Source organism: Oncorhynchus nerka, linkage group LG19 (genome assembly GCF_034236695.1).
Source record: "Oncorhynchus nerka isolate Pitt River linkage group LG19, Oner_Uvic_2.0, whole genome shotgun sequence".
Taxonomy (NCBI): domain Eukaryota; kingdom Metazoa; phylum Chordata; class Actinopteri; order Salmoniformes; family Salmonidae; genus Oncorhynchus; species Oncorhynchus nerka.
Genome location: NC_088414.1, coordinates 36,677,582 through 36,965,939, shown reverse-complemented (window position 1 = coordinate 36,965,939; position 288,358 = coordinate 36,677,582). Strand labels below are relative to the sequence as shown.

Below are 288,358 nucleotides of genomic sequence, written 5' to 3'. Positions count from 1 at the left end.
GCAACAATTTTTGCTTGGTAAATGTCTGAATTTTAAAGTGGAAATGACAAACTATCTACAAACTATCTATCTCTATAGGTTAGACATATCACATATCACTATACAGGAGGCTGTCCAGTCAGTGTGGTGTTCCTAATCCACTGTTATCAATCTCTCAGGGAACTCAAGCGATAACACAACATACTCACAGGGCTGTCTAACCTCATCAACTTGGACCCTAGTAGCCTAGTGGTTAGAGTGTTGGACTAGTAGCTGGAAGGTTACAACTTCAAACCCCTGAGCTGACAAGGTACAAATCTGTCGTTCTGCCCCTGAACAGGCAGTTAACCCACTGTTCCTAGGCCCTCATTGAAAATAAGAATTTGTTCTTAACTGACTTGCCTGGTTAAATAAAGGTCAAATAAAAAATATAAAAATGTTTTTGATCAATGGTTGTTTAACTGCGTGATGTGGGGGAAAAACAGAGCAAAACTGTCAGGGATAACACACACACTTCCTTCACACAGTTGTGACGTGCTGCCATAGAATGACATGCTGGTTAGGGTGTTTGGATAGGGTCACAACTAACACCCTGGGGTTACCTATAGGTCCCTGTCAGACCACGAGCCCTGCCATGTCAATATTGTGATTGTCTGAGTCACCAGTACAACATAAACCTACAAACCACAACTAGAATGACCATTCATGTAGATACTAGACACAGTATTTGGTGATACTTTGGTTGTTGAAGGTAATGCAAAGTGGGACTAAGTGTTTCGTAATGTCACACCTTTCTTTCACACCTGAGCAATTTCTTCTTCTTTTTTCCAGAGTCAAGAATATGATTCAATTGCACCACCATTTCACATTTGGCTCAGATCCCAGTTGGTATAAGTTTTGCATATCTGCATTGTGATCGTAATGTAATACAATCTGTGATAAAAACTCTAATTCACCCACAACATTGCCCCATGAGATTTCACATAAAAGGGTTTTACCATTCCACTTCCTTGAACTAGTGAGTGGGCGTGAGAGGGAAAGTACTTTGAAAATCTAAGAAATGGCAAACAGACACATGTATTTTCACTCAACCAAAGACCATGATGTTATTAATCTCCATGTGACAACAGAGTTTGTACGCACTCTATCAGGTGTTAGTATCCCCGACAAGGATAAACTAACCCGATTCTGTCAGCACTTCATTATGCCATCGGACATCAAACCATGTGTTTTTCTCTGGGGAGAGAGTGGTACAAATAAACAGCAGTGAAAACATCCTAGTGAAGCGCTCAGTGTCAACAATGTCTGAAGTGCCTCTTCAATGGAGATGGGAGAGTGGAAAGGGGATTAGTCCAACTATCTCCCCAACCAATCACAGATCTCCACTGCGTACATATTATTAGGAGATTGTCATCAGAAAACAACCTCAGCACGCAAACTATCCAAAATAGTCCCCAACAACCGTTAGGCCTTTTTATAAAGACTTTGCCAGTTTCGGCAACAACAACAAAAAATACAGTGCATTCGGAAGGTATTCAGACCCCTTGACTTTTCCAATTTTTTGTTACGTTACAGCCTTATTCTAAAATGTATCAAATCGTTTTTTTCCTCATCAATCTACACACAATACCACATAAGGACAATGCAAAAACAGGTATTTAGAATTGTTTGTAAATGTATTAAAAAAAATATATATATATATCACATTTACATAATTATTCAGACCCTTTACTCAGTACTTTGTTGAAGCACCATTGGCAACAATTACAGCCTCGAGTTTTCTTGGGTGTGACGCTACAAGCTTGGCACACCTGTATTTGGGGAGTTTCTCACATTCTTCTCTGCATATCCTCTCAAGCTGTCAGGTTGGATGGGGAGTGTTCCTGCACAGCTATTTTCAGGTCTCTCCAGAGATGTTCGATCGGGTTCAAGTCCGGGATATGGCTGGGTCACTCAAGGATATTCAGTGACTTGTCCCGAAGCCACTCCTGCGTTGTCTTGGCTGTGTGCTTAGGGTCATTGTCCTTTTGGAAGGTGAAGGTCCTGAGCGCTCTGGAGCAGGTTTTCATCATGGATCTCTCTGTACTTTGCTCCATTCATCTTGCCTTTGATCCAAACTAGTCTCCCAGTCCCTGCTGCTGAAAAACATCCCCACAGCATGATGCTGCCATCACCGTGCTTCACCATAGGGATGGCATTGGCCAGGTGATGAGCGGTACCTGGTTTCCTCCAGACGAGACACTTGGAATTCAGGCCAAAGAGTTCAATCTTGGTTTCATCAGGCCAGAGAATCTTGATTCTCATGGTCTAACAGTCGTTTAGGTGGCTTTTGGAAAACTCCAAGTGGGCTGTCATGTGTCTTTTACTGAGGAGTGGCTTCCCTCTGTCCACTCTACCATAAAGGGCTGATTTGTGAAGTGCTGCAGAGATGGTTGTTCTTCTGGAAAGTTCTCCCATCTCCACAGAGGAACTCTGGAGCTCTGTGAGAGTGACCATTGGGTTCTTGGTCACCTCCCTGACCAAGGCCCTTCTCCACCGGCCATCTCTAGGAAGATTCTTGGTGGTTCCAAACTTCTTCTATTCAAGTCCTTCAATGCTGCAGACATTTTTTGGTACCCTTCCCCAGATCTGTGCCTCGACATAATCCTGTCTCGGAGCTGTACGGAAAATTCCTTCGACATTATGGCTTGGTTTTTGCTCTGACATGCACTGTCAACTGTGGGACCTTATATCGTCAGGTGTGTGCCTTTCCAAATCATGTCCAATCATTTGAATTTACCACAGGTCAAGTTGTAGAAACATCTCAAGGATGATCAATGGAAACAGGATGCACCTGAGCTCAGCAAACAGTCTGAATACCATTGTAAATTAGGTAATTCTTTTTTCGCTTTGTCATTATGGGGAATTGTGTGTAGATTGATGAGGGAAAAAATATTTGATCTATTTTAGAATAAGGCTGTAACGTAACAAAATCTGGAAAAAGTCTGGAAAAAATGCACTGTACATCCACCAACAGGAGCCATTATTTTGCACAAAGACTTCCATTGCCAGGCATTGTAGATCACAGCATTTCCTCACAAACATAGGACTGACTGATAATAATAATCTGGAACAATAAATATGGTGTTAATATGTTAATATAGTAAAATAAATGCCCAATGCCCGTCTAAGGGATACTTGTCATGCAAAAGAGAATTGAGATTTTTTTTATTAAATCCAAATACGGTTGCTATGGTTATTGTACAGTGGCTTGCGAAAGTATTCACCCCCTTGGCATTTTTACTATTTTGTTGCCTTGCAACCTGGAATTAAAATGGATTTTTGGGGTGTTCGTATCATTTGATTTACACAACATGCCTACCACTTTGAAGATGCAAAATATTTTTTATTGTGAAACAAACAAGAAATAAGACAAAAAAACTGAAAACTTGAGCGTGCACAACTATTCAGCTATTTGTAACGGCTGTCGTGGGAAGAAGGTGAGGACCAAAGCGCAGCGTGGTAAGTGTTCATCTTATTTAATGAAAAAACTGAACACTGAATAACAAACAACAAAGAAACAACCGAAACAGTTCTGTCTGGTGCAGACACACTAAGACTGAAAATAACCACCCACAAAACACAATGGAAAACAGGCTACCTAAATATGGTTCTCAATCAGGGACAACGATTGACAGCTGCCTCTGATTGAGAACCATACCAGGCCAAACACAGAAATAGAAAATCATAGACAAACTAACAGACAACCCACCCCAACTCACGCCCTGACCATACTAAAACAAAAGACAAAACAAAGGAACTAAGGTCAGAACGTGACACTATTACAGCTGCAAGTCTCTTGGGGTATGTCTCTATAAGCTTGGCACATGTATCCACTGGGATTTTTGCCCATTCTTCAAGGCAAAACTGCTCCAGCTCCTTCAAGTTGGATGAGTTCCGCTGATGTACAGCAATCTTTAAGTCATACCACAGATTCTCAATTAGATTGAGGTCTGGGCTTTGACTAGGCCATTCCAAGACAATTAAATGGTTCCCCTTAAACCACTAGAGTGTTGCTTTAGCAGTATGCTTGGGGTCACTGTCCTGCTGGAAGGTGAACCTCCGTCCCAGTCTCAAATCTCTGGAAGACTGAAACAAGTTTCCCTCAAGAATTTCCCTGTATTTAGCGCCATCCATCATTCCTTCAATTCTAACCAGTTCCCCAGTCCCTGCCGATGAAAAACACCCCCAGAGCATGATGCTGCCACCACCATGCTTCAATGTGTGGATGGTGTTCTCAGGGTGATGAGAGGTGTTGGGTTTCCTTGATGGCCAAAAAGCTCTGTTTTAGTTAGTCTCATCTGACCAGAGTACCTTCTTCCATATGTTTGGGGAGTCTCCCACATGCCTTTTGGTGAATACCAAACATGTTTGCTTATTTTTTCTGGCCACTCTTCCGTAAAGCCCGCCTCTTTGGAGTGTACAGCTTAAAGTGGTCCTATGGACAGATACTCCAATCTCCGCTGTGGAGCTTTGTAGCTCCTTCAGGGTTATCTTTGGTCACTTTGTTGCCTCTCTAATGAATGCCCTCCTTGCCTGGTCCATTAGTTTTGGTGGGCGGCCCTCTCTTCGCAGGTTTGTTGTGGTGCCATAATCTTTCGTTTTATAATAATGGATTTAATGGTGCTCAGTGGGATGTTCAAAGTTTCTGATATTTTTTATAACCCAACACTGATCTGTGCTTCTCCACAACTTTGTCCCTGACCTGTTTGGAGAGCTCCTTGGTCTTCATAGTGCTGCTTGCTTGGTGGTGCCCCTTGCTTAGTGATGTTGCAGACTCTGGGGCCTTTCAGAACAGGTGTATGTATACTGAGATCACGTGACAGATCATGTGACACTTAGATTGCACACAGGTGAACTTTATTTAACTAATGATGTGACTTCTGAAAGTAATTGGATGCACCAGATCTTATTTAGGGGCTTCATAGCAAAGGGGGTGAATACATATGCACACAACACTTTTCTGTTTTTAATTTTTTATATTTTTTTTGTGTATGTCCATTACATGAAATCTAAATAAAAATCCATTTAAATACAGGTTGTAATGCAACAAAATAGGAAAAAGGCCAAGGGGCATGAATACTTTTGCAAGGCACTGTACACACTCTGAATAACATTTTAGTTTTTATATTAACCTTATAAATTGTGTTTAATTTTGCGATAAACTAAATTATATCAACATGGTGAGATTTGGCAATGGAACACTATGAAACAGGTGAAAAAAGTAAACAGAGAGAGGAGCTAAATCAACTGTCTGTGTGTGTATGAGAAGTCCAGGCTAAGAGACAGGGCTCTGGGCAGCCAAGCACAAACCTTTATACTTCCACTTTATACAACAACAACAACACAATAATAAACGCAGTCAAGTCCCCAGGCAGGAAACAGCAGTCCACAGTCTACAGGTCTCCAGCCCGGCTACAAAAACATCTCAGTGGTAACATCAGGGGTCACGCAGAGCTTGATGTTAAACTGTGAAGAAACATGGCATGCTGCCACACAGATGGAGGAAAACAAAAAAAAACGGAATACTCTGGCTGACTGGAGGTATTTGAGAGATTTGCATTTAAGATTAAAGCTGGCGGCGCTGAAACTGATCAGGCTCTTACACACAGCAGCAGGCTCACACAAGCTGACAGCATGCCGGGTGACATCTGCAATCACACCCTCTTTCAGATTTCCTCTGGGGGAGCCACTTGGAGATCCAGGGATCCTTCTTTGAAACTTAGACTCCCTGGTTAAGGAGGAGCCACTTGGAGATCCAGGGATCCTTCTTTGAAACTTAGACTCCCTGGTCAAGGAGGAGCCACTTGGAGATCCAGGGATCCTTCTTTGAAACTTAGACTCCCTGGTCAAGGAGGAGCCACTTGGAGATCCAGGGATCCTTCTTTGAAACATAGACTCCCTGGTCAAGGAGGAGCCACTTGGAGATCCAGGGATCCTTCTTTGAAACTTAGACTCCCTGGTCAAGGAGGAGCCACTTGGAGATCCAGGGATCCTTCTTTGAAACTTAGACTCCCTGGTCAAGGAGGAGCCCTTTGGAGATCCAGGGATCCTTCTTTGAAACTTAGACTCCCTGGTCAAGGAGGAGCCACTTGGAGATCCAGGGATCCTTCTTTGAAACATAGACTCCTGGTCAAGGAGGAGCCACTTTCCAGGGGAGATCTGGTCAGCCTCTTGGGATCCAGGGATCCTTTTGAAACATAGACTCCTGGTCAAGGAGGAGCCACTTGGAGATCCAGGGATCCTTCTTTGAAACTTAGACTCCCTGGTCAAGGAGGAGCCTCTTGGAGATCCAGGATCCTTCTTTGAAATAGACTCCTGGTCAAGGAGGAGCCCTTTGGAGATCCAGGGATCCTTCTTTGAAACTTAGACTCCCTGGTCAAGGAGGAGCCACTTGGAGATCCAGGGATCCTTCTTTGAAACTTAGACTCCCTGGTCAAGGAGGAGCCACTTGGAGATCCAGGGATCCTTCTTTGAAACTTAGACTCCCTGGTCAAGGAGGAGCCTCTTGGAGATCCAGGGATCCTTCTTTGAAACTTAGACTCCCTGGCCAAGGAGGAGGGTGTGGGAATACCTGAGACTGTGCCAGGGGTAAATAGAGTATCTTAAGAGTGGTAGGTGATGCAACACAACGAAAAAGGAGAGCTCTGATAGTGAACTGTTTCTTTTGGACACCGTGACATCCCAACTCATTTAAAGCCACGCATCAGAGAGTAGAGGGCTGTCACCCTACATTACCTTTAAATCTGTTTGAACAACTTGTTGCTGGGAGGGAGGTCTACAGTATCTGTGTTGATGGATGAGAACAAGTCAAGAGGATTTTTTAAAGTGAAAAGACTTAAAGATATCAATCTGGCCTGCATAGACAGGGACAAACAGATATAGACAGGGACAAAGAGATATAGACAGGGACAAACTGATATAGACAGGGACAAACAGATATAGACAGGGACAAACAGATATAGACAGAGACAAACAGATATAGACAGGGACAAACAGATATAGACAGGGACAAACTGATATAGACAGAGACAAACAGATATAGACAGGGACAAACTGATATAGACAGAGACAAACAGATATAGACAGGGACAAACTGATATAGACAGGGACAAACAGATATAGACAGGGACAAACAGATATAGACAGGGACAAACTGATATAGACAGGGGCAAACAGATATAGACAGGGACAAACAGATATAGACAGGGACAAACAGATATAGACAGGGACAAACAGATATAGACAGGGACAAACAGACAAATATAGACAGGGACAAACTGATATAGACAGGGACAAACAGATATAGACAGGGACAAACAGATATAGGGACAGACAGGGACAAACTGATATAGACAGGGACAAACAGATATAGACAGGGACAAACAGATATAGACAGGGACAAACAGATATAGACAGGGACAAAGAGATATAGACAGGGACAAACAGATATAGACAGGGACAAACAGATATAGACAGGGACAAACAGATATAGACAGGGACAAACTGATATAGACAGGGAAAAAAGAGATATAGACAGGGACAAAGGGACAAACAGATATAGACAGGGACAAACAGATATAGACAGGGACAAACAGATATAGACAGGGACAAACAGATATAGACAGGGACAAACTGATATAGACAGGGACAAACTGATATAGACAGGGACAAACTGATATAGACAGACACAAACAGATATAGACAGGGACAAACAGATATAGACAGGGACAAAGAGATATAGACAGGGACAAACTGATATAGACAGGGACAAACAGATATAGACAGGGACAAACAGATATAGACAGGGACAAACAGATATAGACAGGGACAAACAGATATAGACAGGGACAAACTGATATAGACAGGGACAAACAGATATAGACAGGGACAAACAGATATAGACAGAGACAAACAGATATAGACAGGGACAAACTGATATAGACAGGGACAAACAGATATAGACAGGGACAAAGAGATATAGACAGGGACAAACTGATATAGACAGGGACAAAGAGATATAGACAGGGACAAAGGGACAAACAGATATAGACAGGGACAAACAGATATAGACAGGGACAAACAGATATAGACAGGGACAAACTGATATAGACAGGGACAAACTGATATAGACAGGGACAAACAGATATAGACAGGGACAAACAAACTGATATAGACAGGGACAAACTGATATAGACAGGGACAAACAGATATAGACAGGGACAAACAAGGGACAAAGATATAGACAGGGACAAACTGATATAGACAGGGACAAAGAGATATAGACAGGGACAGATATAGAAACAGATATAGACAGGGACAAACTGATATAGGGACAAACAGATATAGACAGGGACAAACTGATATAGACAGGGACAAAGAGATATAGACAGGGACAGGGACGAGATATAGACAGGGACAAACAGATATAGACAGGGACAAACAGATATAGACAGGGACAAAGAGATATAGACAGGGACAAAGATATAGAGGGACAAAGGGACAAACAGATATAGACAGGGACAAAGGGACAAACAGATATAGACAGGGACAAACAGATATAGACAGGGACAAACAGATATAGACAGGGACAAACTGATATAGACAGGGACAAACTGATATAGACAGGGACAAAGAGATATAGACAGGGACAAACAGATATAGACATGGACAAAGAGATATAGACAGGGACAAAGGGACAAACAGATATAGACAGGGACAAACAGATATAGACAGGGACAAACTGATATAGACAGGGACAAAGAGATATAGACAGGGACAAACTGATATAGACAGGGACAAAGAGATATAGACAGGGACAAACAGATATAGACAGGGACAAACTGATATAGACAGGGACAAAGAGATATAGACAGGGACAAAGAGATATAGACAGGGACAAACTGATATAGACAGGGACAAACAGATATAGACAGGGACAAACTGATATAGACAGGGACAAACTGATATAGACAGGGACAAACAGATATAGACAGGGACAAACAGATATAGACAGGGACAAACTGATATAGACAGGGACAAACAGATATAGACAGGGACAAAGGGACAAACAGATATAGACAGGGACAAACTGATATAGACAGAGACAAACAGATATAGACAGGGACAAAGGGACAAACTGATATAGACAGAGACAAACAGATATAGACAGGGACAAAGGGACAAACAGATATAGACAGGGACAAACAGATATAGACAGGGACAAAGGGACAAACAGATATAGACAGGGACAAAGAGACAAACATATATAGACAGGGACAAAGAGATATAGACAGGGACAAAGAGATATAGACAGGGACAAAGAGATATAGACAGGGACAAAGAGATATAGACAGGGACAAACTGATATAGACAGAGACAAACAGATATAGGCAGGGACAAACTGATATAGACAGGGACAAACAGATATAGACAGGGACAAACAGATATAGACAGGGACAAAGAGATATAGACAGGGACAAAGAGATATAGACAGGGACAAAGGGACAAACAGATATAGACAGGGACAAACTGATATAGACAGGGACAAAGAGATATAGACAGGGACAAAGAGATATAGACAGGGACAAAGAGATATAGACAGGGACAAACAGATATAGACAGGGACAAAGAGATATAGACAGGGACAAAGGGACGAACAGATATAGACAGGGACAAACAGATATAGACAGGGACAAACAGATATAGACAGGGACAAACTGATATAGACAGGGACAAAGAGATATAGACAGGGACAAACTGATATAGACAGGGACAAACAGATATAGACAGGGACAAAGGATATAGACAGGGAAAAGAGATAGACAGGGACAAACTGATATAGACAGGGACAAAGAGATATAGACAGGGACAAAGAGATATAGACAGGGACAAACTGATATAGACAGGGACAAACAGATATAGACAGGGACAAACTGATATAGACAGGGACAAACTGATATAGACAGGGACAAACAGATATAGACAGGGACAAACAGATATAGACAGGGACAAACAGATATAGACAGGGACAAACTGATATAGACAGGGACAAACAGATATAGACAGGGACAAAGGGACAAACAGATATAGACAGGGACAAACTGATATAGACAGAGACAAACAGATATAGACAGGGACAAAGGGACAAACTGATATAGACAGAGACAAACAGATATAGACAGGGACAAAGGGACAAACAGATATAGACAGGGACAAACAGATATAAACAGGGACAAAGGGACAAACAGATATAGACAGGGACAAAGAGATATAGACAGGGACAAAGGGACAAACAGATATAGACAGGGACAAACTGATATAGACAGAGACAAACAGATATAGACAGGGACAAAGGGACAAACTGATATAGACAGAGACAAACAGATATAGACAGGGACAAAGGGACAAACAGATATAGACAGGGACAAACAGATATAGACAGGGACAAAGGGACAAACAGATATAGACAGGGACAAAGAGACAAACATATATAGACAGGGACAAAGAGATATAGACAGGGACAAAGAGATATAGACAGGGACAAAGAGATATAGACAGGGACAAACAGATATAGGCAGGGACAAACTGATATAGACAGGGACAAACAGATATAGACAGGGACAAACAGATATAGACAGGGACAAACAGATATAGACAGGGACAAACAGATATATACAGGGACAAAGAGATATAGACAGGGACAAAGGGACAAACAGATATAGACAGGGACAAACTGATATAGACAGGGACAAAGAGATATAGACAGGGACAAAGAGATATAGACAGGGACAAAGAGATATAGACAGGGACAAACAGATATTGACAGGGACAAACTGATATAGACAGGGACAAACTGATATAGACAGGGACAAACTGATATAGGCAGGGACAAACAGATATAGACAGGGACAAACTGATATAGACAGGGACAAAGAGATATAGACAGGGACAAAGAGATATAGACAGGGACAAACCGATATAGACAGGGACAAAGAGATATAGACAGGGACAAAGAGATATAGACAGGGACAAACAGATATAGGCAGGGACAAACTGATATAGACAGGGACAAAGAGATATAGACAGGGACAAACATATATAGACAGGGACAAACTGATATAGACAGGGACAAACAGACTCAGTTGCACGCATGAACACACACGCACTCTCTCTCTGACACACACGCACACACACACACACACACACACACACACACACACACACACACACACACACACACACACACACACACACACACACACACACACACACACACACACAATCTCTCTTGCTCTCTCTGACACACTAACACTCTCTCTCTGAAAAACACATACAAACACACACAAACCACAAACATAAAATGACACACCTAACTTTATCAGACTACAAAGCAGACTACAAAGTACAACTTTGCTGATGATGACTGGTGTGTAGAACTGGTGTGTATGGCAGGAATACCTGTAGTGTAGGACCAGCCTGTGAACCGTGAAGACATGTTTCCCCAGACCTTTGTGAGGCCACAGGACATGTTTCCCCAGACCTTTGTGAGGCCACAGGACATGTTCCCCCCAGACCTTTGTGAGGCCACAGGACATGTTTCCCCCAGACCTTTGTGAGGCCACAGGACATGTTTCCCCCAGACCTTTGTGAGGCCACAGGACATGTTTCCCCAGACCTTTGTGAGGCCACAGGACATGTTTCCCCAGACCTTTGTGAGGCCACAGGACATGTTTCCCCAGACCTTTGTGAGGCCACAGCACATGCTTAACAAGCACTTTAACGGTTGTTTAACAAATTATGACAGCAACAGTCTTGCCAAGTCCAATCCGAAGCCAATACTTTTTGGGAGACAAAATACATGTAGGACAGAATGAAATGTTTAGAAAGACATGGATTTAAGTGACAAGGACTGTGTCTATTTCAGTACCACCATAAAAGCTATGTTGTAGTGAATGATAAGGCTTCCCTTGCAAAACTCTGAAGGGACAGAGCAGCTTAGTGGAGGGGTAAAAAACATCCACCTAAAACGAATGAGCAGGCATATCCTGATTTGAGGATTTACTACCCCTAGAGACACCCAGTGAGAGGGGGGTATTTCTCTCAATCTGCCACACGATTAACAATTCAAACAATCACCTAGGATTCTGGATAATTAAACTTAACATGCCATAATTGTTCCCATACCCATTTCCATCTCAGAGAATAAAAGCCCCCACGTTTTATTCAATGAAATTGTGAAATGTTGAGGAGAAAAGAGGGAGAGAGATTTTACAGTGGGGCTGAATGCCAAATGCCGTAACAGCCCATTGGACAGATGCTTTCAATAAGGGAAGTTACAGGACCACGCTTTTATTGCTTCTTTTACCCATATTTTGAGACAAATATGTACAGACTGGTTATTTCAATAAACCCCCTGACTCAAGACTCCATTTCTTTTCTAAAACATGGACGTTTTGAAGGCATGCAGGCATATTTATCCACACTGATAGCCAACATGTAGATTGCATTTTTGAGCCCCCTAAGAAATCATGTGGCCCATTATCTTTTTTTTGTAAGGATTACCTTGTCAAGAAAACTAAGCTGTTTCAAAAAATGCACTCCCCTCTCTAGTTATCTATGTTTTCATTCCAATTTAGGGAGTTTTCTTTGAGGTTGTATTTATCACGTTTTGGTTAAAAGCACGAGGGGTCGAGGAGATGTAACAAACCCCTGTAGTGTGGAGGAGGGATATTACAACACATACAAACCGTGCATGTGTGCGCACAAACATATACAAAGAGTCCGACACATATACACATTCACAGCAGCTTCTGGAGGAAGTTTTACAGCTACAGGCCTCTCCCAGGGAAGTCCTATAAAATGGGTTTTACATTGTTAAGAGGCACAGTTATCCGGGCTGATTCGCCTGTTCTGAGCGCTGCTCTCTGACCCGCTCAGCGGACGTGTGCCGGTAACTGGTTTTACATCCCTTGAAGCCTTGAGGCACAGGTCACAGAACAGTTACGCTAAACACTTCTCCCTCCTGCCACCTCTCTCTCTCTTCCCCTCTCTCAGCATCGCTCCCCTTCTCTCTTCTGATATCTTCAGAATGTAATATCAAGCTCTAGTTATGAAAAACAATAGGTTTATAAAAGATTACATGGACCTACAATACTAAAAGTGTTTTTCAGTACACACTCAAATTCTTAATGTCTATTATGGCCACAGGCTTAGCAGTGAAACAGTCCCATGCTACAGCATCGGACTTCTCTGAGTTGGCTTCCATTCTGTTAATAAATATTATGATAGAGTGTTCTGTAAATAAAGATGACCATAGAGTATTCTGTAAATAAAGATTACCATAGAGTATTCTGTAAATAAAGATGACCATAGAGTATTCTGTAAATAAAGATTACCATAGAGTATTCTGTAAATAAAGATGACCATAGAGTATTCTGTAAATAAAGATGACCATAGAGTATTCTGTATATAAAGATGACCATAGAGTATTCTGTAAATAAAGATTACCATAGAGTATTCTGTAAATAAAGATGACCATAGAGTATTCTGTATATAAAGATTACCATAGAGTATTCTGTATATAAAGATTACCATAGAGTATTCTGTATATAAAGATTACCATAGAGTATTCTGTATATAAAGATTACCATAGAGTATTCTGTAAATAAAGATGACCATAGAGTATTCTGTATATAAAGATTACCATAGAGTATTCTGTAAATAAAGATTACCATAGAGTATTCTGTAAATAAAGATTACCATAGAGTATTCTGTAAATAAAGATTACCATAGAGTATTCTGTAAATAAAGATTACCATAGAGTATTCTGTATATAAAGATGACCATAGAGTATTCTGTAAATAAAGTATTCTGTAAATAAATAAATTCTGTAAATAAAGATTACCATAGAGTATTCTGTAAATAAAGATTACCATAGAGTATTCTGTATATAAAGATTACCATAGAGTATTCTGTAAATAAAGATTACCATAGAGTATTCTGTATATAAAATTAAAGTATTACCATAGAGTATTCTGTAAATAAAGATTATTCTGTAAATAAAGATTACCATAGAGTATTCTGTATATAAAGATTACCATAGAGTATTCTGTAAATAAAGATTACCATAGAGTATTCTGTAAATAAATATTATGATAGAGTAATAAACACATTGTATACTGTACATGTACTGCCTAGGTGATATGTGAAGGCAATAAACCATCCACCGAAAAAGGCTTTGTTTTTTGTTTAGTTCTAATAGTACACAAGTGGCATTTGACATAGTGGTCTGAGGTTTGAGTACATCAAACCAAATTCCTTTAGGCGCTAGCTAGATAATACACACACTTATTATGCATAAATTACATGATCTACCCAAAGGTATATCAGTAAGAGTAAGACAGTCTTGTTCCAGAGCCATTTGCCTGTTTACTCCGTCACAAACCAGCACCAAAGAAAACAGCAGTTAATGTGAGGCCTCCACTTCAAGCCTCTCAAGAAGTTGTCTATTGAAATATTCCAATGTCTCTTTGAGAGATGCACAATGTCAACGTTTGTACAGAGACTAGCTTTTCCCACAGTCCCATAGGTGAAAAAATTCAGTGATGAAGAGTAAATGCCCACCTGCATCGTGGACCGGAGTTAAATATGCTCTGTGATACTGAAAGAAAGGAGAAGGTTCAGCTGATAGATGAAAAAGACTTCAGCAAAGGACCCACACAAGGGCTTGTCCCATAGTGAGATGTCGCCCTCATCTCCTTCAGAGAACCGGGTTTACATACTGTAAAGCATAAAAAACAGCAAGAATCTCACTGCCAATAGACTGCCTGTAGGTACTTATCACAGTGAGAGGCCGTTCCTTTTCTTGCTAGAACAAAAGCGGTACCTGCTGTGTGTCGACCTGGTAGCAACGAACATACCAATTCTACTTGTAGAATTGCAATGTTCGTCAGTGGCCAACAACTTAACTTTGAGTCATTTTTTTAAATAAATAGGGCATTTTCTTCATACATCCACAGATGAGCCAGTGACACTTGGGATGGTAGCTAGCTAAGTGCACAGACACAATGCACACAACACTAAATACTTCCCCCAAGCTAGCTAACCACTGTAGCTAGTATTGACATTATAATTAAATCACAATGGATTAGCTAGTTTCCATGAAACAGCTGCCTGTGTTAGCTGCCGAGTGCAGTGTCCTTAGCTAGCTAGCTATGTTGTGCTAGCTAGTAAATATGTTAACGTTAGCTAGCTAGCTAAATATTTGGCTATGGGCTGGCACTGGCAGTATGGGATTATAGAGAGGGAATTAAATAGTTTCGTTGTCATCTTGCTAGGTAATTATCTTGCTGTGGCCACCTGGATAGTATCAACAAGGGCTTTCTACAAAATAGAAACATTAGCACAGATAGCGTGGGATCTAGACCATAAGCAATATGCAAGGTCTTTGCTGTGTGAACACAAAAGAGATTGACTGCCGACACCCTGTTCAGAGGTGCTAAGTACTGTCGGCAGGCAAGCGTTTGACAATCCCACCGGTGTGTTGAGCTTTAACTAAAGTTTATCATAAACCAGAACAAACTTTAATCTGAACGGACGCAAGGTAACCAGTGTCCCTCTCTCAGGATGGAGGGTTACAAAGCCTGTCTGTTATACCAACAATGGAGCCTTCCTTCCTTCACAACAAAGTGCTAATTCCATAAGATGCAAAGAACCAACGCACAAGCACCGCCTGTCAATGAAAATCGAACCAATTGACATTTGAGTGTGCAGCTAGCATAGACAGGAGGCCATTAACAGGCTTTGTTGGCGTCATTAGTTCATGTTCTCTCGCCATCTCCATCCTTTGTCTGCCCTTTTAATGTTTTCCTGAGGCCAACCTAGCTATGGCCAAATAGATCCAGACGGCATCCCCAGCCGCGCCCTCAGAGCATGCGCAGACCAGCTGGCCGGTGTGTTTACGGACATATTCAATCAATCCCTATACCAGTCTGCTGTTCCCACATGCTTCAAGAGGGCCACCATTGTTCCTGTTCCCAAGAAAGCTAAGGTAACTGAGCTAAACGACTACCGCCCCGTAGCACTCACTTCCGTCATCATGAAGTGCTTTGAGAGACTAGTCAAGGACCATATCACCTCCACCCTACCTGACACCCTAGACCCACTCCAATTTGCTTACCGCCCAAATAGGTCCACAGACGATGCAATCTCAACCACACTGCACACTGCCCTAACCCACCTGGACAAGAGGAATACCTATGTGAGAATGCTGTTCATCGACTACAGCTCGGCATTCAACACCATAGTACCCTCCAAGCTCGTCATCAAGCTCGAGACCCTGGGTCTCGACCCCGCCTGTGCAACTGGGTACTGGACTTCCTGACGGGCCGCCCCCAGGTGGTGAGGGTAGGCAACAACATCTCCTCCCCGCTGATCCTCAACACGGGGCCCCACAAGGGTGCGTTCTGAGCCCTCTCCTGTACTCCCTGTTCACCCACGACTGCGTGGCCACGCACGCTCCAACTCAATCATCAAGTTTGCGGACGACACAACAGTGGTAGGCTTGATTACCAACAACGACGAGACGGCCTACAGGGAGGAGGTGAGGGCCCTCGGAGTGTGGTGTCAGGAAAATAACCTCACACTCAACGTCAACAAAACTAAGGAGATGATTGTGGACTTCAGGAAACAGCAGAGGGAACACCCCTATCCACATCGATGGAACAGTAGTGGAGAGGGTAGCAAGTTTTAAGTTCCTCGGCATACACATCACAGACAAACTGAATTGGTCCACTCACACTGACAGCGTCGTGAAGAAGGCGCAGCAGCGCCTCTTCAACCTCAGGAGGCTGAAGAAATTCGGCTTGTCACCAAAAGCACTCACAAACTTCTACAGATGCACAATCGAGAGCATCCTGGCGGGCTGTATCACCGCCTGGTACGGCAACTGCTCCGCCCTCAACCGTAAGGCTCTCCAGAGGGTAGTGAGGTCTGCACAACGCATCACCGGGGCAAACTACCTGCCCTCCAGGACACCTACACCACCCGATGTTACAGGAAGGCCATAAAGATCATCAAGGACATCAACCACCGAACCACTGCCTGTTCACCCCGCTATCATCCAGAAGGCGAGGTCAGTACAGGTGCATCAAAGCTGGGACTGAGAGACTGAAAACAGCTTCTATCTCAAGGCTATCAGACTGTTAAACAGCCACCATTGAGTGGCTGCTGCCAACACACTGTCATTGACACTGACCCAACTCCAGCCACTTTAATAATGGGAATTGATGGGAAATGATGTAAATATATCACTAGCCACTTTAAACAATGCTACCTTATATAATGTTACTTACCCTACATTATTCATCTCATATGCATACGTATATACTGTACTCTACATCATCGACTGCATCCTTATGTAATACATGTATCACTAGCCACTTTAACTATGCCACTTTGTTTACTTTGTCTACATACTCATCTCATATGTATATACTGTACTCGATACCATCTACTGTTTGCTGCTCTGTACCATCACTCACTCATATATCCTTATGTACATATTCTTTATCTTCTTACACTGTGTATAAGACAGTAGTTTTAGAATTGTTAGTTAGATTACTTGTTGGTTATCACTGCATTGTCGGAACTAGAAGCACAAGCATTTCGCTACACTCGCATTAACATCTGCTAACCATGTGTATGTGACAAATAAAATTTGATTTGATTTGATTTGATCCTTTTGTGAGTCCTAAGACCTCCGGCCTCTCAGTCCAGAATTCTGTCTTCCATTTGGGTCTAACCTCTTAATTGGGAGGCCAATGCTCTTCAAACCAATGGTCATGAAGTTGCACAAGCATTATCCTTTCAGTTCCCAATGAGGGGTTGAATTTAGGTCATCTACCTTCAGGCAGGTCCCACTGAAATGATACCATTCCACCTCTGAATGTTGGCAATGCCAATTAACTAAACTTGCCCCATGTTGCAGAGGCTGTACAATGGAGGAATTATTCATATTATTTTTTAACCTTTATTTAACTAGCCAAATTAGTTAATTAAGAAAAAAATGCTGATTACAATGATGGTCTAGGAACAGTGGGTTAACTGCCGTATTCAGAGGCAGAACGACAGATTTGTATCTTGTCAGCTCAGAGATTTGATCCAACAACCTTCTTGTTACTTGCCCAACACTCTAAACACTAGGCTACCTGCAGCACCACAATTTAAAGGTGAGCTCTGATGCTGTGAAATCACATAGAGACAGACATGATGCTTCAAAGCAATGGTGAGACACGTACAGTACTTCGGATTATTCTGTAGGATACCTGTCATTCTCGTTTCAAGCGAAACACTACGTTTCGGGAAAATAAATAAAAGATGAGAGAAAAGTGTGTACTTTTTCAAACAAGGTTAAGAATACCCTGTCTTCTCCGCTGTCATTCAACAGACGGTTATAAATCGTAATGTTCTATGAATGATCTTGCTCAGTAAATCCAGGCTGTCAAACAGTCTCTGTGGATCTGAAAACCACATTTTCCTTTTTATAACTTCCACATGTGAGGGCTTCTTGCTGTATAAAATCTATGAAATGATTCAACTTGTGGCCTTGACCACAGTGTCAGTTGGCCTATAATGTCACTGTTCTACTATTCTCAACACATGATGAGCAGTGAGCACTGATCGCAAGACTGCACTGCTTCTCCAAATATAGGATTCACCAAATATACAGTAGGTAATGGGGCAGGACTGTTAGAGAGAATGATGGCATACAGTACGTTACCAGGGAGACCAAAACATTGTGATGAGACTGAACAAATAGGGCTGCAGTGAGAACCAGAGACAGACAGTTGGACCAACTTTTTGAATTTTGAATATTGTTCTCATTCTCAAAATTCAGTTACATATCATTATATAATGGGGGCAGGGTAGCCTAGTGGTTAGAGGGTTGGGCTAATAACTGTAAAGGATGCAAGTTCAAGCTGGCAAGGTACAAATTTGTCGTTCTGCACCTGAACAAGGCAGTTAACCCACTATTCCTAGGCTGTAATTGAACATTTGTTCTTAACTGACTTGCTTAGTTAAATAAAGGTAAAAAATAGAAATAAATGTTCACACCTGCAATACATGCAACAGCGTACACATTTGTTACTGTCTGTCCTTGAGATTTTCTATAAATCTTCTTATAGGCTGTTATTTCTAGACTGTATATAGGCAGTTTTTTAAGAATTTCATTTTAAGGAGGGAAACTACATAGGTACAACAGGGAACATGGGGCTGAGGGAACATGGGACTGAGGGAACATGGGTCTAAGGGAACATAGGGCTGAGGGAACATGGGTCTAAGGGAACATAGGACTGAGGGAACATAGGACTGAGGGAACATGGGGCTGAGGGAACATGGGGCTGAGGGAACATGGGACTGAGGGAACATGGGGCTGAGGGAACATGGGGCTGAGGGAACATAGGACTGAGGGAACATGGGGCTGAGGGAACATGGGGCTGAGGGAACATGGGACTGAGGGAACATGGGGCTGAGGGAACATGGGGCTGAGGGAACATGGGGCTGAGGGAACATGGGACTGAGGGAACATGGGGCTGAGGGAACATGGGGCTGAGGGAACATAGGACTGAGGGAACATGGGACTGAGGGAACATAGGACTGAGGGAACATGGGGCTGAGGGAACATGGGGCTGAGGGAACATGGGACTGAGGGAACATGGGGCTGAAGGAACATGGGGCTGAGGGAACATAGGACTGAGGGAACATAGGGCTGAGGGAACATAGGGCTAAGGGAACATGGGGCTGAGAGAACATAGGGCTGAGGGAACATGGGGCTAAGGGAACATGGGGCTGAGGGAACATGGGGCTGAGGGAACATGGGGCTGAGGGAGCATGGGGCTGAGGGAACATGGGGCTGAGGGAACATGGGGCTGAGGGAACATGGGGCTGAGGGAGCATGGGACTGAGGGAACATAGGGCTGAGGGAACATGGGACTGAGGGAACATAGGGCTGAGGGAACATGGGACTGAGGTAAAAGGCCCTGGATATTAAATATTCTCAATTCCTTCCATAAACCTGGGCATAGAAGCCTTTCATAGGGCAGGGGACATACCTGGAGGACAGGAGCACTCTTGAATGACATCCCTGGCAGCGCGAAGTTTGGGCAGTGCTTTGGTCAGTCTCTGAAAGGGAACAACAAGAGCCACAGTGAATAATGTGAGATGTTAGATGTACAGTGGGGCCTAAAATTATTGACACCCTTGATAAAGATGAGCAAAAATGACTGTTTAAAATAAATAATTCAAATACTAAGCTATATTGTACGCAAAAATAAAAATGAAAATAGATTATTTTATACTAATAGAATTGCTCAGAGAAAGAGATTTTGTTCAACAAGTAGTATTGTTTTTATTTTATTTAAAGGTAGGTGTCAAAATGATTGACACCGCTGTTTTCAATACCTTTCAACACATCACCTTGTGAGGATCAAGGCACTGGGCTTTTTCCTAAAAATGTTTTATGAGTTGGAGAACCCATTGGAAGGAATCGTAGACCATTCCTCCATACAGAATCCTTCCAGATCCTTGATATCCTTCGTCTGTACTTATGTTCTACACTCTTCACTTCAAACCACAGGTTTTCAATAGGTTTCAAGTCCAGAGACTGAGATGGCCATTACAAAATGAGGATTTTGTGTCCAGTTAACCATTTCTTTGTGGATTTTGATGTGTGCTTGGGGTTATTGTTTTGCTGGAAGATCCACCTGAGGCCAAGTTTCAATCTCCATGCAGAGACAACCAGTTTTTGGACTAAAATGTCCAGGTAATGGGTCAAGTTCATGATGCCGTTGACCTTAACAAGGGCCCCAGGATCAGTGGAAACAAAATAGCCCCATAACATCATAGATCCACCAACATATTTTACAGTAAGTATGGGGCTCTGTTCTGCTCATGCATTCTCATTTTGACGTCAAACCCCTCAATGGTGTACGTGGCCAAAGAGCTCTAGTTACAAAAATGTAAACACCCTACGGGACTCCCAATCACAGCCAGTTGTGATACAACCTGGAATTGAACCAGGGTCTGTAGTGCCACTTCTAGCACTGAGATGCAGTGCCTTAGACTGCTTCGCCACTAGGGAGCCCCTTGAGATGAATTTAAATACCTGGAGTTCGCTAAACAGCATTGGCACTTGGATTGGAACCAGTGCTTCGATCAGATGACATGAAAATGGAGTTCTACACACCAACAGAGGAAGGGTATGAAAAGAATCTGGAGGAATTCTGTACGGAGGAATGATCTAAGATCCCTCCCAATGTGTTCTCCAACTCATAACACATTTTAGAAAAAGGCTCCCCACTTGTCAAAAATGGTCTGAATCAACATTGTTTCCACTTCAATTCAACCCCCCCCAAACCAATATGATGACGTTGAATCAAAGTGGAAAACTAATTGGATTTGAAAAGTCATCAATGTAAGGACATTTAGTATTTTTTTCACCCAACTGTTTACCTAGATCCAATAACATGGTGAAATGTTTGGTTGATTTCACGTTGAATTCACGTTAGTTGAAAACTCAACCAAATGGAAATAAAAACTACATGTTGAACTGTGCCCTGAGGGGTCAGTGCCATTATCCTCCTAAGATGAGGTATTGAAAGGCATTGAAAACAGAGGTGTCAATAATTTTGACCCCTACCTTTCTGAGAAAAATATATATTACTTGTTAAACTAAATCTATTTCAGTGAGCAATTGTATTAGTAGAAATCCTATATGAAAAACGGAAAGGAAAACGCAGCACATTGCTGCACATGCTCCCAGGGGATTTTATTTTGAACAACCTTTCCACCCTTAGGTGTTCGTTCATCAGGCATCCATGACCTAAGGGTCGAAACGTTGTTATTAATAACGTTGACACCTGGGAGCATGAGCAGCAGTGTACGGTTATCTATGAGTTTGCCTACAACTCCCGCACCTGCGGAAAGTACCTATGTTCTTCAGATTTTGTATAAAACATAATTTCCCAATTTTTTTGGAGCATACAATAACAGCTCATGATATTTTTTTTATTTTTTTATACAGTCTGTTTTGCTAATCTTTATCAAGGGTGTTAATCCCACTGTAAGTGTAACCCATCGTGCATGCTAATTGTTCTTTAGTGGTAGTACATGACAATCGTTTTTTAACGGATGTCAAATTGGACTCCAGATTACCGAATCAGTCTGAATCGAGGTGTCAAATGAGTAGTTAAACTAGATTAATCAGGCCATGTTCCTACATGATTATGGTGATCGGCTACAATGTTGTGATGAAATAGGCAACCTTAACGTAGGCTCATTCTAACGTGAGAGATAATCCTTTCAAAATATGGCAACTGATCTTGCGTCACTGTCTGAAAGAGGTTCATTAAATCGTATTACACTTTAACGTCAACCTCACCTCGTGCACTAGTTTTTCAATGATATCCTGAAGACCAGGTACCGTTCCATTCTCATCGGAAGGGATCGGGGACATTCTCTCCATCTCCAAAGTCTGCACTCTGTACTCCAGGTGAGCTGTCCTGAAGTTTACCAAAAAACAAAATGCCATAGAACACACCGACAAAATGACGCAAAATGCGGTTGGCAGCCCGCCTAAACAATGCGAAAAATTGGATTTGTGGCTGTTGTAGTTGATTGAGTCCATGGTCTTTTCGTCAGATTTTGCGGGGGATCCCATCCTGGCATCTGCAGTAAAATTATTCGTGCAAACTGCAAAAAATTCCGTTAATGAATTATAGGCTATTTTCCTGTATGTCAAATAGAAATATTTCGATTGTTGTAATCCCAGTTTGTTACTGTAGCGGAGCCATCACAAGAATGAATGTTTAATCTCTGCGCAACTGTGGATACATGAAGGGACGCAACAGCGTGCAACAACAGCTGCACGAGGACTTGTGTAGGCTACGGATGTGCTCACGCGAGCAGGACCAGTCACAGACATAATGCCAAATACCCTTTAAATCGTTCTTTATCACTTCCTGAAGTCCATTCAATAAAATGAGTCTTCCTAAGAATACATCTCTCTGGTGAATACATGGATTGAGAACCAGAGTATTTAAACTCTTATTCTTACCCCAATGAATGTGCCATAAAAAAAAACAATAGCCTAAGTGAAAACATGAATTGATTTTAGACATAAACATTTGACATAATACACAATACATTTCAGTGTTGTGTACTTTGAGAAAATAATTGAAATATGAAATTCTTATCACTTCATTAACCATGAAAGGGGACTAGCACTCAATGTTATTTATTCAAACAATTATTCCCTCCTTATGTTGTGATCATGATTTATTTTTCACAACATAAGGTGTTTTTGTCGAGATCATGAGGTAAACTCTATAAATAAGAGTGGAGGTATTGGTGATACATTGACAGCAGTGTCAAAGTGGACCAAAGGCAGCAAGACTCCACACAGATCTAAGACTTTTGATTAGTGCACATCTGTAGCCAGGTGCTAATGTACAGGCCGGGGTCTTCTTATCAAAACCCCAGAAATAAAAGACAAATAATGACAAAATAAGGAAATAGAAATTCCAAATAAACTGCACATGATACAGTGTGTCTAGTCAGTGAGATGAATGGCGGAGCTGTCCTTCTACAACATTTTGCCCACCATTTTAACATCTTGGCCATGTTCTGTTATAATCTCCACCCGGCACAGCCAGAAGAGGACTGGTCACCCCACATAGCCTGGTTCCTCTCTAGGTTTCTTCCTAGGTTTTGGCCTTTCTAGGGAGTTTTTCCTAGCCACCGTGCTTCTACACCTGCATTGCTTGCTGTTTGGGGTTTTAGGCTGGGTTTCTGTACAGCACTTTGAGATATCAGCTGATGTACGAAGGGCTATATAAATAAATTTGATTTGATTTGATTTGTGGGTATAATGACGAAATAGTCTGTAGCCTTTATGAAATGTTGGAGTATTTTAGAATCCACAACACTTCACCTGTTTTACTAGTTTCCCTTTTCTTTACTACTTTTTGCTGCTATTCACAAGCCATCATCCCTGTTTAAAACTATTAAAGAGATTCAAATAATTTTTATTGGTAGTTTGGTCAACTTTGGTAAACTTTAATTGGTAGTCTGCAACCACAGACCTCAGTGTTAACATTCCACATTCAATCAATTTAAAATAGTAGTTCAACCACACTTTTACCTGTCTTTGAAAATGGATTGTATTGGAGCCAAAACTGGAAGCCATCTATAGCTGACAGACATAATTCCATTTCTGTCTGGGTTAATCCCTTGTCAAAATAAAAACGGATGTGTTGATCCACCGTGGGCTCCTCAGCCATACCGCCTCAACCATACTGTCAATCTATCACCAATACATACAATATCATCAATACATTTTTGGGGGGTTACAGCCTGAATTCAAAATGTATTAAATAGATTTTATTTTTATGCATCTACATCCAATATCATCAATACATTTTTGGGGGGTTACAGCCTGAATTCACAATGTATTAAATAGATACCCCGTAATGACAAAGTGAAAACATGTTTTTGGAAAAAATTTCAAATGTAATGACAATGAAATACACGTGTCAAACTCATTCCATGGAGGGCCGGGTGTCTGCTGGTTTTCGCTCCTCCTTTGTAACTCAATGATGAATGAAGGTCACTAATTAGTAAAGAACTCCCCTCACCTGTCTAGGTCTTAATTGAAAGGAAAAAACAAAAACCCGCAGACACTAGGCCCTCCATGGAATGAGTTTGACACCCTGCTCTAAGAGCTTTCCAGCACAGGAGGTTGGTGGGACCTTAATTGGGGAGTATGGGCTTGTGGTAATAACTGGAGTGGAATCGGTGGAATGGAATCAAATACATCAAACACATTTTCCATGTGGTTGATGCCATTCCATCAGCTACGTTTTGGCAGCCTCCTGTGCTGGATTGTGCAACATTTGTCCGTTATTCTTTTCAAAAATCTTCAAGCTCTGTCAATTTGTTTGTTGATCATTGCTTGACAACCATTTTCAAGTAGATTTAAGTCAAAACTGTAACTCGGCCACTCAGGAACATTCACCGTCTTCTTAGTAAGCAACTCCAGTGTAAATCTGGCCTTGTATTTTAGGTTGTCATGCTGCAAGGTGAATTCATCTCCTGGTGTCTGATGGAAAGCTGGCTGAACCAGGATTTCCTCTAGGACTTTGCCTGTGTTTAACTCCATTCTGTTTATTTTTATCCTGAAAACCGGTCCTTAACAATTACAAGTATACAGATACCACTGTGCTTGAAAATATGGAGAGTGTTACTCAGTAATGTGTTTTATTGGATTTGCCTCAAATGTAACACTTTGTATTCTGGATAAATCTAAATGTAATACATGTTAAATTCAGGCTGTAACACAACAACATGAGGAAAAAGTCAAGGGGTCTGAATACTTTCTGAAGGCCCTGTATTCAACTGGAATCTATTCATGGGGCATTATATTGCCCTCAACTGGAATCTATTCATGGGGCGTTGTATTGCCCTCAACTGGAATCTATTCATGGGGCGTTGTATTGCCCCAACTGGAATCTATTCACGGGGCGTTACATTGCCCTCAACTGGAATCTATTCATGGGGCGTTGGGTCAACTGGAATCTATTCATGGGGCATTATATTGCCCTCAACTGGAATCTATTCATGGGGCGTTGGGTCAACTGGAATCTATTCATGGGGCGTTGGGTCAACTGGAATCTATTCATGGGGCGTTGTATTGCCCTCAACTGGAATCTATTCATGTGGCGTTTTATTGCCCTCAACTGGATGACTAGGACTACTACAAGCAGACCAACAGAACACATTCCCATCACTGTTTATCCTACTGACTTTAAACTACCAACAAATGTCTATCAATCAATAACAACAACTTTTATGAGCAATAGTTTTTCCCCCATTATCGTCAATGTGGCTGACAATATTTTTAGCTAATCCATTAACCTGAAGTAAAGAGTGTTAATTTGTTGTGAAGAAACACATTGAAAATGGACAAAACATGCAAAATAATTGTATTCACAAATCAACAGGGATCAACCGGAGTCAAGTTGTCTTCAACTTAGCTCAGTTGGTAGAGCATGGCACATACAATGCCAGGGTTGTTGGCTTCATTCCCACGGGGGACCAGTATGAAAATGTATGGTCTCACTACTGTAAGTTCCTCTGGATAAGAGTGTCTGCTAAATGACTAAAATGCCAAATAAATGCTTAGGATACGGGCAGGTGAACTCAATGTGTATGTAAATTGGGCAGATGTAATAATATGAGACAGCAGACTGATGCAGCCTATAGAAATCCCCCTTGGAGTAGAGAAATGTAGAGTGGTGGGCAGGGTTGGGAAGTACACTGCTATTTCAATGAAGAACATTTGAAATTGTGGATACTTTCTGAATTGAAATGGAATTGACCCCAGCCCTGCTAGTGTGTGCTGTGATCTTCAGGGTCACTTTTTCCCCTCCTTCCTTATGGAATGGAAGAATGGGTGCCAGATGGTCTCCTCCGGGGTGAGCCTCCTGGACACGTCATACTCCATCATACTGAGGATCAGGTCCAACAGATAATCATGGTCTGAGTTCTTGGAGGACATGTTGCTACGGGGACAACATAAACATAGTGGTACACATTAGAACTAGAATGTATTGCTACGGGGACAACATAAACATAGTGGTACACATTAGAACTAGAATGTATTGCTACTGGGACAACATAAACATAGTGGTACACATTAGAACTAGAATGTATTGCTACGGGGACAACATAAACATAGTGGTACACATTAGAACTAGAATGTATTGCTACGGGGACAACATAAACATAGTGGTACACATTAGAACTAGAATGTATTGCTACGGGGACAACATAAACATAGTGGTACACATTAGAACTAGAATGTATTGCTACGGGGACAACATAAACATAGTGGTACACATTAGAACTAGAATGTATTGCTACGGGGACAACATAAACATAGTGGTACACATTAGAACTAGAATGTATTGCTACGGGGACAACATAAACATAGTGGTACACATTAGAACTAGAATGTATTGCTACGGGGACAACTTAAACATAGTGGTACACATTAGAACTAGAATGTATTGCTACAGGGACAACATAAACATAGTGGTACACATTGGAACTAGAATGTATTGCTACGGGGACAACATAAACATAGTGGTACACATTAGAACTAGAATGTATTGCTACGGGGACAACATAAACATAGTGGTACACATTAGAACTAGAATGTATTGCTACGGGGACAACATAAACATAGTGGTACACATTGGAACTAGAATGTATTGCTACGGGGACAACATAAACATAGTGGTACACATTAGAACTAGAATGTATTGCTAAGTGGACAACATAAATGTATTGGCACACATTGTAAACAGAATGTATTGCTACGGGGACAACATAAACATAGTGGTACACATTAGAACTAGAATGTATTGCTACTGGGACAACAGAAACATAGTGGTACACATTAGAACTAGAATGTATTGCTAAGTGGACAACATAAACGTATTGGCACACATTGTAAACAGAATGTACTCTATGGTGACAACAGAAACATATAGGTACATATGAGGTACATATCAAATGTATTTAAGAGGGAAAGAATTTCCATAAATTAACTTTTAACAAGGCACATTGTTAATTGAAATGCATTCCAGGTGACTACCTCATGAAGCTGGTTGAGAGAATGCCAAGAGTGTGCAAAGCTGTCATCAAGGCAAAGGATGGCTATTTTGAAGAATCTAAAAATGGTATAGTTTTGATGTCTTCACTATTATTCTACAATGTAGAAAATAGTACAAATAAAGAAAAACCCTTGAATGAGTAGGTGTGTCAAAATGTTTGACTGGTACTGTACATATTTAACAAACAATTAAACAAGCTTGTATTTTGAACTAAGCTCTTGAGGAATTTATAAAAGTTATATTCTTCAAGAATCAATGGGTATATATCATTAATAATTTGGCAAAAAGTTGGTGTAACAACTAATGATTCTAGCTGTAAAAGTAGACAGCGAGATGACATAGATTCACAAAGTAAACAGTAGTAGTGGGTCAATGTCCGCAGCAACTGAGTGTGTTGAAGCTTAAAGCTAAACTTCTCCGCTGTTGCTGTTGTGGTCCTGGGAGCTACCAGGTTGAAGCGTAAAGCTAAACTTCTCCGCTGTTGTGGTCCTGGGAGCTACCAGGTTGAAGCTTAAAGCTAAACTTCTCTGCTGTTGTGGTCCTGGGAGCTACCAGGTTGAAGCGTAAAGCTAAACTTCTCCGCTGTTGTGGTCCTGGGAGCTACCAGGTTGAAGCATAAAGCTAAACTTCTCTGCTGTTGTGGTCCTGGGAGCTACCAGGTTGAAGCGTAAAGCTAAACTTCTCTGCTGTTGTGGTCCTGGGAGCTACCAGGTTGAAGCATGAAGCTAAACTTCTCTGCTGTTGTGGTCCTGGGAGCTACCAGGTTGAAGCGCGAAGCTAAACTTCTCCGCTGTTGTGGTCCTGGGAGCTACCAGGTTGAAGCGTAAAGCTAAACTTCTCTTCTGTTGTGGTCCTGGGAGCTACCAGGTTGAAGCGTAAAGCTAAACTTCTCCACTGTTGTGGTCCTGGGAGCTACCAGGTTGAAGCTTAAAGCTAAACTTCTCTGCTGTTGTGGTCCTGGGAGCTACCAGGTTGAAGCTTAAAGCTAAACTTCTCCACTGTTGTGGTCCTGGGAGCTACCAGATTGAAGCGTGAAGCTAAACTTCTCCGCTGTTGTGGTCCTGGGAGCTACCAGGTTGAAGCTTAAAGCTAAACTTCTCTGCTGTTGTGGTCCTGGGAGCTACCAGGTTGAAGCGTAAAGCTAAACTTCTCTGCTGTTGTGGTCCTGGGAGCTACCAGGTTGAAGCGTAAAGCTAAACTTCTCCGCTGTTGTGGTCCTGGGAGCTACCAGGTTGAAGCGTAAAGCTAAACTTCTCCGCTGTTGTGGTCCTGGGAGCTACCAGGTTGAAGCTTAAAGCTAAACTTCTCTGCTGTTGTGGTCCTGGGAGCTACCAGGTTGAAGCGTAAAGCTAAACTTCTCCGCTGTTGTGGTCCTGGGAGCTACCAGGTTGAAGCGTAAAGCTAAACTTCTCCGCTGTTGTGGTCCTGGGAGCTACCAGGTTGAAGCTTAAAGCTAAACTTCTCCACTGTTGTGGTCCTGGGAGCTACCAGGTTGAAGCGTAAAGCTAAACTTCTCCGCTGTTGTGGTCCTGGGAGCTACCAGGTTGAAGCGTGAAGCTAAACTTCTCTGCTGTTGTGGTCCTGGGAGCTACCAGGTTGAAGCGTAAAGCTAAACTTCTCTGCTGTTGTGGTCCTGGGAGCTACCAGGTTGAAGCGTAAAGCTAAACTTCTCTTCTGTTGTGGTCCTGGGAGCTACCAAGTTGAAGCGTAAAGCTAAACTTCTCTTCTGTTGTGGTCCTGGGAGCTACCAGGTTGAAGCGTAAAGCTAAACTTCTCTTCTGTTGTGGTCCTGGGAGCTACCAGGTTGAAGCGTAAAGCTAAACTTCTCTTCTGTTGTGGTCCTGGGAGCTACCAAGTTGAAGCGTAAAGCTAAACTTCTCTTCTGTTGTGGTCCTGGGAGCTACCAGGTTGAAGCGTAAAGCTAAACTTCTTTGCTGTTGTGGTCCTGGGAGCTACCAGGTTGAAGCTTAAAGCTAAACTTCTCCGCTGTTGTGGTCCTGGGAGCTACCAGGTTGAAGCGTAAAGCTAAACTTCTCCGCTGTTGTGGTCCTGGGAGCTACCAGGTTGAAGCGTGAAGCTAAACTTCTCTGCTGTTGTGGTCCTGGGAGCTACCAGGTTGAAGCGTAAAGCTAAACTTCTCTGCTGTTGTGGTCCTGGGAGCTACCAGGTTGAAGCGTAAAGCTAAACTTCTCTTCTGTTGTGGTCCTGGGAGCTACCAAGTTGAAGCGTAAAGCTAAACTTCTCTTCTGTTGTGGTCCTGGGAGCTACCAGGTTGAAGCGTAAAGCTAAACTTCTCTTCTGTTGTGGTCCTGGGAGCTACCAAGTTGAAGCGTAAAGCTAAACTTCTCTTCTGTTGTGGTCCTGGGAGCTACCAGGTTGAAGCGTAAAGCTAAACTTCTTTGCTGTTGTGGTCCTGGGAGCTACCAGGTTGAAGCAGCATGAATGGGGTGCTAAGCTAACATATGGAATTGTTAAGATAATCATACCATGGATCCTTTAGCTATTTGATTTAGGATTTTAGGACCCCTTGAGGTATCCCCCAAAAAGATAACAAAATGATTTGATCAAATATTTCATTTGGCCTTTATTACTATTGCCCATAGAAACACAATGAATAACACATTCATTAATGGTAGGAAGAAAAACAAGACAGCGAAGAAAATCCCTCATAAGGAATAAGGTTTGGAAGTGTCTGTCCTATTTGTAGGACACTTAAGAAAGCTCAGGAAATAAATATTTTTGATTTCCACATTTAAACCCATATTTTGTTGGGCACAAAATGACCTCCATACTTCCATTCGTTTGTGTGGGTTACCTTCAGACGAGAGAAAAATTACGAACATCATCATGTTGATGAGCGTCTCTCCTTTCCATAGAGTGGCCATCGGTGAGAAGACCGATGGGCAACTTTGATTGGGTTGGGGGCCACAAAAAAAAACAGAACTCATCATGAGAGGCCGCCGTGGCTTATGGGTCTGCAAAACCTTTTAGAGGCCCACCTGATGACGGCAAATAGAAAACATTTACGTTTTAATGTTCATTTACTGCAGTTCTACACGTTTTGCAAATGGGGGAGGCAAATGTTTGCAGCTTTTAATATATCTGATGATCAATGGGCCCCACCCGGGTCGGTAATTCGACCACGCTTACTACAAGTTTACATAGCTGACCGCTAGACTAACTTACCAGTCTAAAAAAAAATGCTGACACGGTCTAATTAAGTGACTGCTGATGCACAAACACATTTCGAAATTGCGCCTTCTCTATTCTATTAAGTTAAGACCCTCACTCAGTGACCCCCCCTCGGGCCTGCAAAAGGTTGGGCCGTGGGCCAGGCCGCCAGTTGCCCATCCGTGATCTAGCCATATCGACTGGGTAGGGGTGCTCTGATCTGTCTACAGTCGTATTCATTATCATATTTGAATATTGACAGTACATAGTCAGATTGGATGATACTCGTGATCGGATAAACAGAACTGTTTTAAAAGACCTAAATAGAGGATGCTAATATACCTAATCGTCTCCCTGTTCGTTTGTAGACCAGGAAAGCTACCGATCAGTAGCAGCAGACGTACAGTATGTGGGGCTTCTCAAAACTTGCAGCGGCCAGAAGATGAACCATTTTGGCATTGTGCTCTATGTCATAGCGGGACCTGACAAAGAGGAATGTTCTCCGGCTTCAGGTCAGTGTTGGTCAGTTTATTTCCACTGAGAACAATAAAACAAAAATGAGTGTAGGTGTTAACATACTTACTTTTGTTCCTACATTTCAATTTACATAAAAGAAAACAACTAGCTATCATCCAATGGTACAGTGCACATATTGAAAATTACAATGATGTTACAATTAAGATAATTACTATTAGGCTATTCAAATTCCAAGACACTTGATGTTCAATGTTCAACTAAATAAACAAGAATACAACTTCACATTTCCATGTTGCTTTTTCTAACACATCAAGCTGTATATTTGATTTATTTAACCTTTATTTAACCAGGAAAGTTCCATTGAGACAGGGAGTCTCCTTTACAAGGGAGACCTGACCAGAAAGGCATCAGTAGGCAACAGTAGTCACTACAACATACAGTACAATCAACACAACACGTCATCATGAGCCACTCCGGCCTATATGAAACATTTACACTCTTTCTGAACAGACTTTTGCACCAAAATTTTACTCTCAGAATACAGCTCTGAAGATCTGATCTGGCCCAGATGAAGGTCATGAAGCCGTTTTCCTTCGGGAAGTCAAAAGTGCTAAGACCCAGAAGCCCAAACACAATACAGATGTGGCCATGGTTTTCGAACCAGTCCAGCATGCACACACTGTATGAGACTAATTAGAAGACACATCACCAGTAGTTTGTGTATCACCTCCGAGCAGCTCGACTGAAGTTAAGACAATATGTAAATAACAACGTTGTAGGCTAAAATGTGTCCCTTTAGTCCCTGACAATTACATTTTCTCATCTTCCAGGAAGTTCCTCTGTTCTCCAGCGCCACTCTCTGGTCATCTCTACAATAGCAGACGTTAGAAAGAGAGAGAGAGAGATAGAAAAGCATTGACATGGCCCAGTTAACCCATCAGGTTGAACAAGAAATAAAGACTCCTATTACTTGGAAACTACTATAATACTAGTTCTCTCTAGTCTTACTGCCAACAGATGGATGGAGGAAAAAAAATCTGCCAAATATCAAAAGGTGAAAAATATTTCTTAAAATATTCCAATGCCCCCAAGCTATATCCTACCTACACTGCCCCCAAGCTATACCCTACCTACATTGCCCCCAAGCTATACCCTACCTACATTGACACCAGTGAACATCAGACAAAAGGGTTACAGAAAGAACGTTTTGTTCTATACATCTTTTAGTACGAGTCTATTGTGATAGATCAGGTGACCCTCCTCATCATCTTCATCACTTCGGGATCTTTTCCTGCAGTGATTCCTCTGGAAGGGGTGGGGGGCACCAGCATCACTAACATCATAAACCCGACAGAACCACCCCAGAATGCACCAATCGTTCATTCGGCGGGGGGGAAGTTGATGAGGGGGAGAATATTCGGCCCATTCAGAAACCCAGGCCAGGCCACAGCGGCAACCATTTCAAATGCATCCCCGAGAAACGTACAGGTGCCACCATTTTTATTTATTTATTTTATTTGACCTTTATTTAACTAGGCAAGTCAGTTAAGAACAAATTATTATTTTCAATGACGGCCTAGGAACAGTGGGTTAACTGTTCAGGGGCAGAACAACAGATTTGTATTTATCTTGGTGATTCAATCTAGCAACCTTTCAGTTACTAGTCCAGCGCTCTAACCACCTGCCGTAACCATAATGTGTGTTACAGAAGAAAAACATGGCAACACAGAAGTTCTTTCAAGAAATTAGAAGTGCAGTAGGACAGCATCCACAATTTAAATGGCTGAGTTTTATGAAGCACAGCATCTAAAATTTGTGTTGAAATTAATACCTCAATCTTATCTTTCACTGATTGTTAAAAAAAAGTATATAATAATAATAAAATAATAATAATAAATAACAATGATAATAATAAATATATATATATACTCATAATAAAATAAATACAAATAATCCTAATAATAACAATAATAATAAGCATAGCACTGTTTTGGCTAACTAGACCAGTTCCAAATAACTATGCAAGTTCAAATAACCCCAATAACAAAATGATCAATCGTACATGATTACTGCTCTACTATACTATCAAACAAATCCACAGACAGAGTTAGAGAGGGAGTGAGGAGAGTATCATATCAAGCCAGAGCACCTCCTGGCTGTGGGAGTGGTGTGGTAGGCAACTGCTCAGGTGGCTCCGGCCGCTGTGTGTGGAGGATTTGCTGTAGTGGTACAGGTTTCTGTTCCTCCGCTCCTTGCACAGCACCCCCTGGCTGTGGGAGAGGTGTGGTAGGCAACTGCTCGGGTGGCTCCGGCCGCTGTGTGTGGAGGATTTGCTGTAGTGGTACAGGTTTCTGTTCCTCTGCTCCTTGCACAGCACCCCTTTGGTACCATCTCTGACTCTCTTGCTCCACACTGGGCTCGCCAGCACTCCGCTCCTTGCACAGCACCCCCTTGGTACCATCTCTGACTCTCTTGCTCCACACTGGGCTCGCCAGCACTCTGCTCCTTGCACAGCACCCCCTTGGTACCATCTCTGACTCTCTTGCTCCACACTGGGCTCGCCAGCACTCTGCTCCTTGCACAGCACCCCCTTGGTACCATCTCTGACTCTCTTGCTCCACACTGGGCTCGCCAGCACTCTGCTCCCTGCACTCCAGCCTCTTAGAGTCAACGTGACAGCTGTGGCCCGAGGAGGCAGACTACAATTGAACACACACAACCTGGAAAACTACAAGGTCCTGTTCATTGTCAAGTAAGAGACCTTGCTTTAAAAAAAGTTTCCATGCTGCGTAATTTAATGGACATTAACGTTTTGTAATCGAATTCTAATCTTGAAAAATGAGAAAACTCACTATTTCCAGATAGTAATTTAGTCTTGACACACAAACATAGTGACCTGACCTGTCTCGGCTGATGCCAAAGACAGTTTATGGACATGGGGAAGTAAATGTGCTGGCAGGGTTTCATGTTTTTGACCATCAACTCAGCCCTCTATTTTATAAAAATGGTTACAGCTCTGCTCAGAGGTCTGCTTTTCAACAGAGCCAGTTCAAGTGTAAACAGAGATGTTGATTTGAATGCTTGAAATATACTCTACATGGCCAAAATTATGTGTACATTCCTTTAAATTAGTGGATCGGCTATTTCAGCTACACCTGTTGCTGACAGGAATATAAAATTGAGCAAAACGCCATGCAATCTCCATAGACAAACATTGGCAGTAGAATGACCTTACTGAAGAGCTCAGTAGTTTTCAACTTGGCACTGTCCTAGGATCCCATCCCAAGTTCGTCAAATGTCTGCCCTGTTAGAGCTGTCCTGGTCAACTGTAAGTGCTGTTATTGTGAAGTGGAAACATCTAGGAGCAACAACAGCTCAGCAGCCTAGTGGTAGGTGAAACAAGCTCACAGAATGAGACCGCCGAGTGCTGAAGCACATAGCACATAAAAATCATCTGTCCTCGGTTGCAACACTCACTGTTCCAAACTGCCTCTGGAAGCAATGCAGCACAAGAACTATTCGTCGGGAGCTTCATGAAGTGTGTTTCCATGGCCGAGCAGCCACACAGAAGCCTAAGATCGCCATGCGCAATGCCAAGCATCGGCTGGAGTGGTGTAAAGCTTGCACTATTTCACTCTGGAGCAGTGGAAGGAAATGCATTCTCTGAAGTGATGAATCACGCTTCATCATCTGGCAGTCCGACAGACAAATCTGGGTTTGGCGGATGCCAGGAGAACGTTAACTGCCCGAATACATAGTCTTAACTGTAAAGTTTGGTGGAGGAGGAATAATAGTATGGGGCTGTTTTTCATGGTTCAGGCTAGGCCCCTTATTTCCAGTGAAGTGAAATCTTACTGCTACGGTATACAATTACATTCTAGACGATTCTGTGCTTCCAAATTTGTGGCAATAGTTTGGGGAAGGCCCTTTCCTGTTTCAGCATGACAATGCCCCTGTGCACAAAGCGAGGTCCATACAGAAATGGGTTGTTGAGATTGGTGTTGAAGAACTTGACTGGCCTGCACAGAGTCCTGACCTCAACCTCCTCGAACACCTTTGGTATGAATTGGAACACCGACTGTGAGTAGTGCCCGACCTCAGTAATGCTCTTGCATCTGAATGGAAGCAAGCCCCCGCAGCAATGTTCCAACATCTAGTTTAAAGCATTCCCAGAAGAGTGCAGGCTGTTATAGCAACAAAGGGGGGACAAACTCCATATTAATGCTCATGATTTTGGAATGCGATGCTTGACAAGTAGGTGTCCACATACTTTTGTCCATGTAGTGTACCTTTAGACTGTTTTACATATCTGCTCATTGCTCTGGTAATTGCTCAGCTTCTGATCTATACTGAACAAAAATATAAATGCCACATGCAACAATTTTAACGAATTTACTAAGTTACAGTTCATATAAAGAAATCAGTCAATTGAAATAAATTCAAAAGGCCCACCCACTTGGGAGCCAGGCCCAGCCAATCAGAATGAGTTTTTCCCCACAAAAGTTTTTTTTTTCAGACAGAAATACTCCTCAGTTTCATCAGCTGTCCGGTTGGTTGGTCTCAGACGATCCCGTCGGTGAAGAAGCTGGAGTGGGGTGGTGTGGTTACACTGTGGTTGTGAGGCCGGTTGGACGTACTGCTAAATTCTCTAAAACAACATTGGAGGTGGCTTATGGTAAACAAATTAACATTAAACATTCTGGCGAACAACTCTGGTGAACATTCCAGCAGTCAACATTTCAATTGCACGCTCCCTCAAAACTTGAGACATCTGTGGTGTTTTGTTGTGTGACAAAACTGCACATTTAAGAGTGGCCTTTTATTGTCCCCAGCACAAGGTGCAGCTGTGTAATGATCAGGCTGCTTAATCAGCTTCTTGATATGCCACACCTGTCAGGTGGATGGATTATCTTGGAAAAGGAGCAATTCTCACTAACAGGGACGTAAGCAAATTTGTGCACAAAGACAATTCTGTTCGTCAATGTCGTGCAGTTTTGTTTTGGTTCATTTGGAATACCCTAAGTATGATTCAAAATCTAACATCAGGAAATATAGCTGAACTATTGGAGCAAATTGCTTAATGCATTTCAATGCGAGGTCAATTTCAGTTTGACCACAGCCTACACTTCATCACTTGGTGAGACTGACCTCTTGACCCCAAAGAAACCACGAGCAGCACCTCTTAAACCAACAGTTACATGTCAGTAAAGTAGAATATGGGGTGAAAACGAGAAGTGGTGGAGTGGGGTCGGGTGGGGTGGGATGGGAGGAGTGACTGCTTTAATCTTCTGAAGAGTATCCGCTGACCCCTTTCGCATATAGAGTGTGAGTCCCATGTATTGACACAAAGGTAATTGAATTCTCTCAGTCGTAATTGCAACTATCCCTCTTGTGGTCACACTAGGGGACTTGATCATTTTTTTGTCACACAGTAGCCAACATGGCCAATACCAGAAGTCTATATGCCAGCAGTACAGTTAAGACTGGGGTGGCAGGTAGCCTAGTGGTTAGAGCGTTGGACTAGTGACTGTGAAGGTTGCAAGATCAAATCCCCAAGGTAAAAATCTGTTGTTCTGAACAAGGCAGTTAACCCACTGTTCCTAGGCCGTCATTGAACATAAGAATTTGTTCTTAACTGACTTGCCTAGTTAAATTAAGGTTCAAACAAAAGACCTGCATTAAACTGGTTTCACTTTCTGAATTCAAATCCTAACAAGAGAAGCAAACATCAAAAAGATAATTGTATTGCGATCTCCTCGTCTTCTATCTATCTAATGATATATGCCATTTAGCAGACACTTTTACCCGAAGCGACATACGTGCATACATTCTACATATGGGTGTTCGTGGAAATCGAACCCACTACCCTGGCGTTAGAAGCCCCATGAGCTACCAACTGACTACAGAGGACCACTACTAGCTCCCATAATAGGAGTAAGGAGATGGACAACAACTTTAAAGAAGTAGCTAGACAGATGTGTGTGTAATGGTCTCACGGTACCCCTATCATTGTGTCATTCATAGACTGGCACCTGGCCACATAATTCCACTCTAGCCAAGCCACACAGATTCAGGCATCAAGTCTGCTGGCATCAGTAACGTCTGGTGAGGAGGAGGACTCTTCCCGCCAAATTAAGTGGTTCTCTGTCATGATCAATATATTCCTGAGCATCTGTCAGGCTAGGATCATAAATCCAAGATGCTATGGGAGAGAGCCAAAAGGATAGAGGGGAGAGGAGGAGAGAGAGGTGGAGAGAGAGAGGTGGAGAGAGAGGAAGAGAGAGAGAGAGGGGGAGAGAGAGAGGAGGAGAGAGAGGTGGAGAGAGAGAGGCAGAGAGAGAGGAAGAGAGACAGAATGGGAGAGAGAGAGGAGGAGAGAGAGGCTCCTCTTAGCGTAATGGACAACAGTTCAAAAGTTGAACGTGCCGGGCACCCGCTTGCGTCTTGATAAACCCTTGAGTCATTGTGTGTGGGTGAGGGCGGCGCACGTTGAGAGCTGGGGGTGGGGTGTAGTGGGGTGGGCTGTGCATTAGGGAAATTGCCTCCGCCTGTGACACGGCACTGAAATAATTACAGTTGGTTGAGGAATGCTGAGGACATGCTTTGCCTCTGCGTGTGCGGCCAGTGTAGGTTGGTCTGCTGCAGAGGGCCCCGCCCAACCCCACCCTCCGCTGTAGGTCCCCGCCAACCCAACACGGCACAGCAAGGCCGGCTCTAGCCTTTTAGGGGCCCTAAGCAAGATTTGGTTGGCCCCCCCCCCTACCTCGCGGGCAAAACATTTTAGTGTCCCTCCCTCTTGACAGTGGAGAGAAATGTTTGACTTTTAAAGTTCATTTCTTGCATTTCGAAAAAAAAATCATTGGGGCAGAGAGAGAATGTTACAGTTTTAAAGCATGTAGCAAATCTACACATTTTGACAATGGACGGAGAGAAACATTTTAGATTTTACATTTCGTGCAATTCTACTCATTTTGCCATGGGGCAGAGATACTTTTTTGAAAGTTTTATAGCTAATTTCGTGCAATTCTACAAATGTTGTCATGGGGTGGAGAGATTTGTGCAGTTGTATCATTTTCCTGCAGTCAAATGACCTACTGGCCTCATGGGTGGACTGCTAGTCATATTTTTCATAATTTCATAATCAATAAACATTAAATAATTAATCAAATAAAAACACTGAAAATCTATTGTTTTTATGTCAAGCACTTTTGTTATATCTGTGATGCACTTAAGCGTAGTGGGTACGGAGTCAGGCGCAGGAGGCAGAAAGTACTGAGTAGTGCTTTATTTAGGCACGGGGAAAATCGTGAGTGCCAAAACTCACGGGCGCAACAAACATGATACCCAAAACCAGGACCTAACAAGTCCAGAGGGAAAACCCCAAAAGGAAACACGCTATCAATACACTACCACACACAAACACAGTGGGAAAAATAAGCCCGCACAAAGAGCAGGCGGGCCGACCAGCTTAAATAGCCCAACTAAACGTAAACACGAAACAGGTGTAACTAATAAGACAAAACCAACAGAAAAGGGAAAAGGGATCGGTGACAGCTAGTAGACCGGTGACGAAGACCGCCGAGCACCGCCCGAACAGGAAGACCGGTGACGACGACCGCCGAGCACCGCCCGAGCGTGAAGGGGAGCCACCTTCAGTGGCAGCTAGTAGACCGGTGACGACGACCGCCGAGCGCCACCCGAACAGGAAGAGGAGCCACCTTCGGTAGGAGTCGTGACGACGACCGCCGAGCGCCACCCGAACAGGAAGAGAAGCCACCTTCGGTAGGAGTCGTGACAATATCTCAGTCTTCTGTGATGTATATAAACTGTAATATTGGGATGCAAACTCAAGATGTAATACATTTCAACTCTATATCTGACATGGTAAAGGTGTCTTCTTTTTTCTAAGCCCATAACCATGTGTGTGATGTTTGTTTAGGACTACCCAGAAACACTCTCTGTGACCCTGATTTGGCCCACTGCAGTAGAAGTTTCAGGCACGTCTTCTGCTATTTTACACATTTTGCTCTAGGGCAGAGAGATCATGTGGCAATTTTACACATTTTGCTCTAGGGCAGAGAGATCATGTGGCAATTTTACACATTTTGCTCTAGGGCAGAGAGATCATGTGGCAATTTTACACATTTTGCTCTAGGGCAGAGAGATCATGTGGCAATTTTACACATTTTGCTCTAGGGCAGAGAGATCACGTGGCAATTTTATAACAAATTTCATGCAATTCTACAAATTTTGCCATGGAGCAGAGATAAACTAATTCTACCCATTTTGCCATGGAGCAGAGATAAACTAATTCTAGCCATTTTGCCATGGAGCAGAGATAAACTAATTCTACCCATTTTGCCATGGAGCAGAGAGAAACTAATTCTACCCATTTTGCCATGGAGCAGAGAGAAACTAATTCTACCCATTTTGCCATGGAGCAGAGAGAAACTAATTCTACCCATTTTGCCATGACTTAATGCCATGTTAATGACATCTGAGTGAGAGTGCATAACAAAATCAACAGAGGCCCCCTGGAGCTCAGGGCCCCTGGGCACATGCCCTGCGTGCCTTGTTAGTGTTCAGCAATGATTACTACAAGTTTAGATAGCTGGCTAGTGGCTAGACTAACTTACCAATCTAAAAATGGGTAGCTGAGATGGCTAATTGAGTGACTATCAGTGACTGACATAACAAGAGAAGAACTGCTGATGCACAACCACATTTCGAAATGGCACCTTACGTATTCTGGGGGGGCCTAAGTGACCGCTTATGTCGCTTATGCCTGAAACCGGCCCTGCAGCGCAGCTTAAAGGATGGGGCTGTTTGGTTAATCGATGAGGTGGATGAGGAGGGACACAGAAGGAAAGCGTTAGAAAGAGACAGTCAGACAGAGAGAGAGAGAGGGAGGGAGAGAGAGAAAGAAAGAAAGAGGTATGTGCGGGGATCCAGGCCATGGCAGTACTAGGAGCCTTCCCTGATGGATGTTGGGTCGGTAGGGAGTGCTGTCAGTGTGTGTTACATGCAAAATCAATTGGATTATTACATGTGCTTAGAGGACTGGGTTATTGGCTAGGAGAGGTGATTACTAGAGCTGGACAGACCTTCAGTATGGGACTCACCTGCTTCAAGTCTTGGAAGTACGACAGTGCCGCTCAGAAAGGTGAGTGAGGTGTCAACCCTCGCCTCACATACTCATCCTGTCAGACTACTCATCATCATGAGACAGATCTGGTTCACTTTAACCTGGCTTGGACGGCTCTACTATGTGACTGTTTCCTCATATTCAGCAGAAAGTAAGCATGCTTCCCTGTGACCATGGTGAAAAAGCCAAATGTAGGGTTACTCTCCAACCATTTGAAATCCATCAGTGTACCATTCATATAGCTTTTTCCATTCTGTGCATCAATAAAGCTAAACTCAAGGCAAACGTGTAAGTGATGAAGAATCTTTCACCTACTGCTTCTACTTGTTGAAAATGAAGTGCTTGCACTTGATGTCCTTAGTGTGACCAAATCATCACAGTTCTGTTCATGTGTATGACAGATGTTTCAGCGTGTACATGCCGTGCTTAAACAGTTCTAATTTGACTATATCCCTATGGATTGCTGACGGTAAGAGGAGGGCAACACAGAGGGGGTTAATTAATTAATTCCCAGTCGGAGTCTTAATGTACCGAGCCCGATCTCACACTCACAGGCAGATAACATGGGGGTCCCAGGAGAACCAGAGAGTGATGTACTGATGTAGTGTCTTGCAGCCATTGAGTGACATCAGTGCATGTTCATTGGGGTTCAGCGGGGAGAGGGGAACGAGGGGCAGGAGGCAGGAGAGAAAGACATCGAAGCTGTATTAACCAGACCACTGATATACAGCAGCAACCTGACAGATAGGGGAGAGGGAGGAAGGGGAGAGAGGTGGTACTCAACATAATGAGCTGGGAGTGGGTAGGGGATGACGAGATGAGACACAGAGAATGAGATAGACAGTTGTCTGACAAAGGACTGGAGGATTGAGCATCATTCTAGTGGAATGTGGAGCAACCAGGCTGCAGCAGAGTTACTCAACTGCAATCTGGTGGCAAAGGTCCTGAGGGATATTGTCGTATATCGGCATTATAAAAAAAACTACAATTCGCACCCCAAGATGTCCAACCCTAAGATGTTCAAACTGTTCACACGCCTCTTGTTGGAGAAGAGAAAGATTTGTAGTTTTAAACCTAATTTCCTGCAATTCTACACATGTCTTATGTGTGTTCATATGATACCTGAGTGAATCAACAAAATCAATTGGGGCCCCTTGGGGTTCGAGGACCCTTTTTTTTGGGCACGTAATCTCACCATGATAACTACAGTATTTAGATAGACAGGTAAATTAGGCTAACTAGCTATCTGACCTGGGCTAGTAGTAGATAAACTGGACATTTCTGGTTATAAATAGGGTCACTCATTGAATGACATCGCAAAGGGAAAACTGTTATTTTTGGGGGAAAATGAACCTTGTGCATTCTACTATTACAACTCTCAACAGAAGTAAGTTGAAAACCTGACTGAGTTCCTCAATTATTCGTTTTTTTTTAAAAGCCGGGACCCATGGTCTGTATTAACTCTGGGTCCGGATCCGGACTGTGGGTCAGTCAGTTGAGTATGGCTGGGCTAGAGAGTAACTTTTGTTAGAAAAGGCTTGTTCTAGCCCATACTGTGTTGCATTACAATAAATAGTATTGGAAGAATATCACTGAAGTTTCCTGAATAGATTTAAATGATTTTGTGCCCGATAGAGATCACATACTGTGCACCCAGATCACATGTAGATCTGCTCAGATCTGTTTTCACAGAGTATGCTGAGGAATGCATTTACATCATTTAGCAGACACTCTTATCCAGAGCAATTAGATTAAGTGCGTTGCTCAAGATGACATCGACAGATTTTTCACTTAGTCGGCTTAGGGATTCAAACCAACAACCTTTCGGTTACTGGCCCAAGGTCTCTTAACCGCTAGGCTACCTGCAGCACAGTCAGAGTTACTTAGCCCCACAGTGCCTGCCTGGGCCCTTACAGTAGAACTGTAGGTATTGATAAGATCCTTAGATGGGCTTATTTTATATCGCTGGCCTTGTGAAGAATGTCATGGTTCCTCCTGACACCAGAGGGCGGCAGAGACCGCCCTAGAGACTTTTATTGTACTCAGGTGTGTCTTATTATTTCCTGATTGTTTCCACTTTAAGAGAGGTGTGTTTTCTGTTTCACTTTGTTAGTTCTTAATTTCAGTTTCCTGTGTGTTTCCCCCGTGTGAGTTTTGAGTGCTAGTGTTTGTTGTTTTTGGTTTGAAGTATTCTGTATCGTTAACGTTCTCAATTATTCAGTGAAGTATTTACATTTTACCGAAGTCGCTGATTCCTGGTCTGATTCATTCTCTGCCACATCACAGCAAGAACTAACCTCCAATATGGACCCAGCAGAGATCACCCAGATCCGGAATGTGGAAGCCTACCAAGGAGCACAGTTAGGGTGGCAGCAAGAACAGCTCTCCCAAATCTCCGGGACCCCACGGGCACTTGCTGAGTCGATGTGGGAACAGCAGCCACCATCTTGCAGATCCATAGTAGCCTTCACTGCCGAGCTGCGACGAGTCTTCGACTACCCAGTCGGCGAACAACAAGCGGCCAGCCGACTGTTCAACCTCCGCCAAGGGGCCAGACCAATGGCTGACTTTGCCATTGAGTTCCGCACCCTCGCCACCAAGAGTGGGTGGAATACGGAGGCACTGGTTACCGCTTTCCACCAGGGTCTGTCTAACTCCATCAAAGATGAACTGGCTGCTCGGGAACTGGGAGAGGACCTCGAGCCCCTGATAACGCTGGCAATCAGAATTGACAACCGTATCCGAGAACAGGGGAGACAGCTCTCTTTTGACACCACTCCAGCATTCTGATTTCCTTAGCACCCCAAGCCCACCTAGCCCAGCATGGAGAATCCCATTAAGCTGGGTCGCACACATCTGAGCCCACAGGAGTGTGATAGGCGCATGTGCGAAGGCAGCTGCCTCTACTGCGGAGGTCTCTGCCATCTTCGTGCTACCTGCCCAGAGCTGATGGGAAACACCAGGGCTAGCCAGGACAGGGGGAGACCCTGACGAGCTGTGCAGTTACCTCCTGGCTACCCAGTCACCGTCTCTCACTACCCACAACCCTCCACTGGACAACCGCCAGTACCAGATTCAAGCCTTTATGGACTCCGGGTCCGCAGATAATTTCATTGATGCTACAAATTCCCTGTGTGAAATGTCCCATCCCTCTGCAGATTCAAGCCACACCTCGCTGGGGTCGTCTATACTCCCTCTCGACCCCTGGAGCAGCAGTAATGGACAATTGCACCCAGCAGTCGCTGGAGGCAGATTTCATTCGCCCCTCTACATTCCCTGCTGATGCAGGCTTCTTCTTCGTGGATAAAAAGGATGGAAGCCTGCGTCCCTGCCTCGATTACAGAGGGCTGAACCAGATTACAATCAAGATTCGCTACCCCCCTACCCATGATGTCCTCCGCATTGAAGTTGGTCCAAGGGGCCCAATTCTTCACCAAACTGGACCTCTCGACCTCTGTAACGCTTACAATCTAGTGAGAATCACGGAGGGAGATGAGGGGAGACTTCATTTAACATCCCAAGTGGCCACTATGAGTATTTAGTCATGCCCTTCGGATTATCAAACTCACCGGCAGTCTTTCAAGCATTGGTCAATCACACCCTGTGAGATATGTTGAATTGTTTCGTCTTTGTTTACCTCGACGACATCTTGATCTCCTCCAAGACCCCTAAAAACACATACTGCACATCCAACAAGTCCGGAGACACCTCCTGCATTGTCAACTATATGTCAAGCTAGAGAAGTGTGAGTTCCACGTATCACAAGTTTCCTCCCTGTGTCACATTATCTCTACCCCAGGCCTCAAAATGGACCCCGTAAAGATTGAGGAGGTCGCCGACTGGCCCCTTCCCACCTCACTCAGGCAGGTCCAGAGGTTCTGGGTTTGCCCATTTTTACAGAGGTTTTATACGCAACTTTGGTGCGATGGCAGCGTCTCTCACAGTCCTAACCCACAAGTCCCAGACCCGTTTTTGCTGGACCCTGAGGCTGACAGGGCATTCCTAGAGCTCAAGGAATGTTTCACCTCTGGACCCATCCTCATTCATCCTGATCCGACTCGTCCCTTTGTCGTGGAGGTGGATACCTCGGACACAGGAGCAGGGGCGGTCCTTTCACGGCAGAATGAGGAGGACAAGAAACTGCACTCATGCTCCATTCTCTCCAAGCGCAACTACGATGTAGGCAACCGGGAGCTCTTGGCAGTCAAGTGGGCCCTTGAGGGGTGGAGACACTAGTTGGAGGGGGCACCACATCCTTTCGTGATCTGGACGGACCTTAAGAACTTGGTCTCCATTCAAGACATGAGGATGTGAGATCCTTTGTTGCAGCCTGTTCCATCTCTGCCCAAAGCAAGTCTTCACGTCAGCGACCGGCCAGGTTGCTCCAACCTCTTCCCATCCCCAGCCAGCCCTGGTCTCATCTGTCTGTAGACTTTATCACAGGGTTACCTCTATCCCAAGAGCTTACCACTATCCTGGAGGTCGTTGAATGGTTCTCCAAGGCAGCCAAATAATCGCCTCACCCAAGTTGCCTTCAGCAAACGAGACTGCTGATCTCATGATTACCCATGTCTTTCAACTACACAGACTTCCCCAGGACATTGTCTCAGATCGTGGGCCCCAGCTCATCACACGGTATTGGAAGGCCTTCTGTTCCCTGTTGGGGGCATCGGTGAGCCTCTCCTCTGTGTACCACCCACAGTCGAATGGTCAAACTGAGCGGGCTAACCAGGAGCTGGAGAAGTTTCTCCCCTGCTCCGTCTCCACTCAGGCCAGCAACTGGAACAATTTCCTTGTCTTGGCTGAGGCGTTTATTCGACCATGTTGCCGCACCTGGATCAAAAGTGCGATCCTCCTTTCTCCGATCCTCTGCCTGACACCAACATCAGGCAAACCGACACCGAAAACCTCTTCAGCTCCTCTGACCGGGTCAACGGGTGTGGCTGTCTACCCACGATCTTCCCTTAAAGATGGACTCGTGGAAGCTCGCTCCTCGCTACATAAGGCGGCAGGTAGCCTTATGGTTAGAGCGTTGGACTAGTAACCGAAAGGTTGCAAGATCAAATCCTCGAGCTGACAAGGTAAAAATCTGTCGTTCTGCCCCTGAACAAGGCAGCTAACCCACTGTTCCTAGGCCATCTTTGAAAATAAGAATTTGTTCTTAACTGACTTGCCTAGTTAAATAAAGGTAAATAGGGCCATTCAAGGTCCTGAGTTGCATCAACCCGGTCACCTATTGTCTCCAACTTCCCAGGTCCATGAGGGTCTGTCTGTCCTTTCATGTCTCCCATCTCAAGCTGGTAAGGACCAGTCCCTTCTCTCCCTCCAAACCTGCTCCTCCGCCCCCTTGACTTGTGGATGGCCGCCCGGCCTACGCGGTCCGGTATCTGGAGGTTCTTTGGGTCAGAGGGACCCTGCAGTATCTGGTGGACTGGGAGGGCTACGGTCCGAGGAGCTGGCTTGTGTGCCTGCCTGGGACTTCCTGAATCTGGGTCTTGTTAGAGACTTCAAACAACTAGGTGGTGGTCGTCATGGCTCCGCAGCTGGAACTGATCCTAGATCCTACTGTCATAATTCCTCCTGGCAGCAGAGACCGCCGTAGAGACTTTTATTGTACTCAGGTGTGTCTTATTATTTCATTATTGTTTCCTCTTTAAGAGAGGTGTGTTTTCTGTTTCCCTTTGTTAGTTCTTTATTTCAGTTTCCTGTGTGTTTACCCCGTGTGAGTTTCAAGGGCAAGTGTTTGTGGTTTAAAGTTTTCTGTATCGTTACGTTCTCAATTATTCAGTAAAGTATTTACGTTTTTCCCAACTAGCTGATTCCTGGTCTGATTCATTCACTGTAGTGCATGAGCGGGTTCAATGAGCGGGTTCAACTATACCACGTCAAAAAGAAAAGTGGCTTCCCTGAAATGAATCACCAAACTCTTTTCCAGAAAGAATGTGAGCAAAATTGAGAGCACAGTTGAATTGTTTCCAGAACCCCATAACGTGACTAATATCTCTGGAGAAAAATGTATTTAAAAAAGGCAGCAAGCATATTAATTAAATAATGAAAATCATTCAGCTCTTCTTCCCTTGTTGACCCCGAGAAGTGCTGAAAGATAAAGAATAGCCATCTGATTCTGCCAGGCCATTGTCCACCTGAAAGGACACAGTGACCGTGAGGAGCCAGGATCACATGTCCTGCACCATTATAGAAAAATTGCCCCTTTAATTGACTGGAATAAATCCCAACAGCTCACAGTCGGCAAGCATAAATCACACATGTAAAGATCATTAAACATTACTACAACACCCCCACTTGCTATTTCCAAGAAAGCCCCCTTCCTTTGTGTACATCGGGATCCTACACAGCTTTTCCCAGCACCTACACTCTTCAAAGAAGAACAAAAAGATTTCAGAAAGAGGCGGAGAGAGGTGGAGACGTGAGATATTGTGAAACGCATGGAATGTAAAACAGTGTTATCTGTATTGGCCTTTGGGGATTAGTCATGTTTGACTGGTGCTGTGGTATGACTATAGAGAGGATGTCAGTCTCTAGGCCTGTGGAGACGGGCAGAGAGGACAGACACTGACACTGCGTATACCACTTTATGCACACACTGTCTGTCCCTCTCTCTGTATGAGTGAAGGAGAGATGAAATGCCCCTGATCTACACTATCAGCAGTCAATTCATTAGCACAAGCGTTAATGCGATGAAGCTTAAGATTTTATTGTCTGCATGTATTCATTGACCTCTACATCTACGTACAGTGTGTAAAAGTAGCCTCGTTACACTACTTGTCCTATCTCGTATTCACAGTGTAAAGGGGCCAATCGGTGTCTGTGTTGATTACTAGAGAAAATAAACTGATCAAACTGGTCAGGCAGTTTTGATGCCTTAGTTTACTTCAGGGGTTTCTAATCCAGAGTCCTGCAGTACATGGAAATGGTGTTGGTTGGGGCATATCTAAACCATGCTTAAAATACATGGCAATCAGAGAAGACTAAACGTCCAATCAATCCCAGTCAGAAAAGAGTGGACATCATTTTTGCTGTACCCAATTCCCTATATAGTGCACTACTGTTGACCAGAGCCCTGTATAGTGCACTATGGTTGACCAGAGCCCTATATAGTGCCCTACAGTTGACCAGAGCCCTATATAGTGCACTACTGTTGACCAGAGCCCTATATAGTGCACTATGGTTGACCAGAGCCCTTTATAGTGCACTACTGTTGACCAGAGTCCTGTATAGTGCACTATGGTTGACCACAGCCCTATATAGTGCACTATGGTTGACCAGAGCCCTATATAGTGCACTACTGTTGACCAGAGCCCTATATAGTGCACTATGGTTGACCAGAGCCCTATATAGTGCACTACTGTTGACCAGAGCCCTTTATAGTGCACTATGGTTGACCACAGCCCTATATAGTGCACTATGGTTGACCAGAGCCCTTTATAGTGCACTACGGTTGACCAGAGCCCTTTATAGTGCACTACTGTTGACCAGAGCCCTATATAGTGCACTACAGTTGACCAGAGCCCTATATAGTGCACTACTGTTGACCAGAGCCCTATATAGTGCACTACGGTTGACCAGAGCCCTTTATAGTGCACTATGGTTGACCAGAGCCCTATATAGTGCACTATGGTTGACCAGAGCCCTTTATAGTGCACTACAGTTGACCAGAGCCCTTTATAGTGCACTATGGTTGACCAGAGCCCTTTATAGTGCACTACAGTTGACCAAAGCCCTATATAGTGCACTATGGTTGACCAGAGCCCTATATAGTGCACTACGGTTGACCAGAGCCCTTTATAGTGCACTACTGTTGACCAGAGCCCTTTATAGTGCACTACTGTTGACCAGAGCCCTATATAGTGCACTATGGTTGACCAGAGCCCTTTATAATGCACTATGGTTGACCAGAGCCCTTTATAGTGCACTACTGTTGACCAGAGTCCTGTATAGTGCACTATGGTTGACCAGAGTCCTTTATAGTGCACTATGGTTGACCAGAGTCCTTTATAGTGCACTATGGTTGACCAGAGCCCTAAATAGTGCACTACTGTTGACCATAGCCCTATATAGTGCACTATGGTTGACCAGAGCCCTTTATAGTGCACTACTGTTGACCAGAGTCCTGTATAGTGCACTATGGTTGACCAGAGTCCTTTATAGTGCACTATGGTTGACCAGAGTCCTTTATAGTGCACTATGGTTGACCAGAGCCCTAAATAGTGCACTACTGTTGACCAGAGCCCTATATAGTGCACTATGGTTGACCAGAGCCCTTTATAGTGCACTACTGTTGACCATAGTCCTTTATAGTGCACTATGGTTGACCAGAGTCCTTTATAGTGCACTATGGTTGACCAGAGCCCTAAATAGTGCACTACTGTTGACCAGAGCCCTATATAGTGCACTATGGTTGACCAGAGCCCTTTATAGTGCACTATGGTTGACCAGAGCCCTTTATAGTGCACTACTGTTGACCAGAGTCCTGTATAGTGCACTATGGTTGACCAGAGTCCTTTATAGTGCACTATGGTTGACCAGAGCCCTAAATAGTGCACTACTGTTGACCAGAGCCCTATATAGTGCACTATGGTTAATGCGATGAAGCTTAAGATTTTGTCTGCATGTATTCATTGACCTCTACATCTACGTACAGTGTGTAAAAGTAGCCTCGTTACACTACTTGTCCTATCTCGTATTCACAGTGTAAAGGGGCCAATCGGTGTCTGTGTTGATTACTAGAGAAAATACACTGATCAAACTGGTCAGGTAGTTTTGATGACTTAGTTTACTTCAGGGGTTTCTAATCCAGAGTCCTGTAGTACATGGAGATGGGGTTGGTTGGGGCATATCTAAACCAAATCAGAGAAGACTAAACGTCCAATCAATCCCAGTCAGAAAAGAGTGGACATAATTTTTGCTGTACCCAATTCCCTATATAGTGCACTACTGTTGACCAGAGCCCTGTATAGTGCACTACTGTTGACCAGAGCCCTATATAGTGCACTATGGTTGACCAGAGCCCTATATAGTGCACTATGGTTGACCAGAGCCCTATATAGTGCACTATGGTTGACCAGAGCCCTATATAGTGCACTATGGTTGACCAGAGCCCTAAATAGTGCACTACAGTTGACCAGAGCCCTATATAGTGCACTACTGTTGACCAGAGCCCTATATAGTGCACTACTGTTGACCAGAGCCCTATATAGTGCACTATGGTTGACCAGAGCCCTAAATAGTGCACTACGGTTGACCAGAGCCCTTTATAGTGCACTATGGTTGACCAGAGCCCTAAATAGTGCACTATGGTTGACCAGAGCCCTAAATAGTGCACTACGGTTGACCAGAGCCCTTTATAGTGCACTATGGTTGACCAGAGACCTAAATAGTGCACTATGGTTGACCAGAGCCCTTTATAGTGCACTATGGTTGACCAGAGCCCTAAATAGTGCACTACGGTTGACCAGAGCCCTAAATAGTGCACTACGGTTGACCAGAGCCCTATATAGTGCACTACAGTTGACCAGAGCCCTATATCCCTGGTCGGAAGTAGTGCACTACAGAGCCCTATATCCCTGGTCAAAAGTAGTGCACTACAGAACCCTATATCCCTGGTCAAAAGTAGTGCACTACAGAGCCCTATCCCTGGTCAAAAGTAGTGCACTAGATAGGGAATAGGGTACCATTTGGGAGGCGACCCAACGTGTCATCTGTAATGACAGGCATATTGATCTATCTGTAGGGTAATTGTGGCCCTGGACTGTAACAATAAATGCAACTTGTCTGCTGTTCCTCGTCTCAGAGAAATATGAAGTATTATCTCTACACCTGCAATAGCATCTGCTAAATATGTGTATGTGACCAATAACATTTGATTTGAAGTAGAGGTCATCAGTGGCCTGCAGTCACAGTCTACTCAAACTTAACACACTCATAACCCTGGTGCATCACGTCTTTGCTATCTGTCTGTCTGTGACTCTCTCCCTCCTTCCCTCCATCCCTCGCTCCCTCCATCCCTCGCTCCCTCCCTCCATCCCTCGCTCCCTCCCTCCCTCCCTCCCTCCCTCCCTCCCTCCCTCCCGCCCTCCCCTCGCTCCCTCCATCCCTCCCTCGCTCCCTCCATCCCTCGCTCCCTCCATCCCTCCCTCCCTCACTCCCTCCCTCGCTCCCTCCCACCCTCGCTCCCTCCCTCCATCCCTCGCTCCTCCCTCCATCCCTCCCTCCCTCCCTCCCTCCCTCGCTCCCTCGCTCCCTCCATCCCTCGCTCCCTCCATCCCTCGCTCCCTCCATCCCTCCCTCCCTCGCTCCCTCCCTCCACCACAGGTGGGAACAGAGATGTACTGGTCAGCCCTGGCTCATACTTCTTCCTCTCCAACAGCTGTGGTCAGGGAGAGGAGTGGCTCAAGACCCTCAACAAGGGTGTCTGGATACCCTTTACAGGTAACTTCACTATAACACTACTGCTACACTGTTACACACTCATTAGCCCACATCACTCAAATTCAGACACTCTCACTGTCTCTTACTGGAAACGGTCGACCAAGGCGACTGTTTACAAATCCAGCTGGATTTGAAAACTCAGGTTTGGTTTGCCAGAAATACAACATGTGCTCTCCAGCAAGACTCAAACAATCAATTCTCTCTCTACCGTAGAATTTGGTCACGTTACATTGTTTAATACATCTTAGTTCAACAGACTTCCTGAACTGACCAGTGTCTGACTTTTCCAGTCAGCCCTGTGTGTGTGTGCATTCGTCAGCCTTAGCTCCTCTTCCCCCTTGGTGGGCACAGCTGTGTGTCTGCCTTAGCTGGGTGCCTGCCTGGGCTTCACACCATAGTTACCCAGAGAAGGGCCAGCTCCCCTTCAAGCTCCATCAGTCTCAAGGCCCAGGGACAAAACATAGGGGGCTCCAACTAGAGGTCTGCAAATGGAGTACACATATACACACACACACACACGCACACGCATACACGCACACGCATACACACACACACACACACACACACACACACACACACACACACACACACACACACACACACACACACACACACACACACACACACACACACATACACACACACGCACACGCACACGCACACACACACACACACACACTTCACAGGTTAAGCTGAACTAGCCCATGCGACTTGCAGGCCTAGTGCTGAATTTCCTTGTGTGGAGAAATATTGATTGTTATCCAGACCTGAGGAATAATGACGTAGTAATCCTGTAATATTTGAGCATCATGCCACCATGGAGGGAATTCACTGGGTCAACATACACTTTACTGCCTGTAAAGACCTTAAGCTCTTAAATGTCCTTTAAGGCTACTTGTGTTGTGTGCCTACAGTACCATATAAATCTGACCCTGGGTCTGATCATTGTCTTTAGACTACTTGTGTTGTTTGCCTACAGTACCATATAAATCTGACCCTGGGTCTGATCAATGTCTTTAGACTACTTGTGTTGTGTGCCTACAGTACCATATAACTCTGACCCTGGGTCTGATCAATGTCTTTAGACTACTTGTGTTGTGTGCCTACAGTACCATATAAATCTGACCCTGGGTCTGATCAATGCCCAGCAACAAATTTCACAAGAGAGATGAACATTCACAATGGATTCCTCGCACCGCCCAGGAGCAGTTAGTCGCTCCATCCCTGAGCCTACTGCCTCTCTCTGACACACACGTCGTCCAGGAAACGTCATCCAGGAGACGTCGTCCAGGAGAGAGATCTTCAGAGATTAGAGGCTCACTGAGGCCACACAACCACCCAATTAACAGCTTTCTAATGTCCAACAAGAGAGCAAAGAGCCAGACTCAGCTGGGGCTGCATGAGGCTCATCAGGGGCCAGCGTCACCCGACAGAGGCTTGGGCTACAAGGGGAGAGGGGCAGTTCATAACGGGATCAGTGGAAAGTTATTTTGAGGGGGCTGGCACCCTGCAGGCAAAGTAGTATGTTACGACAGAGGGGAGTGGGGGACAGAGGGGAGTGGGGGGACACAGGGGAGTGGGGGGGACACAGGAGAGTGGGGGACAGAGGGGAGTGGGGGACACAGGGGAGTGGGGGGACAGAGGGGAGTGGGGGGACACAGGGGAGTGGGGGGACACAGGGGAGTGGGGGGACACAGGGGAGTGGGGGTACACAGGGGAGTGGGGGACAGAGGGGAGTGGGGGACACAGGGGAATGGGGGGACACAGGGGAGTGGGGGGACACAGGGGAGTGGGGGTACACAGGGGAGTGGGAGGACACAGGGGAATGGGGGGACACAGGGGAGTGGGGGGACAGAAATCATTCTAACTCATCAATTTTTTTGTCAATCTCTGACACTGTTCTCCCCTGTTAATGATTCTCAGGTGTAGAGAGATAGGAGCAACAGAGGGATGATTCCCGGCGATGCTCCTGTGTGTATGGTGGGGAATAGTTTGTTACGGAGGCTGGGGAGTGGGCTGAAGAGGGGGCTGGGGAGTGGGCTGGGGAGGGGACTGGGGAGTGGGCTGAAGAGGGGGCTGGGGAGTGGGCTGAAGAGGGGCTGGGGAGTGGGCTGAAGAGGGGGCTGGGAAGGGGGCTGAGGAGGGGACTGGGGAGTGGGCTGAAGAGGGGACTGGAGAGTGGGCTGAGGAGGGGGCTGAGGAGGGGACTGGGGAGTGGGCTGAGGAGGGGGCTGGGGAGTGGGCTGAGGAGGGGGCTGAGGAGGGGACTGGGGAGTGGGCTGAGGAGGGGGCTGAGGAGGGGGCTGAGGAGTGGGCTGAGGAGGGGACTGGGGAGTGGGCTGAAGAGGGGGCTGGGGAGTGGGCTGGGGAGTGGGCTAAAGAGGGGCTGGGGAGTGGGCTGAAGAGGGGGCTGGGGAGTGGGCTGAAGAGGGAGCTGGGGAGTGGGCTGAGGAGGGGTCTGAGGAGTGGGCTGAGGGAGGGGCTGGGGAGTGGGCTGAAGAGGGGGCTGGGGAGTGGGCTGAAGAGGGGGCTGGGGAGTGGGCTGAAGAGGGGGCTGGGGAGTGGGCTGAAGAGGGGCTGGGGTGTGGGCTGAAGAGGGGGCTGGGGAGTGGGCTGAAGAGGGGACTGGAGAGTGGGCTGAGGAGGGGACTGGGGAGTGGGCTGAAGAGGGGGCTGGGAAGGGGGCTGAGGAGGGGACTGGGGAGTGGGCTGAAGAGGGGACTGGAGAGTGGGCTGAGGAGGGGACTGGGGAGTGGGCTGAAGAGGGGACTGGAGAGTGGGCTGAGGAGGGGACTGGGGAGTGGGCTGAAGAGGGGACTGGAGAGTGGGCTGAGGAGGGGACTGGGGAGTGGGCTGAAGAGGGGACTGGGGAGTGGGCTGAAGAGGGGACTGGAGAGTGGGCTGAAGAGGGGGCTGAAGAGGGGGCTGGGGAGGGGGCTGAAGAGGGGACTGGGGAGTGGGCTGAGGAGGGGACTGGGGAGTGGGCTGAAGAGGGGACTGGGGAGTGGGCTGAAGGGGGCTGAAGAGGGGGCTGGGGAGGGGGCTGAAGAGGGGACTGGGGAGTGGGCTGAGGAGGGGACTGGGGAGTGGGCGGAGGACTGGGGACTGGGGAGTGGGCTGAGGAGGGGACTGGGGAGTGGGCTGAGGAGGGGGCTGAAGAGGGGACTGGGGAGTGGGCTGGGGAGTGGGCTGAAGAGGGGGCTGGAGAGTGGGCTGAGGAGGGGGCTGGGGGTGGGCTGGGGAGGGGTCTGGGGAGGGGGCTAGAGAGGGGGTTGGGGAGTGGGAGGGGACTGGGGAGTGGGCTGAGGAAGGGGCTGGGGAGTGGGCAGGGAGTGGGCTGAGAAGTGGGCTGAGGGGGGCTGGGGAGTGGGCTGAGGAGGGGGCTTAGGAGTGGGCTGAAGAGGGGACTGGGGAATGGGCTGAAGAAGGGACTGGGGAGTGGGCTGAGGAGGGGGCTGGTGAGTGGGCTGAGGAGTGGGCTGAGGAGGGGGCTTAGGAGGGGGCTAGAGAGGGGCTGAGGAGTGGGCTAAGGAGTGGGCTGAGGAGGGGCTAGAGAGGGGCTGGGGAATGGGCTGAAGAGGGGACTGGGGAGTGGGCTGAGGAGTGGGCTGAGGAGTGGGCTGAGGAGGGGGCTAGAGAGGGGGCTGAGGAGTGGGCTAAGGAGTGGGCTGAGGAGGGGGCTAGAGAGGGGGCTGTCAGGCTAAATAAAGAGAAAGGGTCAAATCAAATCAAAGTTTATTTGTCACATACACATGGTTAGCAGATGTTAGTGTATTTGTCACATACACATGGTTAGCAGATGTTAGTGTATTTGTCACATACACATGGTTGGCAGATGTTAGTGTATTTGTCACATACACATGGTTAGCAGATGTTAATGTATTTGTCACATACACATGGTTAGCAGATGCTAGTGCGAGTGTAGCGAAATGCTTGTGCTTCTAGTTCTGACAATGCAGTAATAACCAACGAGTAATCTGACCTAACAATTCCAAAACTACTACCTTATACACACAAGTGTAAAGGGATAAAGAATATGTACATAAAGATATACGAATGAGTGATGGTACAGAATGGCATAGGCAAGATGCAGTAGATGGTATCGAGTACAGTATATACATATGAGATGAGTAATGTAGGGTATATAAACATAAAAGTGGCATAGTTTAAAGTGGCTTGTGATACATGTATTACATAAAGATGGCACGATGCAGTGGATGGTATAGAGTACAGTATATACATATACATATGAGATGAGTAATGTAGGGTATGTAAACATTATATAAAGTGGCATTGTTTAAAGTGGCTAGTGATACATTACATCCATTTTCCAATATTAAAGTGGCTGGAGTTGAGTCAGTATGTTGGCAGCAGCCACTCAATGTTAGTGGTGGCTGTTTAACAGTCTGATGGCCTTGAGATAGAAGCTGTTTTTCAGTCTCTCGGTCCCTGCTTTGATGCACCTGTACTGACATCGCCTTCTGGATGATAGCGGGGTGAACAGGCAGTGGCTTGGGTGGTTGTTGTCCTTGATGATCTTTATGGCCTTCCTGTAACATCAGGTGGTGTAGGTGTCCTGGAGGGCAGGTAGTTTGCCCCCGGTGATGCGTTGTGCAGACCTCACTACCCTCTGGAGAGCCTTACGGTTGTGGGCGGAGCAGTTGCCATACCATGCGGTGATACAGCCCGACAGGATGCTCTCGATTGTGCATATGTAAAAGTTTGTGAGTGCTTTAGGTGATAAGCCAAATTTCTTCACCATGCTGTCTGTGTGGGTGAACTAATTCAGTTTGTCTGTGATGTGTACGCCGAGGAACTTAAAACCGATTACCCTCCCCACTACTGTCCCGTCGATGTGGATAGGGGGGGTGCTCCCTCTGCTGTTTCCGGAAGTCCACAATCATCTCCTTTGTTTTGTTGACATTGAGTGTGAGGTTATTTTCCTGACACCACACACCGGGGGCCCTCACCTCCTCCCTGTAGGCCGTCTCGTCGTTGTTGGTAATCAAGCCTACCACTGTAGTGTCGTCTGCAAACTTAATGATTGAGTTGAAGGCGTGCATGGCTACGCAGTCATGTTTGAACAGGGAGTACAGGAGAGGGCTCAGAACGCACCCTTGTGGGGCCCCAGGGTTGAGGATCAGCGGGGTGGAGATGTTGTTACCTACCCTCACCACCTGGGGGTGGCCCGTCAGGAATTCCAGTGCCCAGTTGCACAGGGCGGAGTCGAGACCCAGGGTCTCGAGCTTGATGACGAGTTTGGAGGGTACTATGGTGTTAAATGCTGAGCTGTAGTCGATGAACAGCATTCTCACATAGGTATTCCTCTTGTCCAGATGGGTTATGGCAGTGTGCAGTGTGGTTGCGATTGCGTCATCTGTGGACCTATTGGGGCGGTAAGCAAATTGGAGTGGGTCTATGGTGTCAGGTAGGGTGGAGGTGATATGGTCCTTGACTAGTCTCTTAATGCACTTCATGATGACGGAAGTGAGTGCTACGGGGTGGTAGTCGTTTAGCTCAGTTACTTTAGATTTCTTGGGAACATGAACAATGGTGGCCCTCTTGAAGCATGTGGAAACAGCAGACTGGGATAAGGGTTGATTGAATATGTCCGTAAACACACCAGCCAGCTGGTCTGCGCATGCTCTGAGGACGCGGCTGGGGATGCATCTGGGCCTTCAGCCTTGCGAGGGTTAACATGTTTAAATGTTTTACTCATGTCGGCTGCAGTGAAGGAGAGTCCACAGGTTTTGGTAGCGGACCGTGTCAGTGGCACTGTATTGTCCTCAAAGCGAGCAAAGAAGTTGTTTAGTCTGTCTGGGAGCAAGACATCCTGGTCCGTGACGGGGCTGGTTTTCTTTTTGTAATCCGTGATTGACTGTAGACCCTGCCACATACCTCTTGTGTCTGAGCCGTTGAATTGCGACTCTACTTTGTCTCTATACTGACGCTTAGCTTGTTTGATTACCTTGTGGTGGGAATAGCTACACTGTTTGTATTCGGTCATGTTTCCGGTCACCTTGCCCTGGTTAAAAGCAGGGGTTCGCGCTTTCAATTTCGAGCGAATGCGAAAGACAAAACACTGTGAATATTGTACTTGGTGGGACAGTGGGGGTCATTGAAGGAACACTGAAGAGTACGACCTGAGGGAACCAACATAATCTAATTGGTGAAAAAGAGAGTGGCTCAAGGGGAGACTGGGAGTGTATTGGAAAGGGAGGGAGGTATGGCACTGGCTGAGTGAAAACACATTCCTGAAGCATGTGGATGAATGGATAGGACAAGGAGGGAGAGGCACGTGCAGCAAGGCCACAGCTTACTCTAAATAGTGCTAAACACCATTACTGCTGGATAACGCAGGAACACTGACTTCCATCTCCTCTGAGAGTGAATGGAGGGAATAATACACTACTATAATAACACCTTCTAGGAGAGATGGCAGCTAAGTGGATTCTTCTGTCAACACAATCCAGCCTGAAAGTAGATCCTCTGGATTTTTCAATGCCAGGTTGAGTTAAGTTTAGCAGCCTAAAAAAGGACTTGAGCCCTGGGAACCAAGACTGAGGTGAGCATGAGAGGAGCCGAGCCACAAGTGCACTCTTTATCTGGATTCAGCAACAACGTGCGGAGGAACTTTTCTGACATTCCAATGTTCAGTGGTGAAAGAAGGGACCTGTGTTATCAGTAGAACACATAGTATTACTGGACTCTCAAATCTCCTGTCAAATCATTTTACTTAAGACTCTGAAGAGGAGACATTAACCACCAAAAATGAAGAGGAGATTTTACTTTCCAAAGTTCAACATTCCATATAACTTTTTTTGACATTGCTCATATTCCTGTGGCTGTTCAATTGATTGGGATGTTTGCTTCATTCTATGCCTCAGTGATTGTGAGTTTTTGATGTGTCCGGCACTTTACAATGCCTCTTCTTGTAGAATGAAATTCTTTCCTTTGGAATGCTCATTTATCTGATTAGGTCACATAGTTGAGCTCAGGGACCACTGTTGAGCATTGACAAGGAAAGTCTGCCCCCTCATTTCTTGAGTCATCAGATCAAGGAGCCTTATCTGTTTACCTAAAGAGAGGGAGAGGAGGAGGGAGGGAGAGAATAGACATAACACGGAGTACCAGCCAGGAGAGAGTTTACAAAACAAAAAGAGGTAGATAAAAGTGGGCGAGGACACGCACTGGTCTCCACAGCGTTGAGCTGTCACAAGCCATCTGGGTCCTCTCATAATCCCCCATCAAACAGCCCGACTGGCCAGAAAGAAAAGAGTGGAGGAAAAGAGTGGAAAAGGAGGGAGAGATCTGGACGGTGAGAGAGACGGAGATCTGGAAGGAAAAAGAGAGAGAGAGATTTGGATGGTGAGAGAGAGAGAAATATCTGGGTGGGGAAAAAGAGAGAGAGAGATCTGGACAGTGAGAGAGAGAGAGAGAGATCTGGACAGTGAGAGAGAGAGAGAGAGATCTGGACAGTGAGAGAGAGAGAGAGATCTGGACGGTGAGAGAGAGAGAGAGAGAGAGAGAGAGAGAGATCTGGACGGTGAGAGAGGGAGAGAGAGAGAGAGAGAGAGAGAGAGATCTGGACGGTGAGAGAGAGAGAGATCTGGATGGTGAGAGAGGGAGAGAGACAGAGAGAGAGAGAGATCTGGACGGTGAGAGAGAGAGAGAGAGATCTGGACGGAGAAAGAACAAATGTGAAGAGAAAAGCGAAGATGCCGGAGAACAAGGCGACAGTGTACAGGACCAGCAGCTACCTGTCCCACTCTGCCTACAGGAAGATCAAGCGGGTTCTGAGCTTCAGGAGGCGTGAGTTTCTCAGACCACACAGAGACCCACACAGAGACCCACACACAGGCACCAACACACAGACCCACACAGAGCTGCAGTGTGAGGCAGGCTGTGTAGATAGGTGGTTTGGGGGTATAGAGGGTTTGAGTTCTCTTGTCTGAGGAAAGGAAAGAAAATCCCTGAACCATAAAATTCGTACTCTATAATCATCTGTTTATTAAATTAGCCTGGGTGATCTTAAATCCTCTCTCTCTCTCTCTCCTCTCTGTCTGTCTCTCTCTCCTCTCTGTCTCTCTCTCTCTCTCCTCTCTGTCTCTCTCTCTCTCCTCTCTGTCTGTCTCTCTCTCCTCTCTGTCTCTCTCTCTCTCCTCTCTGTCTCTCTCTCCTCTCTCTCTGTCTCTCTCTCCTCTCTGTCTGTCTCTCTCTCCTCTCTGTCTCTCTCTCCTCTCTGTCTCTCTCAGGCGTGTTTGGCCAGCGGCTGGAGGAGACGGTTCTGTATGAGCGGCGTTACGGGGTACACATGGCACCGCTGGTGGTGGAGCAGTGTGTGGACTTCATCCGGGAGCGGGGTCTTCTGGAGGTGGGATTGTTCCGCCAGCCAGGCCAGGCCACGCTGGTTAAAGAGTTGCAGGATGCCTTCGACGCTGGGGAGAAGCCCTCCTTTGACAGGTAAGAGCTCTCCGGTCAACACAAACAGGTTCTGCTTGATTGCAAACACTGCAGTTCCCAAGCAAACAGATCAAGTTCATGAAGTTATACCTATGCACCAGGTATGTCTGGATGTCTCACTATATGTAGTTGCTCACCCACATACACTGGTAGTGATGTTCTGTATTTTAAGTGTGTGTGTGTATGTGCGTGTGTGTGTGTTTGTCATCCTAGCAGTACAGACGTGCACACCGTGGCGTCGCTCCTGAAGCTGTATCTGCGGGAGCTGCCAGAGCCACTGGTGCCCTTCTCCAGATACCAGGACTTCCTGGTGTGTGGCAAGAAGATCTCCTCTGAGAGGAAGCAGGTAAGTGTCCATCCAGCCGCATCATGCAGGCCATGCTGAGATGCATCACAACCGCTGATCTAAAAGTCCAAGGGAGAAATCGAATTGATAAACTCCACCAATGGTTAATATTGTGATAGGAGCAGCGTAGCGCACTACCTACAACAATATCTTTGCCTGTGTCTCCAAGAGTTTGACAGAACTACGGCATCTTCTTCATCAACTTCCAGTGGCTAACTTCAACCTGCTCAACTACATCTGCCAGTAAGTCTACCGTTTACCTGAAATTTACAACAATTATCACAAATCAAGATAACGTAAACTCTGCATACAACATACCTCACGATTAACGCATTTCCAAAGCAATGAATGGAAATGGATTGAGTCACTACAGCAGGGTTCCCCAACTGGCAGGCCGCGGGGGATTTTATTTGGCACCTCAACTTTTCTGAGCAATATAAAACAATATTGTACTTTATTTCTTTTTATTTCTTTGTTTATTGTTGGACATCCAAGTGATTTTAATGTTGGGAATATGTTCCAAAGGATTCCCATTTCCAAAGTATAATATAGAGATATACAGAGCCTTCACAAAGTATTCAGACCTCTTTGATTTTTCCCACATTTTATTAAGTTACAACCTTATTCTAAAATGTATTAAATAAATGCACACAATACCCCACAATGACAAAGCGAAAACAGTATTTTTTTGTGCAAATTTATGAAAAATAAAAACACATACCTTATCTATATAAGTATTTAGACCCTTTGCTATGACACTTGAAATTGAGATAAGGTGCATCCTATTTCCATTGATCACCCTTGAGATGTTTCTACAACTTGATTGGAGTCCACCTGTAGAAAATTCAATTGATTGGACATGATTTGAAAAGTCCTGTCTATATAAGGTCCCACAGTTGAGATTGGATGTCATTGCAAAAACCAAGCCATGAGGTTGAAGGAATTGTTCGTAGAGCTCCGAGACAGGATTGTGTCGAGGCACAGATCTGGGGAAGGGTACCAAAATATTTCCGCAGCATTGAAGGTCTCAAGAACACAGTGGCCTCCATCATTCTTAAATGGATGAAGTTTGGAACCACCAAGATTCTTCCTAGAGCTGGCTGCCTGGCCAAAGTGAGCAATCGGGGGAGAAGGGTCTTGGTCAGGGAGTTGACCAAGAACCCAATGGTCACTCTGACAGAGCTCCAGAGTTCCTCCGTGGAGATGGGAGAACCTTCCAGAAGGACAACCATCTCTGCAGCACTCTACCAATTAGGCCTTTATGATAGAGTGGCCAGACAGAAGCCACTCCTCAGTAAAAGGCACATGATAGCCTGCTTGGAGCTTGCCAAAAGGCACCTTAAGGACTCTCAGACCATGAGAAACAAGATTCTCTGGTCTGATGAAACCAAGATTCAACTCTTTGGCCTGAATACCAAGTGACACGTCTGGAGAAAACTTAGCACCATACCTACGGTGAAGCGTGGTGTGGGTTTTCAGCGGCAGGGACTGGGAGACTAGTCAGGATTGAGACAAAGATGAACGGAGCCAAGTACAGAGAGATCCTTGATGAAAACCTGCTCCAGAGATCTCAGGACCTCAAACTGGGGCGAAGGTTCACCTTTCAACAAGACAACGACCCTAAGCACAAAGCCAAGACAACGCAGGAGTGGCTTCGGGACAAGTCTCTGAATGTCCTTGAGAGGCCCAGCCAGAGCACGGACTTTAATCCGATTGAACATCTTTGGAGAGACCTGAAAATAGCTGTGCAGCAACACTCCCCATACAACCTGACAGAGCTGGAGAGGATCTTCAGAGAAGAATGGGAGAAACTCCCCAAATACAGGTGTGCCAAGCTTGTAGCATTTTATCCAAGAAGACTGGAGGCTGTAATTTTTGCCTAAGGTGCTTCAACAAGTACTGAGTAAAGGGTCTGATTACTTATGTAAATGTAATAATTTATTTTTTATTTTTAATAAATTAGAAAACATTTTTAAAAACAACAACAGTTTTTGCTTTATCATTATGGGGTCTTGTGTGTAGATTGTTGAGAAACAAACACAATTTATTCCATTAGAAAATAAGGCTGTAATGCAAAAAAATGTGGAAAAGGTCAAGGAGCCTGAATACTTTCCGAAGGCACTGTATGTGATTGTATACAAACGTAAGCAAGGTTTGAAATGATTCTATTTGAGTCAAATATTATATCTGTTTTTGTTTCTCGCGGTCAATTTGCAGTCTACAAATTATTTGTAATTATGTTCCGTCCTCCTGGCCATCTAGCTCAGGAAGAATCGGCCTGCAGTTGAATCTAGTTGATGATTCCTGCACTATAGGTTCGTTTTATGTCATTTCATCAAGCCATGACAGGCACCACCATCTCAGATGGTTCTGAAATCATTTCTGTAGTTAGAAACAGGTAAGATTAGAATTCCTGCAATATCATTTTGATGAAATATAATAATCTGAGAAATTAAGCTAATTGATTGCATTTTAAGTTATAGAAGTCATATAATATTCAATAAATATAGTACCCAACATCCGATTGGGACCAAACTTTTTTTCTAACAACGAGTAAGACATGGAATCCAAATAGATTGTCAAAAGCCACCCAGAATCCTATCCACCCAGAATCCTATCCACCCAGAATCCTATCCACCCAGAATCCTATCCGTACATAATGTATACGGTATCAGTTCTCTATGTCTGACTAGTAGTATGGAGCTGCGGCTTGGAGTTTCTTCATCCTAAGAATGTAAGAAATTCTCAGTGAATTTAGTGATGTTTTCCCCCCCTGTTCAGAGTTATTGAAGATGTTAGGTTTATGTCCCATCCTACATCCCAATATTACCCGGTTATGTCCACTAGATGGTGCTGTTCCTGCTATTATTATTATTATTATGTTTGTTTTTTTAAGAATTCCCCCCCTCAATGTTAAAGGGAAAAACAGCTCACCCATATTGCCAAATGGTTTCCTTACCCTGTAAGCAGTTTATGGACCAGGTACGACAGCAATCTATGCTTTGGTTTTATTTACCTGGCCACTGTTTCAAATGCTAACTTTTTACAATTTGTGGCAGAAATCCAATGCAAGTCAATGGTACCAATACTAGCATTTTCACGTTTCATATCCAAGTAACATTGAGTTACACAATACATTTTGAGCTATTTCAGGATGATTTGCACATGAAGCATGACTTTTGACCATCCTCATGTCTAACTCCTTGTTAAAAAAAGGTTGATCTAAATCAGATGTCAGTTACTATATTTTTTAAATATTATATGAATCCTATAAATTAAAATGACAAATTTGGGTGAAATCAATTAGCTTAATTTCTCAGAGATCAAATGATTTGTATCCCAGAAAAATAATGGTGCAAAAATGCTAATCAAATATTTTTCTAACAATAGAAACAATTTCAGAACAATTTGAGATAGTGGATGTCAAAATCCTCTTTCTTGGACTTTTTGAGGTGGAACGACCCAATAGAATTGGCCTGTGGCCCAGTCACAACATACGCCATACAGCCTCATCTGTTCAACCATGACACATTTCTGTATGTTATGTAGCAGATGTGACAAAATCGACTCTGCCCAAGTCTCATACAGATAAATCACTGCCAATACAGGTTTTTGAACGAAGTCCAGTCCTATTCTAGCAGCAACAAGATGAGCACCCAGAACCTGGCTACTGTTTTTGGCCCAAACATCCTACGACCCAAAGCTGAAGATCCAGAGAGCATCATTGGAGGTGTGTGAGAGTCAGTGGAGGCTGGTGGGAGGAGCTATAGGAGGATGGGCTCATTGTAATGGCTGGAATTGAAATCAAGGAATGGAGTCAAACGTGATTTCCATATTTTTGATAGCATTCCATTTATTCCATTCCAGCCAGTACAATGAGCCTGTCCTCCTGTAGCTCCTCACACCAGCCTCCACTGGTGAGAGTGTTATTCAGAGAAAGAGACATGGGTCAGAGCTAGACAGAACTAGCCAACAGATACAGAGCCAGTGAAGACAGACTGAAACAGATATAGGCAGATAAAGATAGTGTCTGTCTGTCTGTCTGCCCATGTGTCCTTGAGACAGTGTTTATATCAACACATTGTTGTGTAACATGCTATGTGCCATGTGATGCTGTTTGTACTGTATGTGTCCAGCTGTTACTCAGTGTGTGTGTGTGTGTGTGTGTGCGTGTGTGTGTGTGTGTGTGTGTGTCTGTCTGTCTGTCTGTCTGTCTGTCTGTCTGCCCCCCACCCAGGGGCAGCCGTGGTGCAGCAGCTTATGTCCGAGCTGATCAGGGAGCACCTGTGCCTTTTCTCCAGGGAGGGGGGAGACATAGAGGCCCCTGGCTCTTCACCCTGACTCTTACCCATGTCAGAGATGGAAAGGAGACCCATTCGAGGGGGCGCACATCCAGCCAACTGCCCAGACCCAGTCGCATGATTACAGTCTGGGCATAACAGCTGAGCACCTCCCCCAACAACAGCTAGCACACCATCCTTCCCCTTGCTCCCGCCAGCTCTCCCTGCCTCTGATCCCTAAGAGGAGAGGTTCGGCCCAAAACCCACATGAAACCAGCTTAGCCACACGGCTGTCCATCACAGACCACCAGCAGCAGCCAGCTGAGGTGTTCTCTCTAGTGAGTCTTGCTTCTGGGCCTCTGTACCACAGACACACTCTGTCCCAGTCAGAGTCCCAGCCCACTGAGACCGCAGACAGCCCCCACCCTGCCTCCCAACTCACAGAATCTGCATCCACAGTGACGCTACAGGCAGCCGCAGAACCCAGCAGCATGCTGCTCATTGGCTGGAGGGGCCCAGAGGATCCCAGCTGGGCTGCAGAACAGGGGACTACTGGCACCAGTGGTAGCAGTGAGGCTCAGGACAGTACTCTGTCTGTCTATGACAACCTGGACACACTACAACGCATGGAGGAGGTGGCTGCGGATGGTGGTGGGGGCAGCCCTGCTGGCCCAGTGGAGGTGGAGGTGGGCACGACCAGCATGGTAGACACCAGAAGCTCCTGGTCTTCCTGTGAGATTCTGTCCCTGGAAGACAATGGGTGTGGTGTGGTCAGAACCAGCCCAGGACAGGGGTCCACTAGGTTCCCCTCCTTCAGGACTGACCCAGGAGACGAGGACCTCCCTCCTAACTCCCCAGCCTCCTCCTCTGCCCTCACTGATGCCCCCCTGAGCACGGGCAGCTCGGAGGTCTTCCTGCCCTCTGCTCCTCCGGACCTCCGCGTCCCCCCGGCCTCCCAGGCCATGCACTGGCTCTTGACTGGCCTCAGACAACAGATGGCCAGGCAGAGGGCTGAGTTCGAGGCCAAGATCCAGAGGTAATAGAAATGTGAATAAACCATACCAATGCAACAGCAGTCCTCGTCAACAGTCTATATACATGCTACACGGAGTGTACCAAACATTATGAACACCTGCTCTTTCCATGACATAGACTGACCAGGTGAAAGCTATGATCCCTTATTGATGTCACTTGTTAAATCCACTTCAAATCAGTGTAGATGAAGGGGAGGAGACAGGTTAAAGAAGGATTTCTAAGCCTCAAGATAATAAAGACATTGATTGTGTATGTGTGCAATTCAGAGGGTGAATGGGCAAGATAAAAGATTAAGATGCCTTTGAACAGGGTATGGTAGTGTGCTCCGGGTTTGTGTGTGTCAAGAACGGCAACGCTGCTGGGTTTTCAAGCAACAGTTTCCTGTGTTTATCAAGAATGGTCCATCACCATCCAAAGGACATTCAGCCAACTTGACACAACTGTGGGAAGCATTGGAGACACCATGGGCCAGCATCCCTGTGAAAAGCTTTTGACACCTTATAGAGTCCATGCTCTGATGAATTCTACTCAAGAATAGGAAGGTGATCCTAATGTTTAGTACACTCAGTGTACAGTCTATATAGAATCTTCAACATGTGCCAGGTTACAATAACATATTAGTCCTACATGTTACATGTTACACCACAGTCCTGTAGTACCAGCAGAGTGAAACCTCTGTGTGTGACTCCCTGTACTTCTCTGTCCTGTCTCTCCCAGGTTGGAGATGCGTAACGAGGCCCTCCAGGGGGAGGTGGTGGGACTGCGGACCAGCCTGGAGCAGCAGCGCCGCTGGCACAGTGTGGCCGAGATCAAGATCCGCAACGTGGAGCGTGCCAGGGCCGATGCCGACCGCCGCAACACCACTCTGCAGAGGGAGATGGAGCAGTTCTTTGATAACTTCGGAGAGCTGAACGCTGAGGCCCGGAAGAGCGAAGGTTAGGGTTAGCACCCCTGGAGAGCTGAACGCTGAGGCCAGGAAGAGCGAAGGTTAGGGTTAGCACCCCTGGAGAGCTGAACGCTGAGGCCAGGAAGAGCGAAGGTTAGGGTTAGCACCCCTGGAGAGCTGAGCGCTGAGGCCAGGAAGAGCAAGCATATCTTACAGAGCTTCTGATGGCCAGTCAGATTAGAGAAAGATGCCATTATCAGAGCACTACAAGAGCAGTATCAGGAGAAAACACCATCCATCTGAATAGAATATAGAGAGAACTGTCTGTTGCCATGATTAATCCATATTGGATTTGTCTCATAATGAGTTATACATGTTTGAGGATGGTTTTGAGATGGAACCTGCTGAGATGGGCAGCTCTGCTTTGATGGCTTGGACATTGTTCAACCAGACATATTGACCACCAGACCAGACCAGACCAGACCAAACCAGACCAGACCAGACCAGAATGAGGTGGACTGGAGACGATAGAGACAGACAAGAAACATAAGCTACTGAGCTCACTAAATGTGTCTATGACTGAAATGAGCCCTATAATATACAGAATCAAAACTTGGAGACTTAATGGATGGCTGACAGCTGGCCTGGCCGTTGATATAATAGACAGGCCCAGACCCAGCCAGTCTGGGAAGTAAATCTGGGAAGTAACATAACAGTCTCATAGAATCTGACCCTACGAGATCCGGAGTACTGCTGGTTTTCAGTTCTACCTGATCATTCATTACACCCACCTGGTGCCCCAGGTCTAGATATGTCCCTGCATAGAAGGGAAGAATTGGGGGGGCATTGTAACTGGCTTCAAGGTTCAGATTTGAATGTGAGGCCCAAACAAGGTGTTGAAACGCAGAGAATATGTACTATTCCCAGTCTCTGACAAGATCCCACAGCCATTTAGACATCGTGTGAAAGCTGATCTTAAATAGGATTTGATTTAGTGCTTCCAAGTATTGAGGTCATGCTCTGAGTTTGTCTATGAGGGTGTCTGAGAACAGACTCATATTACTGATGCAGGTATTTCACACTGCTATAAATATGAAGGATTATAATTTGGGACCCATCTGAACACTATTTCACTTTGTTGTGACAGGGCAGGGTGAGTCACAGCTTTTAACAGTACACCACCTGAAAATACTCTGTAGCTTTTCCACGAAACCAATATGTATAGTGCAATATTAACGTCCTGAATAATAAAACATACTTTTACTAAATCATTTTGCAGAGGAACGTGCGCGCACACACACACTGATACACGCATGCAAGCACGCAAACACACACACTTGTATGACATAAAATAACCAAAGACTTAAGCAATAGATCCTGTCTATAGCAACAGCATTTTATTGAGCAGAATTCATTTTTGTCCTCCTTTGATGTCAAGTGATAATCATCTCTTGAGTTTTTGCATATTTTTCAGACAGGACGAATATAATGGAACATATTAAAGGTGCAACACAGGATTTATTTTTGCATTGTAATTTCAGAAAAAAAGTCCATAATATATCCGGTACTAATAGTGGAATGATGGTGTTTCACCGTATTAATGACCCGCTAGTGTTGTGATTGGCTGTGATATTCACCTATTGATTTCTCCTGCCGGTGCAGCATCTGTTTTCAAACTGGGAAAGCTATTCTGACTTTGTAGCTATGTTATCAAGTGGAAATTGCTCTGTCATTTTCTGGTTGGTAAAATTCTACACTGTTTGCTCAATTTCAGTTTATGTGAGAAAACAAGCACTGCATAGTGCAGGGAATCAATGTACCATCTAAATTGCTGTGAAATATCTTTTCCATAACAAACAATATATATTTTTTACAGCTATTTGAAACTGGTGGACCAAATCAAAAGCTACTTTTGGTTTTGGTCCACCAGCATCAAACAGTGGTTTTGTTCACTATTCAGTGATTGTTTTTTTCACATAATCTGAAATTGAGCGAACCGTGTAGAATTTTCTAAACCAAGAAATGAGTGATTTCCACTAGATATCCCAGCCACAAAGTCAGAACAGCTTTCCTAGTTTGACCACAGATGCTGCTGTGGCGGAAAAGGAATCAATAGGGGAATACACCAGCCAATCACAACACTGGCGGGTCAGTAATATTGCGACACACTATCATTTCACTATTACCGGCAGATATATTTTGGACATTTTTTAAAATTAAGATGCAAAAATTTTAGGAAAAAATCTCATGTGTAGCACTTTTAAGGAGTCATCAGTGATGCATCTCTGAATAAGACCACCAGTGGGCGCCCAAACATGGCATTGCACAGCAGAGAACACACAAGCAGTAGGGAGGGACAGGCCAATCTAACAGATCCTACCTCCAGTTTATAGACTTGACTATGTATCGATGTCTTGAAGAAATGTGTATTCAAAAAGTTTGATTGCATTAAACAGCAAACCAGACAAAGTGTCTGTATTGATTGTTTGATAACAAAATGAGTGATAGAGATAAAGACATAAGGTAACATAGACCAGTAGGGTTTGGTCAGTATGATTGGGACCAGTGGACTGTAAACACAGGGTTTGGTCAGTATGATTGGGACCAGTGGACTGTAAACACAGGGTTTGGTCAGTATGATTGGGACCAGTGGACTGTAAACACAGGGTTTGGTCAGTATGATTGGGACCAGTGGACTGTAAACACAGGGTTTGGTCAGTATGATTGGGATCAGTGGACTGTAAACACAGGGTTTGGTCAGTATGATTGGGATCAGTGGACTGTAAACACAGGGTTTGGTCAGTATGATTGGGACCAGTGGACTGTAAACACAGGGTTTGGTCAGTATGATTGGGACCAGTGGACTGTAAACACAGGGTTTGGTCAGTATGATTGGGACCAGTGGACTGTAAACACAGGGTTTGGTCAGTATGATTGGGATCAGTGGACTGTAAACACAGGGTTTGGTCAGTATGATTGGGACCAGTGGACTGTAAACACAGGGTTTGGTCAGTATGATTGGGACCAGTGGACTGTAAACACAGGGTTTGGTCAGTATGATTGGGACCAGTGGACTGTAAACACAGGGTTTGGTCAGTATGATTGGGACCAGTGGACTGTAAACACAGGGTTTGGTCAGTATGATTGGGACCAGTGGACTGTAAACACAGGGTTTGGTCAGTATGATTGGGCAGTGGACTGTAAACACAGGGTTTTGTCAGTATGATTGGGACCAGTGAACTGTAAACACAGGGTTTGGTCAGTATGATTGGGACCAGTGGACTGTAAACACAGGGTTTGGTCAGTATGATTGGGACCAGTGGTCTGTAAACACAGGGTTTGGTCAGTATGATTGGGACCAGTGGACTGTAAACACAGGGTTTGGTCAGTATGATTGGGACCAGTGGACTGTAAACACAGGGTTTGGTCAGTATGATTGGGACCAGTGGACTGTAAACACAGGGTTTGGTCAGTATGATTGGGACCAGTGGACTGTAAACACAGGGTTTGGTCAGTATGATTGGGACCAGTGGACTGTAAACACAGGGTTTGGTCAGTATGATTGGGACCAGTGGACTGTAAACACAGGGTTTGGTCAGTATGATTGGGATCAGTGGACTGTAAACACAGGGTTTGGTAAGTATGATTGGGACCAGTGGACTGTAAACACAGGGTTTGGTCAGTATGATTGGGACCAGTGGACTGTAAACACAGGGTTTTGTCAGTATGATTGGGACCAGTGAACTGTAAACACAGGGTTTGGTCAGTATGATTGGGACCAGTGGACTGTAAACACAGGGTTTGGTCAGTATGATTGGGACCAGTGGACTGTAAACACAGGGTTTGGTCAGTATGATTGGGACCAGTGGACTGTAAACACAGGGTTTGGTCAGTATGATTGGGACCAGTGGACTGTAAACACAGGGTTTGGTCAGTATGATTGGGACCAGTGGACTGTAAACACAGGGTTTGGTCAGTATGATTGGGACCAGTGGACTGTAAACACAGGGTTTGGTCAGTATGATTGGGACCAGTGGACTGTAAACACAGGGTTTGGTCAGTATGATTGGGACCAGTGGACTGTAAACACAGGGTTTGGTCAGTATGATTGGGACCAGTGGACTGTAAACACAGGGTTTGGTCAGTATGATTGGGACCAGTGGACTGTAAACACAGGGTTTGGTCAGTATGATTGGGACCAGTGGACTGTAAACACAGGGTTTGGTCAGTATGATTGGGACCAGTGGACTGTAAACACAGGGTTTGGTCAATATGATTGGGATCAGTGGACTGTAAACACAGGGTTTGGTCAGTATGATTGGGATCAGTGGACTGTAAACATAGGGTTTGGTCAGTATGATTGGGATCAGTGGACTGTAAACACAGGGTTTGGTAAGTATGATTGGGACCAGTGGACTGTAAAACAACGGGTTTGGTCAGTATGATTGGGACCAGTGGACTGTAAACACAGGGTTTGGTCAGTATGATTGGGACCAGTGGACTGTAAACACAGGGTTTGGTCAGTATGATTGGGACCAGTGGACTGTAAACACAGGGTTTGGTCAGTATGATTGGGACCAGTGGACTGTAAACACAGGGTTTGGTCAGTATGATTGGGACCAGTGGACTGTAAACACAGGGTTTGGTCAGTATGATTGGGACCAGTGGACTGTAAACACAGGGTTTGGTCAGTATGATTGGGACCAGTGGACTGTAAACACAGGGTTTGGTCAGTATGATTGGGACCAGTGGACTGTAAACACAGGGTTTTGGTCAGTGGTATGATTGGGACCAGTGGACTGTAAACACAGGGTTTGGTCAGTATGATTGGGACCAGTGGACTGTAAACACAGGGTTTGGTCAGTATGATTGGGACCAGTGGACTGTAAACACAGGGTTTGGTCAGTATGATTGGGACCAGTGGACTGTAAACACAGGGTTTGGTCAGTATGATTGGGACCAGTGGACTGTAAACACAGGGTTTGGTCAGTATGATTGGGACCAGTGGACTGTAAACACAGGGTTTGGTCAGTATGATTGGGACCAGTGGACTGTAAACACAGGGTTTGGATTGGGACCAGTGGACTGTAAACACAGGGTTTGGTCAGTATGATTGGGACCAGTGGACTGTAAACACAGGGTTTGGTCAGTATGATTGGGACCAGTGGACTGTAAACACAGGGTTTGGTCAGTATGATTGGGACCAGTGGACTGTAAACACAGGGTTTGGTCAGTATGATTGGGACCAGTGGACTGTAAACACAGGGTTTGGTCAGTATGATTGGGACCAGTGGACTGTAAACACAGGGTTTGGTCAGTATGATTGGGATAAACACAGTGGACTGTAAACACAGGGTTTGGTCAGTATGATTGGGACCAGTGGACTGTAAACACAGGGTTTGGTCAGTATGATTGGGACCAGTGGACTGTAAACACAGGGTTTGGTCAGTATGATTGGGACCAGTGGACTGTAAACACAGGGTTTGGTCAGTATGATTGGGACCAGTGGACTGTAAACACAGGGTTTGGTCAGTATGATTGGGACCAGTGGACTGTAAACACAGGGTTTGGTCAGTATGATTGGGACCAGTGGACTGTAAACACAGGGTTTGGTCAGTATGATTGGGACCAGTGGACTGTAAACACAGGGTTTGGTCAGTATGATTGGGACCAGTGGACTGTAAACACAGGGTTTGGTCAGTATGATTGGGACCAGTGGACTGTAAACACAGGGTTTGGTCAGTATGATTGGGACCAGTGGACTGTAAACACAGGGTTTGGTCAGTATGATTGGGACCAGTGGACTGTAAACACAGGGTTTGGTCAGTATGATTGGGACCAGTGGACTGTAAACACAGGGTTTGGTCAGTATGATTGGGATCAGTGGACTGTAAACACAGGGTTTGGTCAGTATGATTGGGACCAGTGGACTGTAAACACAGGGTTTGGTCAGTATGATTGGGACCAGTGGACTGTAAACACAGGGTTTGGTCAGTATGATTGGGACCAGTGGACTGTAAACACAGGGTTTGGTCAGTATGATTGGGACCAGTGGACTGTAAACACAGGGTTTGGTCAGTATGATTGGGACCAGTGGACTGTAAACACAGGGTTTGGTCAGTATGATTGGGACCAGTGGACTGTAAACACAGGGTTTGGTCAATATGATTGGGACCAGTGGACTGTAAACACAGGGTTTGGTCAGTATGATTGGGACCAGTGGACTGTAAACACAGGGTTTGGTCAGTATGATTGGGACCAGTGGACTGTAAACACAGGGTTTGGTCAGTATGATTGGGACCAGTGGACTGTAAACACAGGGTTTGGTCAGTATGATTGGGACCAGTGGACTGTAAACACAGGGTTTGGTCAGTATGATTGGGACCAGTGGACTGTAAACACAGGGTTTGGTCAGTATGATTGGGACCAGTGGACTGTAAACACAGGGTTTGGTCAGTATGATTGTGGATAAACACAGTGTGGACTGTAAACACAGGGTTTGGTCAGTATGATTGGGACCAGTGGACTGTAAACACAGGGTTTGGTCAGTATGATTGGGACCAGTGGACTGTAAACACAGGGTTTGGTCAGTATGATTGGGACCAGTGGACTGTAAACACAGGGTTTGGTCAGTATGATTGGGACCAGTGGACTGTAAACACAGGGTTTGGTCAGTATGATTGGGACCAGTGGACTGTAAACACAGGGTTTGGTCAGTATGATTGGGACCAGTGGACTGTAAACACAGGGTTTGGTCAGTATGATTGGGACCAGTGGACTGTAAACACAGGGTTTGGTCAGTATGATTGGGACCAGTGGACTGTAAACACAGGGTTTGGTCAGTATGATTGGGACCAGTGGACTGTAAACACAGGGTTTGGTCAGTATGATTGGGACCAGTGGACTGTAAACACAGGGTTTGGTCAGTATGATTGGGACCAGTGGACTGTAAACACAGGGTTTGGTCAGTATGATTGGGACCAGTGGACTGTAAACACAGGGTTTGGTCAGTATGATTGGGACCAGTGGACTGTAAACACAGGGTTTGGTCAGTATGATTGGGACCAGTGGACTGTAAACACAGGGTTTGGTCAGTATGATTGGGACCAGTGGACTGTAAACACAGGGTTTGGTCAGTATGATTGGGACCAGTGGACTGTAAACACAGGGTTTGGTCAATATGATTGGGACCAGTGGACTGTAAACACAGGGTTTGGTCGGTATGATTGGGACCAGTGGACTGTAAACACAGGGTTTGGATTGGGACCAGTGGACTGTAAACACAGGGTTTGGTCAGTATGATTGGTACCAGTGGACTGTAAACACAGGGTTTGGTCAGTATGATTGGACCAGTGGACTGTAAACACAGGGTTTGGATTTAGGGTTTGATTGGGACCAGTGGACTGTAAACACAGGGTTTGGTCAGTATGATTGGGACCAGTGGACTGTAAACACAGGGTTTGGTCAGTATGATTGGGACCAGTGGACTGTAAACACAGGGTTTGGTCAGTATGATTGGGATCAGTGGACTGTAAACACAGGGTTTGGTCAGTATGATTGGGACCAGTGGACTGTAAACACAGGGTTTGGTCAGTATGATTGGGACCAGTGGACTGTAAACACAGGGTTTGGTCAGTATGATTGGGACCAGTGGACTGTAAACACAGGGTTTGGTCAGTATGATTGGGACCAGTGGACTGTAAACACAGGGTTTGGTCAGTATGATTGGGACCAGTGGACTGTAAACACAGGGTTTGGTCAGTATGATTGGGACCAGTGGACTGTAAACACAGGGTTTGGTCAGTATGATTGGGACCAGTGGACTGTAAACACAGGGTTTGGTCAGTATGATTGGGACCAGTGGACTGTAAACACAGGGTTTGGTCAGTATGATTGGGACCAGTGGACTGTAAACACAGGGTTTGGTCAGTATGATTGGGACCAGTGGACTGTAAACACAGGGTTTGGTCAGTATGATTGGGACCAGTGGACTGTAAACACAGGGTTTGGTCAGTATGATTGGGACCAGTGGACTGTAAACACAGGGTTTGGTCAATATGATTGGGACCAGTGGACTGTAAACACAGGGTTTGGTCAGTATGATTGGGACCAGTGGACTGTAAACACAGGGTTTGGTCAGTATGATTGGGACCAGTGGACTGTAAACACAGGGTTTGGTCAGTATGATTGGGACCAGTGGACTGTAAACACAGGGTTTGGTCAGTATGATTGGGACCAGTGGACTGTAAACACAGGGTTTGGTCAGTATGATTGGGACCAGTGGACTGTAAACACAGGGTTTGGTCAGTATGATTGGGACCAGTGGACTGTAAACACAGGGTTTGGTCAGTATGATTGGGACCAGTGGACTGTAAACACAGGGTTTGGTCAGTATGATTGGGACCAGTGGACTGTAAACACAGGGTTTGGTCAGTATGATTGGGACCAGTGGACTGTAAACACAGGGTTTGGTCAGTATGATTGGGACCAGTGGACTGTAAACACAGGGTTTGGTCAGTATGATTGGGACCAGTGGACTGTAAACACAGGGTTTGGTCAGTATGATTGGGACCAGTGGACTGTAAACACAGGGTTTGGTCAGTATGATTGGGACCAGTGGACTGTAAACACAGGGTTTGGTCAGTATGATTGGGACCAGTGGACTGTAAACACAGGGTTTGGTCAGTGGACTGTAGGGTTTGATTGGGACCAGTGGACTGTAAACACAGGGTTTGGTCAGTATGATTGGGACCAGTGGACTGTAAACACAGGGTTTGGTCAGTATGATTGGGACCAGTGGACTGTAAACACAGGGTTTGGTCAGTATGATTGGGACCAGTGGACTGTAAACACAGGGTTTGGTCAGTATGATTGGGACCAGTGGACTGTAAACACAGGGTTTGGTCAGTATGATTGGGACCAGTGGACTGTAAACACAGGGTTTGGTCATGATTATGATTAAACACAGGGGACCAGTGGACTGTAAACACAGGGTTTGGTCAGTATGATTGGGACCAGTGGACTGTAAACACAGGGTTTGGTCAGTATGATTGGGACCAGTGGACTGTAAACACAGGGGATTGGGACCAGTGACTGTAAACACAGGGTTTGGTCAGTATGATTGGGACCAGTGGACTGTAAACACAGGGTTTGGTCAGTATGATTGGGACCAGTGGACTGTAAACACAGGGTTTGGTCAGTATGATTGGGACCAGTGGACTGTAAACACAGGGTTTGGTCAGTATGATTGGGACCAGTGGACTGTAAACACAGGGTTTGGTCAGTATGATTGGGACCAGTGGACTGTAAACACAGGGTTTGGTCAGTATGATTGGGACCAGTGGACTGTAAACACAGGGTTTGGTCAGTATGATTGGGACCAGTGGACTGTAAACACAGGGTTTGGTCAGTATGATTGGGACCAGTGGACTGTAAACACAGGGTTTGGTCAGTATGATTGGGACCAGTGGACTGTAAACACAGGGTTTGGTCAGTATGATTGGGACCAGTGGACTGTAAACACAGGGTTTGGTCAGTATGATTGGGATCAGTGGACTGTAAACACAGGGTTTGGTCAGTATGATTGGGACCAGTGGACTGTAAACACAGGGTTTGGTCAGTATGATTGGGACCAGTGGACTGTAAACACAGGGTTTGGTCAGTATGATTGGGACCAGTGGACTGTAAACACAGGGTTTGGTCAGTATGATTGGGACCAGTGGACTGTAAACACAGGGTTTGGTCAGTATGATTGGGACCAGTGGACTGTAAACACAGGGTTTGGTCAGTATGATTGGGACCAGTGGACTGTAAACACAGGGTTTGGTCAGTATGATTGGGACCAGTGGACTGTAAACACAGGGTTTGGTCAGTATGATTGGGACCAGTGGACTGTAAACACAGGGTTTGGTCAGTATGATTGGGACCAGTGGACTGTAAACACAGGGTTTGGTCAGTATGATTGGGACCAGTGGACTGTAAACACAGGGTTTGGTCAGTATGATTGGGACCAGTGGACTGTAAACACAGGGTTTGGTCAGTATGATTGGGACCAGTGGACTGTAAACACAGGGTTTGGTCAGTATGATTGGGACCAGTGGACTGTAAACACAGGGTTTGGTCAGTATGATTGGGACCAGTGGACTGTAAACACAGGGTTTGGTCAGTATGATTGGGACCAGTGGACTGTAAACACAGGGTTTGGTCAGTATGATTGGGACCAGTGGACTGTAAACACAGGGTTTGGTCAGTATGATTGGGACCAGTGGACTGTAAACACAGGGTTTGGTCAGTATGATTGGGACCAGTGGACTGTAAACACTCAGTATGATTGGGACCAGTGGACTGTAAACACAGGGTTTGGAGTATGATTGGGACCAGTGGACTGTAAACACAGGGTTTGGTCAGTATGATTGGGACCAGTGGACTGTAAACACAGGGTTTGGTCAGTATGATTGGGACCAGTGGACTGTAAACACAGGGTTTGGTCAGTATGATTGGGACCAGTGGACTGTAAACACAGGGTTTGGTCAGTATGATTGGGACCAGTGGACTGTAAACACAGGGTTTGGTCAGTATGATTGGGACCAGTGGACTGTAAACACAGGGTTTGGTCAGTATGATTGGGATCAGTGGACTGTAAACACAGGGTTTGGTCAGTATGATTGGGACCAGTGGACTGTAAACACAGGGTTTGGTCAGTATGATTGGGACCAGTGGACTGTAAACACAGGGTTTGGTCAGTATGATTGGGACCAGTGGACTGTAAACACAGGGTTTGGTCAGTATGATTGGGACCAGTGGACTGTAAACACAGGGTTTGGTCAGTATGATTGGGACCAGTGGACTGTAAACACAGGGTTTGGTCAGTATGATTGGGACCAGTGGACTGTAAACACAGGGTTTGGTCAGTATGATTGGGACCAGTGGACTGTAAACACAGGGTTTGGTCAGTATGATTGGGACCAGTGGACTGTAAACACAGGGTTTGGTCAGTATGATTGGGACCAGTGGACTGTAAACACAGGGTTTGGTCAGTATGATTGGGACCAGTGGACTGTAAACACAGGGTTTGGTCAGTATGATTGGGACCAGTGGACTGTAAACACAGGGTTTGGTCAGTATGATTGGGACCAGTGGACTGTAAACACAGGGTTTGGTCAGTATGATTGGGACCAGTGGACTGTAAACACAGGGTTTGGTCAGTATGATTGGGACCAGTGGACTGTAAACACAGGGTTTGGTCAGTATGATTGGGACCAGTGGACTGTAAACACAGGGTTTGGTCAGTATGATTGGGACCAGTGGACTGTAAACACAGGGTTTGGTCAGTATGATTGGGACCAGTGGACTGTAAACACAGGGTTTGGTCAGTATGATTGGGACCAGTGGACTGTAAACACAGGGTTTGGTCAGTATGATTGGGACCAGTGGACTGTAAACACAGGGTTTGGTCAGTATGATTGGGACCAGTGGACTGTAAACACAGGGTTTGGTCAGTATGATTGGGACCAGTGGACTGTAAACACAGGGTTTGGTCAGTATGATTGGGACCAGTGGACTGTAAACACAGGGTTTGGTCAGTATGATTGGGACCAGTGGACTGTAAACACAGGGTTTGGTCAGTATGATTGGGACCAGTGGACTGTAAACACAGGGTTTGGTCAGTATGATTGGGACCAGTGGACTGTAAACACAGGGTTTGGTCAGTATGATTGGGACCAGTGGACTGTAAACACAGGGTTTGGTCAGTATGATTGGGACCAGTGGACTGTAAACACAGGGTTTGGTCAGTATGATTGGGACCAGTGGACTGTAAACACAGGGTTTGGTCAGTATGATTGGGACCAGTGGACTGTAAACACAGGGTTTGGTCAGTATGATTGGGACCAGTGGACTGTAAACACAGGGTTTGGTCAGTATGATTGGGACCAGTGGACTGTAAACACAGGGTTTGGATTGGGACCAGTGGACTGTAAACACAGGGTTTGGTCAGTATGATTGGGACCAGTGGACTGTAAACACAGGGTTTGGTCAGTATGATTGGGACCAGTGGACTGTAAACACAGGGTTTGGTCAGTATGATTGGACCAGTGGACTGTAAACACAGGGTTTGGTCAGTATGATTGGGACCAGTGGACTGTAAACACAGGGTTTGGTCAGTATGATTGGGACCAGTGGACTGTAAACACAGGGTTTGGATTGGGACCAGTGACTGTAAACACAGGGTTTGGTCAGTATGATTGGGATCAGTGGACTGTAAACACAGGGTTTGGTCAGTATGATTGGGACCAGTGGACTGTAAACACAGGGTTTGGTCAGTATGATTGGGATCAGTGGACTGTAAACACAGGGTTTGGTCAGTATGATTGGGACCAGTGGACTGTAAACACAGGGTTTGGTCAATATGATTGGGACCAGTGGACTGTAAACACAGGGTTTGGTCAGTATGATTGGGACCAGTGGACTGTAAACACAGGGTTTGGTCAGTATGATTGGGACCAGTGGACTGTAAACACAGGGTTTGGTCAGTATGATTGGGACCAGTGGACTGTAAACACAGGGTTTGGTCAGTATGATTGGGACCAGTGGACTGTAAACACAGGGTTTGGTCAGTATGATTGGGACCAGTGGACTGTAAACACAGGGTTTGGTCAGTATGATTGGGATCAGTGGACTGTAAACACAGGGTTTGGTCAGTATGATTGGGATCAGTGGACTGTAAACACAGGGTTTGGTCAGTATGATTGGGACCAGTGGACTGTAAACACAGGGTTTGGTCAGTATGATTGGGACCAGTGGACTGTAAACACAGGGTTTGGTCAGTATGATTGGGACCAGTGGACTGTAAACACAGGGTTTGGTCAGTATGATTGGGACCAGTGGACTGTAAACACAGGGTTTGGTCAGTATGATTGGGACCAGTGGACTGTAAACACAGGGTTTGGTCAGTATGATTGGGACCAGTGGACTGTAAACACAGGGTTTGGTCAGTATGATTGGGACCAGTGGACTGTAAACACAGGGTTTGGTCAGTATGATTGGGACCAGTGGACTGTAAACACAGGGTTTGGTCAGTATGATTGGGACCAGTGGACTGTAAACACAGGGTTTGGTCAGTATGATTGGGACCAGTGGACTGTAAACACAGGGTTTGGTCAGTATGATTGGGACCAGTGGACTGTAAACACAGGGTTTGGTCAGTATGATTGGGATCAGTGGACTGTAAACACAGGGTTTGGTCAGTATGATTGGGACCAGTGGACTGTAAACACAGGGTTTGGTCAGTATGATTGGGACCAGTGGACTGTAAACACAGGGTTTGGTCAGTATGATTGGGACCAGTGGACTGTAAACACAGGGTTTGGTCAGTATGATTGGGACCAGTGGACTGTAAACACAGGGTTTGGTCAGTATGATTGGGACCAGTGGACTGTAAACACAGGGTTTGGATTGGGACCAGTGGACTGTAAACACAGGGTTTGGTCAGTATGATTGGGACCAGTGGACTGTAAACACAGGGTTTGGTCAGTATGATTGGGACCAGTGGACTGTAAACACAGGGTTTGGATTCAGTGGACTGTAAACACAGGGTTTGGATTGGGACCAGTGGACTGTAAACACAGGGTTTGGTCAGTATGATTGGTACCAGTGGACTGTAAACACAGGGTTTGGTCAATATGATTGGGACCAGTAGACTGTAAACACAGGGTTTGGTCAATATGATTGGGACCAGTAGACTGTAAACACAGGGTTTGGTCAGTATGATTGGACCAGTGGACTGTAAACACAGGGTTTGGTCAGTATGATTGGGACCAGTGGACTGTAAACACAGGGTTTGGTCAGTATGATTGGGACCAGTGGACTGTAAACACAGGGTTTGGATTGGGACCAGTGACTGTAAACACAGGGTTTGGTCAGTATGATTGGGACCAGTGGACTGTAAACACAGGGTTTGGTCAGTATGATTGGGACCAGTGGACTGTAAACACAGGGTTTGGTCAGTATGATTGGGACCAGTGGACTGTAAACACAGGGTTTTGTCAGTATGATTGGGACCAGTGGACTGTAAACACAGGGTTTGGTCAATATGATTGGGACCAGTGACTGTAAACACAGGGTTTGGTCAGTATGATTGGGACCAGTGGACTGTAAACACAGGGTTTGGTCAGTATGATTGGGACCAGTGACTGTAAACACAGGGTTTGGTCAGTATGCTTGGGACCAGTGGACTGTAAACACAGGGTTTGGATTGGGACCAGTGGACTGTAAACAAAGGGTTTTGTCAGTATGATTGGGACCAGTGGACTGTAAACACAGGGTTTGGTCAGTATGATTGGGACCAGTGGACTGTAAACACAGGGTTTGGTCAGTATGATTGGGACCAGTGGACTGTAAACACAGGGTTTGGTCAGTATGATTGGGACCAGTGGACTGTAAACACAGGGTTTGGTCAGTATGATTGGGACCAGTGGACTGTAAACACAGGGTTTGGTCAGTATGATTGGGACCAGTGGACTGTAAACACAGGGTTTGGTCAGTATGATTGGGACCAGTGGACTGTAAACACAGGGTTTGGTCAGTATGATTGGGACCAGTGGACTGTAAACACAGGGTTTGGTCAGTATGATTGGGACCAGTGGACTGTAAACACAGGGTTTGGTCAGTATGATTGGGACCAGTGGACTGTAAACACAGGGTTTGGTCAGTATGATTGGGACCAGTGGACTGTAAACACAGGGTTTGGTCAGTATGATTGGGACCAGTGGACTGTAAACACAGGGTTTGGTCAGTATGATTGGGACCAGTGGACTGTAAACACAGGGTTTGGTCAGTATGATTGGGACCAGTGGACTGTAAACACAGGGTTTGGTCAGTATGATTGGGACCAGTGGACTGTAAACACAGGGTTTGGTCAGTATGATTGGGACCAGTGGACTGTAAACACAGGGTTTGGTCAGTATGATTGGGACCAGTGGACTGTAAACACAGGGTTTGGTCAGTATGATTGGGACCAGTGGACTGTAAACACAGGGTTTGGTCAGTATGATTGGGACCAGTGGACTGTAAACACAGGGTTTGGTCAGTATGATTGGGACCAGTGGACTGTAAACACAGGGTTTGGTCAGTATGATTGGGACCAGTGGACTGTAAACACAGGGTTTGGTCAGTATGATTGGGACCAGTGGACTGTAAACACAGGGTTTGGTCAGTATGATTGGGACCAGTGGACTGTAAACACAGGGTTTGGTCAATATGATTGGGACCAGTGGACTGTAAACACAGGGTTTGGTCGGTATGATTGGGACCAGTGGACTGTAAACACAGGGTTTGGATTGGGACCAGTGGACTGTAAACACAGGGTTTGGTCAGTATGATTGGGACCAGTGGACTGTAAACACAGGGTTTGGTCAGTATGATTGGGACCAGTGGACTGTAAACACAGGGTTTGGTCAGTATGATTGGGACCAGTGGACTGTAAACACAGGGTTTGGTCAGTATGATTGGGACCAGTGGACTGTAAACACAGGGTTTGGTCAGTATGATTGGGACCAGTGGACTGTAAACACAGGGTTTGGTCAGTATGATTGGGACCAGTGGACTGTAAACACAGGGTTTGGTCAGTATGATTGGGACCAGTGGACTGTAAACACAGGGTTTGGTCAGTATGATTGGGACCAGTGGACTGTAAACACAGGGTTTGGTCAGTATGATTGGGACCAGTGGACTGTAAACACAGGGTTTGGTCAGTATGATTGGGACCAGTGGACTGTAAACACAGGGTTTGGTCAGTATGATTGGGACCAGTGGACTGTAAACACAGGGTTTGGTCAGTATGATTGGGACCAGTGGACTGTAAACACAGGGTTTGGTCAGTATGATTGGGACCAGTGGACTGTAAACACAGGGTTTGGTCAGTATGATTGGGACCAGTGGACTGTAAACACAGGGTTTGGTCAATATGATTGGGACCAGTGGACAGTGGTATGATTGGGAAACACAGGGTTTGGTCAGTATGATTGGGACCAGTGGACTGTAAACACAGGGTTTGGTCAGTATGATTGGGACCAGTGGACTGTAAACACAGGGTTTGGTCAGTATGATTGGGACCAGTGGACTGTAAACACAGGGTTTGGTCAGTATGATTGGGACCAGTGGACTGTAAACACAGGGTTTGGTCAGTATGATTGGGACCAGTGGACTGTAAACACAGGGTTTGGTCAGTATGATTGGGACCAGTGGACTGTAAACACAGGGTTTGGTCAGTATGATTGGGACCAGTGGACTGTAAACACAGGGTTTGGTCAGTATGATTGGGACCAGTGGACTGTAAACACAGGGTTTGGTCATATGATTGGGACCAGTGGACTGTAAACACAGGGTTTGGTCAGTATGATTGGGACCAGTGGACTGTAAACACAGGGTTTGGTCAGTATGATTGGGACCAGTGGACTGTAAACACAGGGTTTGGTCAGTATGATTGGGACCAGTGGACTGTAAACACAGGGTTTTGTATGATTGGGACCAGTGGACTGTAAACACAGGGTTTGGTCAGTATGATTGGGACCAGTGGACTGTAAACACAGGGTTTGGTCAGTATGATTGGGACCAGTGGACTGTAAACACAGGGTTTGGTCAGTATGATTGGGACCAGTGGACTGTAAACACAGGGTCAGTATGATTGGGACCAGTGGACTGTAAACACAGGGTTTGGAGTATGATTGGGACCAGTGGACTGTAAACACAGGGTTTGGTCAGTATGATTGGGACCAGTGGACTGTAAACACAGGGTTTGGTCAGTATGATTGGGACCAGTGGACTGTAAACACAGGGTTTGGTCAGTATGATTGGGACCAGTGGACTGTAAACACAGGGTTTGGTCAGTATGATTGGGACCAGTGGACTGTAAACACAGGGTTTGGTCAGTATGATTGGGACCAGTGGACTGTAAACACAGGGTTTGGTCAGTATGATTGGGACCAGTGGACTGTAAACACAGGGTTTGGTCAGTATGATTGGGACCAGAGGACTGTAAACACAGGGTTTGGTCAGTATGATTGGGACCAGTGGACTGTAAACACAGGGTTTGGTCAGTATGATTGGGACCAGTGGACTGTAAACACAGGGTTTGGGGTGTATGATTGGGACCAGTGGACTGTAAACACAGGGTTTGGTCAGTATGATTGGGACCAGTGGACTGTAAACACAGGGTTTGGTCAGTATGATTGGGACCAGTGGACTGTAAACACAGGGTTTGGTCAGTATGATTGGGACCAGTGGACTGTAAACACAGGGTTTGGTCAGTATGATTGGGACCAGTGGACTGTAAACACAGGGTTTGGTCAGTATGATTGGGACCAGTGGACTGTAAACACAGGGTTTGGTCAGTATGATTGGGACCAGTGGACTGTAAACACAGGGTTTGGTCAGTATGATTGGGACCAGTGGACTGTAAACACAGGGTTTGGTCAGTATGATTGGGACCAGTGGACTGTAAACACAGGGTTTGGGTATGATTGGGTCAGTATGATTGGGACCAGTGGACTGTAAACACAGGGTTTGGTCAGTATGATTGGGACCAGTGGACTGTAAACACAGGGTTTGGTCAGTATGATTGGGACCAGTGGACTGTAAACACAGGGTTTGGTCAGTATGATTGGGATCAGTGGACTGTAAACACAGGGTTTGGTCAGTATGATTGGGACCAGTGGACTGTAAACACAGGGTTTGGTCAGTATGATTGGGACCAGTGGACTGTAAACACAGGGTTTGGTCAGTATGATTGGGACCAGTGGACTGTAAACACAGGGTTTGGTCAGTATGATTGGGACCAGTGGACTGTAAACACAGGGTTTGGTCAGTATGATTGGGACCAGTGGACTGTAAACACAGGGTTTGGTCAGTATGATTGGGACCAGTGGACTGTAAACACAGGGTTTGGTCAGTATGATTGGGACCAGTGGACTGTAAACACAGGGTTTGGTCAGTATGATTGGGACCAGTGGACTGTAAACACAGGGTTTGGTCAGTATGATTGGGACCAGTGGACTGTAAACACAGGGTTTGGTCAGTATGATTGGGACCAGTGGACTGTAAACACAGGGTTTGGTCAGTATGATTGGGACCAGTGGACTGTAAACACAGGGTTTGGTCAGTATGATTGGGACCAGTGGACTGTAAACACAGGGTTTGGTCAGTATGATTGGGACCAGTGGACTGTAAACACAGGGTTTGGTCAGTATGATTGGGACCAGTGGACTGTAAACACAGGGTTTGGTCAGTATGATTGGGACCAGTGGACTGTAAACACAGGGTTTGGTCAGTATGATTGGGACCAGTGGACTGTAAACACAGGGTTTGGTCAGTATGATTGGGACCAGTGGACTGTAAACACAGGGTTTGGTCAGTATGATTGGGACCAGTGGACTGTAAACACAGGGTTTGGTCAGTATGATTGGGACCAGTGGACTGTAAACACAGGGTTTGGTCAGTATGATTGGGACCAGTGGACTGTAAACACAGGGTTTGGATTGGGACCAGTGGACTGTAAACACAGGGTTTGGATTGGGACCAGTGGACTGTAAACACAGGGTTTGGTCAGTATGATTGGTACCAGTGGACTGTAAACACAGGGTTTGGTCAGTATGATTGGACCAGTGGACTGTAAACACAGGGTTTGGTCAGTATGATTGGGACCAGTGGACTGTAAACACAGGGTTTGGTCAGTATGATTGGGACCAGTGGACTGTAAACACAGGGTTTGGATTGGGACCAGTACTGATTGGGACCAGTGGACTGTAAACACAGGGTTTGGTCAGTATGATTGGGACCAGTGGACTGTAAACACAGGGTTTGGTCAGTATGATTGGGACCAGTGGACTGTAAACACAGGGTTTGGTCAGTATGATTGGGACCAGTGGACTGTAAACACAGGGTTTGGTCAGTATGATTGGGACCAGTGGACTGTAAACACAGGGTTTGGTCAGTATGATTGGGACCAGTGGACTGTAAACACAGGGTTTGGTCAGTATGATTGGGACCAGTGGACTGTAAACACAGGGTTTGGTCAGTATGATTGGGACAGTGGACTGTAAACCAGTGGACTGTAAACACAGGGTTTGGTCAGTATGATTGGGACCAGTGGACTGTAAACACAGGGTTTGGTCAGTATGATTGGGACCAGTGGACTGTAAACACAGGGTTTGGTCAGTATGATTGGGACCAGTGGACTGTAAACACAGGGTTTGGTCAGTATGATTGGGACCAGTGGACTGTAAACACAGGGTTTGGTCAGTATGATTGGGACCAGTGGACTGTAAACACAGGGTTTGGTCAGTATGATTGGGACCAGTGGACTGTAAACACAGGGTTTGGTCAGTATGATTGGGACCAGTGGACTGTAAACACAGGGTTTGGTCAGTATGATTGGGACCAGTGGACTGTAAACACAGGGTTTGGTCAGTATGATTGGGACCAGTGGACTGTAAACACAGGGTTTGGTCAGTATGATTGGGACCAGTGGACTGTAAACACAGGGTTTGGTCAGTATGATTGGGACCAGTGGACTGTAAACACAGGGTTTGGTCAGTATGATTGGGACCAGTGGACTGTAAACACAGGGTTTGGTCAGTATGATTGGGACCAGTGGACTGTAAACACAGGGTTTGGTCAGTATGATTGGGACCAGTGGACTGTAAACACAGGGTTTGGTCAGTATGATTGGGACCAGTGGACTGTAAACACAGGGTTTGGTCAGTATGATTGGGACCAGTGGACTGTAAACACAGGGTTTGGTCAGTATGATTGGGACCAGTGGACTGTAAACACAGGGTTTGGTCAGTATGATTGGGACCAGTGGACTGTAAACACAGGGTTTGGTCAGTATGATTGGGACCAGTGGACTGTAAACACAGGGTTTGGTCAGTATGATTGGGACCAGTGGACTGTAAACACAGGTTTGGTCATTGGACCAGTGGACTGTAAACATAGGGTTTGGTCAGTATGATTGGGATCAGTGGACTGTAAACACAGGGTTTGGTAAGTATGATTTGGACCAGTGGACTGTAAACACAGGGTTTGGTCAGTATGATTGGGACCAGTGACTGTAAACACAGGGTTTGGTCAGTATGATTGGGACCAGTGGACTGTAAACACAGGGTTTGGTCAGTATGATTGGGACCAGTGGACTGTAAACACAGGGTTTTTGGTTGGGATGATTGGACTGTAAACACAGTTTGGTCTGTAAACACAGGGTGGACTGTAAACACAGGGTTTGGTCAGTATGATTGGGACCAGTGGACTGTAAACACAGGGTTTGGTCAGTATGATTGGGACCAGTGGACTGTAAACACAGGGTTTGGTCAGTATGATTGGGACCAGTGGACTGTAAACACAGGGTTTGGTCAGTATGATTGGGACCAGTGGACTGTAAACACAGGGTTTGGTCAGTATGATTGGGACCAGTGGACTGTAAACACAGGGTTTGGTCAGTATGATTGGGACCAGTGGACTGTAAACACAGGGTTTGGTCAGTATGATTGGGACCAGTGGACTGTAAACAACGGGTTTGGTCAGTATGATTGGGACCAGTGGACTGTAAACACAGGGTTTGGTCAGTATGATTGGGACCAGTGGACTGTAAAACAACGGGTTTGGTCAGTATGATTGGGACCAGTGGACTGTAAACACAGGGTTTGGTCAGTATGATTGGGACCAGTGGACTGTAAACACAGGGTTTGGTCAGTATGATTGGGACCAGTGGACTGTAAACACAGGGTTTGGTCAGTATGATTGGGACCAGTGGACTGTAAACACAGGGTTTGGATTGGGACCAGTGGACTGTAAACACAGGGTTTGGTCAGTATGATTGGGACCAGTGGACTGTAAACACAGGGTTTGGTCAGTATGATTGGGACCAGTGGACTGTAAACACAGGGTTTGGTCAGTATGATTGGGACCAGTGGACTGTAAACACAGGGTTTGGTCAATATGATTGGGACCAGTGGACTGTAAACACAGGGTTTGGTCAGTATGATTGGGACCAGTGGACTGTAAACACAGGGTTTGGTCAGTATGATTGGGACCAGTGGACTGTAAACACAGGGTTTGGTCAGTATGATTGGGACCAGTGGACTGTAAACACAGGGTTTGGTCAGTATGATTGGGACCAGTGGACTGTAAACACAGGGTTTGGTCAGTATGATTGGGACCAGTGGACTGTAAACACAGGGTTTGGTCAGTATGATTGGGACCAGTGGACTGTAAACACAGGGTTTGGTCAGTATGATTGGGACCAGTGGACTGTAAACACAGGGTTTGGTCAGTATGATTGGGACCAGTGGACTGTAAACACAGGGTTTGGTCAGTATGATTGGGACCAGTGGACTGTAAACACAGGGTTTGGTCAGTATGATTGGGACCAGTGGACTGTAAACACAGGGTTTGGTCAGTATGATTGGGACCAGTGGACTGTAAACACAGGGTTTGGTCAGTATGATTGGGACCAGTGGACTGTAAACACAGGGTTTGGTCAGTATGATTGGGACCAGTGGACTGTAAACACAGGGTTTGGTCAGTATGATTGGGACCAGTGGACTGTAAACACAGGGTTTGGTCAGTATGATTGGGACCAGTGGACTGTAAACACAGGGTTTGGTCAGTATGATTGGGACCAGTGGACTGTAAACACAGGGTTTGGTCAGTATGATTGGGACCAGTGGACTGTAAACACAGGGTTTGGTCAGTATGATTGGGACCAGTGGACTGTAAACACAGGGTTTGGTCAGTATGATTGGGACCAGTGGACTGTAAACACAGGGTTTGGTCAGTATGATTGGGACCAGTGGACTGTAAACACAGGGTTTGGTCAGTATGATTGGGACCAGTGGACTGTAAACACAGGGTTTGGTCAGTATGATTGGGACCAGTGGACTGTAAACACAGGGTTTGGTCAGTATGATTGGGACCAGTGGACTGTAAACACAGGGTTTGGTCAGTATGATTGGGACCAGTGGACTGTAAACACAGGGTTTGGTCAGTATGATTGGGACCAGTGGACTGTAAACACAGGGTTTGGTCAGTATGATTGGGATCAGTGGACTGTAAACACAGGGTTTGGTCAGTATGATTGGGACCAGTGGACTGTAAACACAGGGTTTGGTCAGTATGATTGGGACCAGTGGACTGTAAACACAGGGTTTGGTCAGTATGATTGGGACCAGTGGACTGTAAACACAGGGTTTGGTCAGTATGATTGGGACCAGTGGACTGTAAACACAGGGTTTGGTCAGTATGATTGGGACCAGTGGACTGTAAACACAGGGTTTGGTCAGTATGATTGGGATTGGGACTGTAAACACAGGGTTTGGTCAGTATGATTGGGACCAGTGGACTGTAAACACAGGGTTTGGTCAGTATGATTGGGACCAGTGGACTGTAAACACAGGGTTTGGTCAGTATGATTGGGACCAGTGGACTGTAAACACAGGGTTTGGTCAGTATGATTGGGACCAGTGGACTGTAAACACAGGGTTTGGTCAGTATGATTGGGACCAGTGGACTGTAAACACAGGGTTTGGTCAGTATGATTGGGACCAGTGGACTGTAAACACAGGGTTTGGTCAGTATGATTGGGACCAGTGGACTGTAAACACAGGGTTTGGTCAGTATGATTGGGACCAGTGGACTGTAAACACAGGGTTTGGTCAGTATGATTGGGACCAGTGGACTGTAAACACAGGGTTTGGTCAGTATGATTGGGACCAGTGGACTGTAAACACAGGGTTTGGTCAGTATGATTGGGACCAGTGGACTGTAAACACAGGGTTTGGTCAGTATGATTGGGACCAGTGGACTGTAAACACAGGGTTTGGTCAGTATGATTGGGACCAGTGGACTGTAAACACAGGGTTTGGTCAGTATGATTGGGACCAGTGGACTGTAAACACAGGGTTTGGTCAGTATGATTGGGACCAGTGGACTGTAAACACAGGGTTTGGTCAGTATGATTGGGACCAGTGGACTGTAAACACAGGGTTTGGTCAGTATGATTGGGACCAGTGGACTGTAAACACAGGGTTTGGTCAGTATGATTGGGACCAGTGGACTGTAAACACAGGGTTTGGTCAGTATGATTGGGACCAGTGGACTGTAAACACAGGGTTTGGTCAGTATGATTGGGACCAGTGGACTGTAAACACAGGGTTTGGTCAGTATGATTGGGACCAGTGGACTGTAAACACAGGGTTTTGGTCAGTGGACTGTAAACACAGGGTTTTGATTGGGACCAGTGGACTGTAAACACAGGGTTTGGATGATTGGGACCAGTGGACTGTAAACACAGGGTTTGGTCAGTATGATTGGGACCAGTGGACTGTAAACACAGGGTTTGGTCAGTATGATTGGGACCAGTGGACTGTAAACACAGGGTTTGGTCAGTATGATTGGACCAGTGGACTGTAAACACAGGGTTTGGTCAGTATGATTGGGACCAGTGGACTGTAAACACAGGGTTTGGTCAGTATGATTGGGACCAGTGGACTGTAAACACAGGGTTTGGTCAGTTGATTGGGACCAGTGACTGTAAACACAGGGTTTGGTCAGTATGATTGGGATCAGTGGACTGTAAACACAGGGTTTGGTCAGTATGATTGGGACCAGTGGACTGTAAACACAGGGTTTGGTCAGTATGATTGGGACCAGTGGACTGTAAACACAGGGTTTGGTCAGTATGATTGGGACCAGTGGACTGTAAACACAGGGTTTGGTCAGTATGATTGGGACCAGTGGACTGTAAACACAGGGTTTGGTCAGTATGATTGGGACCAGTGGACTGTAAACACAGGGTTTGGTCAGTATGATTGGGACCAGTGGACTGTAAACACAGGGTTTGGTCAGTATGATTGGGACCAGTGGACTGTAAACACAGGGTTTGGTCAGTATGATTGGGACCAGTGGACTGTAAACACAGGGTTTGGTCAGTATGATTGGGACCAGTGGACTGTAAACACAGGGTTTGGTCAGTATGATTGGGACCAGTGGACTGTAAACACAGGGTTTGGTCAGTATGATTGGGACCAGTGGACTGTAAACACAGGGTTTGGTCAGTATGATTGGGACCAGTGGACTGTAAACACAGGGTTTGGTCAGTATGATTGGGACCAGTGGACTGTAAACACAGGGTTTGGTCAGTATGATTGGGACCAGTGGACTGTAAACACATTGGGACCAGTGGACTGTAAACACAGGGTTTGGTCAGTATGATTGGGACCAGTGGACTGTAAACACAGGGTTTGGTCAATATGATTGGGACCAGTGGACTGTAAACACAGGGTTTGGTCAGTATGATTGGGACCAGTGGACTGTAAACACAGGGTTTGGTCAGTATGATTGGGACCAGTGGACTGTAAACACAGGGTTTGGTCAGTATGATTGGGACCAGTGGACTGTAAACACAGGGTTTGGTCAGTATGATTGGGACCAGTGGACTGTAAACACAGGGTTTGGTCAGTATGATTGGGACCAGTGACTGTAAACACAGGGTTTGGTCAGTATGATTGGGACCTGGACTGTAAACAGTGGACTGTAAACACAGGGTTTGGTCAGTATGATTGGGACCAGTGGACTGTAAACACAGGGTTTGGTCAGTATGATTGGGACCAGTGGACTGTAAACACAGGGTTTGGTCAGTATGATTGGGACCAGTGGACTGTAAACACAGGGTTTGGTCAGTATGATTGGGACCAGTGGACTGTAAACACAGGGTTTGGTCAGTATGATTGGGATCAGTGGACTGTAAACACAGGGTTTGGTCAGTATGATTGGGACCAGTGGACTGTAAACACAGGGTTTGGTCAGTTGATTGGGACCAGTGGACTGTAAACACAGGGTTTGGTCAGTATGATTGGGACCAGTGGACTGTAAACACAGGGTTTGGTCAATATGATTGGGACCAGTGGACTGTAAACACAGGGTTTGGTCAGTATGATTGGGACCAGTGGACTGTAAACACAGGGTTTGGTCAGTATGATTGGGACCAGTGGACTGTAAACACAGGGTTTGGTCAGTATGATTGGGACCAGTGGACTGTAAACACAGGGTTTGGTCAGTATGATTGGGACCAGTGGACTGTAAACACAGGGTTTGGATTGGGACCAGTGGACTGTAAACACAGGGTTTGGTCAGTATGATTGGGACCAGTGGACTGTAAACACAGGGTTTGGTCAGTATGATTGGGACCAGTGGACTGTAAACACAGGGTTTGGTCAGTATGATTGGGACCAGTGGACTGTAAACACAGGGTTTGGTCAGTATGATTGGGACCAGTGGACTGTAAACACAGGGTTTGGTCAATATGATTGGGACCAGTGGACTGTAAACACAGGGTTTGGTCAGTATGATTGGGACCAGTGGACTGTAAACACAGGGTTTGGTCAGTATGATTGGGACCAGTGGACTGTAAACACAGGGTTTGGTCAGTATGATTGGGACCAGTGGACTGTAAACACAGGGTTTGGTCAGTATGATTGGGACCAGTGGACTGTAAACACAGGGTTTGGTCAGTATGATTGGGATCAGTGGACTGTAAACACAGGGTTTGGTCAGTATGATTGGGACCAGTGGACTGTAAACACAGGGTTTGGTCAGTATGATTGGGACCAGTGGACTGTAAACAACGGGTTTGGTCAGTATGATTGGGACCAGTGGACTGTAAACACAGGGTTTGGTCAGTATGATTGGGACCAGTGGACTGTAAACACAGGGTTTGGTCAGTATGATTGGGACCAGTGGACTGTAAACACAGGGTTTGGTCAGTATGATTGGGACCAGTGGACTGTAAACACAGGGTTTGGTCAGTATGATTGGGACCAGTGGACTGTAAACACAGGGTTTGGTCAGTATGATTGGGACCAGTGGACTGTAAACACAGGGTTTGGTCAGTATGATTGGGACCAGTGGACTGTAAACACAGGGTTTGGTCAGTATGATTGGGACCAGTGGACTGTAAACACAGGGTTTGGTCAGTATGATTGGGACCAGTGGACTGTAAACACAGGGTTTGGTCAGTATGATTGGGACCAGTGGACTGTAAACACAGGGTTTGTCAATATGATTGGGACCAGTGGACTGTAAACACAGGGTTTGGTCAGTATGATTGGGACCAGTGGACTGTAAACACAGGGTTTGGTCAGTATGATTGGGACCAGTGGACTGTAAACACAGGGTTTGGTCAGTATGATTGGGACCAGTGGACTGTAAACACAGGGTTTGGTCAGTATGATTGGGACCAGTGGACTGTAAACACAGGGTTTGGTCAGTATGATTGGGACCAGTGGACTGTAAACACAGGGTTTGGTCAGTATGATTGGGACCAGTGGACTGTAAACACAGGGTTTGGTCAGTATGATTGGGACCAGTGGACTGTAAACACAGGGTTTGGTCAGTATGATTGGGACCAGTGGACTGTAAACACAGGGTTTGGTCAGTATGATTGGGAGGGTTTGGTCAGTGGACTGTAAACACAGGGTTTGGTCAGTATGATTGGGACCAGTGGACTGTAAACACAGGGTTTGGTCAATATGATTGGGACCAGTGGACTGTAAACACAGGGTTTGGTCAGTATGATTGGGACCAGTGGACTGTAAACACAGGGTTTGGTCAGTATGATTGGGACCAGTGGACTGTAAACACAGGGTTTGGTCAGTATGATTGGGACCAGTGGACTGTAAACACAGGGTTTGGTCAGTATGATTGGGACCAGTGGACTGTAAACACAGGGTTTGGTCAATATGATTGGGACCAGTAGACTGTAAACACAGGGTTTGGTCAGTATGATTGGACCAGTGGACTGTAAACACAGGGTTTGGTCAGTATGATTGGGACCAGTGGACTGTAAACACAGGGTTTGGTCAGTATGATTGGGACCAGTGGACTGTAAACACAGGGTTTGGTCAGTATGATTGGGACCAGTGGACTGTAAACACAGGGTTTGGATTGGGACCAGTGACTGTAAACACAGGGTTTGGTCAGTATGATTGGGATCAGTGGACTGTAAACACAGGGTTTGGTCAGTATGATTGGGACCAGTGGACTGTAAACACAGGGTTTGGTCAGTATGATTGGGACCAGTGGACTGTAAACACAGGGTTTGGTCAGTATGATTGGGACCAGTGGACTGTAAACACAGGGTTTGGTCAGTATGATTGGGACCAGTGGACTGTAAACACAGGGTTTGGTCAGTATGATTGGGACCAGTGGACTGTAAACACAGGGTTTGGTCAGTATGATTGGGACCAGTGGACTGTAAACACAGGGTTTGGTCAGTATGATTGGGACCAGTGGACTGTAAACACAGGGTTTGGTCAGTATGATTGGGACCAGTGGACTGTAAACACAGGGTTTGGTCAGTATGATTGGGACCAGTGGACTGTAAACACAGGGTTTGGTCAGTATGATTGGGACCAGTGGACTGTAAACACAGGGTTTGGTCAGTATGATTGGGATCAGTGGACTGTAAACACAGGGTTTGGTCAGTATGATTGGGATCAGTGGACTGTAAACATAGGGTTTGGTCAGTATGATTGGGATCAGTGGACTGTAAACACAGGGTTTGGTAAGTATGATTGGGACCAGTGGACTGTAAACACAGGGTTTGGTCAGTATGATTGGGACCAGTGGACTGTAAACACAGGGTTTGGTCAGTATGATTGGGACCAGTGGACTGTAAACACAGGGTTTGGTCAGTATGATTGGGACCAGTGGACTGTAAACACAGGGTTTGGTCAGTATGATTGGGACCAGTGGACTGTAAACACAGGGTTTGGTCAGTATGATTGGGACCAGTGGACTGTAAACACAGGGTTTGGTCAGTATGATTGGGACCAGTGGACTGTAAACACAGGGTTTGGTCAGTATGATTGGGACCAGTGGACTGTAAACACAGGGTTTGGTCAATATGATTGGGACCAGTGGACTGTAAACACAGGGTTTGGTCGGTATGATTGGGACCAGTGGACTGTAAACACAGGGTTTGGATTGGGACCAGTGGACTGTAAACACAGGGTTTGGTCAGTATGATTGGTACCAGTGGACTGTAAACACAGGGTTTGGTCAATATGATTGGGACCAGTAGACTGTAAACACAGGGTTTGGTCAATATGATTGGGACCAGTAGACTGTAAACACAGGGTTTGGTCAGTATGATTGGACCAGTGGACTGTAAACACAGGGTTTGGTCAGTATGATTGGGACCAGTGGACTGTAAACACAGGGTTTGGTCAGTATGATTGGGACCAGTGGACTGTAAACACAGGGTTTGGTCAGTATGATTGGGACCAGTGGACTGTAAACACAGGGTTTGGTCAGTATGATTGGGACCAGTGGACTGTAAACACAGGGTTTGGTCAGTATGATTGGGACCAGTGGACTGTAAACACAGGGTTTGGTCAGTATGATTGGGACCAGTGGACTGTAAACACAGGGTTTGGTCAGTATGATTGGGACCAGTGGACTGTAAACACAGGGTTTGGTCAATATGATTGGGACCAGTGGACTGTAAACACAGGGTTTGGTCAGTATGATTGGGACCAGTGGACTGTAAACACAGGGTTTGGTCAGTATGATTGGGACCAGTGGACTGTAAACACAGGGTTTGGTCAGTATGATTGGGACCAGTGGACTGTAAACACAGGGTTTGGTCAGTATGATTGGGACCAGTGGACTGTAAACACAGGGTTTGGTCAATATGATTGGGACCAGTAGACTGTAAACACAGGGTTTGGTCAATATGATTGGGACCAGTAGACTGTAAACACAGGGTTTGGTCAGTATGATTGGACCAGTGGACTGTAAACACAGGGTTTGGTCAGTATGATTGGGACCAGTGGACTGTAAACACAGGGTTTGGTCAGTATGATTGGGACCAGTGGACTGTAAACACAGGGTTTGGATTGGGACCAGTGACTGTAAACACAGGGTTTGGTCAGTATGATTGGGATCAGTGGACTGTAAACACAGGGTTTGGTCAGTATGATTGGGACCAGTGGACTGTAAACACAGGGTTTGGTCAGTATGATTGGGATCAGTGGACTGTAAACACAGGGTTTGGTCAGTATGATTGGGACCAGTGGACTGTAAACACAGGGTTTGGTCAATATGATTGGGACCAGTGAACTGTAAACACAGGGTTTGGTCAGTATGATTGGGACCAGTGGACTGTAAACACAGGGTTTGGTCAGTATGATTGGGACCAGTGGTCTGTAAACACAGGGTTTGGTCAGTATGATTGGGACCAGTGGACTGTAAACACAGGGTTTGGTCAGTATGATTGGGACCAGTGGACTGTAAACACAGGGTTTGGTCAATATGATTGGGACCAGTGGACTGTAAACACAGGGTTTGGTCAGTATGATTGGGACCAGTGGACTGTAAACACAGGGTTTGGTCAGTATGATTGGGACCAGTGGACTGTAAACACAGGGTTTGGTCAGTATGATTGGGACCAGTGGACTGTAAACACAGGGTTTGGTCAGTATGATTGGGACCAGTGGACTGTAAACACAGGGGTTGGTCAGTATGATTGGGACCAGTGGACTGTAAACACAGGGTTTGGTCAGTATGATTGGGACCAGTGGACTGTAAACACAGGGTTTGGTCAGTATGATTGGGACCAGTGGACTGTAAACACAGGGTTTGGTCAGTATGATTGGGACCAGTGGACTGTAAACACAGGGTTTGGTCAGTATGATTGGGACCAGTGGACTGTAAACACAGGGTTTGGTCAGTATGATTGGGACCAGTGGACTGTAAACACAGGGTTTGGTCAGTATGATTGGGACCAGTGGACTGTAAACACAGGGTTTGGTCAGTATGATTGGGACCAGTGGACTGTAAACACAGGGTTTGGTCAGTATGATTGGGATCAGTGGACTGTAAACACAGGGTTTGGTAAGTATGATTGGGACCAGTGGACTGTAAACACAGGGTTTGGTCAGTATGATTGGGACCAGTGGACTGTAAACACAGGGTTTGGTCAGTATGATTGGGACCAGTGGACTGTAAACACAGGGTTTGGTCAGTATGATTGGGACCAGTGGACTGTAAACACAGGGTTTGGTCAGTATGATTGGGACCAGTGGACTGTAAACACAGGGTTTGGTCAGTATGATTGGGACCAGTGGACTGTAAACACAGGGTTTGGTCAGTATGATTGGGATCAGTGGACTGTAAACACAGGGTTTGGTCACAGGGTTTGATTGGGACCAGTGGACTGTAAACACAGGGTTTGGTCAGTATGATTGGGACCAGTGGACTGTAAACACAGGGTTTGGTCAGTATGATTGGGACCAGTGGACTGTAAACACAGGGTTTGGTCAGTATGATTGGGACCAGTGGACTGTAAACACAGGGTTTGGTCAGTATGATTGGGACCAGTGGACTGTAAACACAGGGTTTGGTCAGTATGATTGGGACCAGTGGACTGTAAACACAGGGTTTGGTCAGTATGATTGGGACCAGTGGACTGTAAACACAGGTTTGGTCAGTATGATTGGGACCAGTGGACTGTAAACACAGGGTTTGGTCAGTATGATTGGGACCAGTGGACTGTAAACACAGGGTTTGGTCAGTATGATTGGGACCAGTGGACTGTAAACACAGGGTTTGGTCAGTATGATTGGGACCAGTGGACTGTAAACACAGGGTTTGGTCAGTATGATTGGGACCAGTGGACTGTAAACACAGGGTTTGGTCAGTATGATTGGGACCAGTGGACTGTAAACACAGGGTTTGGTCAGTATGATTGGGACCAGTGGACTGTAAACACAGGGTTTGGTCAGTATGATTGGGACCAGTGGACTGTAAACACAGGGTTTGGTCAGTATGATTGGGACCAGTGGACTGTAAACACAGGGTTTGGTCAGTATGATTGGGACCAGTGGACTGTAAACACAGGGTTTGGTCAGTATGATTGGGACCAGTGGACTGTAAACACAGGGTTTGGTCAGTATGATTGGGACCAGTGGACTGTAAACACAGGGTTTGGTCAGTATGATTGGGACCAGTGGACTGTAAACACAGGGTTTGGTCAGTATGATTGGGACCAGTGGACTGTAAACACAGGGTTTGGTCAGTATGATTGGGACCAGTGGACTGTAAACACAGGGTTTGGTCAGTATGATTGGGACCAGTGGACTGTAAACACAGGGTTTGGTCAGTATGATTGGGACCAGTGGACTGTAAACACAGGGTTTGGTCAGTATGATTGGGACCAGTGGACTGTAAACACAGGGTTTGGTCAGTATGATTGGGACCAGTGGACTGTAAACACAGGGTTTGGTCAGTATGATTGGGACCAGTGGACTGTAAACACAGGGTTTGGTCAGTATGATTGGGACCAGTGGACTGTAAACACAGGGTTTGGTCAGTATGATTGGGACCAGTGGACTGTAAACACAGGGTTTGGTCAGTATGATTGGGACCAGTGGACTGTAAACACAGGGTTTGGTCAGTATGATTGGGACCAGTGGACTGTAAACACAGGGTTTGGTCAGTATGATTGGGACCAGTGGACTGTAAACACAGGGTTTGGTCAGTATGATTGGGACCAGTGGACTGTAAACACAGGGTTTGGTCAGTATGATTGGGACCAGTGGACTGTAAACACAGGGTTTGGTCAGTATGATTGGGACCAGTGGACTGTAAACACAGGGTTTGGTCAGTATGATTGGGACCAGTGGACTGTAAACACAGGGTTTGGTCAGTATGATTGGGACCAGTGGACTGTAAACACAGGGTTTGGTCAGTATGATTGGGACCAGTGGACTGTAAACACAGGGTTTGGTCAGTATGATTGGGACCAGTGGACTGTAAACACAGGGTTTGGTCAGTATGATTGGGACCAGTGGACTGTAAACACAGGGTTTGGTCAGTATGATTGGGACCAGTGGACTGTAAACACAGGGTTTGGTCAGTATGATTGGGACCAGTGGACTGTAAACACAGGGTTTGGTCAGTATGATTGGGACCAGTGGACTGTAAACACAGGGTTTGGTCAGTATGATTGGGACCAGTGGACTGTAAACACAGGGTTTGGTCAGTATGATTGGGACCAGTGGACTGTAAACACAGGGTTTGGTCAGTATGATTGGGACCAGTGGACTGTAAACACAGGGTTTGGTCAGTATGATTGGGACCAGTGGACTGTAAACACAGGGTTTGGTCAGTATGATTGGGACCAGTGGACTGTAAACACAGGGTTTGGTCAGTATGATTGGGACCAGTGGTTAAACACAGGGGTCAGTATGATTGGGACCAGTGGACTGTAAACACAGGGTTTGGTCAGTATGATTGGGACCAGTGGACTGTAAACACAGGGTTTGGTCAGTATGATTGGGACCAGTGGACTGTAAACACAGGGTTTGGTCTGTAAGTATGATTGGGACCAGTGGACTGTAAACACAGGGTTTGGTCAGTATGATTGGGACCAGTGGACTGTAAACACAGGGTTTGGTCACACAGGGTTTGATTGGGACCAGTGGACTGTAAACACAGGGTTTGGTCAGTATGATTGGGACCAGTGGACTGTAAACACAGGGTTTGGTCAGTATGATTGGGACCAGTGGACTGTAAACATTGGGACCAGTGGACTGGGTTTGGTCAGTATGATTGGGATCAGTGGACTGTAAACACAGGGTTTGGTCAGTATGATTGGGACCAGTGGACTGTAAACACAGGGTTTGGTCAGTATGATTGGGACCAGTGGACTGTAAACACAGGGTTTGGTCAGTATGATTGGGACCAGTGGACTGTAAACACAGGGTTTGGTCAGTATGATTGGGACCAGTGGACTGTAAACACAGGGTTTGGTCAGTATGATTGGGACCAGTGGACTGTAAACACAGGGTTTGGTCAGTATGATTGGGACCAGTGGACTGTAAACACAGGGTTTGGTCAGTATGATTGGGACCAGTGGACTGTAAACACAGGGTTTGGTCAGTATGATTGGGACCAGTGGACTGTAAACACAGGGTTTGGTCAGTATGATTGGGACCAGTGGACTGTAAACACAGGGTTTGGTCAGTATGATTGGGACCAGTGGACTGTAAACACAGGGTTTGGTCAGTATGATTGGGACCAGTGGACTGTAAACACAGGGTTTGGTCAGTATGATTGGGACCAGTGGACTGTAAACACAGGGTTTGGTCAGTATGATTGGGACCAGTGGACTGTAAACACAGGGTTTGGTCAGTATGATTGGGACCAGTGGACTGTAAACACAGGGTTTGGTCAGTATGATTGGGACCAGTTTGGACTGTAAACACAGGGTTTGGTCAGTATGATTGGGACCAGTGGACTGTAAACACAGGGATTTGACTGTAAACACAGGGTTTGGTCAGTATGATTGGGACCAGTGGACTGTAAACACAGGGTTTGGTCAGTATGATTGGGACCAGTGGACTGTAAACACAGGGTTTGGTCAGTATGATTGGGACCAGTGGACTGTAAACACAGGGTTTGGTCAGTATGATTGGGACCAGTGGACTGTAAACACAGGGTTTGGTCAGTATGATTGGGACCAGTGGACTGTAAACACAGGGTTTGGTCAGTATGATTGGGACCAGTGGACTGTAAACACAGGGTTTGGTCAGTATGATTGGGACCAGTGGACTGTAAACACAGGGTTTGGTCAGTATGATTGGGACCAGTGGACTGTAAACACAGGGTTTGGTCAGTATGATTGGGATCAGTGGACTGTAAACACAGGGTTTGGTCAGTATGATTGGGACCAGTGGACTGTAAACACAGGGTTTGGTCAGTATGATTGGGTAAACACAGGGTTTGGTCAGTATGATTGGGATCAGTGGACTGTAAACACAGGGTTTGGTCAGTATGATTGGGACCAGTGGACTGTAAACACAGGGTTTGGTCAGTATGATTGGGACCAGTGGACTGTAAACACAGGGTTTGGTCAGTATGATTGGGACCAGTGGACTGTAAACACAGGGTTTGGTCAGTATGATTGGGACCAGTGGACTGTAAACACAGGGTTTGGTCAGTATGATTGGGACCAGTGGACTGTAAACACAGGGTTTGGTCAGTATGATTGGGACCAGTGGACTGTAAACACAGGGTTTGGTCAGTATGATTGGGACCAGTGGACTGTAAACACAGGGTTTGGTCAGTATGATTGGGACCAGTGGACTGTAAACACAGGGTTTGGTCAGTATGATTGGGACCAGTGGACTGTAAACACAGGGTTTGGTCAGTATGATTGGGACCAGTGGACTGTAAACACAGGGTTTGGTCAGTATGATTGGGACCAGTGGACTGTAAACACAGGGTTTGGTCAGTATGATTGGACCAGTGGACTGTAAACACAGGGTTTGGTCAGTATGATTGGGACCAGAGGACTGTAAACACAGGGTTTGGTCAGTATGATTGGGGACTGTAAACACAGTGGACTGTAAACACAGGGTTTGGTCAGTATGATTGGGACCAGTGGACTGTAAACACAGGGTTTGGGGTGTATGATTGGGACCAGTGGACTGTAAACACAGGGTTTGGTCAGTATGATTGGGACCAGTGGACTGTAAACACAGGGGTTGGTCAGTATGATTGGGACCAGTGGACTGTAAACACAGGGTTTGGTCAGTATGATTGGGACCAGTGGACTGTAAACACAGGGTTTGGTCAGTATGATTGGGACCAGTGGACTGTAAACACAGGGTTTGGTCAGTATGATTGGGACCAGTGGACTGTAAACACAGGGTTTGGTCAGTATGATTGGGACCAGTGGACTGTAAACACAGGGTTTGGTCAGTATGATTGGGACCAGTGGACTGTAAACACAGGGTTTGGTCAGTATGATTGGGACCAGTGGACTGTAAACACAGGGTTTGGTCAGTATGATTGGGACCAGTGGACTGTAAACACAGGGTTTGGTCAGTATGATTGGGACCAGTGGACTGTAAACACAGGGTTTGGTCAGTATGATTGGGACCAGTGGACTGTAAACACAGGGTTTGGTCAGTATGATTGGGACCAGTGGACTGTAAACACAGGGGTTGGTCAGTATGATTGGGACCAGTGGACTGTAAACACAGGGTTTGGTCAGTATGATTGGGACCAGTGGACTGTAAACACAGGGTTTGGGACCAGTGGACTATAAACACAAGTAAACACAGTTTACACACATTTTATTTTGCCAGACACTTTACCCACCTTTTGCGGAAAATAAATGTATTGAAAGAGAGCGTGACCTTTTTCACGGCGGCCCGGCGATCAGTTTACCCACATCTTTCTCTTACCACTACATCACTGATTGGGACCTTACAATGATGATTTAAGAGTCGACCTACCCCATATCTTAGTAATAGCTTACAGGAGCAAGATTGTCAGACTCATGTTCAGATTTTCAGCCTTGTATATTACTAAACTGCATAAACCAGAGACACACAACCCCACTCAATGTCCCTCACACATTAGATTCACTCAGTGAAAAACAATAACCCAGAGAAAAAAGCCTTTGGGAGGTTGTGGGGCGGTGTTGTGTGCTCCATGGAGTTGATCTAGATATCTTTCTCAGATATATTTATTTATTTCATTGAAAAAATAAACTGTTTTCGCTTTGTCATTATGGGAAATTGTGTGTAGATTTATGAGAAAAAATGTATTTAATCCATTTTAGAATAAGACTAACAATTTCATCTCATTTTGAGGCTGTAACATAACAAAATGTGGAAAAAGTGAAGGGATCTGAATACTTTCTGAATGCACTTTATCTTTCTCAGGGCCACCATGAACACAGCTCCAGTCCAGTTTGTCCCCAGCAGACTGCCACCACGAACACAGCTCCAGTCCAGTTTGTCCCCAGCAGACTGCCACCATGAACACAGCTCCAGTCCAGTTTGTCCCCAGAAGACTGCCACCATGAACACAGCTCCAGTCCAGTTTGTCCCCAGCAGACTGCCACCATGAACACAGCTCCAGTCCAGTTTGTCCCCAGCAGGACTGGGGCAAAGACATTAGCATGGATCTGTCGGTCAGGTATCACAAGGCTCTTTCTCAGGACATCACGGTCCAGAATTATCACGATTCCTAAGTCAATGTGGGTCTCGCCAGTGTTGATTTTCATGTCCCAAGGAGAATGTCCACTGTACTCTCAAACTTACATGACGCACCGTATCAAACAACCTGTCAGTTAATGGTCCAGCATTGAGACTGCTCTGGACACCAGTAATGGGGTGGAAAAGAACACAATGAAAGAAAGCTACCTGTCAGTGATGAGACCTGTCTTTGATTAACCCTGGAACATTTCTCCTGTCACCACACTGAGGTTCTAGAGGTTCCACAAACCGACGTATCGCTATGAAGTCAATCAACACACAGTAAAACATTAGAGGCTAGATTCAACATTGCCCATTGAAGGATTGAGAATGAGAGGGTATCTGGAGGACAGAGATTGCACAGAAAAGGAAAGAAAATGCAGACTCAAGACTGATGGGAAGATGACTCACTTGCTTGTGTTTAGGGGGAGTTTGGATAGTTATACAATTTTTAGAAAGAAATCTGAAAAAGAACTGAATGCATGATTGTATCCCTCTTTTAATCAATATTTTTCTTGGAATGACTTTAAGCTGAAATTGTCTAGAAAGTGCAAAGTATCCACCGTTCACCTTTTTTCCCCATTCAGTTTCATTATAATACATCTTTCAAACATCAACCAATTTCTGACATGTTTCCCATTAAATTTTAACAATAGTTTGTTCCAAAATAAATGGATGTATTTTGTACAGTTTGTAATGCCTCAGCATATTTGGATCAGCTGTAAAACCCAGTCTCAGCATCACAACAATCAATACATTTAAACACACAGCAAACAGTATAGATAGATACTTATGTACATAAACACACATAACATGCATAAAATGTATCACTCTTTACCCTCATTAGGAAAGACCTGGACCAGAGCCAAGTACTGTTTCTTCACACAGAGGAGGCTAATGTCCTCTGGATGGAAATACATGAAGATCTTGCATCACAGCTGTTTCTATGTGTAGTCAAGTATTCATTTGTAGTAACATGCAGCAGTGTCTTTTGTTCATCATTGGATATTTCTGATGACAAAACAGTCATAAGACATTATAGCCTAGCCCTAGTTTAATGCATATACAGTACTTTATACTGAAACTGTAGGTGGTCAAACTACACATTGAACAGTGTGTGCTCTTGGCTTGGACAACAAGTCTAGAGGTGCATGACTTATTTGAACCATGGTACAGTATGAATGGACTATTTACAACAGAGATAGGGAAAGAGTGACAGAGAGAGTTCAATTTAAAACGGAATCATTTTCAGTTTAAAAAAGAAAAGCGGTTGAATGATTTACCATCCAGCGGGACCCAAAGTAAAAATAGACAGTATAAAGTCATGTGAAAAGTGCTACCTAAGAAGATGGATAGTTAGTGATGATTGAAGAAAAAAAACAGATGCCGGGGTGGAAAGAGGTTCACTGTCACTCCTCTAGCGCCCCTGTGAGGGTGTCAACACAGCTGCTGTCGGTGTCAGAGGCCAAGGTCTGCTCAGTGGACATTGAGGAGAAGTCACTCGTAGAGGATGACTGGGAAGCTGTAGCACTGTGGTTCACCACTTCATCTACAGCACAGAGAGAGAGAGAGAGAGAGAGAGACAGACAGAGAGAGACAGAGAGACAGAGAGAGAGAGAGAGAGAGACAGAGAGAGAGAGAGAGAGAGAGAGAGACAGAGAGAGAGACAGAGAGAGAGAGAGACAGAGAGAGAGACAGAGAGAGAGAGAGACAGAGAGAGAGAGAGAGAGACAGAGAGCGAGAGAGAGAGACAGAGAGAGAGAGAGAGACAGAGAGCGAGAGAGAGAGAGAGATAGAGAGAGAGAGAGAGAGACAGAGAGCGAGAGAGAGAGAGAGACAGAGAGAGACAGAGAGAGAGAGAAGAGAGAGAGAGAGAGAGAGAGAGAGAGAGAAAAAGACAGTGAGAGAGAGAGAGAGAGAGAAAGACAGTGAGAGAGAGAAAGACAGAGAGAAAGACAGAGAGAAAGAGAGAGAGATAAGGGCCCATGAAGTGATACACAGTATGACATTATCAAAACATATGGCAGTGTGACTCACACCCTGACCTTCTCTTGAGAACAAAAACATTTGTATTCATTTTTGGGCTTAGAGAAAGTGAGTAAGGATTATAAGGACCAAGATGATCTCACCAACAGTGAACATTGGGGAAGGTATCCTGTAAATGTCATTTCTAAAGCTCCTCAGCAACAGGGAGATAACAGTATCCATGGTCATTCACCTGCACAGTCCTCCTTCATTACTCCATTCTGGTTCCTCTCCTCCCAGTCCATCAACTCGTCATAGATCAGCTCTGGAAGAAATGAAAGGAAAGGTGTCCTTGACTCACAGAGATGGAATGAAGGCTATGGGCTGACTGAAGGCAAACTATACGCTGACTGAAGGAAGGCTATGGGCTGACTGAAGGAAGGCTATGGGCTGACTGAAGACAAACTATGGGCTGACTGAAGGCAAACTATGGGCTGACTGAAGGCAAACTATGGGCTGACTGAAGGAAGGCTATGGGCTGACTGAAGGCAAACTATGGGCTGACTGAAGGCAAACTATGGGCTGACTGAAGGAAGGCTATGGGCTGACTGAAGGAAGGCTATGGGCTGACTGAAGGAAGGCTATGGGCTGAAGGAAGGCTATGGGCTGACGGAAGGCAGGCTATGGGCTGACGGAAGGCTATGGGCTGATGGAAGGCTATGGACTGATGGAAGGCTATGGACTGATGGAAGGCTACGGGCTGACTGAAGGCAAGCTATGGGCTGATGGAAGGCAGGCTATTGGCTGATGGAAAGCAGGCCATGGGCTGACAGAAGGCTATGGGCTGACGGAAGGCTATGGGCTGACTGAAGGCAAGCTATGGGCTGATGGAAGGCAGGCTATGGGCTGATGGAAGGCAGGCTATGGGCTGATGGAAAGCAGGCTATGGGCTGATGGAAGGCAGGTTATGGGCTGATGCAAAGCAGGCTATGGGCTGATGGAAGGAAGGCTATGGGCTGATGGAAGGCTATGGGCTGACGGAAGGCAGGCTATGGGCTGATGGAAGGCAGGCTATGGGCTGATGGAAGGCAGGCTATGGGCTGATGGAAGGCTATGGGCTGACGGAAGGCAGGCTATGGGCTGATGGAAGGCAGGCTATGGCCTGACGGAAGGCTATGGGCTGACGGAAGGCAGGCTATAGGCTGATGGAAGGCAGGCTATGGCCTGACGGAAGGCTATGGGCTGAAGGAAGGAAGGCTATAGGCTGAATGAAGGCAGGCTATGGCCTGACGGACGGCTATGGGCTGATGGAAGGCAGGCTATGGGCTGATGGAAGGCAGGCTATGGGCTGACGGAAGGCAGGCTATGGGCTGATGGAAGGCAGACTATGGGCTGACTGAATGCAGGTTATGGGCTGATGGAAGACAGGCTATAGGCTGAATGAAGGCAGGCTATGGCCTGACGGACGGCTATGGGCTGATGGAAGGCAGGCTATGGGCTGATGGAAGGCAGGCTAGGGGCTGAAGGAAGACAGGCTATGGGCTGATGGAAGGCTATGGGCTGACGGACGGCAGGCTATGGACTGATGTAAGGCTATGGGCTGACGGACGGCAGGCTATGGGCTGATGGAAGGCAAACTATGCGCTGACTGAAGGAAGGCTATGGGCAAACTATGGGCTGACTGAAGGAAGGCTATGGGCTGACTGAAGGCAAACTATGGGCTGACTGAAGGAAGGCTATGGGCTGACTGAAGGCAAACTATGGGCTGACTGAAGGAAGGCTATGGGCTGACTGAAGGAAGGCTATGGGCTGAAGGAAGGCAGGCTATGGGCTGAAGGAAGACAGGCTATGGGCTGACTGAAGGCAGGCTATGGACTGACGAAAGGCAGGCTATGGGCTGATGGAAGACAGGCTATGAACTGACGGAAGGCTACGGGCTGACTGAAGGCAAGCTATGGGCTGATGCAAGGCAGGCTATAGGCTGATGGAAAGCAGGCTATGGGCTGACGGAAGGCAGGTTATTATGGGCTGATGGAAGGCAGGCTATGGGCTGATGGAAGACAGGCTATGGGCTGATGGAAGGCAGGCTATGGACTGATGGAAAGGCTGGACGGAAGGCTGGGCTGATGGAAGGCAGGCTATGGGCTGATGGAAAGGCTATGGGCTGATGAAGGCAAGGCTATGGGCTGATGCAAGGCAGGCTATGGGCTGATGGAAGACAGGCTATGAACTATGGGCTGACGGAAGGCAAGCTATGGGCTGATGCAAGGCAGGCTATAGGCTGATGGAAAGCAGGCTATGGGCTGATGGAAGACAGGCTATGAACTGACGGAAGGCTACGGGCTGACTGAAGGCAAGCTATGGGCTGATGCAAGGCAGGCTATAGGCTGATGGAAGGCAGGCTATGGGCTGACGGAAGGCAGGCTATGGGCTGATGGAAGGCAGGCTATGGACTGATGGAAGGCAGGCTATGGCCTGACGGAAGGCTATGGGCTGAAGGAAGGAAGGCTATAGGCTGAATGAAGGCAGGCTATGGGCTGATGGAAGGCAGGCTATGGGCTGATGGAAGGCAGGCTATGGCCTGACGGAAGGCTATGGGCTGAAGGAAGGAAGGCTATAGGCTGAATGAAGGCAGGCTATGGGCTGATGGAAGGCAGCCTATGGCCTGACGGAAGGCTATGGGCTGATGGAAGGCAGGCTATGGGCTGATGGAAGGCAGGCTATGGGCTGATGGAAGGCAGGCTATGGGCTGATGGAAGGCAGACTATGGGCTGATGGAAGGCAGGCTATGGACTGATGGAAGGCTATGGGCTGACTGAAGGAAGGCTATGGGCTGAAGGAAGGCAGGCTATGGATTGATGGAAGGCAGGCTATGGGCTGATGGAAGGCAGGCTATGGATTGATGGAAGGCAGGCTATGGGCTGACGGAAGGCAGGCTATGGGCTGACTGAAGGCAAACTATGGGCTGACTGAAGGAAGGCTATGGGCTGACTGAAGGCAAACTATGGGCTGACTGAAGGAAGGCTATGGGCTGACTGAAGGAAGGCTATGGGCTGAAGGAAGGCAGGCTATGGGCTGAAGGAAGACAGGCTATGGGCTGACTGAAGGCAGGCTATGGACTGACGGAAGGCAGGCTATGGGCTGATGGAAGACAGGCTATGAACTGACGGAAGGCTACGGGCTGACTGAAGGCAAGCTATGGGCTGATGCAAGGCAGGCTATAGGCTGATGGAAAGCAGGCTATGGGCTGACGGAAGGCAGGTTATGGGCTGATGGAAGGCAGGCTATGGGCTGATGGAAGGCTATGGACTGATGGAAGGCTACGGGCTGACTGAAGGCAAGCTATGGGCTGATGGAAGGCAGGCTATTGGCTGATGGAAAGCAGGCCATGGGCTGACGGAAGGCTATGGGCTGACGGAAGGCTATGGGCTGATGGAAGGCAGGCTATGGGCTGATGGAAGACAGGCTATGAACTGACGGAAGGCTACGGGCTGACTGAAGGCAAGCTATGGCCTGATGCAAGGCAGGCTATAGGCTGATGGAAGGCAGGCTATGGCCTGACGGAAGGCTATGGGCTGACGGAAGGCAGGCTATGGGCTGATGGAAGGCAGGCTATGGACTGATGGAAGGCAGGCTATGGGCTGAAGGAAGGAAGGCTATAGGCTGAATGAAGGCAGGCTATGGGCTGATAGAAGGCAGGCTATGGGCTGATGGAAGGCAGGCTATGGCCTGACGGAAGGCTATGGGCTGAAGGAAGGAAGGCTATAGGCTGAATGAAGGCAGGCTATGGGCTGATGGAAGGCAGCCTATGGCCTGGCGGAAGGCTATGGGCTGATGGAAGGCAGGCTATGGGCTGATGGAAGGCAGGCTATGGGCTGATGGAAGGCAGGCTATGGGCTGATGGAAGGCAGACTATGGGCTGATGGAAGGCAGGCTATGGACTGATGGAAGGCTATGGGCTGACTGAAGGAAGGCTATGGGCTGAAGGAAGGCAGGCTATGGATTGATGGAAGGCAGGCTATGGGCTGATGGAAGGCAGGCTATGGATTGATGGAAGGCAGGCTATGGGCTGACGGAAGGCAGGCTATGGGCTGAAGGAAGACAGGCTATGGGCTGAAGGAAGGCAGGCTATGGGCTGACTGAAGGCAGGCTATGGACTGACGGAAGGCTATGGGCTGACAGAAGGCAGGCTATGGGCTGATGGAAGGCAGCCTATGGCCTGACGGAAGGATATGGGCTGATGGAAGGCAGGCTATGGGCTGATGGAAGGCAGGCTATGGGCTGATGGAAGGCAGGCTATGGGCTGATGGAAGGCAGGCTATGGGCTGAAGCAAGACAGGCTATGGGCTGACTGAAGGCTATGGGCTGAAGGAAGGCAGGCTATGGGCTGACGGAAGGCAGGCTATGGACTGATGGAAGGCTATGGGCTGACTGAAGGAAGGCTATGGGCTGAAGGAAGGCAGGCTATGGGCTGACGGAAGGCAGGCTATGGGCTGAAGGAAGACAGGCTATGGGCTGAAGGAAGGCAGGCTATGGGCTGACTGAAGGCAGGCTATGGACTGACGGAAGGCTATGGGCTGACAGAAGGCAGGCTATGGGCTGATGGAAGGCTATGGACTGATGGAAGGCTACAGGCTGACTGAAGGCAAGCTATGGGCTGATGGAAGGCAGGCTATTGGCTGATGGAAAGCAGGCCATGGGCTGACGGAAGGCTATGGGCTGACGGAAGGCTATGGGCTGACTGAAGGCAAGCTATGGGCTGATGGAAGGCAGGCTATGAACTGACGGAAGGCAGGCTATGGCCTGACGGAAGGCTATGGGCTGACGGAAGGCAGGCTATGGGCTGATGGAAGGCAGGCTATGGACTGACGGAAGGCTATAGGCTGATGGAAAGCAGGCTACGGGCTGACGGAAGGCAGGATATGGGCTGATGGAGGGCCTGACGGAAGGCTATGGGCTGAAGGAAGGAAGGCTATAGGCTGAATGAAGGCAGGCTATGGGCTGATGGAAGGCAGCCTATGTATGGCCTGACGGAAGGCTATGGGCTGACGGAAGGCAGGCTATGGGCTGATGGAAGGCAGGCTATGGACTGACTGAAGGCTATGGGCTGAAGGAAGACAGGCTATGGGCTGACTGAAGGCTATGGGCTGAAGGAAGGCAGGCTATGGGCTGACGGAAGGCAGGCTATGGACTGATGGAAGGCTATGGGCTGACTGAAGGAAGGCTATGGGCTGAAGGAAGGCAGGCTATGGGCTGACTGAAGGAAGGCTATGGGCTGAAGGAAGGCAGGCTATGGGCTGACTGAAGGCAGGCTATGGACTGACGGAAGGCTATGGGCTGACAGAAGGCAGGCTATGGGCTGATGGAAGGCTATGGACTGATGGAAGGCTATGGACTGATGGAAGGCTACGGGCTGACTGAAGGCAAGCTATGGGCTGATGGAAGGCAGGCTATTGGCTGATGGAAAGCAGGCCATGGGCTGACGGAAGGCTATGGGCTGACGGAAGGCTATGGGCTGACAGAAGGCAGGCTATGGGCTGATGGAAGGCTATGGACTGATGGAAGGCTATGGGCTGACAGAAGGCAGGCTATGGGCTGATGGAAGGCTATGGACTGATGGAAGGCTATGGACTGATGGAAGGCTACGGGCTGACTGAAGGCAAGCTATGGGCTGATGGAAGGCAGGCTATTGGCTGATGGAAAGCAGGCCATGGGCTGACGGAAGGCTATGGGCTGACGGAAGGCTATGGGCTGACTGAAGGCAAGCTATGGGCTGATGGAAGGCAGGCTATGGGCTGATGGAAGACAGGCTATGAACTGACGGAAGGCTACGGGCTGATGGAAGGCAGGCTATGGGCTGATGGAAGGCAGGCTATGGGCTGATGGAGGGCAGGCTATGGGCTGATGGAAGGCAGGCTATGGGCTGATGGAAGGCAGGCTATGGGCTGAATGAAGGCAGGCTATGGGCTGATGGAAGGCAGCCTATGGCCTGACGCAAGGCTATGGGCTGATGGAAGGCAGGCTATGGGCTGATGGAAGGCAGGCTATGGGCTGAAGGAAGACAGGCTATGGGCTGACTGAAGGCTATGGGCTGAAGGAAGGCAGGCTATGGGCTGACGGAAGGCAGGCTATGGACTGATGGAAGGCTATGGGCTGACTGAAGGAAGGCTATGGGCTGAAGGAAGGCAGGCTATGGGCTGATGGAGGGCAGGCTATGGGCTGATGGAAGGCAGGCTATGGGCTGATGGAAGGCAGGCTATGGGCTGAATGAAGGCAGGCTATGGGCTGATGGAAGGCAGCCTATGGCCTGACGCAAGGCTATGGGCTGATGGAAGGCAGGCTATGGGCTGATGGAAGGCAGGCTATGGGCTGACGGAAGGCAGGCTATGGGCTGAAGGAAGACAGGCTATGGGCTGACTGAAGGCTATGGGCTGAAGGAAGGCAGGCTATGGGCTGACGGAAGGCAGGCTATGGGCTGAAGGAAGACAGGCTATGGGCTGAAGGAAGGCAGGCTATGGGCTGACTGAAGGCAGGCTATGGACTGACGGAAGGCTATGGGCTGACAGAAGGCAGGCTATGGGCTGATGGAAGGCTATGGACTGATGGAAGGCTACGGGCTGACTGAAGGCAAGCTATGGGCTGATGGAAGGCAGGCTATTGGCTGATGGAAAGCAGGCCATGGGCTGACGGAAGGCGATGGGCTGACGGAAGGCTATGGGCTGACTGAAGGCAAGCTATGGGCTGATGGAAGGCAGGCTATGAACTGACGGAAGGCAGGCTATGGCCTGACGGAAGGCTATGGGCTGACGGAAGGCAGGCTATGGGCTGATGGAAGGCAGGCTATGGACTGACGGAAGGCTATAGGCTGATGGAAAGCAGGCTACGGGCTGACGGAAGGCAGGATATGGGCTGATGGAGGGCCTGACGGAAGGCTATGGGCTGAAGGAAGGAAGGCTATAGGCTGAATGAAGGCAGGCTATGGGCTGATGGAAGGCAGCCTATGTATGGCCTGACGGAAGGCTATGGGCTGACGGAAGGCAGGCTATGGGCTGATGGAAGGCAGGCTATGGACTGACTGAAGGCTATGGGCTGAAGGAAGGCTATGGGCTGAAGGAAGGCAGGCTATGGGCTGACGGAAGGCAGGCTATGGACTGATGGAAGGCTATGGGCTGACTGAAGGAAGGCTATGGGCTGAAGGAAGGCAGGCTATGGGCTGACTGAAGGCAGGCTATGGACTGACGGAAGGCTATGGGCTGACAGAAGGCAGGCTATGGGCTGATGGAAGGCTATGGACTGATGGAAGGCTATGGACTGATGGAAGGCTACGGGCTGACTGAAGGCAAGCTATGGGCTGATGGAAGGCAGGCTATTGGCTGATGGAAAGCAGGCCATGGGCTGACGGAAGGCTATGGGCTGACGGAAGGCTATGGGCTGACAGAAGGCAGGCTATGGGCTGATGGAAGGCTATGGGCTGACGGAAGGCAGGCTATGGGCTGATGGAAGGCTATGGACTGATGGAAGGCTATGGACTGATGGAAGGCTACGGGCTGACTGAAGGCAAGCTATGGGCTGATGGAAGGCAGGCTATTGGCTGATGGAAAGCAGGCCATGGGCTGAGGCTATGGAGGCTGACGGAAGGCTATGGGCTGACTGAAGGCAAGCTATGGGCTGATGGAAGGCAGGCTATGGGCTGATGGAAGACAGGCTATGAACTGACGGAAGGCTACGGGCTGATGGAAGGCAGGCTATGGGCTGATGGAAGGCAGGCTATGGGCTGATGGAGGGCAGGCTATGGGCTGATGGAAGGCAGGCTATGGGCTGATGGAAGGCAGGCTATGGGCTGAATGAAGGCAGGCTATGGGCTGATGGAAGGCAGCCTATGGCCTGACGCAAGGCTATGGGCTGATGGAAGGCAGGCTATGGGCTGATGGAAGGCAGGCTATGGGCTGATGGAAGGCAGGCTATGGGCTGACGGAAGGCAGGCTATGGGCTGATGGAAGGCAGGCTATGGGCTGATGGAAGGCAGACTATGGGCTGACGGAAGGCAGGCTATGGACTGACAGAACGCAGGCTATGGGCTGATGGAAGGCTATGGACTGACGAAAGGCTATGGGCTGACTGAAGGCAAGCTATGGGCTGATGGAAGGCAGGCTATGAACTGACGGAAGGCTACGGGCTGACTGAAGGCAGGCTACGGGCTGACTGAAGGCAGGCTACGGGCTGACTGAAGGCAGGCTACGGGCTGACTGAAAGCAGGCCATGGGCTGATGGAAGGCAGGCTACGGGCTGACTGAAGGAAGGCTATGGGCTGACGGAAGGCTATGGGCTGACGGAAGGCAGGCTATGGGCTGACTGAAGGCAGGCTATGGATTGATGGAAAGCAGGCCATGGGCTGATGGAAGGCAGGCTATGGGCTGATGGAAGGCAGATTATGGGCTGAAGGAAGGCAGATTATGGGCTGACGGAAGGCAGGCAATGGGCTGACGGAAGGCAGGTTATGGGCTGATGGAAGGCAGGCTATGGGCTGCCAAAACATAAACACATAAACCATCCTTGTACAGAGAGGTAGCAGAAGCTCTATAATGGCTGTGGGGGAATGGACAGTAAGGTAAAATACAAACAAAACAGTTGTCATACCTTTCCACTGTTCAATGCTGTGTTCTCGCTCCTCCAGCTGTTTATCAGATATCTGTGGTGGTGGCTACAGACGTAATCACAGAATACACAAACAGTTATAGACAGTTGGACCGTGTGAGCCCAAATGAGTGTTACAAGGAGTTGACACAAACAGAGGAATAGAAAATCAAATTGTACTTGTCACATGCTTCATAAACAACAAGCGTAGACTAACAGTGAAATGCTTCCCAACAAAGCAGAGAACTTTTTCATTTGTAAAATAATAGAAAAATATCAAATAATCACACAAGGAATAAATACACAATGAGTAATGATAACTTATACACGGGGTACCAGTACAGAGTCCATGTGCAGGGGTACAAGGTAATTGAGGTAGATATGTACATATAGGCAGGGATAAAGTGACTAGGCAACAGGATAGATAATAAACAGTAACAGCAGCGTATGTGATGAGTCAAAAGTGTTAGTGTGTAAAAGGGTCAATGCAGATAGTTAAATAGTTAACCAATAGCTACCCGGACTAACTATTTATCAGTCTTATGGCTTGGGGGTAAAAGCTGTTTAGGGTCCTGTTGATTCCCGACTTGGTCAATCGGTACCGCTTGCTGTGTGGTAGCAGAGGGAACAGTCTATGACTTGGGTGGCTGGAGTCTTTTACCATTTTTATGGCCTTCCTCTGACACCGACTGGTATAGAAGTCTTAGATGGCAGGTAATTCTATGCACTACCCTCTGTTGCGCCTTGTGGTCGGATGTCAAGCAGTTGCCATACCAAGCTATGATGCAGTCAGTCAAGATTCTCTCAATGGTACAGCTGTATAACATTTTGAGGATCGGAGGGCCCATGCCGAATCTTTTCAGCCTCCTGGAGGGGAAGAGGCATTGTCGTGCCCATGACTGTGTTGGTGTGAGTGGACCATGATACTATCCTTAGTTATGTGGACACCGAGAAACTTGAAGCTCTCGACCTGCTCCACTGCTCGTCCATCCATTCCCTGTAGTCCACAATCAGCTCTTTTGTCTTGCTGACATTGAGGGAGGAGTTGTTGTCCTGACACCACACTGCCTCACATCGGCTACGGAGAGCGTGATCACAAAGTCAGCTGGTGCTCTCATGCATGGTTTAGTGTTGCTAGCCTCGTAGCAAGCATATAAGGTATTTGTCTCGTCACTGGACAGCTCGCGACTGGGTTTCCCTTTGTAATCTGTGATAGTTTGCCCTATCCGATGGGCATCAGAGCCAGCGTAGTAGGATTTGATCTTGGTCCTGTATTGACTCTTTGCTTGTTTGATGGTTTGTTGGAGGGCATAGCGGGATTTCTTACAAGTGTCCAGATTAGTGTCCTGCTCCTTGAAAGTGGCAGCTCTAGCCTTTAGCTCAGTCAGGATGTTGCCTGTAATCCATGGCTTCTGGTTGGGACATGTACGTACGGACACAGTGTCGTCGATGCCATTAGATGAATCACGGAACATACCCCAGTCTGTTGTAGCGAAACACTCCTGTAGCTTAGCATCCGCTTCATTTATGGAGGTCATCTAGAGGTTTTTTTTCCTCTAGTTGCACAGCTGACATGCTGGTAGAACGGATTTCAGTTTTCCTGCATTAAAGAGGACACTTAGGAGTGCTGCCTCTGGGTGAGCATTTTATTGTTTGCTTATGGCTCTATACAGCTTGTTGAGTGCGGTCTTACTGCCAGCATCGGTTTGTGGTCGTAAATAGACAGCCAGGAAAAAATATACAGTTGAAGTCGGAAGTTTACATACACTTAGGTTGGAGTCATTAAAACTTGTTTTTCAACCACTCCACAAATTTCTTGTTAACAAACTATAGTTTTGGCAAGTCGGTTAGGGCATCTAGTTTGTGCATGACACAAGTAATTTTTCTAACAATTGTTTACAGACAGATTATTTCACTTATAATTCACTGCATCACAATACCAGTGGGTAAGAAGTTCACATACACTATGTTGACTGTGCCTTTGAACAGCTTGGAAAATTCCAGAAAATGATGTCATGGCTTTAGAAGCTGCTGATAGGCTAATTTACATAATTTGAGTCAATTGGAGGTATACCTGTGGATGTATTTCAAGGCCTACCTTCAAACTCAGTGACTCTTTGCTTGACATCACGGGAAAATCTAAAGAAATCAGCCAAGACCATAGAAAAAAAATTGTAGACCTCCACAAGTCTGGTTCATCCTTGGCAATTTCCAAATGCCTGAAGGTACCACGTTCATCTGTACAAACAATAGTACGCAAGTATAAACACCATGGGACCACGCAGCCGTCATACCACTCAGGAAGGAGGTGCGTTCTGTCTCCTAGAAATGAATGTACTTTGGTGCGAAAAGTGCAAATCAATCCCAGAATAACAGCAAAGGACCTTGTGAAGATGCTGGAGGAAACAGGGACAAAAGTATCTATATCCACAGTAAAACGAGTCCTATATCGACATAACCTGATAAACTGCTCAGCAAGGAAGAAGCCATTGCTCCAAAACCCACCATAAAAAAGACAGACTACGGTTTGCAACTGCACATGGGGATAAAGATCGTACTTTTTGGACAAATGTCCTCTGGTCTGATGAAACAAAAATAGAACTGTTTGGCCATAATAACCATCGTTATGTTTGGAGGAAAAAGGGGGAGACTTGCAAGCCGAAGAACACCATCCCAACCGTGAAGCACTGGGGTGGCAGCATCATGTTGTCGGGGTGCTTTGCTGCAGGAGGGACTGGTGCACTTCACAAAATAGATGGCATCATGAGGAAGGGAAATCACAAAATAGATGGCATCATGAGGCGGGAAATTATGTGGATATATTGAGGTAACATCTCAAGACATCAGTCCGGAAGTTAAAGCTTGGTCACAAATGGGTCTTCCAAATGGACAAAGACCCCAAGCATACTTCCAAAGTTGTGGCAAAATGGCTTAAGGACAACAAAGTCAAGGTATTGGAGGGGCCATCACAAAGCCCTGACCTCAATCCCATAGAAAATTTGTGGGCAGAACTGAAAAAGCGTGTGCAAGCAAGGAGGCCTTACTACAAACCTGACTCAGTTACACCAGCTCTGTCAGGAGGAATGGGCCAAAATTCACCCAACTTATTGTGGGAAGCTTGTGGAACGCTACCCGAAACGTAGCGTTCCAAAGTTAAACAATTTTTAAAGGCAATGCTACCAAATACTGTATGTAAACTTTTTACACACTGGGAATGTGATGAAAGAAATAAAATCTGACATAAATCATTCTACTATTCTAATCATCTACTATTATTCGGACATTTCACATTCTTAAAATACAGTGGTTTTCCTAACTGACCTAAGAAAGGGAATTTTACTAGGATTAAATGTCAGGAATTGTGAAAATCTGAGTTGAAACGTACTTGGCTAAGGTGTATGTAAACTTCCGACTTCAACTGTAGATGAAAACTCTCTTATGAAATAGTATGTTCTACAGCTTATCATTAGGTATTCTAACTCAGGCAAGCAGAATCTTGAGACTTCCTCAATATTAGATATGGCACACCAGCTGTTGTTAACAAAGAGACACACACCACCTCTCCTGAGCTTACTGTCCTGCAGATGTATAGAAAAACAGCTAGATTTATAATTAATATGTCCTATGTTCAGCCACTAATCGGGGAAACATAGGATATTACAGTTCTTCAGATCACATTGATAGGGTATTACAGTTCTTCAGATCACATTGATAGGGTATTACAGTTCTTCAGATGACGTTGCTAGGGTATTACAGTTCTTCAGATCACATTGATAGGGTATTACAGTTCTTCAGATGACGTTGCTAGGGTATTACAGTTCTTCAGATCACATTGATAGGGTATTACAGTTCTTCAGATGACGTTGCTAGGGTATTACAGTTCTTCAGATCACATTGATAGGGTATTACAGTTCTTCAGATCACATTGATAGGGTATTACAGTTCTTCAGATGACGTTGCTAGGGTATTACAGTTCTTCAGATCACATTGCTAGGATAGTCTCTCACTCTCTCAATATTTAAACTTTTCATTGATGAACACCTTCCACCTTCCTAGCTGTAGCTCAGTTGGTAAAGCAAGGCTCTTGCCAAGCAGGGATAGTGGGTTTGATTCCCGGAACCACCCATAACAAATGTATGACTGCCTGATCATTTGTTAAATGGCTTATCTTATTATTATATTACAGCCAGACTCACTGCATCAGCCTCTCCTGGGTCGTACCACATGTGGATGTAGGGGTGATCGTATTATTATATTACAGCCAGACTCACTGCATCAGCCTCTCCTGGGTCATACCACATGTGGATGTAGGGGTGATCTTTTTATTATATTACAGCCAGACTCACTGCATCAGCCTCTCCTGGGTCGTACCACATGTGGATGTAGGGGTGATCCAGGGCATCCTCCACTGAAATACGGCTCTCTGGGTCAATCACCAGCATCTTGGAAAGCAGGTCCCGTGCTTGACTGGCTGCAGCGATAACAAGGCAGAAAATATGCCAATGTCTGTCAACATATTTCAGTCAGAAGCATATCAGATAGGAAGGTGCTAAACAATAAAAAGAGAGAGAGATAGAGTGTGAGAGAGAGAGAGAGATAGAGTGTGAGAGAGAGCGAGAGAGAGTGTGAGAGAGCGAGAGGGAGAGTGTGAAAGAGAGCGAGAGAGTGTGAGAGAGTGTGAGAGAGAGCGAGAGAGAGAGAGTGTGAGAGAGAGCGAACGCGAGATAGAGAGCGAGAGAGAGAGAGAGAGAGAGAGAGAGAGAGAGAGAATGTGTGTAGACATCTGTAGGTGGTATAAGTCTTACTCTTGAGTTGATCCTGCTCTGTCTCTGCTGGGAAGGCCCAGTCAGGGAAGAGTTGAGAGAAGCTGACCCCTGGGTACTGGGGCTTGTTCATCACATAGTTCCTCACAGTCTCCATCAAACGGTTCATAAACTCCATGGGGGGCGTGCCCAGAACCTCAATCACCTTGTTCCACTGGTCAATGTCTGATACGGAGCTGGTTCAGGACACATATACAAACTAATGCAAAACACCTAGTTATACCTCAGGGGGAAGTTCAGGAACATAGGAAATGGGATATTGATTATTGCACCATACACAGAAGTAGCAAGAGGCTTTAGCAATTAGGATCCAGACTTTTCGAGTTAGTACGGACCATCAATTCATCAATGTGAATGAAATGCCTGTATGCTAAGGAAGTAGCTAGCTGATGTTGTTGTTTCAATTGAATGTGGGAAAGAACGTCCTGACATGCCTGACCTTGCCATGCGGAAGTCAACCTGGCAAACACATTATACAAAGTCTCTAAAAGTGAACCAAATAGAGTTTAAACCCACAGACACAATGGTAATATTATAGATGTAAAGACAGCATATAGGGAGTCATAGATCAACTGGGTGGGGATACGATCCGTGCCCTGGAATATAACACTGCCCTTCACCATCTCTCCCATGATGCATCCCACGGACCAGATGTCCACTTGGAGGAAAACAAACATAGAGGTTACACACACATCACACACATTCACTTCACACAGCACCATGACCAGTCATATGTGGACCCTTGCTGCTGGTAAAAGGAGAACAGCCATAGATGGTCAAGTGCAAGATAGACATTTATAATCAAGTAACTAATAGTGTTTTATTCTGTTGGTGGGAAGTAAGAATAGAAGGTAATATCCTTGAGCATTTCTTACCATTCTCTTTATACTTCATGCCCAGGATGACCTCTGGTGCTCTGTAGTATCGGGTAACAACGTAAGGGGTCATCATGAAGTTAGTACAGGCTGTTCTGGCCAGCCCAAAGTCCAGGATCTTCAGAGTACAGTCAGACTTCACCACTATGTTACTGGGCTTCAAGTCCTAGAGGAGATACAAACAAAGTTAATAAATTGATGGTTATGATGGTGGTGGTGATGATGGTGTAGGTGATGATGGTGATTATGATGGTAGTGATGACGATGGTGGTGATGATGATGGTGGTGATGTTATGATGATGGTGAAGGTTATGGTGGTGATGATGATGGTGGTGGTGATGTTTATGATGGTGGTGATGAAGATGATGGTGATGGTTATGATGGTCATGATGATGATGGTTCGTGGTGGTGATGATAGTGGTGATGATAGTGGTGGTGGTGATGATGGTAGTGATGATGGTCATGATGGTGGTGAATGATGGTTATGATGATGATAATGATGGTGGTGGTGATGTTTATGATGGTGGTGATGAAGATGATGGTGATGGTTATGATGGTCATGATGATGATGGTTATGATTGTGATGGTTATGATATGATGGTTCGTGGTGGTGATGACAGTGGTGTTGATTGTGATGGTTATGATGGTGGTGACGGTTGTGTTGATGGTGATGATGATGGTGGTGATGATAGTGGTGATGATAGTGGTGGTGGTGATGATGGTAGTGATGATGGTCATGATGGTGGTGAATGATGGTTATGATGATGATGGTGATAATGATGGTGGTGATAGTGATGATGATTAGGCAAGTACAGTAGATGTCTACATGGCTTATGTTATTATCTGCATACAACACATATTCACAACCATTTATGACCAGCCAATGACTGACCCTGTGGATGATGCCAGCGGAGTGCAGGTGTCTGATGCCACAGAGGATCTGGTAGAGCAGGTAGGACATCCTCTCATGGTCCAGATCCATGTGGATGACCTGGCACAGACTGGCATCCATCAGCTCCATCACCAGGTAGCTGGCAAACAGACAGAGGGGACCACCCATAGAGTTAGATAGACCACCCCATTAGGGCTGTGCCTAATGGTCGACCAATAATTTTTCCCGACCAATCATTTAAACTAAATTGTAAAACGGGCATTTGTCCATATATAGAAACACCATATGTGTTTTAATAAAATACATTTTCCAAGGGAAGTTAAACCCTGAAATATTGGGAATTTTGCTTATATTTATTAAAAAAGTTTGCTTATAACAGTGAACCTTTTTTTGTGGGATACACAAGGCAATTTTAGGTCTTGTGGCATATTTTGGTTAAACTATCCCTGATTCAATGGAATTGCAACCTTCTGCATGCACAGTGCATTCTTCCATCACATGTGCAGCTGATTCTCAAGATCTTGCACACTAATGAGATGCTTTTGAGGGTTAAAAAATTGGTGGCCATCCGGGCAAATTTGAGGCTTTTTGAGCCTGACAATGAGCCATCCTCAACAAGGTTGGAAAGTGACAGTGAAGATGAGGCAGTCTGATGTTCAAGTGGTGTGGACATTGAGGAGGTCCAGGGAGAAGACATGGGAGCCTGAGAGGAAGACAACAAAAGCTTGAGTTTCTACACTATCATTTTAAAGATGTATGTTGATAATGTTTTTGGGAGATGCGATGGATCATTGGTGGTCATTCAATATTCCCTTTCTTTTGTTGTTCAGTGAAATCATCCCATGTGAAGGGTCAACTCATTTAATTATTAAAGTTAAATTCGTAACTAAATCGTTTTTAATATTTCTATTGGAAGCATTTGCAATTATGTCTACTTATGATAAGGTAAAAGGTTTATGTTTCCGTCTCCATATGATATGATAAATATATCCAATGCAACAAACATCTACATTTAAATGGCATCAATATTAATTTGCATATATTTCGGTTAATTCCCACTGAAAGTTTCCACCACTGAATATTCCCCAAAATGTGCAACCCTATGTATATCTACTGAACTTTCTTCAAGCACGCTGCTTGATTAAATAATTAAGATACACAAATGACTCAAGAGGGAGCCAGAGATCAAGATAGTCTAAAAAACCTGTTCCCGGCCCTCCTCCTGCAGCTGCTGGCCTTCGCAGATTCTGCCGTTATGCTCCTGAAGTTGCCAGGAACAGGCTACACCAGCGGTCTGCAACCTTTTCCATTTGGAGAGCCAATTTATCTTACCATTTCTACCGATCTGCGTGCCAGTTATGATTTTCATATATATTTTTGTGGAACAGTTTCATTTAATTTGTAATAGTCTTTGTATCTCAAAATCATTGTATGTGATTAATCTACATTCTATTTCAATCTAAATTAAAATTATACAAATCTAAAAGTATTTTTTATTGCCATAGCCAACCATGTAAAAAAAATAGCCTACATAAAACCAACAAATAAAACATTGAAGCCTGCAGGTAGAAAATATCCTGATAAAAAATAAAAATCACATTGGCTACGCATGGCCTGTTTGCAACGAACTTACAACAATGTATCAACTATCAACTTGGTCAGCCCGAAACTCACGCTAGCAAACTTGCAGCATTGTATAAAATATTCTGGGCCCTCAGTGTTTCCCCCACCAGTGAGCTCAGGCCAGACACCGCTGTAGGCTATTTGTGCAAGGAATAAGAAGTACACAAGTTTTTTATGACGTTTCCACTGGATAAGAGCATTACATTTTTCCCTTTCATGCCGAGTGGTTATCCAATTGGAGAGAGCTGGAATTATACTAATCAGACCAATCAGGCCAGGTAGTCTAGGCCTACTTCCATATGCATAATCAGGTGCGTGTCTTACTCAACATTGACAGGAGCGTTTCAAACAAAAGACAATGGATACATTTACAGAACTCCTAAATGGGATGTAATTAACAAAAATGTGTTTCTCACAAGCGCATCATAGGTTGTGAGCTTTGCAACGAGAACGGTAAATGACTGTAATAATAAACTCAGCAAAAAAAGAATTGTCGTAACATAACAAGATTCAGCAACTGAGACATAAACTGAACAAGTTCCACAGACATGTGACTAACAGAAATTGAATAATGTGTCCCTGAACAAAGGGGGGGTCAAAATCAGAAGTAACAGTCAGTATCTGGTGTGGCCACCAGCTGCATTAAGTACTGCAGTGCATCTCCTCCTCATGAATTGCACCAGATTTGCCAGTTATTGCTGTAAGTTGTTACCCCACCCTTCCACCTTGGCACCTGCAAGTCCCTGGACATTTCTGGGGGGGGATGTACTTAGCCCTCACCCTCCAATCCAACAGGTCCCAGACGTGCTCAATGGGATTGAGATCCGGGCTCTTCGCTGGCCATGGCAGAACACGGACATTCCTGTCTTGCAGGAAATCATGCACAGAACGATGACTGGTGGCATCGTCATGATGGAGGGTCATGTCAGGATTAGCCTCCAGGAAGGGCACCACACGAGGGAGGAGGATGTCTTTCCTGTAATGCACAGCATTGAGATTGTCTGCATTGACAACAAGCTTAGTCTGATGATGCTGTGACACACCGCCCCAGACCATGACGGACCGTCCACCTCCAAATCAATCCCGCTCCAGAGTACAGGACTCGGTGTAACGCTCATTCCTTCGGCGATAAACGCGAATCCCACCATCACCGCTGGTGAGACAAAACAGCGACTCATCAGTGAAGAGCACTTTTTGCCAGACTTGTCTGGTCCAGCGACGGTGGGTTTGTGCCCATAGGTGAAGTTGTTGCCGGTTACAACAGGCCTACAAGCCCTCAGTCCAGCCTCTCTCAGCCTATTGCGGACAGTCTGACACTGATGGAGGGATGTTGGCAGTTGTTGTTGCCATCCTGTACCTGTCCCGCAGGTGTGATGTTCGGATGTACCGATCCTGTGCAGGTGTTGTTACACGTGGTCTGCCACTGCGAGGACGATCAGCTGTCCATCCTGTCTCCCTGTAGCGCTGTCTTAGGCGTCTCACAGTACGGACATTGCAATTTATTGCCCTGGCCACATCTGCAGTCCTCATGCCTACTTGCAGCATGCCTAAGGCACGTTCAAGCGATGAGCAGGGACTCTGGGCATCTTTCTTTTGGTGTTTTTCAGAGTCAGTAGAAAGGCCTCTTTAGTGTCCTAAGTTTTCATAACTGGGACCTTAATTGCCTACCGTCTATAAGCTGTTAGTGTCTTAATGACCGTTCCACAGGAGCATGTTCATAAATTATTTATGATTCATTGAACAAGCATGAGAAACAGTGTTTAAACCCTTTACAATAAAGATCTGTGAAGTTATTTGAATTTTTACGATTTATCTTTGAAAGACAGGGTCCTGAAAAAGGGACGTTTCTTTTTCTGCTGAATTTAACATGTTGAATGCATTAGCCTAACAGAAATTACCATAACCAAATAAACATTGCAGATTAGAAATTATGGGAATTAACAGTAAATGTAGGCCACTACTGGTGATATATGTAATGGGGAATTGATAGACACAGCAAATAATGCTCATAATGAAGTTATGAAACAACAAATACACACAAAATGGCTGGAGAGAGATGTGCCTTGTGCATCTGAGCCACACTCCCCTTATTCTTGGACCGTTGCATGATTAGAACACTGAGACAGGAGCAAATCAGACAGGTGTCTCGTGTGCTCAACAAAAAAAGATCTTGGTCGACAAACAGCCTATCGACCAAAAAAATCGACCAGTCGACTAAATGGGGTCAGCCCTACTCCCCATCAATGTCCATGCTAAACCTGCTTATATCCATCTAGAGTCCTCTATCTAACTTCATGGGACAACCACTCATAAGATCCCAGTACTTACATCTGGTCCAGCCAACCACGACTCCTCTATTATGTAGCCCCGCCCACTGAAATCTAGAGTTTTATAACATATACATAATGGAAGTCGTAATATGATCTCTTTTATTCCTGAAAACTATTTAAACTTTCATTTTAAGGTATCCCTCTATATATTACTCTGAGGTTATTTCTCAGTTATTTCCTCTGTCTCCTGCAAATACGGTCATTGAGGTTATTTCTCAGTTATTTCCTCTTGTCTCCTGCAATACGGTCATGTAGATCTTTTTTATGTATAATGTGTTAAAATGTGTATGCGCTTTGAAGGTCACTACTAAGCTTGTGATTAGATAGCATCCTCTCTCTCTCTCAAGCAACAGACCCCTCATAGGAAAGAGGCAGTGCAGCCCAGCAGCAGTGATGAGGAGAATAATGCTTACCATAGAAGGATAAGCAAAAAATATGAGCCTGCAGCCAACTTACAGATCCTGGAACTCCTCCAGTGAATTCTGTGGTGTGAAGACATTCAGGAGCCTAATAATCTAGAGGAGAAGAGACAATATATCAGGAGACAGAAATATGACACTCATTTGGTGATATAAGACTAAATCAATAATTTCATACACACACATACAGTATAGTTAGCCGATGATGTCACACACAAAGGAATTTGCCATAACGATGATGTCTAAAAGACCCACATACGTGGACAGCTGAGCATGTCCACAGTGACGTACATTTTTGTGATTGACGCACTTGAGCAGCACCAGCTCCCTATAGGCCCGCTTGGCGTGGGTCTGGTTCTGGAAGGGCCGGCTCAGTTTCTTCACCGCCACAGGGACCCCAAGGACACTGTCCAGGGCCGAGCTACATAGACAGACACACAGAGGAGTGGGAGGAAAGGAGACGCCATCTGATTTATCACTGTTTTCCGTGAAAATAGGACACCACACCTTGATTACTGTGGAACCAAAGTATTCCACCGTCTATTGAAGGAATGACTCATCATGTTCACAGTCAATGCAACAACAGGATGATTGTGAGGAGTTTAAGTAACAGTGCGGCAGTGCCATGCCCACTCACCAGACAATGCCCTGGGCACCAGACCCGATAGCGCGGAGCTGCTGATAGCGGGTCAGCACAGTGAAGGTGGAGTCACCCACCTGCACGCTGTGGAAGAGCCCCTCCCCTTCACTCATGGCTCCTCCCCCCGTGCTGCCACTAACGAATAGGATACAACCTGAGGAGAGAGAGAACAGAGGAATTTGAATATTATGATAATATCATTTACATTTCACATTTACATTTAAGTCATTTAGCAGACGCTCTTATCCAGAGCGACTTACAAATTGGAAGTCATATCAGATTATGTTCTTAGGGCATGTTATAGCACTACTGCTATTACAACTAGTTCTAGAGTAGAGAGGGAAATAACTATACATTAGGAAAGATTCACAAATAACAGACCAATTCATGTGGAACCATTATTTCATTATAGTTGCATGATAGCATGTAATAAACAAAATTAATGATGTAGTTATGGGACAAAATGGACGTTGTTAGCTGGCAAACACACACACACACACACACACACACACACACACACACACACACACACACACACACACACACACACACACACAGCAAACACCAACGCTGTTCCAACGCCCACACAATCTCTCTAGGCCATAACAGTAATCTGCGTGATGCTGGATGACATAGAGGAACCTTGGGCGATATGCCTCTGTCCTGCTTTCTCCCTTTATTCCATGGTTCCCAGAGCCGGCCAGCCATAACATGGACAGAGTGGAGGGCATGCTGAATCTGACTCAGAGTGAGCAGTACCCTCTTAGTGGGCTGCAGCAGAACTCTACCCAGGGCAGCAGATGTAGTGCTTGAGTGGCATACAACACCACATCTACATACCAATCCTGAATTCAAAGTTATAAAGCTGTGCTGTTCTGGGTGAATAAAAGAAAGAAGAAAAACAGCATGATTCATCTCCCCTTGGAACGTTCACAATGAAATGCCTGGAGGACAAGGCTGTGTTTCACCTGATCCTTGTCAGGTAGAGCTCAGATCGGCAGCAACTAACAGCATGCAGACCTGTTAAGAGACGCGTACAATCAGGAAAAAATATTGCAGTCAACCCTATGTTAGACACTCAAACGCATGCACACTCTCTCTCACACACACGTTGGTAAGGGCAGACAGATACACTGGTATGTCGAGAGTCTTGTGGCTAGTTAGTAGATAGATGGTGACCTAGAAAAGCCTCATGGTCCCTCAGCAATGGCGCAATGGGCAGCTGCCAACTGTAAACCACTGGTTCATCCCACGGGTTAGCTATGACCCCACAGTTGCCAACATGTCATTTAAATAATATGATCTAGTGGTCAGAACTGATTATAGGGCATTTGTGTTGTGCAAGATGACATGGGTGAGTTAAACAACTGTGGGCCTAGCTGGGACATAGTCAGGCTTTTCAGTAGGCCAAATAACCAAATATTATTTGAGGCTGACTGTCAAAATGTTTTCATTTCTTGCATTTACATGATACATATTTTTTTTTATTTGTATATTTTGCTAATTAGCTACAAAACATTTGAGTACATATGACTTTACACCAGACCAATAATAACCTATGTAATAACTATGTCATAATAATAACCTATGTGATAACTATGTCATAATAATAACCTATTTAATAACTATGTCATAATAATAACCTATGTAATAACTCCGTAGCTACGATTTAGCCAACTGTGGCCTATAACTATGGTTCCATCTGAAATTGTAGGCTGTATGCTTTTTTTGAAACAAAGTATTCTACTCCCTACTAATAATTACCATGGAACAAAATATGTGTAAGTGTTGCAAACATTCTATACCTCAGGCACACAGTCAATGTACATTGAATTTGCGTTCCGTCCTCAATAGGCTACCTGGATGCATCGCACAGACTGCTTCTAGTCTAATGAATGACTCAGTATGCGTGCTATACCGACATCATGACAACGTTCAACCCAGGTTGCCAGCTACAAAGGCCAAACCTATTCAGAAGTACAGTATTAAAGAGTTAGACTAACATGTTTTGTATCTTATTCACATATTCAATGCTATCAGTATTATAATTTTGTATCTCATTCCTGTAATTTATTTAATCGATAGCAAAGCTTTAGTGACAGTAAATGTACCAGTCACAGCAGACAGTGCACCGAAGAACAATCTGGATGAAAACGATAGCCTGATTTACCTTCTGCCTTTTCCCATGCGTACACCCGCTAACCAAATGAAATGTCGCGGCACCAGATGTGTCTAGAGGAAGAATCGTTCCACTTAGTATGTTCAGTGAAATTGGAGACTTTGTGTTTATGTTTCCTTGTAGTTTGGCTGAAAATGTTGCGGTCCTGTCCGTAGCATGACTGGTGGGGCGGAGGCAGGCGAAGGGGTGCTGCTGGGACAATTCCTCACAGTACCACGAGCCGCCACGAGCGAGCGTGCATGACGTAATCGCGTAGCAGTAATAGTTGGCACACGTTAATTGATACAATGTAGCTACAGTAGTTTGTTATATTGTAACTACACATCCCGAAAGACAGTTCACAAACTCACACAAACAACAGTGCCAAAATATATGATGCTGTCTGCGATTGCGAACCAATGAGTTATATATACTTGACTTGCCTAGTTAAATAAAGGTTAAATAAAAATGTATAAATATTCTCCGCGCGTCCATCTTGGCACTCACTCGCCGTTGTAAAAAATATTTTGGAAGCTCTAGAAATGCATATATTAATGTCTACATTCATTTTTGCCACCTTTGTTCTATTACAGACACTAATGCATACTTTTAAATTATATTATGTGAGCTAAACATACAAAATAAAAAGATTAACGTTTTCCTTAATATATCATTTCTGAAGATTACTAATGTTACTGTCCTCACTACAACAACAAAAATAGTTCAATACATGTAATTTTGTCCTTAAAACAATTAATTGAAATACCGTAGAATTCCATTCATTCCTATGGTGGACTGCTCCTACTGGGGGGTGTCATTATGGCCAACAGGTGGCTTCAAATCCTCTCAGTGGCCAATATATAGCATTTGCAATCCAGGGTTAACATCTATCATTCCTGTAAACACTTCAAGTTGCACACTAAAGATTTTAAAACAAAACCTAAGTTTGCATCCCAAATAAATACTTCACAGAGTTCAAGTAACAGACACATCTCAACAACTGTTCAGAGGAGACTGCGTAAATCAGGCCTTCATGGTCGAATTGCTACTAAAGGACATTACTAAGAGACTTGCTTGGGCCAATAAACACAAGCAATGGACATTAGACCGGTGAAAATCTGTCCTTTGGTCTGTTGAGTCCAAATTTTAGATTTTTGGTTACAACCACCATGTCTTTGTGAGACGCAGAGTAGGTGAACGGATGATCTCCGCTTGTGTGGTTCCCACTGTGAAGCATGGAGAAGGAGGTGTGATGGTGCTTTGCTGGTGACACTGTCAGTGATTTATTTAGAATTCAAGGCACACTTAACCAGCATGGCTACCACAGTATTCTGCAGTGATACGCCATCCCATCTGGTTTACGCTTAGTGGGACTATCATTTGTTTTTCAACAGGACAATGACCCAACACCTCCAGGCTGTGTAAGGGCTATTTGACCAAGAAAGAGAGTGATGGAGTGCTACATCAGATGACCTGGCCTCCACAATCACCCAACCTCAAACCAATTGATATGGTTTGGGATGAGTTGGACCGCAGAGTGAAGGAAAAGCAGCCAACAAGTGCTCAGCATATGTGGGAACTCCTTCAAGACTGTTGGAAAAGCATTCCAGGTGAAGCTGGTTGAGAGAATGCCAAGAGTGTGCAAAGCTGCCATCAAGGCAAAGGGTGGCTACTTTGAAGAATCTAAGATATATTTTGATTTGTTTAACACTGAGTTAATACATGATTCCATATGTGTTACTTTATAGTTTTGATGTCTTCACTATTATTCTACAATGTAAAAAATAGTTCAAACTAGAGAAACTCTGGAATGAATAGGTGTCCCCAAACGTTTGACTGGTACTGTATTTATATAGCTTAAATCAAATCAAGAGAATATTGGTCTTCACTCAGCTAGCACTAAATGATCTGGAAACCACACACACAAACAAAGGGTAAAAAATAATTGTATTAAAAAAAGAAAAAAAAGTAATATACATAGTCAAAGATTAGGGGACAGAATCTGGCCTATTCAAAATTAGACATGTAAGACTAATAATCAGATATAAAATACAATAAATAACTACAATTTTAAACATATATCGCAATGTACATGTACACGCGTTTGGTCTAAAATCATTTGCATATGATAAGGGTGTTATACAGTAACAGCCTCAAAGTACTCATATATTTTCCCGTTGTAAAGAGGATATCAAACGAGAAATTGTCCATATAGCCAACAGTCCTTTGCTTGTTTTCTCTTTGGCTCAAACAAATACAGAGGAATAGAGAGTTGGAATACATAATTGTCATATTATCTCTCTACCTTCTGTAACGGTAAGATTCAACTGTTCCTTCACTGTTTAAAAAGGTATAGTAGGCATCATGCAAATTAAATGATGTGCGAGCTATTACAAACAAACACCAAGACACTTTAGTCCTTGTCAGTCTACGTATTGCACAACCGTAAACATTTCGAGACTACATGTAAACAATAGGCTATGACATTGTTCCTTTGCTTCAGTGCCGAGCAGTAAACAGAATAAAATATAGATGTCCCTTCCTTATGTATATATAAAAAATAAAATAAAAAAATAAACATTCACAAGGCACTTATTGAGTAAACGTCATTGAATTTAACTCACTGATAGAACTCCAGCACACCACTTGAGTCATGACGACTCTTCAGAGTTTAACGTCTACCATAAATACCAGGGTTGGGGTCAATTCAAATTGAAGTCAGTAAATTCAGGATTGGAATTGAAAATCCCAACATTTTTAAATAGGTTTTCCTTTTAAGTTGATTGAAGTCATTGAAAATACATTTTCTCAATAATTTAATTGGAATTTCAGTTTACTTCCTGAATGGACTGCCTTCAATTCAAATTGACCAAAACCCTGATAAATACCCAGTTAAAATGACACATTCAGTACCTACCAACACACACAGTACACACAAAGACACGCCTGACTGCATTATGGTATTTTGACTGGTTTGAAACTAGTAGTTACTCCACTGTCACAGACTTGGCTAGGTTCCTGGGGCAGTCCACCTGAGAAGATGGAAAGAAAATCAACATTAGTGTTAAGGTCTCGCACACGTACACAGACACAGAGCACGCAGACAGAGCACGCAGACAGAGCACGCACACAGACACAGAGCACGCAGACAGAGCATGCACACAGACACAGAGCACACACACAGACACAGAGCATGTAGACAGAGAACGCACACAGACACAGAGCACGCAGACACAGAGCACGCACACAGAGCACGCACACAGAGCACGCACACAGAGCACGCAGACACAGAGCACACAGAGCACGCACACACAGACACAGAGCACACAGACACAGAGCATGCACACAGAGCACGCAGACACAGAGCACACAGACAGAGCATGCACACAAAGCACGCAGACACAGAGCACACAGACACAGAGCACACAGACAGCACAGACACAGAGCACGCACACAGAGCACGCACACAGAGCACGCACACAGCTTTTTAAAATCACCCTCAGACACAACACATACTATGACTGCTGTCGGCTGTAACAGAGGACCATTGGGGCCTGGTGACTTACATCGTATCCCCGGAGCACAGCCAAGTGGAAGGACATGAGCTGGAGAGGAATGACACTGAGGACGCCTTGAAGGCAGTCCACTGTCTGTGGCAACTCAATGGTCTTGTAAGCATTCTTAGTGATCTCAGGGTCGTCCTGGCAACACAGGATAATGGGCCGCCCCTGACAGGAAGGGGGAAAACAGCATCAATAATGATATAATCATTAAACTATTCTGTCCATTGTGATATTCCCTCAGGTGAATTATTTTTGAATACCAGGGTGTACAAAAGCTACTGAATGTCAAAGTCAGAGAGAGAGAGAGAGAGTCCCCCTTCCTGTGTGTGTGTGTGTGTGTGTGTGTGTGTGTGTCTCACCTGGCGTGCTGTGACCTGCTGCAGAGCGTTGTGACACTTGGTGTAGCAGGCGTCTTTCATGATGATCATAATGACAGGCATGTGTTTGTCGATGAGAGCCAGGGGACCGTGCTTCAGCTCCCCAGCCAGGATGCCCTCTGAGTGCATGTACGTGATCTCTTTGATTTTCTGTAACAGGAAAATAATCAAATGAAAGTCAATAAGCCATCTAGTCCTCCTGAGAGTTATTTGACATTTTTATATTTAACTAGGCAAATCAGTTAAGAACAAATTCTTATTTACAACAACGGCCTATACCAGCCAAACCCGGACAACGCTGGGCCAATTGTGCACCGCCCTATGGGACTCCTAATCACAGCCGGTTGTGATGCAGCCTGGATGCAGTGCCTTAGACCACTGCGCCACTCGGGAGCCCACTACCCCGAGGCTCTCCGACCCTGTTCCTGGAGAGCTACCCTCCTGTAGGTTTTAACTCCAACTCTGTTCCTGGAGAGCTACTCTCCTATAGGTTTTAACTCCAACCCTGTCCCTGGAGAGCTACCCTCCTGTTGGTTAACTCCAACCCCGTTCTTGGAGAGCTACCCTCCTGTTGGTTAACTCCAACCCTGTTCTTGGAGAGCTACCCTCCTGTTGGTTAACTCCAACCCTGTTCTTGGAGAGCTACCCTCCTGTTGGTTAACTCCAACCCCGTTCTTGGAGAGCTACCCTCCTGTTGGTTAACTCCAACCCTGTTCTTGGAGAGCTACCCTCCTGTTGGTTAACTCCAACCCCGTTCTTGGAGAGCTACCCTCCTGTTGGTTAACTCCAACCCCGTTCTTGGAGAGCTACCCTCCTGTTGGTTAACTCCAACCCCGTTCTTGGAGAGCTACCCTCCTGTTGGTTAACTCCAACCCTGTTCTTGAGAGAGCTACCCTCCTGTTGGTTAACTCCAACCCCATTCTTGGAGAGCTACCCTCCTGTTGGTTAACTCCAACCCCGTTCTTGGAGAGCTACCCTCCTGTTGGTTAACTCCAACCCCGTTCTTGGAGAGCTACCCTCCTGTTGGTTAACTCCAACCCCGTTCTTGAGAGAGCTACCCTCCTGTTGGTTAACTCCAACCCCGTTCTTGGAGAGCTACCCTCCTGTTGGTTAACTCCAACCCTGTTCTTGGAGAGCTACCCTCCTGTTGGTTAACTCCAACCCTGTTCTTGGAGAGCTACCCTCCTGTTGGTTAACTCCAACCCTGTTCTTGGAGAGCTACCCTCCTGTTGGTTAACTCCAACCCCGTTCTTGGAGAGCTACCCTCCTGTTGGTTAACTCCAACCCTGTTCTTGGAGAGCTACCCTCCTGTTGGTTAACTCCAACCCTGTTCTTGGAGAGCTACCCTCCTGTTGGTTAACTCCAACCCTGTTCTTGGAGAGCTTACCGTTTTCTATTTTTTTGTGGTTATTTTTTTACCCCCTTTTTCGATCTCGTCTCATCGCTGCAACTCCCCAACGTGCTCGGGAGAGTCGAAGGTCGAGTCGTGTGTCCTCCAAAACATTACCACCAAACCGCGCTTCTTAACACCCGCTCGCTTAACCCAGAAGCCAGCTGCACCAATGTGTCGGAGGAAACAGAGTTCAACTGACGACCAAGTCAGCTTGCAGGTGCCCAGCCCACCACAAAGATCCACTAGACCACATGGGAGGGCATCTCTCCAGGAACAAGGTTGGAGTTAAAACCTACAGGAGGATATCTCTCCAGGAACAGGGTTGGAGTTAAAACCTACAGGAGGATATCTCTCCAGGAACAGGGTTGGAGTTAAAACCTACAGGAGGGTACCTCTCCAGGAACAAGGTTGTAGTTAAAACCTACAGGAGGGTATCTCTCCAGGAACAGGGTTGGAGCAAAAACCTAAAGGGTAGCTCTCCAGGAACAGGGTTGGAGAGCCCTGCATGAAGAGTAGTTTCAGTGCTCACCAGTGCCCCCTCCATACAGGTGGCGTAGTTGTATCCACGGCCCATAACCAGCAGGGACCTCTGCTGGTACAGCTCGCTTGCAATGTTTTTGATCTGGTCGTCCAGAGTCAGAACCTCCTTAATCAACCCTGAGGAGAGGAACACCAGACATATTCTGCATTAGCTCACAAGGGCGTCACAGTGAGGGAATGCATTGGAGGTAGACAGATAAGGAGTGTAAAATGACAGGGGTGGCTAGAGCTTATAGATAAGTAGTTGACAGGGGCTATGAGAGGGTGGAGGTTATAAGGGGGGGTAACGAGAGGCACAGAGAGTCAGGCTGACCTGGCAGCATTCTCAATCCGTTGATGATCTCCAGTCTCCTCTTCTGCAGGGAAATTCTGTCCTCACTCATCATCAAACCAAACATGGTGAGGGCCACAAACTGGCTGGTGTACGCCTGGAGAAAGTATGGGGCACTGTGAGCAGTCATGCACAAACACTAGTATATGAGGCACTTGCATAAACACAGTACACCATCTCCTCCAAATCTCAACCTAGGTACACATGTGAATCCTGATATCAATCTAGTCGCCGTGCTCAGTACAACACCACTGAGCTCACATTAACTGAGGCTTCCCTGTGAACAGACAGCAGTGTGGTGGTGGTGGTAGTGTACCTTGGTGCTGGCCACACCGATTTCAGGGCCGGCGTTGATGTGGACGCCACAGTCTGTCTCCCTGGAGATGGAGCTGCCCACCGTGTTGGTGATGCCCACCGTCAGAGCTCCGCGGCCCTGACAGTAACGCAGCGTCATCAGGGTGTCTGCTGTCTCACCTGGAAGGAGGTGGAGTCATAGCGTCTTGTGAAACAAAGCACAATCGTTCACCATATCTGACCAGGTAATGTGCAGTCTCGCGTACCAGACTGGCTGATGAAGAAGCAGACGTCATCTCTAAAGACAGGAGTGATGCGGTCCAGGAAATCAGAGGCCAGTTCCACCATCACAGGCAGCTCAGTCAACTCCTCCAGAATCTGTCTGGTCTAGAGGCATCAAGGAAGGGTTTCATCAATCACTCTATTTTTCATCTATGAACAACCGACTGTTCAGCCTGGAGTCTGGACTATTTGAGTCCTTTTTCTTAATATAAGCCATTTAGCAGATGCTTTTATCCAAAACGACCCACAGTGAAGTGTGCGTACATTTTTTATGTGTGGGTGGTCCCGGGAATCGAAGCCACAATCCTGACGTTGCAAGCGCTATGCTCTACCAAATAAAATACACATTTTATTTGTCACATGCTTCGTAAAACAACAGGTGTAGACTAACAGTGAAATGCTTACATACGGGACATTCCAAACAATGCAGAGAGAACAATAGTAACACAAGGAATAAATACACAATGAGTGATGATAACTTGGCTATATACACGGGTACCAGGTAAATACTTCTGTGTATATATAGTGTATGTGGACACTCCTTCAAATTAGTAGATTCAGCTATTTCAGCCACACCCATCGCTGACCAATGTATAAAATCGAGCACACATCCATTCAATCTCCATAGACAAACATTGGCAGTAGAATGGCCTTACTGAAGAGCTCAGTGACTTTCAAAGTGGCACAGTCATAGGACGCCACCTTTCGAAACAAGTTAGTTCATCAAATGTCTGCCCTGCTAGAGCTGCCCCGGTCAACTGTAAGTGCTGTTATTGTGAAGTGGAAACGTCTAGGAGCAACAACGGCTCAGCCGCGAAGTGGTAGGCCACACAAGCTCACCGAACGGGACCGCCGAGTGCTGAAGCTGCATAAAAACCGTCTGTCCTCGGTTGCAATACTCACTACTGAGTTCCAAACTGACTCTGGAAGCAACGTCAACACTGGAACTGTTCGTCTGGAGCGTCATGAAATGGGTTTCCATGGCCGAGCAGCCGCACACCGTAAAACTTCAATGAAAACGCAGAGTCTCAAATAGCCGCCTGTCCCTTTTAATAATCGGGCAACGGCTTGATTTGTTACATTCAATAATGACTTGAAGAAATGACGGCAATCATCCGTTTTTAAATCGCCAGTAACAAACTGCTAGCCATTGGCTGCTAACAGCTGAGAACTGCTAGCTAACTGGCAAGCACAAAAACAGTCAACAACTTTGGGAGTGCAGATCCCCCAGAAATGATCCAATCCCCCTCTAGTAGTGAAAGTAAGAACTGCCAAAAAGGAGAATAATTGTGTCAAGTCAAAGTTTTTTGTTGTTGTCTGAAAGAGGCATACTTAGACAAAATAAATGTGACACAGTATGTAAATGATAACACATTATTGCAGGAAATTAGATTTGATCTTAGTCCTGTATTGACGCTTTGCCTATTTGATGCCTCGTCGAAGGTCGTAGCGGGATTTCTTATATGCATCCGAATTAGTGTCCCGCTCCAACTGAGCAATACAGGACCAGGTCCCATACAGGATCTTTCTCGTTACACCCACACAAGTGTCAATTAGTGAATCTCCTACTCAGTCAACAACCAAATGTCCATCAAATCCCCCCCCCCCCGACCCATTTAGCACTCACCGCCACTCCAGCATGGAAACTGGTGCCACAGCCAATCAGGATGAGGCGTCTGCAGCGCCTGATCTCCTTCAGATGGTCTTTCAGCCCCCCCAGGACCACTGGTGATCAAAAGCACATCTCTGACACAAAACAAGACACATTTCTGATCTTCAGCTACGGATCTATTTCTAAAGTTATCTGTTTGGGGTACTGTGTGTGCCATACCTAGCCTGGGTACCAGTCTGTTTGAGTTAACATTCTACTTCCTTGCCACTCGTCGTCATGTTTAGCATCACACGGAGTACATTGAGTGGATTTCAGACTATGCCATACCTGTGTTGGTTTCAAAACAGATCCTTCCTCTCATGGTGTTGAAGACAGACTCTGGCTGCTCAAAAATCTCCTTCTGCATGAAGGCTTTGAAGTTCCCTGTGAGTCAACATCCAAATCAAATCAAATTCTATTGGTCACATACACATGGTTAGCAGATGTTATTGGTCACATACACATGGTTAGCAGATGTTATTGGTCACATACACATGGTTAGCAGATGTTATTGGTCACATACACATGGTTAGCAGATGTTATTGGTCACATACACATGGTTAGCAGATGTTATTGGTCACATACACATGGTTAGCAGATGTTATTGGTCACATACACATGGTTAGCAGATGTTATTGGTCACATACACATGGTTAGCAGATGTTATTGGTCACATACACATGGTTAGCAGATGTTATTGGTCACATACACACGGTTAGCAGATGTTATTGGTCACATACACACGGTTAGCAGATGTTATTGGTCACATACACATGGTTAGCAGATGTTATTGGTCACATACACATGGTTAGCAGATGTTATTGGTCACATACACATGGTTAGCAGATGTCAATGCAAGTGTAGCGAAATGCTTGTGCTTCTAGTTCTGACTATGCAGTAAAATCTAACAAATTCACAATAACTACTTTATACACACACACACACAAATACACACAAATGTAAAGGGATGAATAAGAATATGTAAATATAAACATCCATGTTATGCATCAATACCAACCCCAAGAACAGATCATCCAGGAATACAGACAGACTCCAAGTGAAAGAAGACTGCATCAGGCTCTCACTCATTTCTGAAAACTGCACATAGCTAATAAGTGCTTAATAATTCTAACTATCCCAGCACCTCTGCATAACCCTGGCCGTATCTACTTTACACTGATTGGTTATCAGCAGAGCCATGTATTTAGAGGGGTGGCGCTAACTCTCAGAATGTCTCATTTTGTTCTAATTCTAGACCATCCATAACATAGTTTAACTATTCCCCATGTCATGTTAACGGGCCACTAAAATGGCTGCCAGAGAATGTTGTCGTATCATGTCAATGCATCAGAAACCTCAAAGTTCCAACTCTCTAAATACAGGGCTCTTGTTATCAGTGTGTGACTGTGTGTTGTGATGACCCCTGACCTTTCATGATCTGCTGCAGCTCCATCTGTAGGGTCTGGATGGCCCGGTTAGGGTCCTCCCCGGCACAGCGGCTCATACGGTGCAGGGACAGCTTGCCCTGGGCCACCGCTGCTATGTCATCATCCCGCAGGTAGATCACCTTGTTGGTGTGTTCAATGATGGCACTAGGGGTGAAGCAGGAAGGACAGAGATATGTTTTTTTCCCCCCATAAGAGTGTGTAAGGAACATGGCAGTAATATACAGTACATGAATAAGTACATGTAATGACAGTTGACGGCCAGTAGATAGGAGTGTAGAACACAATCAGTATTGAACTGGAAGAGCTACATGAATTACATCTGGGGTTAGTTATCCAGTTGAGGGGAGATTCGTGTTCTCGTGGCTCTCACCTGGCATCAGAAGCAAAGAAGAACTCCACTGCCTTCCTGTCACTGACTGAATGCAAGGCTACGGTGCTGTCCACCCTGTTCCTGAAGTTCCTCTGCTGGATGCCTTCTATGAAGTGACCTGGAGAGCAGACGGGGTCATACAGACAGAACATAATAGAACAGAATTGATTTTTCCAGAAGGAACTTCAGTTGTATAACAGCGTATAACATAACTCATTACTAAACCTTTTGAAATGTAATTGACACTAAACATTACAGACATATATTATTTAGGCTCACTCAAAGGGTGTTCTTAACATTTTGTCTTTGGTAAGTTTCCCTTTTCACCTCCTTAATATTACACTTCATTTCAAATTAGTCATGTTTATTTTCAGCTAAATGGAAACAGATTTATCAAAAGCATGGTTCCCGAGCACAAGAAAGTTGAGAGCTAAAGTTGACATAAATTGATAAAAATGTCAAGCTAAGTGCTCTGCTTGATGACAAACAGCACTTTACCTATACAGACGAGATTGCACAAGCAACTTCGGTCACAAATCCCAACCTACAACTCCACATGCTCATTACAGCTACAGTACACAACAGGGGTATTACAAATTATAAAGGAGAATACTTAAAAACACCAGGACTAAAAGTTTCAGTTGGCGCCATCAAGAGTTGTCTGCCAACAGCTGGCCTATTTTCCAGAGGCACCCAGAGAGAAAAGAGGGACTCACCAGTACTGTTGTACTGAATAGGAATCTGTTCCATAGACAGCTCATACTTGCTCCTCACGCCTATCAGCAGAGGACTTCCTCTCCTAAGGCAGGATGACAGTGACAGAGGACATTAGAGGCTGAGACTGGAATGAGAGAGTGAGAGAGGATGATAGTGACAGAGTCCGTTAGAGAAACTGAGGCTGGAATGAGACAGAATGAGAGAGGATGACAGTGACAGAGATCCGTTTGTGGCTGAGGCTGGAATGAGAGAGTGAGAGAGGAAGACAGTGACAGAGATCCGTTTGTGGCTGAGGCTGGAATGAGAGAGTGAGAGAGGATGACAGTGACAGAGGCCATTAGAGGCTGAGGCTGGAATGAGAGAGAGGCTGAGGCTGGAATGAGCGAGTGAGCCAATGTGAGAAACTGGTATGAACTAGACCTACATTTTTTGGGCCAAATCAAACCACTGTCTGAGACAAGCTCTCTTAGAATAGACAAAGGCAGTCATAACACACCCTCCACTTTCTCCCACAGAGTAGACCACATCCGTTCACTCAACTATAAAGACAGGCCAACAGCATCCCACACACCACAAACATCACTCAACTTGGTCTTGTACAATCACTTGTTTTGTTCATTATAATACCCTGAAATCTTTATGGTTAGACCAGTGGCGTGGGCCTGCAGAAATTCTGATGCTTAAAGTTAGAGAGGGAGATATAAGAGCAGCTTCAGTGATTTTTGCAATTCATTCCAGTCATTGGCAGCAGAGAACTGGAAGGAAAGGCGGCCAATATCAAGCAACAATACCATGAAGGAGGGCATTGTTTAATGGAGGAGGTGAGGAACTACAAACACTTGTATAATGACTTAATTGTAACCATTCTTTCCCCTGGAAAGCAACTCTGACAAGAGACAGTAAGCTACACTCAGTGGATAAGAGCCCTCTCTGGAAAAGCTCCACTCTGGTCCTTAGCCCATTGAGCTCTCTCATTTGAAAACTGAGAGTGGAGGAGAAATCTTAACTGACACAAAACACACATAACCACTAGTTTGCACACATACAGACAGACAGACAGACACACAGTGAACTGTGTTGCTTACTGTGCATAATGTGCCACTTTTACAGGTATACAGTTAACATTATGCTGATAAAAAAGGATGACAAAACTTGTATAGGTTTCTTACACAAACATCATGCCTTGTTCATATCTGACTTTAACGTTTCACCTAAACCAGAACATTGCATCATAGTGGGCATGTGGTAACAGAACTCTTTGAAACAGGATCAGATTCCCTGATTCATGGGCTTCCATGGAACTTTGTGCTTAGTGAGAGTTCTACAGGATATTATGCAACACTTGAGATCAGCAACAGGGTTAGAGGTCAGAAAGGGGGTCAATCTATAATGGAAGGTAAAGTGTTCTGGTAGGCTGGGCGAACGTGTGAGGTAGAAGTGATGGGGTCGAGTAGAGAAATGTCAGAGGGATCATACTGACCTGGTGGCTACAGCTTCCCCCGGGAAGTGGATGCTTTTGAAAACCAGAGCAAAAGCCCCTTCCTTGGAGAGAAGAGACAAAAGGAGTACAGCAAGTTAGCTGTGTCAGAAATGACAACCTGTAGACCTCAGTGAATTCACATCTAATATGATCTCATTTGGGACAGGATGATATTGACACAATGAGTCATCAACAACAGTCAGATGCACTATAATGTTTAAACTTCATAGCCTGCACTCATGTCCGACATCAGTCCCTAGACAGGCTACAATCAGTCAAAGGAAAGCGATAGAAGACAAAAAGATAGGAAACTATGGCAAATCAGCTGAACCCTTTATCCCTTGCCTAAACCCCAGCCCAGCCACTATGCTCCCTCTTCCCTCTATCCCCTGCCTAAACCCCAGCCCAGCCACTATGATCCCTCTTCCCTCTATCCCTTGCCTAAACCCCAGCCCAGCCACTCTGCTCCCTCCTCCCGCTATCCTCTATCCCCTGCCTAAACCCCAGCCCAGCCACTATGCTCCCTCTTCCCTCTATCCCTTGCCTAAACCCCAGCCCAGCCACTCTGCTCCCTCCTCCCGCTATCCTCTATCCCCTGCCTAAACCCCAGCCCAGCCACTATGCTCCCTCTTCCCTCTATCCCTTGCCTAAACCCCAGCCCAGCCACTCTGCTCCCTCCTCCCTCTATCCTCTATCCTCTGCCTAAACCCCAGCCCAGGGGCCCAGTAAGGTGAGGAGATGGGGTATGCTGTGAGATAGATGGGGTACGCTGGGAGGCAGAGAAACTGAGCTCCACACACTCAGGCTGTATGAGGAATAAGTGGCCTCTCTGTGGAAGCACTACTCTGCTCCCTAGCCCTAGCTCTCTCATTGGCCAAACTGAGAGGGGAGGAGAAATATAAAACAAATAAACACACACACACACACACACAGCTTATGATTCAGTCTGTTTTCAATTATGCCAAGAACTAATCTCGTTGTTCAACTTTCCCCTTCTTTTATTGAAGCTACAGAGTGAGGTCTTCGTTTTCTTCTGGGGTAGTTGGGTGGGGTGGGCTGATATACAGGATATTAGGTCATCTTTCAGAGCCACTTCTAAAACCAGACTCAACCAGATCCCAGCACACTGAACACAGCAGGACTTTTAGACCCTAAAAACCTTTTCCTTTCAGGTTGCGGAGGGCATTAGGTTAGCTGCTACATACGGACAACTGCTGTTGATTATGTGATGTGGTTAAAGGGACACAGTAAACAGGCCAGACAAGGGGGGGGGGACATTAGGTTAGCTGCTACATACGGACAACTGCTGTTGATTATGTGATGTGGTTAAAGGGACACAGTAAACAGGCCAGACAAGGGGGGACATTGGGTTAGCTGCTACATACGGACAACTGCTGTTGATTATGTGATGTGGTTAAAGGGACACAGTAAACAGGCCAGACAAGGGGGGACATTGGGTTAGCTGCTACATACGGACAACTGCTGTTGATTATGTGATGTGGTTAAAGGGACACAGTAAACAGGCCAGACAAGGGGGGACATTGGGTTAGCTGCTACATACAGACAACTGCTGTTGATTATGTGATGTGGTTAAAGGGACACAGTAAACAGGCCAGACAAGGGGGGGACATTGGGTTAGCTGCTACATACGGACAACTGCTGTTGATTATGTGATGTGGTTAAAGGGACACAGTAAACAGGCCAGACAAGGGGGGGGGGGGGGGACATTGCAACACAAAACCCCAGCTGACATGTCCTAAATGAATTGTTTGTTTGTCACAACATAATCAACTCCCCTACCACATGCAGACAGGACTGTTAATTGTGTGTGGTCATATACAGAGATTTTCCCAGAAGAATCCACACCCCTCCATGACGCTTACCAGCTGCTGGATGACGCGCTCCACCAGGGTGGAGAAGGACACATATTCCTTCTCGCTGTTGTCATAGACATATTTCATCAGCTTGGGGATGACCTCGGTGTCCGTCTCCGACTCAAACTTGTACCCCTTGGATTTCTGATGGCAGTATACAAAAAAACACTGCTGTTAGTTACAGACACAACAACCTTCAAAACAGACAATGTTTCTCTCAACAAAAATAAGAGATGTAGCCTAATTGTCAGTCTCAGTTATTAGCTCAGTCTGGCTAATGAAACAGCACCGCAGACCCTGACATACCGCAACCATGAATGGGAAAGTCAGGACAATTCAAAGTGGATTTATTGGCACGGGAAACGTATGTTAACATTGCCGAAGCAAGTGAAGTAGATAACAAACAACTGACAATCTGTACAGGAATCTACGGTCTGACCCATCAACAACAACAGAAATAGAATCCATAGAAAGGGCTTGGTAACTCTGACCCTGGTAATTTCACTGGTAAACTAATGGGTACACTCGCAATGGCTGCCAGTCCACCCATTATGCCACCATTGACTTGAATGGGGAGGCCAGTTCTATCGATTCCATTTCTACGTCAACACCTTTATACATCCACGCTACAGAAATAGAATAATGTAATGTCCTTTCATTCAATAACATTTGCTAACGTCTACAAACAAATCCCACATATATGATCTCTATTGGGCCTACTGACCAACGGCCTAAGGGCGTGTCTGTGTGGTCTTGACACCTGTAAAACGACACTTCTTCTGGTTTATGATGTCTGTACAGACCTGTATACCCATATGCACAAAGGTCTAGTAGCAATGATATGTTCAGGGTGCGTATATAAATGTCCGGATTGGAATGCCTTGTGTGTTCTCACAACTTACCAGGTATTTCCTGAGCTCCTTGTAGTTAGTGATGATTCCATTGTGGATCACAACGAATTCTAAGGTGAAGAACAGAGATCACATGTCAAATATTTGGCATTCACAGAATACCTATTCCTCTGTGATAGCATAACATTATCTTGTGTCAATCATGGGTTAATAGCTACAGTGTAATTATTGTAAGTAAATATCTACTCTGCTCTAATGAAGTCTTTCAAACAAATCAATCCATTTTAATTTCATAAAGCTTTTTTACGTCAGAACTTGTCACAAAGTGCTTTACAGATACCCAGGCTAAAACCTCAAACAGCAAACAATGTACATGCAGAAGCACAAACGTGCTTGTATTTAAGGTCACAGTCTCTCTTGTTTTATGTCCTCGGCCAGGGTTCCACAACTGGTGGCCCACGGGTGGTTTTATTTGGCCAATAGTTTTCTGAGCCAATATATTATTATTATTTCCCAATATTGGACTAGGAAATCAGCTCCAAGTGATTGTAATTTTGGAAATCTAAGTATTCTCACCCATTATAGAGAGACATGTTATCCTATACAAATGTAAGCAAGGATTCAAATGATTCTGTTTTATTCAAATATTATATCTGTTTAAGCTTATTGCGGTCAATATACGGTCTACAAATGATTATGTTCTGGCCACCCGACCATCCACTCAATAAAAAACCCACAAATAAAGAATTTAAAAAGATCAGTCCGCGGCTGAATCTCGTTGATGGTCCCTGACATAGGAGAACATCCTGGGTTCTTTATGAATTACTATCATGATGGAGCTACTCTCTAAGGTGAACTCAAGCACATCTGCATAGGCCTCAGGAGAAAGCTCAGGCAGGCTAGGACACCAGGCAATACGTCAGAAAGCATGGAGTTAAGCCATCTCATTATCTAGCAAAAATGACCCCTGACCCCTTTCTCTTTAAAGTTTTCATCTGCTTTCCGGTGTTTCTCTTCCTTAAGGAAAGCAGGGCCCATTAAATGAAGGCAACAACAGGGGTCAGTTAACGACCTCTATATGGTAAACCAGATGACTAAGATACTCTTTTAGGGGCTGCAATGTAAAGCCAATGGGGACACATTATATTGTACCACGGTTCTCTTGTATTGAGTGAATGACTGCATTATAGTGTGTTTTTACAAACCGCTTAATACTGTACTAACATTGCTTCAGCAATTCTCACCATCTACTGTGTGATCCTACAGTACGAGTGTGTTCTTACCGTTGTTCTTGTCGGAGCGGTGTGGATGGCAGTTGACAGCGTTGGGCTCTCCATGTGTCGCCCAGCGGGTGTGAGCAATGCCAAAGTGTGTGTCCAGCTCAATGTCCAGGTCAATGGAGTCGTTCTCTGAACACACACACAATCAACGATCAGACTAAAACATCAATATGTTAAAGCACGAAGCAGTGAGAAACATACTAAGCATAGGCTAATACGTAGTACTAGACTGTGATCAAGTAGAAATTAGTATAGGAGAAGATCGTGGAGTTGACTCAAGTAGAGTGGTATGGAGCTGAGTAAGAGAGGGAGAGTAGAGAGTTCAGCTTAATGTAGGAGAGTAGCGAGGGAGAGTAGAGAGTTCAGCTTAATGTAGGAGAGTAGCGAGGGAGTGTAGAGAGTTCAGCTTAATGCAGGAGAGTAGCAAGGGAGAGTAGAGTACATTAATGCTTAATGTAGGAGAGTAGAGTTCAGCTTAATGTAGGAGAGTAGCGAGGGAGAGTAGAGAGTTCAGCTTAATGTAGATGTGTAGGGAGAGAGTAGAGAGTTCTGCTTAATGTAGGAGAGTAGCGAGGGAGAGTAGAGTAGCGAGTTCAGCTTAATGTTGGAGAGTAGCGAGGGAGAGTAGAGAGTTCAGCTTAATGTAGGAGAGTAGCGAGGGAGAGTAGAGAGTTCAGCTTAACGTTTAATGTAGGAGAGCAGAGTTCAGCTTAATGTAGGAGAGTAGAGAGTAGAGGTCGACCGATTAATCGGATTGGCCGATTAATTAGGGCCAATTTCAAGTTTTCATATTTAACTAGGCAAGTCAGTTAAGAACACATTCTTATTTTCAATGACGGCCTAGGAACGGTGGGTTAACTGCCTCGTTCAGGGGCAGAACGACAGATTTTCACCTTGTCAGCTCGGGGGATCCATTCTTGCAATCTTACAGTAAACTAGTCCAATGCTATAACGACTTGCCTCTCTCTCATGGCACTCCACAAGGAGACTGTCTGCTACGCGAATGCAGTAAGCCGAGGTAAGTTGCTAGCTAGCATTAAACTTATCTTATAAAAACAATCAATCAATCATAAACACTAGTTAACTACACATGGTTGATGATATTACTAGATATTATCTAGCGTGTCCTGCGTTGCATATAAACTGACTGAGCATACAAGCATCTAAGTATCTTACTGAGCGGTGGTAGGCAGAAGCAGGCGCATAAACATTCATTCAAACAGCACTTTCTTTGCGTTTTGCCAGCAGCTCTTCGTTGTGCGTCAAGCATTGCGCAGTTTATGACTTCAAGCCTATCAACTCCCGAGATGAGGCTGGTGTAACCCAAGTGAAATGGCTAGCTAGTTAGCGCCCGCTAATAGCGTTTCAAACGTCACTCGCTCTGAGCCTTGGAGTGGTTGTTTCCCTTGCTCTGCATGGGTAACGCTGCTTTGAGGGTGGCTGTTGTCGTCGTGTTCCTGGTTCGAGCCCAGGGAGGAGTGAGGAGAGGGACAGAAGCTATACTGTTACACTGGCAATACTAAAGTGCCTATAAGAACATCCAATAGTCAAAGGTTAATGAAATACAAATGGTATAGAGGGAAATAGTCCTATAATAACTACAACCTAAAACTTCTTACCTGGGAATATTGAAGACTCATGTTAAAAGGAGCCACCAGCGTTCATATGTTCTCATGTTCTGAGCAAGGAACTGAAATGTTAGCTTTCTTACATGGCACATATTACACTTTTACTTTCTTCTCCAACACTTTGTTTTTGCATTATTTAAACCAAATTGAACATGTTTCATTATTTATTTGGGGCTAAATGGATTTTTATTGATGTATTATATTAAGTTAAAATAAGTGTTCATTCAGTATTGTTGTAATTGTCATTATTACAAATAAATACAGTTTTTAAAAATTGGCCGATTAATCGGTATCAGCTTTTTTGGTCCTCCAATAATCGGAATCGGTCGACCTCTAGTAGAGAGTTCAGCTTAATGTAGGAGAGTAGCAAGGGAGAATAGAGTAGAGAGTTCAGATTAATGTAGGAGTAGCGAGGGAGAGTAGAGTTCAGCTTAATGTTTAATGTAGGAGAGTAGAGATTTCTGCTTAATGTAGGAGAGTAGCAAGGGAGAGTAGAGTTCAGCTTAATGTAGGAGAGTAGCGAGGGAGAGCAGAGAGTTCAGCTTAATGTAGGAGAGTAGCGAGTAGAGAGTTCAGCTTAATGTAGGAGAGTAGAGAGTTCAGCCTACTGTAGAGCTCCTCATCCAGAGCCTTGACCTTCCCCCTCTTCTTGATCAGGCAAATGTTGACGCTGTCACCATTGTCATTTTTCCTAGGGCCATCCACTCCGACACCTGAAAGCCAAACACAGAAAAAACATGAATCTATTACAACCATAATCTCTTGTGGATGGCAGTGTTGTAATATAGACCACATAGTGAGTGTCTCAGCCTTGTCTCTGTCAGATACATTTTTACTCGGTCTTGTCCCTGTGTCAGATACATTTTTACTCTGTCTTGTCTCTGTGTCAGATACATTTTTCCTCGGTCTTGTCTCTGTGTCAGATACATTTTTACTCGGTCTTGTCTCTGTGTCAGATACATTTTTACTCTGTCTTGTCTCTGTGTCAGATACATTTTTACTCGGTCTTGTCTCTGTGTCAGATACATTTTTACTCTGTCTTGTCTCTATGTCAGATACATTTTTACTCGGTCTTGTCTCTGTGTCAGATACATTTTTCCTCGGTCTTGTCTCTGTGTCAGATACATTTTTACTCTGTCTTGTCTCTGTGTCAGATACATTTTTACTCGGTCTTGTCTCTGTGTCAGATACATTTTTACTCTGTCTTGTCTCTGTGTCAGATACATTTTTCCTCTGTCTTGTCTCTGTGTCAGATACATTTTTCCTCTGTCTTGTCTCTGTGTCAGATACATTTTTACTCTGTCTTGTCTCTGTGTCAGATACATTTTTACTCTGTCTTGTCTCTGTGTCAGATACATTTTTACTCGGTCTTGTCTCTGTGTCAGATACATTTTTACTCTGTCTTGTCTCTGTGTCAGATACATTTTTACTCTGTCTTGTCTCTATGTCAGATACATTTTTACTCGGTCTTGTCTCTGTGTCAGATACATTTTTACTCTGTCTTGTCTCTGTGTCAGATACATTTTTCCTCTGTCTTGTCTCTGTGTCAGATACATTTTTCCTCTGTCTTGTCTCTGTGTCAGATACATTTTTCCTCGGTCTTGTCTCTGTGTCAGATACATTTTTACTCTGTCTTGTCTCTGTGTCAGATACATTTTTACTCTGTCTTGTCTCTGTGTCAGATACATTTTTACTCTGTCTTGTCTCTGTGTCAGATACATTTTTACTCGGTCTTGTCTCTGTGTCAGATACATTTTTACTCTGTCTTGTCTCTGTGTCAGATACATTTTTACTCTGTCTTGTCTCTATGTCAGATACATTTTTACTCGGTCTTGTCTCTGTGTCAGATACATTTTTCCTCTGTCTTGTCTCTGTGTCAGATACATTTTTCCTCTGTCTTGTCTCTGTGTCAGATACATTTTTCCTCTGTCTTGTCTCTGTGTCAGATAAATTTTTCCTCGGTCTTGTCTCTGTGTCAGATACATTTTTACTCTGTCTTGTCTCTGTGTCAGATACATTTTTACTCTGTCTTGTCTCTGTGTCAGATACATTTTTACTCGGTCTTGTCTCTGTGTCAGATACATTTTTACTCTGTCTTGTCTCTGTGTCAGATACATTTTTACTCTGTCTTGTCTCTATGTCAGATACATTTTTACTCGGTCTTGTCTCTGTGTCAGATACATTTTTACTCTGTCTTGTCTCTGTGTCAGATACATTTTTACTCTGTCTTGTCTCTGTGTCAGATACATTTTTACTCTGTCTTGTCTCTGTGTCAGATACATTTTTACTCGGTCTTGTCTCTGTGTCAGATACATTTTTACTCTGTCTTGTCTCTGTGTCAGATACATTTTTACTCTGTCTTGTCTCTGTGTCAGATACATTTTTACTCGGTCTTGTCTCTGTGTCAGATACATTTTTACTCTGTCTTGTCTCTGTGTCAGATACATTTTTCCTCTGTCTTGTCTCTGTGTCAGATACATTTTTCCTCTGTCTTGTCTCTGTGTCAGATACATTTTTCCTCTGTCTTGTCTCTGTGTCAGATAAATTTTTCCTCGGTCTTGTCTCTGTGTCAGATACATTTTTACTCTGTCTTGTCTCTGTGTCAGATACATTTTTACTCTGTCTTGTCTCTGTGTCAGATACATTTTTACTCGGTCTTGTCTCTGTGTCAGATACATTTTTACTCTGTCTTGTCTCTGTGTCAGATACATTTTTACTCTGTCTTGTCTCTATGTCAGATACATTTTTACTCGGTCTTGTCTCTGTGTCAGATACATTTTTACTCTGTCTTGTCTCTGTGTCAGATACATTTTTCCTCTGTCTTGTCTCTGTGTCAGATACATTTTTCCTCTGTCTTGTCTCTGTGTCAGATACATTTTTACTCTGTCTTGTCTCTGTGTCAGATACATTTTTACTCGGTCTTGTCTCTGTGTCAGATACATTTTTACTCTGTCTTGTCTCTGTGTCAGATACATTTTTACTCGGTCTTGTCTCTGTGTCAGATACATTTTTACTCTGTCTTGTCTCTGTGTCAGATACATTTTTACTCTGTCTTGTCTCTGTGTCAGATACATTTTTACTCTGTCTTGTCTCTGTGTCAGATACATTTTTACTCGGTCTTGTCTCTGTGTCAGATACATTTTTACTCTGTCTTGTCTCTGTGTCAGATACATTTTTACTCTGTCTTGTCTCTGTGTCAGATACATTTTTCCTCGGTCTTGTCTCTGTGTCAGATACATTTTTCCTCGGTCTTGTCTCTGTGTCAGATACATTTTTACTCGGTCTTGTCTCTGTGTCAGATACATTTTTACTCTGTCTTGTCTCTGTGTCAGATACATTTTTACTCTGTCTTGTCTCTGTGTCAGATACATTTTTACTCAGTCTTGTGTCTGTGTCAGATACATTTTTACTCAGTCTTGTGTCTGTGTCAGATACATTTTTACTCTGTCTTGTCTCTGTGTCAGATACATTTTTACTCAGTCTTGTCTCTGTGTCAGATACATTTTTACTCGGTCTTGTCTCTGTGTCAGATACATTTTTACTCTGTCTTGTCTCTGTGTCAGATACATTTTTACTCGGTCTTGTCTCTATGTCAGATACATTTTTACTCGGTCTTGACTCGGTCTCGAACAATGAGAACTCATAATTTCTTCCCGAGACCAGCTGAGCAAAAAAATTATAATAATTATCAGCTCCCATTCATTCAGCTCATAAAACCACTTTGACAGGCCAAATATCCACACTCCCTCATGACCCATTCATAATTTATTGCCTATTGAAACCTGGGCTTCCTACTTCACTAGTAACATTAATGTCCTATACTTTCATAAAAGATATTTTTCAAACTTTGTCGCTCTTGTCAGAATTTCGCTTTAGGTGGTCTCGAACTCCACACTGGTGGACAGACTATGTAAACATGAGCATCTCATCAAATTACACAATCATTTAGTTCTGGGTTAACTAAGATCATTTACAACCCGGAACCATAGTGTCCTGTTGGACTTTATCAAGAGGCTATGTGGAGACAAGATATCTTCCTTGACCTCAAGGAGACTGTCTCTCGTCTATGATTGTGATCAAATAAGACCTAAGACCACAACATTGTTTTTTAAAAATTACCTGCAGAGTCATATCCCCTGTACTCAAGTCTCTGCAGTCCCTTTACCAGTGTGTCAAAGATCTCCTTCCTGGTCCGTGGCACTCTGTAGTTCAGATAGGCAAAAATTCCTGCAAGAAATAAAAGGTACAAGTTGTTTTATTTTTCAACAAGAACAAAAGTGTTGTATTCAAGAAATAACAAACTAACATGATTCACAAAAGCCAGTATCCTACATTACATGTCTTAGACTCAAACCATTATATTATACATGGGGTTGCATCTTTGCTACATTGAATGGGTTGGTATGAAGAGTCAGTGGGCTGGATCTACAGTGAGGCTCCAAAAATATTGGGACAGTGACACATTTTGTGTTGTTTTGGCTCTGTACTCCAGCACTTTGGATGATTTGAAATGATACAATGACTAAAGTGCAGACTGTCAGCTTTAATTTGAGGGTATTTTCATCCATATCGGGTGAACCGTTTGTTTTGGTTGTTTCAGATTAATTTGTTGCCTAATAGAAATGAATGGTAAATAATGTATTGTGTCATTTCCAGACTCACATCAAACATCTCCAATCGAAAATCAAATCAAGAGTCGGCTTTCTATTCCGCAACAAAGCCTCCTTCACTCACGCCGCCAAGCTTACCCTAGTAAAACTGACAATCCTACCGATCCTCGACTTCGGCGATGTCATCTACAAAATGGCTTCCAACACTCTACTCAGCAAACTGGATGCAGTCTATCACAGTGCCATCCGTTTTGTCACCAAAGCACCTTATACCACCCACCACTGCGACTTGTATGCTCTAGTCGGCTGGCCCTCGCTACATATTCGTCGCCAGACCCACTGGCTCCAGGTCATCTACAAGTCCATGCTAGGTAAAGCTCCGCCTTATCTCAGTTCACTGGTCACGATGGCAACACCCATCCGTAGCACGCGCTCCAGCAGGTGTATCTCACTGATCATCCCTAAAGCCAACACCTCATTTGGCCGCCTTTCGTTCCAGTACTCTGCTGCCTGTGACTGGAACGAACTGCAAAAATCGCTGATTAGTATGTGTTAATAATTCCATATCTGGCCATGTCTTATGACTTGAAATAAGAAGAAATAAGAATTTAATGTTTTCATTGATTAGTCTCCCTCACCAACTTCAAACATCAGCTATCCGAGCAGCTAACCGATCGCTGCAGCTGTACATAGTCTATTGGTAAATAGCCCACCCATTTTCACCTACCTCATTCCCATACTGTTTTTATACTGTTTTTTTTTTTTTTTTTTTTACTTTTCTGCTCTTTTGCACACCAATATCTCTACCTGTACATGACCATCTGATCATTTATCACTCCAGTGTTAATCTGCAAAATTGTATTATTCGCCTACCTCCTCATGCCTTTTGCACACATTGTATATAGACTCCCCCCTTTTTTTCTACTGTGTTATTGACTTGTTAATTGTTTACTCCATGTGTAACTCTGTGTTGTCTGTTCACACTGCTATGCTTTATCTTGGCCAGGTCGCAGTTGCAAATGAGAACTTGTTCTCAACTAGCCTACCTGGTTAAATAAAGGTGAAATAAAAAAATAAAATAAACATTTGGAGTCACTTTTATTGTGAATAAGAATCAAATGTTTCTAAACACTTCTAAATCAATGTGGATGCTACCATGATTACAGAAAGTCATGAATAAATGGTGAATAATGATGAGTGAGAAAGTTAGAAACACAAATATAATATATATATAATATTTGTGCATCTAACTTTCTCACTCATCGTTATTCACCATTCATTCAGGACTTTCTGTAATCATGGTAGCATCCACATTACTTACCATTGGGCACAAAATAACCTGAAAACACAACCAAAACAAACAACAAATGCATCCAACAAGTTTGTAGAGTCAAGCTTGATGTAATCATTATGTGCTAGGAATATGTGACCAAATACTAATCTTTTGGCTACTTTAATACACAGTGTAAGTGAATTTGTCCCAAAACTTTTGGTCCCTTAAAATGGGAGGACTATATACTATAGTGGACTATTTACAGAAAGTGCTGTAATTTCTAAACGTCACCCGACATGGATGATTATACCCTCATATTAATGCTGACAGTCTGCACTTTAACCTTATCGTTATTGTATCATTTCAAATCCAAAGTGCTGGAGTACAGAGCCAAAACAACAGAAAAATGTGTCAGTGTTCCAATACCTTTGGAGCCTCACTGTATTTCCAACGCCTGTCGCAGTTTGACAGCAGCTGTTTCATCCGTGAAAATTAGCTCCTGTCAGACACCCAGGTCTAACAGCCATATGCAAAGCTCTGTGTTTAACAGAGCAGTCCAGATGTGGTCTGTCGAGTTTTATATACGGGATGCCAAACTGTTCTAACTTTCAGTAGTCAAACATTAGTGAATTATCTAATTATTGTTTTAGTAATGTTGAGGTTAGTAATGTAAAGGTTAGTAATGTTAGTCAAGTTTAGTATGACACAAAACTACATAGGTCAGTAATGCAAATGCAGAAACGTACACAAATACCAATGAATAATGCATTTTAATGGCAGTACAATTATAAAGATGATTTATATATACATTAGGAGGTCGTTGAAGTAACCACGGTCTGTATCCCGAGGAGAACGTCGATACTCTTTTACGGCAGAATTGATCATTAAAAAAAATGGATTTTTCATAGCAGGTTAGGAGAATTTACGCAGGAGGTTAGGATCATTAACGTAGCAGGTTATAAGTAACAGGTTAAGGTTAGGAAAAAAAGATAGCGTTAGCTAAAATACAACAACAAAACATTACTTTAGACGTCAATTTGACATAAACTGTATCCCATCCGCGAGCTAGCCAGCTGTGCTAGTTACTGCTATTTGTTACGAAGTTATCTAGCTAATAATCATAATAGTCACGAAATTGTACAAATTTGCCTTACCACACATGGTCCAACAGAATATCGTAGTCTTTCAAGTGAAAAGTATCTTGGATGTTGTGGAAGATATTCAGAGATGTCGGGCTACAACTTTTAAAGTGAAGGCGTGACCCAGTACCCCGCCCCCTGTTTCCTTGACAATTTGTTTTGGGGGGGGATCATTGTACCCTCTAATCCGCTGTGAAATATATTTTCCATAAACAAAAATATTGTATTTTCAGCTGTTTGAAGCTGGTTTACAAAACCAAAAGTAATAGACACAAAAATGTAATAACTGGAAGCATAGAAATAGTACACATAGAACATATCTACCGTTTCTTAGACTTGCTTTCAAGTAGAATGATAGATCTATAACAAACAATTCTATGTGAATTTGGGCCGACGAAACAAATTACATATTGGCACTTTAACCTTTATTTTGACAGGGAGTCATGCTGAGACCAAGCTCTCTTTTACAGATGAGCCTTGTAATTACAAAAATATACACATCAAATACAAATACACAATGCAAAACAGAAATACAAAACATGATCATAGGAAACAAACTCATTTATCAGTAATAAGGTCTGAATTGCCCTATAGGCACCAAAACATCAAATTGGACATATTTATGGTCTATCTGGAGTGTAAACATGTTTGACCATTAACATTCCTATTTTCCCTAAATACCTAACCCTTAACCTAACCCGAACCCCCAAAACCCCAAACCTTAAAATAGCATTTGAACAAATTCAGGACCTGAAAAAAGTCCTGACTTCAAAAAAGCTATTGTTTTCCTACATTTTCACTACATCCGGTTGAAATGTGAGGACATTGGCGTCCTGATAAGGTAGGAAAACAAGTACACACACACACACATTGGTTTTACTATCCTTGTGGGAACTGAAAAATGTATTCCCATTCAAAATCCTATTTTCCATAACCCCTAACCTAACCTTAATCTTAGCCCCTAACACTAACCCTGAAACTAAATCTAACCCATAACAAAATTGTCCTTGTTTTATTATCCTTGTGAGGACTTCTGGTCCCCACAAGAATAGTAAAACCAAACCACACACACATGATACAGGATAATTTTTCTAATAGCTGGACCTGGAGTGTCATAATTTCACCAAAGAGTTTATTCTCATCAAGGTAAAGTACTTCTCAAGAGAATATATGTGATATTAGACAAATGACGGGATGATGGGAGTGTCAGATTTTAAGACATCAAAGCACAACAATAATGCAATATGTATATTTTGTTTCTTACTCATTTACTCAGACAAAATTATACATAGCTTTCAAAGATGGACCATTTGTTTTTAAAGGCTATATTCCCTATGGCAGACATTATTCTAATGGTTTTAAATGTTTCATGGTAATGCATAGTCGTCAGTGTGTTCAATCAAATTTGAATGTGGTCCAAGAGGATATAGCATTGTCATTGTCTGATTTTCCACAAAGCTCCCCACCCTAGTCCAGTTTAGACCAGGGGACAACCCCGTCATCCGTAGTCATGCAGAAGAGCACCTCTGCCTCTTGTGGACACGTCTGTGTGGGATGGTGCGGCCAGCTAGACGAACGGATGCTGTGTCTGTGAGTAGATCCTGTACATGTGTTCACCTGGATGTGTCAATCTGTTGTTGAGGATGTTGTCGAGTGTGTTGAGTGAATGTGTTGGTGAGTGTGTTGATGAGTGTGTTGTGTTGGTGAGTGTGTTGTGTGAGCGTTTTGGTGAATGTGTTGTGTGAGTGTGTTCTGTGAGCGTTTTGGTGAATGTGTTGTGTGAGTGTGTTGGTGAGTGTGTTGTGTGAGCGTTTTGGTGAATGTGTTGTGTGAGTGTGTTGTGTGAGCGTTTTGGTGAATGTGTTGTGTGAGTGTGTTGGTGAGTGTGTTGTGTGAGCGTTTTGGTGAATGTGTTGTGTGAGTGTGTTGGTGAGTGTGTTGTGTGAGCGTTTTGGTGAATGTGTTGTGTGAGTATGTTGTGTGAGTGTGTTGTGTGAGTGTGTTGTGTGAGCGTTTTGGTGAATGTGTTGGGTGAGTGTGTTGTGTGACCGTTTTGGTGAATGTGTTGTGTGAGTGTGTTGGTGAGTGTGTTGTGTGAGCGTTTTGGTGAATGTGTTGTGTGAGTGTGTTGGTGAGTGTGTTATTGGGTGAGTGTGTTGTGTTGGTGAGTGTGTTGTGTGAGCGTTTTGGTGAATGTGTTGTGTGAGTGTGTTGTTGGGTGAGTGTGTTGTGTTGGTGAGTGTGTTGTGTGAGCGTTTTGGTGAGTGTGTTGTTGGGTGAGTGTGTTGAGTTGTGTGTATTTATATTGTAGTTGATAAAGTAATTTCATCCCTGACAATAAATATAGGAATGAAACATGACTGTAAGTCAGTTTGGATCAAAGCTGCTAAAGAACATATATTTTTATTAGGAAACCCTTCCCATGAACGTTCCCATGGTGATTTCATGGTGAGCTGACGTCCCCACCAAAACTGACAATTCCAACTATTGCTTAACTTAGTGTGGGTGATCTAGAAAAGATTCTTGAAGATAAAGGTAAGAACCAATGCATCATAAAAGCCTTTGAATCCAAGTGACAGCCAATAGAAAAATGTTACTTGTTGCATCAAGATTGCGGGCGAGAGTTCCTTTGTGTAGATTTGACTATGATCGCCTTCTCCCCCAGATATATTGGTGAGGCCCACAGAGTTTTTGCTCCATAACAAATAGCAAGTCAGAGAGCAAAATGCTCAGTCACTGGCTGGGCAGCAGGCCGAGGCGAGGGTGGGCCGCTGTCTCCAGATCAACACCAGACATCCCATAGGGCTCACCGCGTAGGTGTAGGAAATGACATGCTATGCAGTCACTCTGGGAGAGATTTGGTGGGGGCAGGGGAATGATTACTGGAAGGCATGGGTTGTGCCTGTGGCAATAAGAAGGGTGGCTTTGAAAGAAGCCATGGGGGGCTGAGGAAACCCATTATGTTAAAGCATAGAGGGAATCTCAGCTGACTGGCTGTTTGTGCCAATTGGTTTTACATGAACAACTGAGCTATTGATATTCACCGGCTTCATTAACAATTAGTAAACGCGAGGGAATCTCACAGGGCAGTATATCAGTCAGGGGCACAGATATAGGCTGACATAGCAATACTGTACAGGGTTCAATTAAATCCAAGCACTGCAGCCTGTGAGTTGTCCAGTCACAGTGCAGATGGTGTCACAAAGAGTGGGATTCCACCTACTGGCGATAGTTAGTATCTGCTGAAGACATGACCATCACTTCACATCCCAGTGCAACAGCTGCAGGTTTCTATTCCTGTCAATCAGTAACTAATCTTGCCCTAGAAACGGTTATGAAATTTACCTAAAGATACATTTCTAAATCCCAATGAAAATCCATCCTTCCCCGGCAGGTTCTTTGACCTCTGCAGTGCTGACTATCTTTCCACTGTTTCTGGAAGGTTGATGGTTCAGTCAAATTCTGGAAGATGGAACCATACTTTTTTTTACTGTTGTTAGCATTGTTATTTAATCAGATATTTACAACAAAGACCACAGGTGAGGTATATATATGGATCTTTTTCTATATATAAAAAAAAGTGAAAATACCTGAACAGGGTCAGTCAAATAGTAACAGTTCTCTGATTAATATGCAACGTTATTAACATTCTGTTGCAGGGTTTTACTGACAGTGTTTCAACTTCAAAACGGTCGACTTGACAGCAGGAATGCGGAAACACGGAAACAAACAAAAAAAACACTTCCTTGAGGGTGAACAATAATCACCATAATGTTCTTGAAGACAAATGTGAATCATTACATCTTACAGAAATCTGCAGACAATGAAAAGCTCGTGAGAGTGTACTTCTGAATGAGACTCACAAGCCAACTGAATGACCAAACCATGAACACAGTGTGACTTTTACGGTCTTTGTCAAAACAGTGAGAGTTACACTTTGCAACACCATGCATCAGAACATCTTCACAGTCGGACCATACATACAAAGTAAATATACACGGTTCTATTACAAGGCAAAAGGCTGAGGCAAAACAAGGGTGTTAATTAATAGAAGTAGGGAGAGAATAGTCTAGACCAGAGGGCTCTCCAACCCTGTTCCTGGAGCACCACTGTCCTGATTCCAATAATTAGCTGGTTGTTAAGCTGAATCAGGTTGGAGTGAAAACCTACAGGACGGTAGCTCTCCAGGAGCAGAGTTGGAGAGCCTTGGACTAGATGGTAGACCAGCTACAAAATGAAGGAGTAGTGACAACATGGAACGTCTCAGAAACCTGAGGGCGTGAGGATATTTATGTCTCGAGGTTTGAGCTTGTGTGGCTGTGCTGACAGTCTACTGCTCTCCGTGATGGGGATCTCCATCTTGGGAGGGGCCTGTTGGTTAACAGCAGGGTCAAGAGCCAGCCGAGTGGCCTGAGCCTTCATCACCTCCATGGGGGTGGGCTTCTGGGCCCCGCGGTACGACTGGAGAGCAAAACCCCCTGGAGAGAATACACAGGACTGATCTTACACAGAAGAACAATGACAACATGACAAACTCAACCTAGACTATGAACATCTCATAAAAAAATCATTTGTTAAATGCACAAATTCACCATAAATAAGGATGTCTGATACACAATGAAAATCAAGTGTACCGATTTAGTACACGACCATGTAAAAACAATCTCATTAATGTGTAATTCACATCAAAGAACATTGAGCCAATCTACCCACAGGATTACAGTTCAGAGAAAGCAAAATGAAAACATGTCAAATATCATCCTCCCCAAATCCCCAAATGGAGTGGTCAGTACCTGGGTCGGTAGTGGATTTCTGAACAACCGGACGTGGTCCAAAGATACCCCAGCGCTCGACTGCTCCTCCCCCCTCACCGGCACCCATGTCCACACTGCTGTTAGAGCTGGTACTGAGGTCTGAGCTACTGACAGATGCTGTCGAGCTCTGGCTGGACAACCAGCCCCTGCCAGGAACACAGAGAAATACCAGATGGTCAACCACTTTACAGTGGCCGCTGAATAGGCTTCATACTCATGCTCATTTAGATAAGGTGGGTAAGGGCACATGTAAAGTCAGCAAAAAAAGAAACATTCTCTCACTGTAAACCGTGTTTATTTTCAGCAAACTTAACATGTGTAAATGTGTATGAACATAAGATTCAACAGACAAACTGAACAAGGAGGGTGGTCAAAATCAAAAGTAACACTCAGTATCTGGTGTGGTCACCAGCTGCATTAAGTACTGCAGTGCATCTCCTCATGAACTGCACCAGATTTGCCAGTTCTTGCTGTGAGTTGTTACCCCACTCTTCCACTAAGGCACCTGCAAGTTCCTGGACATTTCTGGGGGGATGGCCTTAGCCCTCACCCTCCAATCCAACAGGTCCCAGAGGTGCTCAATGGGATTGAGATCCGGGCTCGTCGCTGGCCATGGCAGAACACTGACATTCCTGTCTCGCAGGAAATCACGTACAGAACAAGCAGTATGGCTGGTGGCATTGTCATGCTGGATGGTCATTTTCAGGATGAGCCTGTAGGAAGGGTACCACATCAGAGAGGAGGATGTCTTCCCTGTAACACACAGCGTTGAGATTGCCTGCAATGACAACAAGCTTAGTCCGATGATGCTGTGACACACTGCCCCAGACCATGACGGACCGTCCACCTCCAAAACGATCCCACTCCAGAGTACAGGCCTAAGTGTAACGCTCATTCCTTCGACGATAAATGTGACTCCGACCATCACCCCTGGTGAGACAAAACCGCAACTGCCAGTTCTGTCTGGTCCAGCGATGGCGGGTTTGTGCCCATAGGCGACGTTGTTGCAGGTGATGTCTGGTGAGGACCTGCATTACAACAGGCCTACAAGCCCCCAGTCCAGCCTCTCTCAGCCTATTGCGGACAGTCTGAGCACTGATGGAGGGATTGTGCGTTCCTGGTGTAACTCGGGTAGTTGTTGTTGCCATCCTGTACCTGTCCCACAGGTGTGATGTTCGGATGTACCGATCCTGTGCAGGTGTTATTACACGTGGTCTGCCACTGCGAGGATGATCAGCTGTCCGTCCTGTCTCCCTGTAGCGCTGTCTTAGGCATCTCACAGTACGGACAATGCAATTTATTGCCCTGGCCACATCTGCAGTCCTCATGCCTCCTAGCAGCATGCCTAAGGCACGTTCACGCAGATGAGCAGGGACCCTGGGCATCTTTCTTCTTGTGTTTTTCAGAGTCAGTGGAAAGGCCTCTTTAGTGTCCTATGTTTTCATAACTGTGACCTTAATTGCCTACCGTCTGTATGCTGTTAGTGTCTTAATGACCGTTCCACAGGTGCATGTTCATTAACTGTTTATGGTTCAGTGAACAAGCATGAGAAACTATGTTTAAACCCTTTACAATGAAGATCTGTGAAGTTATTTGGATTTTTACAAATTATCTTTGAAAGACAGGGTCCTGAGAAAGTGACGTTCCGTTTTTTGCTGACTTTATTTGGCGTCCTGGGTCAAAGTACAGCATATTTCCATTAATAAATGGTAACGAGGACATGGTTGCACTTACCTGCGGTTCTGTTTAGGTGAGCTCTGAGGAGTGCTATTAGGGGTGGACTGAGCAGATGATGTTTGCTTGTCCTCATGTCCTCCCTTATGTCCCGCTCCCATATCCACAGTTGGAATGTTCATTTTCTACAGGAAATACATCAAGGAAAAAATAACATGGTGTAATGAACATTATTAACAGTAAAACCTTACGAATCACTCCTCCTTGACATAGATTGCTAACTGAGATTTTGAGGATTCACTGATTTCCCTTTGTTGATGCTTTATCAAACCTATCATGAAGGAAAATACATTTAATAAAAATATGGATGTATATTTCTGTTAATAATTATCTGACTCCGGGAAAATAAAGTTGTGCCCCGTTAAGCAATAAAATAAAGACCCACTTGGAATGACTCAGGCATGCGGTGGTGGTGGCGGGTCTCCTCAGCAGTGAGGCCCTTATGGGGGGTGTACCCAGTGTCTCTCAGCCCAGCCTGCTGCTCAAACCTGTACATGCTGTCCTGGGTTTGCTCTGGAAAAAAACAGACAACATACTGTATTAAAGGAGGACGTGTTTCTCCGCTGTGACCTGACATCCTAACGTTATCCAATACGAGCTTGATTACAATCCAAATAAAAGCTCATCAGTGTTCCATTAACGAGCAGCAGGATTGGAATAGGTCACGCTGAAGTTAATACACTACCAATACAGTAACCCTCGTTCACGATCATGGTAAAGTCTTACTGGTCATGAGAGAGTTGATGATGACGGAGGATGCTTTGGCCTTCACCACGACAGGCATATTTGGCCTGTGGCCAGGGTCAAAAGGCGCAGCGTGGGTTAGGGTACTTCCAGATTCATCCTCCTTTAAAAATGAGAAAAAAGAAAAGGAAAAAAAAACACACCAATGGATCAGAGGCAGTTAGAGGAGCATTTGCATGAATAGGTCACCTGGGGTCATAGACACAGAGTAAAAAAAACATTAACACCTTCCTAATATTGAACGGCACCCCCCCCACCACCACAGCTTAAATTTGTCAGGTGTGGACTCTACAAGGTGTCGAAAGCGTTCCACAGGGATGCTGGCCCATGTTGACGCCAATGCCACGGTTGTGTCTAGCTGGCTCCATGTCCTTTTGGTGGTGGACCATTCTTGATACTCACGGGAAACTGTCAAGCGTGAAAAACCCAGCTGCGTTGCTGTATGTAATTAATTTCAGAATAAGGCTGTAACAAAACTAAATGTGGAAAAAGTCAAGGGGTCTGAATACTTGCCGAATGCACTGTACATACAGTACATATTAACTATAGTAATGTAGCAATACAACAGGATCTGTACATTGCCTCGTAGAATGGCATCACATACACACATCAGCGTGTCAGAGTACCGAGGGCTGATGTAGTATCAGTTTTGCCTTTTAGATCTAATGGATACGTTTACATAGACAGGGGACCTGATTCTAGATCAACACTCCTACCCCGAGACGCTTTATGAATACTGACGGCACAGGAGGTTGGTGGCACCTTAATTGGGGAGGACGGGCTCACGGTAATGGCTGGAGCGGAATCAGTGGAACGGTAGCAAATACAGCAAACTAATAGTTTCCATGTGTTTGATGCCATTCCATTCGCTTTGTTCCCCCCATTATGAGCCATCAACCCGCTCAGCAGCCTCCACTGCCGGACAGACACAGCACCATCTGAACTGTGAGGCTGGAGAGAAGTGGAGGTGTGGTATCTACCTCAGCCTGATGACGGAACCTCCTGGGCGGGACGACGGGCCTCTTCGCCCACAGGTTGTTGATGTTGATATCAGAGGGAGGCGGCGACATGGGCGCCTCCATGTTGTCATCATAGCTCATGGCACGGCGGGTCATGCCAACAGGTAGGGACAGGCCTCCCAGTTGCCCCTCTGAGGTCCCAGACTCCAGGGCTGAGGGGGGAATGTTGAAGGATTAAAACTCTATACAAATCACTCAAAATGGTCTCAAAATACATGAAATGATGAGCTATATGTGTTGGAAGCATATGTTTACATATAACATCACCATTTAAAAACAAGCACACAACACTGTAATGCCCACTCTCACTGCCCCCCCAGCCCTACCTGGTATATCGCCTGATCTGGACATCGTTTCAGAAGGCCGACTCTTATGGCTGACAATGAGGTAGTGTTCAGATGAATCCAACCTGACAAAAGATTGGACTGGACCTTCAGGGGAGGCAGAGAATATCACATTTCAACAACCCAGAAAAACTTTTTTTAAATCAACATTTTATTTGTAATTAAAAGTACAGTGTACATGCTCATTGCAAAGAAACAATATCAGATAATCATGGGAAAACTTCCAGGTGCATGCTTGAGTCAGTGGCCAATGACAGCAAGCAACCTTAGTCAAAACAAGGGTAACAGCTTGTTTATTGACAGCCTTAGTCAAAACAAGGGTAACAGCTTGTTTATTGACAGCCTTAGTCAAAACAAGGGTAACAGCTTGTTTATTGACAGCCTTAGTCAAAACAAGGGTAACAGCTTGTTTATTGACAGCCTTAGTCAAAACAAGGGTAACAGCTTGTTTATTGACAGCCTTAGTCAAAACAAGGGTAACAGCTTGTTTATTGACAGCCTTAGTCAAAACAAGGGTAACAGCTTGTTTATTGACAGCCTTAGTCAAAACAAGGGTAACAGCTCGTTTATTGACAGCCTTAGTCAAAACAAGGGTAACAGCTTGTTTATTGACAGCCTTAGTCAAAACAAGGGTAACAGCTTGTTTATTGACAGCCTTAGTCAAAACAAGGGTAACAGCTTGTTTACTGACAGCATTGCGCCGCTGGGGAGAGTCAATGTTTCGCTACTTGGCAGCTGATATGGTGTTGTGTTCTGTTTTAGTGTTCTATTCTCGCATGCTATTTGAGAAAGCAGTCTGGACAAATGTGCCAGGGAGGTCGAAGTCTTCACTACAGAACACGACCTGAAATGTAGGCTAGTTCAATGCTATAGAGCTGAGATGGGCAACTGGTGATCCGACCTCCTCTAGGCCCGCTGATCAACCCCCCCAATTGCAACATGTGTAGAATTGCAGGTAAAATGTTCCATTTTTCTCTCTGCCCAATGGCAAAATGAATAGAATTGCATGAAACTTATGAAATTGCAAAAATCTTCTCACTACCTGATGGCAAAATGTGTAGAATTGCAGCAAACTTGCTTCAAATCTGCAATCTTTTCTCTACAACCCATGGCAAAAAATGTGTAGAATTGCAGGTCTGTTAAAATGTTTTGCTCGCAAGGTGGGGGGGGCAACTAAATTTTGCTTAGGGCCCCGGGCCCTAATACGGTTGTGTGTGTGTTTGTATGGGTGTACGTACTGATTTTTTGGGGCCCCCCACCATCCCTGATATATAGGCCCATGCTAACCATGTGTGTAGTGCTGAATGTAATTAATGACCGCTACAATAGGCTGGGTTTATCAGGCTCACTCTCAGACATTAAGGCCTGCTGATAAAGCATTGTGGGACAGGAGGAGGAGTACAGACCTTGAAAGCTGGAAAGGAACAAAATACAACAATAAGAAGAGGACATGTTAGACAGGTGGTCTGTGGCTGAGGCCATGTTCAGAAAAACAGCTCGAAACTAGAGCAGATCATAGCCTACATCGTCAGAACAGCACAGTATACGGCTATATAGTTATGTGTGACTGGTAGTCTAGCAGTTAGAGAGTTGGGACAGTAACTGAAAAGCTGCTTGCTCGAATCCCCGAGCAGGCAAGGTTCTGCCCTTGAGCAAGGCATTTAATCCCCACAACAATTGCTCGCTGGGCGTCGATCAATACAGCCTCTCTGGTTGGGGTTGGGTTAAATGCAGAAGACACATTTCGGATGAAAGCATTCAGTTGTGCAAATGACTACGTTTCCCCTTGTAAACACTAGTTAATATCCGTGAATATGGCACACAATTACATTAATCGGATCATCTAATAATTTCTTAACGATTTTACGTTACGTGTCAGACGTGTCAGACGGTGTAACGTTAGACAGTGATACTGGAATGGAATAGAATAGTGGATCTGAGCGATCAAAACTGTTTGTTGGTCAAATAAAATATAATGCCTAACTACAACAATAAACTTTCAATTGCATTATACGAAGCAGATGACCAGCCATAGCAAGCTAGAGAGTAATTGAGAATTGTCAGCTTGCTAGCGAGCGATCATGATGCTTGGGTAACCGCAACAATGGTGACGATAGAATGAAAAACACGATCTAATACGTACAATTTAGTTTAAACTTACCAGATAAAAAGGCCCTACACCGCTTACAACAGACACGTTAAAGTTGAAGACAGTCGTAACCTTACAATGTCAATGGGAAAGGTTACAGAACACCAAAGACACATCTCGGCCATGATATCCAGTTTCCTATGTGAAGAATAAAGGAAATTCCGCACAGTGATGGTACGTGTTTTGTGTAGTCTCGCGAGAATATAAAAACTCAAGTGGACGGTAAAATCGAAGTCTTTTGTATTCGACGCTGGTGACAAATGCAATACCATTTTATTTCATTTGATTTGATTGTTATGTCCTGACTCCTGTCACTGGGGGCACTGTGTGACTTGTTTGCACAAATCTACCATTGGACGGATACCGTTGATATTCAGATAGCAATGTCCATAACAAGGCTTGCACATAGAGGTCTTGAAACTACGTTTTATATACATTGTAATCTAATTCCCTTTCTTTTTATATATATAAATAACATCCCTGGTTAATTCTAGGAATTTCTAATCTGTTATTTACCATGCTATAAATCTCACTGAAGATACTGGACTGAACTGCCACCCATATTGTTAATCTTGCAGTATAAGACCAACAAATGGGTCTGTGTTGAAGTTCGTGTGTGTCTTCCAGCAGGACAACAACTCAGACACACATCTGAAAGCACCCAGGAATGGTTAGAGAATAAACACTGGAGTGGCCAGCGATGAGTCCAGATCTGAATCATAAACCTATGGCAAGATCTGAAAACAGCAGTTAGTGGATGACCCCACTCAACACTGAAGAACTGTAACAGTTTGCAGCTGAAGAGTGGGCCAAATTGGCAGTAGAAAGGTGCAGCAAGTTCATCTTCGCCAAAGACTGTTTAATCAGGTATTAGCTCCTTGGTGCCAATCACTTTGTCCTTGCCATTTGTTTTCATGTTCTTAATTAACATTCATTAATTAACATTGTAAATGCAATGTCTACAATCCAATAACGTGTGGAGACCAAAAGTTTTTTTTTCAACTTCAACTTATTTTAAGGAAAGATTGAGAATTATTTAAGAGAAGTGCAAAGGTCTATGTTTTGGAGCATATTGACTGACAATCACAGGCAGGGTGAAACACATAATTTATTAGATTACTGGTCAACAATGGAAAGAGGTACAAAAGCCGTACTATAAATGATCAAATATTTTTTTTAACCAGACAAGTCAGTTAAGAACAAATTCTTATATACAATGACGGCCTACCACCCCCGGCCAAACCCTCCCCTAACCCGAACAATGCTGGGCCAATTGTGCTCCTCCCTATGGGACTCCCGATCACGGGCCGGTTGTGACATAGCCTGGAAACAAACCCGGGTCTGTAGTGACACCTCTAGCACTGCAATACAGTGCCTTAGACAGCTGAACCCGGGTCTGTAGTGACACCTCTAGCACTGCAATACAGTGCCTTAGACAGCTGAACCCGGGTCTGTAGTGACACCTCTAGCACTGCAATACAGTGCCTTAGACAGCTGAACCCGGGTCTGTAGTGACACCTCTAGCACTGCAATACAGTGCCTTAGACAGCTGAACCAGGGTCTGTAGTGACACCTCTAGCACTGCAATACAGTGCCTTAGACAGCTGAACCCGGGTCTGTAGTGACACCTCTAGCACTGCAATACAGTGCCTTAGACAGCTGAACCAGGGTCTGTAGTGACACCTCTAGCACTGCAATACAGTGCCTTAGACAGCTGCGCCACTCGGGAGCATGATTGAACTCTCATCCATTTACAAGTCAACGATAATATTGTTGTCTTTCAATTGATATATTTTGACAGACATTGTACAACATGGAGGACCATTAGAACACACAATCAAAAAGTCAAATACAACAATCTCACATGCTGTTTCACTCAGTGGGAATTACATGATATGATTGAAAATATCTGTACTATTTCATCATGGCTTTAGTAAGTGGAAGATTGAAATAGACTGCTCAGTTTTGCACACACCTACATTGTCATCGCATAACTCATATATCATACAGCGGAGAGGAAATCACAAGAAAAATGTTCAGAACCACTGGGAATAATCTGAGTTTAAATACTCTGCTATAGGGAGCCTGAACTAGCTATAGGATCACATTTTCTTCAGTTCTGATTCTAACACTTCTTTCTCTTGTTATGAAACTCTCAAATTAGAATGGTTTTCCTGTTTTAGCTGCCAACTGGGTTTGACCAGAGTTATCATTAGCAAAGAACGAAGTGCGATAGTTATGGAATCACTCACTCGCTACACCGGAAAGATTAGGATCCGTCATGTTTTTTAATGATAGGTCTTTGTACATAATCATGGAAAATTCAGCATCTTTTCCACATATCTTTATTCACCCAAATACTAGTCTTCCAAAATCCTGTCTCGTTCAACTACTGTAAGAAGCCTGGATTCCAGAGGCTACCCTAACGATGATGTCTTCTATAGGCATGATCAACTTTCCACCGACTGTGATATTTTGTGAGGCATACGCTAGTTTACAATATGTCTTAAATTACAAACAGTAAAACAAAAAGGTCAGGCGTGAAAAGTCATTCAGGAGAAGATGTTGCAATATGGGCCTGCATTGTCCAAACATACCAATCAAGTGGGACGTATAGTACATCAAGGATCCATTATGTACAATACTCAGCAGGGCTTAACAGGGTTGTACCTGATCTATGTGTCTACATCTCTGCTATGGCAGGAAGCATGCACACCCTGACTCTGGCTTCTCTCCAGGCCGAGCGACAGTCAGCGATCCAGTGTGATACCATTGTGTGTTTGTCCATGTAGCGAGTGCACTTCCCCCTCCCACCAGCAGGGGCCCTGTCTGAGTCGTTCTGGAACCTCCAGGAGAGTGGGCTGGAGGCATCAGGTTTCTGCTGGTCTGATGAAGATGTCTGTGGTGGAGCAGGGTCAGGGTTTTGCTTCTCTTGGTCAGAGGGGTCCATCAGGCAGAGCTCAGGGCAGCTGCCTTTGTGCTGTGTCAGAGGCGCGGAACACATGCGTGGGAAACTGTCGGCGCGTGGCGGGGGTTGTGGTCGAAGCTGGGTCACACTCTCTCTCCCCTCACCCTTACAGCCCTGTGAGTCAGGGGCACGACAGGCAGCTAAGAGGAGTGCCTCCCCATGACCGTAGATGAACTCTAGGGGGTCAGAGACACTGGGGAGAACCCTACTGGAGGTCTGACCTGAGCTGACATTCACCACTCTCTCTGGGCCACTACACTCACTTTGACTCTCCTCCTGCTCTAACTGTGTGTGGTGGCTGTCGTTGGAAATCAGAGGCTGACAGAGTGGCACAGGGTCCCTCAGTCTGTGCAGCCTCAGGCAGGGCCTCAGAGAGGCCATCGAGCCTACAGTGAGGATGTCACAGTCAGGTTGGGCCAGGGGGAAGGTTGGGCAGGCGAGCTGACAGATGGACAGGAAGTAGTCCTGGGTAGACAGAGAGGAGTGGACCTGGCCATGGGGAGGGAGGTGGAGGCTGTTGACCTGGTTCATGTCCTGGACCAGCTCCTCATATCCCTCCCTGATGGTGGGTAGGCCCCTCTTAGCCAGGAGTCTGGAGCGGGGACGCATGCCTGGGAACAGGAGGGAGAGAGAGGCTGGTCAGATCAGTCTCTGGGAAGAGCCTCGGAATGATTGAGATATTTTGTTTTTGTAAAGCTTGGATTTGGTCAAATGTAAGCAATGCCATGATAATTATGGCATGAATGATCAATTATCATCTAGTTAATTGAATAGAGGCAAAATTAAAATACAGGCAAAGTGTAACATGCGTTTTGAAAGTGCGTATGTGCAATCGTTTACAGGAAGATGTGCTGAGCCTGTCTCCATGGTAACCTCTCCCTCACCACATCTCAGGGTGTGCTCGTATTACAATGCAATAGGAGAGCAAAGTGGGCACACACATACACACGCACACATAGTCCACCCACCTAACAACAAAAATATATTCCCACACACAAATAAATACGTAAGAACAAAAATTCAAAAATGAACTTTGGGTGGGCTTACACTACCACCTTTCCTTTTCTTGAGGGCAACATGACACAGCTCTCCATTTTAGGACCCATTATGCCACTCCCTCCCTATCCTCCTCATGTTGTCTCAGGAACAACTCATTATGTCTCAGGAACAACTCATTATGTCTCAGGAACAACTCATTATGTCTCAGGAACAACTCATTATGCCTCAGAAACAACTCATTATGTCTCAGGAACAACTCATTATGTCTCAGGAACAACTCATTATGTCTCAGGAACAACTCATTATGTCTCAGGAACAACTCATTATGCCTCAGAAACAACTCATTATGTCTCAGGAACAACTCATTATGTCTCAGGAACAACTCATTATGTCTCAGAAACAACTCATTATGTCTCAGAAACAACTCATTATGTCTCAAAAACAACTCATGTTGTCTCAGGAACAGTGGTCAAGAAGACAGACTGGAAAATGAACAGCCAGCCAGTGTTACTAAACTACATTAGGCAGGGGACTGAGTGCATAACAAACCAAATCCCTATTACATAACCTCATCTCCAATGACGTACATCTGCTTTACAGATCCCACATACTTGAATTAATGACATTTTAAACGTGTATATATATATAACAAAAATCCATAGAGCATCAGTGTGTCTATTTTAACAGAAGATGCCAGTGTAGTTATTGCTTGGCCATGCATGCTCTGATATAACCATTTCATTTCCTCAGTGCACGTACCATCGATTTGTATAGCTATCAGTCCAGGGGGCTGTAGAATATAGCAGAGCTTCTTACCTGTGTCTTATCTGTCTTTCAGGTGGTGTCGTTTGCTCGTCTCCGTTGCCTGCTCTCACCCCTCTCTCCGCCTCTAGCCAAGCTGCCTCCAACCAACTGGTGATCTCCAACCAAGCTGCCTCTAGCCAAGCTGCCTCCAACCAACTGGTGATCTCCAATCTCTCCCCAGCTACAGCTACATCACGAAAATAATTACTTGTCCCCACCCCCTTTTCTCTCTCGCTTCCCTGCTCTCCCTCTCCTCCCTTGGCCGACTAAAAATAGCACCTCCATCCCATTCTGTGGCTGAGCATAATCATGTGCAAAATTGATTTTATGAATGTACAGTGTAGGAGAAACAAGGAATGGGGGAGAGGAATAGAGAGAAGAAGAGAAGGTTAGACAAGGGAGGAAGAGGAGTAAAGAGGCTGCATTTAGAGAGGAGGAGAGACATCACGAGGAGGAGAGATATCATGAGGAGGAGAGATATCATGAGGAGGAGAGGTGGGGATATTGTGAGGAGGAGAGGTTAATGGGCCCTAGCATTCAACACAGGGCAGAGATGCAATATGCTCTTCCTCCCGGGGAAGGACTGCCCGTTCCATGATCTCGCCATCACGGTTGACAACTCCATTGTGTCCTCGTCCCAGAGCGCTAAGAACCTTGGCGTGATCCTGGACAACACCCTGTCGTTCTCAAATAACATCAAGACGGTGGCCCGTTCCTGTAGGTTCATGCTCTACAACATCCGCAGAGTACGACCCTGCCTCACACAGGAAGCGGCGCAGGTCCTAATCCAGGCACTTGTCATCTCCCGTCTGGATTACTGCAACTCGCTGTTGGCTGGGCTCCCTGCCTGTGCCATTAAACCCCTACAACTCATCCAGAACGCCGCAGCCCGTCTGGTGTTCGACCTTCCCAAGTTCTCTCACGTCACCCCGCTCCTCCGCTCTCTCCACTGGCTTCCAGTTGAAGCTCGCATCCGCTACAAGACCATGGTGCTTGCCTACGGAGCTGTGAGGGGGAACGGCACCTCAGTACCTCCAGGCTCTGATCAGGCCCTACACCCAAACAAGGGCACTGCGTTCATCCACCTCTGGCCTGCTCGCCTCCCTACCACTGAGGAAGTACAGTTCCCGCTCAGCCCAGTCAAAACTGTTCGCTGCTCTGGCCCCCCAATGGTGGAACAAACTCCCTCACGACGCCAGGACAGCGGAGTCAATCACCACATTCCGGAGACACCTGAAACCCCACCTCTTTAAGGAATACCTAGGATAGGATAAAGTAATCCTTCTCACCCCCTCCCCCCCTTAAAAGACCTAGATGCACTATTGTAAAGTGGCTGTTCCACTGGATGTCATAAGGTGAAAGCACCAATTTGTAAGTCGCTCTGGATAAGAGCGTCTGCTAAATGACTTAAATGTAAATGTAAATGGCTCAGCCCTATTCTACTGTTCTCCTACTCCATGTAGGAACAATATTACAGTCATTTAGCAGATGCTCTGATCCAGAGCAACTACCAACTGAGCCACAGTTGTGAAATGTTATTATTCCACATAACTGTTTACATGAAGTCAAATCAGAAGAACACCTCCCTTAGCACCCATAGTTGCCATAGTTTCCTTATGATAAAGATGTCATAACAGAAACATTATTGAACATCTACTGAGCATTTACTGAACATCTACTGAACATCTATTGAACATCTACTGAACATGTACCGAACCATCTACCGAACATGTACTGAACCATCTACTGATGATCTACTGAACATCTACTGAACATCTACTGAACATCTACTAAAACATCTACTGAACATCTACTAAAACATCTACTGAACATCTACTAAAACATCTACTGAACATCTACTGAACATCTACTAAAACATCTACTGAACATCTACTGAACATCTACTAAAACATCTACTGAACATCTACTAAAACATCTACTAAAACATCTACTGAACATATACTAAAACATCTACTGAACATCTACTAAAACATCTACTGAACATCTACTGAACATCTACTAAAACATCTACTGAACATCTACTGAACATCTACTGAACATCTACTAAAACATCTACTGAACATCTACTGAACATCTACTAAAATATATACTGAACATCTACTGAACATATACTAAAACATCTACTGAACATCTACTAAAACATCTACTAAAACATCTACTGAACATCTACTAAAACATCTACTGAACATCTACTGAACATCTACTGAACATCTACTTGGGACTATCCAAGTAAAGGTTTACCAAACATCCCTCAAAGGGAATGTAACAGGCAAAATAAATATAGCAGTGAGACTCACCATAAACACGAATACAATAATTTTAGACTTGTAGACAGACAGCATAGGGTTGAAGATTAAGATTAAAATAACACCTGCTGGATGTCATGCTTTCCACAAACAAACACAACAAAATTCCATCAAAACTCTATACATAATTAGATACTATCCGCCGCCATTGTCGCAACCCCTATTATCAGCCTGTTCAACCTCTCTTTCATATCGTCTGAGATCCCCAAGGATTGGAAAGCTGCCGCAGTCATCCCCCTCTTCAAAGGGGGAGACACCCTGGACCCAAACTGTTACAGACCTATATCCATCCTGCCCTGCCTATCTAAGGTCTTCGAAAGCCTAGTCAACAAACAGATCACTGACCGTCTCGAATCCCACCGTACCTTCTCCGCTGTGCAATCTGGTTTCCGAGCCGGTCACAGGTGCACCTCAGCCACACTCAAGGTACTAAACGATATCATAACCGCCATCGATAAAAGACAGTACTGTGCAGCCGTCTTCATTGACCTGGCCGAGGCTTTCGACTCTGTCAATCACCATATTCTTATCGGCAGACTCAGTAGCCTCGGTTTTTCTAATGACTGCCTTGCCTGGTTCACAACTACTTTGCAGACAGAGTTCAGTGTGTCAAATCGGAGGGCATGTTGTCCGGTCCTCTGGCAGTCTCTATGGGGGTGCCACAGGGTTCAATTCTCGGGCCGACTCTTTTCTCTGTATAACTCAATGATGTTGTTCTTGCTGCGGGCGATTCCCTGATCCACCTATACGCAGACGACACCATTCTGTATACTTCTGGCCCTTCCTTGGACACTGTGCTATCTAACCTCCAAACGAGCGTCAATGCCATACAACACTCCTTCCGTGGCCTCCAACTGCTCTTAAACGCGAGTAAAACCAAATGCATGCTTTTCAACCGTTCGCTGCCTGCACCCGCACACCCGACGAGCATCACCACCCTGGATGGTTCTGACCTAGAATATGTGGACATCTATAAGTACCTAGGTGTCTGGCTAGACTGTAAACTCTCCTTCCAGACTCATATCAAACATTGAGGTCAGGTGATTATGGAGGCCAGGGCATCTGATGCATCACTTCATCACTAACCTTCTTGGTCACATAGCCCTTACAAAGCCTGGAGGTGAGTTGGGTCATTGTCCTGTTGAAAAACAAATGATAGTCCCACTAAGCTCAAACCAGATGGGATGGCATATCACTGCAGAATGCTGTGGTAGCCATGCTGGTTAAGTGTGCCTTGAATTCTAAATACATCACAGACAGTGTCACCAGCAAAGCAACCCACACCATCACACCTCCTCCTCCAAGCTTCATGGTGGGAACCATACATGCAGTGATAATCTGATCACCTACTCTGCATCTCACAAAGACGGGGCGGTTGGAACCAAACATCTCAAATTTGGACTCAAAAGACCAAAGGACAGATTTCCACCGGTCTGAAGTCCATTGCATGTTTCTTGGCCCAAGCAAGTCTCTTCACCTTATTGACCGGTAGTGTAAGTATTCAGACCCTTTGCTATGAGACTCAATGTTAATAAACAAACGCCAATGTTAATAAACAATGTACATTTTAACGAACACTGTAGAGCCTCAAAACACTGTTAAAACTATAACGTTGATATCATGGATGGTCAGTCCTTGCATCCATAGCTCGGCCTAAGAATTTTAGAGTGGTTACATTTCTCCAAGGCAAACCCTGAGCTTTTTTACCAAAACAGAGGCGGGGTGTACACTTTATTATTGTTGAAATTAAGGATTCTAGCTTTAACACCTGAACATTATTCACTTGCGAAGGTCTCCTTGCTTTAAGTGTACATATTCAAAAGCATTTACCATCAATTTCCGTGTTAAATTATTAATGGGTTCGTACTAAAAGCATGTCAAAACAGTCAGTCTGAGGAGAGGAAGCAAAGTCACGGAAATCATTAAAGTTGCAGTACTGCTTCCTATCCAAACTGGGAACACATACTGAATTATTCAAGTCATGATTCTACAGATAAATCATACTTGATTTATATTCCATAATGTTTTGTGGATACATATTGGGACACACCATAAACATTTTCCTTACTCATCAAGAACAATGAAGAATTTTCCACAGAAAAAAGGGAAGCCATTATTGACAATGAAATGAATGTGAGGATGGAACAAAATAGAATTCTAGGCCTGGCCAATGTGATCCTTCAGTCTCTATTTCACAGACAGTCTGGTAGATGAATACCATGGCCTGCACAGCATTTTGTAGAAGAAGGATGAAAACGTCAACCAGTTGTAACACTTAGATAATTGGACATCAGCTCACAAACAGCAACGCAAACAACAACACAACAACACAAACAACAACACAAATCAAATTAAATCAAATGTGTTTATAAAGCCCTTCTTACATCAGCTGATATCTCAAAGTGCTGTACAGAAAGCCAGCCTAAAACCCCAAACAGCAAGCAACGCAGGTGTAGAAGCACGGTGGCTAGGAAAAACTCCCTAGAAAGGCCAGAACCTAGGAAGGAACCTAGAGAGGAACAAGGCTATGAGGGGTGGACAGTCCTCTTCTGGCTGTGCCAGGTGGAGATTATAACAGAACATGGCCAAGATGTTCAAATGTTCATAGATGACCAGCAGGGTCAAATAATAATAATCACAGTGGATGTCGAGGGTGCAACAGGTTACCACCTCAGGAGTAAATGTCAGTTGGCTTTCATAGCTGATCATTCAGAGTATCTCTACCACTCCTGCTGTCTCTAGAGAGTTGAAAACAGCAGGTCTGGGACAGGTAGCACATCCGGTGAACAGGTCAGGGTTCCATAGCCGCAGGCAGAACAGTTGAAACTGAAGCAGCAGCACGGCCAGGTGGACTAGGGACAGCAAGGAGTCATCAGGCCAGGGAGTCCTGAGGCATGATCCTAGGGCTCAGGTGCCCCGAGAGAGTGAAAGAAAGAAAGAAAGAAAGAAAGAAAGAAAGAAAGAAAGAAAGAAAGAAAGAAAGAAAGAAAGAAAGAAAGAAAGAAAGAAAGAGAGAAAGAAAGAAAGAACGAGAGAATTAGAGAGAGCATACTGAAGCCCCCCGACACATAAACTACTGCAGCATAAATACTGGAGGCTGAGACAGGAGGGGTCGGGAGACACTGTGGCTCCATCCGATGATACCCCCTGACAGGGCCAAACAGGCAGGATATAACCCCACCCACTTTGCCAAAGCACAGCCCCCACACCACTAGAAGGATATCTTCAACCACTAACTTACTAAGACAAGGCCGATATAGCCCACAAAGATCTCCGCCACGGCACAGCCCAAGGGGGTGCGCCAACCCAGACAGGAAGATCACGTCAGTGACTCAATCCACTCAAGTGATGCACCCCTGCTAGGGACGGCATGAAAGAGCACCAGTAAGCCAGTGACTCAACCCCTGTAATAGGGTTAGAGGCAGAGAATCCCAGTGGAGAGAGGGGAACCGGCCAGGCAGAGACAGCAAGGGAGGTTCGTTGCTCCAGTGCCTTTCCGTTCACCTCCACACTCCTGGGCCAGACTACACTCAATCATAGGACCTACTGAAGAGATGAGTCTTCAATAAAGACTTAAAGGTTGAGACAGAGTCTGCGTCTCTCACATGGGTAGGCAGACCATTCCATAAAAATGGAGCTCTATAGGAGAAAGCCCTGCCTCCAGCTGTTTGCTCACAAACAACAACACAAACATCGATACAAACAACAACCAACACAAACACATGGCTGGACCCGTCTGAAACACAAAACAATCCACATAGTTACACATAATAGCCCACATAAAATATTTTAAACAAATTCTTCACATTCTCTTCAGAAATGGAAAAGTGAATGCAAAGTTCAAAATAATTATAATGACAGGGGGTTCATGTTCATCTGTTGAGAGTAAGGCTATAATAAAGAACTTACACTTTCCATGTGTAGCCTATATTATTATTATTATATGTACTACTATTATTATTATTAGATTTATTACTATTATTATTATTATTAGATTTATTACTATTATTATTATTATATTTATTACTATTATTATTATTATATTTATTACTATTAGATGTATTACTACTATTATTATTTATATAATTATATTTATTATTATTATTATTAGATTTATTACTATTATTATTATTATTATATTCATTACTATTATTATTATTATATTTATTATTATTATTATTATATTTATTACTATTAGATGTATTACTACTATTATTATTTATATAATTATATTTATTATTATTATTATTATATTTATTATTACTATTCTCTAAATGATTATATTTATTATTTTCTCCCCAATTGGTAGTTACAGTCTTGTCCCATCGCAGCAACTCCTATACGGACTCAGGAGAGGCGAAGGTTGAGAGCCATGTGACCTCCGAAACAAGACCCTGCCAAGCCGCACTGCTTCCTGACACACTGCTCGCTTAACCCGTAAGCCAGCCGCACCAATGTGTCGGAGGAAACGCCATACAACTGGCGACCGCAGGCACCCAACCCGCCACAAGGAGTCGCTAGAGCGCGATGGGACAAGGACATCACAGCCAGCCAAACCCTCCCCTAACCCGGGCGATGCTGGGCCAATTGTGTGCCGCCTTATGGGTCTCCTGGTCAAGGCCGGCTGTGACACAGCCTGGGATCGAACCCGGGTCTGTAGTGGCGCCTCAAGCACTGTGATGCAGTACCTTAGTCCGCTGCGCAACTTGAGAATTCCCTATTATTATACTTATAATTATTATATTTATATTTTTTTATTTATCATTATTATATTAATCATGATGATATTTATAATGATTATATATTTATTATTATAAATTATTATATTTATAATTAATACTATTATTGCTATTATTATCCTATACAATATATTACCTACATCATGAAATATCTACTACTAGATGAACATCAGTCATTTAGTGCCACCCTGTGGACACCATGTTGTGCATCATCATAGACAGTCTAGTTCTCGACTGCACATCATTACCACTGAGGAAGCTAGAGATGGTTTGCTGTTGCAGGCCTACCCTACATTACTGAAAATAGATTTCATTTCATTCATATTGCAATCTTCATTATGTGTATATAACTTTTGTTTTAACATTCTCAACACAGTTCAAAAGTCAAAGGAGGACAACAGTATTATTTTTCAATTGCAGTTTTATTAAATGATCAGATTATCAGGTATGAAAACGTACAGCTTATGTTGTTTCCATTTACCAATGTGTTAGAATACTTCATAGTGATTGTATGGCTGCTGGTCCTATGAGCACATGCCTCATGCACCTGCATGTGAAAAGCATAAATCATTTAACAGACAGTTCAATAAATATTACAAATAAAATTTGAGTCATATTTACATTTAGCCTTGGACATCATGTGCTGTGTGTTGGTATTGAAAGGGTGGAATGTACAGATAGTGTAAGCTAGCCTTATACAGTTTGGATATGATTATGGTTTCAATAGGGTGTATACCATTACTATAATAGTATTACAAGTTTAAAACTATTAAAAACAAATATACAAAAATGTATTCACAAACCATTTTTGAACGTGCTACTGACAATAAGTCATGTATTAATTGTTTACAATCTAAACAAATAAACAATATGTATTGACATCAAAGCATAAAAAACTATTCAATCTATCTTTATTACCAAGCAGCGAGTACAAATGTGCAATTAACGCTCAAGAGAGTGGATTTACAAAAAAACTAGTTAGTATTCATTTCTCAATTGTGTCAGTTTTGTACGTTTTCTTTCATTTCTATCCCCTTTCCTCATTGGATAAAAAAGCAAAGCAGGCCCAATTCCCATCTTTAAGATAACCAATACATTTTTACATGACCGACAGGCTCTGAACTGGAATGAGTGGTTTCATTATAGCAGGATTATGTCACACATTGGTTGCAGGTAGTCTAGCGGTTAAGAGCGTTGTGCCAGTAACCGAAAGGTTGCTGGTTTGAATCCCCGGGCCGACTAGGTGAAAAATCTGTTGATGTGTCCTTGAGCAAGGCACTTAACCCTAATTGCTCTGGATAAGAGTGTCTGTAAAATGTCTAATGCAACATTCAACAGGAAAATCTCCGTAGCATAGCTTTGGGATGTGCTAAAGAATAAGGGAATCAAAGGTCGCCTGACTATCAAGGTCCCGGTTCTCTTTTTGCTCGTTTGAGGAGTAAGTCTTGCCTCCTTTTCTCAGCTAGGAGCTCTTGTATTCTTTTGTTCCGTGTCATTTCTCGGAATGGAGGCCGTCTTCTAGGAACAAAGTGGTTTTGAGAGACATCATTGTCTACACCAACGATCCTGTACGGCACCTCCAGCCAGTTGTTCTCTCTCTTGTCCTCTGTCCTGTGGGGGGGTATGGTGGAGAGCATGCTTATCACACTGACCCTACGCTGTGTTGAAATGGTTTTCCATCTCTTGTCTACTTTAGGTCTGGAAGTGGATGGAGCTAGGGTTGTCCAGGACTTCCTCTCAATAACATCAACCCAAGCTGTGGTGGACGTGATGGTTTTGGGAACATTTGTAGTTCTGAGAGTCGATGGGCCCTGACTGGTGGGGACTGTGGTGGGTTCTGTGGTGGGTTGAATGGTGGTGCTGGGATCTGTGGTCTCCTCAGTGGTGGTGGGGAGAGATGTAGGACTCCTGGAGGTAACCAAAGGGGTGGTTGTTCTTCTGGGGCGTCTGGTGGTTAATACAGGGATGGTGGTAGGGCTATATTTTTTCGCTGTGTTGTGCTCGTTGGTTTTGGTTGTATACTCCTCATAATCGTCATAGTCGACATAAGCAAAGTCAGTGGTATAAAGCTCGGTGGAGGGTTTGGGTGTGAGGGTTGTTGTGGGGGTTGTTGAGAAGGAGCGATTGGTGGGGGTGGGAGCAGGTAGTGTGGTGTACCTCCAGGGCCCAGTGGTGAAGGTCTGGCTCGTACTGGTGAAGGTCTGGCCCGTACTGGTGAAGTTTCCCTCGCTGCAGGACTTGCAGCACATCTGTCTGTACCCACGGTTGGAGCAATACCTGTTTAGCACCTCCATACGACAGAACGCTGACCTATCTCCCTTACACTGCCCTGAAACACAAACAACACACATCTCAGAAACAAAACCCAACCTCTTATGATAAACAAATCAACCATAAATCTATCCCAAAGACAGGGACAGCGAGAAAGTCACAGCTAAGTCTACTGTGACTGAGAGAAAGCAGAAAGGGCCAAGATGCTTTGTTTATCATGCTGAATCAGATGCAAAGATATGAACGGTAAGATAGAGTCGCTCAACATCGTACTATTCATCACTCGACATTGTAACAATGTGAGCTGATAGTCGGGAAGCAAGATCAGGTAGTGAGTGTTTTAATAAATAAACAACATAACACAACATAAGAAACACGAACAACACACAGACTTAACACTGGAACAGAAACAATAACGCCTGGGGAGGGAACCAAAGGGAGTGAAATATATAGGGAAGGTAATCAGGGAGGTGATGGAGTCCAGGTGAGTCTGATGACGCGCAGGTGCGCGTAACGATGGTGACAGGTTTGCGCCATAACGAGCAGCCTGGTGACCTAGAGGCCGGAGAGGGAGCACATGTGACAAACATCATACTATTCATCACTCAACATCAGACTATTCATCACTCAACATCAGACTATTCATCACTCACTATTCATCACTCTACATCAGACTATTCATCACTCAACATCAGACTATTCATCAGTCAACATCAGACTATTCATCACTCAACATCAGACTATTCATCACTCAACATCAGACTATTCATCACTCAACATCAGACTATTCATCACTCAACATCAGACTATTCATCACTCAACATCAGACTATTCATCACTCAACATCAGACTATTCATCACTCAACATCAGACTATTCATCAGTCAACATCAGACTATTCATCACTCAACATCAGACTATTCATCACTCAACATCAGACTATTCATCACTCAACATCAGACTATTCATCACTCAACATCAGACTATTCATCACTCAACATCAGACTATTCATCACTCAACATCAGACTATTCATCACTCAACATCAGACTATTCATCACTCAACATCAGACTATTCATCAGTCAACATCAGACTATTCATCAGTCAACATCAGACTATTCATCACTCAACATCAGACTATTCATCACTCACTATTCATCAGTCAACATCAGACTATTCATCACTCACTCTACATCAGACTATTCATCACTCAACATCAGACTATTCATCACTCAACATCAGACTATTCATCACTCACTATTCATCACTCAACATCAGACTATTCATCACTCACTATTCATCACTCTACATCAGACTATTCATCACTCAACATCAGACTATTCATCAGTCAACATCAGACTATTCATCAGTCAACATCAGACTATTCATCACTCAACATCAGACTATTCATCACTCAACATCAGACTATTCATCACTCACTATTCATCACTCAACATCAGACTATTCATCACTCACTATTCATCAGTCAACATCAGACTATTCATCACTCAACATCAGACTATTCAGCACTCAACATCAGACTATTCATCACTCAACATCAGACTATTCATCACTCACTATTCATCACTCAACATCAGACTATTCATCACTCACTATTCATCACTCAACATCAGACTATTCATCACTCAACATCATACTATTCATCAGTCAACATCAGACTATTCATCACTCAACATCAGACTATTCATCACTCAACATCAGACTATTCATCACTCAACATCAGACTATTCATCACTCACTATTCATCACTCAACATCAGACTATTCATCACTCTACATCAGACTATTCATCACTCAACATCAGACTATTCATCACTCAACATCAGACTATTCATCACTCAACATCAGACTATTCATCACTCTACATCAGACTATTCATCACTCAACATCAGACTATTCATCAGTCAACATCAGACTATTCATCACTCAACATCAGACTATTCATCACTCAATATTCATCACTCAACATCAGACTATTCATCACTCAACATCATACTATTCATCACTCAACATCAGACTATTCATCACTCAACATCAGACTATTCATCACTCAACATCAGACTATTCATCACTCAACATCAGACTATTCATCACTCAACATCAGACTATTCATCACTCAACATCAGACTATTCATCACTCAACATCAGACTATTCATCACTCAACATCAGACTATTCATCACTCAACATCAGACTATTCATCACTCTAGGTGTATAATCTGTCAGACATAAAGTTGAATAATTATATATTGACAGTTTTATTTGTTGGGTTTGGACTGTACTGCTGAAATGTCATACGATACACTCTCCCTGTCATATACGTGAACACGGTCTATTCAGTAGAGACAGTTAACAGTTTGGTCAACAACTACATAACATCAGTACGCCAAAACAGATTAACAATAACTGATATACTGTACACATTGGTGATCAAGTGAAACAATAAAGATGTCCTATTTGTGTAAAAGGAACAGCACATTTACTGTCTCTTGATACGCTTAAAAATACTTAATCCAGTACCTCTGATAAAAATCATTTTGGCCCAATATATAGTAAGGAACACATCTGTTCAGGCCTTAGCTACAAGTTGGCTGGTAAAATCATACAATTAATTGTTGTCACCAAGTTGGGAAACTAAAAGTCATAAATGCTACTGAATATAGGCAAAAATAATTGTATATATTGTAGATACTCCCAAGTCGCAGTTTAAATCTGGTTGACACATTGTTTTCCCCACAGCTGCCAGAATTGAGCTACATTGATACAATCATGATACAATTACAATCAATGACCATCACTGTTTTGTACATGAAGGTGCTGAGAATCCATTTTGTGGTAAACATCAAGTTATCTTTTCTTCCTCAGGAAGCTTCTCCTATTCCTTATCACTCTGATAAACAAGAAAAAAGCCATTATGTCTTCATTTCTCCCAAAAGCCTAATATAAGGCAAAGCTATTTCCCAGATGTTTATGACAAAATGACTGCATGAGGTATCAGAACATCTTTTTCACTAACTAACGCCTTACAATGCTACACAAACACACAAGCATATTTAGATAAATAAGGAAACATGTTAGTGTCCACTGTCTACTGCACAAAATGCATTGAGAGTAAAATTCACATTCCTTTGTGAAAGTGAGAATAAACCATACTCACCTTCGCATAAACTTTCTGCTCTGGTTACTTATATTAATGTCCATATTTATTGTTTTTGCTCATTAGATGTTTCACTTAAATATGTAGGTAGAATGGATACAAAAACACACATACGCTAACAGTCAGTAATAGAGAGGCATATAGTAACTCACACCTTATTTCTGTGGAACTATTTACATTGATAATTGTGTATGCATACTGTATGACAATAAAACTTTATTGTCCATTTTACAGCGAACAATGGACATGTGTCTTCTGCTCCGTTCTCAATGCCCCTCAGACACCAGTTACTGAGTCAGATTCACCTTTGTGTTAACAGCCACGGAAGAAAGGTTTCTCCCAAAACAAATCCCCTGCTTCTTGTTATCAAATCCACTGTGTATCTCCATATTCACTTCCCTTGAGTTCTCCAGGTTCAAACCCAATAACACGTAGTCAGTGAGCAACTCCGTATACAGAGGCTAGGCCATGACTATAGTCCCAGGTTCAAACCCAATAACACGCAGTCAGTGAGCAACTCCGTATACAGAGGCTAAGCCATGACTATAGTCTCAGAGGCTCACAGCCAGGACTTAATAAAGCCTTATCAGGGATATAACTTCCATTTCTCTCTTCAGTGAGGATTTCAAGGCCAGCTCTACAGCCTACAGTACAGTCAAACCCCTGAAGGAGAGAGTGTGCGCTGTGCGTGTGAGAGAAAGAGCCAGAGAGACAGAGACCACAGCACAGGAAGTCTCCCGTTCTCAGCCAGGCAGAGAAGCCACAGACAGGCAGGCAACCTCCAGTGTAGAGGAGTAGAGGAGAAGAGGAGGAGAGAGACACTATCAGGGCATTCTTCCCTGCAGAGAGAGGCAGAGAGAGAAGGGTAGAGCCCAGGTGAGCAGAGGCATGCAGCGGACTCCTCGCTCCGAGCTATAGAGGGGATGTTTACTTGAGGAGATCTTGGGAGCAGGGAGTTCTGGGTTGGCCCGCGACAGCCACTGGATCAAAGTGTTTCTTCCGTCCCCTGAGAACAAAACAAACAAGGGGATGATGTAAAAATCCATTTATATTGTTATGTACTTGAGTTCAATAAGTTAGGCTTTCTGATTGGACAGTCACCTGTGCAGGGGACTAGCTGGCAGGTTCTGAGTGTGATGGGTTTTGTCTCCACGCAGAGTCCCACTGAGTTATCAGAACTGTTGCACAAAACCTGCCGCTCCTGGGTCCCGTTGCCACACGTCACCGAACACTAAATGAAACACACACACACACACACACACACACACACACACACACACACACACACACACACACACACACACACACACACACACACACACACACACACACACACACCTCTGAGTTGTTCAAGATTTCATGGAAACAGGTGTTTGCATGGAATGCTATCAGTAATGGTGGAGAAATATTCACATTTGGCTTTCAACATCGACCTACCTGGGACCAGGGTCCTACTTCCCACTTGGCAAAGCAGAGCTGGCGATTGCAGGGTCGCCGTCCCTCTGGCCTGTCATCATTACAGTACTTGCTGTGGATGGTACGTTGGTCACCGCCGGCGATGGGCTGCAGACAGAGGACAGAGCGGGTCTGGTAGCCAGTCTTCCCACAGGATGAACTACACTCCTGCCAGTCCCCAGTGATCCAACTGGAGATTAGAGAAGACAGACACATCACCATACAGGAGGAGTGGGAATAGAATGACTTACTGAGAAACAACAGGAATATTAACAGTTTATATACAGAATTAGTAATAATAGTTACATAGAACATTCACACAGACAGACAGACAGACAGACAGACAGACAGACAGACAGACAGACAGACAGACAGACAGACAGACAGACAGACAGACAGACAGACAGACAGACAGACAGACAGACAGACAGACAGACAGACAGACAGACAGACACAGACACACACACACACACACACACACACACATACACACACACACACACACACACACACAGACAGACACACACATAGACACACACATAGACAGACACATAGACACAGACAGACACACTGATGCATTTACATACACTGGCTGGGAGCACTCTTTCTGGCTGCAGTTCCTGCTGATAGCTCTGGGCTTGTCGATGTTCACACAGAGGGTGCGGTGGACCATCTTCCCATCTGACTTTCTCCTGCAGCCAAACCTTGTGTACTGCTTACCTAAAGAGGGAACATAGTGTATACCACTCACATCAACAAATCAATCAATCAAATGTATTTTATAAAGCTCTTTTCTACATCGGCAGTTTAAAAAAAATGCTTTACATAAACCCAGCCTGAAACCTCTATAAGCAAGACATGCTTTACATAAACCCAGCCTGAAACCTCTATAAGCAAGAAATGCTTTACATAAACCCAGCCTGAAACCTCTATAAGCAAGAAATGCTTTACATAAACCCAGCCTGAAACCTCTATAAGCAAGAAATGCTTTACATAAACCCAGCCTGAAACCTCTATAAGCAAGAAATGCTTTACATAAACCCAGCCTGAAACCTCTATAAGCAAGAAATGCTTTACATAAACCCAGCCTGAAACCTCTATAAGCAAGAAATGCTTTACATAAACCCAGCCTGAAACCTCTATAAGCAAGAAATGCTTTACATAAACCCAGCCTGAAACCTCTATAAGCAAGAAATGCTTTACATAAACCCAGCCTGAAACCTCTATAAGCAAGAAATGCTTTACATAAACCCAGCCTGAAACCTCTATAAGCAAGAAATGCTTTACATAAACCCAGCCTGAAACCTCTATAAGCAAGAAATGCAGAGGCAGAAGCACCAACACCGTTGGTCAACAAGGTTATTTGACAGTTGAATACAGGAGGAGGTTATATTGTTACCTCCACAGGAGGAGGTTATATTGTTACCTCTACAGGAGGACGTTATATTGTTACCTCTACAGGAGGACGTTATATTGTTACCTCTACAGGAGGATGTTATATTGTTACCTCCACAGGGCCTAGAGCAGTGAGACCACTTCTTTAGAGCCCACTCAAAGTAGGCTGTGTCCTCCTGCACCAGGTTATTTTCTATGGACGACTGCAGCTCTTCGTGGAGAAAGTACTTGTAGGAGAGAGTAACCTTTGAGTCACCGTGGGAACGCATCTGTGGGATGGAAAGGATACTGTAAATTCCAAAACGATACACTCGTTCACAGCTGAACTCTGATACAAAGGAAAAAGAAGAACTATAACACCTAGTGATTTCTGACAACAACATGCAAACAAAAGAGACAAATCATGGATGCTACAATAACCAGTCAGTCAGTGCTGAACAACACAACAGACATTAATGACTAATAGTAAGTTATAGAGCAACTTGAGACGTGGCTAACATGACAGAAACAATGATATGGTACATTTCTGTAACTACTGTGGATTTTCTGTAAGTAACTTCACGTGATGTAAACTGAAGCTCTAAGGTTTTAGCCAACAATATGGCTGGATAGTGGATACTCGTTACACAGAGAACATTTCAGGTTGAATTATTTCCTGAAGCTACCGCTATATTTTCATTGGTGAGGTGGTTTTAACTTAAAGTGGATAAAGACTAAACCATGATACCAAAAACATTACTGTGGCATATGTAACGGGCAGGCTCTAAACCCCCGCACACAAACACACCACACGCACGCACACACACCACACGCACGCACACCGCACACACACACACCACACGCACGCACACCGCACACACACACACACACACACACACACACACACCGTTAGACCAAGAGGAAATTCCCTCTTGGGTTGATGGCGACAATTATTTTGAAGTCGCAGGAATGGCTACCTCATCCCGAGACCATGAGCCTGACTCATGTCCGCTACACATGTGCACATCAATTCAGGTAATGTCAGTCATTTGTACTGGCCAGGGACCTGAGTGTATACAAATGACTCACCATGACCAGAACAGTGTATCTGAGAGGTCCTGTGGTCTGGATGGTCTCCATGTCATCATTGTTGTGGTACTCCCACTCCACCCCCTTCTCTATCACTGTACGGGACTCTGGAAACTCGTTCTCATCGTTCAGGAACAGATGACCTGTGGCCTGGTTCTTTACAGCTGACAACAAGGAGAACAGGATGTACTGATGATTGGCTGAGCTCTGCTTTTCTCAACTTGGTCATCATGGCAGGGATAAGCCAGAGATATTTGTCAGGATTATGATAATGAGCATTAGGGCCTGGATTTACTAAACCTAATCAAGAAGAAAGTTATAGTTGGTATTCCTCAAAAAGGTTTTGGGAAATGTTCTTATGTTATTTCTTAATTTTCTCCTTAAGAAAAAAATTGCGAAGAAATTAGATTCTTGAGCCAGTATAAATGAGCATCCAAGCTGGATCTCTTCCCAGCAGTCCAGATGCACTATGGGTAGTCGACTAAAGTATTCTGTACTCTCAAACTCAACACAGCCAAAACTTGACTGAAGCAGCAATTAATAAGAAACTTCCTTAACCAAGCCAAAGACTACTGATTTATAGAGGCCAACATCCTGGATATTAGCGAGCCACTCTGATATTCACAGAAGCAACATAAATAAACCTACCAAGAATGTGAGGGGTTGCCTTGAACTCCTGAATCAACAGATGTCTGGCCCCTTGAGGGATTTCAAGTATCTTGAGGAAACCTGAAACAAACCACAAACAAAATACAATAGATCAACAGTCTGGTCTAGGTATAAAACAGCTTCAGATACTGAGAAAAGCATCCCTGTGGATGTTGACACAATGTTTCTGATGAACAATAGTCTGGTCTAGGTATAAAAACAGCTTCAGATACTGAGAAAAGCATCCCTGTGGATGTTGACACAATGTTTCCTATCTGAGATTGTACATGTGTGTGTTGGCGGTGGGGGTCATGTTACTGGACATGAGGGTAGAAGAAGTTGAGGAGGGGCTCACCTTCTTTTTTAGCGCTCCTAGTGAAGTTCCCCTTGATGATCTTACAGCTGGAGTTGTCTCCACCACAGATGCCACACTTGTCCTCCTGCATGTCTGAGGCTATCTGGTTGTCACAGCCCACGTGCTGTTGAGAGATACGAGTCAGTGTATGGGAGTACGGGATCAGGGAGAGGAGTGAACCTGGATGGATCAGTGTATGGGAGTTTGGGATCAGGGAGAGGAGTGGACCTGGATGGATCAGTGTATGGGATCAGTGAGAGGAGTGGACCTGGATGGGTCAGTGTATGGGAGTTTGGGATCAGGGAGAGGGGTGGACCTGGATGGATCAGTGTATGGGATCAGGGAGAGGGGTGGACCTGGATGGGAGTTTGGGATCAGGGAGAGGAGTGGACCTGGATGGGTCAGTGTATGGGAGTAGAGGATCAGGGAGAGGAGTGGACCTGGATGGGAGTTTGGGATCAGGGAGAGGAGTGGACCTGGATGGATCAGTGTATGGGAGTTTGGGATCAGGGAGAGGAGTGGACCTGGATGGATCAGTGTATGGGAGTTTGGGATCAGGGAGAGGAGTGGACCTGGATGGGAGTTTGGGATCAGTGAGAGGAGTGAACCTGGATGGATCAGTGTATGGGAATATGGGATCAGGGAGAGGAGTGAACCTGGATGGGTCAGTGTATGGGAATATGGGATCAGGGAGAGGAGTGGACCTGGATGGATCAGTGTATGGGATCAGGGAGAGGAGTAAACCTGGATGGATCAGTGTATGGGAGTATGGGATCAGGGAGAGGAGTGGACCTGGATGGATCAGTGTATGGGATCAGGGAGAGGAGTGAACCTGGATGGATCAGTGTATGGGAGTTTGGGATCAGGGAGAGGAGTGGACCTGGATGGATCAGTGTATGGGAGTATGGGATCAGGGAGAGGAGTGGACCTGGATGGGTCAGTGTATGGGAGTATGGGATCAGGGAGAGGAGTGAACCTGGATGGATCAGTGTATGGGAGTATGGGATCAGGGAGAGGAGTGGACCTGGATGGATCAGTGTATGGGAGTAGAGGATCAGGGAGAGGAGTGGACCTGGATGGATCAGTGTATGGGAGTAGAGGATCAGGGAGAGGAGTGGACCTGGATGGATCAGTGTATGGGATCAGGGAGAGGAGTGGACCTGGATGGATCAGTGTATGGGATCAGGGAGAGGAGTGGACCTGGATGGGTCAGTGTATGGGAGTATGGGATCAGGGAGAGGAGTGAACCTGGATGGGAGTAGAGGATCAGGGAGAGGAGTGGACCTAGATGGGTCAGTGTATGGGAGTATGGGATCAGGGAGAGGAGTGAACCTGGATGGGTCAGTGTATGGGAGTATGGGATCAGGGAGAGAAGTGAACCTGGATGGGTCAGTGTATGGGAGTATGGGATCAGGGAGAGGAGTGAACCTGGATGGGTCAGTGTATGGGAGTATGGGATCAGGGAGAGGAGTGAACCTGGATGGGTCAGTGTATGGGAGTATGGGATCAGGGAGAGGAGTGAACCTGGATGGGTCAGTGTATGGGAGTATGGGATCAGGGAGAGGAGTGAACCTGGATGGGTCAGTGTATGGGAGTATGGGATCAGGGAGAGGAGTGAACCTGGATGGGTCAGTGTATGGGAGTAGAGGATCAGGGAGAGGAGTGGACCTGGATAGGTCAGTGTATGGGAGTAGAGGATCAAGGAGAGGAGTGGACCTGGATGGGTCAGTGTATGGGAGTTTGGGATCAGGGAGAGGAGTGGACCTGGATGGGTCAGTGTATGGGAGTATGGGATCGGGGAGAGGAGTGGACCTGGATGGATCAGTGTATGGGATCAGGAGAGAGTGGACCTGGATGGATCAGTGTATGGGAGTAGAGGATCAGGGAGAGGAGTGGACCTGGATGGGTCAGTGTATGGGAGTTTGGGATCAGGGAGAGGAGTGGACCTGGATGGGTCAGTGTATGGGAGTATGGGATCGGGGAGAGGAGTGGACCTGGATGGATCAGTGTATGGGATCAGGGAGAGGAGTGGACCTGGATGGATCAGTGTATGGGAGTAGAGGATCAGGGAGAGGAGTGGACCTGGATGGGTCAGTGTATGGGAGTATGGGATCGGGGAGAGGAGTGGACCTGGATGGGTCAGTGTATGGGAGTATGGGATCAGGGAGAGGAGTGGACCTGGATGGATCAGTGTATGGGAGTATGGGATCGGGGAGAGGAGTGGACCTGGATGGGTCAGTGTATGGGAGTATGGGATCAGGGAGAGGAGTGGACCTGGATGGATCAGTGTATGGGATCAGGGAGAGGAGTGAACCTGGATGGATCAGTGTATGGGATCAGGGAGAGGGGTGGACCTGGATGGGAGTTTGGGATCAGGGAGAGGAGTGGACCTGGATGGATCAGTGTATGGGATCAGGGAGAGGAGTGAACCTGGATGGATCAGTGTATGGGAGTATGGGATCAGGGAGAGGAGTGGACCTGGATGGATCAGTGTATGGGATCAGGGAGAGGAGTGAACCTGGATGGATCAGTGTATGGGATCAGGGAGAGGGGTGGACCTGGATGGGAGTTTGGGATCAGGTAGAGGAGTGGACCTGGATGGATCAGTGTATGGGAGTTTGGGATCAGGGAGAGGAGTGGACCTGGATGGGTCAGTGTATGGGAGTAGAGGATCAGGGAGAGGAGTGGACCTGGATGGGAGTTTGGGATCAGGGAGAGGAGTGGACCTGGATGGGTCAGTGTATGGGAGTTTGGGATCAGGGAGAGGAGTGGACCTGGATGGATCAGTGTATGGGAGTTTGGGATCAGGGAGAGGAGTGGACCTGAATGGGAGTTTGGGATCAGTGAGAGGAGTGAACCTGGATGGATCAGTGTATGGGAGTAGAGGATCAGGGAGAAGAGTGGACCTGGATGGATCAGTGTATGGGAATATGGGATCAGGGAGAGGAGTGAACCTGGATGGGTCAGTGTATGGGAATATGGGATCAGGGAGAGGAGTGGACCTGGATGGGTCAGTGTATGGGAGTAGAGGATCAGGGAGAGGAGTGAACCTGGATGGATCAGTGTATGGGAGTTTGGGATCAGGGAGAGGAGTGGACCTGGATGGATCAGTGTATGGGAGTATGGGATCAGGGAGAGGAGTGGACCTGGATGGGTCAGTGTATGGGAGTATGGGATCAGGGAGAGGAGTGAACCTGGATGGATCAGTGTATGGGAGTATGGGATCAGGGAGAGGAGTGGACCTGGATGGATCAGTGTATGGGAGTAGAGGATCAGGGAGAGGAGTGGACCTGGATGGGAGTTTGGGATCAGGGAGAGGAGTGAACCTGGATGGATCAGTGTATGGGAGTAGAGGATCAGGGAGAGGAGTGGACCTGGATGGATCAGTGTATGGGATCAGGGAGAGGAGTGGACCTGGATGGATCAGTGTATGGGATCAGGGAGAGGAGTGGACCTGGATGGGTCAGTGTATGGGAGTAGAGGATCAGGGAGAGGAGTGAACCTGGATGGGTCAGTGTATGGGAGTATGGGATCAGGGAGAGGAGTGGACCTGGATGGGAGTTTGGGATCAGGGAGAGGAGTGAACCTGGATGGGAGTAGAGGATCAGGGAGAGGCGTGGACCTGGATGGGTCAGTGTATGGGAGTATGGGATCAGGGAGAGGAGTGAACCTGGATGGGTCAGTGTATGGGAGTATGGGATCAGGGAGAGGAGTGAACCTGGATGGGTCAGTGTATGGGAGTAGAGGATCAGGGAGAGGAGTGGACCTGGATGGGTCAGTGTATGGGAGTTTGGGATCAGGGAGAGGAGTGAACCTGGATGGGTCAGTGTATGGGAGTAGAGGATCAAGGAGAGGAGTGGACCTGGATGGGTCAGTGTATGGGAGTATGGGATCAGGGAGAGGAGTGGACCTGGATGGGTCAGTGTATGGGAGTATGGGATCGGGGAGAGGAGTGGACCTGGATGGATCAGTGTATGGGATCAGGGAGAGGAGTGGACCTGGATGGATCAGTGTATGGGATCAGGGAGAGGAGTGGACCTGGATGGGTCAGTGTATGGGAGTAGAGGATCAGGGAGAGGAGTGGACCTGGATGGGTCAGTGTATGGGAGTATGGGATCGGGGAGAGGAGTGGACCTGGATGGGTCAGTGTATGGGAGTATGGGATCAGGGAGAGGAGTGGACCTGGATGGGTCAGTGTATGGGAGTTTGGGATCAGGGAGAGGAGTGGACCTGGATGGATCAGTGTATGGGATCAGGGAGAGGAGTGGACCTGGATGGATCAGTGTATGGTAGTAGAGGTTCAGGGAGAGGAGTGGACCTGGATGGAGTGATGGGAGAGAGGATCAGGGAGAGGAGGACCTGGATGGGTCAGTGTATGGGAGTAGAGGATCAGGGAGAGGAGTGAACCTGGATGGATCAGTGTATGGGAGTATGTGATCGGGGAGAGGAGTGGACCTGGATGGATCAGTGTATGGGAGTATGGGATCAGGGAGAGGAGTGGACCTGGATGGATCAGTGTATGGGAGTATGGGATCGGGGAGAGGAGTGGACCTGGATGGATCAGTGTATGGGAGTAGAGGATCAGGGAGAGGAGTGAACCTGGATGGATCAGTGTATGGGAGTATGGGATCGGGGAGAGGAGTGGACCTGGATGGGTCAGTGTATGGGAGTATGGGATCGGGGAGAGGAGTGAACCTGGATGGATCAGTGTATGGGAGTATGGGATCGGGGAGAGGAGTGAACCTGGATGGATCAGTGTATGGGAGTATGGGATCAGGGAGAGGAGTGAACCTGGATGGATCAGTGTATGGGAGTAGAGGATCAGGGAGAGGAGTGGACCTGGATGGGTCAGTGTATGGGAGTATGGGATCAGGGAGAGGAGTGAACCTGGATGGGTCAGTGTATGGGATCGGGGAGAGGAGTGGTCCTGGATGGGTCAGTGTATGGGAGTATGGGATCAGGGAGAGGAGTGAACCTGGATGGATCAGTGTATGGGAGTATGGGATCAGGGAGAGGAGTGAACCTGGATGGGTCAGTGTATGGGATCAGGGAGAGGAGTGGACCTGGATGGGTCAGTGTATGGGAGTATGGGATCAGGGAGAGGAGTGAACCTGGATGGATCAGTGTATGGGAGTATGGGATCAGGGAGAGGAGTGAACCTGGATGGGTCAGTGTATGGGATCAGGGAGAGGAGTGAACCTGGATGGGTCAGTGTATGGGAGTAGAGGATCAGGGAGAGGAGTGAACCTGGATGGGAGTTTGGGATCAAGGAGAGGAGTGAACCTGGATGGGTCAGTGTATGGGAGTATGGGATCAGGGAGAGGAGTGGACCTGGATGGGTCATTCAGGACAAAGAGAGTGTGTGCGTGACTGAATATGCATGTGGGTGCAGTGGTTCTCATCAGTATGGATAACAGTTTATCAAACCTATATGAAAAACAGTCCTAACTTCATAAGCTCCCTACCAGAGGAACTAGCCAGTAGCAGCAGATTGTATAAGACAACTTAACGTTTACGGTAATATTTAATGAGGAGGATAATGTTCCTTCATGCATGACTTGTGGAAAAAGGCCACAAGACCGGGGCGATGCCTACCTCACAGTCTCCCCGCACACAGATACTGTAGGAGTCTTTGTAGGAGCAGCGTGTGCCATCGTGCACCATCCTGTTCATGGCCACCACATCTCCTGTCTCCTTAGACTGGCAGTAGAGCTCGCATCTCTCATCAACTACAGTACAGAGAGCAGAGGAGAGGGGGACAGGATACAGGGGTTAATGAAGGAATTATCGTCATACAGAAGTCTTCAGCTTTCTTTGACTACTGTGTTAACCTTTTGAACAGGCTTTCATTAAGGTAGTAACAATATGTGTTTTTCTAGAGACATGCATGACTTCTAAGTCACTGGCATGGTAAACTGTGGAAATCTGAACAAACAGTATTTAGAATTATAAATTATAAACTGGGTGGTTCGAACCCTGAATGCTGATTGACTGACAGCCGTGGTATATCAGACCGTATACCACGGGTATGACAAAACATTGGTAACCAGTTTATAATAGCATTAAGGCACCTCAGAGGTTTGTGGTATATGGCCAATATACCACAGCTAAGGGCAGTATGCCGGCACTCTAGTCATGATGATACAGATGTAAGACTATAACAACACAAGCATGGAAGAGGCAGTTTCAGGGAGTAAAGAGACCCTTCATTTATAAAGCTAATCAAAAAAAGCAGTAACAATCTTCCACCGTGGAGGAAAGCAGGAGATTTCTCAGTAATGACCTTTCCATGTGTCCTTATTCAAACACTGGCCTGACCAATGTTCCCTCGACATGTGGATATGGCGTGGCCTGCTTATGTGTGTGTGTCTGTGTGTGTGTGTGTGTGTGTACCAGCAGTGCTGTCTGGGTATTTGTTTGAGCCGGGGCCTCTCAGATTCCTCAGTAAACCAATCAGTCCTCAAAACCCAGGTTTACTCTTCTGATCCCACTCAATCATTATGATTGTCCAGAGACTTGAGCTACTGGGTAATACACTGTGAAGCCCTGTGAAGTAATGTGGATGTCAGTGCAGCCAGATGCCTATCCCCCTCCTCCTCTTCCCCCTCCTTCTCTTCCTCCTCTTCCTCTTCCCCCTCCTTGTCCTCCTCCTCCTCTTCCCCTCCTTGTCCTCCTTCTCATCCCCTTCCCCCTACTCTCCTCCTCCTCCTCCCCCTTCTCTCCACCTAAAGCTAAGCTGTCTGTTTTGCTATGGGCCACGTTATGTAACTTCAGAGTTTTATAATGGTTTGGAAGTCCTGGCCTCACAATGGGAAAATGAGAGCAGTGGTGTACACTTTTTCCTCTCTCTGCCTCAACAGAACCTCCAAGCCAACTTCTGAGTAAAAAACACATCTGGCCTGAGTGGTAACAGCTGCTGTGAGGGCATTATAAACCTCCTATGCTTACTGGTCCAATCTCTGGACAGTACAGAGGGAAAGGCATGCACAGAAAGTACTAATCAAAATGGAGAGGTGATAGGATGGAGAATTCTTATATTCAGCTTCTATTCTTAGTGTAAAAATATGGCAAATAGTTGGGTCTTGTTTTCTGCATGTCAAACCTATTGTGTCCATTTATGTGAGTGTACTTGCTTCAATGTATTTAACGTATGGGTAAATAACTCATTGTCAAGACAGTGGTAGTTATGCTATGACACAGTCCCCATTTCTAAAAATAGGGCCTGAATGAACACTTCACTGGTCCCTCTGTCTTTTTCAAAGCCTTTTGACTCCCAGCCAGGCAGCACTGTGGACTTACTGTCAGGATGCTCATAGGGCAGCCAGTGGTGCTTGGTGTTATCATACTCAAAGTAGGGCTCCCACATCTTGCACTGCTCCTCCCTGAAGTCAACTAAGGGCTTGGAACACTCCTCTAGGTTACACAGCTGGAACTCATAGCTGTTGCCATAGCAGGTACGTCCTCCATTGGCAGGGCTGAGTTAGGGAAAAGGAGAGAGACAGCGGGAGTTCCTTTACATTTGAGACATTATAGACACTTTCCTATCGTTAACAGAGAGTTAAAGCACACCTATCAGCTTGTCGTCTTGTGCTGTACTCACATTGGGTTGTCACACTGACGGGTCCGGAAGCGCACACCACCCCCACAGGTACGGGAGCAGGAGCCAAAGTTACTCCACTGGCCCCAGGCACCATCCTGTCTCAGAATGTCTGGGGTCAACTTCATGCAGTAACCCTTGAAGCAGTGCTGAAAGAGAGGGAAAGAGAGGAAGAGAGAGAGAGAGAGCGACGAAGAGAGTTGTCACTGCATATGTTGACAGAAACATTGAAGCAAAGCACTAGCATGTAAAGAGGAACCTTTCGTACCTTCCCTGCTGCACACGTAGTGCCGTCGATGGGCGGACCTTTCTTGGTTTTGCAGAAGAATGGGTTGTCTGGGTGACTGCACCAGAGCTGCGTGCAGGGGTCGTAGGTGCTGTACTAAAAGAAACAGATTCATGCTCTCTCTCAGATGCTGATCAAGAAAGCTTCCCTCAGCCTTAACATGTCAACCAAGAAAACATAAACTGTAGTGTATGTACACAACCGTCCAAAATTGGCGCTGGTGGCATTCACTGAATACTATATCTGCCCAATGTAGCTCTAATATTGTGAATAGTTAGGGTCTAGTCAGAACAACAATTAATACTGTCATTAAGGATGTCTATGTTAATATTTACATGTTGTGAAGCACAAACATTACCATGGTCATTCAACAAGACATTGAACATGTCAAATCTGATGCAACGAGACATTGAACATGTCAAATCTGATGCAACAAGACATTGAACACGTGAAGTACATACAGTAGAACGAAGAAACCATACTATGAATCTATATCAAAACATGTTGTCACTCACAGCATAATCTTGCTTAACCCAGAACTCAAATCTGCCGTGATTTGGTCAGATGCACTAGTTCTGTTTACATAGTGTGTCTTACTCCCAGCACAGTACAGTCAGACACATTCGCAGGAGTGTGTTTCACGAGTCACGACTTAACGACAGTGATTTAGACTACATTGAAATCACCCCATCTTTGCTTATTCCGTCACCATCAATCCAAATAACAACCTGTGTGAGAACATACATGTAACCTGAACCTAAAGACATGGAAAACAGCATGGAGGCATGTTTACGTGTGGGTGTGTGTGTACACACGAAGACAGGTCTGTAACATACGTCACCTTACAGGGCACCAGATTCATAATATACTAGCTCTGAACGACACAAACGTTCATCAATGTCGCAAAGAATAGACGGTGACATAGAACAACACCCTGGCAGACACCTGGTTTGTGGACAACATTAGACAAAGAAGCTATGGACACACTTCTCTGACCTAGGCTGATGCCTTACCTGCTTTGCTGAACGGGCCACCCTTTGCAGCTAAGGAAATAGTTTGACAAGAAATTGAAGCAAAGCATCCAAAAGACACTCCCTCCAATTTACTCCAGAATGTGATCCAGAAACCCGCTCTTACAGCTGTTTTCATTTTCTTCTTTCCACATCAAACAAAAACCATCTCGCCCAAATAGGTTCAGCCTTTTTGAAACAAAACAATGAAACACATGTAAATATAACTGACATGCAGCTTTCCTCTTTAAAGAGGGACAATTAAACTTGTTCGGCATTGTTCTGTGTTTTTTCATCTAAAGAGGTCATACTGCACCAACAGATGAAGTCAGCCTGCTTTTAACTCATGAGTTCATAAAAAAATCATATTTGCTTCCCTGGATGCCTTAAAAGCTAAGATGGTATACAGTTTTATGGTCACGCCCCGACCTTGACCTAGTTAAAGGGGTCAAGGAGGAAGTCAAGGAATGAAGTCAAGGACGATGGTCATAAGAGAGATGCTGGTGTGAAGCTCAGGCTTCGTCGGATTTGAGCATCATTGGGGCCCAGATGGTGACCTTTCTAAGAGATGGCTATTCAATTAAATTGGTAGCAGCGCTAGACACTGCTGGTGTGGCGACAGCTTGTTTGGGCATACGGGTACATATGGCTGTGAGGTTGATGAAGGACTCACCGCCGTGCACATGGTGTAGCCGGCGCCAAAGTCAAAGCGACACTGCTCGTCCATAGAGTAGTGGATCCCTGGTAACTGTGGCAACGCCGGCCAGTCATGGTCGAAGGGGTCGTCACGGAGACAGTCATACGAGCTGTGGGAGGAAAACATATTCATTGGAGTTGAAGGGTTTGGTTAAGATCTATCAGTTTAATTAATTATCTCAAAATTGAATATTCATTGTGTTTAACACTGTAATCCCATAAGGCAAGGGCGTCAAAAATGTTTACATTTGCAAAGTTCTCTATCAATCGTTTTTTGGAATTTTCGATGCTCCTTGAATGTCTAGTGATTACTGGTGAGCTGGTCAGTCAAGAAACTGTATAAATGTAAGGGAATGGGAAAGGGGATTCCTAGTCAGTTGTACAACTGAATGCCATCAACTGAAATGTGTCTTCCGCATCTAACCCAACCCCTCTGAATCAGAGAGGTGTGGGGGTCAATTGATGGTGCACATTGATTATTAGTGAGTTGAACAGTCAAGAAACTGTATGAATGTAGGTCCATTATCATTTCTACACAGTTTCCATTTGGTTTTAGTCATTTTAAACTATATGAATTACAGTGGGGAGAACAAGTATTTGATACACTGCCGATTTTGCAGGTTTTCCTACTTACAAAGCATGTAGAGGTCTGTCATTTTTATCATAGGTACACTTCAACTGTGAGAGACGGAATCTAAAACAAAAATCCAGAAAATCACAAGACCCAGCCACGACCCATCTTCAATGCTCTTACTGAGGGAAGGACGTTGTTGGCCAAGATCTCGCGATACATAGCCCCATCCATCCTCCCCTCAATACGGTGCAAAAATCCAGAAAATCACATTGTATGATTTTTAAGTAATTAATTTGCATTTTATTGCATGACATAAGTATTTGATCACCTACCAACCAGTAAGAATTCCGGCTCTCACAGACCTGTTAGTTTTTCTTTAAGAAGCCCTCCTGTTCTCCACTCATTACCTGTATTAACTGCACCTGTTTGAACTCGTTACCTGTAGAAAAGACACCTGTCCACACACTCAATCAAACAGACTCCGACCTCTCCACAATGGCCAAGACCAGAGAGCTGTGTAAGGACATCAGGGATAGAATTGTAGACCTGCACAAGGCTGGGATGGGCTACAGGACAATAGGCAAGCAGCTTGGTGAGAAGGCAACAACTGTTGATGCAATTATTAGAAAATGGATGAAGTTCAAGATGACGGTCAATCACCCTCTGTCTGGTGCTCCATGCAAGATCTCAACTCGTGGGGCATCAATGATCATGAGGAAGGTGAGGGATCAGCCCAGAACTACACGGCAGGACCTGGTCAATGACCTGAAGAGAGCTGGGACCACAGTCTCAAAGAAAACCACACTACGCCGTCATGGATTAAAATCCTGCAGCGCATACAAGGTCCCCCTGCTCAAGCCAGCGCATGTCCAGGCCCATCTGAAGTTTGCCAATGACCATCTGGATGATCCAGAGGAGGAATGGGAGAAGGTCATGTGGTCTGATGAGACAAAAATAGAGCTTTTTGGTCTAAACTCCACTCGCCGTGTTTGGAGGTAGAAGAAGGATGAGTACAACCCCAAGAACACCATCCCAACTGTGAAGCATGGAGTTGGAAACATAATTCTTTGGGGATGCTTTTCTGCAAAGGGGACAGGATGACTGCACCGTATTGAGGGGAGGATGGATGGGGCTATGTATCGCGAGATCTTGGCCAACAACGTCCTTCCCTCAGTAAGAGCATTGAAGATGGGTCGTGGCTGGGTCTTCCAGCATGACAACGACCCGAAACACACAGCCAGGGCAACTAAGGAGTGGCTCCGTAAGTAGCATCTCAAGGTCCTGAACCCAATCGAAAATCTTTGGAGGGAGCTGAAAGTCCGTATTGCCCAGCGACAGCCCTGAAACCTGAAGGATTTGGAGAAGGTCTGTATGGAGGAGTGGGCCAAAATCCCTGCTGCAGTGTGTGCAAACCTGGTCAAGAACTACAGGAAACGTATGATCTCTGTAATTGCAAATAAAGGTTTCTGTACCAAATTTTAAGTTCTGCTTTTCTGATGTATCAAATACTTATGTCATGCAATAAAATGCAAATTAATTACTTAAAAATCATACAATGTGATTTTCTGGATTTTTGTTTTAGATTCCGTCTCTCACAGTTGAAGTGTACCTATGATAAGAATTACAGACCTCTACATGTTTTGTAAATTGGAAAACCTGCAAAATCGGCAGTATATCAAATACTTGTTCTCCCCACTGTATATTTTCCTCAAACCACCAAACCATTTGTTTGGAACCCTGCCATAAGGGATGAGCCACATGGCTGCAATACACACACAGAGATCTCCCTCCCTCCATAATTAATAACCTAATCTGTACAAGACCATAAGACAACATAAAGCCATGTTATTCTGGGGTAGAGATGTGTATGACTGTGGCACCAGAGAGAGGTCAGAGGTCAGGGTTGACCTGGACTCACTTCAGGTACTTGTTGAGCTCCTCCTGGCTGCATCGGGACCAGTGGAATCGATGGAAGGCAGCCTGCACCAGAGGGGCCATGATGCTTCCCATGGGAACCTCATCACCACATTCATTACCAGGGGGGCCATCGTGCTCCATACCCAGCCTGTCAGGGGGGCGTCACATAAACAGTAGGCACTAATTACACGTCTGGGAGTATGCATGCAGGTGTACCGTGTGCTGTATTCATTTTCAATAGAGTTAACCTACAAAATGTAAATGCCTCTAACTGTAGTAATACATGTGTTTGTGTATACTGTGTGTTGAATGGTGTTTGTGTATACTGTGTTGAACAGTGTTTGTGTATACTGTGTTGAATGGTGTGTGTATACTGTGTTGAATGGTGTGTGTATACTGTGTGTTGAATGGTGTGTGTGTATACTGTGTTGAATGGTGTGTGTATACTGTGTGTTGAATGGTGTGTGTATACTGTGTGTTGAATGGTGTGTGTATACAGTGTGTTGAATGGTGTGTGTATACTGTGTGTTGAATGGTGTGTGTATACTGTGTGTTGAATGGTGTGTGTATACAGTGTGTTGAACAGTGTTTGTGTATACTGTGTTGAATGGTGTGTGTATACTGTGTGTTGAATGGTGTGTGTATACAGTGTGTTGAACGGTGTGTGTATACAGTGTGTTGAACGGTGTGTGTATACTGTGTTGAATGGTGTTTGTGTATATTGTGTGTTGAATGGTGTTTGTGTATACTGTGTTGAATGGTGTTTGTGTATATTGTGTGTTGAATGGTGTGTGTATACTGTGTGTTGAATGGTGTGTGTATACTGTGTGTTGAATGGTGTGTGTATACTGTGTTGAATGGTGTGTGTATACTGTGTGTTGAATGGTGTGTGTGTATTGTGTTGAATGGTGTGTGTATACTGTGTTGAATGGTGTGTGTATACTGTGTTGAATGGTGTGTGTATACTGTGTGTTGAATGGTGTGTGTATACTGTGTGTTGAATGGTGTGTGTATACTGTGTGTTGAATGGTGTGTGTATACAGTGTGTTGAATGGTGTGTGTATACTGTGTGTTGAATGGTGTTTGTGTATACTGTGTGTTGAATGGTGTGTGTATACTGTGTTGAACAGTGTTTGTGTATACTGTGTTGAATGGTGTGTGTATACTGTGTTGAACAGTGTTTGTGTATACTGTGTTGAATGGTGTGTGTATACTGTGTTGAATGGTGTGTGTATACTGTGTGTTGAATGGTGTGTGTATACTGTGTGTTGAATGGTGTGTGTATACTGTGTTGAATGGTGTGTGTATACTGTGTTGAATGGTGTGTGTATACTGTGTTGAATGGTGTGTGTATACTGTGTGTTGAATGGTGTGTGTATACTGTATGTTGAATGGTGTGTGTGTATAAGTGTGTCTCACACGTGTCCAGTCTCGTGTGCCACAACGAAGGCAGAGGAGAAGCCATCCTCGTGGTTGAGAGTGCAGCTCCGCACTGGGTGGCACATACCCGTCACAGGAGCGTAACCTAAGCAACGAGAGAAAGAGAGGTAAAGAGAGAGAGAGAGAGAGAGAGGAGAGGAGAGGAGGGAAAAAGTGTGTGAGAGAGAGAGAGACAACCTGTCCTCTATGCTTATTGTAATTGTTATTGTTCAATGTAAGGTTATTTTGACCCTTGATTATTATTGTTACTGTTGTCCCTTTGACCATATTGATTATTATTATTTTAATGATGTTAATATTGTAAATCTCCAAAGTAAGCTTTGGCAATACATACATTGTTACGTCATGCAAATAAAGCTAATTTAATTTAATTGAAAGCGAGAGAGAGAGAGAGAGAGAAAGGAGAGAAAGAGAGAGAGAGAGAGAGAGAGAGAGAGAGAGAAAGGAGTGTGTATACTGTATGCACACAACTGATGTGTATATTGTACGAGAGCACCTGATGTGTATATTGTATGAGAGCACATTAATAAGTATGTCCAGTACCTTGCATGCCGGAGGGGCCAAACTCCTGTCTGGTGAGGAAGATGGCATGGTCATGGTACTCTGCATCACCCCTGTCTTCCTTCTGCTGCAGGAAGGCCCAGCGACATACATTCTCCAGACTCTGAGACGGGTTCCCCAGCTCTATCAGACTCAAAGACTGGAGCCAATACAGGAAAGGACTGTCACCACATGTACTCAGTCCCTTCTTACAAACTCTGTAAGAGGATGTTGTATATTTCCCAGAATGTCTGCAGTGCATTGAAATGACTCTCCAAAGTATTCGTGGCATATCCTGCGAGCCAGTAGGTGGTACTCTTGAAGTTCCAAATGCCTTAGAGGTGACACACCGATGCCATGACAGCAAATTAGGAATTCTCTCATATAAACTGGCAATCACAGGCAATCCATAATACAATTCATGTAACACCTAACACACCAAATGAGAAAAAGCCTTATTCTGTAGCTATGGTAACGGGGTTTTACTATTAAATACACTGTTACCAAAAGTAGATACAGTACAGGTGGATTATTTTCTTTAAATCTTAAAAAAAATAATTGGGGGGTGGCATCTTAAACATTATACAGACAGACAGGGAGAGGGCAAAACACAAACTGATCTCCTACCGCATCAACCCCCTACTAACCCCACATCAACCCCACACCAATCCCCCATCAACCCCACACCAAACCCCCACCAACCCCCATTACCCCACACCAACCCCCATCAACCCCCCAACCCCACACCAACCCCCCATTACCCCCACCAACCCCACACCAACCCCCACCAACCCCCATTACCCCACACCATCCCCACACCAACCCCCATCAACCCCCATCAACCCCCATCAACCCCACACCAACCCCCCATCAACCCCACACCAACCCCCATCAACCCCACACCAACCCCACCAACCCCACACCAACCCCCCATCAACCCCACACCAACCCCCATCAACCCCACACCAACCCCCATCAACCCCACATCAACCCCCATCATCCCCACACCAACCCCCATCAACCCCACACTAACCCCCATCAACCCCACACCAACCCCACCCAACCCCAAGCTCCAACAGAGCTCCACCCTAATACCAGAGTACAAGAGTATTTCAACATGGGGATCGGTCTACCTCCTACAGGTTACATCCACTGACCATGTTAGTGAATGACTGAGACCTACTGTGTCTTACCTTTGCAGGACACAACATGATGATTCGGACCAGAACCACGTTGATGTGGGCACCCAGGGTACCATCCTGGTAAATCTCATTCACCTGCAGAGACAGACAAACCAGACATGGGCATGTGGCCTGACAATACAGCACATGATCTTATACCACAGCATTGTTGAATACTCATTTTTGATTGGCTAGAAATGCATTCTAGAGTGGGCATTAATACCAGATATTTGGAATGCATATCACCTTAACAGCAACTGGTTAACAGCACCTGGTTAACAGCACCTGGTTAACAGCACCTGCCGACGTTATCTACCCGAAGGAGATCCGGCTGGCTCCTCCGTCGCGACGTTACCTGAACGCCCATCTGCGGCCTGCTAACCGTTAGCTGTCTTACCGGCTGCTCTCAAAATAGACAATCGGACAATTTATTTATTTTTATTATTATTATGTTTCTTCTTGGGCCTCTATAACTATATCTATTGTTTTTATTTATTTTTTGTTGTTGTGATTTGGACTAATCCCCTCTACAACATGGAACTCCACTAATCTACTGACGGAACGCAAGAGGTGGCTAACAACAGACCTCCATCCTATGCTAGCTTGCTACCGATGTCCTGGCTAGCTGTCTAAATCGCCGTGACCCCCAAACCAACCTCTCCACTCCCTGGACCCTTTTGATCACTCGACTAAGGATGCCTCTCCTTAATGTCAATATGTCTTGTCCATTGCTGTTCTGGTTAGTGTTTATTGGCTTATTTCACTGTAGAGCCTCTAGTCCTGCTCACTATACCTTATCCAACTTATTAGTTCCACCACCCACACATGCAATGACATCTCCTGGTTTCAATGATGTTTCTAGAGACAATATCTCTCTCTTCATCACTCAATACCTAGGTTTACCTCCACTGTATTCACATCCTACCATACCTTTGTCTGTACATTATACCTTGATGCTATTTTATCGCCCCCAGAAACCTCCTTTTACTCTCTGTTCCAGACGTTCTAGACGAACAATTCTTATTGCTTTTAGCCGTACCCTTATTCTTCTCCTCCTATGTTCCTCTGGCGATGTAGAGGTGAATCCAGGCCCTGCAGTGCCTAGCTCCACTCCTATTCCCCAGGCGCTCTCTTTTGATGACTTCTGTAACCGTAATAGCCTTGGTTTCATGCATGTTAACATTAGAAGCCTCCTCCCTAAGTTTGTTCTTTTCACTGCTTTAGCACACTCTGCCAACCCGGATGTTCTAGCTGTGTCTGAATCCTGGCTTAGGAAGACCACCAAAAATTCAGAAATTTGAATTCCAAACTACAACATTTTCAGACAAGATAGAACTGCCAAAGGGGGCGGTGTTGCAATCTACTGCAAAGATAGTTCTGTCCTACTATCCAGGTCTGTACCCAAACAATTTGAACTTCTACTTTTAAAAATCCACCTCTCTAAAAACAAGTCTTTCACCGTTGCCGCCTGCTATAGACCACCCTCTGCCCCCAGCTGTGCTCTGGACACCATATGTGAACTGATTGCCCCCCATCTATCTTCAGAGCTCGTGCTGCTAGGCGACCTAAACTGGAACATGCTTAACACCCCAGCCATCCTACAATCTAAACTTGATGCCCTCAATCTCACACAAATGATCAATGAACCTACCAGGTACCCCCCCAAAGCCTTAAACACGGGCACCCTCATAGATATCATCCTAACCAACTTCCCCTCTAAATACACCTCTGCTGTCTTCAACCAAGATCTCAGCGATCACTGCCTCATTGCCTGCATCCGTAATGGGTCAGCGGTCAAACGACCTCCACTCATCACTGTAAAACGCTCCCTGAAACACTTCAGCGAGCAGGCCTTTCTAATCGACCTGGCCGGGGTGTCCTGGAAGGATATTGATCTCATCCCGTCAGTAGAGGATGCCTGGATATTTTTTTAAAATGCCTTCCTAACAATCATAAATAAACATGTCCCATTCAAGAAAATTAGAACCAGGAACAGATATAGCCCTTGGTTCTCCCCAGACCTGACTGCCCTTAACCAACACAAAAACATCCTATGGCGTTCTGCATTAGCATCGAACAGCCCCCGTGATATGCAGCTGTTCAGGGAAGCTAGAAACCGTTATACACAGGCAGTTAGAAAAGCCAAGGCTAGCTTTTTCAAGCAGAAATTTGCTTCCTGCAACACTAACTCTAAAAAGTTCTGGGACACTGTAAAGTCCATGGAGAATAAGAACACCTCCTCCCAGCTGCCCACTGCACTGAAGATAGGAAACACTGTCACCACTGATAAATCCACCATAATTGAGAATTTCAATAAGCATTTTTCTACGGCTGGCCATGCTTTCCACCTGGCAACTCCTACCCCGGTCAACAGCACTGCACCCCCAACAGCAACTCGCCCAAGCCTTCCCCATTTCTCCTTCTCCCAAATCCATTCAGCTGAAGTTCTGAAAGAGCTGAAAATCTGGACCCCTACAAATCAGCCGGGCTAGACAATCTGGACCCTTTCTTTCTAAAATTATCTGCCGAAATTGTTGCCACCCCTATTACTAGCCTGTTCAACCTCTCTTTCGTGTCATCTGAGATTCCCAAAGATTGGAAAGCAGCTGCGGTCATCCCCCTCTTCAAAGGGGGGGACACTCTTGACCCAAACTGCTACAGACCTATATCTATCCTACCATGCCTTTCTAAGGTCTTCGAAAGCCAAGTCAACAAACAGATTACCGACCATTTCGAATCTCACCATACCTTCTCTGCTATGCAATCTGGTTTCAGAGCTGGTCATGGGTGCACCTCAGCCACGCTCAAGGTCCTAAACGATATCTTAACCGCCATCGATAAGAAACATTACTGTGCAGCCGTATTCATTGATCTGGCCAAGGCTTTCGACTCTGTCAACCACCACATCCTCATCGGCAGACTCGACAGCCTTGGTTTCTCAAATGATTGCCTCGCCTGGTTCACCAACTACTTCTCTGATAGAGTTCAGTGTGTCAAATCGGAGGGTCTGCTGTCCGGACCTCTTGGGGGTGCCACAGGGTTCAATTCTTGGACCGACTCTCTTCTCTGTATACATCAATGAGGTCGCTCTTGCTGCTGGTGAGTCTCTGATCCACCTCTACGCAGACGACACCATTCTGTATACTTCCGGCCCTTCTTTGGACACTGTGTTAACAACCCTCCAGGCAAGCTTCAATGCCATACAACTCTCCTTCCGTGGCCTCCAATTGCTCTTAAATACAAGTAAAACTAAATGCATGCTCTTCAACCGATCGCTACCTGCACCTACCCGCCTGTCCAACATCACTACTCTGGACGGCTCTGACTTAGAATACGTGGACAACTACAAATACTTAGGTGTCTGGTTAGACTGTAAACTCTCCTTCCAGACCCATATCAAACATCTCCAATCCAAAGTTAAATCTAGAATTGGCTTCCTATTTCGCAACAAAGCATCCTTCACTCATGCTGCCAAACATACCCTTGTAAAATTGACCATCCTACCAATCCTCGACTTTGGCGATGTCATTCACAAAATAGCCTCCAATACCCTACTCAACAAATTGGATGCAGTCTATCACAGTGCAATCCGTTTTGTCACCAAAGCCCCATATACTACCCACCATTGCGACCTGTACGCTCTCGTTGGCTGGCCCTCGCTTCATACTCGTCGCCAAACCCACTGGCTCCATGTCATCTACAAGACCCTGCTAGGTAAAGTCCCCCTTATCTCAGCTCGCTGGTCACCATAGCATCTCCCACCTGTAGCACACGCTCCAGCAGGTATATCTCTCTAGTCACCCCCAAAACCAATTCTTTCTTTGGCCGCCTCTCCTTCCAGTTCTCTGCTGCCAATGACTGGAACAAACTACAAAAATCTCTTAAATTGGAAACACTTATCTCCCTCACTAGCTTTAAGCACCAACTGTCAGAGCATCTTACAGATTACTGCACCTGTACATAGCCCACCTATAATTTAGCCCAAACAACTACCTCTTTCCCAACTGTATTTAATTTATTTATTTATTTTTCTCCTTTGCACCCCATTATTTTTATTTCTACTTTGCACATTCTTCCATTGCAAAACTACCATTCCAGTGTTCTACTTGCTATATTGTATTTACTTTGCCACCATGGCCTTTTTTGCCTTTACCTCCCTTCTCACCTAATTTGCTCACATTGTATATAGACTTGTTTTTTTACTGTATTATTGACTGTATGTTTGTTTTACTCCATGTGTAACTCTGTGTCGTTGTATGTGTCGAACTGCTTTGCTTTATCTTGGCCAGGTCGCAATTGTAAATGAGAACTTGTTCTCAACTTGCTTACCTGGTTAAATAAAGGTGAAATAAAAAATAAATAAAGAAACAGCACCTGGTTAACAGCACCTGGTTAATAGCACCTGGTTAACAGCACCTGGTTAACAGCACCTGGTTAACAGTACCTGGTATATCTCCATCTGACATTGATATGTTGGAATTTGATCAATGCATCATTAGTTTGCACCTCTTCCCCAGAAATGTACCTCTTTCTAGAAATGCACCTCTTCCCCAGTAATGCACCTCTTTCTAGAAATGCACCTCTTCCCCAGAAATGCTCTTCCTGTAATGTGATATAAATGTGTCTCTCTCTCTGAGAGGAGGTCCTATTCAAAAAGTCTCCACACATACAATTACCATATAAAACATTATGAACACTAATATTGAGATGCACCTAGCGCTGTGGCGTTATTTTATAGTATGAAGAATACAATTGAACAAATGATTTGAGGGAGTGCGCAGATGAGGCTATTCTGTGTTGAGCGGTTAACAAAGAAACAGGTACTCCTATATGCTTCATTTAGAGTTAATAATTTAACTTTAGTTGTTCTACAAATGTTGGGCTATATGTTTACATTTGTATACATTGTAAGGCTGCATGATGTGACTCTAATGATGATTTGAAAAAAGTTGCTTGAAAAGCATGAGCTCTGCTTTGTTTTTTTGCGCAGGATGTACACACTTCATCAGTCTCTCATTCACAATTTGACAAGCACTTGATAATGCCTCAAATTTAAAGGCGGCATCCCCTTTGTGTAACCGTAATGCACCCTAAACAAATCAATGCCTTTTATGGCCAGTGGCTGCTGTGCCCTTGGCCCGGAGTGCTGCACGCTCTGATGCACCTCTCACTCACATGGCTCTCCATCACCTGATTATGTCTTTCTCACAGGCTACAAGTGAAGACAGACACATTGGGGAAGCAACTGCGCACGTCCTTATCCAATTGCTAGGTGCATATTGAAGATATTGGAAGATCTATCCACGTTTAGTTTTCGTCAGCCAACAAGATAAGTAGGCCTGATGAACAGCAAAAGCACTAGCCTATGTCAATCTACTATCCTCCACAGCACAAAAGTTGACCTATTCTATTATGTGTGAGGAATAAATATTCCAAACATAGTCTGGGACAGTTGTGGGATACGATAGATCTCAAAAGAGTTAAAATCTCTGAACAATTAGTTTCTTGTTCACACCAGATTTGAATTTCTTATTAATTTAAGCAAATTGCATGTGCTTTGGCATGTGTGCAAAAGAGGAAGTACAATTGTCTACAATTTGCACAATAACTACATGCACATGGCTGATCAAAACTGATCACAACTTCTAAACATTCTTTCATCATGTGAGCCATCACATGCAAAATGATCCATGAAATTATCTAAATCTGCCAGACATACAGTACATGTATATTCCATAAATATCTATGACATGGAATGTTTGTGAAGTCTTCTAAATTGGCTAATTACCTGCCAGGTGACATAGTAATGAAATAGGAATCAGAATCTTACCAATCAACCAATCAAGTTTGAAAGCATATATATGGAGCTTGCCCACAGCACAATCACTACCATTTATGAACATGGAGGAACATCACAACCCTGAACAGCAGCTACATTCTGGTGGAGGAGAAATAAGAAGATGTGTAAGAATGCGTGGTGGTGGTGTTAGGGGAAGACATAATAGAGGAAGAGGTAGAAGGCAAAGAATAAGAGTCCCTGATGAAATCAGAGCCACAATTGTGGACCATGTCATAAACCATGGTCTTACAATGGAAGAGGCTGGTCGGAGAGTACAGCCTAATGTAAAACAAGTCCACAGTGTTATAAACCACGGTCTTACAATGGAAGAGGCTGGTCAGAGAGTACAGACTAATGTAAAACAAGTCCACAGTGTTATAAACCATGGTCTGACAATGGAAGAGGCTGGTCGGAGAGTACAGACTAATGTAAACAGGTCCATAGTGTTATAAACCATGGTCTTACAATGGAAGAGGCTGGTCAGGGAGTACAGCCTAATGTAAAACAAGTCCACAGTGTTATAAACCATGGTCTGACAATGGAAGAGGCTGGTCAGGGAGTACAGCCTAATGTAAAACAAGTCCACAGTGTTATAAACCATGGTCTGACAATGGAAGAGGCTGGTCGGAGAGTACAGACTAATGTAAACAGGTCCACAGTGTTATAAACCATGGTCTTACAATGGAAGAGGCTGGTCGGAGAGTACAGCCTAATGTAAACAGGTCCACAGTGTTATAAACCATGGTCTTACAATGGAAGAGGCTGGTCGGAGAGTACAGACTAATGTAAAACAAGTCCACAGTGTTATAAACCATGGTCTTACAATGGAAGAGGCTGGTCAGGGAGTACAGCCTAATGTAAAACAAGTCCACAGTGTTATAAACCATGGTCTGACAATGGAAGAGGCTGGTCGGAGAGTACAGCCTTAAACAGGTCCACAGTGTCATAAACCATGGTCTGACAATGGAAGAGGCTGGTCAGAGAGTACAGCCTAATGTAAAACAAGTCCACAGTGTCATAAACCATGGTCTGACAATGGAAGAGGCTGGTCAGAGAGTACAGCCTAATGTAAACAGGTCCACAGTGTCATAAACCATGGTCTGACAATGGAAGAGGCTGGTCGGAGAGTACAGCCTAATGTAAAACAAGTCCACAGTGTTATAAACCATGGTCTGACAATGGAAGAGGCTGGTCAGGGAGTACAGACTAATGTAAACAGGTCCACAGTGTTATAAACCATGGTCTTACAATGGAAGAGGCTGGTCAGAGAGTACAGCCTAATGTAAACAGGTCCACAGTGTTATAAACCATGGTCTTACAATGGAAGAGGCTGGTCAGAGAGTACAGACTAATGTAAACAGGTCCACAGTGTCATAAACCATGGTCTGACAATGGAAGAGGCTGGTCAGAGAGTACAGACTAATGTAAAAACAAGTCCACAGTGTCATAAACCATGGTCTGACAATGGAAGAGGCTGGTCAGAGAGTACAGCCTAATGTAAACAGGTCCATAGTGTTATAAACCATGGTCTTACAATGGAAGAGGCTGGTCGGAGAGTACAGCCTTAAACAGGTCCACAGTGTTATAAACCATGGTCTGACAATGGAAGAGGCTGGTCGGAGAGTACAGCCTAATGTAAACAGGTCCACAGTGTTATAAACCATGGTCTGACAATGGAAGAGGCTGGTCGGAGAGTACAGCCTTAAACAGGTCCACAGTGTTATAAACCATGGTCTGACAATGGAAGAGGCTGGTCAGAGAGTACAGCCTAATGTAAACAGGTCCACAGTGTTATAAACCATGGTCTTACAATGGAAGAGGCTGGTCAGAGAGTACAGCCTAATGTAAAACAAGTCCACAGTGTTATAAACCATGGTCTGACAATGGAAGAGGCTGGTCGGAGAGTACAGCCTAATGTAAAACAAGTCCACAGTGTCATAAACCATGGTCTGACAATGGAAGAGGCTGGTCAGAGAGTACAGCCTAATGTAAACAGGTCTGTACAATGGAAGAGGGATGGTCAGAGAGTACAGCCTTAAACAAGTCCACAGTGTTATAAACCATGGTCTGACAATGGAAGAGGCTGGTCAGAGAGTACAGACTAATGTAAACAGGTCCACAGTGTTATAAACCATGGTCTGACAATGGAAGAGGCTGGTCAGGGAGTACAGACTAATGTAAACAGGTCCACAGTGTTATAAACCATGGTCTGACAATGGAAGAGGCTGGTCGGAGAGTACAGCCTAATGTAAACAGGTCCACAGTGTCATAAACCACGGTCTGACAATGGAAGAGGCTGGTCAGGGAGTACAGACTAATGTAAACAGGTCCACAGTGTCATAAACCATGGTCTGACAATGGAAGAGGCTGGTCGGAGAGTACAGCCTAATGTAAAACAAGTCCACAGTGTTATAAACCATGGTCTGACAATGGAAGAGGCTGGTCAGGGAGTACAGACTAATGTAAACAGGTCCACCGTGTTATAAACCATGGTCTTACAATGGAAGAGGCTGGTCAGAGAGTACAGCCTAATGTAAACAGGTCCACAGTGTTATAAACCATGGTCTTACAATGGAAGAGGCTGGTCAGAGAGTACAGACTAATGTAAACAGGTCCACAGTGTCATAAACCATGGTCTGACAATGGAAGAGGCTGGTCAGAGAGTACAGACTAATGTAAAACAAGTCCACAGTGTCATAAACCATGGTCTGACAATGGAAGAGGCTGGTCAGAGAGTACAGCCTAATGTAAACAGGTCCATAGTGTTATAAACCATGGTCTTACAATGGAAGAGGCTGGTCGGAGAGTACAGCCTTAAACAGGTCCACAGTGTTATAAACCATGGTCTGACAATGGAAGAGGCTGGTCGGAGAGTACAGCCTAATGTAAACAGGTCCACAGTGTTATAAACCATGGTCTGACAATGGAAGAGGCTGGTCGGAGAGTACAGCCTTAAACAGGTCCACAGTGTTATAAACCATGGTCTGACAATGGAAGAGGCTGGTCAGAGAGTACAGCCTAATGTAAACAGGTCCACAGTGTTATAAACCATGGTCTTACAATGGAAGAGGCTGGTCAGAGAGTACAGCCTAATGTAAAACAAGTCCACAGTGTTATAAACCATGGTCTGACAATGGAAGAGGCTGGTCGGAGAGTACAGCCTAATGTAAACAGGTCCACAGTGTCATAAACCATGGTCTGACAATGGAAGAGGCTGGTCGGAGAGTACAGCCTAATGTAAACAGGTCCACAGTGTCATAAACCATGGTCTGACAATGGAAGAGGCTGGTCAGAGAGTACAGACTAAGGTAAACAGGTCCACAGTGTTATAAACCATGGTCTGACAATGGAAGAGGCTGGTCAGAGAGTACAGCCTAATGTAAACAGGTCCATAGTGTTATAAACCATGGTCTTACAATGGAAGAGGCTGGTCGGAGAGTACAGCCTTAAACAGGTCCACAGTGTTATAAACCATGGTCTGACAATGGAAGAGGCTGGTCGGAGAGTACAGCCTAATGTAAACAGGTCCACAGTGTTATAAACCATGGTCTGACAATGGAAGAGGCTGGTCGGAGAGTACAGCCTTAAACAGGTCCACAGTGTTATAAACCATGGTCTGACAATGGAAGAGGCTGGTCAGAGAGTACAGCCTAATGTAAACAGGTCCACAGTGTTATAAACCATGGTCTTACAATGGAAGAGGCTGGTCAGAGAGTACAGCCTAATGTAAAACAAGTCCACAGTGTTATAAACCATGGTCTGACAATGGAAGAGGCTGGTCGGAGAGTACAGCCTAATGTAAACAGGTCTGTACAATGGAAGAGGGATGGTCAGAGAGTACAGCCTTAAACAAGTCCACAGTGTTATAAACCACGGTCTTACAATGGAAGAGGCTGGTCAGAGAGTACAGCCTAATGTAAACAGGTCCACAGTGTCATAAACCATGGTCTTACAATGGAAGAGGCTGGTCGGAGAGTACAGCCTAATGTAAACAGGTCCACAGTGTCATAAACCATGGTCTGACAATGGAAGAGGCTGGTCAGAGAGTACAGCCTAATGTAAACAGGTCCACAGTGTCATAAACCATGGTCTGACAATGGAAGAGGCTGGTCAGAGAGTACAGACTAATGTAAACAGGTCCACAGTGTTATAAACCATGGTCTGACAATGGAAGAGGCTGGTCAGGGAGTACAGACTAATGTAAACAGGTCCACAGTGTTATAAACCATGGTCTGACAATGGAAGAGGCTGGTCGGAGAGTACAGCCTAATGTAAACAGGTCCACAGTGTCATAAACCACGGTCTGACAATGGAAGAGGCTGGTCAGGGAGTACAGACTAATGTAAACAGGTCCACAGTGTCATCAATTGTGCAAACATACCGTAGGGAAAACAGGTAAATATGTACCGTTCTTTACTTTTGTTACAGCATTTCATTCAGAACACAGGAACTATTGTAAAGGTAAATGCAAGTGAAAACCACAATGTTCCGTAAGATATGTATGAGGAATATACAGTAATACAGTAGTACAGTAGTACAGTAGTATAGCACAATTTGAATACAATATACTATCTGTAACATGATCTATTTGTGAATTCTACATGTCATATATAAGACTGCACAACGACCTCATGCTGGTGACAGAGCAGCTCTACATGTCATATATAGGACTGCACAACGACCTCTACATGTCATATATAGGACTGCACAACGACCTCATGTTGATGGCAGAGCAGCTCTACATGTCATATATAGGACTGCACAACGACCTCTACATGTCATATATAGGACTGCACAACGACCTCTACATGTCATATATAGGACTGCACAACGACCTCTACATGTCATATATAGGACTGCACAACGACCTCATGTTGATGGCAGAGCAGCTCTACATGTCATATATAGGACTGCACAACGACCTCATGTTGATGGCAGAGCAGCTCTACATGTCATATATAGGACTGCACAACGACCTCTACATGTCATATATAGGACTGCACAACGACCTCATGCTGGTGGCAGAGCAGCTCTACATAACCACCGTGCTTCTACACCTGCATTGCTTGCTGTTTGGGGTTTTAGGCTGGGTTTCTGTACAGCACTTTGAGATATCAGCTGATGTACGAATGGCTATATAAATACATTTGATTTGATTTGAGCTGTGGTACCAGGATGTCCTGGTAGGAGCTGTGGTACCAGTATGTTCAGGTAGGAGCTGTGGTACCAGTATGTTCAGGTAGGAGCTGTGGTACCAGTATGTCCAGGTAGGAGCTGTGGAACCAGTATCTTCAGGTAGGAGCTACGGTACCAGGATGCCCTGGTAGGAGCTGTGGTACCAGTATGTTCAGGTAGGAGCTGTGGTACCAGAATGCCCTGGTAGGAGCTGTGGTACCAGTATGTCCAGGTAGGAGCTGTGGAACCAGTATGTTCAGGTAGGAGCTGCAGTACCAGTATGTCCTGGTAGGAGCTGTAGTACCAGTATGTCCAGGTAGGAGCTATGGAACCAGTATGTCCTGGTAGGAGCTGTGGTACCAGTATGTCCTGGTAGGAGCTGTGGAACCAGTATGTTCAGGTAGGAGCTGCAGTACCAGTATGTTCAGGTAGGAGCTGCGGTACCAGTATGTCCTGGTAGGAGCTGTAGTACCACTATGTTCAGGTAGGAGCTGTGGTACCAGTATGTTCAGGTAGGAGCTGCAGTACCAGTATGTTCAGGTAGGAGCTGTGGAACCAGTATGTTCAGGTAGGAGCTGCAGTACCAGTATGTTCAGGTAGGAGCTGTGGTACCAGGATGTTCAGGTAGGAGCTGCGGTACCAGTATGTCCAGGTAGGAGCTGCGGTACCAGTATGTCCAGGTAGGAGCTGTGGTACCAGTATGTTCAGGTAGGAGCTGTGGTACCAGTATGTTCAGGTAGGAGCTGTGGTACCAGTATGTCCAGGTAGGAGCTGTGGAACCAGTATCTTCAGGTAGGAGCTACGGTACCAGGATGCCCTGGTAGGAGCTGTGGTACCAGTATGTTCAGGTAGGAGCTGTGGTACCAGAATGCCCTGGTAGGAGCTGTGGTACCAGTATGTCCAGGTAGGAGCTGTGGAACCAGTATGTTCAGGTAGGAGCTGCGGTACCAGTATGTCCTGGTAGGAGCTGTAGTACCAGTATGTCCAGGTAGGAGCTATGGAACCAGTATGTCCTGGTAGGAGCTGTGGTACCAGTATGTCCTGGTAGGAGCTGTGGAACCAGTATGTTCAGGTAGGAGCTGCAGTACCAGTATGTTCAGGTAGGAGCTGCGGTACCAGTATGTCCTGGTAGGAGCTGTAGTACCACTATGTTCAGGTAGGAGCTGTGGTACCAGTATGTTCAGGTAGGAGCTGCAGTACCAGTATGTTCAGGTAGGAGCTGTGGAACCAGTATGTTCAGGTAGGAGCTGCAGTACCAGTATGTTCAGGTAGGAGCTGTGGTACCAGGATGTTCAGGTAGGAGCTGCGGTACCAGTATGTCCAGGTAGGAGCTGCGGTACCAGTATGTCCAGGTAGGAGCTGTGGTACCAGGATGTTCAGGTAGGAGCTGCGGTACCAGTATGTCCAGGTAGGAGCTGCGGTACCAGTATGTTCAGGTAGGAGCTGCGGTACCAGTATCTCCAGGTAAACCATTGGTGTGCACATGGTATATTGTACAGGGAGTTCTACTGTACTTCACTGATGCCTGTATAGACTTCTTGAATTTGTAGATAGCCATAAGAACAGAAAACATTTCAACTTTACTAAATTGTCTGATTCTAGAATAGGCTACGTAAAACTAACATTACATTTAGTTTCTGTGTTACTATATAGAGAACAGGGGAGCTGGAAGGACATGAAATGACCCACATTCTTGTTTTTGTGGACGAGGCTGGGTTCAATCAAATATTACAATGTGTGCTGCCATTTCTGAGAATGGTGTGAGCACACATGTTCCACACATTGGGCCCTATAACATCCAACTTCTCCTGGCCTTCCTAAATACTTTACAGAGACCTAATATCAGAACACCAAAGAGGTTAAATTAGACCAGATTTGACAAATTAAGTGATTGTATGGGATAATGTCAGCTTCCACCGAACCAACATTGTAAGGAATGGTTTGCTGCACGTGAAAGGATAACAATGGCTTTCCTTCCACCATACTCCCCATTCCTGAATCCGATAGAAGAGTTTTTTTAAAGCATAGAGGTGGAAAGTATATGACTATCGAGCACAAGATCAGATGTCTCTGTTAGATCTCATGAATGCTGCTTGTGGGGACATCACAGGCGATCATTGCAGGGGATGGTTGCAGGGGATCATCACAGGCGATCATTACAGGGGATGGTTGCAGGGGATCATCACAGGCGATCATTGCAGGGGATGGTTGCAGGGGATCATCACAGGCGATCATTGCAGGGGATGGTTGCAGGGGATCATCACAGGCGATCATTGCAGGTGATGGTTGCAGGGGATCATCACAGGCGATCATTGCAGGGGATGGTTACAGGGGATCATCACAGGCGATCATTGCAGGGGATGGTTACAGGGGATGGTTGCGCCACGCAAGAGTTTTCCTTTCGGTGGATCGCAAGGGAAAATATCAGATGCAATATTGACGAAAAGCAGATCAACAAGAGCGACAGGATGTACACCAAGAAGATGGGGACTTGTAGTGTTATGTACTGTGAGGAGGCACAATGTATTGTTTTTTACAGAACTACCACAGGTTTTTTCATTGTTGCAGTTTTTCATTTCTTTGCATGGATGTAATTTTCTGGCAAATTTTCTGTTCACTATATATGACTTTATATGTAAAAATGGACATGAAAATGTGAATTTTCTGTTTACATGTAACACATTGCTACAAAAATAAATGTTGTACACATACAAATGTGCATCGGTATCTAAAAAGCTCAGTCCTGTCTCAGCCTCCAGTATTTATGCTGCAGTAGTTTATGTGTCGGGGGGCTAGGGTCAGTTTGTTATATCTGGAGTACTTCTCCTGTCCTATTCGGTGTCCTGTGTGAATCTAAGTGTGCGTTCTCTAATTCTCTCCTTCTCTCTTTCTTTCTCTCTCTCGGAGGACCTGAGCCCTAGGACCATGCCCCAGGACTACCTGACATGATGACTCCTTGCTGTCCCCAGTCCACCTGGCTGTGCTGCTGCTCCAGTTTCAACTGTTCTGCCTTATTATTATTCGACCATGCTGGTCATTTATGAACATTTGAACATCTTGGCCATGTTCTGTTATAATCTCCACCCCGCACAGCCAGAAGAGGACTGGCCACCCCACATAGCCTGGTTCCTCTCTAGGTTTCTTCCTAGGTTTTGGCCTTTCTAGGGAGTTTTTCCTAGCCACCGTGCTTCTACACCTGCATTGCTTGCTGTTTGGGGTTTTAGGCTGGGTTTCTGTACAGCACTTTTGAGATATCAGCTGATGTACGAAGGGCTATATAAATACATTTGATTTGAGCTGTGGTACCAGGATGTCCTAGTAGGAGCTGTGGTACCAGTATGTTCTGGTAGGAGCTGTGGTACCAGTATGTCCAGGTAGGAGCTGTGGTACCAGGATGTCCTGGTAGGAGCTGTGGAACTAGTATGTTCAGGTAGGAACTGTGGTACCAGTATGTTCAGGTAGGAGCTGCGGTACCAGGATGCCCTGGTAGGAGCTGTGGTACCAGTATGTCCAGGTAGGAGCTGTGGAACCAGTATGTTCAGGTAGGAGCTGTGGTACCAGGATGTCCTGGTAGGAGCTGTGGTACCAGGATGCCCTGGTAGGAGCTGTGGTACCAGTATGTCCAGGTAGGAGCTGTGGAACTAGTATGTTCAGGTAGGAGCTGTGGTACCAGGATGTCCTGGTAGGATCTGTGGTACCAGGATGCCCTGGTAGGAGCTGTGGTACCAGTATGTCCAGGTAGGAGCTGTGGAACCAGTATGTCCTGGTAGGAGCTGTAGTACCAGTATGTTCAGGTAGGAGCTGTGGTACCAGGATGTTCAGGTAGGAAATGCGGTACCAGTATCTCCAGGTAAACCATTGGTGTGCACATGGTATATTGTACAGGGAGTTCTACTGTACTTCACTGATGCCTGTATAGACTTCTTGAATTTGTAGATAGCCATAAGAACAGAAAACATTTCAACTTTACTAAATTGTCTGATTCTAGAATAGGCTACGTAAAACTAACATTACATTTAGTTTCTGTGTTACTATATAGAGAACAGGGGAGCTGGAAGGACATGAAATGACCCACATTCTTGTTTTTGTGGACGAGGCTGGGTTCAATCAAATATTACAATGTGTGCTGCCATTTCTGAGAATGGTGAGAGCACATATGTTCCACACATTGGGCCCTATAACATCCAACTTCTCCTGGCCTTCCTAAATACTTTACAGAGACCTAATATCAGAACACCAAAGAGGTTTAGTTAGACCAGATTTGACAAATTAAGTAATTGTATGGGATAATGTCAGCTTCCACCGAACCAACATTGTAAGGAATGGTTTGCTGCACGTGAAAGGATAACAATGGCGTTCCTTCCACCATACTCCCCATTCCTGAATCCGATAGAAGAGTTTTTTTAAAGCATAGAGGTGGAAAGTATATGACTATCGAGCACAAGATCAGATGTCTCTGTTAGATGCCATGAATGCTGCTTGTGGGGACATCACAGGCGATCATTGCAGGGGATGGTTGCAGGGGATCATCACAGGCGATCATTACAGGGGATGGTTGCAGGGGATCATCACAGGCGATCATTGCAGGGGATGGTTGCAGGGGATCATCACAGGCGATCATTGCAGGGGATGGTTGCAGGGGATCATCACAGGCGATCATTGCAGGGGATCATCACAGGTGATCATTGCAGGGGATGGTTACAGGGGATCATCACAGGCGATCATTGCAGGGGATGGTTGCAGGGGATCATCACAGGCGATCATTGCAGGGGATGGTTGCAGGGGATCATCACAGGCGATCATTGCAGGGGATGGTTGCAGGGGATCATCACAGGCGATCATTGCAGGGGATGGTGGCAGGGGATCATCACAGGCGATCATTGCAGGGGATGGTTGCAGGGGATCATCACAGGCGATCATTGCAGGGGATGGTTGCAGGGGATCATCACAGGCAGGATCATTGCAGGGGATGGTTACAGGGGATCATCACAGGCGATCATTGCAGGGGATGGTTGCAGGGGATCATCACAGGCGATCATTGCAGGGGATGGTTGCAGGGATCATCACAGGCGATCATTGCAGGGGATGGTGGCAGGGGATCATCACAGGCGATCATTGCAGGGGATGGTTGCAGGGGATCATCACAGGCGATCATTGCAGGGGATGGTTACAGGGGATCATCACAGGCGATCATTGCAGGGGATGGTTGCAGGGGATCATCACAGGCGATCATTGCAGGGGATGGTTACAGGGGATCATCACAGGCGATCATTGCAGGGGATGGTTGCAGGGGATCATCACAGGCGATCATTGCAGGGGATCATCACAGGTGATCATTGCAGGGGATGGTTGCAGGGGATCATCACAGGCGATCATTGCAGGGGATGGTTACAGGGGATCATCACAGGCGATCATTGCAGGGGATCATCACAGGCGATCATTGCAGGGGATGGTTGCAGGGGATCATCACAGGCGATCATTGCAGGGGATGGTTACAGGGGATCATCACAGGCGATCATTGCAGGGGATGGTTACAGGGGATCATCACAGGCGATCATTGCAGGGGATGGTTGCAGGGGATCATCACAGGCGATCATTGCATGGGATGGTTGCAGGGGATCATCACAGGCGATCATTGCAGGGGATGGTGGCAGGGGATCATCACAGGCGATCATTGCAGGGGATGGTTGCAGGGGATCATCACAGGCGATCATTGCAGGGGATGGTTGCAGGGGATCATCACAGGCGATCATTGCAGGGGATGATCATTGCAGGGGATGGTTGCAGGGGATCATCACAGGCGATCATTGCAGGGGATGGTTGCAGGGATCATCACAGGCGATCATTGCAGGGGATTGCAGGGATCATCACAGGCGATCATTGCAGGGGATGCAGGGGATCATCACAGGCGATCATTGCAGGGGATGGTTGCAGGGGATCATCACAGGCGATCATTGCAGGGGGATCATCACAGGCGATCATTGCAGGGGATGGTTGCAGGGGATCATCACAGGCGATCATTGCAGGGATGGTGGCAGGGATCATCACAGGCGATCATTGCAGGGATCATCACAGGCGATCATTGCAGGGGATGGTTGCAGGGGATCATCACAGGCGATCATTGCAGGGGATGGTTACAGGGGATCATCACAGGCGATCATTGCAGGGGATCACAGGCGATCATTGCAGGGGATGGTTGCAGGGATCATCACAGGCGATCATTGCAGGGGATGGTTGCAGGGATCATCACAGGCGATCATTGCAGGGGATGGTTACAGGGGATCATCACAGGCGATCATTGCAGGGGATGGTTGCAGGGGATCATCACAGGCGATCATTGCAGGGGATGGTTGCAGGGGATCATCACAGGCGATCATTGCAGGGGATGGTGGCAGGGGATCATCACAGGCGATCATTGCAGGGGATGGTTGCAGGGATCATCACAGGCGATCATTGCAGGGGATGGTTGCAGGGGATCATCACAGGCGATCATTCAGGGGATTGTTACAGGGGATCATCACAGGGATCATTGCAGGGGATGGTTGCAGGGGATCATCACAGGCGATCATTGCAGGGGATGGTTGCAGGGGATCATCACAGGCGATCATTGCAGGGGATGGTTGCAGGGGATCATCACAGGCGATCATTGCAGGGGATGGTTGCAGGGGATCATCACAGGCGATCATTGCAGGGGATGGTTGCAGGGGATCATCACAGGCGATCATTGCAGGGGGATGGTTGCAGGGGATCATCACAGGCGATCATTGCAGGGGATGGTGGCAGGGGATCATCACAGGCGATCATTGCAGGGATCATCACAGGCGATCATTGCAGGGGATGGTTGCAGGGGATCATCACAGGCGATCATTGCAGGGGATGGTTACAGGGATCATCACAGGCGATCATTGCAGGGGATCATCACAGGCGATCATTGCAGGGGATGGTTGCAGGGGATCATCACAGGCGATCATTGCAGGGATGGTTACAGGGGATCACAGGCGATCATTGCAGGGGATGGTTACAGGGATCATCACAGGCGATCATTGCAGGGGATGGTTACAGGGGATCATCACAGGCGATCATTGCAGGGGGATGGGCAGGATGGATCATTGCAGGGGGGATCAGGGGATCACAGGCGATCATTGCAGGGGATGGTTGCAGGGGATCATCACAGGCGATCATTGCAGGGGATCATCACAGGTGATCATTGCAGGGGATGGTTACAGGGATCATCACAGGCGATCATTGCAGGGGATGGTTGCAGGGATCATCACAGGCGATCATTGCAGGGATGGTTGCAGGGATCATCACAGGCGATCATTGCAGGGATGGTTGCAGGGGATCATCACAGGCGATCATTGCAGGGGATGGTGGCAGGGGATCATCACAGGCGATCATTGCAGGGGATGGTTGCAGGGGATCATCACAGGCGATCATTGCAGGGGATGGTTGCAGGATCATCACAGGCGATCATTGCAGGGATGGTTACAGGGATCATCACAGGCGATCATTGCAGGGGATGGTTGCAGGGATCATCACAGGCGATCATTGCAGGGGATGGTTGCAGGGGATCATCACAGGCGATCATTGCAGGGGATGGTGGCAGGGGATCATCACAGGCGATCATTGCAGGGGATGGTTGCAGGGATCATCACAGGCGATCATTGCAGGGGATGGTTACAGGGATCATCACAGGCGATCATTGCAGGGGATGGTTGCAGGGGATCATCACAGGCGATCATTGCAGGGATGGTTACAGGGATCATCACAGGCGATCATTGCAGGGGATGGTTGCAGGGGATCATCACAGGCGATCATTGCAGGGGGATCATCACAGGTGATCATTGCAGGGATGGTTGCAGGGATCATCACAGCGATCATTGCAGGGGATGGTTACAGGGGATCATCACAGGCGATCATTGCAGGGGATCATCACAGGCGATCATTGCAGGGGATGGTTGCAGGGGATCATCACAGGCGATCATTGCAGGGGATGGTTACAGGGATCATCACAGGCGATCATTGCAGGGGATGGTTACAGGGGATCATCACAGGCGATCATTGCAGGGGATGGTTGCAGGGGATCATCACAGGCGATCATTGCATGGGATGGTTGCAGGGATCATCACAGGCGATCATTGCAGGGGATGGTGGCAGGGGATCATCACAGGCGATCATTGCAGGGGATGGTTGCAGGGGATCATCACAGGCGATCATTGCAGGGGATGGTTGCAGGGGATCATCACAGGCGATCATTGCAGGGGATGGTTACAGGGATCACAGGCGATCATTGCAGGGGATGGTTGCAGGGGATCATCACAGGCGATCATTGCAGGGGATGGTTGCAGGGGATCATCACAGGCGATCATTGCAGGGGATGGTGGCAGGGGATCATCACAGGCGATCATTGCAGGGGATGGTTGCAGGGATCATCACAGGCGATCATTGCAGGGGATCATCACAGGCGATCATTGCAGGGGATGGTTGCAGGGGATCATCACAGGCGATCATTGCAGGGGATGGTGGCAGGGGATCATCACAGGCGATCATTGCAGGGGATCATCACAGGCGATCATTGCAGGGGATGGTTGCAGGGGATCATCACAGGCGATCATTGCAGGGGATGGTTACAGGGATCATCACAGGCGTCATTCATTGCAGGGGATCATCACAGGCGATCATTGCAGGGGATGGTTGCAGGGGATCATCACAGGCGATCATTGCAGGGGATGGTTGCAGGGGATCATCACAGGCGATCATTGCAGGGGATGGTTACAGGGATCATCACAGGCGATCATTGCAGGGGATGGTTGCAGGGGATCATCACAGGCGATCATTGCAGGGGATGGTTGCAGGGGATCATCACAGGCGATCATTGCATGGGATGGTTGCAGGGGATCATCACAGGCGATCATTGCAGGGATGGTGGCAGGGGATCATCACAGGCGATCATTGCAGGGGATGGTTGCAGGGGATCATCACAGGCGATCATTGCAGGGGATGGTTGCAGGGGATCATCACAGGCGATCATTGCAGGGGATGGTTACAGGGGATCATCACAGGCGATCATTGCAGGGGATGGTTGCAGGGGATCATCACAGGCGATCATTTGGGATGGTTGCAGGGGATCATCACAGGCGATCATTGCAGGGGATGGTGGCAGGGGATCATCACAGGCGATCATTGCAGGGGATGGTTGCAGGATCATCACAGGCGATCATTGCAGGGGATCATCACAGGCGATCATTGCAGGGGATGTTTGCAGGGGATCATCACAGGCGATCATTGCAGGGGATGGTGGCAGGGGATCATCACAGGCGATCATTGCAGGGGATCATCACAGGCGATCATTGCAGGGGATGGTTGCAGGGGATCATCATGCTCAGGCGATCATTGCAGGGGATGGTTACAGTGGGGATCATCACAGGCGATCATTGCAGGGGATCATCACAGGCGATCATTGCAGGGGATGGTTGCAGGGGATCATCACAGGCGATCATTGCAGGGGATGGTTACAGGGATCATCACAGGCGATCATTGCAGGGGATGGTTACAGGGGATCATCACAGGCATCATCACAGGCGATCATTGTTTTCAGATTAGGCGGCCAGATGAAAATATTGACGAATACGCTTGATTCAGGATGTCGGAGTTCATTAGAACGTGCACAGTAAGATGTCGTTCCCATAGCAGCTGATAAAAACATTCCCAAACCAGAAACCGTGGATTGATGGCAGCATTCGCGTGAAACTGAAAGCGCGAACCACTGCTTTTAATCAGGCAAGGTGTCTGGTAACATGTCCGAATATAAACAATGCAGCTATTCCTCCGCAAGTCTATTAAACAAGCTAAGCGTCAGTACAGGGACAAAGTGGAATCTCAATTCAATGGCTCAGACACAAGAGGCATGTGGCAGGGTCTACAGTCAATCACGGACTACAAGAAGAAACCCAGCCCAGTCACGGACCAGGATGTCTTGCTCCCAGGCAGACTAAATAACTTTTTTGCCCGCTTTGAGGACAATACAGTGCCACTGACACGGCCTGCAACGAAAACATGCGGTCTCTCCTTCACTGCAGCCGAGGTGAGTAAGACATTTAAACGTGTTAACCCGCAAGGCTGCAGGCCCAGACGGCATCCCCAGCCGCGCCTCAGAGCATGCGCAGACCAGCTGGCCGGTGTGTTTACGGACATATTCAATCAATCCCTATACCAGTCTGCTGTTCCCACATGCTTCAAGAGGGCCACCATTGTTCCTGTTCCCAAGAAAGCTAAGGTAACTGAGCTAAACGACTACCGCCCCGTAGCACTCACTTCCGTCATCATGAAGTGCTTTGAGAGACTAGTCAAGGACCATATCACCTCCACCCTACCTGACACCCTAGACCCACTCCAATTTGCTTACCGCCCAAATAGGTCCACAGACGATGCAATCTCAACCACACTGCACACTGCCCTAACCCACCTGGACAAGAGGAATACCTATGTGAGAATGCTGTTCATCGACTACAGCTCGGCATTCAACACCATAGTACCCTCCAAGCTCGTCATCAAGCTCGAGACCCTGGGTCTCGACCCCGCCCTGTGCAACTGGGTACTGACTTCCTGACGGGCCGCCCCCAGGTGGTGAGGGTAGGCAACAACATCTCCTCCCCCGCTGATCCTCAACACGGGGCCCCACAAGGGTGCGTTCTGAGCCCTCTCCTGTACTCCCTGTTCACCCACGACTGCGTGGCCACGCACGCTCCAACTCAATCATCAAGTTTGCGGACGACACAACAGTGGTAGGCTTGATTACCAACAACGACGAGACGGCCTACAGGGAGGAGGTGAGGGCCTCGGAGTGTGGTGTCAGGAAAATAACCTCACACTCAACGTCAACAAAACTAAGGAGATGATTGTGGACTTCAGGAAACAGCAGAGGGAACACCCCTATCCACATCGATGGAACAGTAGTGGAGAGGGTAGCAAGTTTTAAGTTCCTCGGCATACATCACAGACAAACTGAATTGGTCCACTCACACTGACAGCGATCGTGAAGAAGGCGCAGCAGCGCCTCTTCAACCTCAGGAGGCTGAAGAAATTCGGCTTGTCACCAAAAGCACTCACGAACTTCTACAGATGCACAATCGAGAGCATCCTGGCGGGCTGATCACCGCCTGGTACGGCAACTGCTCCGCCTCAACCGTAAGGATCTCCAGAGGGTAGTGAGGTCTGCACAACGCATCACCGGGGGCAAACTACCTGCCCTCCAGGACACCTACACCACCCGATGTTACAGGAAGGCCATAAAGATCATCAAGGACATCAACCACCCGAACCACTGCCTGTTCACCCCGCTATCATCCAGAAGGCGAGGTCAGTACAGGTGCATCAAAGCTGGGACTGAGAGACTGAAAAACAGCTTCTATCTCAAGGCTATCAGACTGTTAAACAGCCACCATTGAGTGGCTGCTGCCAACACACTGTCATTGACACTGACCCAACTCCAGCCACTTTAATAATGGGAATTGATGGGAAATGATGTAAATATATCACTAGCCACTTTAAACAATGCTACCTTATATAATGTTACTTACCCTACATTATTCATCTCATATGCATACGTATATACTGTACTCTACATCATCGACTGCATCCTTATGTAATACATGTATCACTAGCCACTTTAACTATGCCACTTTGTTTACTTTGTCTACATACTCATCTCATATGTATATACTGTACTCGATACCATCTACTGTATGCTGCTCTGTACCATCACTCACTCATATATCCTTATGTACATATTCTTTATCCCCTAACACTGTGTATAAGACAGTAGTTTTAGAATTGTTAGTTAGATTACTTGTTGGTTATCACTGCATTGTCGGAACTAGAAGCACAAGCATTTCGCTACACTCGCATTAACATCTGCTAACCATGTGTATGTGACAAATAAAATTTGATTTGATTTGATTTACAGGGGATCATCACAGGCGATCATTGCAGGGGATGGTTGCAGGGGATCATCACAGGCGATCATTGCATGGGATGGTTGCAGGGGATCATCACAGGCGATCATTGCAGGGGATGGTGGCAGGGGATCATCACAGGCGATCATTGCAGGGGATGGTTGCAGGGGATCATCACAGGCGATCATTGCAGGGGATGGTTGCAGGGGATCATCACAGGCGATCATTGCAGGGGATGGTTACAGGGGATCATCACAGGCGATCATTGCAGGGGATGGTTGCAGGGGATCATCACAGGCGATCATTGCAGGGGATGGTTGCAGGGGATCATCACAGGCGATCATTGCAGGGGATGGTGGCAGGGGATCATCACAGGCGATCATTGCAGGGGATGGTTGCAGGGGATCATCACAGGCGATCATTGCAGGGGATCATCACAGGCGATCATTGCAGGGGATGGTTGCAGGGGATCATCACAGGCGATCATTGCAGGGGATGGTGGCAGGGGATCATCACAGGCGATCATTGCAGGGGATCATCACAGGCGATCATTGCAGGGGATGGTTGCAGGGGATCATCACAGGCGATCATTGCAGGGGATTGTTACAGGGGATCATCACAGGCGATCATTGCAGGGGATGGTTGCAGGGGATCATCACAGGCGATCATCACAGGCGATCATTGCAGGGGATGGTTACAGGGGATCATCACAGGCGATCATTGCAGGGGATGGTTACAGGGGATCATCACAGGCGATCATCACAGGCGATGGTTACAGGGGATGGTTACAGGGGATGGTTGCGCCACGCAAGAGTTTTCCTTTCGGTGGATCGCAAGGGAAAATATCAGATGCAATATTGACGAAAAGCAGATCAACAAGAGCGACAGGATGTCCACCAAGAAGATGGGGACTTGTAGTGTTACGTACTGTGAGGAGGCACAATGTATTGTTTTTTACAGAACTACCACAGGTTTTTTCATTGTTGCAGTTTTTCATTTCTTTGCATGTGTCACGTTCTGACCTTTATTTCCTGTGTTTTGTATTTAGTTAGTATGGTCAGGGCGTGAGTTGGGTGGGCAGTCTATGTTTGTTTTTCTATAATTTGGGTATTTCTATGTTTCGGCCTAGTATGGTTCTCAATCAGAGGCAGGTGTCATTAGTTGTCTCTGATTGAGAATCATACTTAGGTAGCCTGTGTTTCACTGTGTGTTTGTGGGTGATTGTTCCTGTCTCTGTGTTTGCACCAGATAGGACTGTTTTTGGTTTTCCACATTTATTGTTTTGTTAGTTATTTCATGTCTAGTTCCTTTATTAAAGAACATGAATAACCACCACGCTGCATTTTGGTCCGCTTCTCCTTCACCACAGGAAAACCCTGACAGCATGGATGTAATTTTCTGGCAAATTTTCTGTTCACTATATATGACTTTATATGTAAAAATGGACATGAAAATGTGAATTTTCTGTTTACATGTAACACATTGCTACAAAAATAAATGCTGTACACATACAAATGTGCATCGGTATCTAAAAAGCTCAGTCCTGTCTCAGCCTCCAGTATTTATGCTGCAGTAGTTTATGTGTCGGGGGGCTAGGGTCAGTTTGTTATATCTGGAGTACTTCTCCTGTCCTATTCAGTGTCCTGTGTGAATCTAAGTGTGCGTTCTCTAATTCTCTCCTTCTCTCTTTCTTTCTCTCTCTCGGAAAACCTGAGCCCTAGGACCATGCCCCAGGACTACCTGACATGATGACTCCTTGCTGTCCCCAGTCCACCTGGCTGTGCTGCTGCTCCAGTTTCAACTGTTCTGCCTTATTATTATACGACCATGCTGGTCATTTATGAACATTTGAACATCTTGGCCATGTTCTGTTATAATCTCCACCCGGCACAGCCAGAAGAGGACTGGCCACCCCACATAGCCTGGTTCCTCTCTAGGTTTCTTCCTAGGTTTTGGCCTTTCTAGGGAGTTTTTCCTAGCCACCGTGCTTCTACACCTGCATTGTTTGCTGTTTGGGGTTTTAGGCTGGGTTTCTGTACAGCACTTTGAGATATCAGCTGATGTACGAAGGGCTATATAAATAAATTAGATTTGATTTTGATTTGATTTGATACACAATATCGTTCAGCTAGACAAAACTGACCTTCTGGTATAGTACAGTAAGCAGTCAGTGTCAAAGAAAAGTAGAACAAAACTGAAATTTGTATAACAAACATTTCCAGCGTTGACTGGCATGGTGAAAAAACATCTAAACATCTTGACCAGCACGGCTCACACGATGACAAAAAAAAAGTTTAATTTTGGTGGCATTGGCCAATTTACTGACACAATAACTAGGTTTTGAAGCATGAATTAAATGTTTTGGGTGAGTTACTACATTATGCAGACATGCAATAGAGTTGTGATGTCCCATAAATCAGCTGTGACAATTGCACTTACAGTTTAGAGAATGTTAACCCTTGTGTGGTCTTTTCATTCTGTATACTCCCCTTGTCCTAAGGGTAAAAATTACCCACCTTCACTAAACCCCTAAAATAAAGCAGCTTAATTGAACTTTAAACCCCAAATCTATTTTGCATGAGGAAACAACCTGTCATTCATCACAAACTTTGTTAATATCTGTGTTTTTCCTCTTCACAATGCAGACAGACTGCATTTAATCAGTGGACACCACTCATTTTATTACCACACACCTGGCATTCTTTACTAAAGTAGAAGTTTATTATTATTGCTAAAAGGTACTGCATAGGTTTAAACATTACTTTTTTAGCAAGAGATAGCACTTGTATAACTTAAGAAAGTAGTAGAAATGTGCAGAAAGTAGTTTTGAATGCATTTTATTGAAGGGGAAACAATAAAAGTCTTGAACTTTTTTGGCAACATAATGATATATTCTTATATATTGTACAATGAGGAATTCAACTACAAAATACTGGTCTTCTCCCCCTTTTTTAACCATTGCCCAACCCACAAGGTGTGTAAACAACAACAATAAATAAGAATAAAATAAGATAATAGATAACAAAACAAAAAAATGTGATGAACATAAATCAATCAACTTTAATTAGCACATATAGGACAGTATGCAAGTGTGTGCATGAACTTTGCAGATGTATTTATCACATGGGGGGACCCCCCATGGGGGGGGAAGAATTGGCATCTCCTCCTCTTTCCTGCCCCAGCTGCAGCCTCAGGTGGATCAGGACAAGATTCAGCCCCCTGAACAGCTTTCACAAGTGCTGCAGAGGCTGCTGTGCGGGAGAGCTGCTGTGTGGGGCTACAAGTGCCTTTCCCAGCTGCCCCGGGAACACACTCCTCTTGTTCCGCTTATCAGGCATCCTGATAGGGTTGATCTTGTTCCATATCACAAAGGCATTGCATGAGGACACATCAAGGATGTTATGAAAAATGACCAGGGGCCAGCGGGCAGTCATCCTCCTGCAGCTGTAAATTCCAATCACCTTGTCCAGGTTGTCCACACCTCCTTTGTTGCAGTTGTAGTCCAGGATGATTGCTGATCTCAGCCATTTTGTGCAGTGCTCAGGAGGACCACATACTTGTTCCTCTTTGGGAGGTAAGAAACTAGAGTGGTGGTGGGGGTGAAGGTAAACTTTGATGAGAAGGCCTCTCTCCCCCTCTTGTTGCGAGGAGTGCAGGGGAGCTCAGGCTTCTTCTTTCTAACTGTGCCAACCATGGTGATCTTCCTCTTGAGGAGCTGCTGGCTAAATTCAATCAGTAGCACACATAATCTCAATTTCTCATTGTGTGTGTGTCTGTGGTTTACGCGGTGTGTAAATTATTTTATAACTGCCGGGTCAAAGATGACCCTAAGACAGTCTTTGTACCGTGGTCGTGTACAGCTTTCATGGAAAAATGAACAAAGGCAATGTTTCACTTCTAATGTTGGGGTCACTCTATGAAAAGTCATCAAATTTCAAGTTGAAAAAATATAATTTAGGGGGTTTTGTCTGCTGTTAAACATTGTGGCGGGTCATTTTTTACCCTTAAAACCTGTTGAGGCGATGGGTTCCCCTACGGGAACTACACCCCCCCGTTCAGCTGAAAAGGTGGCGCAGGGAATGCAAACATATTATTTAGAAATATTTAACCTCCACACATTAACAAGTCCAATACCTCAAATGAAAGATAAACACCTTGTTCATCTACCCAGCGTGTCAGATTTCTAAAAATGTTTTACGGCGAAAACACAACATATATTTATGTTAGACCACCACCAAACCAAAGAAAAAACATAGACATTTTTTCCAGCAAAAGATAAAAATCACAAAAGCAGGATTAAAAAAAAATCAATCACTAACCTCTTGAAAATCTTCATCAGATGACATGTTACACAGTACCTTTATGTTTTGTTCGATAATATGCATTTTTTATATCCATAAATCTCGGTTTACATTGACGCCATGTTCAGAAAATCCTCCAAAATATCCGGAGGAATTATAGAAAGCTACTCCAGATAACAGAAATACTCATCATAAACTTTGACTAAAGATACATGTTCTACATATAATTAAAGATACACTGGTTCTTAATGCAACCGCTGTGTCACATTTTTTTTAACGTTACAGACAAAGCCTAACATTGCAATAATCTGAGACGGCGCTCAGATGTAACAATATTTCTCCGCCATGTTGGAGTCAACAGAAATACAAAATTACAACATAAATATTCCCTTACCTTTGATGATCTTTCATCAGAATGTAGTGCAAGGAGTCCTAGTTCAACAATAAATCGTTTTGTTTCATAATGTTCAATTCTAGTGTCCAAGTAGCAGCATTTGCTACCACTTTCAGCTCACATGCCCAAAAAATGACTTCTGGTCCAGGATAACTTTGCATGAAAACTTCCAAAACTTCCAAAAGACATATTACAGGTCAAAGAAACTGGTCAAACTAAGTGCAGAATCAATCTTCAGGATGTTATAATCATATATATCCAATAGCATTCCAACCGGATCATTCGTTTTCATCTGGGGCTGATTGGAACAGCCGAAGCACTCAAAGACAAACGCGCCACAACAAAATGGTATTCTTTTGCGACACCAACTAGTTTCCTTCCCATTAGGTCAAAGTTCACAGCAAATGCTCCATTACACTTTCTACTGAATGAGGACATCTAGTGGAAGACATAGGAAGTGTTTCCAGATCCATAACTTGTTGGGAAGGGAGGGGGCGATGACGTCAAAGTTGCCCCAACTTTCAGGATTTCAAAACTTGTTTGGAAGATTGCCTGCCCTGTGAGTTCTGTTATACTCACAGACATAATTCAAACGGTTTTAGAAACTTCAGAGTGTTTTCTATCCAATATTAATTATAATATGCATATATTAGCAATTTAGGACAGATTTTGATGCAGTTCACTATGGGCACGCAATTCATCCAAAGTGAAAATACTGCCCCCTATCTGTAAGTGGTTTTAAGACAACACAAGGGTTAAGACTGTTCCAAACATTCTTGGGAGAAGCGATTGAGAAACTGTAATACAACCACACAATGTGGCCGATGCGACAGATCCGAACGTTTAGCTTAAAATGTTGATAAACTATTAGGCTATTTCTTCACATTATAAGCTCAGCAATGCGCACACGGAAGGCTAGAAGCACAAATGTTACATCAGTGGGGGAAAAAAACATAACCAAAAGTGACCGCAAATGCAATTATGCATGTAATGCTTTTATTATAAAGGTGCATTTTTATGGTGAAAAGTATTGTCACGGCCTGACCTGAGATATCTCTGTTTTCTTTATATTTTGGTTAGGCCAGGGTGTGACTAGGGTGAGTACGCTAGTTTTTGTATGTCTAGGGTTTTGTAAGTATAGATGATTTGTATGTTTATGGTGGCCTGATATGGTTCCCAATCAGAGGCAGCTGTTTATCGTTGTCTCTGATTAGGAATCATATTTAGGTAGCCATTTCCCTTTGTTTGTGGGATCTTCTTCTATGTTTAGTTGCCTGTGTGCACTATCCATATAGCTTCATGGTTCATTTTGTTATTTTGTTAGTTTGTTCACTGTTCATTCGTTAAATAAATAAGAATGTACGCATACCACCCTGCACCTTGGTCTCCTTCATACGACGAGCATGACAATTATCTTCCCCAAACTTGAAACTCACGCACTGCTAAAATATTCCAGTTAGGCTCCACATCCCTTGTAAAGCAGATTAATGTGCTTAATTTTAAGAAGTTATTTGGCCACTTCAGTTGTGATCCAAGCCTTATCACAACATATAGGTTTATGGGCTAGGCTACATGAGGTGTGCGACTACGATTTGAAAAAGTCGCAAAAAAAAAGGTATTTCTTATGTTGTGCGTCATTCACAAGTGATCATTTAGAATTTACAAAGTATAGGATAATATTGTCACCCATCAGGCTTTTATTGATTTAATCTTGTCTTTATATATATATATTAAATAATATATGTGTGACATTATTTTGATTTATAATGGACCATTATCATGCACATGTCTTGAAACAGGGGTAGTGGGAAAAAATGCATGTCAAAATACATGTCATCACATTTATGTAATCTATCTATAGCCAGGTCGGCTATACTCCTGTTGTAAAGACAATACATGTGCTTAATATTAGGAAAGTTGAGAAATAAATATAGTAGATCTAGCCTATAGAAAGCTGATGGGATCCTCTTCTTTTTAGTAGAGGCCATCACTCTGTTTTCTCCCGTAATTACATAGCCTATAGAAATGTTGAGCAATATGAGCTTATGGGCTTTCATGAAGTGTTTTATTAGATTTTCGATTACATTTGCTTTGATGTCAGAGTGATTAGAGGGACAATATAGTGCTAAGTACCAGGCAGTTAGCAAGTTTGGTAGACTACTAATGACCATCAGCAGTATCAGAGCTTGGAGAAGCCTAATTACCGTGACTAAACGGTCACGTGAAATTTGACTGCCGTCATGACTCGTGACCGTCAGTGTGGCGGTAATACGGTCAGCACAACAGCCCTAATTGCACCCCCCTTTCCCCCTCAGAACAGCCTCATATCATCAGGAATGGACTCTACAAGGTGTCGAAAGCTTTCCACATGGATGCTGGCCCACAGTTGTGTCAAGTTGGCTGGATGTCCTTTGGGTGGTGGACCATTGATAGACACGGGAAACTGTTGAAAAACCCAGCAGCGTTTCAGTTCTTGGCCCCTACCCCGCTCAAAGGCAATTCAATATTTTGTCTTGCCCATTCCCCCTCTAAATGGCACACATACAAAATACATGTCTCAATTGTCTCAAGGCTTAAAAATCCTTCTTTAACCTGTCTCCTCCCCTTCATCTACACTGATTGAAGTGGATTTAACAAGTGACATCAATAAGGGATCATAGCTTTCACCTGGATTCACCTGGTCAGTCTGTTATGGATACTCAGTGTATGTTATGTCTTCTGTCACAGTTCCAGTCCCAACTGTCAGAGATCAGTGAGAGACGAGAGGCAGGCGCTTTACATGGCATCCCAGTGATCCTCTGACCCCGTCTGGCCGTATCTGACTCCATCTGCCCCTGTCTGTCTCACTTTCTGCCTGCCTGTCTGTCTGCCTGCCTGTTTGTCTCTCTCTGTCTGCTAGTCTGTCACACCTTAGTCTGACCCCAGTCTCATTACTCATTTACTCATCTTACCTGTCATGGCCAGGGCCCCAGGGGAGGAGGCCCAAAACACAGTGCAGGGAGAGTGAGGGGTTATTTGTCTGTCTCTGTGTGTATGTGTGCGAGAGAGAGAGGTAGGTGTAGAGGGAGGACAGTCCCGTCAGTGAGACTGCTCTGATGAGGAGAGGCAAGGAGAATAGGGAGAACAGGGAGCAGATAGAGAGCAGAACAGACATGCACACTGACTGACAGACAGACCGACTGACCGACTAACAGACTGACACACAGACTGACTGACTAACTGACTGACTGACTGACTGACAAAAATGTCTATCTTTTAAAAAAATATAAATTTGATTTCCATGAAACAGCTTGGGAGTTTGACAGTGGGAGACAGGGGTGGAGAGAGAGAGAGAGAGAGAGAGAAAGAGAGAGAGGCAGAGAGAGGCAGAGAAAGAGAAAGCATAAGAGAGATCGGGAGAGAGAGAGGAAAAATAGGATAATGCAAAAACCAACTCTGATGGAAAATCTTTAGCTGTATTATTATATCAGATGTAATCTATTACACATAGTAGCCATCTTATCATTTTACAATAGGCCATTACAGGGTTTCTTGACAAAGACTAAAATGACAATATTATAGAACTTACGTTGGAGTTCAGATACCTGATTCCTTTATGTATTATGCAATTGAATGCAGTTGAAATGGCACCAATACACAATACTCCAAAGCGAGTCTATCAGATCCGTTAAGGACCAGTCACCAGTCAGGAGAACACTGCCTGTCTCCCTCATGCTCTCTAGCTCTCTCTCCTCTTCTTCTACATAAGAGTTGCTAAGCAACCTTCAGAAGATGTCCTTGGTCGAAACCCCCTGGGATCCTGGGGCTTGGGCAACTCACTCCTGATGGGCGGGGCCAGCTGCACCTGAGCCCTGAGCTGTCTGTCTGTCTGTCTGTCTGTCTGTCTGTCTGTCTGTCTGTCTGTCTGTCTGTCTGTCTGTCTGAATGCCTGCAAATCAAACTTAATTTATAAAGCAAATTCCCTCACATAGGATGCATTTCCCAACAAATAAAATAATACAAGTTAAGAAAGATAAAAATATATTTTCTTTCTCTAAAATGAGACAAAAAAATATTCAAACAATAATAAAATAACAATGGACATGAGAGACTAATGCATTAAAATAAATAAGGTAAATAGAATGGGATAAAATAAATCAAATAGATAGTATGACTAAGAGCACCTTACGTAAAAGCATGGTAAAGTAAAGACTCTGACTACTTTGGTGACTGAGAAAGTATTTTTTAAACCTCACGCTTTGTGCTGGATGTGTCAATGTGTAGTTAATACATGCATAGACTATGAGTAGGATTACTGTCTTACCTCAACTAGCAAAGAAATCTCTACTTTGAAAGAGATGGTTTTTTAAAAGTTGTGCCGTGCCATTTTCCCTACATTTTCCCCCCTTGTGGGCCAGCCCCCTAGTCAATGAGCTTCAGACCCTAGCATTTGAGTGACAGCTAGCAAGCGGCTAGGCCCAATGGCTCAGTGGACACAGCAGAGAGAGAGAGAGAGAGAGAGAGAGAGAGAGAACAAGGACGTGGTGCACATATCTGCACATATGTGACGTAGTAAGCATTTTTCGGGGACGACTTTTGGCTCCTGAGTGCTACTTTCAGAACTACTGGCGAAAACGTATACAAAAGTACCAAAGGATCTCTTTAAGATATTTAAAATCTCAACAGTTTCTGAGGCCCTAAGATCTTCTGGCAGGCTGTTCCAAAGGCCAGGACCATAGTGACTGAAAGCAAACTCACCAAAGGTTTTGGTTCTGAACTTCGGAACGAGTAAAAGACCAGCGCCAGAAGATCTGAGGGACCGACCAGACACGTTTGTTAAAAGAATATCAGACATGTATTCCGGTTCAAGGCCATTTAATGCCTTGAACATTGACGCAGGAGGGGTGGGTCACTTGAGTGGGTTGAGTCACTGACGTGATCTTCCTTTCCAGGTTGGCGCCCCCCCTTGGGTTGTGCCGTGGCGGAGATCTTTGTGGGGTTTCCTCGTCCTTGTCTCAGGATGGTAAGTTGGTGGTTGAAGATATCCCTCTAGTGGTGTGGGGGCTGTGCTTTGGCAAAGTGGGTGGAGTTATATCCTGCCTGTTTGGCCCTGCCCGGGGGTATTATCGGACGGGGCCACAGTGTCTCCTGACCCCTCCTGTCTCAGCCTCCAGTATTTATGCTGCAGTAGTTTATGTGTCGGGGGGCTAGGGTCAGTCTGTTATATCTGGAGTATTTATCCTGTCTTATCCGGTGTCCTGTGTGAATTTAAGTATGCTCTCTAATTCTCTCTCTCTTTTTCTCTCTTTCTCTCTGTCTCTCTTTTTTCCTGTCTTTCGGAGGACCTGAGCCCTAGGACCATGCCTCAGGACTACCTGCCCTGATGACTCCTTGCTGTCCCCAGTCCACCTGGCCGTGCTGCTGCTCCAATTTCAACTATTCTGCCTACGGCTATGGAACCCTGACCTGTTCACCGGATGTGCTACCTGTCCCAGACCTGCTGTTTTCAACTGTCTAGAGACAGCAGGAGCGGTAGAGATACTCTGAATGATCGGCTATGAAAAGCCAACTGACATTTACTCCTGAGGTGCTGACCTGTTTCACCCTCGACAACCACTCTGATTATTACTATTTGACTCTGCTGGTCATCTATGAACATCTTGGCCATGTTCTGTTATAATCTCCACCCGGCACAGCCAGAAGAGGATTGGCCACCCCTCATAGCCTGGTTCCTCTCTAGGTTTCTTCCTAGGTTCTGGCCTTTCTAGGAAGTTTTTCCTAGCCACCGCGCTTCTACACCTGCATTGCTTGCTGTTTGGGGTTTAAGGCTGGGTTTCTATACAGCACTTTGTGACATCAGCTGATGTAAGAAGGGCTTTATAAATGCATTTGATTCGATTTGATTTAATGCTTTAAAAAAATAATTAAAGCAATTTTACAACTATAGAAACTAACAGGCAACCAATGCAGGGACTTTAAAATGGGTGGAATGCGTGCTCTCTTCTGGTCTTAGCTAGCACAGCATTCAGAATTAATTGAAGTTGGCTAATTCTTTAAGTAACACTTCTATGAAGAACATGTATATAATGCTTTATAACACCCTTTATAATGATCTATAACACTGACTATAAGGCATCTACAATAACTCTGTCTGTCTGTCTTGTAATATTTCTGTTGACCTGAGTGGGGGCCACTGAATGGCCACCCTGTCAGGCAGAGCAACACAATTTCTGGGTGCACCGGTTTAAGTGAGAATTGATTTAGTTGGATTCAATCTATTCCTCTGCTTCAGTGGATCATATTACAGCTAAATGACTCCTCTCAATGAGGAATAACAAAACTGTCCTACAGTGTGTTTCTGGGTCGTGCAATTGATCTTGTTTTTCCATCAAATATTTCACAGCTGATATTTCTAGAAAATGAGCTGTCACGAAGCTTTCCAATTCATGCAGAGTGAATAGTACTCTACTGAATCAAGTGAAACAGTAAAGGCCTGCTGTTACAGATACAGCTGTGAAGCCGTTTCCTGCCTTGGCTGAATCAAATAATCATATGATCAGTATTTACAAGACACCCATCGCACCCATCTCTCCATGCTCACACAAACTCTTTAGCCTTCTCTCTTATACGAATCTCCAGTCCCCCGTTTCATTCCTGCCCTCCTCTCTCTATATCTCTTCCTGGATCTGCCCCCTGCCTGTGCCCCCTACCCCATCCCAAACCTTGTGTTAATAACCTCATTAGCACTGGCCCTTGTCCTGACCCACCAGAGGACACGGCCTGGATTCTGTTAGCTCGTATTCACTAACTAGGTAGCTGGCTGATTCTGTTAGCTCGTATTCACTAACTAGGTAGCTGGCTGATTCTGTTAGCTCGTATTCACTAACTAGGTAGCTGGCTGATTCTGTTAGCTCGTATTCACTAACTAGGAAGCTGGCTGATTCTGTTAGCTCGTATTCACTAACTAGGTAGCTGGCTGATTCTGTTAGCTCGTATTCACTAACTAGGTAGCTGGCTGATTCTGTTAGCTCGTATTCACTAACTAGGTAGCTGGCTGATTCTGTTAGCTCGTATTCACTAACTAGGTAGCTGGCTGATTCTGTTCACTCGTATTTACTAATTACGTGCTGGCTAATTCTGTTAGCTCGTATTCACTAATTACGTGCTGGCTGATTCTGTTAGCTCGTATTCACTAATTACGTGCTGGCTGATTCTGTTAGCTCGTATTCACTAATTACGTGCTGGCTGATTCTGTTAGCTCGTATTCACTAATTACGTGCTGGCTGATTCTGTTAGCTCGTATTCACTAACTAGGTAGCTGGCTGATTCTGTTAGCTCGTATTCACTAACTAGGTAGCTGGCTGATTCTGTTAGCTAGTATTCACTAACTAGGTAGCTGGCTGATTCTGTTAGCTCGTATTCACTAACTAGGAAGCTGGCTGATTCTGTTAGCTCGTATTCACTAACTAGGTAGCTGGCTGATTCTGCTAGCTCGTATTCACTAACTAGGTAGCTGGCTGATTCTGTTAGCTCGTATTCACTAACTAGGTAGCTGGCTGATTCTGTTAGCTCGTATTCACTAACTAGGTAGCTGGCTGATTCTGTTCACTCGTATTTACTAATTACGTGCTGGCTAATTCTGTTAGCTCGTATTCACTAATTACGTGCTGGCTGATTCTGTTAGCTCGTATTTACTAATTACGTGCGGGCTGATTCTGTTAGCTCGTATTCACTAATTACGTGCTGGCTGATTCTGTTAGCTCGTATTCACTAATTACGTGCTGGCTGATTCTGTTAGCTCGTATTCACTAATTACGTGCTGGCTGATTCTGTTAGCTCGTATTCACTAACTAGGTAGCTGGCTGATTCTGTTAGCTCGTATTCACTAACTAGGTAGCTGGCTGATTCTGTTAGCTCGTATTCACTAACTAGGTAGCTGGCTGATTCTGTTAGCTCGTATTCACTAACTAGGTAGCTGGCTGATTCTGTTAGCTCGTATTCACTAACTAGGAAGCTGGCTGATTCTGTTAGCTCGTATTCACTAACTAGGTAGCTGGCTGATTCTGTTAGCTCGTATTCACTAACTAGGTAGCTGGCTGATTCTGTTAGCTCGTATTCACTAACTAGGTAGCTGGCTGATTCTGTTAGCTCGTATTCACTAACTAGGTAGCTGGCTGATTCTGTTCACTCGTATTTACTAATTACGTTCTGGCTAATTCTGTTAGCTCGTATTCACTAATTACGTGCTGGCTGATTCTGTTAGCTCGTATTTACTAATTACGTGCGGGCTGATTCTGTTAGCTCGTATTCACTAATTACGTGCTGGCTGATTCTATTAGCTCGTATTCACTAATTATGTGCTGGCTGATTCTGTTAGCTCGTATTCACTAATTACGTGCTGGCTGATTCTGTTAGCTCGTATTCACTAACTAGGTAGCTGGCTGATTCTGTTAGCTCGTATTCACTAACTAGGTAGCTGGCTGATTCTGTTAGCTCGTATTCACTAACTAGGTAGCTGGCTGATTCTGTTAGCTAGTATTCACTAACTAGGTAGCTGGCTGATTCTGTTAGCTCGTATTCACTAACTAGGAAGCTGGCTGATTCTGTTAGCTCGTATTCACTAACTAGGTAGCTGGCTGATTCTGTTAGCTCGTATTCACTAACTAGGTAGCTGGCTGATTCTGTTAGCTCGTATTCACTAACTAGGTAGCTGGCTGATTCTGTTCACTCGTATTTACTAATTACGTGCTGGCTAATTCTGTTAGCTCGTATTCACTAATTACGTGCTGGCTGATTCTGTTAGCTCGTATTTACTAATTACGTGCGGGCTGATTCTGTTAGCTCGTATTCACTAATTACGTGCTGGCTGATTCTGTTAGCTCGTATTCACTAAATACGTGCTGGCTGATTCTGTTAGCTCGTATTCACTAATTACGTGCTGGCTGATTCTGTTAGCTCGTATTCACTAACTAGGTAGCTGGCTGATTCTGTTAGCTCGTATTCACTAACTAGGTAGCTGGCTGATTCTGTTAGCTCGTATTCACTAACTAGGTAGCTGGCTGATTCTGTTCACTCGTATTTACTAATTACGTGCTGGCTAATTCTGTTAGCTCGTATTCACTAATTACGTGCTGACTGATTCTGTTAGCTCGTATTTACTAATTACGTGCGGGCTGATTCTGTTAGCTCGTATTCACTAATTACGTGCTGGCTGATTCTGTTAGCTCGTATTCACTAATTACGTGCTGGCTGATTCTGTTAGCTCGTATTCACTAATTACGTGCTGGCTGATTCTGTTAGCTCGTATTCACTAACTAGGTAGCTGGCTGATTCTGTTAGCTCGTATTCACTAACTAGGTAGCTGGCTGATTCTGTTAGCTCGTATTCACTAACTAGGTAGCTGGCTGATTCTGTTAGCTCGTATTCACTAACTAGGTAGCTGGCTGATTCTGTTAGCTCGTATTCACTAATTATGTGCTGGCTGATTCTGTTAGCTCGTATTCACTAACTAGGTAGCTGGCTGATTCTGTTCACTCGTATTTACTAATTACGTGCTGGATGATTCTGTTAGCTCGTATTCACTAATTATGTGCTGGCTGATTCTGTTAGCTCATATTCACTAATTATGTGCTGGCTGATTCTGTTAGCTCGTATTCACTAATTACGTGCTGGCTGATTCTGTTAGCTCGTATTCACTAATTACGTGCTGGCTGATTCTGTTAGCTCGTATTCACTAATTACGTGCTGGCTGATTCTGTTAGCTCGTATTCACTAACTAGGTAGCTGGCTGATTCTGTTAGCTCGTATTCACTAACTAGGTAGCTGGCTGATTCTGTTAGCTCGTATTCACTAACTAGGTAGCTGGCTGATTCTGTTCACTCGTATTTACTAATTACGTGCTGGCTAATTCTGTTAGCTCGTATTCACTAATTACGTGCTGACTGATTCTGTTAGCTCGTATTTACTAATTACGTGCGGGCTGATTCTGTTAGCTCGTATTCACTAATTACGTGCTGGCTGATTCTGTTAGCTCGTATTCACTAATTACGTGCTGGCTGATTCTGTTAGCTCGTATTCACTAATTACGTGCTGGCTGATTCTGTTAGCTCGTATTCACTAACTAGGTAGCTGGCTGATTCTGTTAGCTCGTATTCACTAACTAGGTAGCTGGCTGATTCTGTTAGCTCGTATTCACTAACTAGGTAGCTGGCTGATTCTGTTAGCTCGTATTCACTAACTAGGTAGCTGGCTGATTCTGTTAGCTCGTATTCACTAATTATGTGCTGGCTGATTCTGTTAGCTCGTATTCACTAACTAGGTAGCTGGCTGATTCTGTTCACTCGTATTTACTAATTACGTGCTGGCTGATTCTGTTAGCTCGTATTCACTAATTATGTGCTGGCTGATTCTGTTAGCTCATATTCACTAATTATGTGCTGGCTGATTCTGTTAGCTCGTATTCACTAATTACGTGCTGGCTGATTCTGTTAGCTTGTATTCACTGGCCAGGTAACTGGCTGATTCTGTTAGCTTGTATTCACTGGCCAGGTAACTGGCTGATTCTGTTAGCTTGTATTCACTGGCCAGGTAACTGGCTGATTGAAGCCAGAGAGGCCAGACTGCCAGAAAATCATTATAATCAAATGAATAATGCTACAAGGTCTCACACAGAATCTACTGAACATTCATCTGAGGAGAAATGGGTGGTGGAACAGACAAATATTAAAAAGGAAAAAACACACGAAACAGATTGAAACGTGAAAGGGAAGCACATAACACAGGTTAGAGAATGATTTTGTGGTAGAAAGGTGGAAATGGCTGAATGTGTGAACAGGGTGAAGTGTAGTGTTGTGTAGTGTTATGGATTGTGGTTTAGTGTTATGGAGTGTAGTGTTATGTATGGTAGTTTAGTGTTATTAGTATAGTAAATTGTTATGTAGTGTAATATAGTGTCATGGAGTGTAGTGGTATGTAGTGTAGTTTAGTGTTATGTAGTGTAGTGGAGTTAGTGGTATGTAGTGTAGCATTATGTAGTCCTGTGTAGTATAGTATAGTGGTATGCAGTGTAGTGTTGCGTAGTGCAGTGTAGTGTAGTATAGTGCTATATAGTGTGGTGTAGTGTTTATGTAGTGTAGTGTCGTGTTGTGTAGTGTTATGTAGTGTTGTGTTATGTAGTGTAGTTTAGTGGTATGGTGTGTAGTGTTATGTAGTGCAGTTTAGTGTTACTTAGTGTAGTGGCATGTAGTATTATGTAGTGTACTATAGTATAGTATAATGTAGTGTTGTGTAGTGTAGCGTTATAAAGCATAGTGTAGTATAGTGTTATGTAGTGCAGTGTAGTGTAATGTAGTGTAGCGTAGTGTTATATAGTATAGTGTAGTGTTATATAGTATATTGTTATGTAGTTTAGTGTAGTGTTTTGTAGTGTAATTTAGTATCATGTTGTGTAGTGTTATGTAGTGTAGTTTAGTGTTATGTAGTGTAGTTTAGTGTTGTGTAGTTTAGTGTTATGGAGTGTAGTGTCATGCTATGTATTGTAGTGTAGTGTTATGTAGTGTAGTGTAGTGTTATGTAGTGTAGTATCATGTTATGTAGTGTAGTATAGTATAGGTTAGGTGTAGTATAGGTTTGTGTAGTGTACTGTTATGTAGTGTAGTTTTATGTAGTGTAGTTTTATGTAGTTTAGTGTTATGTAGTGTAGTTTTATGTAGTGTAGTTTTATGTAGTGTAGTGTTATGTAGTGTATTGTTATGTAGTATATGTTACTTACTATGTTCATGAGGGTGAGCAGGTACTTCTGGATGTTCTCTCTGCCATGGAAGTGGACCACGGAGTAGTCCACCCCCAGTAGAACCTCCATGTTGAACAGCTCAGGTTCCTCGTGGGCCTGGCGTCGGGCCCGGGCCCTCCTGGTCTGGTTCAGTTTGTGATGCTGCTGCTGCACTCCTCTGGACAGTGCCTGCAGGTCCATCAGACCACCCAGAACTGACCCTGAACAACATAACATACAGACAGATATATGGGGAAGAAGGCCTTAGAGACGATTCACGGTATCTAATGGCACAGTACCAGACTTTAATTTAAACTGGATGATATTAGCCAATATTATTTTTTTTTAAACAAAGTACTGACTCAAATAGGATTATTTTCCAAAAATGGTGTGGTGCTGTATCCTTGTAAGTAATCCAGCGTGTGAATGGTATAAAATCACTTTAGATTTGTATGTATAATTTGGAGTGCTAATTTTATATATTAGTCAATAGCCATTCTGGGAACATACAGACAAATGAATGTGTCTAATTCACGGTGCATAACCTTTTCGTGAGCGTGAGTAGTGTTCCACACATTTTTAATAAACTGAAAACTCTCCAAAACAATAAAGCACAAACGAACCGTGAAGCTATACAAAATATTGCTGACAGGCAACTAAACATAGTCAGGATCCCACAAACACAAAAGAGAAATGGCTACCTAAATATGATCCCCAATCAGAGACAACGATAAACAGCTGTTTCTGATTGGGAACCATATCAGGCCAACATAGACATACAAAAACCCTAGATGACTCACCCTAGACACTATCACGCCCCAACCAACACAGAGAAAAACAGCTTACTGTGGTCAGGGCGTGACAAACGCTGTATGAACCTTGGCTGAGCATAGCTTTTCTCCCCAGCCGGGTTTGAAAGAGACAGATTAGTTAAAGGCCCAATGCAGTAGTTTTTATCTCAATACCAAATCATTTCTGGGTAACAATTACGTACCTTACTAGCTAGGTTTACATCCAATTGGCGACAGATTTCCATGCAAATATTCTAAAATATGCATAAAGAAAATGTTTGTTTCCAGTAAACTGGCTTGTTGGGATAAAAATCAGTGCATGATGACCTAGTGAACATTTTCATGTACCGATTAAAAATCTAAGGTTCAATGTGTTTCCATCGCATTTTCAACTCTATCGAAAACTGTTGTGTTAAAAAGCAAACGTGCCTACTCTGGTCCGGGCACTTGCGTTCTAGCCAACAGTTTGCAGATACAGTGCAGGTAGGTTGTGCAGGTAGGTTAGTCTACATGATGAGATTTGTATGGATAAGTCCAGCATTGATCATCATGTCACAAGAATAAGACCCTCGATATTAATTGGAAAGGCACATCAAGCTCATCACCGTGCACTTTCACCACTCTGTGAAGTTCATCATAACTTATTTTAATTGTAGCCTAATATATTGCATGGTTTTCATTGCATGGAAATTGCATGGTGTCTTAGTGGGAGGACCACATACCATATCATCACGTGACTCCATATTTAAAGTTGTTTCTTGCATAATTAAAGCTGCCATATGTAACTTTTTGGGTAACCGGACCAAAATCACATAGAAATGTGAGTTATAGATCTGTCACTGAAAGCAAGTCTAAAAAGCGGTAGATATGTTCTATGTGCATTATTTCTATGCTTCCTGTTCTTAAGTTTAGCTTTTGCATCTTTTACTTTTGGTTGTGTACACCAGCTTCAAACACTATATTTTTGGATATGGAAAATATATTTTAAAGTGGTTTAGATGGTACAATGATTCTCTACACACGATACTTGCTTGTTTTGTTATACTGAACTATTAGAATTTTTGCAACCAGGAAATAGCGGAGTGATTCCTGCATATTGCAGCTTTAATTTTACCGATACAAAAAGATCCCATCAGGTCGAATGAACAAATGATATGTAAGCATTTATAAACTTCCTGTTTCCATCACAGCTGTTGTGATATTCTTTTATACGGTATGACTTTACTCGCATTAAAAAATAGCTTCTTAGCAATTTCTCAAGCAAGAATTTTGCAAGGACTGTATGGGAGTGGTCTGAGTGGAAAACTGCCAGAGATGTCACCAGGCAGGCCAAAACTTCATCCTACCAAAACAGGCTGAAATTATTATTATTATCAAATTATTAGCATTATCATAATTTTCACAATTTTACAGTACTTTTCCAACCTCATAGCGTGTAAATATAAATATAACAACACAAGAAAATATATTTTTTGGAGGACTGCACTGGGCCTTTAAGACAATAGCAAAATCTTGGGTTTGCTCCTAAGAATACACATTCCTTCATTGGTGAAGTGAAAATCATTCTGACATCCTCCCCTGCACATCTGTCTGTACCACAGTTCTCTTTGCCTCGGATGAATTCACACTCAGGTATGTAACCAAGGAGCCATGCCACTCAACCTCTCTCTACACATGCAATATCTCAATGTCTCAACGAGTGTGGGAGGATATGGGTAGAGAAACACACAGATACTAAGAGACAGATTGATAGAGACGGTCCAACAACACAGTTCAGCCACAACTATTGGCATCCTTGATTGTGAACCAGGCCAACAACACAGTTCAGCCACAACTATTGGCATCCTTGATTGTGAACCAGGCCAACAACACAGTTCAGCCACAACTATTGGCATCCTTGATTGTGAACCAGGCCAACAACACAGTTCAGCCACAACTATTGGCATCCTTGATTGTGAACCAGGCCAACAACACAGTTCAGCCACAACTATTGGCATCCTTGATTGTGAACCAGGCCAACAACAACACATGAATAATATTATGCAAACTCTTACTGTAGAGATTATTTGTAGCTGTGATAAATGACCTAAACTGCATAATGGGAATACTATGCCATACTTAGCATAAGGATCTAGCAGGGCATCTTTATAGTATGATTATTGTCTTTACAGTGGAGTACACAAATATTGACACCCTTGATAAAGATGAGCAATAATGACTGTATAAAATCAATACATCAAATACTGAGGTATATTGTGCGCTCAAAAAAATTGGGACATTTTATACTAATACAATTATTTGAATACTAAAACAATTGCTCAGAGAAAGTGATTTTGTTTAACAAGTAATACTTTTTTAATCAAAAAGGAAGGCGTCAAAGTGTCACGCCCTGACCTGAGATATCTCTGTTTTCTTTATATTTTGGTTAGGTCAGGGTGTGACTAGGGTGGATACGCTAGTTTTTATATTGTCTAGGGGTTTGTATTGTCTAGTGATTTTGTAGGTCTAGGTATTTGTATGTTTATGGTGGCCTGATATTGTTCCCAATCAGAGGCAGCTGTTTATCGTTGTCTCTGACTGGGGATCAGAGACAACGCTCCCCGCACTCGCCCTGAGATGCGTGTCTTCAGCCCGGTACCACCAGTGCCGGCACCACGCATCAGGTATCCATTGCGCCTCCACAGTCCAGAGCTTTCAGCGACAGTTCCCAGTCCAGAGCTTCCGGCGACAGTTCCCAGTCCAGAGCTTCCAGCGACAGTTCCCACTCCAGAGCTTCCGGCAACGTTTCACGGTCCAGAACCTCCAACGACGGGCCACAGTCCGGAACCTTCAACGGCGGACCACAGTCCAGAACCTTCAAAGACGGGCCACAGTCCGGAACCTTCAACGACGGGCCACAGTCCGAAACCTCCTACGACGGGTCACAGTCCGGAACCTCCAGCGACGATCTCCAGTCTGGAGCCTCCAGCGACGATCCTCAGTCCGGAGCCTCCAGCGACGGTCCCCTGTTCGGGGTCTCCAGCGACGGTCCCCAGTCCGGGGTCTCCAGCGACAGTCCTCAGTCCGGAGCCTCCAGCGACGATCACCAGTCCGGAGCCTCCAGCGACGATCACCAGTCCGGAGACTCCAGCGACGATCACCAGTCTCCGGAGACTCCAGCGACGATCCCCAGTCCGGAGACTCCAGGGACGATCCCCAGTCCGGAGCCTCCAGTGACGATCCCCAGTCCGGAGCCTCCAGCGACGATCCCCAGTCCGGAGACTCCAGCGACGTCCAATGACTTCATCAAACTTATGCCTCTACAAACTTGTTACTTCAGATGCATTTGCGGTTCGTTTTGGATCTGTTTCAGATTATATTGTGCCCAATAGAAATGAATGGTAAATCATGTATTTAGTCATTTTGGAGTCACTTTTATTATAAATAAGAATATAATGTTTCTAAACACTTCTACATTAATATGGATCCTACCATGATTACAGATCATCGTGAATAATGATGAGTGAGAAAGTTACATAGGATCAAAGATCATACCCCCAGATATGCTAACCTCTCACCATTACCAACAACAGGGGAGGTTAGCATGTCTTGGGGGTATGATTTTGATCTTTTATTCATTAGAATCTTTAGAGGTGTTAACCCTTTAGAGAAAAAAATGATTACTTGTTAAACAAAGTCTCTTTCTCTGAGCAATTGTATTAGTATAAAATAATATAATGTCCCTTTTTTTTATACACAATATAGCTCAGTATTTGAATTATTTATTTTATACTGTCATTATTGCAAATTTTTTATCAAGAGTGTCAACAATTTTGGACCCCAATGTACATTGCTAAGTCCAAAATGGGCTATACTGTATCGCAGAAAGGTGGAAAACTTCATACCATCCTGTACTGCAACTGCCAATCAGAGGATCATCAGAAAAGGAAAGGGAGGGCCATCCTCTGTGATTTTTTTTATTTTTATTTTTAAATAGTGAAGCTTTAAAAAAGTTATCCTTTTTAGATAAAACTATACTAAATATATTCATGTCACCAAATAATTGAATAAAACACACTGTTTTGCAATTAAGGTCTACAGTAGCCTCAGCAGCACTCTGTAGCGTAGCACCATAGTGTAGCCGGAGGACAGCTAGCTTCTGTCCTCCTCTAGGTACATTGACATCAATAAGGAGAAGCAAGAGATAGAAAGAGAGACAGAGAGAAAGGGAAAGAGTAAAGATATTTTGGTTGTACTTCTTTTTACTTTCACTTTCAGTTAGCTAGTGAATGCAGCTACTAGCCTACCCAAACACTTGGCTCAAACAGAGAGGGTTGCTATGTTACCTAGCTGGCTATGGCTATCCAACACCGGAACTCTTTCAAGTCAAGATAAGCTTTTGATTTGATAAATGTATTGCCACGGGGGCCCACCGGTATAACTGCTAATCTGATTTCTGACTACACTGTACTGCATGACAGTAGCGATTTAACTAACACGTTAGTTCTAGTAGCTATGTTGGCTATGACATGATAACAATGGTAGGCTGTGTGTAGCGGTTAGCGCTCATGTTATGAAGGTTTAGCTAGGAACGTTTTTTTTTCGCCTGGTCACATACAGCTGATGTGTTGTGCACTGAAGTCCATAAGCGAAGGAAAAATGTGAGAGGATTAGAACACACATTTACAGTGCGATCGGGAAAGTATTCAGATCCCTTGACTTTTTCCAAATGTTGCTTGATGACAGCATTATTCTAAAATGGATTACATTGTTCCCTCATCAATCTACACACAATACCCCATAATGACAAAGCAAAAATGTTTTTTTATAATTATCACATTTACATAAGGATTCAGACCCTTTACTCAGTACTTTCTTGAAGCACCTTTCACTGCGATTACAGCCTTGAGTCTTCGTGGGTATGACGCTACAAACTTGGCACACCTGTATTTTGGGAGTTTCTCTCATTATTCTCTGCAGATCCTCTCAAGCTCTGTCAGGTTGGATGGGGAGCGTTGCTGCACAGCTATTTTCAGGTCTCTCCAGAGATGTTTGATCGTGTTGAAGTCGGGGCTCTGGCTGGGCCACTCAAGGACATTCAGAGACATGTTCCAAAGCCAGTCCTGCGTTGTCTTGGCTGTGTGCTTAGGGTCGTTGTCCTGTTGGAAGGTGAACCTTCGCCCCCAGTCTGAGGTCCTGAGCGCACTGGAGCAGGTTTTCATCAAAGATCTCTCTGTACTTTGCTCCATTAATCTTTGCCTCGATCCTGACTAGTCTCCCAGTCCCTTCCGCGGGAATAACATCCCCACAGCATGATGCTGCCACCACCATGCTTCACCGTAGGGATGGTGATAGGTTTCCTCCAGATGTGACGCTTGGCATTCAAGTTAAAGAGTTTAATCTTGGTTTTATCAGACCAGAGAATGTTGTTTCTCATGGTCGTAAGAGTCTTTTAGCAAACACCAAGCGGGCAGTCATGTGCCTTTTACTGAGGAGTGGCTTCCGTCTGGCCACTCTACCATAAATGCCTGATTGGTGGAGTGCTGCAGAGATGGTTGTCCTTCTGGAAGGTACTCCCATCTCCCCACAGGAAGTCTAGAGCTCTGTCAGAGTGACCATCGGGTTCTTGGTCACCTTACCATGGCCCTTCTCCCCCGATTGCTCAGTTTGGCCAGGGTGGTTAGCACTAGGAAGACTCTTGGTGGTTCCAAACTTCTTCCATTTAAGAATGATGGAGGCCACTACGTTCAATGCTGCAGAAATGTTTTGGTACCTTTCCCCAGATATGTGCCTCGACACAATCCGGACTCTGAGCTGTATGGACAATTCCTTCAACCTCACGGCTTGGTTTTTGCTCTGATATGCATTGTCAACTGTGGGACCTTATAGAGACAGGCGTGTGCCTTCCCAAATCATGTCCAATCAGAATTTACCACAGGTGGATTCCAATCAAATTGTAGAAACATCTCAAGGATAATCAATGGAAACAGGATGCACCTGAGCTCAATTTTGAGTCTCATATCAATACTTACGCCTGAATACTTACGTAATAATGGTATCTGTTTTTGCAAAACTTTCCAAATATTTCCAAAAACTATTTTCGGATTTTTATTAAGCCCATTTTAGAATGAGGCTGTAACGTAACAAAATTTGGAAAAAGTCAAGCGACACTGTACAACTGTTGGACTAATAATTACACCCTAGATTAGCTAGATGCAGGTAAGAGTGTGGAAGGTGGTATTGAATGAGACACACTCTGTCACATTGATTATTCAAAATTCTCTTGACATTTAAACTTTCATTCATAGGCTAGGTTGTAGCAACCTCATAATGTGTACAGGGAAAATTTGAGTATCATGTAGTAGCCTAAACCTATCGCTGTTACATTGAGCTTGGGGAATGGAATATGAATGGCAGTCATCCAATATGCTGTTATAAGGCCACACTCATTTAAAAAAAGTTATCCTCCCTCATCTTAGATTTCACCAATCGCCACTTTTGCCAATATCATTTCAATGACACAAAAAGCATTAACGGTATATATCCACCACATTTAAAATTAGCTTGGATGATGACAGGGGAGCTCCTGCCTTTTCTATCAGGACAAAGTCAAGCCTATTGGCCCAGTAGTGATAAAACTCAGACTAATAACAAAGCAATAGGGTTCACATAAGGCCAGTCATATTTTTGAGAAAAAACTCCTCAACATACATCTATTAGTTCATTAAGTCTCTGTCCTGCACAATAAACAATCTCCTCATTAAAGGAGCATATTTATGGCTGATTCATAGACAGACAGAGTGGTTCGACTAGAGGACAGAGTGCTTGGACAGCCCTGCTGCTGCCTGGCCACTGCACAGGAACTCATATACTGCAGGCATTAAATCTCATTATTAAATGGAAGATTGGTTATATTAGCAGATTACTGTAAAACATTTTTTTTTATATATATCTCTGGCAAAACATATGTAGAGAATCTAGATGTATGAAAGATGAAAGATAATATCATGGAAGGGTGAAGACAAAGGTCATAAATTACAAAATAAAAATATTTTCATAGTTCTCTTTAAAACTGGAATCCTTAACGGTGAAACTGCCACATCCATTTGGGATATTACACCAACAAAGAAGTTACTGTAAAATACAAACACGGCAACAAAACCAAAACAATAACAGAGGTGCTGGGGCGGACAGTGATGCAGTTTCCCCTAATGTGGATTCCATCTTTAAAAGTACATTATTACTCCTCAATATATCCAGGCTGTATCACATCTGGCCGTGATTGGGAGTCCCATAGGGCGGCGCCCAATTGGCTCAGCGTCGTCCGGGTTTGGCCGGGATAGGCCGTCATCATTCTTAACTGACTTGTCTAGTTAAATAAAGGTTAAATAAAAAATGTAAAAATAAATCTTGAAGCGTTGTCTTTGTATGTACTTCTGTCCTGCTATTAAACATTGATATGATGTAACAATGGCGCCGGAGGAAAAGGCTGACGTTTTACGTGTCCCCAACTGATTGTGATTTTTTGTTTGTTTATTTGCGTTGTTTGTAACTTATTTTTTACTTATGTTGTACATAATGTTGCCACTACCGTCTCTTATGACCGAAAATGATTTTCCGATTACAATTGCGTTTACTCACCACGGACTGACAGAATCGTTTTTTTCCTTTTAAGAGACTGAGGAGCCGGACGCAAATGATATACTGCTTTCTCGGGAACAGGCCCAGATCCCTGTGATTTGCGTGAAGAGAAGGCGGAGAAAAAGGGTCCAGAGGGCGGGCTGCCTTCTGAGAATTCGTAGGCGATCGAATAAACCCCCATTTCCTTCCAATCTGCTAGCAAACGTGCAATCTTTGGAGAATAAAATCTATGATCTACGCGTAAGATTAAACTAACAACAGGATATTAAAAACTGTAATATCTTATGCTTCACAGAGTCGTGGCTGACACTATCAACATACAGCTGCCTGGTTATACGCTGTACCGGCAGGATAGAAGAGTGGCGTCTGGTAAGACAAGGGGCGGCGGACTATGTATTTTTGTAAATAACAGCTGTTGCACAATATCCAAGGAAGTCTCGAGCTATTGCTTGCCTGAGGTAGAGTATCTCATGATAAGCTGTAGACCACACTATCTATCTAGAGAGTTTTCATCTGTATTTTTTGTAGCTGTTTACATACCACCACAGACTGAGGCTGGCACTAAGACAGCATTGAATGAGCTGTATTCTGCCATGAGCAAACAAGAAAACGCTCACCCAGAGGCGGGGCTCCTAGTAGCTGGGGACTTTAATGAATGTAAACTTAAATCCGTTTTACCAAATTTCTATCTCGATGTTAAATGTGCAACCAGACGGATTACCAGGACATTTACTGTGAGCATGGGCTGACCAACTGGCAAGTGTCTTCACTGACATTTTCAACCTCTCCCTGTCCGAGTCTGTAATATCAACATGTTTCAAGCAGACCACCATAGTGCCTGTGCCCAAGAACACTAAGGTAACCTGCCTAAATGACTACCGACCCGTAGCACTCACGTCTGTAGCCATGAAGTGCTTCAAAAGGCTGGTCATGGCTCACATCAACACCATTATCCCATAAACCCTAGAGCCAATCCAATTTGCATACCGCCCCAACAGATCCACAGATGATGCAATTTCAATTGCACTCCACACTTTCTTTTCCCACCTGGACAAAGGGAACACCTATGTGAGAATGCCATTCATTAACTACAGCTCAGGGTTCAACACCATCGTGCCGTCAAAGTTCATCAATAAGCTAAGGACCCTGGGACTAAACACCTCCCTCTGCAACTGGTCCTGGACTTCCTGACAGGCCACCCCCAGGTAGTAAGGGTAGTTAACAACACATCCGACATGCTGACCCTCAACACAGGGGCCCCTCAGGGGTGCGTGCTCAGTCCCCTCCTGTAATCCCTGTTCACTCATGACTGCACGGCCAGGCACGACTCCAACACCATCATTCATTTTACCGATGACACAACAGTGGTATACATGATCACTAGCAACAACGAGACAGGAGGTCAGAGACCTGGCCGTGTGGTGCCAGCACAACAACCTCTCCCTCAACGTGATCAAGACGAAAGGAGATGATTGTGGACTACAGGAAAAAGAGGACCGTGCATGCCCCCATTCTCATCGACGGGGCAGCAGTGGAGCAGGTTGAGAGCTTCAAGTTCCTTGGTGTGTGTGTTCCTTGGTGTGCCTCTGACACCGTGCCCTAAAAATTGCCAAAGACTCCACCCATCCTAGTCATAGACGGTTCATTCTGCGACCATACGGCAAACGGTACCAGAGCACCAAGTCTAGGTCTAAGAGGCTTCTAAACAGCTTCTACCCCCAAGCCATAAGACTCCTGGACATCTAATCAAATGGCTATCCAGGCTATTTGCATTGCCCGCCCTCTTTTACACCACTACTGCTCTCTGTTGTTATCATCTTTGCATATTACCTCACTAACCCATTGACTAGCACATCAACTAGCACATTGACTCCGTACCGGTACCCCCCTGTATATAGTCTCGCTATTGTTACTACTCTTTAATTACTTGTTACTTTTATTTCTTATTCTTATCCGTATTTTTTTTAAACCTCATTGTTGGTTAGGGGCTTGTAAGTAAGCATTTCACTGTAAGGTCGACAGTTGTTGTTTTCGACACATACGACGAATAAAATCCGATTTGATTTTTTTATTTGATGAATTCTGTCTTCGTGGACTCCTGATTGAAGCTTTGGAATAGATGGATCGGACCTGGCAACCCAAGCAGTCAATAAGAATAGATGGATCAGACCTGGCAACCCAAGCAGTCCGTTAGAATAGACAGATCAGACCTGGCAACACAAGCAGCCAGGGAAGTAGAGAGGGGACAGGAGACAAAACACCCATTGCTCAGGTTACCTTCAGCTCACACCAGGGCCAGTCTTTATTCCACCCATCAAAGAAACAACTCAGCACATTCCAACACAGGCACCCTGAGCCAAAGTGGATGCTGCTCACCCATTATAGTATCACAAAGTCAACTGACACGGAATTTAAAAACAACAAAGTCATCATATTTCAAGGGTAAAGCCTTCGAAGAACAACGGTGTTCTCTTCCGTGGACTATAAATAGAGTGATAGAGAGGAGGGTTGGTCACGTGTGCCGGGATTCTATACCGATGATGCTGCGGACATCGACTCCTCATTAGTGTTGATAGATACTGTGTGTCATAGCTGATGGTGTTAATACTGGGCTTCCCAGTAGCAGTCCTCAAGATCCCCTCATATTATACACAGAGGAGAAGTGTGAGTTGAATAAAGATGGTGACATGATGGCACGTTGTAATGATAAAAATGTTTGAAGAGAAAGCATTGAACCACAGGTGTTTTTTTATTATTAGCGTGTCTTGGCTACTTCAAGAGTTTCTACTTCATGTATAAATAGCATGGTGCCTGGTGCAGTCCTAATGCTGTTAGCTGTAACCCCCGGTGGGACTGTGGAGGTTGCACCCTTGTGGCAGGTACTTCGCCAACGGGGGCCTCCGGGAAAGTTTCAGTGACAATGCAAAGCTAAACCATAGCAGAGAAACCACTCTCATGAGATCGGCTGGATCAGATGCTTTCAGTCTAAATGTCAACAAAAAGCACTCGGCACTCGGCTCCAAGACTCGGAGGCGGATGCGTGTACCAGTAGGATGCATGGGGAGTGAGTAGCTCCTATAGCTGCGGGAAGTAGTTTGGGGGTGGGTGTGCTGCGATTTTTGACTGGGGAGAGGGGGGGAGGGGGAGGGTCAGGGGTTGCAGAAGAAATAAAATTGCTTGCGCTGAAGACGTCTGAATCAGTCTGCTAATACAGAACTAGTAAAGGCCCAGTGCACAACTTTTGTGAGATTTATTATTAAAACTAAATGTATTTGAGTGTTTACCAGCATTTGTAACTTGAGTCTGATAATTACCTGTACAAAACTGTTAATCTGATTATACTTGTGGACTATAAAAATACTTGATATACGGTACGTTGATATACGTTTTCTAGTTTCTTGAAATAAAAAATTTCTATGTGAAAACTGAAATGGTCTATTCATTCCTTGTCCATTTTAGTAGAAACTCTTATCCAGAGCAACTTACAGTAGTGAGTGCATACAATTACATACTGGTCACCTGTGGGAATCAAAAATCACAACCCTGGCATTACAAACGCCATGCTCTATCAACTGAGCCACATGATCACATCACATCGTCACAAACCACTTGATGTCTCAATGTACTCAATTACTGTATTGTGCATAGTTTTTTCTTCATGCTGAAGGAAAGTCTACAGCTACAAACCTAGATGACCATTCTATGTACAATACACTAATGTACATTTACATTAAGTAGTTTGTAAGGATGGTAAATTAATACTGCATAAAAAGTGGTTGTTTTACATGTTATTTAATGTGGATGTTTTGTGTCTTTGCCCATAACTTTGCACCTTTTGATCTAAAAGTTTGAGGACAGGGTTTTGATCTAAAAGTTTGAGGACAGGGTTTTGATCTAAAAGTTTGAGGACAGGGTTTTGATCTAAAAGTTTGAGGACAGGGTTTTGATCTAAAAGTTTGAGGACAGGGTTTTGATCTAAAAGTTTGAGGACAGGGTTTTGATCTAAAAGTTTGAGGACAGGGTTTTGATCTTTCTGGATTCCATTAGAATGACTATTCGCAGAGAAAGGGACATGGCAACAAGTCTTTCAATTCCAGCTGATGAATCCTGCATGATTATCACGTCTGCTCCCGCTCTTCCATCCCCCTGGCGCTTGAGGGCGCCAGATTACCCTGCATCATGCACTCCGGCCCCGGCCGGATTGTCAGGCTCCCATGCCTAAACCGGCTCGCTAGGCTCTCACGCTCCTGATGGTTCCCCGGGCTTTCACGCCCCATCCGGCATGCCCTGTGCCCATGTCTCAACCGGTTCGCCCAGGTGGGACGCTGGGTGGCGTCCCAAGAGGGAGGGGTACTGTCACGTCTGCTCCCGCTCTTCCCTCCCCCTGGCACTTGAGGACGCCAGATTACCCTGCATCATGCACTCCTGCCATCCATCACCCACACCCGCCTTCTCTCGTCACTCGCATCAGCGTTATTGGACTCACCTGGACTCACTTATCTCCTGTTCATTTCCTCCCCTATATTTGTCAGTTCCCCAGCTCTGTTCCCGCTGCTGCATTGATTGTTTTTTGGGGGTTATCGTTAAGGGCTATCCAGGAAAACATAGCTAAAATGCTGTCAATGCACACCAAAACAAACAAACTTCTACAATCTGTTTTTATAAAAGTAGATTTGCTCGAAAAGAATGTACAGGCTACCGTGTCAGACACGCACAAACAAGGCGTGCACATGAACAAACAAGATAACACAATTAGCTTTTTGGAAACAAAGTTGCAGCCTTTTGAAGATGAATTGGACTAGCAATAAAACCTAATGAGACGAAACAATATGAGAACCTAATTTTTTTATTTTACCTTTATTTAAGTAGGTAAGAACAAATTCTTATTTTCAATGACGGCCTAGGAACAGTGGGTTAACTTCCAGATTTTTATCTTGTCAGCTCAGCTTCGACCCTGCAACCTTCCGGTTACTAGTCCAACGCTCTAACCACTAGATTATCTGCCACCCCATGAAACAACATGAGAAAACCTAATGAGATGAAACAACATGAGAAAACCTAATGAGACGAAAAAACATGAAAAAAACTAACGAGACGAAACAACATGAGAAAACCTAATGAGATGAAACAACATGAGAAAACCAAAGGAGACAAAACAACATGAGAAAACCTAATGAGATGAAACAACATTAGAAAACCTAATGAGATGAAATAACATGAGAAAACTTCATGAGACAAAACAACATGAGAAAACCTAATGAGATGAAATAACATGAGAAAACTTAATGAGACGAAACAACATGAAAAAACCTAATAAGACGAAACAACATGAGAAAACTTAACGAGACGAAACAACATGAGAAAACCTAATGAGACGAAACAACATGAGAAAACCTAATGAGACGAAACATGAAGAAAACCCAATGAGATGAAATAACATGAGAATATTGACGAGGAAAAGGGAGAAGACAGGAAGTATCCTCACCCCTCTCTCACTTGAGTATCTTACCTAGTTATTCAGACAATACAAGGTTTGCTCCTTTTTAGCTTGGGCAACTATGTGTGTTTTCTATACCTGTACGCTCCTCTCCCTGTAGGCTATACAGACGCTCCCCACTCCTTGGCTGCAACCCTTCTAGTTTAGTGTACCCTGCACGCACAACCCGTGTGGAATTCCGTGTCTCTGGCAGCATTTGATCTGCGGTCAAGAACGTTGAGTTCATCTCAGCCTATACTGCCTTTCAGTCCCTTGACTTTTTGGCCCTGACAGAGACATGGATCACCCCAGGGAACACTGCTACTCCAGCTGCTCTCTCTTCATCTGACTACGTTTTGTCTCACAGTCCAAGAGCATCTGACCGTCTCGGAGGTGGCACAGGTCTACTCATTTCTCCGAAGTGGAGATTTTCTCTTTTCTCCCTCTCTCACCTGTCCATCTCCTCATTTGAATTCTATGCTGTCACTGTCACGTGTCTACTCAAGCTTAACATTGTTGTCATCTATTGCCCACCAGATGCCCTTGGAGAGTTCCTCAATGAGCTTGACACCTTGATAAGCTAATTTCCTGACGATGGCTCACCGCTCTTCGTACTTGGCGACTTCAACCTCCCGACGTCTGCCTTCGACTCATTTCTTTCCAACTCTCTCTTTCCTCTCCTTGCCTCTTTTGGCCTTACCGTTTTCTAATCCCCTCCAACTCACATGGCAGGCAATACGCTTGACCTCATCTTTACTAGAGGCTGTTTGCCCACTAATCTCAATGCAAAACCCCCTCCAGGTCTCTGATCACTTCTTTCGTTCAATTTCTGTCCCCCTTTTCTCCAACCCTAACCACTTAGCCCGTACCCAGTTGGTCATGCGCCACCGTAATCTTTGCTCTCTCTCTCCCACTACTATTTCCTCTTCTATCCTATCATCTTTCCCTTCTGATAAATCATTTTCCCTCCTGTCTCCTGATTCTGCCTCTTTGACCCTCCCCTCATTGCTTTCCACATCTTATGACTTGCACTGTCCCCTTTCTTCCCAGCTGGTTCTCCCCTCAACCCCCTGCTCCGTGGCTGTGACCCATTGCGAGTTTACAGAAAAGGGCTGCGGGCAGCTGAACGAAAATGGAAGAAAGGTCCTCCAGAAGTTTAGTTATCATCCTTTCACACCCTCCTCTCTACCTTCTAATTCCTCTGTATCCACTGCTAAAGCCCCTTTCTATCACTCAAGCTTCTGTCTCTAAACCTAGGAAACTCTTTTCCACCTTCTCCTTTCCCTCCTTAATCCTCCACCTCCTACCCCTCCCTCCATCTCTGTGGACAACTTTGTCAACCACTTTAAAAATAAGTTGACAACATCCACTACTCATTCACTCAGCCAATTGAGTCCACTGGTCTCACTCACACAGAACTAACCTACACCTTGATATCTTTCTCACCCCTCTCTCTCGCCAGATTAAATCCTGTGACTAGCGCAGTCTGGCCGCTCGACAACCTACCCGCTCAACCCCATCTGCTCCTCCCTTCTTAAAACCATCTCTACCATTCCTCACTTCCCTCATCAACTCATACTAGCTGCGTCCCCTCTGACTTCAAAATGGCCCGAGTCGCTCCCCTCCTCAAGAAACCAATACTCGACTCATCTGATGTCAAAAACTATAGACCTGTGGGCCTCCCGAGTATCGCAGCGGTCTAAGGCACTGCATCACTACAGACTCAGATCTGATCCTGGGCTGTGTCGCAGCCAGCTGCGACCTGGAGATCCATGAGGCGCCGCACAATTGGGCCAACGTCGACCGGGTTAGGGGAGGGTTTGGCCGGCCGGGATCTCCTTATCCCATCGTGCTCTAGCTTCTCCTGTGGAGGGCCGGAAAGATGCATTTATTTCCTAAACAATTGAGCGTGCTGTCCCTGATCAACTCTTTAGTTATCTCTCACAGAACAATCTTCTTGACCCTAACCAGTCAGGCTTCAGGACGGGTCACTCAACAGAGACTGCTCTTCTCTGTGTCACGGAGGCTCTCCACACTGCCGAAGCTGACTGTCTCTCCTCTGTTCTCATCCTCCTAGATCTATCCACTGCCTTCGACCCATCAGATCCTCCTCACCACCCACTCAGGGCTGGGCATCTCTGGCTCTGCACACTCTTGGATTGAATCCTACCAGGCAGGCAGCTCCTACCAGGTGACGTCAAGAGGATCTGTGTCTGCACCATGTACTCTCACTACTGGTGTCCCCCAGGGCTCGGTTCTAGGCCCTCTCCTCTTCTCTCTATACACCAAGTCACTCAGCTCCGTCATATTCTCACATGGTCTCTACTATCCTTGCTATGTGGATGACACTCAACTACTACCCCCCCTACTGATACCCAGGTGGCAAAACGCATCTCTGCATGCCTGGCAGATATCCCAGCTTGGATGTCGGCCCACCATCTCAAGCTCAACCTTGACGAGACAGAGCTGCTCTTACTCCAGGGGAAGGCCTCCCCTCCATTACGGTTGACAACTCCACAGTGTCGCCCTGCGAGAGTGCAAAGAACCTTGGCGTGACCCTGGACAACACCAAATCAAAGCAAATCAAAGCAGTAACTTGCTCCTGCAGGTTCATACTCTTCAACATACATAGAGTAAGACCCTACCTCAAACAAGAAGCAGCGCAGGTCCTGTCATCTCCCGTCTGGACTACTTAACTTGCTGTTGGCTGGGCTCCCTGCTTGTGCTATCATTTACATTTACATTTAAGTCATTTAGCAGACGCTCTTATCCAGAGCGACTTACAAATTGGTGCGTTCACCTTATGACATCCAGTGGAACAGCCACTTTACAATAGTGCATCTAAATCTTTTAAGGGGGGGGGGGGGGTGAGAAGGATTACTTTATCCTATCCTAGGTATTCCTTAAAGAGGTGGGGTTTCAGGTGTCTCCGGAAGGTGGTGATTGACTCCGCTGTCCTGGCGTCGTGAGGGAGTTTGTTCCACCATTGGGGGGCCAGAGCAGCGAACAGTTTTGACTGTCAACCCCCTGCAACTTATCCAGAACGCTGCAGCCCACCTGGTTTTCAACCTTTAAAAGTTCTCTCATGTCACCCTGCTCCTCTGCACACTCCACTGGCTTCCAGTTGAAGCTCGCATCCACTACAAGACCATGGTGCTTATCTATGGAGCAGCAAGAGGAACTGCCCCTCCCTACCTTTAGGCTATGCTCAAACCCTACACCCCAACCCGAGCACTCCATTCTGCCACCTCTGGTCTCTTGGCCCTCCCACTTCTATGGGAGCCCAGTCCAAGCTGGACATCTAAAACACTACCTCTTCAAACAGTATTTGAAATAATACCCCTCCTAATCCCCCCCACCCCCAAAAATATTTTAGAATAATAATCCTGAACCAGCACTTGCACTTGACCCCCCTCCCCCGTCTAGCTCTGACTCTGCTGATAGCTACTTTGAGGAAAATGTACTTACTAAGCCTGTGATACGTGGTTATCCAATCTAGCTATCTTAAGATGAATGCACTAACTGTAAGTCGCTTTGGATAAGATAAGTCACTCTGCTAAATGACTAAAAGGTTAAATGTAGGAATTTGATGTGGATATATGACCAGAAGATCTGGAATGATGCCATCGGTGTGAAAGAATGCTAAAGACTCTTGCATTGTAATCTTCAGACTGTGGAACTATCAGATCAAAATACATGGGGGAAAGGAGAACAAAATGGACGGCCGGTCCATTCGATTCAAGGAATAAATTCCGATCAGACAGTCACTGGAGGAAAAGGGGATCAAGCCTCAGCTCCGCTTCCAGGCAGTACTGTGGGTATGGAGGGGAACGCAAAGGATGGAATTTACAAGCGCCTATGAAGCCCTAATCAAGCTACAAGAAACCTTCCCAGTTGAAGGAGGAGAGCCCCCTGCCCTGAGAAGAGGACAAAGCAGGAAAAAACTATGAGCGCAGTAGGTTACATACAGTGATGCGTAAGACACGTTTATCGTAAGTTGAGACAACTGTTCTATGGATGTGTGTGTGTGTGTGTGTGTATCAAATGACTGCCTCGCCTGGTTCACCAACTACTTCTCAGATAGAGTTCAGTGTGTCAAATCGGAGGGCCAGTTGTCCGGACCTCTGGCAGTCTCTATGGGGGTACCACAGGGTTCAATTCTCGGGCCGACCCTTTTCTCTGTATATATCAATGATGTTGCTCTTGCTGCGGGTGATTCTTTGATCCACCTCTACGCAGACGACACCATTCTGATTACATCTGGCCCTTCTTTCGACACTGTGTTAACCTGTTGAGTGTATGAACCCAAATGAAACTGGCTATTTCTCAGGCCCAGAATCTAGAATATGCATATAATTCAGATTATGTCAGATTATGATAGAAAACACTCTAAAGTTTCCAAAACTGTCAAAATATTGTCTGTGAGTATAACATAACTGATTTTGCTGGCGAAAACCTGAGGAAAATTGGAAAAGGAAGTGCCTAAGAGAAACAAAACTCCCTTTTCCATTGCATGCCTTCCCTCCATTTAAAGGGATATCAACCAGATTCTTTTCCCTATGGCTTCCACATGGTGTGAACAGTCTTTAGACATAGTTTCAGGCTTTTACTCTGAAAATTTAGCGAGAACGATCACATCGCGTCAGTGCATAGCTGGGTGCCAGCAGAGTTTTGCATGCGCAACAGCTTGGAGCAGACATTTTCTCTCTCTCTCCTATTGAAAAAGCTAGGGTCTGGTTGAAATATTATCGATTATTTATTGTAAAAACAACCTGAGGATTGATTATAAAAAATGTTTGACATGTTTCTACGAACTTTACGGATACTATTTGGAATTTTCGTCTGCCCGTCATGACCTGCACGAGCCTGTGGATTTCTGAACAAAACGCGCCAACCAAATGGAGGTTTTTGGATATAAAAATAATCTTTATCAAACAAAAGGAACATTTATTGTGTAACTGGGAGTCTCGTGAGTGCAAACATCAGAAGATCATCAAAGGTAAGCGATTCATTTTATTGCTTTTCTGACTTTCGTGACCAATCTACTTTGCTGCTAGCTGTTTGTAATGTTTTGTCTGCTGAGAGAGATGTCCTAACATAAACGCTTGGATAGCTTTTGCTGTAAAGCTTTTTTTAAATTTGACACGCCAGGTGGATTTACAACAAGCTAAGCTGTGTTTTGTTATATTTGCACTTGTGATTTCATGAAAATTAAATATTTTTTGTAAATAAATTTGAATTTGGCGCTCTGCAATTCAGCGGATGTTGACGAAAATGATCCCGCTAACGGGATTGGTGCGCCAAGAAGTTAATCCATTTTAGAATGAGGCTGTAACATAACAAAATGTGGAAATTGTTGTTTGAAGGAGACCAAGGCGCAGTGTAATTTGTGGTCATCATATTTATTTAAATGAGAACCAGCAACAAAATAACAAAGTGAAACCAAAATGAACGTACCGTTCCGTAGGCTACAAGAGCTGTACAAAAATCCCACAACATAGGTGGGAAAAGGCTACCTAAGTATGAACAACGATAGACAGCTGCCTCTGATTGGGAACCACACTCGGCCAAATAGAAAGAAATACAAAACATAGAATGCCACCCCACATCACACCCTGACCTCAGCAAATAGAGAAATAAAACGGCTCTCTAAGGTCAGGGCGTGACACAATTGGTCTGGATACTTTCCGAATGCACTGTATAATTAAAAAACAATATCTTAATTATATAACTACTGTGTAAAAATGCACCATGCATGTCAAATGTGTGTAAAATGTATATGTATCAAATACACTGAACAAAAATATAAACGCAACATGTATAGCTTTGGTCTCGTGTTTTATGAGCTGAAATAAAAGATCCCTACATTTTTCCATACACACAAAAATCTTATTTTTGTCAAATTTGGTGCACAAATTTGTTTACATCCCTGTTAGTGAGCATTTCACTTTGCCAAGATAATCCATCCACCTGACAGGTGTGGCATATCAAGAAGCTGATTAAAAGGCATAATCATTACACAGGTGCACCTTGTGCTGGGGATAATAAAAGGCCACTCTAAAATGTGCTGTTTTGTCACACAACACAGTGCCACAGAGCGTGCAATTGGCATGCTGACTGCAGGAATGTGAATAAAACTGGGTTTGCATAATTCAAGTATTTCTGTACAAACGGTCAGAAGCCATCTCAGGGTCTTGACCTGAGTGCAGTTCAGTGTCATAACCGACTTCTGTGGGCTCACCTTCACTCCCCTTCGATGGCCACTGGCATGCTGGAGAAGTGTGTTCTTCACAGAAGAATCCCAGAATCAACTTTACCGTGCAGATAGCACTGTGTGGGCGAGCAGTTTGCTGATGTCAACATTGTGAACAGAGTGCCCCATGGTAGTGGTGGGGTTATGGTATGGGCAGGCTTAAGCTACGGGCAATGAAAACAATTGCATATTATCGATGGCCATTTGAATGCACAGAGATACCGTGACGGGATCCTGAGACCCATTGTCGTGCCATTTATCCACCACCATCACCTCCTGTTTCAGTATGATAATGCACGGCCCCATGTTGCAAAGATCTGTACACAATTCCTGGAAGCTGAAAACATTCCAGTTATTTCATGGCCTCGTACGCACCAGACAGGTCATCCATTGAGCACGTTTGGAATGTTCTGGATCGACGTGCGCGACAGCGTGTTCCAGTTCCTGCCAATATCTAACAGCTTTGCACAGCCATTGAAGAGGAGTGGGACCACATTCTACAGACTACAATCAACAGCCTGATCAACTCTATCCGAAGGAGATGTGTCACGCTGCATGAGGCAAATTATGGTCGCACCACATACTGACTGGTTTTCTGATCTACGCCCCTACCTTTTTTTTAAGGTATCTTTGACCAACAGATGCATAAAATATCCATATATTAGCGTTTATATTTTTGTCCAGGGTATATACAGTGCCTTGCGAAAGTATTCGTCCCCCTTGAACTTTGCGACCTTTTGCCACATTTCAGGCTTCAAACATAAAGATATAAAACTGTATTTTTTTGTGAAGAATCAACAACAAGTGGGACACAATCATGAAGTGGAACGACATTTATTGGAGATTTCAAACTTTTTTAACAAATCAAAAACTGAAAAATTGGGCGTGCAAAATTATTCAGCCCCCTTAAGTTAATTCTTTGTAGCGCCCCCTTTTGCTGCGATTACAGCTGTAAGTCGCTTGGGGTATGTCTCTATCAGTTTTGCACATCGAGAGACTGAAATTTCTTCCCATTCCTCCTTGCAAAACAGCTCGAGCTCAGTGAGGTTGGATGGAGAGCATTTGTGAACAGCAGTTTTCAGTTCTTTCCACAGATTCTCGATTGGATTCAGGTCTGGACTTTGACTTGGCCATTCTAACACTTGGATATGTTTATTTTTGAACCATTCCATTGTAGATTTTGCTTTATGTTTTGGATCATTGTCTTGTTGGAAGACAAATCTCCGTCCCAGTCTCAGGTCTTTTGCAGACTCCATCAGGTTTTCTTCCAGAATGGTCCTGTATTTGGCTCCATCCATCTTCCCATCAATTTTAACCATCTTCCCTGTCCCTGCTGAAGAAAAGCAGGCCCAAACCATGATGCTGCACCACCATGTTTGACAGTGGGGATGGTGTGTTCAGGGTGATGAGCTGTGTTGCTTTTACGCCAAACATAACGTTTTGCATTGTTGCCAAAAAGTTCAATTTTGGTTTCATCTGACCAGAGCACCTTCTTCCACATGTTTGGTGTGTCTCCCAGGTGGCTTGTGGCAAACTTTAAACAACACTTTTTATGGATATCTTTAAGAAATGGCTTTCTTCTTGCCACTCTTCCATAAAGGCCAGATTTGTGCAATATACGACTGATTGTTGTCCTATGGACAGAGTCTCCCACTTCAGCTGTAGATCTCTGCAGTTCATCCAGAGTGATCATGGGCCTCTTGGCTGCATCTCTGATCAGTCTTCTCCTTGTATGAGCTGAAAGTTTAGAGGGACGGCCAGGTCTTGGTAGATTTGCAGTGGTCTGATACTCCTTCCATTTCAATATTATCGCTTGCACAGTGCTCCTTGGGATGTTTAAAGCTTGGGAAATCTTTTTGTATCCAAATCTGGCTTTAAACTTCTTCACAACAGTATCTCGGACCTGCCTGGTGTGTTCCTTGTTCTTCATGATGCTCTCTGTGCTTTTAACGGACCTCTGAGACTATCACAGTGCAGGTGCATTTATACGGAGACTTGATTACACACAGGTGGATTGTATTTATCACCATTAGTCATTTAGGTCAACATTGGATCATTCAGAGATCCTCACTGAACTTCTGGAGAGAGTTTGCTGCACTGAAAGTAAAGGGGCTGAATAATTTTGCACGCCCAATTTTTCAGTTTTTGATTTGTTAAAAAAGTTTGAAATATCCAATAAATGTCGTTCCACTTCATGATTGTGTCCCACTTGTTGTTGATTCTTCACAAAAAAAAACAGTTTTATATCTTTATGTTTGAAGCCTGAAATGTGGCAAAAGGTCGCAAAGTTCAAGGGGGCCGAATACTTTCGCAAGGCACTGTATATAAATAAACAAAGGAAATGTGTTATGGTATGCAGTATACAAACCCCAACCACTAAACAAGATGTAGTCAGAACATCTAAGACAGCACAGGACTTTGTACAGAGGGAAACAGGGACGCCTGTCAAAAAAAAGAATCACCATCCAACAGCCATTAGTCAAAGGACAAACGGAGTGTTGTTATTTCAGGGAATGACTTTCAAGGAAAAACATGTGTGGCGGTGAAACAGACACACACACACACACACACACACACACACACACACACACACACACACACACACACACACACAGACTCTTAGCTAAACTTAAGTAGAAATCATGCAAGAGTCGTTCCATGTCAAATCAAATCTAATTTCATTTGTCACAAGCGTTGAATACAACAGGTGTAGAGACCTTACCATGAAATGTGTACTTACAAGCCAACAATGCAGTTCAAGAAATAGAGTTAAGAAAATACTTACTAAATAAACTAAACTATTTTTTAAAAAGTAACACAAGAAAATTACATAACAATAACGAGGCTATATACAGGGGGAACCGGTACCGAGTCAATGTGCGGGGGGTAAAGGTTAGTCGAGGTCATTTGTACATGTAGGTAGGGTTAAAGTGACTATGCATAGATTATAAACAACAAGTAGCAGCAGTGTAAAAACAAAGTAGGTCAGTGTAAATAGTCCAGGTGGCCATTTGATTCATTGTATAGCTTTGGGGTAGAAGCTGTTTTGGTAGGAGCCTTTTGGACCTAGACTTGGTGCTCCGGTACCGCTTCCCGTGCGGTAGCAGAGAGAACAGTCTATGACTAGGATGGCTGGAGTCTTTGACAATTTTTAGGGCCTTCCTCTGACACCACCTGCTATAGAGGTCATGGATTGCAGGAAGCTTGGCCCCAGTGATGTACTGGGCCGTTTGCACTACCCTCTGTAGTGCCATACGGTCGGATGCAGAGCGGTTGCCATACCAAGCGGGGATGCAACCGGTCAGGATGCTCTTGATGGTGCAGCTGTGGAACTTTTTGAGGTTCTGGAGACCCGCTCCACTTCAGCCCCGTCGATGTTAATGGGGGCGTGTCCGGCCCTCATTTTCCTGTAGTCCACGATCATCTCCTTTGTCTTGCTCACATTGAGGGAGAGGTTGTTGTCATGGCACCACAAAGCCAGGTCTCTGACCTCCTCTCTATAGGCTGTCTCATCATTGTCGTGATCAGGCCTATCACTGTTTTGTCGTCAGCAAACTTAATGATGGTGTTGGAGTCGTGCCTGGCCATGCAGTCATGAGTGAACAGGGAGTACAGGAAAGGACTAAGTATGTACACCTGAGTGGCCCTGGTGTTGAGGATCAGTGTGGCAGATGTGTTGTTGCCTACCCTTATCACCAGGAAGTCCAGGATCCAGTTGCAGAGGGAGGTGTTTAGTCCAAGGGTCCTTAGCTTAGTGATGAGCTTTCGGGACACTATGGTGTTGAACGCTGAGCTGTAGTCAATGAACAACATTCTCACATAGGTGTTCCTTTTGTACAGGTGGGAAAGGGCAGTGTGGAGTGTGATTGAGATTGAGTCATCTGTCGCTCTAATGGGGCGGTTGGAGTGGGTCTAGGGTTTCCAGGATGATGGTGTTCATGTGATCCATGTCCAGTCTTTCAAAGCACTTCATGGCTAACGACATGAGTGCTATGGGGCGGTAGTCATTTAGGCAGGTTACCTTCATGTTCTTGGGCACAGGGACTTGAGTGGTCTCCTTGAAATATGTTGGTTTTACAGACTCAGACAGGGAGCATTTTCTTCTTTGCTTATGGCCGTATACAGCTCGTTGAGTGCATTAGTGCCAGCATCGGTCTTAGTGCCAGCATCAGTTTGTGGTGGTAAATAGACGACTACGAATAACATAGATGAGAACTCTCTTGGTAGATAGTGTGGTCTACAACTTATCATGAGGTACTCTACCTTAGGCGAGCAATACCTCAAGACTAATTTAATATTAGACATCGCGAACCAGCTGTTATTGACAGACGTAGCTGCTCTGTCCTGCTGATGCACAGAAAACCCATTTGGGCCTGGTCTCCGGAAAGCAGTATATCCTTTGCGTTGGACTCATTAAATAAAAAATCTTTGTTCAGTTCTAGGTGAGTAATTGCTGTTCTGATGTCCAGAAGCTATGTTCAGTAATAAGAGACGGTAGCAGCAACTTTATGTACAAAATGAGTTACAAACAATGTGAAAAAACGAACAAAATAGCTCAGTTGGTTAGTAGCACGTAAAACGGCAGCCATCACCTCCGGCACCATTGTTATTTCTGCAAGCCATGACAAATTGTTTCTGAAGTTAAGAGGTAAGATTGGCATTAATGAAACATTATCTTGTTGAAATAAAATTTGATCTCAGAAAAATGTATCTAATTGATTGCACCCATATTGGCCATTTTAATTTACAGGATTCAGATAATATTCAATAAATATAGTAACCAACATCCGATTTGGACCAAACTTCTTCCTACCAATAAGTAAGACATGAGGAATCCCCAAAATTATACATGTATATAGTTATGTCCTTTATCTGTTCTTGTCGAGTCATGTTCTTGTCACGACTTCTGCCGAAGTCGATGCCTCTCCTTGTCCGGGCGGTGCTCGGCGGTCGATGTCACCGGTCTTCTAGCCATCATTGATCCATTTTTCAATTTCCATTGTTTTTTTCTTGTCTTCCTTCACATCTGGTTTCAATCCCATTCATTACCTGTTATGTATTTAACCTCTGTTTCCCCTCATGTCTTTGTCAGAGATTGTTTGTTGTTCAGATTTCGTGTTGTTTGTATTGGTGCGCGACGGGTCCTCGTACCCACTTTGTTTAATATTATTCATTTGTTTTGGAGTTATGGACCGCTGAGAGACACAGGGAGTTTTTCCAGCGCCCCTTTCCCGCCTGAACCCAGCAGGATCCATCTATCCATACCACAGGGGTACGGCAGATGCTGCCGGTTGCCAGGGTTTCCTCCTCCTAAGCCTGTATCTGGCCATGGTCCACCCAGCTCCATCGGACCGTGGGATGAGTTACGCCCTCATCTCGTGTCTCACCGGGAAAGCCCTGGAGTGGGCCAGTGCTGTGTGTGGAGAAGAAGATGCGGCGTTGGACCATTTTGAGGAGTTCACCCGCCATTTCCGAGCAGTATTCGACCACCCACCCGAAGGCAGAGCGGCGGGTGAGCGCCTCTACCATCTGAGGCAGGAGACGAGGAGCGCCCAGGAATTTGCTCTGGAGTTTAGGACCCTGGCTGCCGGCACTGGATGGAGCGACAGGGCCCTGATCGACCATTACCGCTGTAGTCTACACGAGGACGTCCGTTGGGAGCTGGCCTGCAGAGACACCACCCTCACCTTCGACCAGCTGGTGGACCTGTCCATCCGGCTTGACAACCCGCTCGTGCACCATATGTGGTCGCAGTGGTCATACTGCTGGTCGGTGCCGGGTTGGTTCCTCTGGGAATCGAGGCAGCAGGCAGGGCGTTCTGGCGTCACCCCAGGTGAGTAGGCACCATTCTCATCCAGAGCCCTCTGTTGCACATATGTTTGTCTCTGTCACTTTTCCTAAATTTTCCCCGCGTTCCCAGCATAAGGTGCTATTAGATTCAGGTGCGGCCTGAATTCTCCTGCGTATTCCGTGGTGTTGGGCCTACCCTGGTTAGCTTGTCATAACCCCACTGTTTATTGGCCAGAGAGGGCTCTCACAGGGTGGTTGCGAGAGTGCTCAGGTAGGTGTTTAGGGGTTTCCGTTGGTGCTACTACGGTGGAAAATCCAGACCAGGTCTTCACTGTGCGCATCCCCCCAGAATATGCTGATTTGGCTCTCGCTTTCTGTAAAAAGAAGGCGAATCAATTACCACCCCATCGACGGGGGGGATTGTGCGATAAATCTCCTGGTAGACACTGCACTTCCCAGGAGTCACGTGTATCCCCTGTCGCAAGCGGAGAGGGTGGCTATGGAGACATATATCTCCGAATCCCTGCGTCAGGGGTACATTCGGCCCTCCATTTCACCCGTCTCCTCGAGTTTGTTTCTTGTGAAGAAGAAGGATGGAGGTTTGCGCCCGTGCATTGACTATAGAGGTCTCAATAAAATCACAGTGAGGTACAGTTACCCGCTACCTCTTATCGCTATGGCGATTGAGTCAATGCACGGGGCGCGCTTCTTCACTAAACTGGATCTCATGAGTGCGTACAACCTGGTGCGTATCCGGAAGGGAGACGAGTGGAAGACGGCATTTAGTACCACATCAGGGCATTATGAGTACCTCGTCATGCCGTATGGGTTGATTAATGCTCGATCAGTCTTCCAATCTTTTGCAGACGAGATTTTCACGGGCAGACCTGCACGAGCAGGGTGTAGCGGTGTATATTGATGACATTCTGATATACTCCGCTACACGCGCCAAGCTTTGTGTCCCTGGTGCGCAGAGTGCTTGGTCGCCTGTTGGAGTATGACCTGTACGTCAAGGCTGAGAAATGCTTGTTTTTACAACAGTCCGTCTCCTTCCTAGGGCATCGGATTTCCACGTCAGGAGTGGAGATGGAGAGCGACCGCATTGCAGCCGTGTGTAATTGGCCGACTCCCACCACGGTAAAGGAGGTGCAGCGATTCTTAGGGTTTGCCAACTACTACCGGAGGTTTATCCGGGGTTTTGGTCAGGTTGCTGCTCCCATTACCTCACTGCTAAAGGGGGGCCCGGTGCGCTTGCAATGGTCAGCTGAGGCGAACAGGGCTTTTAGGCACCTGAAGGCTCTGTTTACCTCGGTTCCTGTGTTGGCTCATCCGGATCCCTCTTTGCCGTTCATAGTGGAGGTGGACGCATCCGAAGCTGGGATAGGAGCAGTGATCTCTCAGCGCTCGGGTGCGCCACTGAAACTCCGCCCCTGTGCCTTCTTTTCGATGAAACTCAGCCCGGCGAAGCGAAACTATGATGTGGGGGATCGGGAGCTGTTGGCTGTCGTCAAGGCTTTGAAGGCGTGGAGACATTGGCTTGAGGGGGCTAAACACCCTTTTCTCATCTGGACTGACCATCGCAATCTGGAGTACATCCGGGAAGTGAGGAGACTGAATCCTCGCCAGGCAAGGTGGGCCACGTTCTGTGTTTACCCTCTCTTACAGACCAGGCTCCCAGAACGTTAACCTGTCTAGGACTGGGGTTCCGCCAACAGCCAATGAAATTGCAGGGCGCCAAATACAAATCAACAGAAATCTCATAAATCAAATTTCTCAAACATACAAGTATTAGGCACCATTTTAAAGATAGAATTCTCGTTAATCCAGGCACAGTGTCTGATTTCAAAAATGCTTTACATCGAAAGCTCCACAAACGATTAGGTTAGGTGTTGGGGAATAATCAGAATTAGTTGGTAACATAGGTAAGATGGTTTATATTCATCATATGTTTGTAAGTTACTTCTCATCAGAATGTTTATTTTTGTATAATACTGTGGCGGGGTTGCAGTATCTGTTCTCTGTCAAGACTAAGTTGCTTGGGCCAGAGAGAGGGGAGAGGTCAAGCGTGTATCTCTTGGCTCCACAATGTCTGTGTGCCAGTCAATGTGTCTCTGTGATCTTGTCAAGATAGGATGGATTTGATATATGCCTGTTGATATGGAGGATTTGTTTAGGTTTTGAGTTTGAGAAAAGAGCATAGTTTAGGAGACAAAGTTGAACGATAAATTATGCCGATGCTGTCTGGTTATGTGTGTCTTTGCTATAAAGGATCTCAGTTGCAATGTGTAAGGGACTCTCAGAGAATTCATTGATAGACACTGAATTGATCTGAGAGTCACAGGGTTGTGATGGAGCTCATATAATTAAAGATGGACTTTGTGATAACTAACTCTGACTTGTGTGTGGTTTGCTCTCATGATTTGGTAAATACAGGAAATTTCCACAACATAGGTCACCACCAACTCACAGAAAAACCCAGCCATTTTTCCAGCCAAAGAGAGGAGCCACAAAAAGCACAAATAGAGATCAAATGAATCAGTAACCTTTGATGATCTTCATCAGATGACACCCATAGAACTTCATGTTACACAATACATGTATGTTTTGTTCGGTAACGTTCATATTTATATTCAAAAATCTTATTTTACATTGTGTGTTACGTTCAGTAGTTCCAAAACATGCAGTGATATTGCAGAGAGCCACATGAATTCACATAAATCCTCATTATAAATGTTGATGAAAATACCATTTTTAGACATGGAAATATAGATACACTTCTCCTTAATGCAACCGCTGTGTCAGATTTAAAAAAAACAAAAAAGCATAATCTGAGAACAGCGCTCAGAGCCCAAACCAGCCAGCGAAATATCCGCCATGTTGGGTAGTCAACATTATTCATAAATAGCATTATAAATATTCACTTACCTTTGATCTTCATCAGAATGCACTCCCAGGAATCGCGGTTCCACAATAAATGCTTGTTTTGTTCGATAATGTCCATCATTTATGTCCATTTATGTCCAATAGCTTCTTTTGTTAGGGCGTTTGGTAAACAAATGCAAATGCGCAATCTGTTCCATTCGGACCAAACGTATTACAGGTCGAATAAACTTGTCAAACTAAGTATAGAATCAATATTTAGGATGTTTTTATCAGAAAAGTTCAATAATGTTCCAACCGGAGAATTCCATTGTCTGTAGAAAAACAAATGGAACGATAGCTACCTCTCAAGTGAAAGTGCGTGAATGAGAACGAGGCTGTAGGCAGACCACTGACTCAAAGAGCTCCCCTCCGGTCCCACATCACAGTAGAAGCCTGAAACAACATCCGAAAGACGGTTGACTTCTAGTGGAAGCCTTAGGAAGTGCAACATAACCAATATTCAATAGGGGTGAGTTCAAAAACTACAAACCTCAGATTTCCCACTTCCTGTTTGGATTTTTTCTCAGGTTTTTGCCTGCCATATGAGTTCTGTTATACTCACAGACATCAACAGTTTTAGAAAATTCAGAATGTTGTCTATCCAATACTAATAATAATATGCATATATTATCATCTGGGACTGAGTAGGAGGGAGTTCAATCTGGGAACGCAATTCATCCAAAAGTGAAAATGCTGCCCCCTATCCCAAAGAAGTTAAGGCAGACGCACTGTCCTGGCTGTATGACATAGAGGAGCGGTCCATGGATCGCACTCCCATATCCCTAGCCTCTTGTTTGGTGGCGCCGGTAGTGTGGGAGCTGGACGCAGACATTGAGCGGGCGTCACGTGCACAGCCCTCTCCTCCTCAGTGTCCAGCTGAGCGTCTGTACGTTCCATCTGCTGTTCGCAACCAACGGATCTATTGGGCCCACACGTCACCCTCCTCTGGTCATCCTGGGATAGGTTGTGTGCTCAGTGTGCTCCCAGTGCAAGGCTCCTAGACACCTGCCCAGAGGTAAGTTACAACCCTTACCAGTTCCACAACGGCCGTGGTCACACCTGTCGGTGGATTTCCTACCCGATCTTCCACCTTCACAGAGTAACACCACGATCCTGGTTGTTGTGGATCGTTTTTCTAAGTCCTGTCATCTCCTCCCTTTGCCTGGTCTCCCTACAGTCTTACAAACTGCAGAGGCCCTGTTTACACACGTCTTCCGGCACTATGGGGTGCCTGAGGATATAGTGTCTGATCGGGGTCCCCAGTTCACGTCAAGGATCTGGAAGGCGTTCATGGAACGTCTGGGGGTCTCGGTCAGCCTCACCTCAGGTTTTCACCCCGAGAGTAACGGGCAGGTGGAGAGAGTTAACCAGGATGTGGGTAGGTTTCTGCGGTCTTATTGCCAGGACTGGCTGGGGGAGTGGGCGAAGTTCGTGCCCTGGGCAGAGATGGCACAGAACTCTCTCCGCCACTAACCTTTTCTCCCTTTCAATGTGTATTAGGGTATCAGCCTGTTCTGGCTCCTTGGCATCAGAGTCAGACCGAGGCTCCTGCGGTCGACAATTGGTTCCGGCGCGCGGAGGAAACCTGGGATGCCGGACACGTCCACCTTCAGCGCGCCGTACTGCACCAGAAAGTTGGTGAATATGAAATGTTTGAATATGAAATTATTTGTGATGGGATGAAATGTGATTTTAGCTTCTAAAATGTGAAATTTGGGTTTTCATAAGACAGGGCTCTGCTCAATCAGTGGCCCGCCCCTGTGAAGGGACATGGGCTATAAAACTTTTCAAACACGCCCTCCACTCCCTTCCTATATAAGCCCTTGACGACAATATAACCTCCTGTTCCGATGATGTGAGGACGACGGTCCTATGTTAGAATGTTCAGATAATAACTACAGAACGAAGCCAACATCAGCGTGAGCTTTGGTTGTGAATGGTATGAACTTTGAACTCTTATTCACTACAGAGGTGATACCTCCTAGCCGTTGAGTTAGCAACAGCAGATGCAAACGAGGGTTAGGAAGGAACAGACAGAGTATCCCGTCTACCACACAACGATGTTACGACAACATATCCAATTGACCACCAGAGACATTCTTCAAGGGACAAAGGACTCGGTTGGGCAACACGGCCTTCCATCTACCATCAACCTACCGAAGCGCAGCTCAGAGTAAATATTTATTGCATTTTCCTTTTCCAAATGGGCGGTAATTTAGAATGCATAAGATACTATATTTACGATAGCACAGCTTTTTCCCTTTGTTCCTCAGTCTTCCCTCTCTTTCACTCAAACCCAGACCCTTTTCTTTTGTGTAACAAGCTGTCATATCTGTTCCGCCCGCTAGGGACATTTTCCTTTATGACATAATTTGTAATCAAGTTATGATTTAATTATGTGTATGTGTAATTCTGTGTGATTAGTTTGGTATTTAGTAAATAAATAATTAAACCCAATTTTGTATTACTGATTCAAATTGTTAGCCAGGGTTCGTGCAGATAACCAAGAATTTAAACTTTCAGATGAGACTGAATTAAGATGACGATTAATATTGACTGCTATCGATGTAAAATATTACGAGGTCTTTAAGAGTTTATTCGGAAGATAACAGTTCTATAAATATTATTTTGTGGTGCCCGACTCTCTAGTTAATTACATTTACATGATTAGCTCAATCAGGTAATATTAATTACGGATAAATTATTATATAGAATATCACTTAATCCGGCATAGCCAAAGACACGACATAGGTTACAGCTACCCACAAATTAGGTGCTTCTACACCTGCATTGCTTGCTGTTTGGGGTTTTAGGCTGGATTTCTGTACAGCACTTTGAGATATCAGCTGATGTACGAAGGGCTATATAAATAAATTTGATTTGATTTGAAATTACCGTATTAACCCCTCGTTCTATGTGTCTTTCCTCAGGCCGGCTGTGGCTGGCCCGCTCCAGGAGGCTGAAGTGCGGGATGTTTCTCCGCCCCCTCTGGAGGGGGTCCCGTCGTACTCCGTTCATATCCATCTTGGATTCGAGACGTCGGGCGAGGGGCCTTCAGTACATCGTGGACTGGGAGGGGTACGGTCCAGAGGAGAGATGCTGGGTTCCGGTGGAGGACGTTTTAGATCCTTCCCTGCTGCAAGAATTCCACCGTCTCCATCCGGATCACCCTGCGCCTCGCCCTCCGGGTCGTCCCCGAGGCCGGTGTCGACGCGCGGCTCGTCAGGGGGGGTACTGTCACGACTTTGGCCAAAGTCGATGCCTCTCCTTGTTCGGGCGGTGCTCGGCGGTCAACGTCACCGGTCTTCTAACCATCATTGATCCATTTTTCAATTTCTATAGTTTTTTTCATCTTCCTATACACCTGGTTTCAATCCTATTCATTACCTGTTATGTATTTAACCCTCTGTTTCCCTTCATGTCTTTGTCAGAGTTTGTGTGTTGTTCAGATTTCGTGTTGTTTGTATTGGTGCGCGATGGGTCCTCGTACCCACTTAATTTGTTTTGGAGTTATGTATTGTTTAAAGTCATTAAACAACTCCATTCTACTAAGTTTGATTCTCCTGCGCCTGACTTCCCTGCCACCTATACACACGACTCTGACAGTTCTGTATTGTTTCATGTTTTGTGTGGACCCCAGGAAGAATAGCTGCTGCTTTTGCAACAGCTAATGGGGATCCTAATAAAATACCAAAATACACCCTATGCCAATCCCAACCAGAGTACAGTATCAGTTCCCTATGTTTGACAAGTAGTATAAAGCTGTGGCTTGGAGTATTGCTTTACCATACTATGTAATGTATTCCCTGTGAATGCGTTGATCGTTTTCCCACCCATTCAGAGAAATGTGTAATTGAAATCACTTGCATTATTTACCATTTAGTAGTGTGAAAGTACCAGGTTTGACCACTAGATGCCGCTGTTCCTGCTATACCACCACACTCTTCTATTCATTTTGCTGGTCCTTTGTGTTTATTAAATAGATCACAACATAGATCACCCTGTTAATTAAATCATTTTTTAGTTAGTTAGTTAAATCCATGATTAGTTAGTTAAATCCATGTTTAGTTAGTTTAATCCATGTTTAGTTATTTAGTTAAACCCTTGTATAGTTAGTTAAATCCTTGTTTAGTTAGTTAAATACATGTTTAATTAGTTAAATCCTTGTTAAGTTGGTTAGTTAAATCCATGTTTAGTTAGTCAAATCCATGTTTAGTTAGTCAAATCCATATTTAGTTAGTCAAATCCATGTTTAGTTAGTTAGTTAAATCTTTGTTTATTTAGTTAAATCCTTGTTTAGTTAGTTAAATCCTTGTTTAATTAGTTAAATCCTTGTGCATGATGTGAAAGGGAAGGCATTCCACAAAGAGGCATCAAATCTAATAGTGAACATACTTGGACAATGGGTCCTCAAGATAGTTATGTTGCATAATGTAACACTTAAAATAAAATGTGTCTTTTTCCTTTTAAATATATTAAAAACAATGGTCATGTTGTTTACTCAATGTCCCTTCGTTCTCTTTACAAGGTCCATCCAGATTCTGCTCTGATTAGCGATGGAGTGAAGTTTACTGTAGGCTAGTATCGCATCAGCACTCAGCCCTGCCACGTAGGAGTTGGCTGGCTCCTGCTCGTCTTGGCTGCGAACGACGCACCTCTGATGGATTTGTGCGACTACATCTGAGCCTCCGATCCAATCCGCACAGCTGATGCCAAAGTCCATCATGCGGGTGTTTCTCCTGACTCCAGTTTCCCCATTAGAAGTTCATACAATTATGTGTGTAAATGTGTGTTTTCGTGTTCTTTAAGTATATATAAATTGTGTGAGAGCATGTGTGCATTTGTCTTATGAGAATTTGTGTATAACAATCCAACTTGGCAGAATGCCCGGAATACATATGTATTTTGTATATTCTTTCAGAGTAGACTAGAACTACTCAGAAAAAACCTACACATCTGAAGTGACTGAGAAGCAAGTCTCCCAATATCCTCGGGCTGAGCTCTGCGGTTGGAACTGAAGTGACATGTGAATCCCTTTTATGACTTTATCATGTCTTTATCCACCCACTCAGATTACTGTATCTTCTGCTCGGTCAGTGGAGTTTTGGTGAACTCTGACCACCCCTGATGAGGGAATGGGTCAAATGGGAGTCAGGGGGGGAGGGGGGGGGTAAATAGTTTGATGATTAGACTATGAACTAGAGAGAAACGAACATTGCACCATAGTGTACTTTCCCACCAGTGAGAATCCTTTATTATAAGTCCAATGACTGCATACTGTAGATATCCATTTGAGAAAGAAAAAGTTGAACATTTGGTTCATTCGAGTTTAGCAGCCTTTGCTTTGTCCTACAAGGGTGTCAAACTACCCTCCAGTCTGATTTGCACTGTAGAGACATGCCAGAGAGTGTATTTACGAGTGTATCACATGTCATGACAGGTTATGTATAGAATGAACTAAAGATTACATTATAGAATCAGGCAATACTTCAAATCAGAAAAAAAACGGAATGTTAAATTAGATGCTTTCTCTGGATAGCTTTAATTTTGTTCATCAGGCTAGACAAGGAGAACTAGAAGGGCTTGGAGAGGGATACGTTTTGTTTTCTCTCTGTACAATAAAGCAGAGTTCACTGCCAGGTCAACAGATATTTCTACAGGGCCACAAATGGAATGTCTAGAAGAAACCCACATAAGGCTTAGCAGCATTCCGCACTCTAAAGTTACAGATGATGACGACCTATGAAGGAATGTCATCATGTCTCCTGACAGTCAGAAAAGGCACGTAGGTTCTGTAGAGGTGTAACTGAAGTTCCTTTTACCTTGGGGGTAAGAGTCCGCTGTTTGATTGACATGGGGTCTCTTAATGGCAGAGGAGCGATAAACGATGTGATGTCGTCCATCTCCTCCTTCCTCCTCCCCCGCCCCACCCCCTCGGTGCTCCAGGGGTTCGATGAAGAACTCCTCCCGCCCCATGCGGATCATTCCTGCCTGAGAAAGATGAGACTTTAAATAACACTTTGAGAATAACTTCATTGAGAAGGGAAATGCACAACAATCAATATATCCACCACTTTAAAGCTCGGCCCGAAGAGAGGACAACATTGACAAAAATACAAATGACATGAGACTGCAAAGAGACATGAGTTGATCAATATGGGGCCAATTTATATCAACCATCTGATCAACAATTTAGATCAGCCAAAACAGCGGTACTATTACTTCCATAAATGCAGACAGACAACATGTGGCGTGACCCAAACCAGGTGGTCCCCTATCCTGTGTCTGTCGTGGAAAATGGGAAACGGGGAAGAGGAGGGATGTGAATGTAAACTTTAAAACACACTGTGACTGAAACAGACATGCCTGTTCAGGGTCAGCTCAATACTGCTTCTCTCTCTGACCCCGACCACAGAGCTAGAGAGGGGCTGCTGAGACTGCCATTTATCACGGCCTCCTGAGAAATATTACACAAGGAGCTGTGACATCCTCCCGAGGTTTAATTACCAAGGAAAGATCTGGACTCTGCATAAATCGACACCATCAGATGCACCTCGGTTAGCCAGCTCTCTGAGCCACTGTGAAGTCAAACTTTTAACCTACCTTACCACGCAGCATGGCTAAGTACACATCTTCCACTCAGAAAATCAGTTGCTCAGTCACCTCATCTCAGGAACTCTAGAACTCTAACAGCTTATTAAAGTCATGCTCGGGAATAAAGGAAAGATTCTACTCTGGGCTGCAGGAATGAAGCACATACCTCAGTCTTGAAAGCAAGAATTTCCATTCTCCCTTGTGACAGGGAAGGCTATATTTTACTGCAGCAACTTTGAAAAACAAATAAACTAAGTCAAGTCATTTTATATTAAACAATGGTGCAAGACTGGGGTTTTTGCATACAATTTTTTTCCATTTGGCTACACTGTGATAGACATCCAAACCCGTAATCTGAAATAAAACTCTGTTTTCAACAACAAATAACTTTCCCAGATGTCAAATCCTCTCTTGCCAATTGAAAATCGTAAACTAACATTTGAGGGATCAACTTCACTTAACAATCACAAATAAATGACTAGCTCTCGCTACCAGCTTTACTGTCAGAAAAAGTCTACAGTGCCCACACAGTTGGATCAGTGGTCCACTAATCAGGTATTATACCCACACCACTCTGTAGAACTTTAGCTGTAAAACGGCATAGAAATTGTAAACGTTGACAGGAGAATTGAAGGAAAAGTTAGCATAAACCATGCTGAATTGCAGAATCTTTTTGAAGATGTGATCCAGCTCCACTGTAACAATGAGACTTTTCCATAAGCCTGAGAGGCTCCAGTGCCTGCCTGGACTGCCAAGAGTGAAATAGGAGAGCAGAGCCTGAGAGAGAGGGCCTGAGCAGCTCCATCCCGGTTTCCAGCTCAGAGTCAGGCCTGCCTGAGGCGGAGGGAGGGTTCAGATGGAGAGAGCAGCGCTGTGCTGCCTTTGGATGGTTGGATCTGGCCAAGACGGTCAGCCTGCTGCCTCGTTAAGAGACTGGTCGCCCGGGAGACCTGCTGTTCATACCCTAATTTTTCAGTGTATGTGTGTGTGGCGTATGTGTGCGAGGGGGCAGGAAAATACATTAATCCAGAGGTAGTAGTCTGTAGGGAGGAGGAGGAGCACAAAGCCTGCATGACATGTTTGCCTTGGTACCGTCTGTCTGTCTGTCTGTCTGTCTGTCTGTCTGTCTGTCTGTCTGTACAGGGGTGGAATCACGTGAGCACTACCTTAGCTCTCACAATGGGCAGCTCTGTGTGAAATGACAGATAACGTATGCTGCAGCTATGTACACCTCTTTGAGGTAATGACAGCTTTGAAAGGGTTGACAATAGTAATCTTTTCAAGTTGATATGAATGAAAGAGCCATTGTAAAACCTAACCCTGGGTAACTAAAAGTTATAATAAACTCTCAATTTTCACTACTGGATTTATATTTCAGTGGAAGGGCCATGAAAAAGAGAAAATACAGTGTTTAAACTGGAAATAAAACGGATAAGTTGTTTCCTAATGACAGCGTCTTCACAATCTATGTGTTAGAAAGGAAAGTTTAAGAAGACTATATGGGGCCATATCCATAAAACTTGATTAAGAGACATATTTCCATATTTCCAAAAGCCTGACCTTATGTTCCTTGGCAATATTTTCCACTGTAAAAAGTCAGTGTTAGTTTCTCATTGAACAGGTCATTGGTTTACATGACCCTCACTCACACTGCCCCAAAGAAGGGATTTCTAAACTTCCTCAAGCTTCCGCTCAACCTTTAATTGAATCAGCTCTCCACTCATGATACTATGTTAATTGTCAGCCTTTTCAACATAATCTAACACATTATCAATCGATTACATTCAATCAAATCTGAGATGAGATGTTTTGTTGAACTTTGGAAGTGAATTGTGCCAGTTGTTATTGTGGCAAGTGAAATAGACACTCAGATTGTGCCACCAAATCTCTGGGATTCAAGGATTAATGAGTCCTGGAGCAAACTTGATTTTGATCCTGAGTTGGATACAGTATAAAGTCCTGAATTAACATAAACAAGTCAAAATCGTCAGTTTCAAATAAATAAAATATCATCAACCATGTTCATTTTCAAGCCTGGCAAGAATCAAAGGTGCTATGATGTACAGGCCAAAGCTACTTTTGATTTGAGTTGGATTGTTGATGTTCATTCCAGTTATCTCCTTCATTTCTCTGTTAACCACTGGCAACAGGAATGTAGGACATCAGCGAGAGTAGAAACTGAAACCCCTTTTGGGCTGCCTCCCTTCACTGTTCATTACAAGCTGTCATTCAAACTCACAGCAGCAGAACTCCTCTAACAGGTGTCAGGAATCAACACAACCACAATATTAATATCAACACACGAAGATAAACGCCCAATAAAACAATAACTATATGAAGTGAAATATGCTCTAGTCTGTCTCCCTCTCTCTCAAACTCTCACACACACACGCACACACGCACGCACGCACGCACACACACACACACGCACACACACACACACACGTTAAAATGGTCAGGTCAGATCTCACATGTCTTGACTGCCTTATGAATTCTCTTGGTTAACATCCACGGCACACTGCTGTTTTCATTTTGGAGAATGCAACTCCTGCAGGGATTGGACGAGCCAGGTGGCTGACATCACATCTCCTACTGTAACTACAGACAGGTTCAGACGGGAACCATCACGACCAATTCTCCTACTGTAACTACAGACAGGTTCAGACGGAAACCATCAAGACCAAATCTCCTCCTCTTCATTCCCACTCATCACTTTCACATTGCATTTTGGATAGAGTCACAAACAACCCTTTGTCCATGTGGCGCTCTGAGACTCTTTTCCTTTGAAACGTCTTTCTATACGGGTCACACTCCTCCTACACACCATGAAATACATCACCAACTTTAAATGCTATGGTGTCAGTCATGGAATTGTTCCAAACGAATTCTTCCAGACTGAGTCTCCGAAAGAAAGCTGACACAGAACCAAACAAAAAACACACATTACAAGATATTTATTGGCTTCCATGTTTGTGATGAGTGTTCTCTAAGGAGGTCAGCTGTATTCAGGTATATAGATACCTGTTCTCTACCGCAACCGCAGAGGCCTTCTGTCTTCCAGGTCAAATATGCTCTTTTCACTCCAGCTGGGCCTGTTCTCTCAACTATAAATCATGACAAGCATGTCAATATGTCCCTTTGAAAGAGTAATGTAACACGCAGCCTACTAGACAAGGCCTACAGCCAGGTGGACTGGGCCTATAGCCTGCTGGACTGGGCCTATAGCCTGCTGGACTGGGCCTACAGCCTGCTGGTCTGGGCCTACAGCCTGCTGGACTGGGTCTACAGCCTGCTGGACTGGGCCTACAGCCTGCTGGACAGGGTCTATAGCCTGCTGGACTGGGTCTACAGCCTGCTGGACTGGGCCTACAGCCTGCTGGACTGGGCCTACAGCCTGCTGGACTGGGTCTACAGCCTGCTGGACTGGGTCTACAGCCTGCTGGACTGGGCCTACAGCCTGCTGGACTGGGCCTACAGCCTGCTGGACTGGGCCTACAGCCTGCTGGACTGGGTCTACAGCCTGCTGGACTGGGCCTACAGCCTGCTGGACTGGGTCTACAGCCTGCTGGACTGGGCCTACAGCCTGCTGGACTGGGCCTACAGCCTGCTGGATTGGGTCTATAGCCTGCTGGATTGGGTCTACAGACAGATGGACTGGGCCTACAGCCAGATGGACTGGGTCTACAGCCTGCTGGACTGGGCCTACAGCCAGATGGACTGGGCCTACAGCCTGCTGGATGTACTGGGCCTACAGCCTGCTGGACTGGGTCTACAGCCTGCTGGACTGGGTCTACAGCCTGCTGGACTGGGCCTACAGCCTGCTGGACTGGGCCTACAGCCAGATGGATGAGCGATGGAGAGAGGGAAGAAAATAACACCAGAAGAATGCTATCTTGTATCCTACAATTAGGACTGAGGTTTCCATCCACACTCAAACAGAAACTAAACTAAACTCCTGGTGAGAGGAAAGAAAGTGTGCCAGTGTAGTCACAGTGGACTCCCCACTCTGTCCTTCCAATGGAATAATCAAAGGCCACAGCTACTCCATAGAGAGCCAGGGGATTCTGGAATGGCCCTACCCGAAAAGTGTTCCTCTTTCACCCCTCTCCATGGCCCGCTCAACACCACAAAGAGAGTGACTCCTATTGGCCCAAACCAGGGAGAGGTGCGACAGATGGCTGAAAGAGTTATCCCTGGTCCAATTTGGTGCATTTGGCTCAACATTGATTTGAGAAGGCTCGGAGGTTGTGTAAGTACGGACACAGCTCCAAACACCCCAGCCACATCCGTGCCAGAGGAGCAACATGAACAAAATTCATACAACTTGATTATAGCACAAAGTTAACCCAACTAAATAAGTGACATCTACCGCTTATGTTGAGAAAAGACCCCTGGGACGACAGAAACTTGAGAAAGGTTGCATCTTTGTCACTAGGTTAAACACAGCTGACATAGGCTGCTATGTCGTGCAAAGGCCGAAGGATTTCCAACCAACACAGAAACCATCACAACGCAAAATTGCTTCATTTCCTGAACTTTTGGGAAGCGTGTGGTCTGTATGGGATTATGGTGTCTTTGGTGGCTTGATTGAAAGTTGGATAAGACTACCAGCTGTTCTTACTGTTTGTAGTACAGAAGGCTTTCTTAAACTATGGATTCGTACCCAAAGTGGGTCCTGGGCATGCGAGAGGTGGGTTGTGAGTTATGACAATAGACCTATAATCACACACTATTTATTCTTAATTTGTGTCATTGGAGGACGATTTGGGTCATGGTGGAACGGTCAATTTCTCATTCGGGTCTCGAGCTGTATAAGTTTAAGAACCCTTGTAGTAGAGGATTGACTACTCTGATATTATAACACAGAGAAAGTGATATGTAAGTTATATTTCATTATAATTCAGCAACGCAATGCATCTCTGGAACAAGGTCAAATGGGACAGATCACACAGAGAAGGGATGAGGGAAAAAATAGATAGGTATCACACACACACAGAGACTTTAAACTGACAGGCTGACCCCTCAGGACAAATTGCATAAGAGGATGGTTTCCATGACAACTGTCTGTAGCATAGGCCACAGCAGATTTGCTCAGGCCACCCAATCTAATTTAGCCTGGGTACCAGTCTCTTTAGCTAATCCACTCCATGTCATGTGCCAAGGAGACTGGCCTTTCTGCCATCTTCAAATATTAACGTTCTATCATTTATGAGCTCGAGGAAAACAGAGGATTTGATCATGATTCGATCACCCTCACAGCTATCTTCCAATCACAACAAAAAATGTATGCACATTTTGGAACTCTTTATCTTTTTTTCACGTTGGTATTCGGTTGCTAAGCAACAGTTTTTTGTTTGTTCAGATGCTCACATCTAAATTCTCAAACTAAATACATACAGCAATTTCAACCACAAAATGTCTACGTTTTGATTTTAAGCATCAAAATACAACTTACTTTGTTATAAATTCTAATTTCGAAGCTCCACATGATGTCATGGAAAATAATCATGTTTTTTCCAACAACCAATGAGCAACTCCGCTGTAAATTCAGCAATTATTGAACATTGACATTCCCGAAAGACCAGTATTTTTTGGCAATGACAAGGAGTGGCGAGTGTAATGTTAGCTAAAGAGACTGGTACTCACACTAAATCTAACCTAAGAGGCCATACCAACATATCACTTTTTTTCTGAGAATCATTTGGTGGATGTCACTTCCTCCTACAGATACTGTGGCAATGGCAACAGCTTGTGCCTCTGCTTGTAGGGCATTCCTTACTCACTTGTCTCTCAGCAGGGGTCCAGGACCAGCATCATGCCCCTGCCCTTCTCAGTGCAGCAGCCTACTCTGGACCCGTATTCATAAAGAATCTTACATTTACATTTAAGTCATTTAGCAGACGCTCTTATCCAGAGCGACTTACAAAATCTTGGAGTATGAGTACTGATCTAGGATCAGTTTTATATTTTAGATCATAATGAATACACGGAGGGACCTGATCTAGGATCAGTTTTATATTTTAGATCATAATGAATACACAGTGGGATCTGATCTAGGATCAGTTTTATATTTTAGATCATAATGAATACACGGAGGGACCTGATCTTAGATCAGCACTCTTTCCTTCTCTGAGACACTTTATGTACACAAGCTCCACTTTGCTGCTGGTCTGCTGCAGTCTGCTAATGGTGGTACTCATGCCTGGCCTGCCGTACCAATGACCTGGGGCCGACCAGCAATGACCCGCATACTGAATACTGCCACCCTGCCTAGTGGAGGCCAATCAGCAATGACCTGCAAACTGAATACTGCCACACTGCCTGGTGGAGGCCAATCAGCAATGACCTGCATACTGAATACTGCCACACTGCCTAGTGGAGGCCAATCAGCAATGACCTGCAAACTGAATACTGCCACACTGCCTGGTGGAGGCCAATCAGCAATGATCTGCATACTGAATACTGCCACACTGCCTAGTGGAGGCCAATCAGCAATGACCTGCATACTGAATACTGCCACACTGCCTAGTGGAGGCCAATCAGCAATGACCTGCATACTGAATACTGCCACACTGCCTAGTGGAGGCCAATCAGCAATGACCTGCATACTGAATACTGCCACATTGCCTAGTGGAGGTCAATCAGCAATGACCTGCATTCTGAATACTGCCCCTCTGTCTGGGGGAGGCCAATCAGCAATGACCTGCATACTGAATACTGCCACATTGCCTAGTGGAGGCCAATCAGCAATGACCTGCATTCTGAATACTGCCACTCTGTCTGGGGGAGGCCAATCAGCAATGACCTGCATACTGAATACTGCCATCCTGCCTGGTGGAGGCCAATCAGCAATGACCTGCATATTTAAATACTGCCACCCTGTCTGGGGGAGGCCAATCAGCAATGACCTGCATACTGAATACTGCCACCCTGCCTGGTGGAGGCCAATCAGCAATGACCTGCATACTGAATACTGCCACACTGCCTGGTGGAGGCCAATCAGCAATGACCTGCATACTGAATACTGCCACCCTGCCTGGTGGAGGCCAACCAGCAATGATCTGCATACTGAATACTGCCACCCTGCCTGGTGGAGGCCAATCAGCAATGACCTGCATACTGAATACTGCCACACTGCCTGGTGGAGGCCAATCAGCAATGACCTGCATACTGAATACTGCCATCCTGCCTGGTGGAGGCCAACCAGCAATGCCAAGCAGGGAGAAGTTTGTTTCATTATGAGATTACAGCTTTCGTTTTGTTTACAATCCTATATTTTGATGCAGACCTTATGAAAAACATCTGCCTACATGGAAAATATCCTCAGTCCTTCTGTGCAGTGATACACAACCACAACAATCTACCAGGGCAGTGGTTCCACTTTTCAATCTCTCCTGCCTCTTGGATGACCTCAGTCTAACCATCTGCATTACTATGGCATTTCCCCCTCTGTCGATCAACTGAAGCTAGTAATTGAAGTCACTCATGGACAGACCCTCGCCAATGAGACTGTCCGTGTTTGAAGACCAGTCTTTCCCTTGATGGTTGTTTTCTGACACTGCAATCTGGACCTGTTTATTGGCCGGTTCTGATCCTAGCACTGCGGAGTGATTTGTCCAGGGGACATAGGAGACAACACGGTGTAAAGCTGACACTGCAATCTGGACCTGTTTATTGGCCAGTTCTGATCCTAGCACTGCGGAGTGATTTGTCCAGGGGACATAGGAAACAACACGGTGTAAAGCTGACACTGCAATTTGGACCTGTTTATTGGCCAGTTCTGATCCTAGCACTGCGGAGTGATTTGTCCAGGGGACATAGGAAACAACACGGTGTAAAGCTGACACTGCAATCTGGACCTGTTTATTGGCCAGTTCTGATCCTAGCACTGCGGAGTGATTTGTCCAGGGGACATAGGAAACAACACGGTGTAAAGCTGACACTGCAATCTGGACCTGTTTATTGGCCAGTTCTGATCCTAGCACTGCGGAGTGATTTGTCCAGGGGACATAGGAAACAACACAGTGTAAAGCTGACACTGCAATCTGGACCTGTTTATTGGCCAGTTCTGATCCTAGCACTGCGGAGTGATTTGTCCAGGGGACATAGGAAACAACACGGTGTAAAGAGAGAAAATCACAGTGGTGTCTTTTTTTAACAAATTGTTTATCGCTAATTCTAAACGCAGACTTGTCTGAAACCTACCTTGAGAGAGTATTAGTGTGTGTGTCTCTAAGGAGTATATTTAATTAAACAGAGGGGATTTCAGCTAAACTATTTCATGTGATCATTAATAAGGAGACGTGGTTTATTTCCTGCAGGGTGGGAGGGAGAGGGGATGAAGCAGCTGTTTGAGATATGAAGTGTTAGCCTCCAGGCACTAAAACCTCCCCTGGGCCTCCCACCTCCAACAGCACAGAGACCTGCATACTGAATACTGCCTAGTGGAGGCCAATCAGCAATGACCTGCATACTGAATACTGCCATCCTGCCTGGTGGAGGCCAATCAGCAATGACCTGCATACTGAATACTGCCACACTGCCTAGTGGAGGCCAATCAGCAATGACCTGCATACTGAATACTGCCACCCTGCCTGGTGGAGGCCAATCAGCAATGACCTGCATACTGAATACTGCCACCCTGCCTGGTGGAGGCCAATCAGCAATGACCTGCATACTGAATACTGCCACACTGCCTGGTGGAGGCCAATCAGCAATGACCTGCATACTGAATACTGCCACCCTGCCTGGTGGAGGCCAATCAGCAATGACCTGCATACTGAATACTGCCACCCTGCCTGGTGGAGGCCAATCAGCAATGACCTGCATACTGAATACTGCCACACTGCCTAGTGGAGGCCCATCAGCAATGACCTGCATACTGAATACTGCCACACTGCCTGGTGGAGGCCAATCAGCAATGACCTGCATACTGAATACTGCCACCCTGCCTGGTGGAGGCCAATCAGCAATGACCTGCATACTGAATACTGCCACACTGCCTGGTGGAGGCCAATCAGCAATGACCTGCATACTGAATACTGCCACCCTGCCTGGTGGAGGCCAATCAGCAATGACCTGCATACTGAATACTGCCACACTGCCTAGTGGAGGCCAATCAGCAATGACCTGCATACTGAATACTGCCACCCTGCCTGGTGGAGGCCAATCAGCAATGACCTGCATACTGAATACTGCCACCCTGCCTGGTGGAGGCCAATCAGCAATGACCTGCATACTGAATACTGCCACCCTGCCTGGTGGAGGCCAATCAGCAATGACCTGCATACTGAATACTGCCACCCTGCCTGGGGGAGGCCAATCAGCAATGACCTGCATACTGAATACTGCCACCCTGCCTGGTGGTGGCCAACCAGCAATGATCTGCATACTGAATACTGCCACCCTGCCTGGTGGAGGCCAATCAGCAATGATCTGCATACTGAATACTGCCACCCTGCCTGGTGGTGGCCAACCAGCAATGACCTGCATACTGAATACTGCCACCCTGCCTGGTGGAGGCCAACCAGCAATGATCTGCATACTGAATACTGCCACCCTGCCTGGTGGAGGCCAATCAGCAATGACCTGCATACTGAATACTGCCACCCTGCCTGGTGGAGGCCAATCAGCAATGACCTGCATACTGAATACTGCCACCCTGCCTGGTGGAGGCCAATCAGCAATGACCTGCATACTGAATACTGCCACACTGCCTGGTGGAGGCCAATCAGCAATGACCTGCATACTGAATACTGCCACCCTGCCTGGTGGAGGCCAATCAGCAATGACCTGCATACTGAATACTGCCACCCTGCCTGGTGGAGGCCAATCAGCAATGACCTGCATACTGAATACTGCCACACTGCCTAGTGGAGGCCCATCAGCAATGACCTGCATACTGAATACTGCCACACTGCCTGGTGGAGGCCAATCAGCAATGACCTGCATACTGAATACTGCCACCCTGCCTGGTGGAGGCCAATCAGCAATGACCTGCATACTGAATACTGCCACACTGCCTGGTGGAGGCCAATCAGCAATGACCTGCATACTGAATACTGCCACCCTGCCTGGTGGAGGCCAATCAGCAATGACCTGCATACTGAATACTGCCACACTGCCTAGTGGAGGCCAATCAGCAATGACCTGCATACTGAATACTGCCACCCTGCCTGGTGGAGGCCAATCAGCAATGACCTGCATACTGAATACTGCCACCCTGCCTGGTGGAGGCCAATCAGCAATGACCTGCATACTGAATACTGCCACCCTGCCTGGTGGAGGCCAATCAGCAATGACCTGCATACTGAATACTGCCACCCTGCCTGGGGGAGGCCAATCAGCAATGACCTGCATACTGAATACTGCCACCCTGCCTGGTGGTGGCCAACCAGCAATGATCTGCATACTGAATACTGCCACCCTGCCTGGTGGAGGCCAATCAGCAATGATCTGCATACTGAATACTGCCACCCTGCCTGGTGGTGGCCAACCAGCAATGACCTGCATACTGAATACTGCCACCCTGCCTGGTGGAGGCCAACCAGCAATGATCTGCATACTGAATACTGCCACCCTGCCTGGTGGAGGCCAATCAGCAATGAATGAATACTGCCACCCTGCCTGGTGGTGGCCAACCAGCAATGACCTGCATACTGAATACTGCCACCCTGCCTGGTGGAGGCCAATCAGCAATGCTCTGCATACTGAATACTGCCACCCTGCCTGGTGGAGGCCAATCAGCAATGACCTGCATACTGAATACTGCCACACTGCCTAGTGGAGGCCAATCAGCAATGACCTGCATACTGAATACTGCCACACTGCCTGGTGGAGGCCAATCAGCAATGACCTGCATACTGAATACTGCCACCCTGCCTGGTGGAGGCCAATCAGCAATGACCTGCATACTGAATACTGCCACACTGCCTGGTGGAGGCCAATCAGCAATGACCTGCATACTGAATACTGCCACCCTGCCTGGTGGAGGCCAATCAGCAATGACCTGCATACTGAATACTGCCACACTGCCTGGTGGAGGCCAATCAGCAATGACCTGCATACTGAATACTGCTACCCTGCCTGGGGGAGGCCAATCAGCAATGACCTGCATACTGAATACTGCCACACTGCCTGGTGGTGGCCAACCAGCAATGATCTGCATACTGAATACTGCCACCCTGCCTGGTGGAGGCCAACCAGCAATGATTTGCATACTGAATACTGCCACACTGCCTAGTGGAGGCCAACCAGCAATGCCAAGCAGGGAGAAGTTTGTTTCATTATGAGATTACAGCTTTTGTTTAGTTTACAATCCTATATTTTGATGCAGACCTTATGAAAAACATCTGCCTACATGGAAAATATCCTCAGTCCTTCTGTGCAGTGATACACAACCACAACAATCTACCAGGGCAGTGGTTCCACTTTTCAATCTCTCCTGCCTCTTGGATGACCTCAGTCTAACCGTCTGCATTACTATGGCATTTCCTCCTCTGTCGATCAACTGAAGCTACCTAATACGTTCTACAGGCGTACTAGCAGGTTAATAACTATACATGAGGGATACATTTCTCAACAATGCAGCACTTACCAGGCCATCACAGTTGCTGAGAGCGACGGATGTGTCCCTGACGTTGGTGACCTCTCCTACATAAAAGCAGTCGCTCTCCAGTAGAGGCTCGTAGCGGGTCTGGTTGCCCTCCTCATGCCACTCCACTTTAGCTCCGGGGGCCACCAGCCTGGAGTTGAGGCGCAGGTGCAGGTGAAGCTCCCGGCCAAACACAGTGACGTTGTAGAAGAGTGTCACCCTGTGCCTGGCGGTGCCATCTCCTTCCTCCAGGTCTCCATGGTTGCGGTCTGAGGTGGCTGCAGCCTCCCTCCTCCAGCGTCTGTAGACCTGCTGGTGCTGGCTGTCCAGCTGAGGTGCGGAGACAGCACCTGAGAGGAAGCGGCCTTCTGCGTCAGTGTTCACAGGCCTCACCACCCCATATTCCCTCAGGACATGCTGCAGAGACTCTGTGTGCAAAGGGAGAGACAGTCACACACTGATCAATACACACACAATCATGCATAGGAGCTCAGATGCACATAGTCACACAAGCACGCACACACACACTCAAGCAGGTACAGCTTTGGTATGTAAATAGCATGGGTAAATAAATAAATATGCTGGGTCTCACTCGATAAACATGACATCATACAATGTGAATCTGTGAATAATATAGATCAGACATTTTACAGCCACAACTGACTTTGGTATATTCCCTACCATATCAAATAAACCACAGGCAACAAGAAACCTGGACAATAGGCCTATCAAACAGCGTTTTAAACTTCGGTGTGCCAATTGCCAAAGTGTTCACGCCCGATCCCCGCGCGCAGATGAGCATGCGTTTTACACGGTAGGTAGGTAGGCAGACTATCATTCTTTAGGAATTTCAAATAATTCTATGTTTACAACAAGACTACACACGACTGTATCCATCACTTTTGTTCACTTCTGTTTAGATTGGAAGCAGTGACCCACCCAGTAGGTGACGCAGGGAAGCACGCGTCAAGACAGTGTGATGCTCAAAGCTGTCAATTTGAAATAATCGAGGTCGTATATGAATTAATTAAATTGAAGTGTCAAGTTTAATTTAATTCCAACCATTTATTTTACACGTCAAAATGTAAATTATTATTTGGAGAGGTCGTTGTTGTTGTTAGGCAAACTAATAGCCTAACTGCTGTAAAAACTTCAACTATAAATTAGCAAATTCACGACTTATCAATAGTGCATGATGAATCTGCAATTAGAATGTTCTTTACATGCTGAATTTGAGCGCACGTAAACTGTGTTTGGATGCAAAATAAATGTGGAAAAAGTTGGTGTCATGCAAAAGAAAGGGAAACCTTACTGAGACACTGCATTGTTTATAAACAAACTACAGAGCCCAACTCCAGGATATTTATGTTTCTGTCAAATATTATTGAACATTTCTGGGCTACGAAATAACCTCTGTGAAATTGACGTGCATCAAGAGTCGAATCGTGATCAGAACATATTCTCAACCGTGGTGCCTAGGTTAAGCTTTACACAACTGTATTAAACGTAGCCTATAATATCACAAATCCCACATACCTATGCTATTGGATATATAAAGTCCATTCGCGTGAATTAGTTGCAGAAAAATGATAAAGAATGCAAATCCAGTCGTCACATCCATTGCAGGTCCGAAGAAAAAGACCGCACAGGATAGAGGCGGACTTTGAGATTCTAGATAAACGATCTACCAGCCCCTAACCCTCCCGAACAGATCTTAAAGCTCTCTCTCTCTCTCTCTCTCTCTCTCTCGATCTTTGATAGTGTTCACAGTGACAGCTGAAAAACATCCACTCTCTCACAATTGCTATTAAATGTCACATTCTCACTTACAGGGAACATTGATAACGATATAGCTCAAATATTTGCCCACTTTAAATCGATGACAAAGTTTACAAATGGGCATAAGACATATCGGTGTGGGAACCAACACTTCCCATCACCCAATGACATGTCCATGGTCTGTGGAGCATAACCTAATAATAATAATGCTGCTACTGCTACTAATACTACTACTGCTACTACTACTGCTGCTACTACTATTACTACTACTGCTACTATCACTACTACAGATATTACTACTACTGCTACTA

The 288,358-nt window shown here is 45.1% G+C and overlaps 6 protein-coding genes, 1 long non-coding RNA gene and 1 pseudogene across 9 annotated transcripts in view; 1 reads left to right on the top strand and 7 right to left on the bottom strand.

Annotated features, from left to right (window-relative positions):
• LOC135562488 (uncharacterized) overlaps window positions 1–22,974 on the bottom strand; it is a 260,529-nt gene extending 237,555 nt beyond the window's left edge. The window contains exons 1-2 of the long non-coding RNA XR_010460011.1: window positions 22,460–22,974; window positions 20,133–20,202 (exon numbers count right to left, since the gene is read on the bottom strand). This is a non-coding gene — a long non-coding RNA (uncharacterized LOC135562488). The remainder of the gene's footprint in view (window positions 1–20,132; window positions 20,203–22,459) is intronic.
• A 30,018-nt stretch (window positions 22,975–52,992) lies between these two features.
• Window positions 52,993–57,004, bottom strand: LOC135562547 (uncharacterized). The gene is made up of 2 exons (XM_065005050.1): window positions 56,896–57,004; window positions 52,993–54,368 (listed from the first exon to the last, which is right to left on the bottom strand). The coding sequence occupies exons 1-2, from the start codon at window positions 57,002–57,004 to the stop codon at window positions 52,993–52,995; spliced, it is 1,485 nt and encodes a 494-aa protein (XP_064861122.1).
• Window positions 57,005–58,109: 1,105 nt separating this feature from the next.
• LOC115127809 (rho GTPase-activating protein 24-like) lies at window positions 58,110–102,800 on the top strand (annotated as a pseudogene).
• On the bottom strand, window positions 102,590–126,693 carry LOC115146824 (mitogen-activated protein kinase 9-like). Of its 2 annotated transcripts, XM_029688841.2 has the most exons (13): window positions 126,480–126,693; window positions 125,278–125,329; window positions 124,307–124,463; window positions 123,961–124,090; window positions 123,707–123,765; window positions 119,298–119,436; window positions 118,406–118,571; window positions 118,117–118,188; window positions 117,513–117,695; window positions 117,054–117,178; window positions 112,711–112,774; window positions 104,327–104,398; window positions 102,590–103,657 (listed from the first exon to the last, which is right to left on the bottom strand). In XM_029688841.2, exons 3-13 carry the CDS (start codon window positions 124,420–124,422, stop codon window positions 103,518–103,520), a joined length of 1,266 nt encoding a protein of 421 aa, XP_029544701.1. In that variant the 5' UTR covers window positions 124,423–124,463; window positions 125,278–125,329; window positions 126,480–126,693; the 3' UTR covers window positions 102,590–103,517. The 2 variants fall into 2 exon arrangements, with proteins under 2 accessions (XP_029544701.1, XP_029544700.1); XM_029688840.2 differs by lacking the exon at window positions 125,278–125,329.
• A 1,702-nt stretch (window positions 126,694–128,395) lies between these two features.
• Window positions 128,396–151,687, bottom strand: LOC115146823 (glutamine--fructose-6-phosphate aminotransferase [isomerizing] 2-like). The gene is made up of 19 exons (XM_029688839.1): window positions 151,584–151,687; window positions 148,666–148,773; window positions 145,155–145,259; window positions 142,922–143,047; window positions 141,690–141,748; window positions 140,797–140,931; window positions 138,914–138,975; window positions 137,433–137,515; window positions 136,717–136,834; window positions 136,327–136,490; window positions 135,187–135,282; window positions 134,875–134,972; window positions 133,232–133,352; window positions 132,988–133,145; window positions 132,654–132,768; window positions 132,330–132,457; window positions 130,390–130,557; window positions 130,034–130,195; window positions 128,396–129,499 (listed from the first exon to the last, which is right to left on the bottom strand). Exons 1-19 carry the CDS (start codon window positions 151,588–151,590, stop codon window positions 129,455–129,457), a joined length of 2,058 nt encoding a protein of 685 aa, XP_029544699.1. The 5' UTR covers window positions 151,591–151,687; the 3' UTR covers window positions 128,396–129,454.
• Window positions 151,688–153,955: 2,268 nt separating this feature from the next.
• Window positions 153,956–162,542, bottom strand: LOC115146821 (putative monooxygenase p33MONOX). 2 transcript variants are annotated; one of them, XM_029688837.2, is made up of 8 exons: window positions 162,385–162,542; window positions 160,206–160,310; window positions 159,841–160,031; window positions 158,843–158,963; window positions 158,502–158,629; window positions 158,117–158,241; window positions 156,362–156,528; window positions 153,956–156,046 (listed from the first exon to the last, which is right to left on the bottom strand). In XM_029688837.2, the coding sequence occupies exons 2-8, from the start codon at window positions 160,228–160,230 to the stop codon at window positions 155,832–155,834; spliced, it is 972 nt and encodes a 323-aa protein (XP_029544697.1). In that variant the 5' UTR covers window positions 160,231–160,310; window positions 162,385–162,542; the 3' UTR covers window positions 153,956–155,831. The 2 variants fall into 2 exon arrangements, with proteins under 2 accessions (XP_029544697.1, XP_064860989.1); XM_065004917.1 differs by lacking the exon at window positions 162,385–162,542 and adding an exon at window positions 161,573–162,177.
• Window positions 162,543–163,467: 925 nt separating this feature from the next.
• On the bottom strand, window positions 163,468–167,244 carry si:dkeyp-72g9.4 (uncharacterized). Its single transcript, XM_029688838.2, has 2 exons — window positions 167,156–167,244; window positions 163,468–165,951 (listed from the first exon to the last, which is right to left on the bottom strand). Exon 2 carries the CDS (start codon window positions 165,947–165,949, stop codon window positions 165,056–165,058), a length of 894 nt encoding a protein of 297 aa, XP_029544698.1. The 5' UTR covers window positions 165,950–165,951; window positions 167,156–167,244; the 3' UTR covers window positions 163,468–165,055.
• Window positions 167,245–174,612: 7,368 nt separating this feature from the next.
• Window positions 174,613–287,938, bottom strand: LOC115146820 (A disintegrin and metalloproteinase with thrombospondin motifs 2-like). Its single transcript, XM_029688835.1, has 22 exons — window positions 287,805–287,938; window positions 286,272–286,696; window positions 273,904–274,072; window positions 239,230–239,450; window positions 199,830–199,913; window positions 198,640–198,796; window positions 198,076–198,181; window positions 196,658–196,804; window positions 194,143–194,275; window positions 192,442–192,555; window positions 192,177–192,322; window positions 191,876–192,051; window positions 190,172–190,305; window positions 184,577–184,700; window positions 184,222–184,302; window positions 183,574–183,737; window positions 182,618–182,774; window positions 181,698–181,830; window positions 181,093–181,300; window positions 180,757–180,886; window positions 180,587–180,661; window positions 174,613–176,538 (listed from the first exon to the last, which is right to left on the bottom strand). The coding sequence occupies exons 1-22, from the start codon at window positions 287,887–287,889 to the stop codon at window positions 175,613–175,615; spliced, it is 4,095 nt and encodes a 1,364-aa protein (XP_029544695.1). The 5' UTR covers window positions 287,890–287,938; the 3' UTR covers window positions 174,613–175,612.
• Window positions 287,939–288,358: the final 420 nt, after the last annotated feature.

Bases quoted from the DNA above. Each gene is read 5' to 3' on its own strand.
- LOC135562547 (XM_065005050.1), bottom strand. From the start codon at position 57,004: ATGACCGAATACAAACAGTGTAGCTATTCCCACCACAAGGTAATCAAA. The intron at 54,369-56,895 runs GTATGTGGCAGG...CCCCCTCCTCAG, and splicing joins CAACGGCTCAGACACAAGAG to CCCACTCCCCAGCCCCCCTC.
- LOC115146824 (XM_029688841.2), bottom strand. From the start codon at position 124,422: ATGAGTGAAGGGGAGGGGCTCTTCCACAGCGTGCAGGTGGGTGACTCC. The intron at 117,696-118,116 runs GTATCCCCACCC...GCTCCGTATCAG, and splicing joins TATATTCCAGGGCACGGATC to ACATTGACCAGTGGAACAAG. The intron at 112,775-117,053 runs GTGAGTCTGGCT...TTACGTCTGTAG, and splicing joins ACCCAGGAGAGGCTGATGCA to CCACCACCACAGATATCTGA.
- LOC115146823 (XM_029688839.1), bottom strand. The intron at 130,558-132,329 runs GTGAGCACTGAA...TTCCTGTTACAG, and splicing joins CCTGTATGGAGGGGGCACTG to AAAATCAAAGAGATCACGTA. The intron at 130,196-130,389 runs GTGAGACACACA...CCTTCCTGTCAG, and splicing joins AGCAGGTCACAGCACGCCAG to GGGCGGCCCATTATCCTGTG.
- LOC115146821 (XM_065004917.1), bottom strand. From the start codon at position 161,705: ATGGCCTCAGCCACAGACCACCTGTCTAACATGTCCTCTTCTTATTGT. The intron at 158,630-158,842 runs GTAAGACTTTAC...GTTTTTTTCCAG, and splicing joins CATCAACTCTCTCATGACCA to AGCAAACCCAGGACAGCATG. The intron at 158,242-158,501 runs GTGGGTCTTTAT...TATTTCCTGTAG, and splicing joins GCATGCCTGAGTCATTCCAA to AAAATGAACATTCCAACTGT.
- si:dkeyp-72g9.4 (XM_029688838.2), bottom strand. From the start codon at position 165,949: ATGCGTCCCCGCTCCAGACTCCTGGCTAAGAGGGGCCTACCCACCATC.
- LOC115146820 (XM_029688835.1), bottom strand. From the start codon at position 287,889: ATGGATGTGACGACTGGATTTGCATTCTTTATCATTTTTCTGCAACTA. The intron at 194,276-196,657 runs GTGAGTCCAGGT...TTCCTCCCACAG, and splicing joins GAGCTCAACAAGTACCTGAA to CTCGTATGACTGTCTCCGTG. The intron at 181,831-182,617 runs GTAACAATATAA...TTCCCTCTTTAG, and splicing joins CTGCTCTAGGCCCTGTGGAG to GTAAGCAGTACACAAGGTTT.